The 273,173-nt window shown below is 36.5% G+C and overlaps 19 protein-coding genes and 2 long non-coding RNA genes across 35 annotated transcripts; 11 read left to right on the top strand and 10 right to left on the bottom strand.

Moving 5' to 3' along the window:
• Positions 1 to 3,411: 3,411 nt before the first annotated feature.
• Positions 3,412 to 35,073, bottom strand: LOC120776850. The gene is made up of 2 exons (XM_040107886.1): positions 34,063 to 35,073; positions 3,412 to 7,359 (listed from the first exon to the last, which is right to left on the bottom strand). The coding sequence occupies exon 2, from the start codon at positions 7,134 to 7,136 to the stop codon at positions 5,322 to 5,324; it is 1,815 nt and encodes a 604-aa protein (XP_039963820.1). The 5' UTR covers positions 7,137 to 7,359; positions 34,063 to 35,073; the 3' UTR covers positions 3,412 to 5,321.
• A 380-nt stretch (positions 35,074 to 35,453) lies between these two features.
• Positions 35,454 to 36,148, top strand: LOC120778121 (MIP18 family protein galla-2). The gene is made up of 2 exons (XM_040109825.1): positions 35,454 to 35,647; positions 35,712 to 36,148. Exons 1-2 carry the CDS (start codon positions 35,527 to 35,529, stop codon positions 36,059 to 36,061), a joined length of 471 nt encoding a protein of 156 aa, XP_039965759.1. The 5' UTR covers positions 35,454 to 35,526; the 3' UTR covers positions 36,062 to 36,148.
• LOC120778120 (mitochondrial inner membrane protein OXA1L) lies at positions 36,083 to 37,800 on the bottom strand. Its single transcript, XM_040109824.1, has 4 exons — positions 37,650 to 37,800; positions 36,590 to 37,540; positions 36,408 to 36,525; positions 36,083 to 36,342 (listed from the first exon to the last, which is right to left on the bottom strand). Exons 1-4 carry the CDS (start codon positions 37,716 to 37,718, stop codon positions 36,161 to 36,163), a joined length of 1,320 nt encoding a protein of 439 aa, XP_039965758.1. The 5' UTR covers positions 37,719 to 37,800; the 3' UTR covers positions 36,083 to 36,160.
• A 3,364-nt stretch (positions 37,801 to 41,164) lies between these two features.
• On the top strand, positions 41,165 to 118,545 carry LOC120776831 (formin-J). The gene is made up of 17 exons (XM_040107852.1): positions 41,165 to 42,335; positions 75,849 to 75,881; positions 93,703 to 94,240; positions 95,375 to 95,534; positions 104,331 to 104,364; positions 110,150 to 110,297; positions 111,042 to 111,991; positions 112,116 to 112,304; positions 112,372 to 112,472; positions 112,974 to 113,223; positions 113,302 to 113,428; positions 113,498 to 113,750; positions 113,832 to 114,053; positions 114,209 to 114,413; positions 114,489 to 114,622; positions 114,709 to 114,969; positions 115,035 to 118,545. Exons 3-17 carry the CDS (start codon positions 94,058 to 94,060, stop codon positions 117,200 to 117,202), a joined length of 5,385 nt encoding a protein of 1,794 aa, XP_039963786.1. The 5' UTR covers positions 41,165 to 42,335; positions 75,849 to 75,881; positions 93,703 to 94,057; the 3' UTR covers positions 117,203 to 118,545.
• On the bottom strand, positions 118,251 to 120,976 carry LOC120776833 (protein male-specific lethal-3). The gene is made up of 7 exons (XM_040107854.1): positions 120,728 to 120,976; positions 120,400 to 120,578; positions 120,130 to 120,338; positions 119,771 to 120,071; positions 119,079 to 119,671; positions 118,928 to 119,012; positions 118,251 to 118,865 (listed from the first exon to the last, which is right to left on the bottom strand). The coding sequence occupies exons 1-7, from the start codon at positions 120,848 to 120,850 to the stop codon at positions 118,628 to 118,630; spliced, it is 1,728 nt and encodes a 575-aa protein (XP_039963788.1). The 5' UTR covers positions 120,851 to 120,976; the 3' UTR covers positions 118,251 to 118,627.
• A 2,281-nt stretch (positions 120,977 to 123,257) lies between these two features.
• On the top strand, positions 123,258 to 126,110 carry LOC120776832 (heat shock protein 83). The gene is made up of 2 exons (XM_040107853.1): positions 123,258 to 123,397; positions 123,608 to 126,110. Exon 2 carries the CDS (start codon positions 123,608 to 123,610, stop codon positions 125,753 to 125,755), a length of 2,148 nt encoding a protein of 715 aa, XP_039963787.1. The 5' UTR covers positions 123,258 to 123,397; the 3' UTR covers positions 125,756 to 126,110.
• A 103-nt stretch (positions 126,111 to 126,213) lies between these two features.
• On the top strand, positions 126,214 to 127,041 carry LOC120776836 (high affinity copper uptake protein 1-like). The gene is made up of 2 exons (XM_040107856.1): positions 126,214 to 126,538; positions 126,596 to 127,041. Exons 1-2 carry the CDS (start codon positions 126,473 to 126,475, stop codon positions 127,022 to 127,024), a joined length of 495 nt encoding a protein of 164 aa, XP_039963790.1. The 5' UTR covers positions 126,214 to 126,472; the 3' UTR covers positions 127,025 to 127,041.
• Positions 127,042 to 127,111: 70 nt separating this feature from the next.
• LOC120776834 (UPF0235 protein C15orf40 homolog) lies at positions 127,112 to 128,007 on the bottom strand. Its single transcript, XM_040107855.1, has one exon. It carries the CDS (start codon positions 127,685 to 127,687, stop codon positions 127,283 to 127,285), a length of 405 nt encoding a protein of 134 aa, XP_039963789.1. The 5' UTR covers positions 127,688 to 128,007; the 3' UTR covers positions 127,112 to 127,282.
• Positions 128,008 to 129,451: 1,444 nt separating this feature from the next.
• LOC120778870 (stress-associated endoplasmic reticulum protein 2) lies at positions 129,452 to 130,650 on the bottom strand. Of its 2 annotated transcripts, none has more exons than XM_040110913.1 (3): positions 130,586 to 130,650; positions 130,308 to 130,417; positions 129,452 to 129,879 (listed from the first exon to the last, which is right to left on the bottom strand). In XM_040110913.1, exons 2-3 carry the CDS (start codon positions 130,389 to 130,391, stop codon positions 129,769 to 129,771), a joined length of 195 nt encoding a protein of 64 aa, XP_039966847.1. In that variant the 5' UTR covers positions 130,392 to 130,417; positions 130,586 to 130,650; the 3' UTR covers positions 129,452 to 129,768. The 2 variants fall into 2 exon arrangements, with proteins under 2 accessions (XP_039966847.1, XP_039966849.1); XM_040110915.1 differs by lacking the exon at positions 130,586 to 130,650 and adding an exon at positions 130,478 to 130,553 and having other exon boundaries at positions 130,308 to 130,415.
• Positions 130,651 to 131,041: 391 nt separating this feature from the next.
• LOC120776346 (ATP synthase subunit b, mitochondrial) lies at positions 131,042 to 132,348 on the bottom strand. The gene is made up of 4 exons (XM_040106899.1): positions 132,234 to 132,348; positions 131,686 to 132,011; positions 131,424 to 131,612; positions 131,042 to 131,357 (listed from the first exon to the last, which is right to left on the bottom strand). Exons 1-4 carry the CDS (start codon positions 132,259 to 132,261, stop codon positions 131,178 to 131,180), a joined length of 723 nt encoding a protein of 240 aa, XP_039962833.1. The 5' UTR covers positions 132,262 to 132,348; the 3' UTR covers positions 131,042 to 131,177.
• A 394-nt stretch (positions 132,349 to 132,742) lies between these two features.
• LOC120776344 (puromycin-sensitive aminopeptidase) lies at positions 132,743 to 138,083 on the top strand. 2 transcript variants are annotated; one of them, XM_040106896.1, is made up of 8 exons: positions 132,743 to 132,842; positions 133,090 to 133,155; positions 133,430 to 134,091; positions 134,664 to 135,480; positions 135,562 to 136,666; positions 136,753 to 136,972; positions 137,038 to 137,160; positions 137,244 to 138,083. In XM_040106896.1, exons 1-8 carry the CDS (start codon positions 132,779 to 132,781, stop codon positions 137,451 to 137,453), a joined length of 3,267 nt encoding a protein of 1,088 aa, XP_039962830.1. In that variant the 5' UTR covers positions 132,743 to 132,778; the 3' UTR covers positions 137,454 to 138,083. The 2 variants fall into 2 exon arrangements, with proteins under 2 accessions (XP_039962830.1, XP_039962831.1); XM_040106897.1 differs by lacking the exon at positions 133,090 to 133,155.
• A 163-nt stretch (positions 138,084 to 138,246) lies between these two features.
• LOC120776345 lies at positions 138,247 to 139,434 on the bottom strand. The gene is made up of 2 exons (XM_040106898.1): positions 139,242 to 139,434; positions 138,247 to 139,119 (listed from the first exon to the last, which is right to left on the bottom strand). The coding sequence occupies exons 1-2, from the start codon at positions 139,384 to 139,386 to the stop codon at positions 138,371 to 138,373; spliced, it is 894 nt and encodes a 297-aa protein (XP_039962832.1). The 5' UTR covers positions 139,387 to 139,434; the 3' UTR covers positions 138,247 to 138,370.
• Positions 139,435 to 139,800: 366 nt separating this feature from the next.
• LOC120776330 (GATOR complex protein Iml1) lies at positions 139,801 to 152,936 on the top strand. 5 transcript variants are annotated; one of them, XM_040106861.1, is made up of 25 exons: positions 139,801 to 139,914; positions 139,977 to 140,278; positions 141,809 to 142,528; positions 142,598 to 142,840; positions 142,922 to 143,037; positions 143,104 to 143,275; positions 143,347 to 143,523; positions 143,696 to 143,894; positions 143,952 to 144,083; positions 145,488 to 145,541; positions 147,374 to 147,800; positions 147,862 to 148,036; positions 148,128 to 148,322; positions 148,939 to 149,016; positions 149,438 to 149,502; positions 150,408 to 150,521; positions 150,754 to 150,960; positions 151,014 to 151,111; positions 151,238 to 151,405; positions 151,457 to 151,617; positions 151,691 to 151,856; positions 151,928 to 152,040; positions 152,107 to 152,162; positions 152,239 to 152,341; positions 152,408 to 152,936. In XM_040106861.1, the coding sequence occupies exons 1-25, from the start codon at positions 139,872 to 139,874 to the stop codon at positions 152,633 to 152,635; spliced, it is 4,512 nt and encodes a 1,503-aa protein (XP_039962795.1). In that variant the 5' UTR covers positions 139,801 to 139,871; the 3' UTR covers positions 152,636 to 152,936. The 5 variants fall into 5 exon arrangements, with proteins under 5 accessions (XP_039962795.1, XP_039962794.1, XP_039962798.1 ...); XM_040106860.1 differs by having other exon boundaries at positions 145,440 to 145,541; XM_040106864.1 differs by lacking the exon at positions 145,488 to 145,541.
• Positions 149,863 to 215,126, bottom strand: LOC120776338. Of its 2 annotated transcripts, none has more exons than XR_005705424.1 (3): positions 215,076 to 215,126; positions 150,391 to 150,535; positions 149,863 to 150,125 (listed from the first exon to the last, which is right to left on the bottom strand). It is a non-coding gene; the product is annotated as an uncharacterized LOC120776338 (long non-coding RNA). The 2 variants fall into 2 exon arrangements; XR_005705423.1 differs by lacking the exon at positions 215,076 to 215,126 and adding an exon at positions 150,588 to 150,759.
• Positions 154,101 to 157,242, top strand: LOC120776335 (N-alpha-acetyltransferase 60). Of its 3 annotated transcripts, none has more exons than XM_040106875.1 (7): positions 154,101 to 154,632; positions 155,314 to 155,434; positions 155,514 to 155,678; positions 155,744 to 155,964; positions 156,033 to 156,143; positions 156,298 to 156,372; positions 157,096 to 157,242. In XM_040106875.1, exons 1-7 carry the CDS (start codon positions 154,616 to 154,618, stop codon positions 157,106 to 157,108), a joined length of 723 nt encoding a protein of 240 aa, XP_039962809.1. In that variant the 5' UTR covers positions 154,101 to 154,615; the 3' UTR covers positions 157,109 to 157,242. The 3 variants fall into 3 exon arrangements, with proteins under 3 accessions (XP_039962809.1, XP_039962808.1, XP_039962807.1); XM_040106874.1 differs by having other exon boundaries at positions 156,298 to 156,379; XM_040106873.1 differs by having other exon boundaries at positions 156,298 to 157,242.
• Positions 157,857 to 173,031, top strand: LOC120776333 (protein cueball). The gene is made up of 4 exons (XM_040106866.1): positions 157,857 to 158,283; positions 169,745 to 171,110; positions 171,212 to 171,548; positions 171,643 to 173,031. The coding sequence occupies exons 1-4, from the start codon at positions 158,217 to 158,219 to the stop codon at positions 171,745 to 171,747; spliced, it is 1,875 nt and encodes a 624-aa protein (XP_039962800.1). The 5' UTR covers positions 157,857 to 158,216; the 3' UTR covers positions 171,748 to 173,031.
• Positions 173,880 to 178,921, top strand: LOC120776332 (protein zer-1 homolog). The gene is made up of 11 exons (XM_040106865.1): positions 173,880 to 173,919; positions 174,545 to 174,921; positions 175,541 to 176,238; positions 176,307 to 176,384; positions 176,457 to 176,581; positions 176,645 to 176,816; positions 176,874 to 177,035; positions 177,162 to 177,323; positions 177,396 to 177,545; positions 177,614 to 177,859; positions 177,923 to 178,921. The coding sequence occupies exons 2-11, from the start codon at positions 174,618 to 174,620 to the stop codon at positions 178,082 to 178,084; spliced, it is 2,259 nt and encodes a 752-aa protein (XP_039962799.1). The 5' UTR covers positions 173,880 to 173,919; positions 174,545 to 174,617; the 3' UTR covers positions 178,085 to 178,921.
• LOC120776337 lies at positions 181,635 to 182,233 on the bottom strand. Its single transcript, XM_040106876.1, has 2 exons — positions 182,058 to 182,233; positions 181,635 to 181,975 (listed from the first exon to the last, which is right to left on the bottom strand). The coding sequence occupies exons 1-2, from the start codon at positions 182,211 to 182,213 to the stop codon at positions 181,844 to 181,846; spliced, it is 288 nt and encodes a 95-aa protein (XP_039962810.1). The 5' UTR covers positions 182,214 to 182,233; the 3' UTR covers positions 181,635 to 181,843.
• Positions 185,986 to 217,564, top strand: LOC120776334 (protein rhomboid). 5 transcript variants are annotated; one of them, XM_040106870.1, is made up of 10 exons: positions 185,986 to 186,098; positions 189,798 to 189,855; positions 190,060 to 190,499; positions 190,594 to 190,686; positions 190,753 to 190,776; positions 192,766 to 192,942; positions 215,089 to 215,319; positions 216,453 to 216,717; positions 216,869 to 217,015; positions 217,116 to 217,564. In XM_040106870.1, the coding sequence occupies exons 3-10, from the start codon at positions 190,329 to 190,331 to the stop codon at positions 217,418 to 217,420; spliced, it is 1,413 nt and encodes a 470-aa protein (XP_039962804.1). In that variant the 5' UTR covers positions 185,986 to 186,098; positions 189,798 to 189,855; positions 190,060 to 190,328; the 3' UTR covers positions 217,421 to 217,564. The 5 variants fall into 5 exon arrangements, with proteins under 5 accessions (XP_039962804.1, XP_039962805.1, XP_039962802.1 ...); XM_040106871.1 differs by having other exon boundaries at positions 189,798 to 190,490; XM_040106868.1 differs by lacking the exon at positions 189,798 to 189,855 and having other exon boundaries at positions 185,986 to 186,117.
• Positions 217,565 to 229,354: 11,790 nt separating this feature from the next.
• LOC120777718 lies at positions 229,355 to 231,300 on the top strand. Of its 2 annotated transcripts, none has more exons than XR_005705530.1 (3): positions 229,355 to 229,888; positions 230,035 to 230,259; positions 230,346 to 231,300. It is a non-coding gene; the product is annotated as an uncharacterized LOC120777718 (long non-coding RNA). The 2 variants fall into 2 exon arrangements; XR_005705529.1 differs by having other exon boundaries at positions 230,035 to 230,288.
• Positions 231,301 to 247,023: 15,723 nt separating this feature from the next.
• On the bottom strand, positions 247,024 to 262,579 carry LOC120777815 (protein rhomboid). Its single transcript, XM_040109353.1, has 4 exons — positions 261,433 to 262,579; positions 253,208 to 254,089; positions 248,641 to 249,070; positions 247,024 to 248,290 (listed from the first exon to the last, which is right to left on the bottom strand). The coding sequence occupies exons 2-4, from the start codon at positions 253,733 to 253,735 to the stop codon at positions 247,941 to 247,943; spliced, it is 1,308 nt and encodes a 435-aa protein (XP_039965287.1). The 5' UTR covers positions 253,736 to 254,089; positions 261,433 to 262,579; the 3' UTR covers positions 247,024 to 247,940.
• Positions 262,580 to 273,173: the final 10,594 nt, after the last annotated feature.

Here is a 273,173-nt window from a genome sequence, read left to right as displayed (position 1 = left end):
TGCGTTATTGGTCAGGCAGCAATCCGCACGTACTCCATGAGTCGCCATTTCATCTCGAAAAAATTACGATTTGGTACGGTTTATGTGCCGGCGTCATCATTGGGCCGTACTTCTTCCGTGATGATCAAGATCGGACGTTACTGTGAATGGGAATCGCTACCGCCCAATGATAACCGAATATTTTTGGCCCGAATTGGATGATATGGACTTGAACAATATGTGGTTCAAAAAGACGGCGCCACTAGCGATACAGCGAATGTCACGATCGATTTATTGAAAACCAAGTTTGGTGAAAGTGTTATCTCACGAAATGGCCGCCTCGATCGTGCGATTTGACGCCGTTAGACTATTTCCTATGGAGCTACGTCAAGTCTATGGTATATGCCAACAGGCAAGCGACGATTGATCATTGTTATCCCAAACCGTTTTTGTTTTATTATAATAAAAAAATACTTTTGTAAGCCACTTATTAAGCGTTATTACTACAGTTTTTTCAGCTACTCTTGAGGTTCCAAATTCTGCTTTGCCACAAACACTTTAATTCTTTTAATGAAAGACCACTTAAATACATCTTTATGCTTTTATTCATGTATATATATTCTTTTCAATTGAATTTTTATTCGATCAATTCTCAAAACTAGTGAATTATTTATATTTTCATATGTAAAAAATTAAAAAATAACATAACTGAGATAATAAAGTTCTTATATAACCTACAACTTCATACAAAATTTGTTATTTATTTTTTTGTTTTGGTTTAATACTTTTACATAATTCTACCATACAATGTGTACAAGCATAACGGTAAGTATTTATGTTCCATTTACATTCATTGCCTATCGTATATAGATACCTGATTAGGTGCTTCGATTTTCGTTATCATTTTCTTGGTATGGGGGTCGCAACCGTATCACGTCACGTCAAATGTTTCACCGCAACTTTCATTAATGATAAATTACATAAATATACAAATTAAAACAAAATACAAGTACTACATACACATGTATACATACATATAGATCAGTTTTTCTTTTACAAAAGGAAAACAAAACACTTGCGCTCTTTTAGTTGTCTACAATAATTAAATTAAATGGATTTGGTATATATATGTGTGTATGTGTGTGTATATTTTTATATTTTTATGAAAAGTTGGCTCCAAGGTTTGCTATACACATAAATTAAAGTTTCATTATTGGAGTTACACTCATTTTTTTAGACCCTAGTTACATAATTCCTACTCTCTCAGCCACATATGTATGTATATATATATTTCTAATATTTTTATTATGCAATAGAATATTGGAATTTTACAAACAATCTACAATAAGTCAATCATATGCATATACATATGTATATAATTTATTTATTATAATTACTTATTTATTTACTCACTTTGATCATTTGTTATCCAATTAAAAATAATAATTTGAATAGACTTTGATTTTTAGTTACTCTCTTTTGTATAAATATACTATGCATTATATCTTAATTTTGTCATACTTGTACATCTGGATTCATTACAAGGTTCGCAAAATTTCGTTTCCTTATTTAATTATCTTTTTTTTGCTAAATATGTATGTATGTATATGTCAGGATATTGTGCAAACTTCCACCTTAAATATTATTTTCACTTTTTTGTACGCGACTTACTCTATAAGACTTTCAATGCTTGCGCCAATTTCTGGATGTACATACATATGTATGGCTTGTATGTATATTTTTATGATATAAGAAATCTAAGATTATTTTGGTACATATGAGTTGCATCAGTTCAACTGTATATCTCTGCTTAACATTTCACTTAAAACCAAGACATTTTTATAAATAATAAAACGTAGTCACGTAAGTACAAGTAAGACGTAAGTTATATAAGTAAAACTCAAGTTAATGAAAATTATGTGCATATCGCTTGCTGTGCGACACAAGAATGTCATAACTCAAAAACACAGAAAGTTACACTGCAATCTGTCTATATACATATATAAAAATATCATAGTGGTATTGTTTTAATTTCATCTATTCGGAAGGAGTTTAAAAGCTGATTTACATAGCTTTGGTTTCGCTTTGCTTCAGTCATGTGACGGAAAAGTTCATTGTATACTTTCGTATGAGTGCGTTCACATCGAGGCAAAGCAAAGCGAAACAAAATGTTTATCAGTTCTCAACATTCTAAGCTTTGTCAAGCAGTAGTCGCCATTTTTATTAAAAAAGAAACACTGAGAGCAAAGCGTTTTCCAGAATAAACTAAAAGCAAAGCGTTAATTCTGCCATACCGTTTGCTTTCTTCGCTTCGTTGTTAAAGTATGATTTGTCACGCAAAGCGTGGAAAGTTGTATGTCAATCGACCATAACGCTTTTGACAGCTACGAGTGTATTTTTCTCATTTTAAATATTTTTTGAATTGGCACATGAACATATCCGTGCCATAGTGAGACACTCAAAATGTTGCGAGTGCGGTTTGAATTCGAATTTTAGAAATACATAAAATTAAGCAAATATATATAATTAATTTGATATGTTAAAATGTTAGGGCCCTTTGTCGGCCGAACCTGCTTTTTAGCTTTGCTTAGCCTTCTACATTTCGGTAACAACTATTTGTGTTTGGAAGGGGCTCTTAAATTGGACAAAAAACATTGTTTGTGTATAATGTGTAAATTTACGATCAAAAAGGCTACATAACGATACTTGTTAATTTCCATAGTGAGCATTGATTCATGCCAAGCTTTTTCGATTGTAGTTTGAGGCAAAAAAATGGTATTTTTTTGCGAATTTATTTCTTAAATATGGATTGAGTAATTTTATTCGGACCTTCTGTACATTATTGTTGTTGAAAATGACAGTTTACACTCTAAATGGGCGGCAAAAATTTTTTAACGAAAAAAAAATTATCAGAGAATGTTGGGGGGAAAGATTTGATTGTATTTTGACTAATTTTTCTTGTTTTTTTTTTATTTCGGATAATTTCCAACCGAGTTATGGTGAACACCGCAAATTGTTTTTTTTTTCAAGCCGGCCCTGGGGGATTACTCAATCTACATTTAAGAAATAAACTCGCAATTTTTTTTACCTTGAAAACCTAACCCCTCCCTTAAGGGAAAGCAATGGGTTTATCCGAAAATCATTTGCATAATTGCACAAATATTCGTACCGAAAATTAAAGATGGCGATGACGCAAGATCAAGTACTCATGAAATTTTTATGGAATTGAAGAATAACAACAAGTTTATGAAACGATCAGAACGAGTATTTTGACTTGAAATATTTAAAATTATGTTATGAGCGTGTTTCCAAGAACAGTTACGATAAAATTTATATTAAAAATATTACTGTTTCCAAAATTTTTTATAGAGATAAATTAAAAACTATATTTTATATTCAAATTACAGTTAGTAGTATAATAAAATTATAAATATAAAAATTTATGGATAAAACGAGAATTTTGCGGAAATTAGAAGTATTATTTTATAGCAAAACTAAAAATCTGTACGCTTTTTAATTGGAGGAGGTAATATTGTTAAGTAAGAAATAATTTTAAGACCATTTTTTTTTTTTTTTTCAAATTGCACTTTAATTAATAATTTAAGAAAAAAACCTTGACAACATGTCAGATTGCTATTTCCATTCTTTTCAATAAAATATACATACATACGTACGTGTATGTATTGGAAAGCAAAATTTATGAAACACCAAAATGGGAAGTTAGTATCAGTCACTTTTACAAAAATAAATAATATTGATAGATCACGGACTGAAGTGCTTGAAATTCTTACAGACCCCTAAAAAAACACATATACAGAAGTCCCTCGCAAGTTTCATAAAATACGGAATTGAGTCACTCGCTATGTACGTCGGTCCACAAAATATACTACAAAGAAAAACAAAATACAGTGGACGCTCACAAATTAGAACCACTTTATTTTTAAGCTGATTCTGATTACTGAAAAATTCTAATTTCAGTAATATTTACATTTTTCCTGATAAAAAGGCGAGAATCGATATGTTCTCTGTAAAAATTTTGAAAGCATAAAACAAGCTCAATCAACAACTTCACAACTAATCTGGCTATAAAGTTTATTTCTTTGTTTTTTAGGTTTGATTTATACTGAAACAGTAATAGCGATATGGAGAGTACGAAGATTGCTTATATGCTTAGTAAAAAACTATTCAATATAATTGCACCAATGGCAAAGTAAATAATAGCACAAGACAGTCCAGACTTCCTAATCGGAACAGACTCGGATTTTACCCGGCAAATGCCTCCTCAACTCGAGCAGATTTCTGCCACTACAATAACAAAAAAACTTTGATGTAGTGCCAACTTTGATTATAATTTTTAGCAATTCTAATTTGTGAGCGTCGACTAGATCGATAAAAAAATGCAAGCACCAGTTTAATCACCATAACAAGCATTAATCATTCTGCTTACGATACTGGAATTTTTGCGATTCTAAACCATTTCCGGCAGTTGCAAAAGAATATATACATAGTTCTTTTACTTGCAATAACCGCAACAGCTCGCTAAACGTGAAGAAAGCTAAGCTAGCGTTTTCATACAATATACGTATGCGTATAAACTATAGATTGAATTCTAGTTAAATGGCTATGAGACACATTCGAAATTATATCTTTTCATAAAGCATATATTCATACTAAACTTCAAAGTTATTATAATAAAAATAATTTATTTCAATTTCACTAAAATTACCATAAATACATTGCTTTAAAAATAAACTTTTTTTATTAAATTATGTATGCCTAATAAAACCAACTGAACTAATTTCATTTAATTACTTTTTCTAAGCGCGCTTTAAAAACTTCAATCAAAACTCGCTCTACAATTCCGATCGCAAAATATGTATGTACACATGTACTCCTTTGGCGAATTGTTCTCGTTTGCACAGCTCAAACGTATCCATTTCACACATACATATGTACATATATATGTGTGTATATAAATGTAATCTAAATTTTTGATGTTAAACATTTGCACTATATGATATGAAATTTGTGCAGAATGGTCACTTACATATATAAGATAAATATTTTATTGAATATTTGCTTTTTACATGATTTATTACGCTTGTTGCGCCTTTCATATTTTACACGTTCACACATTGGAATATACACAAGTTGTTTACTTTAAACGTACTGCCTTTACACAGATCCTAACTAAAATCAATTTCTCTTATTTAATTTTAAAATAAAATGTTGTAATAAAAAAGTAAAACTTAAAGAACTTATATGTATTATGACAAATGTGCTTGTATGTGTGTGTGTGTGTGTGTGTGTGTGTGTAAATTTATATGCACGAGTTAATGTTACTATCTGTAGCTCTTATATTTATTGTAGTCAGTCGGGTGGGGTGATGTCTGCTGCTTGGCGGCGTGCAGCGCTGCAGCGCTGGTGGATGTTGGAGCAGCCGAGAAGTGTCTGTGTGCTTTGGCCACATACATCTCCCACAGCCTTTGCACCTGCTGGGGATTGATCAAATGCCAGGCGTACAAGAACTCCACGTCATCACTATTCACCGTGTCATTGAGCAAGTTGTCACAATCAGTTTCGTAGAGTATGTATTGGTCGGCGTTTGTGATGGCGATACTCAGATTCTGCGCCAAAACACCCGTTATGTGGACGTCATCGATCCAGAAGTAGGTCGACACCTGTGCGGCGTTATATAAAGCTAGCACCACGTCGGGCGAATAGATGATGGCATAGCCGGGACAGTAGGGCGGATAGTAACTGCCGGGGAACTCGCGCGCTGTGACGCGCCATTTCGAGCGGTAACTGCGTTTGACCATAGCATTGATGTTGGTTTTGCAGAGCAGCAAATCGTGTGGATGGCGGAATATCATTTGTGCAGCATTGAATTGTGTGTTATTTGTGTGTGTGTGTGCAGCGCTGGCATCGGCAGCATTTCGTACATTATTACTGCTGCTCGTACTACTACCGCTACTACTATTAGTGTCTGCAATAGTATTATGCTCAAAAGCTTTTCTATCATTATCGGCGGTTTGTTGTAGAGATATGGCAGCACTGGCTTGAACATCCGTAGCAGCAGCGGCAGCGGCGGCGGCGACATTTTCCAGATCACCGTTCACAGCAGCACGATCCAGGTAGATGAGTAGTTGCGGTGTATTCACGTAGACGTCGTCGTCGACTTTGATGAGAATTTGCGCTTGCGCACAATTATATAGAAACCATTTGAAAGCCATCACATGCTTATAGGTCATATTGCGGTAGCTATCCACAAAGGAACCCTGCACAATATCGCCGTTTTCGAAATTCTCACGCTCGATATCCAACTGCAGCGCTTCGGTCTCGACGGTACCGATCAAAAAGATAATCCGCAATGGCATAACACCGTTCACGGGTGGCAATTGATCGGTATTGCCCCACGTCTCGCGTATGAGACGTCGCTTCTCCTCATTGGCTGGCGCCGAATGCACTAAGATTAGTGCTTGCACATCCGGACTACAGCTGTTCTGGCTTATAAGGTACGTAAAGTCGTGCAGATCGATTAATTGATGGAAGTCATCCGGTGGAAAACTATACGCTCTCGCATTGCCTATCGTTGTGGTTTGCAACTCTGCAGTGTTCTTCAGTGTTGCCGCTGTGACTAACGGTGAAGGCGTACTTTTAACTGAGCTGACACTTCGTAGACTCGTCGTGTGCTCGTTAAATAGGTGTTGACTCTTATTCTTATGGCTAGTACTAGACCTATGCGTACTACTACTGCTACTGGTACTGCTACTACTACTACTACTACTGTGGCCGCTATTGTGAAGACTATCGTCCGCTTTTCGCGTTACTTTGGCAGCGATTTCATTCGCCTCAGCGCTATCGGCTAGTAGATGTTTACCGGCGTACAGCTGTTGTTGTGCTATGGCATTGCGCATCGCGACACCTCTGCGCCACACTGAGGACCGTTGTTCGACCTGTGGTTGCTGCTGTTGTTGGCGTTGTAGGTGCAATGGCGGCACGTAATCGTCGAAGTCTGAGTTTTGCTGTAAGTTCGCGCTGCCCGCACCGCTGCCGTCGTATTCGACATTTAGCATGCCCGGTTCCTGCATTCGCCATATCACTACGCAGACATTCAACAATACTATTAATCCCCATAAGGGACGACGTTCCAACATGTCCAGCACTGCCCGGCACCTACTCCGGGCATAAATTTCGTCGCGTCTCAAATAATGAAGAAGTTGCGTGGGGAGTATTCTCTAACTTGTTTGTGACTTGGATTGAATTTTAGCTTAGCGCCGTTGCTCGCATCGGAAAAGTGGTGTGTTAAATTGATTCTAAAGGAGCAGGTTCACCCGTTATGTGTTGATGCAATTGTCTTCAGAATCGTTGAAGTGGAATCTGAAAATAGGAAAGTCAACCAGGTTAAAACGTGGAATTAAAAATAATATAGGAACCTCGAATAAAAATATAAGAGGGGAGTTAAGACAGTTGGTTCAATTAGGCATGCAAAGAGGTGATTAGTGTCATAATGGAACTCTATTCCGGATAAGTAGGAGTTTAACCTGCTACAATACCCAAAACGAAGTTGCGCTAGGGTCACTCTGGCTTCACCCAGCAACTCGAGCTGTGAATTACCACAATAGCCGGTTCTATTATACCGGAATTGAGCAGGATTTCGTACATACTGCAAACTGCTGCTAATTTAGATTCAACCAGAAGATGATTCACACAGTTTTGGGGATCGTTTTTGTTTTACTCGTGCTAATGAATCACTTTAATTATATATAATTACTGAACATAAAATAACTATTAAATAACAAACTAATACAAAAAAAGAACAGCTTGTGCGATGAGGAGCACCATGTCGCAGCGGAGAGAAAACATACTGCATACCTCGCAACGCTACAATCGGCCACAGTACGTACGGGATGGGATAGATACCGAGAGTTGAAGAGGGAAGCGAGACTCATTTGCAGATAGAAAAAGAGAGAGACCGAGAGTACGAAGAGTTTGACAAGCTGGCCGACAGGGGTAATGTTAGAAAATTCAACGAAAAGATACGGCGACTAACAGAAGGTTTCAAGACTGGAGCATACTCTTGTAGAACCTCCAGAGGTGATCTAATGACTGATACCCAGAGCATACTAAAATTATGGAGGGAACATTTATCTAGCCTATATAACGGCAGGGAAAGCATAACGCCAGAAGAAGGCGAACCCGATTCTCTAATCTATGAGGATGGAGAACGTCTGCTCCGACCGATGAAGAAGTTCGAATAGCAATTACCCGCCTGAAGAACAACAAAGCGTCGGGGGCCGATGGATTTCCGGAAGAGCTTCTTTATAGAATATGGTCGGACGAAAGCATGCCCGACGATTGGAATTTAAGTATGCTCTGCCCATTCTACAAAAGGAAAGACCCCACAATATGCGACAACTACCGTGGGATAAGCCCTCTCAATATCGCATATAAGGTTTTATCGAGCGTATTGTGTGAAAGATTAAAGCCCACCGTCAACAAACTGATTGGACCTTATCAGTTTGGCATTAGGCCTGAAAAATCAACAACCGACCAGATATTCACGATGCGCCACCACCTTTTCGTCGATTATAAAGCTGTCTCTATGGCGCTATGTCTGAATTTGATATCCCCGCAAAACTAATACGGCTGTGTAAACTAACTAAATCTATATGAGATATATCGAAATCATTGGCCTCAACGATCGGCGCGAGTTAGTTCTACTTTCTTCAGAATGAAAAAAGAAGCCAAGTCAAGCCAATGGGTCTGGTGGTGATCGAGGGCAAGACGAAATATCTCCTGTCATCAAACAACCAGTCGTCGCACTCGCGACTAGGCTCCCACATCAATGTTGACAGGCATAACTTTGATGTCGTTACAAATTTGTCTATCTTGGAACCAGTATTACTTGTCCTACTATATGATGCAAAGGCATCTACGATGACAACATCTGATTAGACGACGTTTGAAAGAAAGGTTCTACGGAAGATTTATGGTCCTTTGAGCATTGGCCACGGCGAATAGCGCATTCAATGGAACGATGAGCTATATGGGATCAGGGAATTAAAAGACAGCGGCTACGCTGGCTAGGTCATGTCTTCCTCCAGCTCTGAAAGTATTCGACGCAAGCACCCGCTGGAAGAGCAAGACCTCCACTCCATTGAAAAGACCAGGTGGAGAAGGACCTGCCTTCGCTTGGAATCTCCAACTGGCGCCACATTGCAAAAAGAAGAAACGACTGGTGCGCTGGTGTTAACCCGGCTAAAACCGCGTAAGTGGTGTCTACGACAGTAAAGAAGAAGTATACAAAAAAATTTTTCATTTTCTAAACTTAACATAACTACAAAACACCATTGCAATCTCAATTGTTTTTTAAGCCAAAATAGCCTTTCAGATGTTGAAATTATACGTTAATGATTATTTAGCCCTAATATTTAGCACACTATAGATTATCGTAAATAGTATTAAGTGTTTAAAATTTCCCTGTAGTACCCGCGACCAAAGAGTACGATGTCAAAGGATCCGTAAGTTCGCTTTAAAGTTAGCCGAGAAAGTTATAGTTATTAGAGTGAGACTAACCCTTTATTGATCCTTTAAAACCCCCTGCCTTTAGCCTTCATTCAAACAAAACGATTCCAAATAAAAGCTTTCATCTAGCTAAAAACACCTTTGCAACAACTTTAGCAACTATTTCATATTTATTTAGCAACCTGAAACTATCGAATAATTGTCCGAGTGCATAAATCCGCGCACACACCCATACAGACACATTTATGGCCAATAAGTGGTGGGAGTGTGCAGCAAGCACTTTCCTCAAAACCGGCTGCTGGCAAAATAAAACTTTGTTGCCTTACTAAGCGAGCATAGAAAAGGAAAGCAAAACGAACAACAGCCAGAGGCACACAATAGGAAATCAAGCGCCAGCATCGACAAACTTATATATTTGTTGATAAGTACTCGTAGGTGTATAAGTATGTGTGTACATACGTGAAGGAAATGCACGACGCTTTCAATTCAGTGTCAAAGTCAAATGGAAGAGATTATATCGCGACGACAGCGGCGACAAAACAATAGACCGCTACAGCGCCGCAAATAGCAACAATAACAATGCGAGCAACAACAATCTGGGCAATTTCAATAGCAATAATCAGAGCAACAGCGGCAGCGGCACTGGAACTATGCGAACTATCAGGCAAATGAGCTATTAAAGCAGAGTGTACAAGCTCGTATAAAGAGATATGTAAGTATGTACATATATACATAAGTATGACGGGTTCGACAAAAGTTCTGCGCTTGAATATATTTATGTTGAGTTCCAGATATTTACGAAAACTTAATTTTTGCAGTTAATAGTTTTAGCGCCAAACAAAATTTCTGTTAGGTTCGGTTCTATCGAAAGTAAAGGTGTTACATGGGTTTCGGGTTTTAAAAAATCGATTTTTTTTTAGTGTCTTATTAAATTCTACAACATCTCTAGACTATTGTCTTAAATTTTTAAGTTGATCCGAGTAAAAGTTTCGAAGATACAGCCTTGAGAACTTGTGCGTCTAAGTGCGCCGTCTTTAAAAGCATTAATCTCGAAACTGCGTTTTTGAAGTCGGTTAACAAGATTTCTCGAGAACTACTCAACCGATCTTCATGAAATTTTACACAGGTCTTTGAGATACAATTTTTAAAAGACTTGGATAAAGGATTTTGCTGTAAAAATGTCTGCCAAAAATCCGATTTTTAGTTTTTTTCCTTTGTCCAAGTTCTAAATTAAGGTTTTAACTAAAACGCATATTTTTTTCTTTTTCGATGATCCTGTAACGAGCTATCCTGTCAACGCGGGCGAATCTTTTTTCCGACGGGTCACCGGAAATGGTCGAGTTTAATATTTATTTCTAAAAATTTCAGAACTTCTTTGTTAATAGTGTATATTTGCCATAATAAAAAATTCTAATAAAATATTTAATTTTTTTCTTTCTGAGAAATAATTGTTGAAAAAATACTGTTTTTTACCCAAGGAAACCCATGTAACCCCTTAAAGTTTGCAGTTGTTATTTTTAGGAACGAAGAAAATTTCGGTTAGGTTCGGTTCTATGGGTAATATCGAAAGTTAAGGATCAAACTTGAACTGTTATAGACAATCTTTGCTGAAACCAGAAGAATTCATATAAATGTATGTATATTAAAGCGACCAAGGGCCTTGAAAGCATTATAAATCTGCTTAAGCGTTTAATTTCTATCCTGCTTAGCTCACCGGATGATGAAGATCAGAGATGTTTCAGCCTTGAACGGGTCATTAAAGAAGGAAGTATAATATGTATAAGTACAAATTCATTTCAAAGAAAGTTTTTAATAAGAAACTCATATTAAGCGAGTTGAAATCAAAGTGGAAACAATATTCTGAATTTACATTCAGTTCCAAAGAACGTTTTTCGTACGAAGTCATAATACCATGACAAGACGACGGAAATATCTTTACCATGAAAAATTAATTCATTAAATAAGCAAATCAGCGTCACTGATTCAGTGAATGGATAATGAATGAAAATAGTGAATGAAAGCTATCTCCCAATGGGAGAGCCTGCAGTGTTGCTCTCGCTTCATACTCATACAGATGCTGCTTTCAATGGTCTCTTAAACAAGTGGTCGTGGCTGCACTACAACAAAGTCGTGTGAACGAATTTAACTATATAGAATATACTTTGACTATTTTTAGTTTATTTAACAGTTTCAATGCCAGTGGAGGAAAGTGCTGTCAGTGCGCACTGCAAACGTTTGATAATATTTATTTCTAGATATCTAGAATGAATGCAACTTAAATGATGCGAAGTCGCACTACCAGTATTTCTCCTCAAGGTCAAATCTTACAGGTGTTTTAACGGTTTCCTTTGTTTACTAATGTGCATTGATAAAGATATTCATTTAATTGCATTCATCTTACAAACAAAATGCATATTCGAATCGTAAAAATAGCAAAACCACTATAAACACATTTCTAACAGACAGCAGCATTCGCTCACACTATATACATACATACATATACCATACATACTACACATTCTATACATGCCACATGTTCATGCGTTCGCGTCGAAGCGCTCAGCGCCACCAAGCGCGAGCATTACTCGCATTCGAACAAATGTGTATTGTTGTTGCTTTGCTAAATTCAACATTTATATATTTACTTAGGTGTTATACTCCATATACCCTAAACATATGTTCGTATACAGTGGCGTAGCTACAACTTCGGGCGCCCGGGGCCAAGGATGTTTTGCCGTCCCCTTTATCTACCTACCTACAAGTTTCATTAGGTGGTTCGAACAAAAGTGAATTTTTACAAAATATCTTCAATATTAAGTATATAAAATTTAGGAACTAGAAGTCAAAGCCAAAAATAAGTGCGAACAGTGGGGTGTTACTATTATCAAGAGAATTCGGAAGAAGCGAAATATGTCTGGGGAAATATCTGAAGATGCTGGTTTGAATTCAGAAGAAGAAATGCGTCGCTGTATGATCGAAATTCTGGATAAGCTATCAATGGAAATATCCACCCGTTTCACCAATTTGGAAAAGCTTAATGACCGTTTTGGTTTTCTTTGTGATTTTGAACAAATTATAGAACTAACCAGAGACTCATACAATGACAAACTCGTCAAAAATTAAAGAAAAATGCCAGCAACTTGCCGAGTCCTATCCAGATGACTTGGATAACGAAGATTTATACAGTGACATCCAAGACGTCCTACTTTTATTTAAGAGAGCGAAGAAAAACGAAGAACAAATTGGATTTTCGCCAGAAAAAGTTTTGTTATACCTTTCTTCAATGGGACTGGAAGCCTACAAGACGTTGGCGACAGCTTTAAGAATACTACTCAGTATACCTGTATCAGTTGCATCTTGTGAAAGATCTTTTAGCAAACTTAAATTGATCAAATCTTACTTGAGATCGAGCATGAGTCAGAGTAGACTGTCCAATCTTGCGATTCTCTCAATAGAATGTGAATTTGCTTCAACTTTAAATTACAATGATATGATATGTGATTTTGCAGCGATCAAAGCTAGAAAATTGCATCTTTAAGTTCTATCACTACTTTTAAGAAAGATATGTATAAGACAAATTCAAATACTGAAGAGTATTCGAGTAAAAATTAATATTTTTTATTGTTATTCAGATTATTACATTGTGAGTGTACAACTCTTTGTCTTTTATAATAAATTTTGTAAAAAAATTTGTTGAAGTATTTTTCTGAATATTAAAAAACAGTGAAGATCGTTTTGCTGCCTCCAAGACGTTGCGCCCGGGGCGACGGCCCCCTTCGGCCACCCTAGCTACGCCGCTGTATATATGTATATATGCACACAAATGTTTAAATAAGACACTGTGCGTGGGAATTTGGCCAAGTGGAGGCAACCGAGTGTGTCAACGGGAATTAACGTATGAGTATAAGACTATCCATTAACGTCAAACAAAATCTGCGGAGAAATGTTAACCAATTGATATACATATATACATACATATGCATATATACATTAGAGCGAGTCGTTTTTTCTATAAAATTGTGTATTCGAAAAACGTTCCACGGATCATTTTGAACAACTTTGGCAATAATAGTATGGTCTAAAAGCGGTTTCCAACAAGCAATTTTTAGGGCGAAGTTTAAAAATTCTGAAAAATCGGTTGTATGGAAGATATGTGATATAGTTGTCCGATCTTCCCGATTCCGACAAATGATCTAGAGAATATCAAAATGCACCATCATATTAAATTTCATTGAAATATTTCAACAAATTTGTACAATAGCTAAAAAATTTTGCCTTAGCAAACTCTGGCTCGAAGCTGAGTTTAGACCAATCGTCTCTTTGGCAAAGTTATTCTGAATGATCCGTAGAACGTTTCCAGCAAATTGAGATTTTTCGATATTTTGCCCGCCTGCAAATCGACTTGCTCTAGTATACATAAGTATGTGCATACGCATATATGTACATACATTTACTTTCCACTCTTGCTTTTTTACTACAGACGATCAAATCGTAATTTAAATACAAAAAACATGTTTGGCATCGGAATTCAACACGATCATAAATTTCTCCAACACTTGTATTTTGAAGTATTTCGCTTTTTATACATAAACACATTCATATATGTATGTACATATTGCTCATGACAGCGGCTTCTGGTGAGACTTTTTTGTTTTCGAACGAACTTTTAACAAAAAAAAAGACAAATATTCGTATAGGGTCAATAAATTTTGAAAGGAAAACACAGTCTTAGTAAACTGAAACTCATTGGAAACAGAAAGATAAAAAAAATTTAAAGGAAAAATTATTTACGGGCGATCAGGGGGCGAGGTAACTAAACACACTGTATTTTTTATATAAAATATTTATTTTTCTTCTTATTTTGTCTTAATATAAAAGTTCGAAGAGATCTTTTCTGTTTATAGCGTTCTAGTATTACTAGTCTAAAAATTTGAGGAAACCGACAATAATATGATTGCCATGACGACTCTGCTCTACTGAACCAATTCCTTTGAAATTTAATAAAAAATTTTATTATACATCTCACTTAAAACGCAGCCTCGGCCTTTAAAAAATTTAAAAAAAATCGAAAAAATAAGAAATATATTTTTTCATGTCGACCAAATGCTTTTGTTTTTCTTTGGCAAAGATCAAACCGATAGTGATGTGAAATGAAAATTTTTTCATTTTAATTATTTCAGATCACTACAAGGGTTGGAATCATATCAACCAGGAAGCACTGTTTGTTTTGCAGGCCCTAATCCATGGGCCTGTAACTCGACGAATTTTCGATTTTCTTTTAAATTTTTTTCTTTACTCACATATTATATCTACATCATCGACATCTAAACCACAGTGTCATATCAAAAATTAATAGTAAAAATGATTTACATTTTTTTATCTTAGGCAATTGGACCAGAATACCACTCTTATGTCTAAAATGGAAAAAATCCGGGAAGTGCTTTTCCTAGTTCACATATGTATACCAAATATAGAGATTTTTAAACTCCCGATTGACTTTATACCACAGTCAATATTTAAGTTATCTTAAGAGACACACCTAGTCTGAAATTAAAAAAAAAACACTAATTTTTTTTTTCCAAATTTAAAAATATCACACGAAAATAAAAAGATTCTTTTTTCAATTTTTTGGGAAGCGTTCCCCCTTTTTAAAATATTTGCGGAATTTTTGTTGTACAGATAGGACATTATTCGAATAATGATATTCGCTTTGCAGTATGCGGATAGTCTTAAGCCGTCGACTATACGATTAACCGTTCGTTGGCGACCACTACAGAGCAACATTCGTCAAATCGCGATTTTCCGGTTATTCGTTTAAGAGCCCAAGTACATATTATATATTTCCTTATTTTATAAAATATAGCTTATATGTACGGCACTTATGTATGTATGTAAAGATTATTTTCATTCAAGTGTTTGTATTTTGCATGTGGCATGAGGCTGGTCGGTCAATGACTCACTTGTATTTGTTTAATTATCAAAAAATAAATTATTTAACAAATTTCTTTCGAAGGCAATATATACAAGTGGTATGCAGACGTCAAGGCACACTTGAAGCTAGAAAGAAATATTGACCCATTCATTTCTACTGCACGCAATCCTTAAAAGTTTACAATAACAAAGCAACATGATGAAATAAAGGCGATGAACCCTACTTAAATATAATTTATTTCCAATATTCAGCCAGCAAAACTACAACTTCCCGCATTGACTCAAAGAGTCGATATGGGTGACTCTTGATTTTTAAAAGCGAAATGAAGATTTAAAATATTTCTCATGTTATTGCCTTGTTTCTCTGTATTGTTTGTTATGATGTTTATCGCTTAACAAAAAGAAATATTAAAACACATTTTCTCTTAAGAGGTTACATGGGGTTTCTCGGGTAAAAATCAGCCGTTTTTCAAAAATTTTTTTCTCATATAAAAAATCATATTATATATTTATTAGATTTTTTTATTGTTACAAACATACACAATTAACAAAGAAATTCTGAAAGATTTGGAAAAAATATTTTAAACTTGGCCTTACGACGCCATTTCCGGTGATCCCTCGGAAAAAAGATGCGCTCGCGTTGGCAGGATAACTCCTTACAGGATCATTTAAAGTGAAGAAATGCGTGTTTTAGTAAGAACCTTAATTTAGAACTTGGACGAAAAAAAAATGAAAATTGGATTTTTGGCAGAAAATTTTCGAAAAAATTTAAATTTCGCGACATTTTTTTTTCAATTAGTTGTAATCGAAAAACTAATCCTTCGTCCAAGTCTTTAAGAATTGTGACTCAAAGGTCTGTGTAAAATTTCATGAAGATCGGTTGAGTAGTTTTCGAGAAATCTCGCCAACCGACTTCAAAGACACAGTTTCGAGAAAAATGCTGTTAAAGGCGACGCACTCGAGCGCACAAGTTCTCAAGGCCGTATCTCCGAAAATTGAACTCGAATCAACTTGAAAATTTAAGACAATATTCTAGAGATTTTGTAGAATTTAATAAGACAATCCAAAAATTTCGATTTTTTGAAACCCGTAAACCCATGTAACCCCTTAATTAGAAGTAATGCGATCTCAGTATAAAACAATAACAATAAATACTATTTGAAAAACTTTTCTTACTTTTTTTTAATTGTGCTCAGATCACTTTACACGCATGGCACACTCGGTTCTATAACGCGCTATTAATTTCAGCCAACTCTTTTGCATTACGTTCATTCACCCCTTTCAACCCATGGAGACCAACCTCCCGCACCATTGACGTTGTGCGGCAAGCTTTAATGTCTACCTTTCCCTTTGTATGCAAATAACATAGAAGTTCACACGTAACGCGACGTCTCTAACATAAAGAACGCAACCAAAACAGTTCACTTCACACTCTTGACCTTTAATGAACTGACTTGGTCGTGGAAATACTGAAACTAGTAAATACTAGGCTGTCAAACTACCCTCCTGTCGGTTTGAATTCGAGTAAGTTTGCGTGCGTGTTTCAAAAAGTTAAAAGAAAAGTTATGGGCATGTAAAAAGGCTCACAAGACTCACCCACAAAACACAAAAAATTTCATTCTAAGAGACTGTTACTATTGATTCATAGGACACCCTCCTACAAAGCAGGTCAGCATAACGTTTGCCTAGCAATTAGTCGAACATGCCCTTATTCGCCTGCTCTGCAAATGACATGGTACAACATGGAAGAGGAGACCAACAACTATTGTATCGCTTAAAAGAAGTGATTGTAATAGCAAAGGTTATTAGAAATTTTCGAAGCTCAATGTTTCCTTAAATATACGACCCTCTTTTGAACTTCACTTGACTTACGCTTTCCGGCGACATTCAGATCTATCCAAAGACTGCCTTTTGAGGGGTATTCACGAAACAGCTTAAGGGTCTTTCAGTTTCTCTGTTGTTAAAATTCTAACTAAATTCTCTTGCAATACATATTTTACTAAGCGCCAACAAATAGGAATAGCGATACACGTTTAATGGCTTCCAGTTGACTCAAAACAGTTTTCCCGAAGCGGTCGTTTGAATTGCGGAGGTTGCGGCACGATATTGGATGAAAATTTGGCGAAAAACTTACTAAGAATCAATGGAGTACGCGATATTGCATTATCGTAGTGCAAAAACCAAGAGTTGTCGATCAATAATTCCGGCCCCTTTTTTCGAATAACGACGCATAACACTCAAATAGTATTTCTTGTTGACAGTTTGGCCGCCCGGAAGGAATTCGGTGCACCACACCTCGATAATCGAAGAAAACTGTCAACAAAAGCTTGAGTTTTAATCTGACATGGTTTTTTCGACTTTGGCTCACCTTTCGATACTCGGCCGATGGATTATCTGTTTTCGGGTCGTAAGCATAGATCCAAGACTAATCGCCAGTAACAATATGTTTCATGACATCCCGGTAGTCGGAAAGCATTTTTTCACAGATGTTAACGCGAAGCTGTTTTTCGAAAAAATTTAGTAATTTTGCAACCAACCGTGACGAATCTTAAACCCAAAGGATATTTTAAAATGATTTTCACTGATCCCTCCTATATTCCAAAGATGCCAGTAGGATCTCTGACTGTTCATCGTCGATTCTCAATCACCAATTTCTTTATTTTTATTGACATGTTGATCTTCAGTTGATATTGATGGTCGTCCTGGACGTGCTTCATGGCCAACGGGTTTCCAATTTTTAGATAATTTGTAGCAAACAAGAACAATTACTACCGAAGGCCTTCTCCAACATTCTGAACGTTTCGGCACCAGAAATTTGATTCCGCAAACAAAATTTAATGTAACTTCTTTGTTGAATAATTTCACTCATCGTAAAAATCGCCGAATGCACTTTATGGTCTTCAGAAAGACAGGTGCATACTAAGCACTAATGATAATTTTGATGTGACATTTGGCATAGATGTCACTGACAGTCATACCAATCGACGAATGGGTTTTCACGCGAAATTTAAATTAAAAAGTCTTACTATTTTTTGCTCACAGCAGTATGTCATAATAGTAGTTCAATACGAACGTTATTTTCTGGGATTCACTCAAGAAATATTAGAGCTGTTGATTGATGGTAAAATTTCAATTTTTTATTCACTGAAAGATTGTTTTTTCGTTTAGTTTTTGTATACAATTATTCCCGCAGTAGACTGTTTTAATTTGCAAGTGAAATTATTACCGTTATTACATTAAATCCATAATTCACTGTTATTTGAACTATATGTGACAACAAAAGCAATAAAATTAAGGGCGATGAATACATCGTGGTATCTATTAGTCATGGAGTCACAAGCGCGTTGGATCAACGCTTTCAAATGCAGTTCACTACTTCACACGTACTCGGCTTGCCAAGTACATACATATACAGAGATATACAACAATAATAAAATTAAGCAAGTATGAAAGTTTTCCAGGAAAATACTTTTCAATTATTTCCATCCAGTACTTGTCGTAAATTATATTATTGTTGCCCCTTTTTGCGCCATTATAGTAATATATAGATATATAAATGCCGACAGATAGACATGAATTAAGGTGCGAACCCCGAGGGGAACTTCATATATGTAGTTTGAACTCTTGTTCGCTACGAGAGACTTCGAAACATTTCATGTTAAAGTGGTTCTATTTTGCTGCACACCGCCTTATTCACATTTGTAGAGGCACGTATGTATGTATGTATTTAGCACATATTGTCTGTTAAATTGCATGGTGCACAATGACGCATAACTTGCAACTTGGTCTTGTATATAGGCAGTTGGTTACAACAACAACAACAACAAGTGCTGAAAACTCCAACACAGAAGCGACAAGGCAAAACCATTCCAACCCAAGTCCAAGGTTAAATTTTATCGAAAAAATACTGAAACCGTTCACCGACAAAAGAATTTTTTACTTTAGACACACACACACACATGTATAATACAATCATTACATATAATTCTACGACATTAGTAGTGTCGTCCGCTTTACGAAATTCCAAACAAACCTAAAATGGGCTTGAAAGCGCGCCGCACAGCAAAACTTGGGTCTATGCCAAAGAAATATTCTGCGCTTCAAGGCATATATTAATAAGCATACATACATACATATTCAAATTGTTATTTGCACACACATGCGTTTACAGTTATAAATACTGTGTTTACAGAGTGCACTGGATTTGCGATTTGGCATTCCCGATAAGTTGCATATTATTCAGGTATTTTCAGTTGCTTAAGAGGCTATTCTGGTCTATACGCCTATTATTAAGGAATTTTTCAAACACAAGGCCCACTTTTTAGGCTAACAAATCTGTATATAGTTCTAGTACGCCACTCTCCAAAATTTTGGAGTAGCTCTGAACGATACTCTGTGACGTCACAAAACAGCTGGTACTCGGTTGAAAGTAGGCTCGATCGTCGCAGTACATAACTCTTACCTCAACAGATAATTGTGTTTATATAACAATCATTAAACCTTTCTAGGGGAAGGCAAATTAGTTTGTGAATTCAAATGCATCCCAAATTATATTTTGCGCACACGCGCTTCACGCATTCGACGTCTGTCTTCTCAGTATCAGCAAAACGTAATTTCGCGTCTGCTTCTTCACGACGAATTCAACAATTAGCACCTGCCGGATATTACCACGTGATAATATTTAGCAATATTCAAATGAACAAACACTAAAACGAAAGCAATTTATTGGGAATCGAATACACATGAAAAAGTAAATGTCAATAACATTTTTCGAAATCGCACATTATAAAGGAAATTGCGAGGGCCTATGTTAGTAGATAGAAAACAGATCTGACTAATAAAAAGATAAGAAGCCTAAACGATTTTGAATAGAAATATAACATATTTCAAATTACATATACCACTCTCGCAACCCTTTCAAATAAAGGGTGATCCATTTCGGGGTTTACTACTTTTTAAAGAAAATACAATGACAATTTAAATTTAATTGAGAACGTTTTTGTCATTCGAAAGAGCATTCTCTGGCATTAATTTTTTGAAGATTTTCTCTTTCAAATGTTGGCCGCGGCTACGTCTCAGATGGTTCATGCATTGAGTCGGATTTTCGATGACTCATTCGAGCATTTCGACAGGTAACTGGCGAAAGACACGCGTGATGTTTTTCTTCCAGGCCTGAAGAAAATGCTTAACGGTGTCACGATATTGGTGGCCAATCGACAGGACCAAAACGTGAAATTAGCTGCTAACCGAAACTTAATAAATCCATTGATTGATGCGATTTGTGGAAAGTGGCGCCGACTTGTTGAAAATAAATGTCGCCAAGATCACGAGCTTCAATTTCAAGCATCAAATAATCGGTTATCGTGGTGCGATAACGGTCGCCATTGAAGGTTACGTTGTCACCTGCATCATTTTTGAAGAAATATGAAACCGATGATTCCACTTAACCGTTGTTTTTTGTGGATGAAATAAAAACTCTTGAATCTCTGCAGGCTGCTGTCCCAAGTGTAGCAATGTTGTTTGTTTACATACCCAATGACCCAAAAATGGTCCTCATCATCGAACAAAATTTAGCTCGAAAACGTCGGATCTTTTTGGAACTTCTCAAAAACCCTTAGAGCGAAGCGATGTCGCTTGGCAAGGTCGAGTACCTTCAGTTCTTGGACAAGCTGTATTTTATACGTTTTCAATTTAAGATCTCGACGTAAAGTCGTTCCATACGTCAGTCCGAGTTGCTGCGGACGTCGTGTACAGCTACGGCTGCTATATTTTCTTCACCGTGTGCTGGATGTGATCTATTGGGTCGAATATTATCCAATAATGAATGCTGGGTCTCAAGACGGGTGATGATGTTGCAAATAGTACGCTCAGTAGGCCGATTATGTGGACCATAAGTTGAGCGAAGCGCGCGAAAAACATTCTTTACAGAACGTGAATTTGCGTATCAAAGTTGAACGATTTGTAAAATTTGTTCAGGTGTGAGTCTTTCCATAATGAAATGCCAAACAATACTGAAAAAATGTCATGACAGCTTGACACGACTCACGCGGGATCTGTCAAAAAAAGGCTATAAAAAAAATGTACCTCTGCTTGGATCAGCTGTTACATGAATAGGATAAGGATATTCTATAAATAAATTAGCTCAAGAAGTCTATAGTAACATTATGATCTACTATCTACCTCCGCATCAAGTTAATAAGATGTTGATAGACTTTAGGGAGAAGCTTAGCATAATCTAGGAGTACTTATAACTGTATATACATACATATAATGGACTTTACAAGGGAATTAAATTGCTTTGTAAATATTGGACCACCCTTTACAATGCAAGGCATACAATGGATATAGAGATGTAAATGAGTGTGTAACTATTGTCAGCGAGCTGCTAGACGACTTTCATAACCACTTACAACTCACAACTGTAATATCGTCCTCGTCATCATTAAATTTCGCCGGCGACAAACTGTGGCCAAACGGAAACTCTCACAACAGCGCTGGATATAAAAACTATCCGATGAGTGTACTATATAGTGGGATATGGAAGGAGAGGCGTCGAAAATTATTCATGGTATATAGTATATAAATGAGTAAAGAAATATGTAAATAGTAGCAATAAATATGGCATGTGCGTGCGTGACTGAGACGGTTTATAATAAAATGAAAATTGCATTCGACGCCCAAAGCAAACGCATACAGGTGTATTCGCATCAGTATTCACATTACGCACATACAAGAGCGATGTAAAATGGTAGCGCTTTAGGAAAGGAGACTCTGTGTGGGGAAAACATTCGGCTCCGTATCCTCTTATACTATATATGTACATATGTGCACCGACTGACTGAATGTACTATATAATATGCGTACAAATGGTTATATTTAGATGCGCATATACTGTAATACAAGTATATGGCTCCAGCAGAATTACTTTGCAAACTATGCCCCAAGGCATCGATTGGCACTCGGGCATTGTCGCAAAGGCGCAGCGTTGCAACAAAATTGGAATACATGTTTGCGAAAAGGTTGTATACGAGTGCGTGCGGATGTGTCGGCAAGCAAATGGTTCGACATAAAAGCGCGTTTAACCTTTGACGTCTTTGCAGGAAACTGCAAAATGCGCAAACTTGCATATTTGCCCCTTTTCTGCCACAAAAGTGGCCTGCAGTCATACTCGGGCGAGTACTTGAACGCACACACACACACACATGCACATCACATGCTATATGTCGCCCGATGACACTGGCGCATCCTTCAGCTATCTGAAATTAGTATTTTTACATCTATGACTGACTGGCGTTGCCTCTTGACTGACACAAGTCGCACGCACGCCAACACACATATCAGACTCACATGTATGGATGTGTGTGCGCTACTTGTAACAACAAAGGAACTGTTATGTATCTATATATGTATAGCCATAAACACAAAGATATTATGATGAACTGCACACATATAAATAAATTTGTTGATAGCGTTGTATGCGCATATAAGGGACCGGGGCATGCCTTTGTATGGCAGGCTCACGGCTGGTCTATGTGCTACAGCGTCACCCATAAAAATTCCCATTGCGCACAGGCTTCCTTCAGTGCCATTCGGAAACTCATCGCCGTCTACTTACTCGCACAGACATAATATACTCGCACATAGTATATTTACATAATTGCATATAAACATACATATGTATGTATTTATGCATATGTTTCGAGTACATAGCACATTCATAAATTTCAAGTAGTCCACTTAAATGCATGCAACACAATCAACACGAGGACATGGCGTGTATACATAAGTAAATAGAAAATATATTGTTAAATGTGTGTTGCTCAGTGAGGCTCGTGTTTGTTCGGTTTTAATTTTTAATTTCTTTGGTTATTAAATATGTTTCCATTATTTTTTATTTAAATTAGACTAAAGCATTGTGACCTTAGGACTTATGACCCATAATGCGGTATCCACCTAAACATAGAATAAATGATACAGTAAATTTGGTGTTGCCTACATATAGGCGCGGTTCGAAAATGCAGGTATGTATATCTAAACGCCTAACAAGGTTTGCTGATGGTAAAATATGTAACATATGTAACCAAGTAAGACTTCGACAACTGTGTGCATAGTGTGTCCACTTCTTGCTGAAAAAAGTAAAATTTTGGAAGGACTTATGACACATGATAATAATACAATATAGAATAAATGGTACAGAAATTTTGGTGTTGCCTACATACAGGCGCGCTTCTAAACTTTAGGTATATCTAAACTCCTGTTTGTTGATGAAAAAATATGTAATCAAGAAAGTTAAGTTGGTATAATGGATGGATATGTGGCGTATTAGTCACTCTAAGACACTCCTTCGGAAACTTTCAGCGCCCACGTATGGATAGATGAAGATAAAAACGACCAGGTTTTTCTATAAAGACGCTACAAATAGAGACAGCAAGCGACGCCATTTTTCCCCCGCTCTTTTGACATTTCACTTCAGTAAGGTTTGCCATTTCATCATCGAAATTATTAAAATTTACTACCGAAATTCGGAATTAGTGGCTGCAACTTTAAGAGCGTTGCGTCCAATTTATGGTCGTCATATTCCTTCTGTCAGATCAACAATTGAGCGTCTAGTAGAAAAATTTAAAATCCACAGGCGCAGTACAAAATGTTCCCGTGCCAGTGAGTCAAAAGTCGAGAATATTGCTGCCGTTAGCGCATCAATTGAGGAAGACCCAAATCGGTCTCTCACACGTCGTTCTCAAGGCTTGGGCATCTCTGTGACGTCGTTGTGGCGAATTTCGCAAAAAGATCTTTGCTACATCCCTACATGATAAAATTGGCATAAGAACTGAAGCCGCTCGGCCACCGAAATCGTCGTATGTTCGTGAATTGGGCTGAGCGATGAGGCTCATTTCTGCCTGAGTGGCTTCGTCAAGAAGCAAAATATGCGTTGTTGGTCAGGCAGCAATCCTCACGTACTCCATGAGTCACCATTGCGAGCCAAAAAAATTACGGTTTTGTGCGGTTTATGGGCCGGCGGCGTCATTGGGCCGTACTTCTTCCGTGATAATCAAGGCCGGCACGTTACTGTGAATAAGAATCGCTACCGCTCAATGATAACCGAATATTTTTGGCCCGAATTGGATGATATGGACTTGGACAATTTTTCGTTCCAACAGGACGACGCCACACGCCACTCAGCGAATGTCACAATCGATTTATTGAAAACCAAGTTTGGTGAACGTGTTATTTCACGAAATAGTCCAGTCAATAGGCTGCCTCGGTCGTGCGAATTGACGCCGTTAGACTACTTCCTGTGTGGCTACGTCAAGTCTATGGTCAATGCCAAGAAGCCAGCGACAATTGATGAGCTTCGTACGATTATCAAACGTTAAATTGCAACAGCATCGGCCGATTTATGCTTGAAAACCGTCGAAAATCGGGTTCAGCATCTGGACTTCTGCAAGCTTGCCCGTGGTGGCCATGCAAAAGAAATCGAGTTCCATATATAACGGCATCGAATGTACTTTTAATAATAACTTTTATAGCGCTCCTATTGAAAAACCCGTTACGTGGAAACATAAAAATTTGTCAGATGTTCGAAGACTTGTCCATATTTTTATACGTACATACATATGCATACATGTATTTATGGAATATTTTACGTGTGTATGCGTATCTGCTTGTTGTTTCAGAAAAAATGAGTGTTATTGCTGATAAGTTCCTTAGCATATGAAAACATACAGCCTGATCATGGTGGTGGTTTATTTTAAAAATGCACAAAATTCTTTTTAAGGCGGCTGCTCAACCAACACTCCAGCAGCATAGTAAACCGTTTAACGGCAATATAGAGTGTCTGTGAGTATCGCCCACTGAGCTGATAAGTCAAAATGGCACTATACAATTACAAGAACTAAAGAAATACAATGCATGGGCCACCCTTTATATACATAATTAAATGATTTCTATATGTAGAAGTGCCGGCAAAAACGTCTCCACAGAAGCAGGGTGCCACTACAGGCGTGAAAGTGCGAATGTATTGAAGCACTGCAGTCTGGGTTGGTTCAAGCTATGCTGAACAATACTAAATTGGCGGCATAATTATATACACAACAAGTTGCAAGCGATCAATGGAGATTTCACAGCTGCCGGCATAGGAATGGTAATGAAAGATTTAGATGAATGTTTATTATTATGAATTCCGCAGCAACGATAGTGCACACATTATTGGCTTTCAATAAAATTCTGAGGAATTTAATTTCTTTTCGAGTTTGTCGGGAAGTTCTGCATTGTAAATAAATAAGGGAAGCATAGTGTGGCGTTAAATAGGCGATAAGTGCGGAAGTATTCAGTTGACTGGCAAATATAATTATAAATGAAATTCAATTGTGTTTTAATTCGACTTTCTGTCACCTTCTTATGAATTGCAGTGCCTGATTATGAGTGAACATAATTTAAATTCACAACAGCAGTGATTATTTGCACACACACATTCGCATATGTATGAGTGTGTGGTACTATGTAGGTTGTGAGTACGCTAAAGTAGCGGTTTATTAACCGTTCTACACAGCATATAAAAACGAATAAATACCGATTAATTGATTAATGCAAAATAAAAGTTATCTGTACAATTTGCAAACCTGCAAATACAGTACTGGGCATAAAAAGCAGTCAGGTAGTTGCTAACGCTTTATGTTCGAGTAAATGCGCTATTACCAATTGGATTGGCTTGCAATTTCTATCTTGTATATGTACATTTATAGGGCTATAAATAGTTGATTTGCATTTTAAAAAGAATTTCTGGAAACGGGTTCTTTTGCTCGGTAAAGGGAAAGGGACCGAAAGACGAATATTATACCAAATAGGTTTCCCGACGGTCATGTTGTTGTTGTTTTAACGGTTTATCAGTCTCCGTTAGGATGGTAAGGATTGTCTGTGTTGTCATCGACGTCATCTAACGGGAGGCCCAGTAAACGTGCTGTTTCGACGGGGTCGGATCAAAGGGAAAGGGGTATTAGATGAGTGGGGTTGGTAGGGCATGCAAAGAGGTGGTCAGTGTCATACGGAGACTCGTTGCATGCAGGACATACATTGGGTATGTCTGGGTCAATTCTGGATAGGTAGGAGTTTAACCTGCTACAATATCCAGGACGAAGCCCGACGGTCTTGTCTACCGGATCGCTTCAAAACCTCGTCAGATATTCAAAAGCACCTTAGTAATGCGACAGGAGTGATAATGGATGGATCAATGATTTGCCAGAGACTCAGAGAGGCAGGCTTCAACGGATTTCTCGGATGAATCAAAGTATGGAGTGTTTTAAGACCAAAACGATGTAATTTTTCAGTGCCTTGTCACAGGCCCAACGTCGTAAGTAATTTTTTTCTCAATTTTATTATCTGTTATCAATCACATAATTGGGATCTTCTTTTTTTTTGCAGATTTGCAAGAGCTATAAATCAATTGGCGTCGCCTGGGAATAGCCCCGATTTAAGCACCATCCAAAATCTGTGGAAGATTCTGAAGAAAAAGGTAACTGCACAGAAGCCGATGAACAAAAACGTGCTGAATTCCGTCTTTTTGAAAAAGTGGTATGAAGACATTGAGGTCGAATTACTGCAAAAGCTTTATCATCAATGTCACAGGGGCGGCGATTAAAGCAAAAAAAGGCGCAACAAAGTATTGATTGAGACATGTACCAATAAACTGAATATACATACACATATGGTCAAAATAATAAGTACATTGTTAATTATTTTCAGATTTTTATCAAATCGAGTGATTTATTTTAATGGTTTGCTCTTTAGGATGTATAGCTCCATGTTTAAGACTCATTAAAAACTAAAAAAAATGTATATGTGGTTAGAAAAAAGCATTGGAGGGCGGAGGAAAAGGACATCGTCTTAATCCTCGTAAAAGAGGGCCAAAGTCTTAGGAATATCGCTAAAACATTAGGCCGTTCATTGTATTTCATGCAGAATGTAGAAACTCGCGGTTGACCAAAAAAGACATAGGACAACCGTATCGTCACTCTTGGCAAAAAGGACCCATTGATATCTTCAAGGATAATATTAGCCGATATTGATAGCATAATATCTTCCCGAATGGTCCGACGAATACAATATCGAGCTAATTTACCTGCCCGGATAGCCAGAAGAATACCATTTTTGCAAAAAAAAAAATTACAGATAAGATTACAATTCGCGAAAAATTATGCAAATTGGTCCGGCCCAAGTGGTCAGAAAAAGTGGGCGCAATATCTTGTGGAACGACGAAACAAAATTAATTTGTTCGGAAATGATAGCTGACGGAATATTCGTCGTCCGAAAGGCAAAAAATTGCATTCACAGTCTACAAAACAGACCGTTAAACACCGGGGCGGCAACATAATGGTCTGGGGCTGCTTTTCGTGGTGTGGTGTAGGACCAATACATCGTATATCAGGCACCATGAATAGGTTTCAATATAAAGATGTCTTGGAAAACACGATGCTGCCATATACTGAGGAAAGTATGCCACTAATATGGAAATTTCAGCAGGATAATGATCCAATCATACTTCGACGTTGGTAAAGAATTGCTTCCAGGACAATGGTGTGAGTTCTCTTATATGACTATGTCAATCTCCCGACTTGAATCCAATTGAAAACCTTTGGGGGGAACTAAAGCAACAGATTGGGTAGCAATCGTTCCAAAATAAGGATCAAATCAAAGAATTTTCTTGAAAAAACCTGGTATGAGATTACAATTGATAGGTGCCGCAAATTTATCTCCAGTATACCAAAACCAATCTCAAAAGGAATTGAAAATAATGACAGATATACTATATACTGATGAAAGAAATAAATAAAAGTAAAATAAAAGACAGAAAACTCAAACTAATACATTTTTTCATTTACAAATACATGATGTACTTATTATTTTGTCCAGCCATTTTTTTAGTCTTTTTACCATTTGCTAGAAATTTAAGTTTCTATTTCAACTATTATTGCAAATATCTTTATTTTTATAAATAAAGTCATATATGAAATGGAATATGATATTAATTCACTTTAAACATGAATAAAAGAAAATTTATTAGTCATTGAATGCTACACGGGCGTATGTACTTATTATTTTGACCATGTGTGTATATCTGAAATAAAAATAAACAATTTATTTTTTCACAAACAGACCCTCATTTTCATTTTTTTTCTTGGATGAATATTTTGGCTGATAATTCAAATTTTCCTACCGACCTTTTTTTATGCCCAGTACTGCATATAATGTGAGGGAAAAAAACACACTTTTCTTTTGAATTATTTTGCAAGATCGTGATTTGTTTTGCCCGCTTCAACGCCAATTGTAGCAGTTAGTAGTAGATTGAATCAAATTCCAATAATTCAACACACATTAATAGGACTTTAGATGCATACATATGTACATATGTATATATACACATAGTTATAATTTTAAATAAAATATAGTCTGTATTTACAAGCATTCCCAACAAAAGCGGCGAATATATTTATTTTAATAAAAAGTAGAAAATATGCCTTTATTATTCGAGATATTTTTTTGTTTACTATCTAGTAAGCAATCTGAAATTCTCTCACAATATAACCACCGCTCATCGAATACACATAATATAGTTTAATTTTGGTAGTTTCTGAATATTATGTTCTTTTGTTTGTATATCAATAATAGAAGCAAGCATCGAAGTCATGTTTGTATGTACATAAATGATCAGCGTCTGTCTGTCTATATACGAACTTGTACTTCAGTTTTTGAGATAACGATCTGAAATTTTGCTCTTTTGTCGGTACTGCCGATATCAGAGTAATATAGGGTGCCGCACAATATTATCGTTCAACATTAAGTGTGTGTTTGGAAACTTTTTTTATTTGTAAAGGTTATTCTAGATTCGTTGCAACTGAAGTTAACATTTTTTCTTGTTTTATTTATAAAAAAAAAGTAAAAAATGTAACTCTGGCAACGATTTTTTAGTATTTTAGTAATTAAAGGTGGAATTATTAATATAAAACATTTAAAGACATTCTTACATATTATTAAACTACACAATCACGCGCTGTCTCAACATAATTTTATTTTAAATTGCCAATTCCAGTAATTCACCAATAAGATCAAAACAAACGAAAAAGAGAGAGCAGCGCAGCCAACTTCAATGATTGAGTCTCTCGCTTTTTTATTGAAAGCGTCCGCGGCGATTATATTGAGAAGCGAACGGACAAAATGTGTGGAAATATTTTTCGCATTCATCGTCTCCACATTTTGCCGCTTGCTTTCAGGTGTATATACATATGTATGTATGTGTGAATATATAAATGTATATTATTTATAACTTAAATGTCTCGAATGTATAAAAAAAACAATGTATGAAAACGGCTTTCGGCGCAGTCATTATGGATAACCGAAATAACTTTAAGCATGTAGCGGCATTTGGGGAAATTTTGCAAGATTATATGAGTACAAAAAGACGTTAAAACTTAGCGAACATAAACACACACATTGATGCAATTGAGCATATCTAAAAAGGAATTAAATATAATAAACTTTTTCGCATATTTTCACGCATATACAAAAAGCACGGGTATATACCACTGCAACGTCCTCTATTGACAAAATACGAAAAGACTTTTTCGACTACTCAATATATACCATAAATACTAGCTGAAATCGCAGACAAAAACTACGGTAAGTTATAAATAAATATATGTACATATGTACATATATGGTAATAATATATACCTTATATAAAGAAACTTCGTATTTCAAACATATGTATGTCAAGTAAAGACAGTAGCTGATCACTGAGAGATAACTTCCGATCATATACTTAATATTTGCAACATACATACATACATATGTACATACATATATAAATACATATGTATGTATATGACCTTTAGTAAACTGATTGCAATATGAAAATGACGCGAAATAATGAAACAAAGAAAACAGCGTCACAGAAGTCTAATAAAGCCGTAAGAAAAGAAATGTTATGGCACAAGTATCACTAATACGCGAAGCAAATTACCACAGAAACCCACGTAGAATTCTTTATAACACAATTTACTCCATAAGCACTTCCACAAATTTTTTATTTATAATATTTACTAGAAAATATCTAATAAAATGAACAATCACCCATAAAAATCACGTTTTACTTAATTAACGGTAAGATTATTAAGAATATGTTATGACTCATATTGCATTACCTGGAGAAAAATAGTAGACTTCTATAATTATTATAATTTATTGTACGTTTATGTTTTAATGAAGGAACACATATGCAATATGCCATTAAGAAACCTAACTCTAGTGGAAAGAGTGAAGCGGGATTTTTTTTACTATTTATTTTTTTTTTTTTAATGAGCATGCTACAGCGAATGAAGGGGGTTTTGAATATATCATTGTATGCGATTCAGTGCCAAACAGAGGCAGTTGTAGCAAAATTGCGGGCGCTAAAAACAGCATTTCTTGATATATCGCAACTGTTTGCTCGAGCAAATCGGGCAAAAAATGTTTAACAAAGTTTGGAATATATAAAAATAAACATATGGCATCTCCATTGAATAGAAAAACAAAACAATTAAACCTACAATGCAACATCTTATGGACAAATCGAAGTAAATTTGTACAACGAACACCGAATAACAGACTGAAATATACAAGGGGGGTCTTAAGAATTTATTCATGGATAAAGAAGACTAACTAGAAGAGAATAATGACACAAATGTCAACAGGATTTCCAACAATTTTTACATATTGCTCTTGCTTTAGTTACCTTAATGAACTTTCGAGTCATATTTACAAAAAACAATAGTGTAATCGTGCTTGTAGCAGCAGTTAACACGCTTTCCAAACAATTTTCGGGTCTTTTCACAAACCGACAATCATCATTATTTTCTTTAAAAGATTTTTCAACAAATTAACGAGTTTCAGTAGCATGTTTAAATTATTTTATTTGCAACTTGCATTAGAAGGTATATATGTACATATATTGTTTTTAAATGAATTGTGAGCATTGCCTTGACTAATATTATTTTGGACACAGCTGTATGTACACAAATGTGTGCTCATTGACATTTGAGCAACTGAAGCAGTTTCGTTGTTTCGTTGATTTCGCAAAGATTTAAACTTGTTTAAGTGGCATTTAGTAGCGGAATGTAGTCAGCATTATTTTTTATTGCCGAAACGCTTAAATTAAAGTGCAAAGCGAAGAGCAACAACCGGGCCAACCGACAAATTTGGCTAGAAAGCAAATGAAAAATCTCAAACAAAAAAGCTGAGCTCAATATCATAAGCAATTACCAAAACATAAAAGCGGAGTTGAGCAGCGAAAACCGTGGAATGCGAGAATTTGTCAAAAAAGCAACAACTTGACACTGATTCGCGCATTTCTACCTTCTATATTTCACCGTTCATTGCCCACCACATTTTCTACCTTCTACCAATTTATGGATACGGGTACCGTCTGTAATTTTGTACATCAGTCTCTCAGCTCCCCTTTAGCATGCACTTCACATAAAACGCTGCTGCTAATATTGGGAGCATACAACGGCCGCGTGAGCGGAAATCATGCTGAACAATGAAAAATCTCTGATTGAAGTCAAAGTGCGAAAAGTGCTAATGAACTGTGCGCTACATCTCAGCATCTGATAAAGATGAGGTAATGATTATAAAAAAACTGCGTACATTTCGCACTTAAAAAAGGCCACGTACATAAGATAGAAGAATGTTAGATGGTAAAGCATTTCAAATTGTTTAGAAGAAACTTGCCGATGTTTGTGTTAATGTATCCCCCCATGAATGTTTGTATCCAATGAATTTCTAATAGCGAAGCAAATGCAGTGCGATGCGTTTAAAAAGTAATAAAATTAGCATGTGCGATCTGCGATTCAGTAAGTGGCGAGCATGGTTCAGTGCAGAAACAAGAAAAGAATTCAATTTATTTTTCATTTAGTTTCACTTTTTTCAAATGGCTTTACACGGCTGATAAATACAGCAACAATGGCGATGGCGTGTCGAGAATGCCAGACGTAACTGCAACACGCTCACACAATCGCACAATGCGACATTGCCGTTCAATGGGCGATGTGCTTGATGGCGTTGGCGTTGGCGTTGACGATGGTGCTGTCGCTGACGCGTTGGTGATTGTACCGATGTCGATAGTGACATACATACATACCTATATAAGAGTACGTACGTACATATGTATGTATGTATGTTATGCATGTATACAGCAATGCAAATGCGATGTTCATAGAGACCTGAACGAGAGTATTGCCAGCGAGCAGAGCCGTGAGTGTGTGTGCGCTTTAAAGGCAGTGCGCATTGCAAAATGTCAAGAAAATGCAAGCTGTTTCTGTCCTCTGGCATTCAAAGGCGAAGTTTACTTGGTTGATAAGTAGAATAAACTACGAGAAGGCAATTGAAGCGTATGCCTTGTTTGCAAATATAATTAACAAGCGCAGCAGCGATTGTCTTTCTTCAATAATACTTACAGTAGGTGGCATTAAGCACATACTTATGTACATTTACATATACAATCTATAGAGATATGTCTAATAATTGCAAAACAACGCAGCATGTGCAACAAGATACGAATTAGAAGTTCAAGTTGTTGAAGGAGATGTGGCCGGGAACACGAAAATAAATAGATTGCAGAAATGTCAGCGCCTCTTTATGTGCAAACACACACCTAAAAATATGAGTATTCGTTACCTGCATGCAAACTCTTTAAGGTCCCAATCAAAATTAATATTAATAGACGTCTTCACTTGCACTACACAACAATGTTCATGTAAATAGTCAATTTCAAACACTAGTATCAAATATGTACATACATACACATATGTATGTATGTATGTATGTACATATGTATGTATGTATGTAATGTACATATATATGTATGTGTGTATGCAGACATATGCATTTTTACACATTATCGGATATCTGCATTTATAGCTAACAGCACACATGTCAATGTACAAACTGTTAATGCTGTTAACGGGCGAACATCAGTAATTCTATATTTACCAGCACTCAAAGGTAAGTGGAAATAATTGCTAAGGGAAATAGAAAAGTTAGTGAAATTAATTTTTAGATGTGAAAACATTGTAATTCATTATCGGAGCCATCACAGATAGGTGATGTTTTTAACCGCACCAAATTGAAAGCATTTCATTATACCGCAATTAACATCAATGAACACTCATTAACTTACATACATATATACACATATAAATATTTATAACTTTGGGAAATAATTTATTAAAGTTTAATAACGGACGTAGTTTTTTGATCATTAGCGCATCGTTAAGTTAAGTCGGCTTTTCTTTAACATTAGAGCACTTTTGAAATTAGATAAAAGCTTATTTTCATTAACATTTTGTATAATTAAAACTTATTCTCTATAGATAACACCGAATCAAATTTGTCCATTTATTAAATAATAAACTTAATGGCGTACGGAATACGCCCCTTAAAAATTTCTAAAACAAGCAGCTGTACATACATATGTATGCAGATATGATTTACATTTAAGCATAATATCCAGCACTGAAGTACAACTTTTATATTCTCCTAGCAACAGGATAAAGGGAGTGGCAGACTAGTTATCTATACAGAAACATTACAACGTACCTTTTAGGTGTTCAACTGCAGCTTTCGTTTTCAATTACAGCAACAACGTATTTATGAGTATAATGGCTGCTTTAAACTGACTTTAAATAACACTAATTCAACAGGAAAGCGGTATAATTTTCTCGAAAATTCGTTTAAGATACATTTTAGGTACACACACACTTTTCGGCACTTGTTAATTAATAAAAAGATTTTGCTACCAATAATGTTAAATGATTTTACCGGATGTATCTCTCAATCAAACGTTTTGGTTAGGCAATTGTGTCAAAAGGTTTCAAATCCAATAATGATGGTATTAAGTGAAAACGACTTTGTGACGCCGGTGGCAGAATGCACGGCTCCTTGAAGTTGCAGCGGTGCACATACATATGTTCACACTTACACACGACGGAAGCGCACTACGGAGCTGGAATCGCGCAGCGTTGGCGACTCAATGACGCGACTTGTTTTTCTGCAAGTTTTGCTTTCAATTTCTTGCTTGTACAAGTTGGCTTTGAATGCACTGCTCTTTGCCGTATTTTAGCCGCACTTATGTTGTTGTATTTTTTATTTTTTTATTCCACACCCCCATCAAACACAAACAACACTTCCCGCTTCTTTTGTATCACTTTTTATACATTGTTTAGCCAGATAATTCATGAAACTACTCTCTTTACAAGGACGTCGAGGGTGGAGCAGTTCACGAATAACGCGCACATAGAGGAATAACGAGTAAAAGGAAAGATAAAGCATAAGCAAGGGATAAAAATAAAAAGGATGCTGTGTTGGCTTTCGCTTTCTTTTACTTATATATGTGAAATTCTACTGGTGGCACCATTAAAAACACTTCACAATACACTTTAACACATATTTGCAAACATTAAGCAACCATTGTGTTTTACACAAAGAATATTCACTTTAATTTATTGAATTTTGTATTTTTTTATCAATTCTGCACATCCTTCGTAGATATACATTTTTCCAAACGTAGAGAACACGTCTTAAACCTAGCAAACAACTGTGCAAACGTGCACTCGTATAATCGTAGAATCGTGCGACCGTTGCTAAAAACCAAATTGAAAATGAAATCCAATCAAATCAATTCACTCAGCGAAATCCACACTTCTCTCTTTTCAACGCTCATTTACTCAAAGTTGCAGAGTTGCATTGAATTAAATCTACACCCAATTTAAGCATTCCATTTAATTTAAGCAGAATGGTTTGCATATAAATATTTATTTACATTTATTTAAATTAAGTGCAAAAGAGTTCAATTTTGCGGCAACATTTTAACTTATAATAATTTTAGAACGTTTAAGAATGTTTCGCATGGTCAAAGAAATTATTTAAAAAAAGTTGGCAACAGTCAAGTTATTTGCAGCGCAACACTGGCAACTGTCATTCGTTGTTGTTTTACATGTCAGGCTTACAATTTATTAATATTATTGTAAGCAAAGTATATTCAATACACTTTTTGTACCAAAAATGCCAACAGAAATTGAAAATATAAACCCAAATGTTTATGGCAAACGTAAAGAGCGTGAGGTGACTGCTAATGAGGAAGATGAAAATGTGCCAGATCCATTCGATACACGTGAGATATTTGGTATGTATTTGTTTACTTTGAATTTGCTCAAAGATTTCATAACTTTACATCAATGTAACAATAGACCTTATTCGCAATATCAACGATCCGGAACATCCTCTCACTCTAGAAGAGCTACACGTAGTACAGGAAGACTTAATCGATGTCAACGATGGCAGGAATGAAATAAATGTTAAATTTACGCCAACGATTCCACATTGTTCAATGGCTACATTAATTGGATTGTCCATACGTGTGAAATTGTTACGCTCGTTGCCGCCTCGTTTTAAAGTAAATGTTGAGATAACACCTGGAACACATTCTTCCGAAAACGCAGTCAATAAACAACTTGCAGACAAAGAACGCATTGCAGCGGCACTGGAAAATAAACACCTAGCTGATGTTATCAACCAGTGTATCTCATCGAAAGTTTAAAGGGATGCATAACTTATTTTCGTTTCGTTTTTGTTATATTTTACAACTTAGAGCGCGTTTTCAATAAAACTAGACAATAACAGCTAACACAACTTTATTTTATGACTTCTTGGCATGGACAGGAGACGCACTCGTACTTGTGTTTCCGCTGGAGGGTTGGGGCTTGGTCGGATCGTATTTGAATGTCTTGACTAACGGACCCTTGCCTGCTTTTGCAAAACGAATCTCATCCAATCGTTGGCGTTCTTCAATTTCTTTGGTTATTTTCATATTTTCCCACGCTAGAAATATGGTCAAGTCAATAAGTTCTTATTGAAAACTCATGTAAATTTATTTTGTTACTTACATTCTTTCATGCCCTTAACAAAGCCTTTCTTTTTAATGGGAAGATTGTCCGGTTTATGTATTACCATCCTATCGATTTTGAAGTAATCACGCACTGCCGGTATTCTCAAAATTGCCACCTTAAAAATGAATAGATACATAAATAAAGTCATAAGTACATAGGGAATTTCATTAATGGTTTACCTGGCCTAAAGAAATAAAATTGCTGCAAGCCCAGTAAGTAAGAATTGCCGCAGGGAAATTCATGGTGAATGGGAAAATTGCTATCGGTAGTGCTCGAAGTATATATTTCATCACTTGCATATTTTGCGCCGATAAACGTGCACTGTCAGTTCCAATTTCGATTGTTAAATAGAGCGTAGCACTGGTAATTAATGGCAACATGAAAAGTGGATCGGCCACTGTCAGATCTGTAAACCAGAATAAACCTCCTTCACGCATTGACTCCACTGGTGTATTCGCCATTGCACGAAGACCCATGAAAAACGAAATGAAGAGTGGCGCTTGGGCAAGAGGTACAATCATATTCTTCAATGGATTGATTTGTTTCTCCCTCATAAATAACATCATTTCCTGCGCATACCGCGCCGAATCGATGGCATTTCCACTCTGTCGGGCCTCAGTCATCTTCATTTGTAATACTTGCATTTGTGGCATATAATTGTTCAATTTCGCTGCATTTCTTTGTGCCATTATCACAAGAGGAAAAATAATTGTACGCACTACCGCGGTACCAATTGCGATAGCTCCCCACCATGGTAAATCACAACCGACGTGCAGATACTCCATACAATTTTGTACAATACCCACTGGCGACCATCCGCCCAAACCAATAGAGGCAAATGTTGGTTCACCTGCAGCATTGAGTACTTGTGTAACGGCATCTTCTATGGGTGCGGCTGGTGCTTCGGGAATTGTAGAAAGGTCTACCACGGTTTTAGATGCGTTTACTGCATCAGCTACATTGGTTACTGCATCGGCACTTGCAAACCGTATACCACCAGGAAGCAAGGTAAGCGAATTTATTGAAGACGGCAATAGAAGTTGTGGTTTAGTTTTATTGGTGCGGCTTGCGACATTATAGTTTCTCACTTGTGTGGTGTTGATTGTTGTAGTTGCGGTTTCCGGAGTAAACTAAATAGGAAAATATTTTTTTACTTTAACTCTTAATTTACACAACACACTTATTTTTAGGTTATGTTAAATATAATTGCGGCATTCTGCATTGTTCTTTGAAACTAACCGTGTTATAAAGATTCACCAAATTTGCTGTTCTTGCATAACGCAAATAGTGCACTTTTGTCGATAACATATTAATTTACGATTTTATTAATTATATTTAACTATAATACAAAACAACAACGAAGTGTTTTAGTTGAAATTCGCCGATTCCGATCAGCTGTTCAAGAAGAGAGAGAGAAGGAGCTTAGTGCTGAGAACCACTGTCATCGAGGAGTATGTTCAGGCGCTGTTGAAATCAGCTGACTGTCATTTCCGCGCAAAGCAGTTTCTTTGTCCGCTTCCTGTCATCAGAAAGATATTCATAATTTGTGTGTTAATTAAAAAGAATTTAAATTTAATCATCTATCAAATATTTTCAAACACAGTTTTGTGAAGTATATGTACTGCTGATGTGTATGTTTGAACAACTACACTTTAATCTTTCTTTAAATTAATTTGTTGTTTGGTTATAAAACTCATTCCTCATATGTAGTTTTGAGTTGAAATTGAATCGAAAACATGGCAGGTGTTATGTTTTGGACGGGCTTTGATCACAGTTCTTATTGAATATTTCATCATACTTAAGTTTAAGGTAATTGTTTTTCTTATTCCATTAGCACTGCAAAATTATGAATTTTGTTAAAGGAATGGCCGATCGAAAGACACAGCTCAATACATGTGATCTATAATTAATAAAGTACCGATTGCCTGCCTCATTGCGGAATCAAAAGTAGAGTTTATTGATATTATGTTTGTGTTTCATAATTACGTTCTCTTATAAACTTTGTTCTCATAAATCTTCTTTTCTTAGCATGAGCCATGTAAATACACTTTCATGGCTACATGGCATGCAGTGAATAAAATCGTTGCACTACAGTCATAACCATTATTATTAAACTTTCATAGAAACTTGAACAGACTTCGCCAACAAAAGGAGTTAATAAATGTGTATCCGGACACTTCAATTTATCTTGCGCCGACGAACAAATCCTCTAGTTAATCGTAACAGAATTGATTTATTCGAGCAAATGCTTTCAATTCTAGATAAGACCTGCATGTTTGTACGTACTCCAATTTTTGTTATGATCAACGAGAATGAGTGACAGTGTTGGTAATAGTAATGTAGGTGGGCCGGTGCCGATTTAACCCATATTCAAATGGTGGACCGGTAACTGTTACTTGTGCAGAATAAATTAGCACGCTGTTAGCTATACGCATAAACATAAATACACACACTTGCATATGAATGCAAACAAAATTGACGCTTGCAAAACTTTTCCTACGCCTAACTGGTCATATCTGCGATTTCCATCAAACAAATCGCCAAATCAGTGATGCTCGAAGATTTATGGTTGTGGACTTCTACAATTTCTAACATAGAAAATAATAAATAAACCATTTGCGGTTATTCAAATATATGTACATACATGCATGTGCGTGCATACATACATATGTCAATGCACCAATGGAAGAGAGAAGAGTTTCCAGATTTACTGCTTTAACTTTGGTGCTTTCGGAGGCTCACGTAAGAGTTATTTTAAAGAAATACAGATTTGTCAGAACTTTTGCGAATACACATAACAACATATATGTATGTATATATAGGCATAGACACATGTTTGTTGTTGGTGTGTTTATAAAATCAATTCAATTAAAAAATCAATTCAATTAAAATACAATTTTTCATCTTCTTCGATTGACGAATACATACATATGTATATAATATGCCCCTACCTATAACCAATTTGTGAGACATACAGCGAGTGATTGACTTGCAGCTGATGTCACTATTGAAAATCATGAGGCATGTCAAAGGCTTTAATGGACTTTCCTTTGCGATCTCTATTTCGTTTGAAGCAAAGTGTGTTAATAAATTTTGTGCAGAACAAAAAGTAAGTTAATGAATTATATGGGAGTCAAATTTAGTGCAACAACAAACAAATGAAAATCATTCCGCTGTTTGGAGTTATGATTTAGTTGTTACTGCTCGTTCTCAAATTGCCTCTGCGTGCTGTTAAATTCGTGTTGTACGTTTAATAAGTTTGCCTCGAGCCTTGCCAACCGTCTGGCCAACTGAACGAAAGCAGACACACATATCTACGTTGTAGTATAGGTTTAATTGCAATTATGGAAGCATCATTGCTAAAAATATATTTATTGTTACGATTAAATTATGGCAGAGCAATTGGAGGGATTTTTTTCTTTTATTAATATATGTAGTATGATTAAGCGCTGCTACATTAACACTTAGAAATAATACTAATCAAATGTAACCAATACCCAGGCAGTCTAGGCAAAGTGCATAACGCAACAACAACAACAACGCATTACTCATGATATTGGCTCATCTGCAGCTTTCCTCCTGTAATTTGACCAGCTAATGCTGAACATTGATGCCCTCCTATGAGATAACCAAAAACATTGCCAGATATAACAAAATAACAGTAAACGATCTTTAATAAAAAGGACAAGGATTAAATCTCTTTTGCAACAATAATTTTTGTTGGGAAATCCAGTGAAATAAAGAAATAGTTGCTCATTCTGCTGCGAGTTTCTGGCTCCTTAGATTCGATATAGGGCAAAGTGTACCAGACCTTGAATAACTATTCATCTGGACTAGCAAATGGTTTCTTAACTGTGATGAGTCATGACATCCTACAGCACTTTATCCCTCAACCAACATAATCACCAAATGCAGTATCCAGGCTTCGCGAAGAAAGCGAAAATCGTACGGATGTGTGATATGGAACCAACCCATGCATGATTCGAAACACCTTAACACTGCCATACCCGCTGATTCGCTCAAAAAACTAAAACGCGTAGTGCGGGACCACGTTTTCCTTTCTTTCGCAGGAATGGTCCCTATCTTTTGTCTTCCCATAACAAAACCTTCAAGTATTCTATCGTTAAATTTAAATATAGCGGGAGAGTGTCAAACTGATTCATTAACCAAGCAATTTGCTCCAAACAGAAAAATATCGACGAGAGTGGTTCACACTCAACTGGCCCTTGGACACTATTGACGGCTGTGCAATTTCTGAGGCATATCTATAGTTGATCGAGAGCCCGAGAACATTGTTGGTTCTTGCCAACACAAGAGACAATAAAACCGTTGTGATTGCTTTGCGGTCTTGTGAGTGTGCGCTCTGAGCATGCTTTGGAGAAACAAACAGCACTTGGAGCGTTCGTTCTGCCATAACAAAATTGGCTTTGGAACGAAACACGCGCCAAACGCAAAAGCACACACACACGCACACATTATTTAGTAGAAGCGAAGTGCAGTGGAGTAGCTATTGGCTCTATTGAAGCAGAGCAGTATTTCCGTTTAGCACACACACACACTTGCGCCATGCTACAAATCAGCAAGTCAGCGGTTATGCTCCACACCAATTTGAACGCCGCCTAAACGGAGCGCACCGCAAGCTTGGCGCGATCGCGATCGCGATCAACAAGTGTGCTCGTGCTTTTCCGTGGCGTTCAGCAGACGGCCGTTTGATTCAGTTCGTTTAGTTTCTCACGAGCGGTCTTTTGGTTAAAACGTTGCTTTCTTGTCGGGCGGATGGTGGCGCATGCGCACTTCACTTCACCACTGATCCATTTGGAATTTCTATAAAGAGAAGAAAAACAAAAACAAAGAATAATAATAATCGACTAGTTTGTGCCATTCATAAATCTTTATTAATAAACGAAATTGAAAACGAATGCATTTGTGCACTAACATACATACATATGTACATACATACAAACATACTTGCGATATAAATATCTACGACTTTAATGTGATTGTGTTCAGTAGAGAATCCAGAGCCAAAGAGTTAATTAACCGAGTTGACAAAGTCTATATCTAAGAACATTGAAAGAAGCTGACTTTTTCTAATTTTTTTTGAAATACGATTTTAGTATTTGCGTTTTGGAAACAACCAACCAACAGCTGTTAATGCTGCCTACGCTGCCAGCGAAAAGTTGCGGCTCACCTGGTGGGTGGCAGTGTAAAAACGAAAGGTGGAGAGCGAATCAACAGCAAATACTGGTTAGAATTGAAAACATTCGCGCATATGTGCATAAGAGTGCACACCTAACTGCAAACAAACACGCACACATACACATGTAGCAAGCATGTGCATCTAATTCAAGACGTTTAACAAAACGAGAGGCGCTTTTTGAAAAACTGGTAGCGAAAACTAGAATTTCTGTGACAATTTTTCATGTGCAAAAACGCACATTCACACATCTGCGTACATAAGTGAATGTGAAGAAAATATACAAAATCGATTTGGTTTCAAGTAAAGTGTAATTAACAAATCGCAGCGCCTTTGCAGAAAAGTATCGCGCGCGCGCGTGTGTGTGTGTGAGCAACTTAGAACGTCACAAGCGCAGTTAATGCAACGAGCAAACAAAACATTCCCTCATACATACATGTGTATGCACTTAAAAAGCGAGCGTGTGCGCGTCAAAGTGAAAATATTTGTATTGAAACGCGAGTCGACGCGGCTTTGTGCGCCAACTTGCAGCATTTGCACTTCCGCTCCACGCGACGCCGCTGCGCCAGAAGAACAGCCAGCCGCGACGCCCACCTGTTGGCCGATCAGTGGCATTAGTTTACCTGCTTAACACATACAGCCGACTTACAGACGCAGTGCGCCCTCATACGCACACATTCACACGTTTTTGAAGGCGAGCGAAGGTTGGTCCGCCGTTTATTGGCGCGGTAAGTATTTACACAAGTATAGCTGCATAAATAGTTATGTGCGAGTACACAATCGTATTTGATTCGAATATCTAGGCAGAAATTAGAAAAATATTCAGTTATCACGCTTAATTGAATTTTGCCAAGTGCTAAGTTATCTGATCAGCTGAGAAAATGTGAAAAAGGCGGCGTGCAAATATTTATGGATCGCTTAATGTTAGGCTAGGCGCTGGCAATTGCTTTTGCAAATATGAAAACGTGATACAGGGTGCGCCGAAAGCAAGTTCACACTTCGTGTAGTGTTATTGTTCGAAAAAAAAAAAAAAATTAATTGTGTGTGTACTACATTACTGTTACAAAATATCAATTAAAATTGTGTATAGTAGTCAAAAAGTGAAAAAGACGCAAAAAGACTTCAATATTCTAAAATTGGTGCGCTTTGCTCATCGAAAGCAAAATTTACGTTTTTGTGAAAATCGACATCCAGGGAAATTTTCGACAGGGTTTCAAAACTCAAACGTGGTTGTGACATTCGAGCATTAGCAAAGTTCGAATACAACTCGTATTGAATGTATTTAGCACCGTTTTGCTTGTAATGCTTATTATACGCTAAACGGGGTATATTAAGTTTGCCATGAAGTTTGTAACACCCAGAAGGCAACTTCGGACACGGCGGAAAATATAAGGTATATGCATAAATGATCAGCGTGACGAGCTGAATTGATTTAGCTATGTCCATCTGTCTGTGTATACATGAACTAATCCCTAAATTTTTGCGATTTTACTCAAAAATTTTGCATAAACCATTTTCTCCTCAAGAAGCTGCTTATTTGCCGGTATTGGACTACTATTCCACGTAGCTGTCATACAAATTGAACGAACGGAACCAAGTTCTTGTGCGGAAAACTTTTCTATCTGATAGGATATCTTCACAAAACTTGGCAGGTATTAATATTCACAACATTACCACAATATCTAAAAAATACGATATAAAAAACGATTATATCATAGTTTTTACTCGTTTTAAATTTTAACCCTTTATACAGTTATTTTTTGAAAACTTTCCTTTATATAATGATTCCTGTTTTTAAACTTCAAATAAAAATCATACCTGACGTCCTTGAGAAAATTCATTGAGTAGCGGAAGCATGCTATTGCCAACCGTTCTTCAGTAAACTCGATTTCTACATATTTTTGTTACACATAACCTTTATCTTATTAGAAATCCGTCTGCAATATTATTTAAAAATATAGAAAATCTTTATTCGTTAAAATATGCTTCACAACTTTTGAATAGCTGATCTACTAATAATAATAAATAATTTTTAACGGTCTGGTAGCTTGCTGAAAATATTTAAAACAACAAAGTTTAATATTTGAGCTTACTTCTATTTATTCCTTAGTCAAAGCGCTGAGGAAGAGTGGGACTTAGGATCAAACGAACACTATTAAAGAAATTAAGATGATTCCAAACCTGTTTGTATATATATTAGGGTGGGTAGAAAAAATATATTCCTGCACACCTCTACGAAAAGCTTACCAAGTATGAGCTCTTTATTGTAACGGGAAAAAGAGTAACTTTCCTACCAATTGCAATTGCAATTTAAAATGATATTTTTGCATTGAATTAAAAAATTTATAAGGAAAAATTTTCCTCGGGTAAAAACAGCCTTTTTCGACATTTGTTTTCTCATAAAAAAAATTAAATATTTTACTAAAACAAAATACACATGTTACAAACATTCACAAGAAATTCTGAAATTTCTGGAAAAAAAATATTTTAAACTTCGCTATTGCGATGCCATTTATGTGACCCCTCCGAAAAAAGATGAAAATATCGTAAAATTTTGTAGAGCATTCAATTTTCTTTAACATCTATGCAGGAAACGAGTAGTAGTAGTTGGAAGCGAGATACAAATTTTTCTATCTGATAATAAGAAAAATAATAGAAAACTGTAAGACGGAGAACCCTCCCCGCTACAATAATATGTACTCATAATTGGAGAAATTTTCGTAGACGTGTAAGAAGCTATTATTCAGAGCACTAAGCGAAAAAAAATCGTATGGTTTTTTAACCCACCCTAATGTATATGAAGAAGTATTAACATACATATGTATTTAAATATTTACTTAAGTGCAAAAAAATATGTTTAAGCTCCAGAAGACGCGCACCGCACACACACCCCAAACATTTGAGTGCCCATTAAGTGGCATATGAAGCTCTAATAATCTACTTATCTACATACATTCATACATATATATGTACACATGTATATACAACATATCTATCCCCATTAAGTAGCCAAATCATTCGGCAGATAAAACGTTCAAAATCAAACACTCAAGTGCGCCTGTGAAATTAAGTGTATTGATTACTTAAATACAATTATACACTCATGATACAACGCATGCACTTCATAAGCAATCGGCAAACATTTTTGTTATCGCTGTGACTACATACATAAGTACAATATGAACATAAAGAGGTGGATCTGCTTGTGTTTAGGTAAATGTTTACTACTTTCAATGGACGAAAGAACGTTTGGCAAAGATAAAAGCAGCCAACGGTCATGATTAGAGGCAAGCGAAATAAAGTAAATATGGTAATGCACGAGAGAGGAAGCTGCTCTTTGATTTGAAGCAAGTGGAGTCAACAAACAAACGTAGGCAATCCAAGATTTAAGGGATTTCTGCGGCAATTTTGAAGAGACCACCAAGCAGATAGATAAGAAGAACAGATTGACGCTGCAGATATGAGTGGAGAGACCTAATAAAAAACGAAATGATAGGAGAGCTGGCGAAAGGGATGTGTATATGTATGTGTGTATATTTAGTGCTTTAATCTAAGTATGAAAACTGGAACACTTGAGCTAGTCATGTATTTGATTAAGCGCAGCGATAAGACTCTGCTTCGACTTTCATTTATAAATATTTTAGTATCGAACGATTAAAAGCGTTAAACGCAGCGTAATCGAATGATAACCCAAAAACGGTCGATCTCTATGTATACATATATTCCATCTAAATGTAAAAATGTATGCATGTGCATATTCCTCCAATATGATATTTGAAATATTTGTATTGCCAACCGTTGCAACGCAGCCGAAATCTCGTTTTCGAGCATGCATTCGCTTTGCTCTTAATTCAGTGAATATTTTCGACACAGAACACAGAAGAAGGCAAACAAGCGCATAAATTAACCAAAGCCACAATTTTTTGCTGCCACCGAGCGATAAAAACAAACGAAAAAGCATACTAAACGAGTGAATAATCAAATAAAAATACAAATCGCCGAAAATATTTTCTAATGTTCGCGCGTTGTTAAGCTAGACGCTAAAAAAATAGGAGAAGTTAACACGAAAGTCAACAGGAATTCTTAGAATGTGTCTTTGATGCTTTTGCCGCCGGCATAAATCAGCTTGCAATGCTTTCCAAAGCCAACAACAACAACAACAAGCGGTAAGCTCGGCAAACATAACTTTGCAAAGCACAAACACCGCAAAACTACTCACACGCACACATTTTTATGCATTAATGAGCAGCGGGTACCTGCTGAAGGATACGCTACCACGCTGCCATAAGCAACAACAACAGTAAACGGCTTTATCAGAAATTAATAAGAACTTCTTTGATCTCACTATTTCCTTTTTGGCTCACCTTCGCGTAATTAATGTCAGTTGTTGGCTTTTGTACATACATATATACAAACACACATACACATACGTGCGCATAATCCACGCAACGCCTTATTTCAGCGCGTAAATTCCGTTTTTTGGCACATTCATTTGAATTTCGAATTTGAAATTTGAAAATGTTTGAAAACGCCAAGTGGCGGCCGCAGCGCCGTTTCTTTCACTCCTCAAATGGCCGCGACAGGCACTCTTTATCGAATCAATCGATCGCATGTAGGCCCAGAAACAGTTAAAAGCTGCCAAAACTGTCTAATTCGAGCCATATATAATGTGACAGCGACAACAACAAGAAACACACTCTTTGTTGGCCAACACTCAACGGACCGTTTCCACATTGTAAACGCATTGTTGTTGCTGCTGCTGCTACTTACATATGCACACATACACACACACACACAGCCCTCAAAGTCACTTGCCAAATATGGTGGAGCGGCTTTGATGTTTTTGTTGTGTTTCACTTTACGCTTTGGTTGTTGTTGCTTGTAGATGTCGTGTTTGTTTGTCAGCGAAACTTTCTGCTTTTGTCAATTTGCCGATTTTAAAAAGGAAATACATGTTTTGCGAAAAGCGCCTGCACAAGGCAGATCATCCATCAGTGTGTCTCTAAGCGTCTAAGTATCTAAGTGTTCATGTGTATTTGTGTGGTTGAAAGTGTTGCGGAATTAATATTAAATTTCTTTGTTTCTCTATCATCGATTTATGTAAGTGTGTGTGTGTAGTGTTTAGGCAAATGATTCCGCATCAATGTTGCAATCAAACGTCAAGAAAACAGACAAATCATACAGTCAGCCACGAAAGTCAGCGCACCTGCGATAAAAAAATCAACGCTTTCAATTCAATAACGCTTATATTATAAACCTTTCTCGATTTCCATAATTGTCTTTTTAAGGCGTTATTACTTTCGAAAGAAATTACATTAAATGAGTGCTTTTGATTCTCTATTACAAATACAAACCTTTTGAGGGGTGAAAAATTCTATCGTAATACTCTTCCCAAATCACTTCACTTCGCTTTAAAAAAAATTCAAGTCACGAAAATTTACCTTATATTAGAGAATCGACATTCTGTATATTAATAATATGAGGTTTAAATCTAGATATAGACCAATTCCATTCTAATTCAGCGCTAGATCACATAATCTTCAAGAAAAATGCAGGTGGAAAACAGAAATCATTATGTGGGGTGTTTGGGTGCAGAAAAATGGCAACCCGTCCAATAATTTCAACATTGCTCAGGTATACTTGAAAAGATAATGGGTTGTCAAAAAAGTCTTGCGGTATTTTTATTGAATTTTTTGTTTTTTATTGAAATTGAAATGAATTTTTGATGACTCATGCCCAGCTCTTGACCGATGCTACGGCTGCTACTATGCCGGTCTCTTTCGACCAATTCAGCGATTTTATCGCAATTTTCGAGACAGGCCTTCCGGAGCGTGGCGCATCTTCGACCACCTCTACACCAGAACGAAAACGTGGAAACCATCGTTGTGCGGTGGAAATGGAAACTGTGTCGGGTCCATAAACTGCAGAGATTTTATTGGCCGCTTGAGATGCATCGTAGTAGTACTGTAAAATATGCCGTATTTTCTCTTTATTTTGCTCCATGTTTGCGACGCTATAACTCACGAACGACTTAAAAGAAACGACAATCAATCAAATACATGTTAGCGCGTGAAATGAGCTTTCCGAAAAGGTATAGCATGACCCGATGCGACGAATAAAACTAGAACTACGCGCTTTCAGCGCCAACTAGCGGAAATACCGCAAGACTTTTTTGACAACCTTTTATTTTCAATGATATTCTTCAAAAGGTTTGTTAAAAAAGCAAAATTTTTATATCAGTATATGGAGAGTTGGATAAAGTACCGAGCCGATTTTATCTATTTTTGCCAATATCACAAAATATTGTATTAACATGCCTCACACTAATAAAATGTTCCGCGGGTTTCATTAAGGTACCTCACATACCCTCACAAATCTATATTGAGTAAAGTCAGTCGGATGTTCGAAAGTTAGGTTTGGTTGACCAGTTTTGGTCCATTGCGATACCAGATGGAGTTCAGTTACTAGGTCTAATAGAAGTAGTCATCCTTTAAGATGCCTGCGCTTGACGCTAATATTAACAGACTCTGCGGCATCACTATCAATACCTCCTCCAGTGTATCATACCGTGGGGTCCCCAGATGCTTACAGCGTAGTCTTGCCAATGCGGGGCAAGTGCACAAGATATGCTCCATTGTTTCCCTGGTGTCCCGCTCTAGACATTTCCTGGAGTCTTCTCGATATGTCGGTCTTATCTTGCGGGCGTGTGTCGCCACCAGACAGTGGCCAGTTAGTATTCCCATCATATTCCTAAAGTCTCTTCTAACGAGTGCCAACCAGAATTTTATGTACTTCCGATCTGCCGTCTTGCACATGACTTTTGCATTTTTGCAACCAACTCGTTCCATCGGGTTTTGATTTTCTTTACCATGCATCTGTTGAGATCGTCCTATAGATAATGCATGGGTTTCCCAATGTTTATCACGTTTTCGGATGTTAACCATACACCATTCTTGGCAATCGCGTCCACTATTTCATTGTTATCGATGCCTTTGTGGCTTGGAACCCAGTAGAAGTGAAGTTGCATGCTTCTGGCAATACTTTCCCTTGCCGCCCTGCTTCCCAAGACACTTCTGGCCGATATGCGATACGAGGTTACCGCCTTGATTGCTACTTGGCTGTTCACGTAGATGTCGCCTGCAGGTGCTTTAGTGCCCAGTTCCGCGGTTTTCGCAATAGCAAAGACTTGGCCTTGGAAAATACTGCTGTTGTCCAGCAACTTAAACAGCTGACTTAGACGGTATATCCCACACCAACTCCATCGTGTATTTTCGAGCCATCCGAAAATAAGTTTATGGTGTTGCACGTAGCTAACATACCTTTACGCCAGCCATCTTTTTCTATGTTTACTTTAAACCTTCTTTCCCATGTTCGAAAATCGGGATGTTAGTTATATGGGGGATGGGTCAAGTGGTCCAAAAACGCTCATCTACGAAATCGCCCTCGGCTCTTCTAAGAAACACGGCTCGGCTCTTAATTTTTACTTAAGTTACAGCTTGCAGGGTCTTTCTTGTCACCCTGTTCTTTTAAATACATACATATATCCCTATATCTATCTCGATACTCTTAAATAGAAGTTAAATCTTCACTTATATTTTTAAAACGAATATTGTCCCTTTCGCGGTTAATCAATCAAAATTGAGTCTAAATTTAAACTTGCACCTAAAATACTTTGATTATTATCGTAAACAAAAGGAAAAAAATATTTGCGCATATTATTGTTGTTATTTCTGTCGAAGGCTCCACATTTGATTTGCATGTGTTTATACTCTGAGGTTGGCATTTTGAAATGTGCACATACAGAGAGTAATAAATGAGTGATCGTGCCATCTAGTACAGCATAGCACTTAGTTCACAAACAGACAATTAGTTAGTATGCAAATCAGCGCCTGAACAATTCATTCAAGACTTTATTTGTTGTACAACAATAAATGCGGCAAATAAATTACGCTATTATACGAGTCGAGTTTAAAGAGACGAGGCAAAGTTAAGTGCGGTATGAACACGCACACATATGAATATAAACATGTATGTATGTAAGTGTGTGTGTAATTTTGTATCAATATTCCATAACAATAATTGCAGCGGCGGCAGCGGCGGCAACGGGGCTACACGAACACGAACGAAGAAGCGGCGCATTGCGGCAATCATAACAGAACAACAACAACCTTTAAAGTGAATGCACTTGAACAAACAAATTGGAATGCAAATTAGTAGGTTTTCGAAAGAAGAAACCGTTACATTCTTACGCCATCGATTATGAGGACTGGCAATGGAGAAAATATAACAAAATTCTTGTTTCACTACTTTTTTCTTCAAGTGTATTCTTTTACATTTACATGTAGGAATTGTAGAACGCTTTTGAGCATAAAATAAATGCCCACTGAGCTGGGCTCGCTTACCTATGTACGTGTTGAAATGCTCAAATTGTCCGAACCGCAGCGCAAAACAATCAAGCCTCGTAAGACAGAAGAAGGCAAAAGTGGCAATGAATTGAGTAAAAAAAGATTTTGTTTTGAAAAGAAGAATTAAAATATAATTCGCACTCACACACACACTTGCACCACACAAGCTGAAGCACAGTGGGTGTTAATGTGATTGCTGATTGCACGCTTGTTGCTGGCGTTGTTGTTGCCGCTGCTGCTGCCTAAACCCACACAAAATGCGCCACCGACACAGCTTCTTAACCAGCGCTCGAAAGTGCCAACAGACAGACAAATTTTGCAAACAGGAAAAATAGTAGCGTATGAAGCCTACAACAATAAAAACGTAGAAACCCGCAAATAAATGAAACCAGCAGCTCAATAAAATAATAATAAAATTAATAGCGCTTACGTACTTATATCTACTTGTACATAGATATGCAAGTACACGTTTACAAGTTTCACATACACACACACACATACACATCCATGCATGCATATGCTGGTGTTTACTTGCCGTTCACGTTGAATGCAGAGTCTGGGTGCTCATCAAATCACCATAAATCAGTTAATTTAAATTTTGATTTCGCATTCGGGAGCGTGTAACGCGCTTACCATTCTTCCTAAATTAATATTGATGCTTTGTGAACACAACTTGCTATATGTATGTATGTATAGGGTGATACATTTCGAGGTTCCCTACTTTTCTTTTAAGAAAAAAACACAGAAACTTCAAGTTTAATGGGGAATGTTTATTAGCATTCGAAGGAACATTCTTGGGCAATTATTTTTTGAAGATTTTCCCTTTCAAATAATGGCCGCGGCTACGTCTCAGATGATTCAGCCCAAAGCGTGAAATAGCCCGTTCACTGAAGTGAATAAATTCATTGATTGATGCGATGTGTGGAAAGTGGCATCCTCTTGTTGAAACCAAATGGCGCCGAGATCACGAGCTTCAATTTCATGCATCAAATAGCCGGCTTTGATGGCCAATAATTCCTCCGGCCCACAAACCACACCAAACCGTTGTTTTTTTTCTAGAGAAATGGCAGCTCATCAGGTTGCTTTTTATGGGTTTACATACCCATTGAGCCAGAAATGTCCCTATCGCTGAACAAAATTTGACACGAAACCATCGGATCTTCTTGGAACTTTTCAAGAGCCCGTAGAGCGAAGCGATGTCGCTTGGGAAGGCCGTGCCGCTTCAGTTCTTGCACAAACTGTATTTTGGGCGCTTTCAATTTAAGATCTCGAAGCAAAATGCGACAAGACTCTCGACGCTCTTCGTGTACACTCTTGCCTATGGCTGCAAGATTTTCTCACTGCGTGCTGGACGTGGTCTATTTAATGGAATAATATCCGATATTGAATGCGGAGTCTCAAGATGGGCGATGATGCTGCGAATAGTACGCTCAGTAGGCCGATTTTGTTGACCATAAGTTATAAGTATATACATATGTATGTATTTACTTGTAGGTATATGAAATAATGACTCTCATACTTTTGTTATATGTCTGATCGAGCTCGTCTTCTTCTCTTACTTGTCCAAAGCCCCATATATCAAATTAATTCTATTGCTTGCCGAGGAGTCCCTGCTGATTGAAAACTGAGATTGAACTTAAGTCCTAAAGGCAGTAAGTAATGCGCATGTCGGCTTTATGGAAGTTTCTAGCTAGTCTATTTACCGATATGTGTATGAAAATGAACGAATTGTCTAAATTAGAGTTCTTGGCATTATCCTGGAATAACCGAATAGCGTATTATTCGAAAAAAAATATTCGGATTGCGGTACCCGGTTAGTCATAAACCGTCGACTATTCGATTAACCGCTCATTTTTGATTATGTGCCTCTTAAAGGTCTCTTGTATCTGGACCATTTAATAGAACTTTACAAGTATTTTACGACAGCAAAATCGGACAGCGGACAGCTTCTCTTTAGCCATCCAGTGTTTTCCGCGTATATTTATATTAAATGTACATAAATTTGAGAAGATTCTCCGAAATTTTAAAGATGATTCGGCAAAGAGTTTCGGAAATATGAGCATATTTGTAAGAATTTTTTAACGTAGATTAATTGGATCCCAAAACTTTAAGAACGCGAAATGCTGTTTTCAGAGCCACTGAGGAACATACCAAAACGACTGAATCACTTGACTTGAAATTTTCATATGACCTTCTGCGATATATTTAACAGCTAACTAACAAAGGGATAAGTTTTTTGATAATAATTTCGATTTTTCAGCCATTCTGAAGGGTATATTTAAAAAAAAAATCAATTTCAAAATCGCCAAAAAACGCCAAAAAACGAAAAAAAGATTTTATCTACCCCTCGATCAATACCCGTATTCATCAATCGTAATAATATTTTTTTTTGATTCTGAAATAATTTTAAGTAGAAAAATCTTCTTCAAAAATTTTCAGAATAATTCGATATTTTTTTTTTCAATCAAAACCCTCCGCCCTAGTACAAAATTGTATAAATGTTTACTGCTTCAATGTTTTTAATTAGAAAATAATTGTTTGTTACGACGAAGGCAACACCTCACCGAACCCCAAACCGAACAGAATTGAGTTCCCACACAGATGAGTCGAGGGAATTAACGTCTGTAGGCGCTGAGAACAAACCGAAAATCAATAAAATTAATAACAACAATTCGGAGCACTCGGTCACTGCCAGCAGAGCCACAATAGTCCGAAATCAATCATCGGTGTACACTTTTGCGTGTCATTTATTGACTTTGAGGCACACGTTTCCAGCTGCCACTTGGCCGTACGCGTTGTTGTTTTTGCTTTGTGCTCGTATGTGGGTATGTTCTTAAGCCATGTTTGTTACACTTGTATTTTTGTTGCTCTGTTGTAAAATATATACCGTTTATGTGTACGCGTATGTAGTGTGCACTTGCGTTCATGTGGAAAGCCTTGCCATTTTTGGCAACCTGCTCCGGTCCAACAGCCACAACTCGCTCAGCTGGTGGCAACTGCCATTCAGCCGCGCATAGGAAGCATTTCTGCTTTGTTAGTTACAATCCCTTCGATGCGCCTTGCCGCGCTTCACCTTGCGCAACAAATCCATATTTGAGTCGAACACATTTTGCTAAATTGCTAGAAACGCTCGCAGCTCGCGGCTCAGCAGCTTTTTGTTATTGACGTTGTAAACGCTTGTCGTTAACACGTTGTGCACCACACGGCTGATTTATGTTGGCAGTATGTACGTATGTATGTGTGAATGTGTGTAAATGCGTTGTAATTAAAACAAAATCATTGATGAGCAAAATGAAAAATTTTACAACATTATTTCAACTGACATACACACACAAACATACATGTTAAGGTAATTATTTCCTAAAATATGCGTCCATTTGTCGTACGTACATATGTGTGTGTATGTTCGTGTAAATATTTGTGCAGCCTGTTGAATTCTGTTTATTAACGATTTGCTTGTCAATTGTTGTAGCTGCTCGTCATTTGCGGCATTTCCGGTTCTATGGCGCTTTTAAGGAGGATCTCCACAGGTGTTAGTTTTGCTCGCGGCATTATTTCTGTAACCAGTTTCTAAGTTATACTTAATTCCATGGAAATCGCTTTAATGGTTGGCTTGCACAGTTTGCTTTCGAAATAATGAATTGATTTAACTAATGAAGACTACTAAGTACATATGCTGAAGCTAAAATTAAAATTACTTTATTATTTAGCCAAATGGTTACAGGAAAGAATTCAATCTCTTTTAACTATTGATAATTGACTTAACTAAAATTTCAAAAAATTAAAAAAAATAATTTATTTATTTCATTTATGGGGATACTATAATGTTTTTTGAAAAATTTTCAACTAATTTAAAAAACAAAAATTTTGGGAAAATTAAAATGTTCTGATTTTTAAAAACATTGAAATCCTTTTATTTTTAGTTAAGGGACACCCCTAGTGTGACTAGGTTTTGGAGTAAAAAGAAATCATTAAACAATTGTTTTAAAGCTTTAAAGGTATTTTCATACATATTTAAAGGGGTTACATGGGTTTCCTTGGGTAAAAAAACAGCCTTTTTCAATAATTTTCTTTTCATATAAAAAAGGAAATATTTTATTAAAATTTTCTATTATTACAAACATACACTATTAACAAAGAAATTCTGAAATTTTTGGAAAAAAATATTTGAAACTCGGACATTGCAACGCCATTTCCGGTGACCCCTCGGAAAAGAGATGCGTCCGCCTTATCAGGACAACTCCTTACAGAAACATTTAAAGTAAACAAATATTTGTTTTAGAGAAAACCTTAACTTAGAACTTGGACGAAGTAAAAAGCTGAAAATTAGATTTTTGGAGGACATTTTTACAAAAAAGAGAAAATTTCGCGTCATTTCTTTTTCAAATAGTTGTAAACGAAAAAAAATCCTTCTTCCAAGTCTTTAAGAATTATATCTCAAAGACTAGTGTAAGATTTCATTAAGACCGGTTGCGTAGTTCTCGCGAAATCTTTTGCCAACCGACTTCAAAAACACAGTTTCCAGAAAAACGCGTTTAAAGACGGCGCATTTAGCCTAGTTCGACTCGAGCGCACAAGTTCTCAAGGGTGTATCTCCGAAACTATTACTCAGATCAACTAGAAATTTTAGGACAATATTTTAGAGGTATTGTAGGATTTAGTAAGACAGTAATAAAAATTCGACTTTTTGAAACCCTTAAACACATGAAACCCTTTAAGAACTCACAGTAAAAATTTTCAAGAAAATATTACAAATTTTTGGTTTGGTACAAAAATGGTTCTCCAAAGCAGTGGTACCGGTCTTTTCGTCGATGAAATCTAAAACCAAAAAAACAAAAAAAAACAAATTTAAAAATTTTTGTGTTGAGAAAAACGCGTTTGAAGAAAAATTGATAAAGCTGATTGAACTGAGTGGCAATATTTTAGAAGGATGTAACTCAAAAACTATTGGAGATATAGATTTTAGTATATTATTTTTAAAGGTATAAGATTTCGAAATTTGAATGAAATTTTTTTTTTAATAACACGCTTGATATGGCTCCTAAGGGGTACTATGAATTCATGAAACGATTTTTGCAACATAATTAAACGATTTGAGCATTTAAAATTTCATTTCAATACTCTTATTGGTTCCCAAACTCACCCTTTTTTTCAAATATTACAGTTAGCTTATCTATTTCTAAGTAAATAAGGTATTTTCAAAGGCTAAAATCTGAAAAAGGCTTAAAAGCTTTTGAAAAACAAAGAAACTTTTTTACATTCTTGAAGACAGTTACTAATTTAAGTGGTATGAATGTGTGTAAGTATATTAAACATTTTTTTAACTACCCTTTGTTTACTCCCATTACAAATTTAACTGAACTTCTGGCGCTTTTGATTTGTCCCCGCTTACAATTAATGTCAGTTTAAACGCCAAACGAGATTATCTATTACCGACAAAACGGAATAGGTCTCACTCGCTTAAAAAGCCCGTGTAAAAGCCAAATAAACAAATTGCCAAGAGTTGAAACAAACAAATCACTCAAAATAAATAATTACAAATTGGGCTTAGGAAACAACAAAACAGCAAAACAACAAAAAATAAACTGAGCCGTCATAAACAATTTATATTAACTTTCCGGCACTTTGCATTAGACCTTTGCTGATTATATATGTATATACATACATATATAATATACTGCTGTGAATTATAGCTGTCAATTTGTCAGCAGATTTTTTAGGCAATTCGGCGCTTACTTGTTGTTATTATTATGTTGTTACTGCTTTCCGCAGGGTGTAGCATTTATGGAGGCAAGGTGGGAATAGAAATATATAAACAAATAAATTACGAAATAAAAAATATCAAAAAATTAAGAGACGATTTAAAAGCCGAGCCTTAGATTAAACGCGATAATGAGAGATTAAATATATACATACATATGTACATGTGAGTATACTTGTATATATATGCCACTTACCATTTCTATTTCTAAGTAGTAAATCCTTCAAGCAACAAATCCAGAAGTAACAATCGAATTTTGTGAATGGTAATGTGTTGTTGCCATTGGCGTAGTTCAGCGAATCACGAGATAGCGACTGCGCTGGCTTGGTTCTTGTTGTTGTTGTAAATGGTACCTAATCCCCGTTGGGATGGAAAAAATTAGATAAGTTATCGTCGTCATTTATTTGTAATCCAACGATAAGCCCAAGAAAGATGCTGTTTCGACGGGGTATGTGCAAAGGAAGAGGGGTGTCAGATAAATAGGGTTAGTGGGGAATGCAAAGAGAGAATGCGGAGACTCTTGCACTCTGGATAAGTAAGAGTTTAACTTACTACAGTTTCCAGAACGAAGGAGTCACCCTCGTTTCTCTTGGCAACTCGAGCTCTTCATCTACAATGAGCAGTGATTTGGCTCCAAGTACGTCATTCACTGTGAGGGAGTCGGTGAAGGTGTTGATGGATCCACTGTGGATGGCGGTTAGTGCTTGTCGGAAGTTAGTTGCGTCCGAAGTCTGGTCGGCGTATTGTTTTATGTCATCGACGTAGTTGAGAAACGACCTCTTGATGCTCCTAGGAAGCGGTTCCGCTCCAAACAGATGACTGCAGGGATGATTTCTGCGAAACAACCCCAGCAGGAACTGCTAGGAGAGGAGTTCATCATGATCTTTAATTGGGTGCATACAGGCCTCACTATGCGTTCGATAGGAAACATCAAGAGGCATCCTATTATAGTTCGGAGTGCAGTATTCTGACAAGTCTGGAGCTTCCTTGTCTGCGTTTCACTGCATCCAGGCGACCACCATGACCGGAATTGACCCGGACTTTATCAGCCAAGGGCTGTTATTTCGGAGATCTAAGCCCGTTTAGATCGGTAAGTCATGTTGTTCGGTTGAAGAGAACACCCCAGCTTTGTAGGCTTACGATTCAGTGCCCGCCGGTGGAAGCAAAGGAAGATGAAGGAGGAAGACCTCCACTCCGTTGAAAAGACCAGGTAGAGAAGGACCAGCAGTTGGTTTTTAGAATTGGCGCCAAATATCACAAAAAAGAAATGACTGGCGCGCTGTTGTTAACTCGGCTATAACCGCGTTAGCGGTGTCTACGCCAGCAAAGAATAAGAAGAATGTGTTGTTTACTTTCTTAATAGTTGCATTAACAACAAATATTTTTTTGTTTTTGCTCAAGGCGCCGATATTCAGCCAATTACACCTGTGAAACGGCTAATTTTGTGGTTTAGCTATGTGCGTGTTTATTCTAAAATGAAACGAGTGCGTGTAACCACAAGGGCGCGAATGTTTTGTAATATTTAACTCCACTTCATTGTTTTATTTTCTAAGCAAAAAAGAAGGAGCAACAACAACAACGCCAAATTACAACCTTCGCACTTTATCGCTTTGGCCACGGTCTTTACCCACTCGCACTGTCCGGGTAGTCTTCGGTTTGCGAAATGAGCAATTGTTTTTTGTTTTGTTTTTGGCATTTAATTTGTGGTTTTTCGACATGTTCATCAAACTTTAATAAAACGGTTTGCATTGTTAGCTTCTTTATTTTATTACCCATTTGTTTGGGGTCTATAGTTTTATTGCCCCATACTTTAAACTTGAACATGAAAGAGCGAGAAAAATTAATTACTTTAAATATATGCACACACATACACATACATGCATATTTGAAAACATATCCCAGTGGGCAAATGTAATAGGAATTCATAACCAGAAATGCCATAAGCAAGAGGTTGGCTGAAAACATACTAAATACTTGAGGCTGGTGACTATCTAGATGATATAGATTCACAAATACTTTGGTCTATCATAATATGAAAAGGACTTTCCGTAAAAAAATTTATAATTAATTATAAATAAATATCTGACGCTTTCAAGATTTTATTTATTGGTTTGCTTAAGGGACTATATCCACTTGCATGTCGGAAAAAATTGAATTTATTATATAAAATCTTATTTCTTCAACAAAAACCTGTCAAATATATCTAAGAATGCCTCCTGGCCTTGCCGTCGCTCATGACTAATTCCAGACAACTGCAAGAAGGCACTGAGCTCACTAGAAGACAAGCTTCACCTAGACTTGATCTGGGTTCCCGGCCACAGGAACATTTTCGGCATCGAAAAAGCGGACGAGCAGAAACTTTTTTAAACGAATCCGAGGTAGAGTTAATACCATGCCCGCTAGGTTCGATCAAGAGAGACCTCAATATACAATTTCAACAGTTAGCAACTATTAGGTGGAAAAGTACAACAAAATGCAATAATAACTAAACAAATATGGCCAAAATATGACAAGAGGAGGACTAACGACTTATTAAATTATTATTATTATTTTATTTGCTACAAAAAAGATCCCAGGTCAAAACCGCTATCATTAATACTTCTCGAGATATTCGGCTTTTTAAGTAAGTCTTTATAGAATTTTCATAGATGGTATGTAATAAAAAATCAATCTATATATGTAAATATATACATATCCATACAGCCTTACTTAAAAAGCCGAATATCTGGAAAAGTATTAATGATAGCGATTTTGACCTTGGAAATAAAATTTCCTACAAGTTTGTAATGTACATTTCTTCTATAGCTCTTGTCATTTACGAGATATATACAAAAAAATGGGAGTATCGTGGAAAAATCAGGTTTAGAGCCCCGTACTACCTCGCCGGTGTAAGTTTCGACTTTGTCGCAATAGGCACTTTTGTAGAGTGTTCAATTTTGAGGAATAAGCGTCTAAAGTCAAAGCGATGCCATAAAATGCCTCTGAGCTATAGAAATTTAAAGATAAAAAATCTCTATTGTCGTGTATTTTCAATGGGAAATTTTTACATGCCTTGGTCCAGTCCTTAATGTTAATATTAAGGGCTCAAATTTTCAGAGAATTTTTTTAGGGTATTTCCAAGGAAATTTCATGATGGGATGGAAAAAATTTTTAGGTAAAAAAAACACCATAATGTGTATACATTTACTATATAGTGTTAGAGAGATGGCCATAGAACTTGATTCTCCTGCTGGTCCGTTCGAATGATTTTGGGGAATATTTTGGATATGAAACAGGTTCTTAACCACCGTATTTACCAGATTTGGCTACGAGGGATTTTTTCTTGTTTCCCAAACAGAAATTTTCTCGCCGTGAAACCCGTTTTCAGTCGATCGAAGAGATAAAACAAAATTCGCAAAAGATCTGAAGGCCATTCCAAAAAGTACTTACGAAAAGTGTTTCGAGGATTGGAGAAATCGTTGGCAAACACTAATTCAAATCGTTTTCTGCGGCAATTTTTCTCAGAACTACCTCATAATACTTTTTTTAAACGAATTACTCACGGTTTCACTACTGGGAATTGTTTTAAATACATATACATATGTATGTATATATATAATATTTTTAGATTTGCATATTTTATGTTTTTGAGAGGTTTATGACTCTTCAACATTTATTTCTAGTGCAACCTTAAACTGATGCAAATTAATCGCAAAAACTTTAAAAACATTGATTAAATACTCAATACTGAACTAATTAATTTAGCGTGTCAAGCGATAAAATAGTTTCTGAGTAATTTGTTTTCGCTGAATTTTGTTTATTCGGCGCAAATTCGCAAAGAAACTTTTCGATGAGTTGACTTTAAGCTTTAAGTGCTTATTACAATTATGCCTACACTTTGGACAAGTTTTGAGAGTGTGAATGCTGTTGTTGTTGGCGCATAATTAGTAATCGGGGATTTTCGGCACTTTAAAATGCGAGCGAGCACCATTAAGATTAGACAATTTAATGAGTCAAAGCTGTAAAAGTTGTCAAATATTATGTATCATATACATAAATACATACTTATATGTATGTACGTGTAATTTTGTTACTGGAACATTACTTTATACTTGTATACAACGTTTTTTATTTTTTTTACACATCTGTACATATTATTCGAAATACATACAATACATCTTTGTATGTACATACTTATATGTATGTCCAAATAAGCTCATCACCAAATGCAACACTGCAAGTGCAAGTGCATATATCCACACGAATACCGGAAGCAACAATTCAATTTAACTTCTATTTACAAACACGCACACACATACATGCATAACTTTAAGTGGAAATCCGACATCGACATACATACATTCACATATATGTACATATATAATAGCGGTAAAAAATGGGACGACCAATGAGGGCAAACACGGAAGACCCAAATTTGTGTGTCACTTTAACCAATAGAGTCTATGTAAATCCTCCACAAAATCGGGGGAATCGAATTCAATTTGCAATGGCCATAAATAAAAGAGTACTTGAACCACAACACAGCATTCCATTGTCTCTATTTTCTTTTCCAGCGCGTCGAAATTTAGTAAACAAAATGCGCATAGAAGCCGATATGGCATAGGCAGTCGGTGGGCATTAGTTATGATGGAGGCAATGCGGTTAAGGAGAATCACAGCGACATTTCATTAATGGAGTCAAAAGTAGCAAGTTACGAGCCGAACGAACCCTGCACGTAGCCAAAGCAAAGTCAGCGCGGTAGACACACAATTCTGGCAGACAACGCCAAAGCTCAGCAGAAAGGCAGAGAGACACAATTCAATTAAAATCAATTTGAATGGCAAACAAATTTATGGCTTGGACGAGCAAGTGATCAATTAGAAGTGGAGATATTAGATGGTACAAACACACGCACATATAGCATGTTTGTGGCTCCCTGCCCTAGAAGGGCTAAGATTATATTTTTAGCAAGGCAGATCATATGTGTTGGTTTTAGATATTGACGTGCATGTACTGAATGCATAAGCTCGTATTTTGAAAATATAGGCGTCTAAAGGTTCAAAAAGATAGTTTTTAAAAAATCGTGGTGTTACATAAACGGCCTCGAAAGTCGTAGCTGAATATAGAAACAAATGTAGTCATCACCGATCTATTTTGGGGGTAATTTAAGAACTTTTTAAAATAAGTTTTTCACTTAACAGCTCAGTGCAAATGAGGTCCGGGCTTGTATTATATTTATAATATTAATGGTCTACTCGTACCACTTCTCTAGAACTCGAATAGGGTTTGAGTTTTCGTTCAGTTAAGTTTTAGCTCAAAGTGTAAAATGGCCGATCACAAATCTCGATTGTTTAGTTTCCTCACGTCTACTCTAATTTTGCCTACAACTTAAGGACGCACTTCACTAAAACGCAAAATATTGGCTAGTCGAAAAAGTCTTTTCGTATTTCTAGTCAAACTTCAACTTATTTTTGTATATTTATAATGAACTTTAATGAACCAAATATGTACCATTTTGCTCGACCACTTTTTGCCATTTTTCCGCTAGAGACATACTTCCATCAGTGTAAAATTTATCGGGTTTCTCGGCAAGGAACAGCGACAAGTAATTTTCACAGGCTTCTTTTGAAGCCAACTTTACTCCATTAAGGGAGTTTTGTATTGACTGAAACAAATGGTAATTCGATGGTGCAAGGTTAGGGCTACATGGTATATGCATCAAAACTTCCCAGCCAAGCTCACCCAGTTTTTGCCGAGTCATCAATGATGTGTGTGATCTAGCTTTGTCCTGATGGAAGACGAAGTCCTTTCTGTCGATCAGTTCTGACCATTTTTTTCGGTTGCTTGCTTTAATATCTTCAATTGTTGACAGTCGTTCGACCAGGCTGGAGCAGCTCATAGTGGATGATTCCTTTCCAATCCTAGCAAACACTCAGCGTAACCTTTCGAGGCGTTGATCCTGGCTTTGCGATCATTTTTTGAGCTTCACCACGCTTGGACCATGATCTTTTTCGAACATTATTGTCGTATTTGATCCACTTTTCGTCTCCTGTTACCAGTCGCTTCAGAAATGGTTCAATTTCATTTCGTTTCAGCGAAGAATCGCGGATGTTAATTCGGTCCATTAAATTTTTCACAAACAATTCATGTGGTACGCAAACATCGAGCTTCTTTTTGTAGCCAAGCTTTATTAAATGGTTCAAAATTGATGATGAATGTTAAGTTCCTTGGCTCCATGGCTGCTTAAGTGACGTTCCTGGTTAATCTTTTTCATAATTTTATCGACTTTTCCAACGATAGGTCGAACAGAGCGATGTGTATCTTTCACATCGAAATTTCCAGAACGGAGCGAGCGAACCATTTTTGTGCTACACGAACTGATGCAGCATTGTCTCCCAAAACTTTACAAATTTCATTGGTGGTTTGTGTGGCATTCTTCCCTTTTTTATAAAAAAAAATTTCAGAATATAGCGAATTTCATTCATTTTTGAACAGCTGTAACTTTTTTTCAACTTCCCCGAATTTAATTTGTTTTTGGTTAAATGAAGCTTAAAATCTCACCTTTCCAACACTATATGGTATGACACAATTTGATTGGTAACACTGGAGATATACGACTGCAACAACATCTATTGACAAAATACGAAAAGACTTTTTCGACTACCCAATATATTGGTTATATCTGATAGCGAGAGCTTGAAATTTTATACATACTTATGTACATATATGTAATATGATGTAGTGAATCGGGAGCAATAAAAAACTAAATTTTGATTTTTTGATTTGCATTTTGGGTAAAGTTTTATATTTTCGAAAATCGCTACAATATTACAAGCGTAGTTTTTATTATAATAATTAAAAAGTTCCCTGCGCAATTTCTTGCTAAACATTTAATTTGCTCGGTTAAGAAGAGCGTCAATTGAAAAACGTCAACTGGAAGGTTATAAATTCATCAACAAGTTTGACGTACAATTGAATTAATTAAAATTTCCAGCAATTTGTCATGAATTTGCCTGCCCATTTGATACAAAATATGTTTACGTACCATTACGTATGTATGTAAGTGTATGCGTGTATGTTTGTAAATAGAAAACTTTACAATTACAGAAGAAATATTGCCTCCTTGGCCTCCACTTGACCATAACTTGTGCCACCAAGAACTCCTACAACTCAAGCAATGAAATTAATGAAATAAAGAATTCTAAAGACCCAAATGTCCAACAATTGATTGCCATTTAAAAGTAGGAATTTAAAGTTTTTTGCCAATTTCCAATTGCTTATTATTCATACTTCAATTGTTCTAAAGTACGAATATGTGTGTGGAATGACCTCAATGAGTTATTGACTGACGCCTTGTTTGCCTAAGCCAAAATATGCTTACAAACACACACACACACAAACATGCAATTTTCGCTGAATTTTCTTTGAATGGAAACAATGTGCGATGCGTGAAGGTAATACGGAGAAAAGGTCGTCCCCAAAAAAGGGGAAACGTTGCGCATGCGTCACACAACACCAGTGTGACACACCATCGCATACGTCTACATACATACATGCACACGCTCAATTTCAATCACAGCGTAAGCAAAATTGATGTGAACGTCATTGCAGCGCATTAACGTCAAAACAAACGACAAATTATATACAAAAAATGTGACAACACAAACAACAACGCACATTTGTACCTGTCTCCAAACCTACACATGCGAATGGTAAAGCATTGCAGTAGAGTTTATTTATCAGTACAAGGTGCGCTCCTACTACGTCTTCAAAAATTAACGCACGTCCGCGGATATCCGCAGCTCTGCCAGCTCAGCCACAACCACAAAGCAACAACAACAACAACGGACTAACAATACTCAGTTCGATCGTTTAACTGCCTCAATCTAAAAGTTATGCGCCGCTGATTGACTTCATCGCCACTAAATCGTCATCTCGGCGCAACGCGCACAGCCATCTTCAACTTTTCGGTGAGCTAACGGTTACTGCTATAACACATAAACGTTGCTGTCCAAAACGTAAAACCAAATGTACCCAGCGTACGTTTCCATACTGCCATTCCATATTCGGCGCTTTGCAACTGTTTCTCTTTAGCCTTTTGTGCGTGTTTTATGGGTTCCTGCCTTTGTTCTTAGTAAGCTAATTGTGGCATGCGTCCCAAATACTCATTGGTTTAGGCATATCGTGGACAGTTGTTCGAAATGAGGTTTGTTGTGGTATTTACATAGAACAAATTCTAATAATAATACTGTTATTATGTTTTTGTACGTTTTGAGTGTGGCTTCCTCCAGCCGTCAAATGTTGGTGTGTTTATGTAAATAGCGCGCTAATTTCCTTTTTTGCGAATTGAAGGGAGAAATGGCATACCATATGAAATTCGACCCAATTCTTTGCTTTGAAATAACAAAGTTGCTTGCGAAATCTAAATAATTAGAAACAGTTTTCATGTATGCCTTAAGAGTTGCCAGATTATACCGATATGTGACAACGAAATTTTCAACTAGCAGACAAGGTCAGTAAAAGAAAAAGAGAGAGCCATCATAAATCGAGTCCGTTCCTTCTCCTATTTTCGGTATACGCAGAAGCGGATATACAATCGGAAGTTTACCACTGCCCGCCTTAGGTTATTTGTATTAGTAAATTAGGTTCGAGTTTAGCTCCTGTAGTTTGGTACTACAGACCGTTAATTACGAAGGACACAACAAACTTAATTGTTACTAGCTAGCTTTAAGTCTCCTTAACTCATGAAATCTCAATAATTCAGCAACCTAAAGCATAGATCACTAAGAGATATTACTTACACATGGAAATTAGAATGAAAACAAGTAAGGAAGAGCTAAGTTCGGATATAACCTAACATTTCATACTTTCGCAACTAGCAAGGATGAAAGCCAGAGAAGTACCTTCAGGTCTGTTAGTTATATGTATGGGTCTAGGGCGAGTTTTTATCCGACTTTATTTATTCTAAGCACAAATATACACCGTTATAAAAGAACGCGCTCTCTCAATTTCATCAAGATAACTTATATATTGGCCGATATATGCGGTATAAAGTCACCCGGAAGTTCGAAAGTCTGGGCCACGCCCACTTTTTCAAGCCTTTTTTGATGCTCTGTGCCAAATTAGAGTTTTATGTCTTAATTTAGTGCTTAGTTATGACACTTTTTTTATCGAAAGGACGCTAATACCAAGTTTCATCAAGAGATCTCAAGTTTTACTCAAGTTACAACATGCGCGAACGGACGAACAGTCACCCGGATTTCGACTCGTCTCGTCATCCTGATATACATATATGTATATACATATAACCCTATATCTATATCGATCAGTTTTAGGTGATACATACAACCGTTAGGTGATCCGATATCGGCATTCCCGATAACGCAGCTTCTTGGTAAGAAAAGGATGGGTGCGAAATTTCAGAACGACATCTAAAAAACTATGGGTCTAATTGGTACATATGCAGATAGACGGACATGGCTAAATCGACTCAACTCGTCAGGTTGAGTATAAGTATATGTATGCACTTTGTAGAGTCTCTGACGTTTCCTTCTGGGTGTTACAAACTTCATGGCAAACTTAATATGCTCTGTTCAGGGTATAATTTGTATAGGATCTGTCTGCCTTTACTTTAGCGTACATAAATGTTTCAGTTAAATAAAAAAGACTCAAAGCACAAAAAGAATACCGAATTCTCGGAAAATACGCTAGAATGATGTCCGAAAAAGAACTGATTTCTCAAATTAGCAGACTTTGATGAATTCTCGATTAAGCTGGATCTGCCCACCGTCGAAACTTTTTCCCTACTCAGCAAAATTAATTTTCCAGAAATATTCTTTTGTTGTGCTACAAGCTCCTTGACTTGTTGAACTTCTTATCCATACACCGTTATTACGTTTACTCAGAATCGCCAGGTATTTGCCATGTAAAACAATATTTATACCTATAGGTACTTACATAGATTGGCAAAGTGGTACGATAAATCAAAATCGATGAAAATGCACTTCGCTGCGCACTCGCATACCAGAAATTAACACAGACATTGATTTACGATGCTTCGAAGCCGCGTCGTTGCAACACACACCCGCACCGTGGCCACGAACATTATATATGCATATGCGTGTGTATGTGTGTGTTCAATGCCGATTTGCTGCCATAAGTCAAGCAGACAATTGGATTGTTGCAATTGCAATCGCGATCGCATACGAAGTTAATGAAGCATAATCAAAGGGTACCGATCTGCTGATCGTAGGCAACAACAAATGCACAGAACACTATAACTGCAGGACATAATCGCGCGAATTAATTGAAAGATCGTGAATGGCAGATCGGGCGCAAAAACTTGGTCATGCAACACAACGATGAAGCAATCCGTTCGTTGCCACACAGGCAAAAACCGCAACACTCTTGTGGCAACCTGTGAGGTTCACATGGCCATCTTGCAAGTGACTCGGCCGCCACTGCATACATATGAGTGTGCATAGTCTTGTAAGCTCCGTGGCATTTTTTCGCATTGGTAGAAGGGAGTTGAGTGCGAGTGCCAGCGCGATAAGCTCAATCAACGGCAAATGTCATAATTCGCTGTGAGCCAGCGAGTGCTAATTTTGACGCTTCAGCAGCTTCCTACTTACCATTTTGGCGCTATTTATTGCTATTAATTTTCGGTTTTGTGCTTGCAGTATTGAGAATTACCTAATCGAGTCATCATGGAGGTGTCTTGGCGATCGAAAAATATGATGATATAACCGAAAACTCTGGCAGCACCTACGCAATAGTGATTTTATTATTTTCGCTTCATACATATGTACATGCATACATTATATAAGATAATCTGGGCAACAGGTGCAGGCAATTCAGCGCAGCTTTGATTCGCTGACTCGCTGAACGCTCGTATCTATTACTCACCGACTTACGTCTGTTGCTTGACATTGAAATATAAAATACAAGATGCCTTTTATGTAAGTTCAACTTGCCTTCGCAAACACAAACACAACCTCACAGACACACGCACACACATACAAGCAACACTTTGTAGCCACGTAAACAATTGTGCATTTATTTTCATTCTTCACTGTAGCGGCAGCTTTTAGCTCCATACTAGCGCTAGTATATTAGTTTGTGAGTCTTAGCTAAACTTCACCTGGATTCATCTCGCATTCAAAAGTATTCACACACACACATACACATATCATCGTGTATTAACTGCTTCGCTGCATGTAAAATGGTTGTTTTGAAAATAAAAAAGCAAATTGCCAACGATAAACGACAAAAGTGCACTTTAAGTCGGAACGAGTTGACTGCAATGCACGTGTGTGCCTGTGTGTGTGTACTAAATATAACTCGTCGTTAAATACAAAGCGAGCAAGTCGTGGGTATATCAAATTGCAAAACAACAGTTGACAGCTGACGAATAGAATTTCGCACAACAAGAAATGTTATGAATATCTCGCAGCGCTTGCTCTCTTTTATAGCTTAATTTAAGTGTTAATAGGCACTTAAAGCGTTTTATGGCAATTCTGTTGAAAAAGTGATGGTACTCGTAATGTGCATTCCATATTCCTCGGCACATACCGTTATACACACGTATCTACTAATTGACGCATATGTTGTTTTGGTATGCCATTTAAAGCCAACGGAAGATTTGTTATGAATTCACGAACGTAAGATAAGTTAGTAGAACTACTTTTGTTGATGTGTATATAGACAAGTAGTGATCGGGATTGATTCGTTTTTTTTTATAGGCGCTTTAAACTGCACGCGCTCAACAGAATTCGTTGGTGACTAAAAAGTTCAGACGCAATTAGATCGTGAAATTTTTACTAAGTGCATCTAGGTATAAACTGGTACTAACACGCGTTCAAGTACTCACTAAGGTGGAATTAGTACTCAAAAAAATTGCCTGTATAATTTATAAAATATTTGTATTTTCCTCCGTAAAAAAATGTTCTACTATGCCATCCTGTCGAAATTGTTAGGTGTGATTAGATCTCTAAACTGCTATAATAACGGAACAGCAAACGGCGCCATAAACGAGATATACGATCCAACAACGAATCAAAATCAATAAACTTACTGCCGAAATTCGGAGTCAGTAGCCTCAACTTTAGGAGCGATATACTGAGATCGAGCGACGACTAACGAATCTACAAATATATATTGGGTCTAATTATTGAGTCCGTTCCGATTGAAAAACTTTCCGAGTTGCACTCACTTCCATTTTAAGCTCGTAATTCAAGTTACTGGAGTACGGGGTGGGTTGTTGTAACTGGTTAGGATGGTAAGGATTACATAAGTTGTCATTGACGTAATCCTACGGTATGTCTAGGAAACGTACTGTTCCGACGGGGTCAGACCAAAGGGAGAAGGGTGTCAGATGTGTATGGTTAGTAGGGCATGCAAAAGGATGGCTAGTCTCATGCGGGGACTCATTGTACACAGGACATATGTTTGATATTTCAGGGTTTATTCCGGAAAAGTAGGAGTCTAACCTGCCACAGTATCCAGAACGAAGCTGCACAAAGGTCACTCTCGTTTCTCTCGGCAACTCGAGCTCTTCGTCTGCAATGAGTGGTGAATTGACTCCAAGTACGCCACTCACTGAGAGGGGGTCGGTGAAGATGTTAATCCGGCTCCATTGCGAATGGCGGTCAGTGCATGTCTAGAGTTAGTTCCGGCCGAAGTCTGACCGGCGTATTGTTTTATTTCGCGGACGTAGTTGAGTAAGGATCTCTTGATGCTACAAGGTGGCGGTGTCGCTCCAAGCAGGTTACTGCTGAGATGATTTCTGCGAAAGCACCCAAACAGAAACTGCTTGGAGTGGAGTTCATTATGTCCCTTATCTCACTATGCAGGTGTTTGGATCTGATGTATCCTGTACAAACCTTGTCCTTTTTGTATCAACCTTGATAAAACATTTTACTTATGGTAAAGCAGGGTATCGACGGTATCAATGATCACATAAAAATTTTCAACCGAAAATTCTTTCCGCATCGAAATCGATTTCGAACCGCTAAACGATCCATTCAATAACGAGAAAAACAATTTAAGACCCCAAAATCACTTTCGATATTTTTCAAAATTTTTCAAAATTTGCTGTTACTGTTTTTCCTTTTTTCGCCAGTTACTTATAAGCGTGACAATGTGATTTTAGTCACACATTTCAACCAGTTCATATTCGAAATAGGCCAGCCCAGCGCTGTACCACAGATACTGGCATCGATATGTACATATGTATGTCTTTGAGTGTTCATTCGTTACACGTGTGCACTTTCTAAGCTTTTACTGTTATTGCAATTATTCTCATTATTCGCCGTACATTGCATCGTTACATTGTAATTCGCAGCAGCGGCTTCGCCAATATGCATGTATGTATGTATGCAAGCGGCAATTGCAGCTTGCTTGAGTTAATTTGCAAACAATGATAATTTCTAGCAATCAATATAAAAACTAAATAATTGATTTAATTAAGCGTGAACATTTGTGGCTTAAGCGGAAAGGCGAAAAAGCGAAAAATACAAAGGCGATTGAGTGAATAAAAAGTGCGAGTGTCTAAGCAAGTGGGCTTCACACTAATTTGTCATTTCATTCATAAATTAATAACTTAATTAAGCGGCAATTGTGTGTGAGTGCAAGTGTGTCTGTGTGTGTGTGTGATTAAGTAGTAATGTCCGAGATATAGATCGGTAGATGGATTTGTTTATGCTTTTTGCTGGCCAAATTCGCTTAAGCGTAATATGCAAACGATTTCTTTGAGAGGTTTTGAACCTTAGCGAGGAGGTCATGAGCACCAATTACAGGCCTTAATTCACAAATGTGTGTGTTGTGTGGATGTGTGTTATAAGCCAAATGCGTTAAGTAATATGGTAAGATCTAATGACTTAGCATTTTGAAGTGTTAATGCACTTGTGTGTGTTGTACTTGCTTTCTGTTGTGCTAACCTCAACGCAGCAACAATAGCAAACACACTTATGCACTGGATCATGATTTAAGCACAAAAGCGCTGCTACCAATCAGCAAAACAGCAAAACAACAGCGGCATTATGCCAATATGCGTCGGAGCAGGGAGTTCAGTGCACTTTAATTACCAGCAGCACCTCAACTTCTTCTACTTGACATTTTGACCACTCGACGTGCGTCCAAGTGTCGACGGTGTCGACGGCGTCAGCGGCCAATCGGCTGCCAACATTCCAATTGCCACGCTGACCTTAACTTTGAATCGCTCAAGTCATATATCATCGGCCAAACAAATACTTGCTTTACATACATACATACATACACACATATGTACTTGTGCACAATGCATAGATTAATGTTTTCTTTTGAGGCAATTACTTATGCAATGCCGCCTTGTTCGGCATGTGAAGTGGGAAACTTGAAACCAGAAAAAAAGTATTTAAAAAAATACAAAAAAAAATAATTAAAAATGACACGCGCAGATGTGTTCCCGCACATACAAACACACATACCTGCACAATGCAGTAGCTAACTGCGTTGATATTAATTAAAAGGCTGATTAACAGTAATCGACAGCTCGTCGCAGAGCGGCGAATTTGCATTTGCCATTCATTACAGTTTGAATTTCGAGTTCACGTTCACGTCCATAGTCCAAGCGTGTCATGCGAGTGCAGTGGGATGAATCCGTTTCACGCATGCGCAACATAATGACCCCAATCGGGGCTGCTGGCGCTGGCCACTGATGGTGCACATGTGTTGCGCGCATGTTGCGAAAGGGGGAAGCTCGAGGCTATGGCACACAGCACGCAGCGTATTGTGTTCCCTAAGCTCTTGTCCAAGCCGGCTCTTGCAGCGTGCCAAAACACTCACACACACACACACATGCTTGAATTCGCGTTTGCATGAATGAAATATGCACGTGTGTTGTTGTTGCTGTTGGGTATTTTCATTGTTAGCTTTACTAAAAGCGACATGCTTTGCTGCTTTTGCTAAAAACGCCTGTTGCTCATGTGCTGCTTGCTTTTGCTGCCGCGCATTGTTGCTTCGGTTTGACATTGACTTAAGGTTTCAGCTTTTGCCGTTTCTGTGTGGGCTTATCGATCAAATGCCCCTTGAGTTTTCGTTTTCTTACAGGCAGAACGTTGACGAGTTGACGGAACACAGCGTGTGCTTACATATTCTAATTTCATTCAGAAGTTCTGTGGCCTATTAGTCACTACATTAACTATCGAAAGCAAAAAGTTTATTGTAGATATATACTTATATGGAATTTTAATAGTTTAGAATTGTATGGCATCAAGTTTGGAACATTCTAGAGTGATATACTTAAGTTGAATCTCAGTTTTAATTAGAAGAATTACAAATTTCATTGTCTCAACCTTAACTCGACTCAAGCGATCATTCCATAAATAAACGCGAAGAGGAAGATAAATAAAACGTCCGACTCGTTCGTAATCTGATCCTTCAGTATCACAATCAAAAAAGCCAACTGTAAGTGACTGACGATCAGTATATTCTTCTTTCATTCTTCGAAATCTTCCAGTGTCATAATTGTCATATTTTCATTTCTACAAACTGATAAAAAATAAATCAAACAAATGCGTCTAGTGATCAACGAGTAACGAATTCGCGATATCTTCCTTAATCAAACAATTGTCTGAGTGCTTTTCAAACGTGTTTACCACTCCAATCTTAATTTAGCGTTACTAATTAATCCCTTCGGTAAATTTAAGTTTAAGGTTAGTATTACCATAAAGCATAACTTCTTCAAGAATATTCTTATAAGTTGCCTGGGTCGGCGTAAGTTCAGGAAATGACTCTAAGGAAAGGCAAGTACAAAGAGAAGCTACCCTCTATTAAGGCATAACTGGAATCTGGATGACTTGCAGTTCCAATTTGAAGGGAATAACCTAAGAGTGGACATGGAGAGCCGCATCCCCTTCCAGAGTTCACAAAACCGGCCTTCCTACTGTTTATAAATTGATTCAGCTATTGAGTTTCGTTGAGCTTTAGGAAGGATAGTCGTACCAAGTGCAAGGATAACTGTACTGAGGAATAATTCGGAAAAGATTGTCCACCTAACCCACTACCAGCGCATATTAGATACGAAATTAGTTCCAGGTACGACTTGAAATCCGAGTGACAGTTTGTCAGTCCGTCTGTACTGTAAGAGACACCTGTAGACAGAAAATTTTTAAAAAGTGGGCGTGGTCCCGCGGTCTAATAAGTTTAATGTACATATCTCCTAAGCCACTAAAACTACAACAACCAAATTAGCTAAGCGCAATTTTTACAGGAACTTCCATCGACAGTATGAAAATGGGTGATACCCCGCTCACTTCCCATATAACGGAACTGTTAAAAACTACTTAAAGAGCGCGAAATCAGTAACTAAATATGCCAGGGGCATTAAATTTTACCCCCGAGATGACATGAAAGAACCTATAGGGATAAAACTTTGCACGAATAATGCCTTTAGAGTGTGCCACCTTATGACCTAAAGTTGTCCAAAACTAACGAAATTGTTCGAACCTCTAGGTACCGAAAATATTGGTCAATGTATCAGATTTAAAATTGAAATTCCAAGAGAATCCTTTCGTGATAGTAGTATGTCTGTATGCTACAAATGGGTTAAATGGGGTTAATACTTCCCTTAGCCCCCATATATGTGTCTAAATTAAAGATTTTCGAACTTCTGGGTGACTTTATACCGCATATATCGGCCAATTTGAGCGTTATCTTAATAAAAATTGATGGTACTCGGCTTTAATCCTTGCAAGTGTCATAAACATGAAAAGTTCGGTTATTCCCAAACTCAGCTCTTGCTTACTTGATTTGATTAGTTTTTTCTGATATCTAACGCAGACCTGCCACTCAGCTGTCCTTCAACATTTCGTACGAGATTTACTTTCATTCAACTCAAGAACTAGCCAGCTATGCATATGTCTATACTCATACATATTTATAAAACAAATCTACTTGCGCGGTGTTTATCGAAAGATTTAATCAATGAAAACAGCCCACAACCATGTGTGTACCTACTTCCGTATGCCAGCTGAGCCAAGAGTTGGCACTTCATTGGCGGTTTGCTTCCCTCTCAAGTATGCTGTGGCGATAAAACTACGAATATGGCAATACTGGTGGGATATGCAAGCGTACATTTCATGCAACACAAAAGTGATTATGCCCAGAATTTTAAGCCAAATATTCAATAACCAAATAACGCGCTCTTAGAATGAAGTGCGAAAATACAAAATTTACTTTTTACATTTATTTATTGCGTGCATGTGGGTTTATCAGTCAGCAAACTTTTTATTATAAATATAATTGTATATATGTATGTATGTATATGTATTATATGAAATTTCGGATAGTCAAATCGTGTTTTATTTTTAGATCGATGTTGTATTTCACTGTGAAACGCCATTTATGGGCAAGCCTTTTCTGCAAACTCAGCCAAGTGCCTATTGTTTCGATTGATGTACGTACATACATACATATGTACATATGTATTCATCAATGCGGATCGCCAAGTGTTGATTTATCGCGCATGACGCATTTTTATTCGATTCAATTCAATTTGATTTCGCTTGATTTTTCAACGACACAGGTGTGGGTGTCACACTTGGCGTGTTCGATAGGCAAAGTGGCTGTACCTTACCAATACATGCATGCATAGCTAAAGAAGCGACAAGTTCCACGTTTTCTGCAAATTATTACAGAGCTTCGAAGTTGAAATGCGTCCGAGAAGTAATAAAATCAGCATAACAGTAAATGCATTAGCTTTTATTCGTTCTGTCAATGTTGCAACTAAACACACACATGTGCATAAGTGCATAGTATGTGAATGTGCGCAGATTCATAATTTGTCTTTAGAGTAATGTTTATGAATGCGCATGTGTGTGCTCAAGCGCTCAGCGAAGACATCAATATTGAAATTCTGCTTAAGTGCAGCGAATTGAATATTAAGCAATCGCGTGGGTGCGCATTCTGATGACAAAATAAATAAATATATAATCAAAATATTTGTGAGAAGCAAAAAGTTCATTTAAGCTTCTAGCGTTTTAGCTAGCGAATTGCGGTTTAAATTTAAATGCTCCCCATGGAAAAAACTTAATGCTTTTTATTCAAGTTATGTCAAGTCAAATACCGGTTTTTTGTTTGAATTTCTTTAATAAAAGTGCAAATTAATAATTCGTAAATACTATTTTTTCATACTTTATGTGTTTCCTATAAATTTTTTAGCAAAACCATGAGCTCAGCTGATAGTTAAATATTTTCACAAATCTTAAATATAAGTGACTCTGCTAATATCGAAATGGCATCACAAGTATAGATTCAGAGCATCTCTTATGAATCGACTTCACACATTTTGGTTAATATTTTGGCTATGAGGACCAAAAGACCTGAATATTTTGCAGAAATTACTTCGAGTAAAGATCGCAAAAGAGATGCTTGACAACGCAGATGAGGTCCCTACATTCTCAAAGTCATCATTACAGGTGACGAAACGTGGGTTTATGAGTATGATCTCAAAACTGTCCAACAACCAAACAAATGACGCTTCAAACATGAGCCGAAACCGAAAAAAATTTCGCGGAAGGCACTGAAGGCCATATCAGCCGAGGCTTATAACAAGTGTGTAATACTAATACTACGAGTATCAATTGTTACTTAGCAATCTAATGGCAACTCAGATCAGTTGAAAAAAGGCAACTAAACTAGTGAAAGCGGTTGAATTTTACTTAATACGCACCTCCTTCTTTCTATGGTCGTATTATATAAATAATTTTAGAGTATATAAAAATACAAGGTGCGTTCCAAAGTTAACAGGACTTATTGTATCTAGCGCCTCCTGATGGTGCGTTAGAATGTGCTATTTTTATCGGTGGTTCAGTGAGAATTTCATGACATTTCATCAATTGGAAGTGAAGTTATCGCGTTTTAAGTGTCAGTATGTTTGTGTTATCGATGCGAAAATGAGCTTCGAACAAAGAGCCAACATTAAATATTGTTTTAAAATTGGTAAAACTTTTACCGAAACGTTTCAATTGATGAAACAAGTTAATGGCAATGATTGCCTATCTCGTAGCAGAGTGCACGAGTGGTTTCAAAGCGGTCGTGAGGACATAAATGGCGATCAACATGTAGGCCAATCAAAATTCGTGATCACCGGAAATTCCTTTGCAACTGCGCGTGAATTCATCAAAAATCAGCCGAAATCATCATTGAAATTTATGGAAATGGAATCGAACATCTCCAAAACATCGGTTTATCGCATTTTGACCGAACTTTTGGGCTTACGAAAGGTGTGTGCACGGTTTGTTCCGCACAAATTGACTGAAATTGCTCAGAATCCAACATTCGAAGGACAGACTGTGACCGATTATTTGACCAAAATTCACATTTTAACCATTAACCACTCCCCGTATTCACCTGATATGGCACCGTGCGACTTCTTCCTTTTCGGAAAAATGCATTTTCCTATTAAAAGGAAGCGTTATGCAGACGTTGAGGCTATTCAAAAGGCTTGCACCGGCATACTGGCGACCATAGCGGCCAACGAGCTAAAACACTCGTTCGACCTGCTTTTGGACCGTGCAAAAAGCTGTATTGAAGCAGAAGGAGACTATTTTGAGTAAAATAAATTGATTTTGCCGAAAAAAACATTTTTTCTGTTTTTTTTTTTAAGTCCTGTTTACTTTGGAACCCACCTTGTAAAAAGCATTGTTTCAAACATTTATAAAGATCTCAGACTCTAATTCTTCTAATATGTAACAGAAATATTAAGTCGCAGAGTAAAGTACGGTGAATGTGTTAAACATATATTTTATGTCATCAATTTAATATTTTCACGCGTTAAATGCAATAATACTTACCTTAAGTGGCCTTTTCACTCCTGAAAGTTATAAAACCTTCTGTTTTTGTTGTCATTTAAATTCCTACGCACGCAATCGATCTTTATCCGGAAGTCAACAAAGCTCCCACTCTGCAATGTACTTTGCATAAATACATGCACATATGTATGTACTAAATTTATGAATGTTTGTGTGTATGTGTGAGTTGATTAAAATAAATGTGTCTCTGCTTGCATTAATCCATTAATACAAATTAAAAAGACATTTTTCATTTTTTCATTTCAGAAAATCTGCAACACTGCACTCGACAACCTCTAGGTATGTACATATGTATGCGTATAAGACTTATGGCGGTGTTAAGTAGCAATTACTGGCACAAAGCCATTAATAATAATAAAAGCGACCTACGACCACAAAAGCTAGTATGGAAATCCTTCAGAAAAAACGACAAATAATATTAAAAATATTAAAGAACAAGTAAGGAAGCGCTAAGTTCGAGCTTAACCGAACATTTCATACGCTTGCGAAGATTAAAGCCTACTTCCCTGGCCCTTCATGTACATAAAGCTTGTTAGTTGTATGGGGTCTAGAGCGAGTTTTCACCTGATTTTATTCATTCTAAGCACATTCTCTCAATTTTATTAAAATAACTCACAAATTAGGCGATCTGTGCGGTATAAAGTCACCCGGAAGTTCGAAAATCTTTATATTAGGTATATGCGGGCTAAGGGAACGACTGGACCAATTAACCCATTTGTAGCACACAGACATACTACTATCAGGGAAAAATTCTTTCTAAATTTCAATTATACATCTCACACATTGACCGCTATTTTCGGTGGGCGGTACCACTTCCATCGATCAATTTTGACCCCAGCTTCATTAAAGGTCTCTCATTCCATCTCCGCGTATTTAGTTATTGATTTATAGCCCTTTTTGTAGTTTTTTAACAGTACCGTTTTGTGGGAGTGAGCGTGGTTATCATCCGATTTCATCCATTTTCACACTGTCGGTAGGACTTTTAATAATACTTGCGCTAGACGAATTTGGATATTGTGGCTTCAGTGGTTTAGGAGATATGTACATTAAATTTATTAGAAGGCGGGACCACGCCCACCTTACACAATTTTTATCCCACAGGTACCACTGCGGTCCCCTGTGCTATATAAGAGTCTAATATCTTAATTTAGTGCTTAGTTACGGTACTTTATACGTTTCAGGTCAATGGCGTTTTTAGGGCGTGGCTATAATCCGATTACGCCCAACTACGAACTCTTGTTTTTTTTGGCTAAGGAACGCGCCTACCAAGTTTCATCGAGATATCTAAATTTTTACTATATATACTATAGAAATAAACGGGCAGATAGACGGACTCAGTTTGTCACTTTAATCATTTATACGAGTGTATATACTTTATAGGATATCCAACGTTTCTCGCCTGGTATACGACGTTTCTCGCTGGGTGTTACGAAGTTCATGGCAAACGCGATTGGTGGTAAGTGTTATGTTTCGCACTTGCTCGCCTGCTCGGCAGCCGGCCATCAAACGAATTCCACACAGAAATTAACAGCCTGTTTGTTGCCTTTCAAGAGAATGTTTGTCAACAAGTTGCGGCAACATTTTTAAAGCCGTTTGTGTTTGCCAATGACAGCAGTTTGTATTTAATATTCTAAAATATATGCTTATTGCTTTGTTGCTTTGTTGCTGCTGGCAAATTTCCATTGTTTAATTATGTTCGGTTCGTTATTGAACTGTTAAATACGCGCAGATTCTTTGCTGAACAGCGAAATCGTGCTGAAAAGTTGGCGCACACATCTGATGCATGGTTGCATTCGCATGCATGCTCTTGTGTGTATGTGTGAAGCATGCCTGCATGCCAATGCGTGTCAAATAAAAGTCGTACAACATGACACCGACGGCATTTGTGTGTCGCATTTACAACATTTCGATTTTTCTTTTTTTTTGTTTTTGCAATTTTTTTTGCTTTGCATTGCCTTCATTGCAGTTTGCATAAATTGTTGAAAACATGAAATCAATTTATGGCGAGAAATCAATTTGAAGCATTTTTTTTTTTATTTTTTCTAAGCAGACTTACGTTGCAGCAGCTCATAAAGAGCCAGATAGAAACAACAAAAAGTGTTATTATAACAATGCAAATTCTAGCAGCGTTTCATATTCTAAAATCGACTACAATAGACCAGTGTTGTTGTTGTAGCTGCATTTCCAGTATTTTTACAGGCGCTGTCGATCAACGAAAGTATCACTTATCATTGCTTGTCAATTGTTGCAAGCCAATAGAGGCTAATTACGACAAGCGAAAGGAAAATCGTAAAACATGCAAATCTAAATCAAAACGACCTCAATCGATCTACATCCTTATACTTAGATATGTACATATATACTTATGTACAGACATAACACAATTTGTATTGGGTTGCTGACGCGAATCGAGTTTCACTCTCTTTTCACTGGCTGCCATTTGATGCCCAGTGCTGGCAGATCCATCTCTTTGGTTACAACTGATTTTATTTATACTCTTCATGCCTGCAAAGACGGTAAGTTCATTTGTGCGTGGTTAGTAGGTAATTTACAATGTAAAAAGTTAATAACATTCACTTTAACTAAAAGATACAATTGAGCAAAAAATAGTAAGACTGTGTTATTTGAATTTGAAGAATTTCCATACAATTTTTTTGTGCGAAATCAAATTTCTTGCGCCGCAACATTCAGAATGTTGGGGAAGGCCTTCGGTGGTAATTGCTTTTCGCGAGCAAGTACTTTTGATTGCTATAAATTATTCAAAGAAAGTCAGGAACGCGTTGGTGATAAATCACGTCCAGGAGACCATCACCTCAAATGATGATCAACATGTCAATATTATAAAGGAATAGGTGTAGAATAGACGATTAACAGTCAGAGGTCTTACTGGCTTCGTTGAATTTCGCAAGGATCAGTGAAAACCATTTTGAAAGATCATTTGGGCCTAAGAAAAATAAAGCACGATTGATTCCAATCGTAAATGTAAATCATTTGAAAAACAGCTTCGCCTTAACTTCTGTTAAACAATGCTTTCCGACTACCAGGATATGAAGAGACGTATTATTACAGACGATGAGTCTCGGATCTATGCCATACCAGGAAACAAACTATCAGTCGGCCGAGTATCGTGGCAAAGGTGAGCAGAAGACGAACAAACCTCGTCGAAGCAGGTTAAAAATCAAGGTTATGTTGACAGTTTTATTTGATTATCGAGGTGTGGTGCACTCCGATACCTTCCGACTGGCGAAACTGTCAGCAGGGAATACTATTTGAGTGTTTTGAGTCGTTTACGCCAAGCTATACATAAAAAGAGGCCAGAATTATGGGCCGACAACTTTTGGTTTTTGCATCACGATAATAAATCGTCGAATACTGCATTTATTCTTCGAGAATTTTTTGCCAAATTTCCAACCAATATCATGCCGCAACCACCGTCTTCGCCTGATTTAGCACCGTGTGACTTTTGGCTATTCAGCAAACTCAAACGACCGGTCTGAGTAAACCGTTTTGAGTCAATTGAAGACATTAAAGGTGAATCGCTACCCGCCTTGAAGTCTATTCGTGAATTTGACTTTAACAACTATTTCGGGGAACAGAAAAAATGTTGTACACTTGTATTAGAGCCTTGGAAGGTTAATTTGAGTAGACGACATCGATTTTGAAGAATAAATTAAGAATTTTAGGATTATGAAAAAATTTTATGCTCATAGTAGTATATAGAGCAAATTTCTTTAGTTGTGTTAAACACAAACTACAACAACATCATAAAACTTTTATCAACAATTAGACGCCCAAAATTATGAGGAAATTATGAAAAATATGCTGGAAAACGTTCAGCTCAAGGAGCTCATATTTATACTTATCAGCCGCAACTACCTTTGGTATAACCTACGAAATTATAGTCAGAAACATGGAAAGAGGTTTCACCAGGATCTTAAACGGGGGGAGGAAAGGTATTAAAGACGATGGAATCGCCCCATGATGGCAGATTAGTGTTGGCCTTAAAAAAAACTATTGGCTATTGGAAAATTGTAAAAGAAATGCGCATTAAAGGAGTTTCATTGAAATTACATATATTAATATAATAAGAAAAAATTACATAAAATAACATATACATATGTATGTTTTCGACGTTTTTTTCCTGCTTGTTTTTTATAATGGAAACGTATTTCCTACCACAATTTAATTAGAAATTCTTAAAAATTTTCTACTTTGAAGTCATTTATTCATTTTCATCCATTTATTTGAAGATGTTGCTTTAATATTTGCAATAATTTCGATTTAATCCCCTTTATCAATTTGTATGACTAAGCGCATGTTAGCATTAGTAGCGAAATTACAGATTCTCTTGTTGAAGATTTATCGTTTATTCGTAGGAGTTAAATGCCATTAACATATTTCAAGGTTGCCGTTGCTGTGATGCTGTGATTAGCTTCAAAGACACAACTAATAATATGATTTGAACACTTTTAGACATTAAATGAATGATTCTATCTAAAAGTGACAGCACTTAAGTAATGTCAACAACAACAATTGCATGAATATTCGCGCTAAAGTTGTGTATGGTAGCAAGTTGTAGTGGCAACAGCAGCCGAAGCACTCACATCAATCTACAACAAGCAACGTAAGATTAATCCAACAATCATCAGAGATGCTTGAAAGATGCGCTTTTCACACAGTAAATCGTTAAGACGAGTGAAGCGCCGCACAGTGGGATATTTTGTCAACAATGTTTGTAAATAATTTTTCTCTGTAAGCCAATACACAATTACTAACATTAACAAGAAAACTCAAAAAACAATATTTCCGTTAACAATTATATGAATTAACAAAATAGTACAAAATATTTTCGAAAATTCAAACACCCATCACTTAACCCAACCAATTTTATTGTTGCTTTGTTGTCTATACAGACGTTCTTTTAGAATTGTCTTAGATTAAGTAGGCCAATGAGCCACGCATAGACCAGTTTTGGTCCTTTGCGATACCAGATGGTATTCAGTTACTAGGTCCATGAGAAGTAGTCATCTTTTAGGATGCCTTCACTTGACGCGAGTTTTAACAGAGTCTCTGGGCTCACTATCGACACCTCTTACAGTGTATAATATCGTAGAGACCCCAGATGTTTACTGCGTAGTCTTGTCAATGTGTGACAAGTACAAAAGAGATGCTCCATTGTTTCCCTGGTGCCTTGCTCTGGACATTTCCTGAAGTTTTTTCGATCTGTCAGCCCCATTATGAGGGCGTGTGTCGCCACCAGACAGTGACCAGTATTCCGATCATGTTCCTACAGTCTCTTCTTCGACCGTTTTGCACATGACTTTTGCAGTTTTGCACCAAGATAGCTCGCTCCAACGGGTTTTGATTTTCTTTTTTTTCTTTACCATGCTTAATAGTTTTAGTATAAAAAACAAATATTGATCAAGTGCTTTCTGAGAATCTTCTTAGAAACTCTCTTAACATTACTAAATTTTATTTAAACAAATATTTCATGTTCACCGCCATCTGTGCGCGGCTGATGCTCAATCTATGATGGCATGTGCACTCTCATGTATTTAAAGTCTGTGGGGCTAGAGTAAAATGCTTAATGGAGTTGAGTGGGTGTGAGAGTGGGCTTGCGCTTAAACGAGTGCGAATTTGAGTAGAGATGGCGCTGTTAGCACTTTTGGCTGATGTAGGTGATCGTGTACAGATGCAGCTGGACTCTGCAACGCGTACGAATAATCATGCGAAGAGAAAAAGAAATAAATATTTTAAATTATTTAAATAACTTTAACGTCTCGAGGACGTCAGCCGAATGCACATAGTGCATAAGTGACTAGCAAATGGGGAATTGACAAATTCAGCATTGCCACAATTTAATGAAGTAATTTTCATAAACTTGTATTTACGCATAATTTGCCAGCAGTCGCAGTCGCAGTCATTGCGACTATCAGTCGAAGGAAATCACAGCAAGCGCGTCGAGTGCAGGACGGCAGCCGCCTCGACCCGATTCGTGCGACAACAAAGCGCAGCCATTGTGCGCGCATGCACTGCTCAGACGCATCCGTCTCACGCATCACATAGCGCGCTCGTCTCCCTATCTCCCCTCTCCGTCCTTGCGCCGTTATGGTATAGTGCATAATCAGTTGCATTGACCTCATGACTTCTAAAAATGGTCAGCGATTGGCACTTCGCCCGCCGCCGCGATTGTGCGCCATCATTTTCGTTTTCCTTTTCGACGGCGATTTCTCTTTATGCGCGTTGCTTTCATTGTGAATTTCAGTGAATTGCACTGATTCGCGCGCTTAAGTGCACTTGAATTGAATACTTAGGATGCCCGCACATCTCAATGAATTCGTTAAATTGCTGCGCTGTTGTTGCGTTGCATGCGTCATGCGCGCATGCGTTCCGCCGCCTCCTCCCTTCCGCTCGTTAACAATAACAAGCAACGTTTATTTTGTAGTTTTGCGATCACTTTTTTTTAACTTTTTACTTTTACTTACGCGCAATTGTTCCCATCATTTAGCGACGCTACACAAACACCTTGCCGCTGCGGCGCCACTTCGCCGCTCCTCTGTGACCTGCCCATTTTTATTTTAGCTCATTCAATTACACTTTTGTTTATGGGCATTTTGTGGCGTTGAAAAAACGGCTTTAAAAAGAAGGAATGAAAACAATGTAAACACGAAATGAGCGAAAATAAATTAAATCTCCGTCCAAATCGGTAAAAGCGGCGTCAAGTTTAATGGGTAAGGTGGACGAGTTGTTTGGCTGCCGTTTGGCGGTCAAGCTGGGCCGGCTGCGGCCTGTTGCGTCTGCGCCTGCGTCTGTTACTTTGTTGACAGTTTTTTCTACACAACATTTTTACCGATATTTGAGCATCAGTTATGCACATATGTATGTGTGTTTGTGTATGGCAACGCTCAGTGCTGTCGGCAATATTGTTATTATTGCTTACAGCGTTTTTTGCAATTCTCCTGTGTCTTGTTAATATAATTGTTGCTGCTTTTTTGCTTCATTTTGTCGGTGTTGATTGGTTGCAGTAACCTTCCTACTCGCCTTTTACTGTTGTGCGCGTTATTTATGCTCAATTAAGATTATATGTATTAAATGTCAGCGCCGTAAGAGGGCAGATAGCTGTGACAAAATACATAAACGCTTGTTAATAATTAACAAACAACGTACATATATTTATCTGTAAATATATATATTTATGCGTGTCTGTGGGAACGACTTCGGTTCCAATCTGCAAGGAAGTGTTTTGTGCTATATTCTGTTATAATAGCTCCGATAAACAAGCCTAGAAGTGAGGAAATGAAAAATTTTGCACTCTCAGACAAACTTGACTATGCTCAAGCTTCAGTGAAGTGATTCTTAAAATGTTATTTTATATGGTCTTACCACTACGTACCATAAGAAGTCATCAAAGTCTTTTTCGCGAATAAGATAAAAGGAAACAACCCAAAAACATGGTTATTTGAAATTTTCACATAAATTAGCTTTATACCAAAATGACAGATCTTCTCATTAACCACAATATTGCCACTTTCTCAATTAGCTACTACTCAGTATTCCCTGAACAATTTGTAGTATGGTCACAACACTCAGAAGAAGGCAATTGTAAAGACAAAGTTTAGACGACCACCGTCCCGTTTACGAGACGCAAGTCTCTGCCTGGCCTCAGGAACCTAACACTCGGGGCAGAGAGATAGAGATGACTAATATGGTCAAATATCTTGGTCTCATCCTGGATTCCACTCTGCGGTAGAAGCAGCATGTTGACTTGACTATAGTCAAAGCTACGAAGGCACTGATGGTGGGCAATCGGCTTGCTGGTAAATCCTGAGGTTGCAAGCCAAGGATTATCAGATAGTTGTACACGATGATCGTGCGACCAATTCGAGCGTTGGCTTGGGTTCCGAAAGCATCGCAGACGTCGGTAGGACTTTAACTATCGAAGCTGCAACGACTCGCCTGCGTCTGCATGTCGGCTACCATGCGCACGTCTTACTGAAACTCAACCCGCTGCAGCCAGGAATCACCAAACACACTCTGCTCCAAATGACAGCAGAAGGGTTTGTCAGAGGTAAGATAATCTCTTCCCAACGCATCACTTCAGCAGTACGGCCGTATGGAACGATTCCGTTCTAATGCTTAGCAACAGTACAATCAAGTGGAACATCGACGGCTCGAAAGCAAAGGTCTTTGTTATAAATCGGTGTGCAACTATACTGTGTTCTGTATAGTCAAGCGGTACTCAAAGCGATTTCTGCATAAGGGATCAAATCGGTATTGGTGCAGGAGTGTATAAAACCACTGAATAGTCTATCAGAACGTAATCAAGTGCCAGCAGTGGGTAAGAAGAAGCATGCGTCATGCCAAGTTGCTAATGAGTGGTTACAACCTTAAAAGGTTTAAATATGTAATCAACCTACCAAGGGAAAAACTCAGGCTACTTGTCGTCTTCTACACTAGCCATTGTAAGCTCAAGAAGCACTTATTTAACATAGACCTAACTTCTTGTGCGAATTTCCGGTTCGGCGACTTGGAGTCTGAAACACCAGAACACCTGCTAATCCACTACACAGCAGTCTGTAGACGCAGGATATAGGCCCTTGGAACCAATAGGAATCACATCGCCTCAATAGCACCTGGCATATTTTTTTCCGGAAATCGAGAGCACATTGGAATTTATCAATTTTCCGGGGCTAGGTGAGACGTTGTGACTTAGTAGAGGGCACAATAGACCCTAGGTCACGGTGCAATCGAATCTAACACCCAGCAGGAAACTTCGAGACCATATAAAATATATACCATATGTATGTAAACAACTGATAACGTAATGAACTGATTTAACCATGTCTTTATGCCCATCCGTCAATATATACGCCAACTAGTCCTTCAGTTTTTGAGACATCGATCTGTAATGTTTGACCTTTTTTGGAAACTTTTTTATTTGACAAGATTACTTCACAAAATTTGGCACGAAATACCGTACTATCCCATATAACGCTACAATCTCCGAAAAAATCTTTAGATCGCTTCACTATAGCATGCTGTCATGCAAAATTATCGAGTAAAATCAAGTTCTTCACCCATTATTTCCCAAAACAGCGCTATAACCTGTTAAGAAATAGTTTACATTGGACCAGTACAGCATATAGGCCGAAGAAAATGAACAAAACTATTTTTTAAAACCCTTTTATGCTATAATAAATGCAGGTTTTCACTACTGCCTATTAGTGATCCCTTATAATCCACCGTTACAGCAAAATGAATTCAGCAAGGCGCCAGTTCGTAAAGAATCGACAGACACTAATTGATTGTCTATTCACCGCCTTCATAACGTTATCACATTTTAATTTATATTTCCTTCAATGAATTTGCATCTATTCTGTATTATTATATATTTTACAACTGTCATCTAGCAATGCAAAAATAAGCAGAAAATGCTAACAACGCAATGCCGCTGGCACACCTTAAGTTCTTGGCCAACCACATATAAATACATATATACTATATACATATGTACAAGTGCATACAGTGTACAAACTGCAATAATTAAATAAATAGTAAAAGTGTGAGTGGGGAGGATGGGCGGCGCTTGTAATAAAAATAACGCCAGCAGCTGGCTACTTTTCGCCAACTTACAAAATACATATATATATATATATATACCCAAGTGTTGTTGTTGTGTTTTAGCCGCCTGCTCAGGCGCCACACATACAAACACCACAGAAAGTTGAAATATACAAGTGCAGCAGCTATTTTCGTTTTCTCTTCTTGGTTATAAAATCTTTAAAAATATTTGTGGTCTGTTTTTTGCTCCGCACTTCTTTACAATGATGATATTATAAGTAAAGCAAGGCTAATACAACAACAAATGGCGCATTAACAAGCGATCACGCCTCAGGTGATGGCGCGCTGAAGCTGCTTTTTTGCTGTAAAGCGTTGTAACGACGCCAACATGAGGGCGCTGAAGTACGCGCGCATGAGCACGCGCATGCGCACGCGTAACACTGACACCAACGCCAACTGACAAAATAAAAATGAAAAACTCACTACAAAAGCAAAGACCACAACAAAGACTTGCACCTGAGCAACTGAACAACGAGTTAACAACAAAATGTAACAACAACAATAAATCAGTTGAAACGACCTTGCGCCGCTTGCACACACGGTAGCAGAGCTTAATTGTACGACGAATTTCTGCCGCTTACACATATGTACATACATACATATGTATATGCCTTACAGAGAGGAAAGACAGTAGCTGGCGCTGCATTCCATGCGCATGCGCATGCGCCAAAACATTTGCCGGCGCACTTGTAATTTTCTGAAACTGCAAAGAGGCGTGGCAGTCAAATAAGGCTTGTTCATGCACCTAAATACATACATACATACATGTACAAGTATGCACAGTTTGTGCCAACTTTTAATTTGCAATATCCGCTGAAGATGTAAATAATACAAAAAAGCCACAACTGTTTCTTCTTTTTTCTCAAACACTGCTTCAAAAGCGTTTCTCGGCTCGAAATGCATTTATAGTTACCGCTCAACAAATTACATTGTGCTCTCATTTCGTGTTCTGCTGGCGTATTTACACTCGTTCCTTATTAAAATAAGGTTATGTCATCAAGTTAACCTCACTTTGTCGGAATTTCATTTGCTAAAAATGTTTAGCAAAGTAAATTATTTATAACCTTTTTCAAATACAAATTCTAATATTGGTAGTCGAAAAAGTCTTTTCGTATTTCTAATCAAATTTTAACTTATTTTTTTTATATTTATACCAATAAATAAGTAAACAAATTTGTACTATTTTGGTCCACCACTTTTTGCCATTCTTCCGCTAGAGACATTATTCCATCAGTGTAAAACTTTCATCAGTGTAAATCGAAATTTCAAAATTTCCATAACGGAAGCGAGCGAACCATTGTAGTGCTACACGAACTAATAGAGCATCGTCTCCGTAAGCCTCTTTTTTATAAAAAAATTTCAAAAGATAGCAAATTTCACTCTTTGAACAGCTATAACTTTTTTCAACTTCCCCGAATTTAATTTTTTTTTGGTTGAATGAAGCTTAAAATCACACTTTTCCAACACTATACGGTATGACACAATGTGATTGATAGCACTTCAGATTATTGACAAAATACGAAAGGACTTTTTCGACTACCCAATATTTCTAGTAGTTATTTCGTAGAAAAAATTCGATTTGTCGCTTAGCTTAAGAATGTGTTCAGGTATACAATACAATCTCTTACAAATCCTACTAATTTAATAAAATACAGCAAAATTTTCAGTATTCCCCTCTCAAACTTAAGCCTTTTCTAACCCCATACTTAGCCAACGTTATCACCATTAGCTCAGTTTTTCCTACTGGGCATTGGCAATTGAGAAAAGTGTCACCGCTAATTAGTCGTTTTACATTTTGTGCTCCATTTCATGTTGAATGGCTTTTGTTTGTTAGTCAACTAATTTAATAGCTTTATTTGCAATCGTTTTTGTCGTCGCACAAACAAGTCGACAAAAGAATTCATCTCGTTTTGCGTCATAATGCAAGCAATTAGCTGATATTGAATAATAAAGTTGTAACTGACAGGCGCATGCCAGTTGACTTTGACCGTGCCTAATGTCATCCGCACTTTTCCTCCTTCTCTATCTCACTGCGTCGCTGTTAAACCCTACATTAAGGTGTGTTCGCCTGCATTAAATAGTAAGTCAAGTGAGTTTGATCAGTATATGTCCATTAATTAAGCGCTAAATTATATTTATCTCGGTGAATACACGACTAAACACCTACTCAGAACACTACTTTATATAGACGCGTAAAAAAAACATTTGTGTCGATTTATGTGAATCATCTGTGAGGCAACAAGCCACAGCGTAAAGTTGAAATTGAAAATTGCAGAGGTGTGTTCTAACGCTGTGGCAACCAATCAAACAGATGATTTAAGCGACAAACTCGGATTTGCAGCCTCCCACTTCGCCTCGACACATGCGCGCTGTGCTTGTGTAATGTGTGTGTGTGTGTTGTGTTCTATGGTAACTTAACTGGTGTGCAATAAATTTTTCGAAAATTATGTTCCATCTTGAAAATTGCCAATCAATTGTGAATTGTGAACAAATGAAGTAAAATTATTTCAGCGACAAATAATATTGAGTTATGCACTTCCATGTGAGCGGCGTTGTTGGGCACTGTATTTCGCTTCCTACATTGCAAATTAGCATTCTATTGCTAATAAGTGTACTACAGCCCACACTGTGCAAACAAATATGGATATATAAGTGCACACGTGCATACATACAAGCGTACATAAATACGTACATAAATAGGAAAGCAAATATGTGTATGGGCTTTAACAGCAGCCTGGAGTCGTAAAAGTCGCAGGCTGTTTAGCGAGAATCTTCTAAGCTTTTATACACGCTTTGTGAATTTACGCTGCATTTGACTTCTGTTGACACACAATTATTATGTGATTATTATATGCGACAGTAAGATACATATACACACTCAGAACACATACAAATTGCTCTGACTTTTGAACGCAAATAAAGTTTGATGAGAAAAAAATATATAATAAGATTTGACAGACGTTCGCTCTAATATTAATATTGACTGTGACAATGATTTTAGCTGCTGTTTCTTAATTTTTATTAAAAATATAAAAAATTACGCGTATTTCCTTTGTAAGTAAAAGTAAATGTTTATAAATTATTGATAAATAGTTTTTGGCGGAAAAAAATTGCGGTTACATATTGACTTTTACTGAAACAATAAGTCTGACGTAACGGTTTATTCTTCATATCGTCACCTAAAATGCAAAACAATGTATCATCAAAAAATCTGAATTGAGTTTTTTATTGCTTACGATTCACTACATCATATTACATATATATATGTAACATAGAATTTTCTGCCCCTGCTGTCAGATATAACCAATATATGTATAACCATTTTATAAAAAATATTTAACCATTTTATAACTAATATACAACCATTTTTATAACCAATATATAACCATTTTATAACTAATATGTAACCATTTTTATAACCAATATTAGTTATATACATATATAAATATAATATAGTATATGTATTTATAATATATATTTATAACCAAAACTCAAATTTTTTTCAATGTGATTGGTTTTTATCATATAATTTTTGCTTCGCCTGTAAACTCAAGAAAAGGTGTTAGGTTATTTTGCATTTTAAGTGACGATATGTATGTATGTATGTACACACAATTTCACCTTAATTCCAGTTATTACTCGGTTTTATAAGAATGTATTACTTCTGTCATTTAATCAGCTGCTAATTAATTAACTGCACTTGCAGTCTCAGATATTTTCGACGCGCCTCTCATTTATTTTTGCTCATACGCAACACGCCCAAAACAATGAATGATATCTTCAAAGCACTGGTAATGGTAAGAATACTTTTAGTATTTAACTCCCAACACCACGATTCAACAACAGAAAGCTTTAAAAAGACATTTATATTCTCTGCATGCATCCAAAAATAAATCAGCTGTCTATATATAGCGGTACTGTCGCTCACTTGACAAAATGCATAACAAAATAATGTAAAGTAGTAAATGCGCGCACTCAATCTGCGAAACGTCAACACATTAATATTTCCAAAAAAATCGAAAATTCCAGTTATAAGCAAACTTACGTACATATATGTATACCTAAAATACGTACTACAAAGGCAACAAAAAGTGTTACAAAAGTATTAAGTCCGTTAAAATCGTTCAACAATTGAGTTGTAAACGTCAATGGCAGTTGTCAACTAATTTATTTAGCGACACAATATTTACAAACAAACATAGGTGAACACATATGTACATACAAACACACGCTATGCAACTTCGTTCGTTATTCATTATTCAAAATCAATGGAGTATTATATTTCTCTTTCTCACTCTAGCATTTGACACATAATCTCAAAGAAACTTATATAGATTAAGTTAGGAAGGGCTAAATTCATTCGGTACCCAACATGAATTGCTTTAAAAATTAATAGAAATATAGTATATAATTTAAAATCCTGGCCAAGTTTGGAAAGTTTCAATTTTTGTAGCTTGCTACTTATTTAACGGACAAAGAAAAACGATTAGGATAATTGTTGACGAAGTTAAATGCTCAATATGGGAGAGCATTATTATCTTTCGTTATATCTACTTGCGAATCAGTACTTTTCCAGAATTTAATATACTTTCATAAACAGCAATTCATTTTGAAAAATTTTAGATTATCTTGAATTTAGACTTCAGAGAAATTTTTATCAAAAATCTTATTCTTTGTCATTACCTGCCAGATGAAGAGTTATCCATTTCGACGTTCCCTTCCTTTTTATGGAAAAAATACAGATACTACACATTTAATAGAGGCATGTTTATTATCATTCAAAAGAACATTATTTCGCTTTTTTTTTTACTTTTTGCTTCAAGGCCTGAGTCGAAGCGGCACTGTTCACATAGACTCTAGACGTTACACATTCCCATGATCTTGGTGCCCAATTGACGGGCTCACAACGGGAAATTATCTGTTTACCAAAGTGTTCTCTCAATAAATCCATTGATTGATGCTATGTGCGGGAAGTTGCGCCGTCTTGTTGACACCAAATGTCGAGACCACGAGCGATAACGGTCGCCATTGACGGTTACGTTCTCACGGTCATAATTTTTAAAGAAATATGAACCGATGATTCCACCAGCTCACAAACCACACGGAAGGTCGAGCGGTTTCGATCTTTAGACAAGCTGTATTTCCATACTTCAGTTCGAGTTGCTGCGCACGGCACCGAATCGACTCTCCACGGTCTTCGTGTACACTCTCAACTACGGCTGCTGTATTTTCTTCACTACGTACAAGACGTGGTCTATTCGGTCGAATATTATCCAATAATGAATGCTGTGACTCAAGATGGGTGATGGTGTTACGAATAATACGCTTAGTAAGCCGATTGTAATGACCGTGAAGGAAGGACATTGAAGGAAGCTCGCGAAACACTTTCTTTTAAACAATACTGAACAGAAATAACATGACAGCTTGACACGACTATTGGCTATTGAAAAAATAAACTATACTGGATCACCTGTTATATCTAAAAAGGACATGTGAAAAATTTAGGATTTCGGAGATATTTTCAACTCACCGGGTCAGCTTCTATTTTTCGGAGACATTCGAATTTTCGATATAGGCGTATACAAAAACAAAATTTGGTTTTTTTTAAACTTACGAGTGGATATAACCCCTTAAGCAAAACGACAAGCCTTATAACACGGGTTCATATGAAAAATATGTCAGCTTGTAAACTAATTGAAAATAAAATTTTTATATGTAGATGATAATGATTTGCCTCTAAGTCACTCAAAACGATCGTATCTGATCGCCAGCGCCATCTGTGATGCTTGTCATTGATCCTTAGAAGTTAACATACTTTTATATTCGAATAAATATCCAAATTAGAATAATTCGCTACACACATAAAGACATCCATATACACTAAGTGGAAACATCAAAGCGTTTTAAAATAGTTTCTGAAAATCAATTCATTGAGTTAAGCCTTATAAATATTGAACGACTGACGGCGGGCTGACTTAGTTAAGTAATTCTCGATCGTGACTTTATAATAAGTGCACACTTGCATATAAATTATAGATTAATTAATAAATACGAGTAAATACGTGTTTTTTACGTTTTCATTAAATTATGCGATCTAGTTGGCGCCACGACTATTTATTGAAGTTTAAACGAGTGATACACTTTATGCACGCACTTTGTGTGTGTGTGTGTATATGAGTTGATGTTATTAGATTGTAAATATTCATGAAAACTTTATGATTCGCGCAAAATACATATTTATGTGCGTATATGGAAAGGAAAGCAATATAACGGGTTTTAAAAGCTCACACATCTAGCAAAAAGCAAAAGGAATAAATTGATGAGAAAATTGTTCTATATTGACTAATCAGTTAAAAAGATAAAAACTTCATCAAGCCATAATCATAAAAATAAATTTGTTTTTGGCAAATTTTTATAAGCGAACTATTTTAATTGATTTTCGAAATTCACATTTTTCCAAACGACTAAATGGCTATATATACTTGTATGCAGCCACTAGCCAAAGCCGGGTTTAATGTGTTAAGTGATAATTATTGGGCACTTGCACATTAGCAGGTCCGTTGAAGTGGTCTCTCTTCTGGGCGCCTCAAGTGATCTTGATAAACAGTTTAGCTGACTCTGAACGAGAGGAAATAACATCGGCAATTTAGACTAGACTAAGACATTTTTTTGTTAAAGTTGTTTAGAGCACTATAACTCAAAATTAAGTTGCTTAGATTGTTGACTTCTTAGAGCCGTCATATGGCTCGCTCTTGGTAAGGGCCAATGGATTGAAAATTGCAACTGAAACTGCGGTAAATTTTTGAGAAATTTCTTAAATCAGCCGAAAAGCCGTTGGGGTTGTCGTAAATTTTATTAACTAAACTTATTGTTATACTACAATGTATTCAAAAAACTCTCATCTCTATCAATTTTGTTTAGTCTGCAATCAAACAGAAGGATTTATATGAAGTGCCATATTAGACTTGAAAGATCAATCTATTATTAAAATTCTAAAGCCACGAAATATGCACAATACAGAAAAAGTTACAGTAAACCAAAAATTATTTTTTTCATAAACGCAACCCTGGAATTGGTGTGACCGCTTCACTCTGAACACTTTAAATACAATATTCAATAAATAAATTAATAAGAATGTGACATGGCAACTTACCACTGATAAGTCTAAGCAATAAAGTTCGTATAATATTAGTCTTGGTTTGTACGTATGTACAGTGAAGCAAAAAAGTTTTGGCACAGGCGTTGTCTTCGCTGAAAAGTGTATTCAAAATTGAAATGACAATTTTTTTAACCAACTTTTCGACGCAGCTTACATACATATAAAAATGTATATCATAATAAGCAAAGCAACAATCCGTTATTTCAGAATAAACGCGATATGCTTGTACAAAACGGCTAAACGCTCATGAAGAAGATTCTGCATAAAATGTGAGTAAGTTAAGTTTTAGGGAAATATATGTTTTATTAATTTGTTTGCTCTATTCGACTTATTAATCATAATTATTTTAAAATTATAATTTATTCAATTTGTGGCACAATTCGTATTATTAGCTTACATATATACATACATGTATATCGTACTAAGCAAAGCAATAATCCGTTATTTGTGAAATTGTGAGTAAGTTAAGTTTTTGCGAAATTTACGTAACACTTTACACAAAGCTGGTTGTCATGGGCGAGTTCCGAATAATTAAGAATGCGAAACCAGGCCGCGGTAACGTAATGGTTTGGGGGTGCATTGCAGCGTCTGGTGTTGGAAATATCGTTTCTATTGATGATGAAATGAATAAGCACTCTTATTTTAAAATCTTAGTTCCAAGCATTGAAAAGTAGGTCTTAAGTGGGCAGTTATTTCATGTTCATTATCAACAAGCGAAAAATGCGTCATATCTTGTGTAAGAATGGCTTATCTACCATTGTAAGCAATTAAAAACACCTCCTCAATACCCAGTCACTAACTCTATAGAGCATATTTGGCATTTTCTGGAAAAAAATACGAACTCACCATATAACATCGAAAAGGCCATACGTATTAAATGAGCAAATATAACTCCTGAGCAGGCCTCTAACCTAGTTGAAAGCATGCGTCGACGTTTAGAAGCAGTTTTTCAGGCCAATGAAGGTTTAACAATATATTAGAATTACAAAAATCGGATTCAAAACAATATTTTCGATATCTGTGCCTAAACTTTTTTATGTAGAATCTTTTATATTTTTATTATCTTTAAAAATATGTAATATCTTTTAGTTAAATATTTAGTAAAAATGCAATTTTTGGATAAATATTTAAGTTTACGTTGTGCCTAAACTTTTTTGATGCACTGTATATACAAATACATATAGTATATGAACGAATAACCATACTTTAGTTCGCGCACGACAATCTAGACAGCTAGACTAGACTCAAATTGATATTGGAGTAATGACCCAACTAGTCACATAAATTAATTTCATGCTTCTCTTTGCTTCTTTCTTCCAGATGCGCTCGACCAGCACGCACATAATGCACCCAATTACAATGACATGAATGCGCCCACAACAAGCACTGCAACTGAACATACCCACACGCCCGAACATAGAAAATAAAGATTTTCTGCAGAAAGCACAACGATTTCCATAAAATTACTGCGATTGCATTGCTTGTCTTGCTTATAATATTGGTGACGGCGTTCGAATGAAACTACTCAGGTACCGTTAAACGTTTCAAAGCTAAACGCCAAACACCAGATACCAAACCTCAGGAAAGCAGGAGAAAACAAAACACACAACCATTTAGTAACTCAATCGGTCTGCCGTCAATAGAGCAAGGGGCGGACATTAGTTGCATAGTCAAAATGGACTCACGCATCGGACTGGATTACATTGTCGAGAATCGTGAATATATTTCGAAATTGGGCACTGCACTAGACACCAGCAATGCCGTCGTCAAGAAGCAAGTTTTCGAATTGCTATCCGCGCTGTGCGCCTACAACGCCGATGGCTACGCACGCGCTATTGAAACGCTAGAATTTTACAAGGTAAGCACGAGTGCATACATACATACTTACTTACACACATATCTGTGTACCATAAATTAATGTAAATAGGAAAAGGCATAACATAGCGCACAGTGCTTGATATGCTCCAACCCATATGCTCGTTCCACTATTACTTGTGTGTTATAAATTATCAGTTATCTTTGATAAGATCTTAATCAGGAAAAAAGTGTATCACAAGTTTTTATAGGAAATAAGTAGAATTTGCCGAAGAATATAGGTTAAGTTGAGCAAACGATTGCACACAAGCCCACATTCTAGGTTCTGTTACATACATACGCATATATGGACAATTATAGTTATATATGCATTTGTATACTTACATATATGTATAATATGTATGTATGTATGTTGATTCACATTACCGTTTACAACATGTTATCAAATACTAACTAGAACAAAAATAAAATCGATAAATATGTCAACAAAGGATAGTGCAAAATGAAATCAATAAAATGTAATGTGATGTCTCGCCTTTATAACAAATTTGGTATGATTATATAACCACAATGTTCGACCACGCCCATCTCTTTAATAACTGTGTACTTTATACAGAAATTATGATAGTTATTTGAAAAGATACGGGCAACAACCAGGCTAACCCTGCATGTGACAGTATTTTGCCATCTTTCGTCTGGTCCAATATACTAATTAGGAAGTTCCGTCTGTTTGGTGAACCTTGCAACACACATCTCGGAAATTTCATTGGAATATATATTGACTACATATAAAATGAACCTGGTTCCTCAAATGTTTTCAACTAATTTGATCCCAGGTTAGCCTTTTCTTTTGCTCTAGCCTTGGCAATGGAACATTGAATGTCGCTCTTTTCGATAATTTCTGAAATATTATAACTTCTAAAGACTAGTTCACCTTGTTAGTTTTTATAGGTATTCTCCAAGAAGTTTTATGGAATATTGTTCAGTTTCTAGTCTATGTAAAAACAAACTCGGGTTCGTTTCGATTGCGTTGCTGATGTGATAAGATCGAAGTTTCTCATACTAAATATGCAACCTAATTGAAGAAGCTACCCTCAGTGATGTTGCTCATTTATTAATGTTTTTAATTTTATAACGTATCTACATATTTTTAAAATAATTTTTTTCTTTCCCACAGAATCTCAAAAATGAACGTTATCGTTTCAAAATCGTTATAAACGAACTGGAGAAAGCGTCCAATGTTGAATACCAAGTTGCCTTATTGGCATTCATCAATTGCGTGATTATATCAGCATCTAATTTACAAGACCGTATACGAATACGCAATGAATTTATCGGTAAGTCTAATTAATAATTAAAATTATATATATTTGGTTCGATTTCGGAAATTGTAATTAAATTCCCAAGGTAATATTTCAAAAAAAAATTAATTCGCTAAGTTGATAGGACTGTTTTTAATTAATATGTCTAATATAAGTGAAATCTGTCAACCAGTTTGTTTACAGCGACTGCTTAAATCGGTCCACCCAAACAGTGCGTTGCGATTTTAACAATGAATGGAAATATCGAACAAAGAATTTGTCTCTAATTTTGTATTTCTAACCAAATTTCAGTGCGGAATCGTTGCGAATGTTAGAAAAGGCTTACGGTGATTTAGTTGTATCAAAAACACAAGTACAGAGCCTTCAAAGACGGTCGAGAGATCGTTGAAGCCATGCCATGTTCTGGACAACCTTCGACCTCTTCAACTGATGAAAAAATTAAAAAAAAGTGAAGAATATGGTACTTGAAAATCGTCCGGCAAGTGTTAGAGAGATAGTAAGAAGTTCGACATATCTCGCGAGTCCGTTAGAATGATTTTGGTAGATATTTTGGGTATGACACGCGTTCTTGCTCGACTCGTTCCTCTTTTTTACGAAAACTTGTCTCTTTTGACAAGCTTGATAATGCGAATTCCGATACCACATTCGTGGAGAGCATTATAACTGCTGATGAGACATGAGTTTATGAGTTTGACATGCAAACAAGGCAACCATCATCGGAATGGAGGGAATAAACGAGCCGAAATATTATGCTCATTGCTTTTTTCGATATTCGTGGTTTGGTGTATCATGAATTTTTTTCCGGAGGGACAGACGATCAGTAAGAAGTTCTATTTGGCTGTATTGCAGGGTTGGCATGAGAACATACGTTGAAAACAGCTGGAATTGTGAAAGAACAATTCATGGATTTTACATGACGATAATGCACCATCGCATCGGGCCGCGATTGTGACCGAGTTTAAAGCCAAAAACGAATGAATACCATCGATGAAACCACCGTAGGCATCAGATTTAGCTCCGTGTGATTTTTTCTTATTCTCCAAACTGCCGCTCCATCGAACACGTTCTCAGTCGATCGAAGCGACAACATTCGCTGAAGGAACTGAAAGTCATCCCAAAAATGCTTACGAAAAGTACTTCAAGGACTGGAAAAATCGTTGACAAAATTTGGGATGAATTTATGATGTTACTAGATGTTTTGTATAAATCAATTTCAGATTGATCTAGTTCATTTTCAGCCCTCAAAATCCAAGTTTTACACTTTTGTTTTTCGGACAACTTCGATTTCAATCAAAAATTGCATTTTCATTCCCGTTTAACGCATTGATTTAGCCTTTCCTTCTGTATTACCATTATTTTTTGCATCATGACGACTATTATATTTGCTCAGTTAAACAAAATTCCGGCAAACCTACTTTTAAAATCAAAGTCAAACGGAGCCTGAATTAATTTTTATGTTATGTCTTTTTTTTAATATCCCGCTAGCATACAAGTACTTCAGTTTTTACTCAATGAAAATGACAAATCAGTTCTATTGTTGGTATTAGGTCTACAACTGTTTATGTGTTGCTATTTTGTTTACAACTGATATTTGTGTAATGAACTTTTAAGAGCGACCATGCAGAATCGATGAATACGAAACACAGAAAACTCGAAAATAATAAAAAAATACATTTTTGATTACTTCATTGCGTTGGTGTCAATAAAACCGCAAGCCAGCACACAAACAATCTGATTTTTTTTATAAAAAAAAAGATTAAATCATTGACAAATACGCAAACCAAACAGCTTTGTGTGCTCATTCCTCTCAATGAATGGATGGACTCTTAATAAGTCACCAAAGTCAGCAGTAGCCTTGACCAAGCTACTTGCTGGCCGGCAGCTTTGTTGATGGTGTCGCCAGCGCCAGCCGTTGCCGTTGCTGTTGCCGCTGGCGACAAGCGCGTGCGTATCGTGCAGATAAATATTGTCGCGCATAACAAATTCCTAAGCGTTATATCTACATACTCAGAAGCGCCTCACTTTAGACTACATACATATCTTTTATTTGCTTGTCAGTTGCGTGTAAATCTTTGCACGTGGTTGACTGCGTTGCTCATTGCATGGCGATTTTCGGCAATTGAACTTGAAAATCAAAGCGTTCAGCGCGCGGCGATGAAGCCCAAGCAAAGTCAGTGGCTCATAATTCAAAATTGCATGCGCGCTAATTAAACAAAATCCAACGCTTCAACGCATGAAAGTTTGCATTTAATGATGCGTTTTCGGAAATTCTGAATTTTGCGGCAGCATCAATCGAACACTGACATCATTAGCTGGCTGAGTGAGTGAGGGGCAATTAAAACGACATTTGTTAGGATCATATTGACAATCCTATGGCAACCGATTCTAAGCATCGGAATGACTTGCGAATACATTATTGAAAGAGCCAACATCTGATGGGCATGCCAAATCGGGCAGTTCAAATCAACAATGTACCTTGAACAATTCAACCGAAAATCTTCGGTCAAAGATACAAACACGAAGGGAAAAATCTCAAGTAGATGTCCAAGATCAATCAAAATCCCAATTCAAATCGTTACGTGTAAGTATTCTGTCGGGTTTGTAGCTTTGAAATAAGGTGTATACCAAGTATTGGTAGGATATTCTAAACTCGATTCTTCCAAGACGTAACTGACAACGCACATAGGCCTTCTGACACCAGCGGGACTAATAACCCTTCACTCTATTGTTTTCTCTCCACCGATTGTTGCGACTCTATTCCTATACAAAACTTTGCATGCGCATAAAAGAGTTTTATTCTACGTCCTAATAGATTTTTTTTAATAAATATATATTCTCCATAATCCATTGCAGGTAGATTTTGGGTTCACCAATAAAAGATTGCTTTGTAAAATGTTTAAACTAAACTAAGAACAAAATTATTCCCAGTTAAATACCGTACAATAGGAGCGTGTATGCTTACGTATGTACAACTATCTAAATGTTTATATAGAACACTGTCTATATGGAAAAGAGTGAAGCAATAAACACTTTATAAGATCAGCCAAATAAAGAAAAAACGAAACTGAACAAAGAGGTTGACAATCGTGAAAGTCGCTTTTTTCCATATATGGTGCATTTACGTTCATTTCTGTATGTACATATGTATGTATGCATGTAAATATATATGTTTATAATAATTTTAATATTGCTTTGACAGCCAAATAAGGCTGGTAATTAAAAATCTCGTTTTTGTTATGTATTTTCTCCTTTATGTAAGTGAATTGCGGCGCTCGCCACACAAGGCAGTTAGACCGCTTTGTTCAATAAAAGGTTCTTTGGCTATTTAGCACAATACCTATGAAGTATGAATATTAAATAGGACTACGTAAAAGTAGAATGCAAATTAATAATAATTTAATTCAATTTAATACTTTTTATAAATACGAGGAGATCTTAGATTTGTAGGCGTAAATCTAGCTGTTAGGAGAAAAGTTGTAAATTTTTAAGATATTATTGGATTATGTTAACTTGCACTAAGAGCTAAAATCTAATTAATATTTTGCTGATTGGAAGCAAACATCTTTCTTTCAAGCTTCCAAATATGTAGGTTGCCTTTTATATTTAGTGATTTGGCAACACTAGTGTTGTAATCTAGAAACTCACAATATTATCGTAAAGTTTGCTCTTGACCAAAAAGTATGTAAATTAAATTTTGAACATTTTTACATGAATATTTTTTTCAAATTTCAACGTGACCATGGAGCTCCATCAAGGATCAGTGTTTTAGGTAGTATTTTAGTTAGGTGAATTCAATCATTGGATTAATGCATATAAGCCCGAAAGTAAACAATAGTCGACTTACCTTCCATTAAGTCTTCAAGAGCACTTCAGGTCTTTGTACACTATCGACATAGAACGAAGTTTGGAATAAACTTTACTTCACCCAGAACTTCGTTTTATTAAGGATATCTCACAGAGAACCTATGACTACCAAAACTACATTACAACTTTGTCTGTACTCCCGGCATCGCCTTCAAACCAACCAACTATACATTTTTATATATTGAATACCCGAACAAAAAACTCCAATTATTGTATACTATGTATGTATGTATGTATATTATACATGTGTGTATTATTGTTTTAAATGTTCGTTTTGCATATCATAGTGGCTGTCACTTTTGAATGCGCAAATATCAAATCTCCCCATTGGCCATTGAGGTTGTCAGCACGAGACAATCAAATTAATTTTCTGTTGCAAGCAAAATCTCACCGGCTTAAAGTCAAAACGCTCTTAGTGATTGCCTGTAATTTTATTGTCGATACGTACAATTATTATGGCATTTTAATTTATTTCATAGAACTTCCCGATACACGATTGTCAATCTACGAATTACGAGTACAAGCATCTATATTTGCGTGCCATGTTGTGAGTGTGACTTTGTAAACAAACGGTGCAAATAGCTTAATATTTATCATATGGACAATGTATTATTAAACAATTAAGAAACTGATAAGTTGTTGGGAGTTAGGTGTTTACTAGGAGGGTTGGGCCGGGAATGCAAATATATGCTAATTAATTTAATTCACTTTTAAATGTTGCAACAACTTTTATTGCAAGCTTTAGTTTAACATTGTGAATGCTTATTTAGCCGTGGGCATAACTTAATTTGAGAATATGAGATAACAATTATATGTACGTTAATACATGTCATTTAAAGGGATGTCTTACGAAAGGTTCAGTTTTTGCGCTAGAATTAATATTTCATCAAATGACGCTTTTAAAGTTAACTTTGAAGGCGAACATATTAATTTTTATGTAAACGAAGGGTGGAGTTCTGCAAATAACTTATAAGAACATGGTGAAAGGTAAGACAAAATATCTCACTAATATAATGCCTGAGATCTCTATCACATCCGATTGAAAGACGACTAAGCGAGTTCGGCTTCAGAATTCTTGCTTCTACTGCAAAACAACCCATCCAGTATGTCAAAAAATCAGTTTTAAGCATGATAATACGTGTGGTCATTAGTTATGATGCATTTAAAAGCCAACCTCGAAGAATCAGTGACCCCTATTAAAATTATTTTTCTCAAAAAGATTAATCAATAAAAAGGCTTATTGTCAGCGTTTAAAAATATTTAAGAAACAGCCTGACATTTAGCCGTTCTCAATGCTGAGTATTGAATGTGTGAAATTGTTTTTGGAGGAAGTGATTGATTTGATGAGTTATTGAGTCACATTTGTATCAATTTTTGCGGCAACTTCTCTGTGACATTTTCAAAAAAATGCTGGAGTTCGGAACGGTGATTTGTACAGACGTGCTTTAAACCCATTAGCACCAGCAAATATGCATATACAAACATCCACTTACAGTTCAATGAAAATATATTCCATCCGCACCTTGGTGAGCAAATACATAATTCACCATTTCAGTCATTTCTTCATGTCGGTTTACTGTTCGGTTAATTCCGTCACATTTTTTTCATTGTCGTGCTTTCATTCGTTACATTTGTCTGCGGTCTGACAAGAGCAGTCAACATTTTTACAATTCCTTTGCGCTGAGGTTGTGTTTTTTGTTTATCTGGCACTTTGGCCAGGCGCATCTCAATTTATTTTAATTAAAAACAATGAAAATTTAGTGCATCAGGAATTGCACAGCCAACAGCACCGCGCATGCGCAGTGACATTCCAGCTTTTTTACACATCCAACAGTACATATATGGACAAATGTGTATGTGTCAGTGGAATTATAGTTTGAGCATGTTGGACGTTGCTCAATCAAAGTAAATGCTCCAAAGCGCGCGCTGTGATCAAAGTTCATGAACTGCTTAACGGCCCTTCTATTGTCTCATGTGCGAAGCATGCTTCTGTCGATTATTATTAAACTGTGCCACTTGCTACAAGTTTTCGGCGAAACTGCTCCCCCATTTTTACATACATACATAATACGTACATGCAGCACCCAATATGACAATATATTAACGCTTTACTTCTGCCAAATCAGCCAGTTGAACTGGTAATTGCATGCTTCATTAAAAATGTCTTGTTTTGTGGGGGTGTTCTTGGTCAATTCACGCGCGTCAGCTTAATCTCATTCATTGAAACAATCAGTCATAATGTTTGTCGACATTTAGTGTGGCAAAAGTATAAGATGAGGGCTTAAGAATACAATTTACGGCATCCCAACGAGAAATTTGTTGCGAAAAATGTTTAAAGATTGTTTTGAATATATACAAGAACATAATGGCAGAATATTGAGTGCTGAGTTTCCATCTTCTGAATGAATTTATGTTATGTAATAAATTGAAAGCTAAAGTTACGTCACCGTGATATTTGATAATATGTGAAAAAATAAACTTCATTTTATGTTTGAACACCAATAAATATTGCAAAATAATACTTTTGTGCTAAGCGATCATTTAACTTCAATCTTAATAACTGTGCAATACAATATATATACATAACTGTTGCTCCGATGACAGATTCCTGCTGGGATATGTCTGATGTAAAATTATTATGACAATGCATATAAGCTTAATAAATATAGTATGTACATATATGTAGGTCCATATAAGCCTGTTATTGAAATTTGCTTAGAACCACCGAACACTTTCTGAAAATGATTGATGTAAATATAATTGGCTTTCAGACGACAATCGTTTAGTACTTTCATATTAACAGGAATTGGTTGAGATTACTAAAATAAACAACATATGTATGTATGTACGTATTTAATTTTAAATTAAATTTAATTATCAAGACGCTTATGAAATGACAATAAATGAAATTAGACTAATAAGGGATTACACTGGGACAGTAGTCAAAATACTTTTATATTCCAATGCTAAGAGTTGAGAAAAACAAGTTTTTGGATGAGAAATTTAAAATGGTTCAACGTCTATAGCTTCCAGGTTCACATTTTTTTTTTGAGTGGGATACATACATACTAAAACACCACTGACGTGCTTATAATAAATATCCGATCTCAATATTCACAATATCAGCGTTACAGAGAAAATTACTAATTGAAAAAATAAAGAAAAACGTATGAATTCGTAAACATTCATTAATATTTCGGATGCCTAAATATTTATTTATTACACTAATAGTGCTAAAACTTTCTAACTAAAACTTTTTTCGAAAGTTTGGTCAAATTCCCCGTAGACTAAAATAGATATACATGTATATTGTGTTACCTTTATATAGAACCTCTTTTCATATGCATTTTAGAATGCAAATATACGTAAATAACCCCTATTCATTGCAAGTTAGAAAATCGGTTCTTTTGTGAATTTTTATGAAGAGACATTTTATTTATATCAGTAATTATTGATTATAATCGGTAATTTATTTTGAAATAATTAGCATTCTGTTGATCCAGTATCCAAAATCATCGGAAGTCCAAAAACGCAAAAAAGTTTTTAGAATTGATTGCCTACATTAATCAATTCTAAAAACTTTTTTCTGTTTTGGAGAAACAGCGTTTCGAGAAAAATGTGCTTAAAGTTTTGGGAGCCACTTAAACTAAATTAAAAAAAAAATCTTACAAATAGACCGATAGGGACAACAAACGACGCCACATTTTTTCCGTTCCTTTGACATTTCTCTTCAGTAAGGTTTGCCATTTCATCACGGAAAGATATACGATCTAACAACGAGCCGAAATTATTAAAATTTACTTTCAAAACTAGGAGTCAGTGACCTCAACTTTACGGGTGCTACGTCCAATTTATGGTCTTGTCAGATCAACAATTGAGCGTCTGGTGGAAAAATTTGAATCCACAGACACAATACAAAATTTTCCCATGACAGTGAGACAAAAAAGTGCCCGCATTGTCGAGAATATTACTGCCGCCAGCGCATCACACGTCGTTCTCAAGCGTTGGGCAGCTTTGTGACGTCGTTGTGACGAATTTTGCGAAAAGATCTTGGTCTACATTCCTACAAAATAAAATTAACGCAAGAACTGAAGCGTATGTTCGTGAATTGGGCTGAGCAACAACTTGAAAATGATCCGGATTTTCATCGTGGAATCATCTTCGATGAGGCTCGTATCTGGTTGAATGACTTCGGCAATAAGCAAAATATGCGTTATTGGTCAGGCAGCAATCCACACGTACGCCGAAAAATTACGGTTTGGTGCGGTTTATGGGCCGAATTGCATGACATGGACTTGGACAATATGTGTTTCCAACACGACGATGCCACAAGTCACACAGCGAGTGTCACAATCGATTTATTGAAAACACTAGTTTGGTGAACGTGTTGTCTTACGAAATGGCCCAGTCAATTGGCCGCCTTGGTCGTGTGATTTGACGCCGTTAGACTATTTCCTTTGGGGCTACGTCAAGCCTATGGTATATGCCAACAAACCAGCGACGATTGTTGAACTTTGTACGAAAATCGTACGTGAAAATGCAGCAGCATCGGCCGATTTATGCTTAAAACCCGTCGAAAATTGGGTTCAGAGTCTGGACTTCTGCAAGCGTGCTGGTGGTGGACATGCAAAAGAAACCGAGTTCCATGGCATCGCATGTACTTTCACAGGAATAAAAAAATTCACTGATATCCCAAACCGTTTTTATTTTATTTTAAAACTTTTGTAGCGCTTTACTGAAAAACCGGTTATATGTATACTCGATTTACATCCACACATACATATGTACATGTAGTGTATACAAAAATCATAATTTTGAAATTCAGAAATTTAGTTTAATTTATTGCCAATCCTTACTATTCCTTAGACGTAAGAAATTATATGCATATGTACTTATTCAAAAAAGGTATTCCATCTAAATTACTATTTTTTCCTTTTTTCATTGCAGGTTTAAAAGTATTACCGCTATTAAATAATTTAAGGTAAGTAAGCAACATTTTGTTGATATTCCCAAATATAAAACACATTCCTAAATTTACGTGAATTTAAAGTTATACTTCTATACAAGTAAACAATTAACATAATGTTAACAGACCTTGTTATTTCGAACTTTCTTAGCAGCTCTCCATAAAAAGTTTTTTTGTTTTAACCCAAAAGCTTTATTGCCTTAATTAATGGTTACTCCAATTAGAGAAATTGTTAGAAATCATATCAACTCAACAGAGTTTTATTTTTCTTTTTACACAAGTTACTGCCTTTGGGAATTATGGTATAAACCTTAGTAAATTTCAGTTTAAGTGCTGCCGCAAAGGGTAATTACTCCCACCTTATATTACCCTATCTCTGCGCACTTATAATCGATTCGATTTTGCTTTAAATTTGCTAAGTACTTTAACACTTTTAAATGCGGAAAAGTTAACCTCTGGAAAACGGTTTTATTGGTGTTATTATTAAGCGATTACCTACAGAGCCGAGCCCAGAAAAATATGCAAATGCATATATTCATAACAGATAATGCTGCAATGCTAAGGGGCCAACTACACGGTTGTTTTTGTTTTTGACAATTTATGCAAATGTTCATTCATGCGAGTATCTGCATGAATTCGTCGGTGTATTTTAGATAGACACAGTTATGCCACTAAGGTGGCATTGCCGAAGCGCCACTGGCTGTCAGCAGCAATTTGATTGAGATTATGCCTTTATTGTTTCCTTTGAATTTCGCCGAAGGTGGTTTTCTGTTAATTCCATATATATACGAGTGCAACGTACACATACTCTACATGTGTTTGTATGTGGTCATGCTTTTGTAAAGTGGTTTCCTCAGAGAGCTTTGCACATGAGGCGCAAGCAGTCGCAGGCAATTTTGAAAACGTTTAATAAAAAGTACAAAAGTCCATAAAAATTTGTCTTTGTGCTTATCTCAATTTGCATACAAATTAATAAATTGTAATTAAACTTTGAAAAGTTTATGCAAGCCACGGCGTATGTGTGTGTAGGTTATATGATTGCAAAAATAATTAAAAAATTCAGTATGAGACGGTAATAAAAATGGCAATCAAAAATGTGGTCACAAAAGAATAATATACGCTAAGCAGTCGTTCGTAACCAGTGGAAAGCATGTTTTTGAAATAAACATTTTAAATAGAAAAATATATTCAAAAGTCAAGTTTGTTTTTGAAAAAATTAAAAAGAAAATATTTATCAGACGGTTACATTATTCATTAACAGCACCGACAACATAACACAGCCCCAAATTTCATTTCCCACAACAAACGTTTTGAGTTGAGAAATATTTTCCGCTCCGTCTTCCACACCTTAATGTTTCGTAACACATATCCAGAGCATTCACACTTATCCTCACAATAATGCTTTATTTAGCGATCTTTTCCGTCAGAATTAGCACATGCGTAGATTCTTTTTTTATACATTACGGTATTGACTGATTAATAAAAGCGTTAATATACTATGGCAAATCAATTAGCACCTTAGACGCATTTATCCGTTTATCCGCCCACAGCGCGACAAATACACACCCCTCAGACAGTTTTGTTTAATGATTCTTCATAAACATTCGAAAAAATGTAAACAAACAAGTTAGCTTCAACTCTGTATTCAGTCGACAAAAATTTAATTGAGCATCAACAACAAAGAGAAACCAATTTTAAATGTATAGCAAAAAAACCATTTATTAAAATTAATTATTCAGTCAAATGTTAATTAATTGTTCCGAAACATGGCTGCGCATTCGCATAAATCAAGCGGTCAACATCCGCCGACTTCAGCTTCTGCCTATTTATTACAAAACTACCATACTATTCATAACCACATACATACATATGTACATAAGTGACTTTTTTTACCCAGCAGGGAATTAGGCGTCATTGTCAGATAGTGGTAATGCTGGTTATAAATCTCTTTCAGTAAAAATAAATTTTGCAAAGGCTATAATGAGTGCTCTATAACTATAAGATTGAAGAAATGTGTTTATGTATGCAGAAAATTATTTTCCCCTTTCCCCGCACAAGTTGTAAGCTAACTTTCAAAGAAGCCTTTTCCAGACAGAAATATGTTAACTTTGTCATTACTTACCGGGAGAGAACTGTCATGCCATATTTTAAAGAGCACATCTAGTGTGAAATTTGAAAATTTTCGATTTTTTCCATATTTCGTAAAGATATACATACATATCTTTAAAAATATCATACTAAAACCTTCAATCGATATGTCAGTTAGTTGTTGTTATAGCCTTCAAAAGTATAGCCGTTCAATGTAATGTGCTTTCACAGTTTATCTTTAAAGGCTTTTTCTCAAAACTACATTTTTCAAAATTTGCTTAAGTGATTACTCGGATCCAATCACTATCAAAAATCGAATTTTGGCAGTCCAAAATATACCGTAATTTAGAAAAAAAACTGAAAAATTTTTTGTTGCACAGACAATATCTTCTAGTATTGAATTTTGTTTAGGTTTCATCCACGGAGAAGGCAGGAATCACTGTAACAGTAGGGGAGCGCCACCAGAGATTGCGTGCAACTCGAAAAATATTTAATTTTTATCTTCAAAACTTTTAGTTTGTAGTGCTAAAATATGTATAAATATACTCTAAACGTTTAAAACAATTGATATAGTCGTTTTTTAAATGCTAAAAATCGCAATTTTTACGTTGGCACTAGGTACGCCACTAAATGGTGGTCGAAACAAGGTTCCAACACAGCTTCCTTGTCTATGCTATGGCAAGCTTGTGACACGCTTTAATTTAATTTCCTATGGGTTTCATTTATAAATAGTCTTACTAAATACATATGCATTTAGTTGACAAATAGAAATTGTTAAGTCGCTAAAACTATATCTTGTATTGTCACAATCTTTGTGCGTCGATGCTATTAAAGAGCGCTTAATGTTCCAACAATTCAATAATTAATTTGAATGTATTATTCATATTGTCGATTTTTTTGAGAATGAAATTTGTCAAAGTACTTTTTTTAATATAAATTAATTTATGCTTAATATAATTTTAATACTCATTCAGTAGAGGTTTAGAAATCTTCAAATCATTTGTCACAAATTGAATTTTTTATAAATGTTAATTTTGCAAATATTATATTTGAACATTTATGAAATAAAGTGATGGGGGTTATTCATTAACTTGCTTTGAGCTCTACATATACATATATTGTAGTTTATAATTAATAGTATTTTGATGCCAAAGCCATGTCATAAAAATTCTCCAACAATTTTATGATATTTACTGCTTGTTCGATAAGTTCGATTTCAATTTTCTTAACAATATACCGATTGACTACGATAATATTGCTTGATGACCTAGATTCCTTTCGGTAAAGTTAACCAAAACTTAACTTGAAGATGGTTGTTAACCAGACATTGGCTTTTAACAATGCAACATATACATTGTGACAAAAAAGTACCCGGGGTTTGTAATTAAATTCTCCTGGTAAATGATATTTCAAAAATAAATGATATTCCTAAGTTGGTGAGACTGTCCTTAATTACTATGCAAAATGTGAGCGCGATCTGCCAAAAAGTTTGTTTATAGCATGCTTAAGTCGGTACACCTCAGCAGTTTTTTACAATGGTTAAAAATATCGAACAAAGAAATTATCTCAAATTTTGTATTTCTAATTGAACCGAAATTGTTGCGAATGTTCAGTTTTATCAAAAAAAAAACGAGTGGTACAAGTCCTTTAAAGATGGTCGAGAGATCGTTGAAGACATGTCTCGTTCTGGACGGCCTCCGACCTCTTCAACTGAACAAAATTTAAAAAAGTGAAGGATATGGTGCTTGAAAATCGTCACGCAAGTGTAAGAGAGATGGCAAGAGAGCTCGAAATCTCTCGCGAGTCCGTTCGAATGATTTTAGTGGCTATTTTGGGTATGAAAGGCGTTCTTGCTCGACTCGTCCCGATAAAGCTGAATTTTTTGGAAAAGAGTACGATTGTAACGGAATTTAAAGCCTAAAACGCAATGAATACCAGAGATCGACCAGAACTGAAATTACCACTCCGTAGAACCCGTTTTCAGTCGATCGAAGAGATAAAACAAAATTCGCTAAAGAAACTGAAGGCCATCCCGAAAAGTGTTTCGAGGACTGGAAAAATCGTTGTCATAAGTGTATTACATCTGGTTGGGATTATTTTGAAGGCGACAAAATAAGTATTGACGAATAATTAAATATTTTGCGGCTTATTTGCAATTACCGGGTACTGTTTTGTCACAATGTTTAATTATATATGTGAGTTCAAACCAATATATACATACATACATAGAAGTATAGTTATCACAGTTAACTTGTAAATATGCATATGCGTGTGTATCCCTCACCGTTAAAACTCTGACGTCACAACACGTGAAAATGGCCAAAAGGAAATCTTATGCGAAATTTTATGTACCTGCCGAAGCATTTGGTCAACAGCCACCTACTAACTTGTCTTCTCCACACAAACTAATACATACATGCACATGTGTATCTACTGCTGATAGCCAAATTTACATACACACTCCCCAAATTAATGTTTTCATATAGAGCCCACTCACTTTCATACGGTTGCACACACACACACACGCACTTTCGTGCATTTAGTTGGGCATCGAAAATCACGTGCTGAGACCCGTTGGAGCTTTCTCGTGAGCAAAACGGAGTAAATTTTGTTAATTCACAGCGGCAGCCAACGGGATTTCTATGCGCGCGCACCACGTGCATGCCGAAAATGAAAATTTACCAACAATAAACAAATATGAAAAGCTAAAGTATTTAATCAAAATTGAGTTGTAGTGCTCGCTCTCCGCAAATCGGCTGCTGGCCGACTCCAGGTCGTCATATTGGAGTGAGCATACCATGCATAAATGAGTTTAATACATTTCACACTGTAACTACTGCCTCCAAATCGAAAATTTTATTAAATAGAAAACTTAACGGAATTAGAAACAAATACATATTTATAAGATACTCAGAAGGATAAGTTTTTAAATTGTTATAACGCAATTCTCTGCGTACTTCGAGTTCTGCAACTGTTGTTTATCCCATCAGTAACTACAAACTCGCAGACGGTCAAAGAACGGTATACTTTGGCATTCCTTTCGTTTGGATATTCAGTGTTTTCGGTCATAAAGCAAATTCGATTGCCAAGGACTCTGCTCAACAATCGAGCGGCTTTCTTACAGACTAAGAGTCTAAGGCTGTGCGGTGGAGACGTCAAAAATACAACGTCTTGGTCGTTTCGCCTTTTGTTGTTCCCTAGCGAAGTATAATTTCCGCAGCTTGCAACTAGTGAACAATTTGAAGTGAGTGCCTCGTATTTGGTGCGAATGATTAGTTTTTAAGGACAAACAAACACACTCGCATATAGATAATATGTGGTGGTGTTGTTGTTTTGAATAAAATAAATTATTTATAATTTTCAATTAATGCAAGCGAATACCTGGAGTATTATATTTGGTCCATTTCGTAATTTATAAATGATTTTGCCATTATACATGGAGTATATTTATTTCGATTTCGATTGTGAAAATATCAATGAGTTATCGCATTGTTTATTGCAACTTTCCTCTTTAGCTGCATCCGTTTGAAGAAGAAACAAATTATTATCATAAGCAATTAAAAGGACATGTAAAAAGGGTATAAATTAGTTAATATCGACAGTAAATAATAACTTTTTCATTTAACATTGGTCTTTTTAACAATAATCACATAAGCGGCTAGAAGTTACGACAACAAAAATACTATATGTTATAATTTATCTATATTTTCAGGAAAGTCGCACAGAGTGTGGGAGATATTATAGTGCAATTGGACGTATTCGACGAACAGCGAGAATGCGACGAAGCTCAGAGTCTACAGGGCCCAAGTGGCATCAACTTAAATTCGCATCTTGATGTATTCTACGCGATATTGCGACAAGTATGACAATTTTTAATATGATCTTGTTTTCTTATACTATGCTTGTAAGGATTGGATTGAACGATTCCAAAAATCTTTGTTATTTCAAATGCTTCAGAAAATGTAAAGTTCCATTAATTAAAATATTAGAATTAACTCTTACGCTTCTCAATGCCTGTAAATTTTCAAACATAATCTTTTTTTTTTCAAATATATATATAATATATATGTGATCAAGAATCCACTCCACACATTTCGGTTAATGTTATGGATATGAAGAGTGACAATGTTAGACTCGTACCAAAATACCTGAATCTTTTGCAGAAGCGACCTCGAGTAGGGGTCGCAAGAGAACTGCTTGACAATGTAGCCGAGAACACTACTTTCATCAAACGCATTTTAACTGGTGACGAGACGTGGGTTTATGAATAAAACGAAAACTGTCCAAAAATCTAACGAATGGCTCACCAAAAATGAAATATTTGTATTAAAATACGTGAAAATGTAGTTTTTTGTCAGTCCAGGTCATTTTTGATCAGATGGTATTATTTAATTTCAAAGTAAAATATAATGTCAGCATTTATTCCGTCAGCTCAAGGATTTTGTAGTGGCTAAATTAACATAAAGTGTTATCATCTATCCTACTACCATATGTACATATATAATGATTATTTAGTAAACCTACTCGTATGTATCCATACATACTCGACCATATAAATTAAACTTAAGTAGAGTAAAAGTTAACGGCGCAATTTGTACTTTTAGGTGGCCGATACGCCACAGGAAGTGCCATTTCTAAGTATATTACAACATTTGCTACGCATAGATCCCAAAGAGGCAATCAGCGATGTGATCTGGGATACAACAGAGAAGTTGGTGCATCGTGCCACACTACTCGAGAGTCATGAGGACTCGGTGAGGATACTGCGTTCGCCGAGCGTACAAAAATTCTCCTGTCCACATTGTCGTGGCGAAGCAACCAGTCCAAGTCGCAAAAATGCCGCCTCACTTTCTACCTCAGCCTCATCACAGCTGCATAACGGGCCGTTATCACCGATATCATCACCACCACCACCACCACCAGTACTACCTTCCACATCGACGCCGGTACACTGTGCGCCACCCGCACCACCGCCGCCCATTCCGCCGCCTCCAATGAATGGTCCTATTAGTGGTGGGGCACCACCACCACCTCCACCGCCAATTATGAATGGAAATTGTCTAGTAGCACCGCCCGTCCCCCCACCCGTACCTGGCGCTCCACCACCTGCACCACAGCCACCAGGCTCCACTGGTAATTTACTCAGCAATCACACGAATCCCATGCGACCCGTCACCCCGGACTTGAGCTTAAACGGTCACAATATGATCTTACTACCGCAACAAGACACACCAGCACCCAAGTCGAAGATGAAAACTATCAATTGGGGTAAAATTCCGCCGAATCGGGTCATTGGCAAGCAAAATATATGGACTATAGTGGCCAATAATCATCAGGACACGCCCATGACCGACATCGATTGGAATGAAATGGAAGGATTATTCTGTCTGCAATCGACCAGCGCTCAAGGCTCACCGAAATTGGGCCGTGAAAGCAGCAGTAGTTCGGGCTACGATACACTCGACCGCAAATCCAAAAAGGAAAGCACAGAAATATCTTTGCTCGACGGTAAACGCAGCCTGAACGTAAACATCTTCCTCAAACAATTCCGAAGGTGAGAATGTTTCGTTTTAGTTATTATCCAGAAATAGGGAATTTATTAAATTATCTGAACAAAAATATGATCATATTTGCAAGATTGGTTATGGCTAAAAACATTATTTTTGGCTCGATTCTAGTTCGAATGAAGACATTATACAGCTGATAAGAGATGGCGAGCACGATGACATCGGTGCGGAAAAGTTACGGGGCTTATTGAAAATTCTACCGGAAGTCGACGAATTAGATATGCTTAAAACCTTCAATGGCGATAAAAGACGGCTGGGTAATGCCGAGAAGTTTTTGCTACAGCTCTTGGAGGTACCAAAGTGAGTATAACCCCATTTGTGTATGTATATTTCAATATTTTTAATGGTAAATATTTGTATATTACAGTTATAAACTGCGTATTGAAAGCATGCTGCTAAAGGAGGAATTCGCCGCCAATATTAGTTATCTGGACCCATGCATCAACGCAATGATCTATGCTGGAGGAGGTATGTATATTCATTTAGATCTCTGCTGAAAATTTACTGGATCTTCACCTCGACCTTGTAGCATATTTTTTAGAGATGATGAGTCTTTTGGGCTTTAAGTCGCCACCTAAAATTTAATGAAATTTTCATAATAAACCTGTTTCGCTCTAGGAACCTTATGCGCTCTGAAAAGAACCTTTCTATTACATAAAAATTTAAAAAATGTTTCAAAAGTGTTGCGCAAGTATAGGTTACTCCATAATTAACAGCTTCTTCTTCTTCTTAATTGGCGTAGACACAGCTTACTAGTAATTAATCGGGAAAATCGTCCATCTTATAAATTATTTTTAAGAATAATCTCTAAACTTTTGACCCCACTATTTCTACATATTTCCCAAATGTTGGCGCAAAGTAGAGACCTAAGCCACAAATCACAATATTTTGATCATCAAATATCACATTTTTCTATACTTTTCGAGAGGAACTCACTAAACTTTTTATTATAAAACTCAAATCCATCAGATCTTATGAACAACGAAATGCTGCAAGAAGTGCTGTATATGGTCGTTATCGCTGGCAACTTCCTCAACTCGGGCGGCTATGCCGGTAATGCGGCTGGAGTCAAACTCTCCTCGCTACAAAAGCTCACCGACATACGCGCCAACAAGCCGGGAATCAATCTCATACACTTTGTGGCAATGCAGGCCGAGAAGCGCAATCCAGAGCTCCTAACATTCCCCGCACAGTTGACTGCACTGGAAAATGCATCCAGGTAAGGCCCCTCTCATCACTTTTAAAAATACATTTGTATACTATATATTTATATTATATGTATTACCCTTATTTTTAGAACAACTGTTGAACAAATAAATAACGAGATTAATGCGCTGGATATACGAATACGTAAAATCAAAAGGCAGATCGAACAACCCACAACGGAGGATGAAATCAAAGAGCAAATGTCGGAGTTCTTAGAGGTGAGTCACTCAGCGTACATTTTCACTAGATTTAATTTACAATCAACCACCATTAAACTTGATTTATAGAACGCTGAGCGCGAGGTGGCTGCGCTGCAAGCCAATATGAAGGAGGTAGAAGCGATGCGTTTAAAGCTGGCCGATTTCTTTTGCGAGGATGCGGCGCACTTTAAATTGGAGGAGTGTTTCAAAGTATTCCAATCATTCTGTGATAAATTCAAGCAGGCTGTGAAAGAAAACGAGCGTCGACAGCAATTGGAGGAGCAAGCTACGCTCAGACGAAAACAAAGGGAAGAGCAGCTGGCCAGGCGCGCTAGACAAGGTAAACTCTTCGTTAGCGAAATTTTCTGTTTTTCTTTCAAACTTAATTTATATGTATTTCTATTGTTTTTACGCCTTCCAGTTAGTCAATGTGGCACCCCAGTCTCTGATTCGGAAAACCATTGTAGCATTGAAAAAATATTTGATACCCCTGAGGGGATTTCACCGAGCATAACACCGAATGGTAGCATGCGAAAAAGGCGGCCTAGTCGTGTATTACCAGAGGAAGATGATCTGATGGAGTTCTTGCGCACATCCGGACACGAGCATATAAGCAGAGATCGAAAGGCCTATGGAAGTTTGGGTATGCAAATATAGAAGTGTTTTAAATTATTCGGTGTGCAGTGTTCTCCCGTGATTTAACAGTTAAAGGGCCAATAACATAATAATTTATATATAATAACAATCTCAAGTACAACAGCCTTTGATTGTCTGTTTCTCTATTTACCAATAACTTAGATCGGTCTTGGGCACGCCGTGCACGTTCTGGAAGTTCTAGCCGAAAACGTCCCGAACTCTTAAATGTGGACTTCAGTGATGACCGCGAACGTGCCAGTTCGCCAGCACCGTTACTGAATATGGACAAAAAATCGCCAACCTCACCGCAAGGTGGCGGCACTACTCCTTCCCCCACGCAGCAAGCCAGCGAGGATACGAAACCGAGGTGAGTATACAAACACACATCCGTGATGTACTTATTGGTGCTATTCTGAGAGTGTTATGCCTAATTTTGATATAGAATATCCCGTGAATTTCGACAAAAAATCGAAAACTGGCTGCAGTCCAACGAGAACGATGAAAAGCAAAACGAAGAATTCAAACGCAAGCGCCGTTTGGTTAACAGTAATAGGCGTTCGTTTGAAAACGAAACAGGTATATTTGCGATATGATACCAAATAACTAAGAGCTACGACTTGAACACTGCTACATTCATTTCGACTATCTTTTTGTGATTTTAGATAGCGAACGAAAATTGGATACTTTGCCAGAGGAGAAAATCGTGCCTACCACGCCAACCACAACTACGAACTCTACTAATTCTCAACATTTCCACAAGAATACTACCAGCACTAACAACAACAACAACAATAATAATAATAATAACAGTAATAACTGTAACAATAACAATGCGAATAACTACAAACGGGTATATCCCGACTGGAAGCCCGCCAACACGCTCGAACACACCGATGTTGTCGGCACAATGCAAGCAATTGCTGGTAAGGCATCTTTACCTTTGCGTTATACGAATTTGTCTCATTACATATTCATGTATTTCTTTCAGATGTGAATAACGCCAGGGATAAATCACACTGGCGCAAGGGTAATCGAGGTAATGAACCATCGGACACTAGCGCATCTGAAGCCCAGGAGCAATCGCCGAAAAACCATCATGTTACAACAGCCGATGAGTTGAGGGAATATAGACGACAACGTTCGCTGGAGAATGCAGAAAAGCGTGCCACGGCACTCAAATCCATCGAGGAAGAGGACCGACGAAGATCATTAATAAAACAACTTGGCCAAGAGGACATGGACGATTGCTTGCATATTTACATACGCAAACCACCATCCAAAGAGCCGGTCGAAATATCGAATAAAACTTTGTCACAAGATTTGACTGTTGCGCAATCTAACGCTCCAGCTACAACAACTTCACTGACAACAACAAAAAGCGATACCAAAGCAAATATTGACATTCTAGAATCATCAAAATTGGGTAGAGAGAATGGAACAAAAACTGGAGACGATAGTATGCGTCGAACTCACAATGAGAAATATAGTCGCAAAGAGATTGATGCTGACAATGTGGAAACACCACCGGTCACACGCCGCGTCATCGCCACACCAAATAAAACGTTGGTCACCATTAATGGCCTGGATAAGACGAATAGCAAACAGCTTAGCGAACAACAAAGCAATCCGGAACCAAATGAGCAGGACGTACCTGGATTCTTCGATCGTTACTCAGCCACCCGGCGCACAAGACGTTATAAACGCCCCACGGATTACAGCAGCGGTAACGAGGAGTTTTTATCAACTAAAGACACGAGCGACTCGAGCAATGTACGACAATCATCTAGTGCTGGTGACATGGAGAGGCTGCATGGCAAAGCGCAGGATACGTCCAATCAAAATAAGACTACAGTAGAAAAACTTTTACCAGAGCAGCCCACACAAATCACACCGAAACCGGTTGCAGAGCGTACGATTACCAAACTGGAAAAAGTTGGACGTCACATTAGCTCCATCAATCAAGAAGATGTACAAGAAGCCATAAGGAATCTCAAATCACCAACCAACACACCGGATCGCATATGGAGTCCGCCACGCGACATAATCAATTCGCATATAACCAACACAAACTTGCAAAACCCCACACCTAGTAACCAAAGCGCTACTGTCATTAAACTATCCAGTCATGAACTTAACGACGAAGGGTTCGAAGAGACACAAAGCCTCGTATCAGACACGCCCTCACAAGGCAAAGAGAGCACGAATTCCTCGTGCAACGGCGTGTCTGACCTCGTAACACCACATGCACGCGCCACAACGACAAAGACTACAACGCCGAAGGCCAACACCTCAAGGCCGAACACAAGTCGCCTTGCCGATCGACTGCAAATATCAAAGCTGCGAAACGTGTTACCTCAAAAGTCTCAACCTGCATACCAACAACAAACTGCGCCCTCGCGTCGACCACCTAACTCAACACAAATGGACCGCAGTCGTTCATTCCGTACGTCTAATGGCCCAGCCGTTGTGCAGCCCGTATTCGGTGCCGGCAGCAATGCAGCACGGCGTTCACATTCTATGCGTCGTCCAGGCAGCAACCAGCAAGATACAGTTCAAAGTGTCCACACTTCACCTATGCATGCAGTGCGGCGTGATGTCGAACGTAGCAGTTCAAGGAATAGCCTGCGTTCGTCACGCTCATCCATCAACAGTGCCGCGTCGACAAATACAGTGAGACGCATGCCGATTGTGGTGAGTAAGACACCGCTGCAAACAGTGTCGGTCGATTCGTCGCCCAGCAAGCGCCCGCTAACGATGCAAAATAACATGCCGCCGCATATGCGCGCCGTCAGTGGTGCGTCCGCCAGCCGCACACCGGTGCCAGCCAGTCGCAGCAGCAGCAGTGGTTCGAGCATAGGGCAGCACGTGGTAGTGGTGCGGAAAGTAACGGGTAACGGTAACGTTGGTAGTGGTAGTGGGCAGCGCACTGTGCACTTGGGCAGCGCGAGCTTTAAGGAAAACCAAACCAACAACGCGCCAACGCGCACCAATGTCGCACGCAGTGCTGTTCTAGTCAAAGCGGCCATGTCACAACATGCCACGCCACAGACGACACACATGCGCACAGCCAGTAGCACCAGAAGCGCTTCAAGCAATCGTGGCATGAGCAGTTTCATGCGACCGACGGCGTCCAGTGTCACCAAGAGAACCAAATAGCTCCGCTAGAGCGTGAAAAATTTGACTTTTTTGATATACGGGTGTGTACATACATACATACATACATACATATGTGGATGGGTATATGCCTAATATGTACTCCAACAAATCTCTCATATCCGATTCTTAAAATTTACTCACACGCAAAAGATCTAAACAAAGATGATAATATTTTCTATGAAACAAAGGTGAAAACACAATACAAATGTATTTATTTTGTAATATGTAAGCAGTTACTGTTGCTAAAACCCAATGTAAATCAGATTCTAAGATACTTGTATACGTCATATACATACATACAAATATATATTTGTAGCTTTAACACTCCGTCGTTGAATCTTCCCACAAAAAATTAAAAACAAAAAACACATACATACATACATACATATATGGTGTACTGTATGTTGTATAAGAAGAAACTTTCAAGCCGTCCGCATAAGAAGCCGAATTTGAAGCACATACTTGAAACTAAGCGCAATAACAAATTATAAGCACACCAATGCCCTTCGCGCGTATGTATGTATGTATGAATTTGCATTTGGTATAAACGATACAACTCCATACATACGTACATTTCGCATTCGTATGCAGTTTTTATATATTTTTTCGCGCCATTAGACAGAAAGCAAGATACACTTTGACAATTATTTCGTGCGCACTTATAGAAAAAAACATTAGCTTTTATTAGAAAAACAAGTCACACAGCTGTCGCAAACGCAATTTGTGTGTAATTAAAGCAGACTTTAACAAATCAAAATTTGCAAACAATTGAAATCAAAGAGCCTTTTTGGTTTTAGTTGAACGATTAAAAGATGCAGAGAGATGAGAGAAATCACAAATAAAATAATTTACGAATAGTAACTGTTCTATTATAAAAACCTAATGCACTAAAATGTTTACTAAGTTCTTAGTTTAAGCCGAATAGCAATAACGAAACTAAGCCATTTTACTTACTAATACTTAAGCTCTACTTAGCTGCTAGCTACTTTACAGTGACTAACTTGTAATGAACAAAAAATAAATAAAAATTAAAAAAAAATGTAAAGTATTTCATGTTTATAATAATTTTAAGTCATATTTATTTCACAAACGCTTTTGGCAAACAGCACAAACTGCGCGATATTGTTGTTGTGTGCATACATACAAATAACATACTTGCATGTATGTATGCAGGTGTGTTGGAAAGTGGAAATGAACAATGCGAAAAGTATATAACGATAACACACATGTCTTCATGTGAATAAAAATTAAAAGCTTTAAAATTATAATTAAAAGGAAAAACAGAAATACTTGTAATTGTTAAGATACACAGTTTTGTAAAATAAAACTTGTTTCTAAATTTACATTATTTTGTGTGAAATTTAATTTTAACATTCTACTATTTACATACACAACACATATGTACGTATGTATGTGTCTGGGTTATTATGTTGCAATAGCTGCAGCGGCACCAGCTGCAGTCGATGCCGGCAGCGTCGTTGGCGTTGCTGTGCTTGATGCACTTGTCGCGACTGCTGCCGCTTGAGAATTCGTATCAAGTGTGTCCTTTACGCCTTCCATGGGAGTGGGTTTAGTGCTGTCGGTGGAGCTGGCGCGTTTACGCATCGCATTTGAGCGCGCGTAATTGTCTTCGTTGAACCATTCTTTTCTTGCTTCCAAGTAACTACAAGAAGATACGGTACATAAGTTTAAAATGTTACAAAAAATTATTCTAATAGTACTCACTTCACGAATGTATCCAAATGTTGTAGTAAATTTTTCAATTTGTCGTCGTTTATCGATGAAGCATTCAAAAACTCAGGCAGTTTAACTGTGAAGATTCATATGTATTTATAATTATTGGTTGATGTGCGAAAATTACTATTGCAAGACTTACCAATTAATCGTGCCAAATGTGGAGCCCCAAATATCATTGACGGCGCTGTAGGGGCATTGGTTGGCAGCAAATGCCACGATAAGACTCCTTGTAGGAATTCCTTGGTTTGTGTTGGTAGATTGAGTGCCATTGGCTGCAGTGATTTCAAGTAATTAACTCCAGAGGCGCCGCCACTGCCAGCGGCAGCAGAGTGTAAAGGGGTTGAGGCACCTGAACTGGTGCTAGCAATACTCGATAAACAGTTCTCCAAACAGTTTTCCACAATCATTTCACAGTCGTCACTCCGATGTATGCGAGATTTTCGCTTTTGTGGCTCATCAGTAGCGGCGGGTGTTGTCGAATTGACATCTGCAGCGTGCACTTCAGTGCCACTGTCACTGATAGGCAATTGCGTCGAGTCCGTGTCCGATTTAGTGGGATTAAGAAAATCGGCCGATAAGCCCGGCAATGCAACGTATGTGAAATTTTTAAGATTCTCCTCACTTAAATAGGATAACGCGTACTCTTTTTCCTCTTTATATAGTAGATAATCGGTGATAGTGAAATCAAAATAAATGCGTAACCCATCAGCTACCTCTTTTAATAAGCCCACACTGTTAATAACAACACAAATTTAATATATGTACATAACACATACATACATATATGTATGTATGCATAAATTTGAATAGGGATATTAGCAGATTACTTACGTAGCCACAAGCTTGTCAAATTCATGTTCTTTTTTGTTTGTTCGTTGTTGCGTGGTGCGTCGCCTTGTGCTCTCAACTTGTGTGGTTGAAAATACCAATTTAACAACACTTTGTTTAACGAAGTTCTCCAATATCGCCACGACTGGTATTCGTGCAGGCAAAGCATGCTGCTTACAATATTTTACAATCATATCATGATCATATTCCAAATATTGACGAAGCCTTTCACTTATTCGCAGTAAGACTCTTTCTTCATCTGGAAAACTTTCTACTGAACTGCAGCAAGACTCAGTTTCACATTCTACATAAAACAATTTCAGCATTTAACTAATTCCAAACTTCGATCTTTCTTTACTTACCGTCCTTCATTGGAGAATCCTCTTGCCTTTCAAAAGTGCTACTTGAGCTAAAATTATCTTCAGATGAGCCGCGTGTTCGAAATTTTGGGGATGAACGCAAATCAGTTGTTATGTTGCCCCCCGCTGTTGCAGCATCTTCCGCAGGTACTACCGTTTTGTTTGGTTTTTTCTTACTACTGGTACGCTCTTTACGATACAGAAAAGCATTACTAAAATTAAGAATATTGAGTAAATAAATATTTAATTTATAAAATAGTTTTCATAATTTACATCTGTAACTGTGCCTTTTCAGCCAAATCTCTTTGAAGTTGACGATTTTCCTCGGTATCCTTTAAAACAAAATCAGCATTCACTTTACGATCCCATGAACTACTCCAACCTTGAAAGTGTACTTTATATTGAATAACTTTTCGTCCACGCTTATCCTTTGAATCGTAGGTACCCAAAATCTATTACGCAATTTTTTCATAGATTAATACGAATATTATTTAGTACATACAAACTTTGAAAACAAAATTGAGAAAAATACAAAACAATTAAAAGCAACACTTCTGTACATCTATCTACATACTGCAACATACAGCAAATGTTTGCGCACCTTTGAGTCGTATAACACTTTCGCCTTTGTTGGGTCTGGCTCGTAGCAGAGTACCTTTTCACCCTTTTCGAAATAACGCGTACTCGCACTATTACGGTGTGAGTGTCGACTTCTTTGTGCCATTTTCTACATTAATAACTTATGTATGCCATTTTTTCAACCTTAAACACTTTGAAATTTTTATATTAAAAAAATATTAATAGTTACAATTTCTATGTAAATGTCGAGTTCCTTCCAAACACAGTTAATAACGTCAAAAATCATCTGTCCCAAAAGCAGAGGTGTTACTCTACCATCTATTAACATTGATTTCTTAAAAGTGGTTTCAATATATAACAGTTTAAAATTTGTCCTCTAAGGGTATTCAAAGATACATATACATTATATGCATATATAAATCAGGGGAACTTGAGTTTCTAAAAAATGTGAGCTTTTTTTGCTAAAAAATAAGCAGTAAGAAAAATTATCGAAGCATCTCAATCAACAGGTCTGTTTATTAATAACTATTCTAAATATTATAATTAATATACTGCAATCACAACCAAAATAATTTAATATTTAATTAATAATTTACTGTTCTAATTCTTGCCCTAAGAGTGGTTGTCTAGTTAGTTAAAAGTTTTATATTACCGTTTGGTATATGTTATTGTTGTAGCGAGAGAACAATCTTCCCATTGAATTTTCAGGCTTACTACGAAGTGACCGGGAACGATTTATATATTTTATTTTTCATATTTATACATGTCATAAAAGTAAATGGGAATGTATTCAAGTGCCTTAATATGAGGCTTAGGTTTTGAACGACAAAAAATGTAAATTACCCTCAGCTGTTATGTTTTTAGTTAACGTTAATTCTTATGTTACGTTCAATTACAATCGTGTATAATTGCAGCCCTGTCTTTACCTAACAAAAAAATCAACACCAAAATAAACAAAATAATGACAGTGCAAAGTGGGAAAATAAACGATAATTCGAAAGATGATATAAAGCAAAGCCGGATAAAAACAAAGAAATTTGATTTTACCGGAATTTTTTATTTTTCAGTATTTATCTGAATATACTGTATTATATGACTAAACATAGGTTATTAATGAAACAACCCAGATACTGGACAAAATATCGAATTGATTCAATGCATTTTTCACTAGTACGCTCTTGCAGCCATCTAAGGAAAATGCGAGAATTCTTGTCATCTGTGCACGTGCGTCACTCGGCAGATGTAGTTGTAGCAGTTCATAATGCCAATTTCCAGAACTTTTTGCATTATTTATTTTAAAAACCACCATTTTCTACTCTTGGTACTCGATCATGCTCATAAATATACATACATACATGTATACTATATACTTGATTTCACCATATAATATATGTATGCATAAGTTCATATTGCTTGTAAGTAGTACATACATACATACATATGTATGTATGTATATAACTATTAATGGCACCATGTAATGTGTAATGGAAGGAATGAAAGTAAAAATTGCAGAGTAAAATACCTATTTTAATTTTATTAGACAACAGAAAAATTCAAATGTCAACGACATTCATTAATACTAAATATGCACATACATAAGTATGTATACTTCATACGTACATAGTTATTTGAATAAAAAAACTTAACATACATATGTACGTTGCTAGGCGCTAAAAACAGTTCATAAATATTTGCATACATACTTACATGCGTATACCTAAGTATGTTTAGTATATACTTATGTACTTATATCTATATAAGTACATACATTCATTAAATTACAAGGTTTTCTATAAAATTAAATATGTTGCATTATGTTTTAAATTCTCAAAATCCTTTCCACAATACTTTAGAAAATACTAAATCATTAATTTACTGTTACCTATATAAGTACTTATATATGTATTATAAAAATGTACGTACTTATGTACATACATACATACTTATATATTTACCAGAATATAGAAGGAGAGTGAGATCAATAGTACATTTCTCCTTTTAATTTAAAATCACAAATACCATTCACATTTTGGAAAAATTATGTAAATTATAGTAAAAAACTATAAATGCATTATAAATGAGTGATACAAATTACATAGGATGTGTATGCATATGTATATACACTCAAATATACTTACATTTGGGAAACAAGCACACTCATCGGGTAGTCATGTTGAAACCGGATCCAGAATGTTCCGATGTCACAGACATGCCGATATTTGAAAGCCACTGTATACTTTTACACTCAATAGCATCATGCTGTACAAATTTTCAAATAATTCCAATTCAAGCATTTTAACACTTTATATTGAAATGATACGCTTGGTTAATATATTTTAAGCAAGTAGAACAGATGCTAAACTAATTGTCGGTACCGAAAATACATACTTATTCCATAAGTATTAAAATCTGTCAGAGTTGCCTACAGCATGATGCTAGAAACTGTCACCGGAAGTTTGGGTAGTTTCTTCTAGAAAAATCTCGTAGTTTCTACATTTTGACATGCAACTTTTGGGCTTCTATAAATACAGCCACATACAACGCACCGGCATCAGTTGAATTGAGAAAATACGCTTGGAAACATTTGCGCGGAGCAACTATTAAAGTGTTTTTGCATATTATTTGCAAGTGACTAAAGAATTTTATTCAAAGAAGTATTTTGTATTTGTTGTTTAATATATAATAAAACAAGGTGTGTATTATTAACTATAGTTCTAAAATGTGTTAAAAATAGTATTCAGAGTGTAGAACTAAAAATTTTTGTAATGGACGTTAAAAATTTATTGATTGATTCCGCAAGGTTATTTGTTTTAAATGAAGATTGAACGCATTATTTATTTTTTTTTTACTAAATCAATAATTTAGTTTTTGACTTAAATATTTTATTTATTGTTGATTACAGATGCCAGAGGAAGTGGAAACCTTTGCTTTCCAAGCTGAAATTGCTCAGCTTATGTCGTTGATCATCAACACATTCTACTCGAATAAAGAAATTTTCCTTCGTGAGTTGATCTCCAACGCTTCTGATGCTTTGGATAAAATCCGCTACGAGTCGTTGACTGACCCCACTAAGTTGGATAGTGGTAAGGAGCTGTACATCAAGCTCATTCCCAATAAGACTGCTGGAACCTTGACCCTTATTGATACCGGTATTGGTATGACTAAATCCGATTTGGTTAACAATCTGGGTACAATTGCCAAGTCTGGAACAAAGGCATTCATGGAAGCATTGCAAGCTGGTGCTGATATTTCTATGATTGGTCAATTTGGTGTTGGTTTCTACTCGGCTTACTTGGTTGCTGATAAGGTAACCGTTACATCAAAGCACAACGATGATGAGCAATACATTTGGGAGTCTTCTGCCGGTGGCTCTTTCACTGTCAAACCTGACAACACAGAACCTTTGGGACGTGGTACCAAGATTGTTCTTTATATTAAGGAAGATCAAACCGAATATTTGGAAGAGAGCAAAATCAAAGAGATTGTGAACAAGCACTCACAATTCATTGGTTACCCAATTAAGTTATTGGTCGAAAAAGAACGTGATCAGGAAGTGAGTGACGATGAGGCTGAAGATGACAAAAAAGATGAAGAGAAGAAAGACATGGATACCGATGAGCCGAAGATTGAAGATGTTGGTGAAGATGAAGATGCGGACAAAGATAAGGATAAGAAGAAGAAGAAGACTGTAAAGGTTAAATACACCGAGGATGAGGAGTTAAACAAAACTAAACCAATTTGGACCCGCAACCCCGATGATATTTCCCAGGAAGAATATGGCGAGTTCTACAAATCTCTTACCAATGATTGGGAGGATCATTTAGCCGTTAAGCATTTCTCCGTTGAAGGCCAGTTGGAGTTCCGCGCTTTGCTCTTTATCCCACGTCGCACTCCCTTCGATTTGTTTGAAAATCAGAAGAAGCGCAACAACATTAAATTGTATGTTCGACGTGTTTTCATCATGGATAATTGTGAAGAACTCATTCCCGAGTATTTGAATTTCATCAAGGGTGTGGTCGACTCTGAAGATTTGCCTCTGAATATCTCTCGTGAAATGTTGCAACAAAACAAAGTATTGAAAGTTATTCGCAAAAATCTGGTGAAGAAAACCATGGAATTAATCGAAGAACTTACCGAAGACAAAGAATTGTACAAGAAGTTCTACGACCAATTTGCCAAGAATTTGAAATTGGGTGTGCACGAAGACAGCAACAACCGTGCTAAACTTGCTGACTTCTTGCGTTATCACACCTCGGCTTCTGGTGATGATGCTGCTTCTTTGTCTGATTACGTCTCACGTATGAAGAGTAACCAGAAACACATTTACTTCATCACTGGTGAGTCGAAGGAACAAGTAAGCAACTCTGCATTCGTTGAACGTGTAAAGGCCCGAGGATTCGAAGTAATCTACATGACTGAACCAATTGATGAATACGTCATCCAACACTTGAAGGAATATAAGGGCAAACAATTGACTTCTGTTACCAAAGAAGGTTTGGAGTTGCCTGAAGATGAAGCTGAGAAGAAGAAGCGCGAGGAGGACAAGGCTAAATTCGAAAACTTGTGCAAGCTGATGAAGTCGATTTTGGACAACAAAGTTGAAAAGGTCGTTGTATCCAACAGATTGGTTGAGTCGCCATGTTGTATTGTAACATCCCAATTCGGTTGGTCAGCTAACATGGAGCGTATAATGAAGGCGCAAGCGTTACGTGACACCTCCACTATGGGCTACATGGCCGGAAAGAAACATTTGGAAATCAATCCAGAACATCCAATCATCGAGACTTTACGCCAAAAAGCTGAAGCTGACAAGAACGATAAGGCTGTAAAAGACTTGTGCATCCTACTTTTCGAGACTGCGCTGTTGTCTTCAGGTTTCTCCTTGGACAGTCCACAAGTGCATGCTTCTCGTATTTATCGCATGATCAAACTTGGTCTTGGTATTGACGAAGAAGAGCCCATGGCAACTGAGGATACTCAGAGCGGTGGTGATGCGCCTCCATTGGTTGATGACACTGAGGATGCCTCTCATATGGAAGAAGTCGATTAAATTACAAAAATACTGACAAAATTCCATTGTTCCAAAATTTTAATGGGAATTTTGCTAGTTCTACATCATAAGTTCATTTAGTTTACATAATTTTGTATTCGATTTAGCGAACAACTCTAAAATTCTAGACTTATAGCTACTATTTATGTTCAATTAATGAGTATCAAAATGGCATTTTGTTGTCGCGTTTTAAGCGGCCTAATCCTATCTTAAGTTGGGAACTTTCGTTTAAATCGATGTATGGGTGTGAGAATCTACATAGGATTAAATATTTAAATGAACTTAATACTGTATGTTATGGATTCTGTATTAACAATAAGAAATTTAAAATAAACAAATTGTTTATGAAAATCAAGTTTGTTGATTTAAATTTAATTTCGTAATAAATCAGTTTGAAGAATATAAGCCGTTGAATGTGATCAAAGAAATCAAACACTACAGAGGACAACTTGCTTTCAAAATGTAATTAACATTTAAGAAGTTATACTTTTAGATCGTCGATAGAACTTCAGGGTACAAGGCGATGCGTGACAGGATTTCATAATTTATTGCCATTGAAATTTTCAATAATTGGTGGAAAAATTATGGGCACTTTTGCTTCACCCTGTTTTATATAAAAAAAAACTCGTTGCCTCTGCATTTCTTTTAATTAATAATAGTTTAATCAAAAATATTCAATTTTGTTTATCTACACTGAAAGCAAGGAGTATACTTAAGATGTCCGAAGGTCATCACGCCCATGGTGGCGATAAGATGGAAATTTCTTGCCCGCATATGATGCTCGTAAGTTGAAGTGATTTGTGTAATACTACAATGCTTATTTGCTGACCTTATTTTCAGTTTCATGGTGGGCATTGCGAGCAAATTCTCTGGAAGGCTTGGACCGCAAAGACAATTTTAGAATTTTCATTGTCTGCGTTTGCTATTTTCCTTTTGGCATTCTTGTATGAAGGCGTCAAGTTTTTGCGACAGTTCCTTCTTCGTAGGGAACTAGAAAAGATATCTAAAAGCAAAGAGAAGACAGATGTTGTATGCAGCACAATTGCTGGACTTAAAAATAAACAATTGTTTAAGCAGATAGCAGCACCTCAACATCTCATACAAACCTTATTGTTCTTATTTCAAGTTACATTATCTATGCTACTTATGTTGATATTTATGAGTTTCAATTACTGGTTGTGCCTATCAATTCTGTTAGGTCTTACAGTTGGATACTTTCTGTTTGGTTGGATTAAAGACGATGCCTATGACAGTGATTGCTGCAATTAAAATACATATTTACTAATGCAAACACATTTGTATCTATTATTACAGTACAAAAATATTGCAAATAAGATAAAATAAATTTAAAAATTATTCTAGATGAAGAAAGATGAATTTATTATATTCAGTAATAGAATTTAGCAAATCAATCTCACGCTGCTCTATTTGCTTACATTAAATTACATTATTCGTTATAAATGCAGACTTACTAACTCCAATGACGAAATATTTATTAAATCATTCTTAACATAAACATTTTACTTTCTACGTATCGCATTCCCTTTTTAATATTTCGTTTATATTTTCCATTGTGGTAACTCCTTTACTAACCATTACTAATTTATTGCGTGACCGAGATCCCTTATCCAGCGATACGTCACTTTTCCGTAATCCTAAAAGTTTGGACAGGTATTTCACGAGTTCTGCGTTTGCTTCTCCTTCTGTGGGCGGTGCTGCTATTTGTATTCCAACTCCTTCGTTTCCTATATCCGTAATGCCATTCATTTTGGCACCCGGTTTAGCGAGGATTCGAATGCAAATGTTTCCGCTTTTGTCCAACTGGACAGGACCATCACTTGGTTTTTTCTCATCTACAGCAACAACGGTAGCAGACTTTTTGTTTTTATTCTTTGACATAACACTTAAAAATGTATGAAATACGCGCCGCATTCACAAAAATTTTTATAAATTTAGCTCCCAATAAATATAAAATCAGCTGTTATTTGCTTTTAGTTTTAGTTTTGTGTATGGAACACATAGAGCGACATGAAGCATCTGTCAAAAATTAAAATCCATACGTTTTATGGGAACAGTTAGCTTGAAGTTGTCGCTGTTGTTATATTAAAACCATTTCTAATTTTGCCGATATCATATTCAAGACATAATATATCTAGTGTAATAACAATTCATCATTTAACACTTTGAGCCCCGCGTGCCCACCCGTAGTCATTTTTCTTCTGTACCGGTGGACCGCGTGCTGACGAAGGGTTGTGCTTTAGTTGACAAGCTGGTTTGTTTGTTTTTGTTTTATTGATTGTTTTTTTAGTTTTATTGATTTTTTGCGACTGAGGTGACTTTGTGATATTTATTTTTGTTAAACCAAATGCATTTTTTGTTGTTGTTTTTTTCTTGTTTTTTTGTGACCAGCTGTGGTCACATTGTCCCATAATGAAAATCCACCAATGTCCACGGGTGGTCACATTGTCCCAAATCGTCAAAACATAAATGTCCACCGGTGGTACAAGCGGGGCTCAAAGTGTTAAAACAAATAAATCGACCTATTTACTTATTTTTTTTACACAAAATAGCAGTGGCGAAGCTATGGGGGAGGGCGAAGCGGGCCGTCGCCCCGGGCGCAACGTCTTGGAGGCGGCAAAACGATCTTCGCTGTTTTTTAATATTCAGAAAAATACTTCAACAAATAATGTGTCTTGTAAATTTACTATCAATTTCCTCAAAAACCGTATTATGAGAATTTTGGAACTTCAGAATTTGCGTGGCTTCTATCTAGTTCCTAAATTTTATATACTTAATATCGAAGATATTTTGTAAAAATTCACTTTTGTTCGAACCACCTCATGAAACTTGTAGGTAGGTAGATAAAGGGGGGCGGCAGAACATCCTTGGCCCCGGGCGCCCAAAGTTGTGGCTACGCCACTGCCAAATAGTTTCGCTTTGAAGAACTTTTAAATTTCATTCAAATGAACCGCTTTAGACGGCATCTTCAGCTTCTTTATAAGTCGCTGCCGTCTTCAAAATGTGTAAGAAGCTGGATTAAAGACGACATTTGCAGTCGTGTCGTACGTCGCCGTCTTTGTGTTCAGGACTTCTAATTGTTTTAAAACGATATGATTTTTATCGATATCGATTTTAAACAAAACGATTTTATCCCAGCAAGTCATGATTACCATCGATCTGAAGACACTCATTGAAAGTTTAGCAGAAAGATTGTTGTTGTTCTAGTAGTTTTCACTATTGCAGAAAATATTCCTGAAATAACTTGTTATTTAAATAGTTTCTACAAAATATTTATCTTTATCAATATATATTTATACAATTACTAAAAATCATTTTTCCACAACATAGGTATTTAATTTGTTCAATAGGTAATATTGACGATATTCGACTACAAAATAATATAATTCGAACTAAAAATTTTATATGATTATTGAATAATTTAGCTAAATAAACATTTTGCCACTCAAAAATTGGCATATTTTTCTTTAAATGACTTCATTGACAGAACACAACGGTTTTTTCAACCTGGTACAACATATATAATGTCTATTGAAACGGCATGGCATAGGACTTCAAGAAATTGATACATTTCAATCCCTAAAATAAAAAAAACATTTTTTCATTTGTAAGAAGTAAAAAATTAATATATTACCATTTCTATACAAAATTACGTAAATCAATTAAATTTTTAAGTTGTATCTTAAATACCGAGCTTACAGTACAACATGTTGCTCGAGAAAAGCCAACCAATCACAATAATCACCAAAAAGGAATGCTTTCGAAAATAAATTTATACATTTAACTGCTGACAAATTAAGCTGATGCATTTAATTCCTCAATGCTTATAATTTTCATCGTATAAATAAATCATTTCAGACTTCAAGCACATTAAATAAACTATTATTTGAAATCATTTAACTTTTTAAAACTATGGCAATTATATATGATTGGATTTCGGAAGAATATTCATTGCATTTAAAATTAAAGATCTATTTTAGTTGGTGTTTGTAGTTTTACGCTGCTCGAATAGACTGGATTATTTGAAAAATAGCAGAACCGCAAACGACGAAAATAAACAATGCCAAAAGCCAAGGTCCAACAGGGTATTGATTATCTTTGGATTTCTGGAAAGACAAATTATTCATAATTATTAACAATCATTTGATATTCTTTATACGTATAAATGTATATATGACAATATCAATTTTGTTTTCTCCATAATGCTATACAAATATTATTCAAATATTTTACAAACATCAAAAGCAAGTGTACGTTGACATTACCAAGTATGCACACATGTATATAAATACATACAGAAGTAATCAACGATAAGCAAACATTAAAGACGCAGAACGGCGGCGTGGCACTTTCACCTGTTTTGTTTCTAACGTTTTTTCTATAACTCACAATTAATTTAGAAAAGCAATTTTAAATGTTTGAAACGTTTATTAACGTTACTACAAAATTTCAACATTTTCATGTATAACTTAAAAACTTAAATTTCGATATATTACAGAAAAATGGAGTGCACTGATAACCTGTCTGTACTTACCGATGACTTTGGTACGTTGCCTCGCATGGTCACGTATTTGCTAGCCTTTTCATTGGCGACACGCATCCTTTGTGGTGGGGCCATCTTTTTAGGACTATTTTGGTTTTGCTACAAAAAATACAGAAAACAAGTTGAAAACAATATTGTGGCAACTGCTATAAGAAAACTACTTGGTAAACAGCTACTTCATAAATTTTAGTTAGATTTTCTTAAAGAATCTAATTTTTCACTTCAAATTTCACAGTTTACGATATTTTCAGATAGTAATTATTTTTACCTTTTTTGCCAAAGAAAACAAAATGAACACGTCGAGAGCGACACAAGAAAACGACACGTATGAGTAGCCGAACCGAATCTTTGACAGTTAAAAGAGATGCCTATTTGACCGACTACATAGTTGCATTTTTGGTACTAAAAATTTTATTGCTATGGTGAATTTGTATTGAATTTATGGTGTTAGGCTGATATACATTCTTAAAAATCAACACCTTAATTTATATTCACAATATAATTTTCCTGCGAAATAAATGGTCCCCAAATAAATTAATTTAATGTCAAATCATAATTTTTAGACTTCTTCTTTTCTAAAATATTCAAATTAATTAATATTTTGTATATATTGGAAACTTTATTAATTGTTTATTCTACTTCCCTATATTATAAATGACCTTTAAATAGTTTTTATTTTCGTATATACTTAATTATTTATAATAAGCTAAAATAGAAGACATTTCTTTTCTGGGCGCAGTCAATGCAGAATTTTATATTTAAAGAAGAAAATTGCGGCAATTGTTCATTCCTTACAATTTAAATATTAAATTATACATTCGTTTTTCTTTCAAAATATATTTTAAATTATAAACAAGTAATCTATTTGGCGCGAACAGCAAGAGCGCTTAAATCTGCAATGCATTTGTCAAGAGTTTCCTTCTCTTGCTGTGGAGTGATTGAACCAAGAACATTGTTTACAATCCAGTTCACCATGTGTTTTTGGTTAATACGGCGTTCAATATGACGGCATTCCACTTGATAATCCAAACGGCGTTTTACCTATGATTAGCGGTACATTTTTACTATAAATTTTTATATATACTTAAGAGAAAAAGTGCATTATACCTCAGTGTAGACATTCATGGCACGTTCGCGGAATGCGGCTTCCAATTGTAATGCTATGTTTTCTTTCTTGGCATCCATAAGCAATAAAGCACCTTCAGCGCGCCATTGTTCCTTCTTTTCGGCTTCGATAGCATCAGCAAGATTTTGTAGTTCCTCCTCTCGGCCAGATTTCCATTCATTTTCGATTCTCTAGGTTATCATTAAAAATCTCTTGTTAAAAATTTTGATCATTTTCAAATCGGAACATTTAAATAAATCATACGTCGATTTCCTTATCTGTCCAAGCAGCGACAGTTGGTCCAAGTTTCTTTACAGCAACAATTGCCATGATGGCCAGAGACAAGCCGCTGTAGTACTCATGTTCCATCACGTAAATTTCCTTGGAGCATAGGTAAGTAAGCAAACCAACACCAAAAGTGTATGGGCCAGTGACACCAGTTTTATTGTAGAAAAACTGGAACCACTCTTCTGGAATGAAACCTAAACGAACTTTGCCAGGATGTTCCGGACGCTCCCGGCGAGCAACTTGATCACCTGAACCGGCCGCACTAGCTGATCTCATAGCTAGGACACCCAAAGGACGTTGAACTGAAAAATCGTACATAAAATTATTATAAGTACGCTGCAAAACCCCATTATTCTATTTTTTGCATATACTAATTTGACATTTCACTCGCGATTACATAAACCACGATGACAAAAGTAGTCGCGTAACATGCATATTCTACCATATAACTACACTTTTGATTTGGCAAAGAGGAAATTATTTAAATTACATAATTAAGATAAAATTATTTTTATTATTATTACCTGAAAGTAAAGCGGTTCTTGACAACATTTTTTAATTTTCAGTAAATACTTCTTTTGAAGAAAAAATCGACAAAAATGAGTTCTATACTGTTCGCCCAAATCAGCTTAACTGTCAAATGTCAAGATGTCTTCTTCCTCTTCTTATGAAACATTCACAGCCAGTTCAATTTTTCTTAAGCAGTAATTTGAAAATTGAAATTTCATTAGAACAATGTGTGTAACAACAGATTTAACAGTAATAAAGTTTATTAATATGCAAATTCTTTAAATTGTATTATAAGATTTTTTCTTGTAGTTTCAAAATGGTTGATAAGATCAAAATAAATGCAACTCTGAGATCCTTCCATGAATAAGCCAACATAATACAATCTGTCCTTCCAATAGTCTCATGTGTATCAGGTGTGAATACAAAAACAAAATATGCAATATTATATGTTTTCCGGGTATGCTTTACCATTCTATTTTCTCTAAAAGTTCTTTATTCATTTCTCCTGTCGTTAAATCATTTCTCTCATTACCATTATATAGAATTGTAGTAAAGTGAAATGTATACTAATGCTTTAAAAGCTGGTTGCCGGACAGCAATGCACGCTTGGAAATTCAAAAACGGTAATAGATATTGTAATTCATTATTTTGAGATAACCATCTCAGAAACGTAATTCTGGTTGGAATAATCTTCCTAGTGATGGTCTGGTTGAGCTCATTTGATAGTGCCTCGGCTTCTCACTTTATAGACATATTTTTGTACATACATATGTATACTGATCGTAAAACCCTAGAACCTGAAATGTATTTACAATTTTATTCCATACATATATATTTTATCTTTGTGATTCGATTCATTCACTAATATAGAGTTGGGAAAGTTACGTCTTGATTTGGCAAAAGCAAATACCGAGTTCACACAACATTTATTGAAAGGTAAAACATAACCAGTGTTGCTTTGTTCACTTTTACGCAGCCAAATAATTTACCCACTGTTAAAATGCTTTACTAAATAACGACCTCTCAAAGTTTCTTTTATTATTGTCAATACTTTTGGAATGCTGTTTGAATTTGTGTTTTTTTTTTAACTTTATACATGTTCTACGAAGTTCTGTTTTACCGATATTCCAACTGGAAATGAAATTAACCTTTTGCGTTGGTAACACTAATCATCTAACATTTTTGTGCTACCTTTTGCATGCCATTCCAGCTGTCAGTTGCAATAGTCCCGTTAACTTGACTCAATTCATCAGAAAATTACACGGCATAAAATTAAGATTTGTACGACAGAGAATACCGGAATACCAGCCAAGATTAAAATTTTCACAAGAATTTTCGAATCCATTGCGTGCTCGTTTGTATTCGGATTACCATTGTTGTCGTAAATTAACTGCAATTGATGTTGCTCTAATTGTTTCGAAACAGTCGGCCAGCCAATTGCCTTGCTTTGTGTACCCAAAAATAAATTGTGCTTCTGTATTATTATTTGAAAGTTCTTTATGTACAGAAAATTGTCATTTGTGTGAGCATCTGGATACTGCAATTTCTTCAAAGCAATACGTAAAACAGCAAAAACAATTTTATCGAGATTATTCAAGTGCATCTTTGGGAGCACCGCTTAAATATACGGAAGCCCCGCTTTTAGGTGACCTGTGCCAAAAGTACGGTTTTGTTATTTCCCGCACTTCCGCCGACGCTGGTTTTAATAGTGTTGCTGGCCATAGATTTGAAATCCGCCGAAACATGTCCACATCACCTCAAAAGGAATTTAAGCGCCTTCCAACTGACGTTGTGCCAACGCACTATGTTTTAGAGTTACAGCCGAACTTAGAGGCTTTCACTTTCGAGGGCAATACTAGCGTACACTTAAAGGTATGTGATATATTAAGTATGTACGAGTGTAAATATATGTGGTGTGAATGAAGGAGGGTAAATATTTATGGGAGTGAATGGGAATAAAATAAATTTTGCTTTCATTTCTACCGTATTAAAAGAAAGAAAGAAAGCACAGTTTCCGCATGGATACTTCAATGACGTTAGCAATTCGAATATTATTTCACTACAAATATATACATAGTACATGTGTATATATTATATATGTATATGTAGATATCAAAATAATGCATAGAAAATAGTTTTTATTGAAAAAAGGGATATAGAATAAAAAAACCTACGTAGCATATTTGTACACATGCATACATATGTAGTCTATATACGAAGCCATATTCAAAGCCTTACCATGTCTTATTATCCATGTTTGCCACCATTTGCTGTTGAAAACTGAATAACTGAGTAATTTCTCTTAAGATAAGAAATACATTTAATAATGAGATAAGAAAATGCAACGCAAATACTACTTTTACATCTCTTTGTGAGAGATACCATTATTTTCCTTTGTTTGTTATATTATTGAAATAAGTTTAAAATATATGTACAACTTATAGATATGTGACGCAACCAAAAGTATTACCCTGAATGCTTTGGACATCACAATAAATAAAGTTGACTTGGAATTAAATGGCGAGATATTGCAACCAAGTAATATTACTTATTCCACTGACAATGAAACTGCCACATTGATCTTCGATAAGGAACTCCCAGCTGCATCCAGTGGTGTTTTGAAAATGTCCTTCGCAGGAGAACTCAACGATAAGATGAAAGGTTTCTATCGAAGCAAGTATTTTACGCCCGGTGGTGAGGAACGATATGCTGGAGTAACTCAATTTGAAGCCACTGATGCTAGACGTTGTTTCCCTTGCTGGGACGAACCAGCTATCAAAGCAACTTTCGATATAGCATTAATCGTGCCACAAGATCGAGTCGCACTTTCGAATATGCCTGAGATTCAAGAAGAAAAACTTGAAAATAATTTACGTCGCATACGCTTCGATAGGACTCCAATAATGTCTACATATTTGGTGGCTGTTGTAGTTGGTGAATATGATTATGTCGAAGGTAAATCCGAAGATGGTGTAATAGTGCGAGTGTTTACACCCATTGGCAAGAAAGAGCAAGGTCTTTTTGCACTTGAAGTGGCTACTAAAGTTTTGCCTTACTATAAGAGCTATTTCAACATTGCATATCCCTTACCAAAAATGGATTTAATAGCGATATCCGATTTTTCGGCGGGTGCCATGGAGAACTGGGGACTCGTGACATATCGCGAAACTTTTGTATTAGTTGATCCGAAAAATACTTCTCTTATGCGCAAACAATCTATTGCCTTAACTGTGGGACATGAGATAGCCCATCAGTGGTTTGGTAAGTGTAATGTCGTTAATTCATCCGTTTTTGCCAGCTACGGTTTTTTTTTTTTCATTTTTTACTTCATTTTATTTTCAGGCAATTTGGTTACCATGGAGTGGTGGACACATTTGTGGTTAAATGAAGGCTATGCTTCATTTGTTGAATTTTTATGTGTCAACCATTTGTTTCCCGAATATGATATTTGGACCCAATTTGTCACAGATATGTATACTCGGGCATTAGAATTGGATTCGTTGAAGAATTCACATCCAATTGAAGTGCCAGTGGGGCATCCATGTGAGATTGATGAAATTTTTGATGAAATTAGTTACAACAAAGGTGCTTCTGTCATTCGTATGCTTCACGACTATATTGGGGAGGAGGACTTTCGAAAGGGCATGAACATTTACCTAACACGTCATCAATATAAGAATACATTCACTGAAGATTTATGGGCTGCTTTGCAGGAAGCCAGTTCAAAACCAGTCGCTAAAGTTATGTCTACTTGGATCAAATTGAAAGGATTCCCAGTAGTAAGTGTGGAGTCTGTGCAAAATAGTGACAATCAAAGGCTTCTAAAATTGACTCAAAATAAGTTTACTGCTGATGGTTCAGCACCGGATGGTGATTATACTTGGGTGATCCCGGTAACCGTTTCCACATCACGTGATCCGAATAAGATTGCGAAAACTTTCTTATTAGATCAAAAGTCAATGGAAGTTGTATTGGACGATGTAACTGCAGATGATTGGGTAAAAATCAATCCTGGTACAGTCGGTTTCTATCGGACAAGATACTCCAAAGAAATGCTCGAGAAATTATTACCCGCTGTGCGAAAAATGGAGTTGCCGCCACTTGACCGTTTGGGATTGATTGATGACATGTTTGCGATGGTGCAAGCAGGTCAAGCGAGCACAGCTGAGGTGCTGAAACTTATCGATTCCTATCGTAACGAAACTAATTATACTGTATGGACTGCTATTACCAATTCATTGGCGAACTTGCACATACTGATTTCTCATACAGACTTAATGGATGACTTTAACCGTTATGGGGAAAAGTTGTATCGGCCAGTGGCTGATCGCTTAGGCTGGGATGTGCGAGAAGGCGAGAACCATTTAGACACTTTATTACGAAGTCTGGTTTTGTCACGTTTGGTGTCCTTCCGATGCAAGGACATCATTGCCGAAGCACAAAAACGGTATATAAATATCTTTTGCAATTTGTCATACATACATATGTCCTATATACATATGTATATTATTCCAATATGTTTTTCTTTATCAGGTTTGATAATCACGCCGATGGAACGAATCCTATACCAGCTGACTTGCGTTCCACATGCTACAAAGCGGTTTTGCAGGATGGTGATGAAAAAATATTTAATGAGATGCTGCAACTCTACCGTTCCACAGATTTGCATGAAGAACAAGATCGTATTTCAAGAGCGTTGGGTTGTATTGGCAATGTAAATATATTACGTAAAGTTATAGATTTCGCCATGTCGGTGAGTATCCTAATATTTGGTCGCTTTTAGTGCTTATAGTTATTTTGCCACCAATGATATTTTAGGGAGAAGTACGTGCACAGGACTCAGTTTTTGTTATTGTTGCTGTGGCGGTGAATCCCAAAGGACGGGTATTGGCTTGGGAATTCTTCAAGGACAATAATCAGAAATTATTGCAACAATATCAGGTGAGCAAGTTTTACTTCGCGGATAAATGCATATCACTAGTCAATGTCGTACTACTCCCCCATCTTTTATACTTTATTTACAGGGTAGTTTCCTCTTGACACGCCTTATCAAGTATCTTATTGAGAATTTCGCTTCGGAGGAACGAGCTACTGAAGTGGAAACTTATTTTAAGGAAAATCAGTTTCCTGGTACCGAACGTACTGTATCTCAAGCTGTGGAGACTATTCGCCTTAACGCTAACTGGTTGAAGCGTGATTTAGATTCCCTGACTACTTATCTGAAAAATCAGTAAAATTGCTCCGTACATTTATATACCTTGTTAACCCAGAAAATGAAATAAACAGGAATGTGGAGGGGAAAACAGAGTCACAGCTGAAATAAAAGCATCATAAAGCCAAAGCTCATCATAATATAGCACTTCATACAGTAGGGCAAATAATCGATTAACATTTTGGTTGGCGAAGGTGTTTATCATACGAAATTTACAATAATATAGTAAAACAAAAAGGGAAGTATGCATAGAAACTTTTTTTCTAGATCAACACATATTGGCAGATTTTTTTCTAGATTTTTTTTAACTAAATATAATTGTTTGCGAAGAACATGGGTAATATTATCGAGCATTTACTTATATACGAAGGTATTTTTTTTAAATATTCGACAGCTTAACACAAGCTGAAGAATGATTGCAAATTTGATTATTTATCTAATCATATTGAAAACCACCGTTAGTACGCACTGTGTATTAATTTTTCCACTATCCTTTGATACCTAGTATATGTTGATTTGCCATTGAATGTAGCGCTTATAATTTTAAGTAATTTGATTTTGTTATCCAGTGCACGACTATATAAGCTTAGATCAACATGTTCAAATAAAATACAATTTCATTAATAAAGCTATTGCAAAGCAAAAAATTGGATGAATTTGCATTTTTAGATATAAATACTGTAATATTGATACCTGTATTTTTAAATTACATAATAAATACTAATAAAATGATAAAACGAATTAATAACTCAAGGTGTTTTCATACATACATTGAGGAAAGGTGTAATTCATTTTGGTGGAGTAATTTTAGGTAATTTCAAAACAAAATCGGAATGTATTTTCTGTTTATTCATATTTGCGATTAAGAAAGGTTTAATAAATGTGAATCTTACATTTCATGGTCAAGAACCTAATAAATATCAATCTTACATTTCATGGTCAAGAACAATAACGGCCATTATCCGACCGATGCAAATCGTCTATTAGTTCCAGCATACGTCGCTTGAACAAACGTTGCTTAGGGCGTGTCAGTGACAAGATATCGTCGATATTACCTCGAAAAAATGCCAGGAGTTGCTCCTCATCGCGAATGTCAGATTCAATACGATTTGCACTGACATTGAACGATTCTCCAACCGTGGTATTATTGCCCACTTCATATCTTGTTGCACCAGATGAAATATTTATAGGAGCCGCATGTTTCATTTGATCTGCTTTTTCTTCATCAAGCTTTAATGGGGGCGATTGTTGATTCATTTTCATTGTAAGAGCCACATCAGATTGCCTAGTTAATGGTTTAGATGCATTAGCGGTGAGTTGGAGTTCATTCAATATTTCTGGATAGGCGACGTTTGTACTTTGATTAGTGTCGTTGTTGTAGTGCTTAATATCATCATGTGTAGCGAAACTTGTTTGTATAGTTGAGATTTCGCAAATATCTCCACTGTTATCATCAATGGAAATTCTCGGCTTTGCACCGCGGGAGAGCTTTCGTCTCTTTTTAGTTTGTCCTATTGTTTCCGTTGACGGCAAAAGGAATTTTATTTCATCGTACAAATAGAAACGTTTGCGACGGGGGGTGGGTAAATCTTCGGTACTATCATAGTCGGAACGAATATTAGTATTATATTGAATGCTGCGTAGGAAGCCAGTGCGAACATTTCTCCACTTTTCGCGGCAAAAAACGTCTGCAAAAAAGTATAAATTAAAAAAAAAAATCACATCAATGCATCACATCTACTATATAATTGCAACATGACCATACCATGTCGCCTAACATAGCTTTGCCTTATTTGTAATTTGTACATACCTGGTTTGCCTACATCAGCAGCAACTTCTTGCCAAGCCTTTTCTAATTTGTCTCGCTTTGCATATTCTGAAGAGTGTACATTCCATAAGCAATCACGCTTTTTTACAGCATTAATTATTTTCAGAATAAGTTCAGTGTCAGCCATTTTCACAATAAAGTAAGCACAATAGCTTCACGTCATTGATGTGATGCGATTTGACGCTAAATTTTATCGTTTGCAAAGTGTCACATCGCAATTCTGAGTTAGTGATTACTTGACATATTGATAAATTCAAATTGTGAATCTATGTATATATGGATATCTTCAGTTATTCTTATAAAACGACTTGGATAGCACAATATATTTTGTAAATGTTATTCTTTATATAATTTTATATTAAATAATATTTTATATTATTATTAATTACACCCGATTTAGAAGTGAGATTTTCAAAAATCTACCTCTCGGCAAAGTGAGAGAACAAACCTTTTGCTGTAAATAAATTGTTATCAGTAACAGCTGTTTCTGACAGCTGCCATTTCAGTTGTAATTTTTCTTGTTCCTATACATAAATTTCAATAAGACGGTAAACAAGTTGCTAAATAAAAAATGTTAATAGCAGTAAAAAGTTAAAAATATATATGTGAAATATGAAACACTACAAATTAAATACACATCAAAAGTCCTACAGCGGTAAGCTAGAACTCTTTTTTTATAATAACTCGGGATACTATATTGATGTTTTCCTATTTCAGATGCGGATTTGCTGATTAATCAAAAGGAGCATCCTGACACAAAAATAGGGGATGTGGTCGAGGTTTATGACCGCGAAGATGAAAATTCTAGATTATTATTGCAAATTACCAAATTTAACGATCTTCGCCGTGACGAAATTAGCATTGAGGCAGGCATTGCTACTCAGTTCAATTTAAGAAAGTTTGCCTATGTTTTTATGCGACGAGTGAATGCAAGTGATGTAGCTCTTGATTCAATTGAAATTGCGTTTAAAGATCAATATATGGGAAGATCCGAAATGTGGCGTTTGAAAACATATTTGGTATGTATACGTTAACTCGTTTTTAATAATAATTTAAAATGCATACAGCGAGAACAAATTATCAGAAAAGGTGCCGTTACCCAGAAGTAAACGTCGCAGACCTTTTTAAATGTATATATGTACATATAAATGATCAGTATGACGAGCAGAATCGATTTGTCCTTCTGTTTTTGACATATCGATCTGATCGAATGTGGACAAACCTTTTCACGAAGCTGCTCATATGTCGGAACCGCCCTAGCACCCTACAAACTGTATGATTAAAATTGTGACCTTGTATGGAAAACTTTTTTAATAGAAAAGATATCTTCAACAAATTAGGCATATATTATTCTATAAAAAACGATACAATCTCGAAACACTAAAGCAAATAAGATCGATACAAATCAAGTTCTTGAATTTGAGCCTTTGTATTTGTGAAAAGTATTATAGCTTCAGTGCAACCGAAATTAGTAATCAGTTCCAAGGATGGCAGAAACGACATATCGTTCATCGAGACTTAATGAAGTTAAAAATGAGAAGAGGTAACATAGAAAATATGCTGTGTTTACAAACAAACAAACAAGAAAAATAGAGAATCATATCTAGTAAAAAAAGTAAAAAAGAAAAAAGAAAACTCACCACTTTCTCCTTAGACCATGTTCATACGAGGACTATTTTTTCCTATGAATTTTTTTTTTTTTTTGTAGATTTTTTAGGCTGGGTTTCAAAAGATTATTTATATTTATATTCCACAATTTGAGTTTTACTATCTATATGTTTATGTAAAAAGTAAATATCCATAACAATTTTATGTTATGTCTTAAGTATAAGGATAAAAATTAGCTAACTAAAAATAGTTTTATGCATCAGCGTCACTAAAAAAGAATTTGCGGGTAATGAGCAACAAAACTACTCCTCAAACGCAGTCCTTTCCCCTTTCGTATTCCAGTGATTGCTTTAAAAAAATGTGGAAAAAGTGCAGGGGAAATTCATGATCTTCTAAAAGAACTCAATATTTCGAGAATGTTTGTTTACCGCACTATTGATCGTTTTTCCAAAACATCTACAATTGACGACAGAAAGAGAAGTGGTCGTCCTCGTGCCGTTCGAACCGATTCAGTCATAAAAACTGTTCGCGAACGTATTAGCAAAGATCCCTGTACAAAACAGATAAATATATCAAAGGAATTGGATATATCACCTAGATCAATGGCAAGACTTATTCGAGATGATCTCCACATCAAACCCTATCGACAGTCAAATGGGTCGAAAAAATCAAAATGAAATTTTGTACATCGCTCATATAAAAAAAATATTAAATAAAATTCACTTAATTAAAAAACATATTATATATAGTTTAATTTTTATAGCGGCCTACACTTGTAACAGAACTTATGACAGGACTAAATACATTAAAAATCATAAATTTGTACATATTTATGTATATGGCATTGTTGATAAGTTTCTTTCGTTTAGTTTACTGGACAAATAAATAAATTATATTGAAATAACTAAGAGATCCCTAAAAACTCTTTTATTAATTTACAGACGGACACTTGTGTTTATATAAATAAAAAAATCGAAAATATTGAAATGCAAATTCGTTGTCAAGTTTATGAGATGTGGGCTCAAGGTGAACGCGTTTCCTGTGGAGTAATAACGGAAGAAACAAAGATTGTATTCCGCAGTAGTACTTCAATGGTATATTTGTTTTTGCAAATGTCATCAGAAATGTGGGATTTCGACATACACGGCGATTTATATTTCGAAAAGGCGGTTAACGGGTTCCTTACTGAACTATTTCATAAGTGGAAGAAATTGGGCTGCAATCACGAAGTGACGATTGTATTGTTTTCTCGTACATTTTATGCTGCGAAATCACTTGACGAGTTTCCAGATCATATGCGCGATTGCCTTCAATTGGATTATAAAGGCCGTTATTATGAGGATTTTTATCGTGTTGCTATTCAAAATGAACGCAATGAAGATTGGTGCACTGTATTGACACAGTTACGCAAACTTTTTACATCATACGAATCAACGGTGCTGCGTTATCATGAGCGTGAGGGTGTATCCATTCCCGCAGCTACTAATTCCACAGCGGCTCAAGGAAACTTCCTGGAAGTATTGAATATTTCATTAAACACTTTCGAGAAACACTATCTGGATAGGACATTTGACCGAACGGGTCAACTGTCTGTCGTTATCACACCTGGTGTTGGGGTATTTGAAGTCGACAGAGAACTTACGAATATTACTAAGCAGCGGGTAAGTTGCAATCTGTGGATTGGCAAACTATTTAAATATTGAATTTATATGATTTCAATTTTACTCTAGATAATTGATAATGGCGTTGGTAGCGATTTAGTATGTGTAGGAGAGCAACCTTTACACGCTGTTCCACTTTTAAAATTTCACAACAAGGACACTTCTCTAACCTCAGCAGATGATTATTCACTCCCACATTGGATAAATTTGAGCTTTTACTCAACAAACAAAAAAGTGGCATACTCAAATTTTATACCGCGCATTAAATTACCACCAATTGTTGCAAATATCACATTAAATAAGGAAAACAGAGTCAGTTATTTATTTATTTCACCAATTTATAGTTACATAATTAAAGTAATATTCGATAACACATCAATAATTTAATTTTAGGAAAGTGAAAAACATTTTTTGAGTTGCAACCAATCTGAATATATACATAATTCATTGTTTGATTATGATGCCTATGATGAGCAAATATTTCAGCCTCCACCAGCTCAAAGCACTTGGTATGATAATTTAAAATTCAAGATAATTGATCGATGTACCAAGATATATACTTCTTTACTACATAGTTCGTTGCAGCGAGTTATACGTGCTAAAAAGACTTCCGTACCTAGCTTTGAGACGTCAGCCTACCGAAACCATGATTGGGAGAATTTAACACCTACCAAAATTCCAAACTTGCGACGTAAAATGTCTGATCCAGATATATATCATGGTACATCAGGAATGCTAGCTGCTTTGGTAGATATACATACATATATGCCGTTTATATTTATTTACGAAATAAAGGTTAATGACCCCATTCTCTATAGACTGATTCGCCCAACTTGTCTGAATCATTAGCTTCTGATAAGAATTCACGACGTTCTATTGTTTCAATTGCGCCTATCGTTCGCCCGGGGCGGGCATTAATCAACCCATTCGATCCATCTCACGTTACAATAAAACTCACTTCGAATCGTCGACGCTGGACGCACATATTCCCAAAGGTAACGGTTAATTTACAAGTATTGTTTATTTAAAATACCAACAATTCAGTGTAAACTAGCAGCACATTTCAAAATTACATAAAATTTCGTCTAAATATGAAAGTAAACACTTGCCGGTCTATAGATAGATTCATAGATAACACTTGTATAAATGTCTATATATTCTTTATAGGGACCTACCGGTGTTCTAATACAACAACATCATTACCAAGCCGTACCTGCCAAACCCCACAATTTAAGCTACAGTAATATTATTAATAACGATAATGAATACGCTTCAGGATTTAGCACATTTGATTATGATCACACATTCACATGTTCTTCGTTAAACAAATCCTTTACATCAAGCAATGATTGCGATAAAAATGAATGTAAGCGAATGAAATCAAGTTTTATGAATGAAATGATATTAATGTTTTTCTCTCAAGTTCTCAAAAAACGAAATAATTCACTCTTGAACAATAGCCCAAATAATGTGACAACAGGCGCAGCAGTACCCACAAAAAGTTTCTTATGGGGCGCGACGGGAGAGCAGGAATGGACACCAGCTATAACAACAGGTATGTTCTTATAGGACCATACTAAGTAATAAATAATCATGTCAAAAAAATTATTTTGGATTTATGTACTATTTTCCAAATATATGTATGTAATAATATAAACAAAATATATTATGGATTTGAAATGTTTTTTTTCGCGTTTAACATGTGTCCAATGTCCTTTGCAATAAACTATTTATATGTAATAATGTACTTTATTTCCTCATTTGACTAAAAATGAATTTGACTACCTTTATAATTTTGTTGCTTTGACACAGAGTACCGCTAAATGTCTTATTTGAAGTTAAAAACAATAATATCATGGCCTTTTATAAAAAGTGGTTTTATGATTTCCGAACCACGTACGCGTATGTATTTTGTCGATTTTTTTGTATACATTTACATACATAAATGGTAGAAGTCATGTTTTCATTTACACAAATTCATATGTATGTATATATGAAATCAGTGCTTGTGAGCTAGCATGAAACAAACTCAATTTAGACAAAAATCGTAAAAGTTTCACGATATCCAAAGTTAGTTTAGCCTATATAGTAAACTAAGAGCATAATAGTATATACATATTTACATATGATATATATGTAAATATACTATTGAGTTTCGCTATTAATAGTTTTTTGAATAAATTTACAATATAATATCAGCGAAACTTATAATTTTTATAAAATGCTTAAAAGTGCCCCAATATCCAGTAATGTTTTGAATTGTACTATTTGTAAGTTTATATGTTTGTATTACTTTAAATTGCCAGGGATTATATATAATTATTAAAAATTTACCAAAAAATTTATTTCGTGGAACTATATTCCCTTATTGAAATTGTGGTCTCATATAGCGTAGGACTAATCCTCATTGTAGTTATCACTAAATCAAAATATCATCATAGTCTGTAAGTTTCAGAAAGGATTTGTTTTCCTTTGTTCATAATGAAAATAACTAAATTAGATTTAAGTATTTATCAATAGTGAAATGTGGTCGCATCGAATTGTGTTGGAAACGATATTTAACATTGTGTGTGCATTGTTTTTATGTTTTAGTTATATAAAATATAATAGATATATATGTGTGATTTTATTAAGGCAATGTTGAAAAATTTTGATACTAATACATAAAATATTTTCTCTCATTTTTTCTTACTTCCCATAAAATGCGTGAAAATTTGTGTAAACGAACAAAAAAACAAAAAAAAAATATAATAACAATTTGCAAACTGAAAAAATTCCAATAAATACTTTAAATAAAACTTATTTGCTCGCCAACTTTAAACAACTTTAAAAAAACTAAATATTACATCAAAATTGAATCCATAACATTTTGGTCCCCAAAAAAACTACCTACATGCATATGAATGAAAAGCGAATGCAAAAATGGGAAAACACTTAAATCCTATTGTTGAAACCGAAGCTCCTACTAAAAATCAGAGCGCAAAGGCAGATGGCAGAGGAAAAGTAATAATAGGTTTGCAAAACACTCAAATAAAAAATTCCTACACATTTTCTAGTAATATTTAACATTTTGTACTTCAAAAGCTTTGCTTCAATTTGTATAGAGTAAAAAGAAAAAGTGTGCAGCATAATTCAAGCAATTTGTAGGTGTGCGTGCGCTCATAGCAAAACGGCATGCGTATGGTTTATTACAAGTATCCACAATTATGTATACGATTAGAAACAGAAACACAAAAAAATAAGTTCAACAGAGAGACAAAAATTTCGAATGCATGCACCGCCATTCAAAAATGCTTGGCTTACACTGTATGCATATTTAATCTTTTATAAATGCACCAAGTAGTTTATTTTATTGTATCAGCGCACCGTAATAATATTGTAATTTATTTTTGTGATTAGAACGATTCACGGTAGTTTTATTAAGTTTTTGTTTGATATAATAGTATAACAAATATGACTGTGCGATTAATTGATGATTCTAAATTTTGACTAAGTACTCGTAAATCAACTAAAAAAGAGTAAAATTTATCCATTGAATAATATTGAAATTATTTGCTAAGTACTTAGGTAATAATCATTTTGATTACACGATTTATAGACTAGGCAACTTTTCAAATAATGGCACAGTTTTAATACACATACATATGTATACGTTTACATACATTGTTTGTACGAACATTTTGGACATTTATGTTGGAGTAGTTTGGTCTCTTGAACTTTTCGATTCATAAACATACGTTATATACTAGTTTTGGCTGCCAATAATATTTACACTTAAACCTACATACCTACATGCAAACGTAAAATTAACGCAATTATTATATATTTAATAGTTGGTTAATTTTTTTAATAAATTGCTTGCATATCATGGAATAGCAATAATCAAGTACACGCACTGAATATTAAAATCTGGAAACTGGAAGTTTGCCCCAAGATAAAAAATTCACAATACTCGTATGTATGTATACATAAGTACATACATAAGCGCTCATTGCATGCACTTTTCTAGAAAACGATTATAATTCATTTAACATTTCACCTAAGTTTGTTTAAAGCTTGTCGCTTGTTGCAAAATAATATTTATTAAATTAAGTTATCGCTATGGACCCCCCTATACATATTCACACTTCTATCCAAACACATAGACAATCATATGTAAATATAAAATGTTTCGCTTATTTAAAAGGAAATCCAAATGTTTATACAAACAGCGAAAACACAATATTTGGAAACCAACATATTTCAATTATTAAGATTATTGTATTAACCCTTTGAATATATGTATGTTGCTTCAAGCTCGTCTATTCTCGAAATATTGTCGGAATGACTGACAATGAAATCGACGTTCCATTAATATCCGATCAAACGAGGTTGAAGCTTGGTGCAGATCGCCAACAGAGTTTTCCAAACATAGTAGCGAGGAGCATTTTTATTGTTGCGGCAACTATTGACTTTTCATTCTCATTTACTTTCCAAATCTTTGCTTACAGACATTATTCACATTTTAATGTTTCTTATACAATTTACATACATCCATACATCCATATGTATATAAAGTAAATATGGTAAATCGTATGTACTATATATTTTTTTCTTGTCGATTTATTTGCAAATAGCACAGTTTGGCTTTTCCAAAGGCGATGGCTTTCCTTATTCTTGTTCTACATTGAATTAAATTTCATTTTATAAAATGTTTAGTGGTTTATATTTTTATTTTATTTATTGTGACGTCCTTTCTGTATTCTGTGTAACCGACTTTGCCTGTAATAACACTACTTTGCTTGTTTCACTCGCATAATCATTTGAGGTTATTAATCGTACGTTTTTAACCATCCACAATTTTAGGTGTGGATTGGAAATCGCTAACCATACCGGCTTGTTTGCCAATCACAACCGATTATTTCCCAGATAAACGTTCTCTGCATAATGATTATGTTATATCTGATTATACGCTTCTGCCTGACGATGTAAATTTCGATTATGCTAATAGTAGAGCGGTGTATCGTAAACCTCTTTCTACGGAGGAGGTCTTTCGGGAGATTGTGTCCCAACGATTGGCGCAAGGCTTTCAGCTAATTGTGCTCGAGGAGAAGAATACCCAACCAGCACAGGCGCCATGCTGTGGCGGCTACAAACAACAAAAGCCATCTTCCGTTTTAGGAATTATTGCACCGACTGAAGTGATGAAGGAGTATTTGCTCTCTATTGGTCGAATATTTCACCGAATAACATTGATTGGATCCGTGATAACAGTCACTGGTTATCGGCCAAGGTGAGTGGCCTATAGTTATTGTAATTATACATTTGTACTTTTGAATTTCAAAATATTTTAGACATCCTTATCCTCCCATTAACGTTGACTACCGTTATCGTTTTCATGCACCCCAACACGAGACTTATGAAATATCAGGTGTTAATTTTACGACGGAAAAATTAGAAAATTTCAATTGGAACTATATGGATCATTATATTTGTACGCGCGGTGACCGAGACTATCCTTTGATGGAGGTAAGTTAATGCTCAAATATAAAAGGGAAATTGGCATTCTTATTGAAATTGATGTGATTTGCTTTTCTCAATTTTAAACATAATTTCACAGAGTCTGAAATATTGGCGTTACCGTATGTATTTACTACCCACTGATAACTTAGCGATGAAAAAAATCATTGAATATGGAAGTCAACGCTGTGATATCTATACAGATCTAGCTGTGGACAATACAAAGAGACAGGTCGAAGACTTCATGCGTTTTATGGAAGTGCATATAAACAAACTGAAACGGCAGCGAATCCATGTAAGCCAGTATCGTAGATAAAAATGATTTGCCTTAAATATTCTTTATATTTCTTTCTTCTCACATAAATAATTTTGATCTAAAAACTTTACTCTTACAAAATATATGTATTCTAATATAACCAAGCCAGTTTTGGATGATTCAAAGCGGCATCTAATTAGCGATAAATTTACTTACTTCATTCTAAAATGTTATTTTATTGTTACTCATATGATTACGTTAATAGCTAAAAGAAATTTATTTAATCTTTATTTTTTTATACTTTTTATTCCAGTTGTTGTATATTTATTTATATTTTGTTTAAAGTATTTTAATTTTGCAACTCTCGTTTCAATAATTTAATCTACAAATAGCTTGATTTCATTTCATTTCACTTTAAATTGGCAGGAAATCGTTTTTATTGTAATTGGTTGAATATAATGATGTAGGTTATAAATTTTCTATATTTTATTTTTATATTTGTTTGTAATTAACGCGTGTACAAGTATGTTTATGTATATAGTGTATTCTATGTTTATTATATATACTCGTTGACTATTTTAAGCGAAGCTAATTTCTGATCTTTTCCAAATTATTATTGCTTTCGGCTTATGTATCGAGTTGGAATCATTTACAGGATAGCCCCACCGCACAAAGTCATTTAACACGACGACGTCACAGTACCAGCATTATTTCCAGACCTCAACCCAACCAGGTTCTTTACTTAAAATCTTTACATTCAGTCTAACGTACATATTCATACATACATTTCGTCTATTACATACACACAAATTTCTACTTAGTCGTACTTGTAATTTCTTTCCACCACTGTGATTGCGAATTGATCATCTATCCAACAATCATAAATTAATATATGCACACAATTTTTAATTTATAATTGTGAAATCGCATTCTAACTTTGAGAAGTAAATAAATGTAAAAATAAATCGTATTTAGTAATGTTTCATATTCAAAACTAAAAATAAATTTAGCGAAATGTTGAAATAGGAAAATCTCTAGTTCATTAAATATATGTACATACTACATATACTTAGATACAGAAATATTGAAATAAATATTGTGTTAATTACATAATGTATGCAACTTTTCTTCTGACGTACCATTCGAACCTGAAGGGACTGGTGAATTCGCCCTTTCGTGAACGTGTTGGAAGCAATCGCCTACCGGAAAAACGACCAAGGTTCTTATTCTGTCATTTATTATGTTGTTAACGGTTATAGTAACAGTATTGTGACAGCACCTAACGCATTATCAGTAACAATTTGATTTGATTTGATTCAAAGGCTTTTCTACTCCTACGGTGTTTGCTTACATACATAGTTATATATTATGCATAATAATGCTATTTCCATATATTTTTTATCACCTACATACATACGCACATATCTTCTATTTCTTCTGCAACCTTCTGAAAACATTTTAATTTTTCTTTATATATATACATATATATATATTTATATTATTGTTTCTATTAATTAATTTAAAGATAATATGAATATTTTATTTAAAAAAAATGTAAATATTTATTTAAATACGGCCGCCAAAATTTTATAAACTTATACCTAATTTCTACCATTTTTCAATATCAGCAGTTTTTGGCAATGACATGTTAATACTTATATTTTCATTTAATATGATTTAATTTGATCTCTATATTTTAATTTGGTTCTCGGTTTTCAGCATGTTACACCTAGATTTAATGAAAAGCATCATCCACTATTTATGTCAACACAGCAAAGGTTGGTCAAAGCGAAGCTTTTAAGTTTTGTCCGATTTGTTCTTGTATTTCATAGCGCACATCAACTAATAAAAAGTAGTCGTAGTTAGCATTTATTTTTGCTGGCCCACGGAGGTGTATTAATTTGTATTGTGTAGAATATTGTGAAAAAACTAATAACTATAATTCATACTAAGTAAAAATGGTGGCCTAAAAACTAACGACATTATCCCGAATTCCTGCGAGTATAATGTTCGCACTTAATAGACAAGTGGAGGGAAAAAGTCGTTTATTTTTTGACCATGTTTTGTGCTATTGCCCTTTTGTTGGGGAATAGTGAATAATACATACCATATATTTAATAACAGCTTTATCTCGAAACCTGTGATGAAAGTCGATCGTGGTCGCATATCGCCCGCGGCAGATGCAGCTGCAATAGCATTAAATAATGATTTAAGCCACAAAGAGGATCAGGATGATGGGTAAGTGCTTTTTACTGAAAATACATAGATATATAGTAAAGGTTGAGATTTTGCACTTCGACCTACGTCTATTGTGCCCACCAAGGTCCAGCATCCTCAATGAAAATGCATATCTATATGCATCGAGGTTAAAACTAACTCAAATATTAAAGCAATAAATATACATACACACGCATATTCGTGAGCGTATTGATAATTTCCTATTATTATTACTAAATTTTTTTATGAAAAGCTTTGCGTCGGAGGTAAAATTACGCCCGAACTCCGACTTGAATGAAATCCTTGAAGCGATGAAGCATCCCATAACCGGTGTAGCTTTCTTCACTCAGACTCCTAACTTACCATGCTACACCTTTGTTTCACATGAGGCCTTGCTTTGGCTCAAGTCACGTTTGGACAACAACAAAAATCCATTAGACATATTAGAAGCCATGCGAAGGTAATAAGTACTTTATTCACCTTGTTATTTAATAAAATTATAACAATTTTCAGAGAGAAAATGATTTGTCACGCTTCGGGAGATTTGGATAGGCAAATTATACCTGGGTTTTATCTATATTTTATAGTGCAACAAGAAAAACCGATAAAAGGTACTTTTAGTGAAATTATGTCATTAAAGTAAAAAGTAGTGAAGAGGATAATAATACTTATTTATTCTTAAGAAATTTAATACTTTTTACTAGGAAATTATATTCATAAATTTGTATTGATTTCAGAGGTACCTAAACCTCTTTTGGATTTAAGTGCTTTTGAGAATGAGTGGATGGAGATCGAATTACAGGGGTGTAACCATTTGTGGACTGATGAAACGAAGATTCCGAATATACCTACATTCTTGCGAGAAATACCTTCTGCACAATCTTGGGCAGATTATAGCCAAAATAGTGAGTAAATATGTATTAAATAAAAAATATGCTTAAGCAATATTCTTACAGAAAAAATATACCGTCATTCCCATTTGGAAATCAATGTCAATCAAAAGAGCGAGCGTATGGAATGGGGTCATGTCAAGTATCATACTGTTATGCAACCCGGGTATGCTTTTGAAATAGTGGTTGAGTGGGTCACGGCATCCGGACCGATTGTGGGAGATTTGGTATGTGTACATATGGACTTATGAAAAATGAAAGTAAATTAACAGTTTTTTTTTTTTTTATTAAAATTTAAAGATTTGGAGCTGGACACGTAAAGCGAATCATTGCAATTATGAATTGATATCAGTTCCTGCTGATCCGATGGCAGAACCATTTACAGAAAAATCTGATCCACTCCGTGGTCCCATTTTCATACCGTTATCGGAGAAATTTTTAAACGGCAAGAGTGTTATGTTCGCCGGTAAGTGATGATATATAAATAAAATCTTATATAATGTCTTGAATGATTTATTTAATCTATGTACGCATTAGAATTCGCTGAAGAGAGTAGAGCTGATCGTATGTTATTATTTCAAGAAGCTATTCTTGCAAGGTTCGGTTTTTTGCCATGTGTGATAGAAAAAAAGTATTCGTTTAACAAAGATGTAAGTACGTCAATTATAATACACCTTACAATATATATATATATGTTTTCTTTTATATTCGCTTAGGTGCCTAAGGAATACCAATATGTACATTGTTCCGGACACATGTTTGTGCTTATTCGGTAAGAAAAATTATTAACAATATATGTATGTATGTTAAACAAATTCGCGAATACATGATAATTATTGTTTCTATAGTTGTTCAAAAAATAACTATCAATTTGAGTCTCCGAGTCGACAAGAAGCGAACGTTACCCGATGTGTGTATGGGCACACAAATAATACTAATGTACCAAAGAAGGTGTCATCCTGCATTTATTTAATTTTGAAAGTAATGTTATGTTAATGATATATTATATATTAATAGGTTGGATTTTTATGGGCCTGGAATCACATGATTCCCAATAAGAAGTGGAAATCATTGGTAATTAAAAATTCGCAAGACGGTGAGCTTTTTCAATTGAAAATGCTTAAAGATTTTCGTGATTTTTGTTCGGATGCTGATGAGCGACTCACTAAATTCTGGGAACATTGCCATGAATTGAAGCGAAAATCTTTAAAAATGGATAATATTGTCGAAGGAAAGGTTAAATAGTTACAAAAGTCGAATACATACATATACGTTTTTAGTTCTAAGTACATATTCATAGGATTCATTTGTTTTTAAAAAGGGTGGTCCAATAAAAACTATTCCAAATTAGTGAAATGAATATCTATGTAAATTTTGATGCACTTATTAAATGAATTGAAAATGTTAACTTGCATAGTAAAAGTGCTGCGCCCTTTTATAAAGTAATATAATTTTTTAGAGATAAAAAATTGTGATATTTCTGAAAGGGTTTACAATTTATGGTTCCTTTTGAACTAAAACTATTATATAATAATTAAACATTTAATACAGAAATTTTACCTGTTGCAATTTGAAAACAAAGAATAAATAATTTTTTTCTATAGAATTAATCTTTTATTTAAATAATATTTTTTTAATAATCTGGAATTTTTCAGAAACAACGATATAAAGGTAATCGATTATTTAGATAAGAGATTAGGGATGGTAAACTCGATTCCGATTCTACTCGAGAATCGAGTTTTCTCGTAAAATAATAATAATTAAGAATCGATTCTTGACATTTGACTTTACTATTAATTAAGTGACTAGTTTTAAGTTATACATACTATATATGAGCACAAGAAAACTTGCGATTCTTAATTCATGACGATAAATTTATTAAAATGGCGTCTACAGCTGTATGGATTTACTTTAAAAAAATAAACAACGGGTCCAATGTCCAGTGTCACCAATGTGGAAAGTAATTAAAATATAATAATAGTACGTCTAGCTTAATCAAATATTTTAAATTTATTTAAAAACTTATTTTATTAAACTTGTTTAAGCAACTTGAATTATTTAAAAAAAATTTATATGAAATGTAATGTTCTTGGTACATTATTTATAGACAAAAAAATATAATTGTTTTTAACTATTTTTGTGTTTTATTTAATCGATTTGAATTATTCATTCAATTTATGCCTTGTGATTTAATAAATAAATGTTTGTCCTTTTAATTTAAATCGATTAATCGATTCTTAGAATCGAAAAATATAAAAAAATAATTGGAATCGAGAATCGATTCTGTAAACAATCTTTCCATCCCCATAAGAGACCATGGTTACTATTGAGTATAATGCATGTATATCCCAAATTTGCTCCAAATAAGTACTAAGTGTAAGCATACTATAATCTTTGTTGACATTGAAAATAAAACAGCTGACCGAAAATTTTGCGCTACCATCACAAATTTTTTCTTGCTACAATTGAAAAAATATATATATATATTATGGTATTGTCGTATATGTTTTTGACTTCATTAGATTATTTTAAAAGCTTAAAGCTGTTTTAATAATATTTTAATAGTTATTTATCATTATTATTCACGTAAAAATATTTGTTCCATTTACTCTGACAGTATGGCAACGTTGATGGTTTTCCAATTTTGACAGCCTGTGTTGTTTTTGTTCTTAGTTTTTCTATTTAACGAAGTAATCAAAATACAGTAAAAATTTAGCAATTTGTCATGATTTAACGCTTTGAAGGCAGCAGGAAGTTTTGGATATTTTATTGGATTGGACACATATGTCACAGAACATTGTGTAGATAAACAATGAATAATTGGGTTCAATTGAGTGATAAGTTTTAGCTGATGGGAAATGACACATGAAGTGATGTGTTCAAATGAAAGTGTTTGCCGGAGTAGTGTTAAATAGTTGAATTTTGATTGATGTTGAAGTATGCGGTTTAATGCACAAATATTAACAGCGTACAATTAGAATAATATATACATAATTTATATGAAATTGAGTTCAAAAGCACAAAAGAGGAAATACTTGGGTTACAAGTGGTCAATACAAGAAAACAGTAACTCAACACTAACTTATTATTTGCTCCATCCAAAGATATACCTAAATAAGTTCCAAAATTTTGTTTGCTTCGTTATTATTTGGTGTGGTTGTAATCATAGCTGTTGTCCTATTAGAAATTTATACGTGGACAACTTATGTGACTACATGCAATTCCATGGCACATTTTACTTGGTAAGTATCATCCAATTTATAGATAATACTCTGTATAAAAAGTTAAAAATATACTTATGTTTACATATGTACATACATAGGCATATTAGTTGAAAATTTAATTCACTTAATATTTTTAAATTGAATTTGAACAAATGCGAGTGGGATCAGTTTTGTTTTGCTTGTCATAAGCTAAAACATATAAAGACGGGCAGTGCCGTCAGCAAACGTGCTTATGCATTTCAATGCTCCAAATGTATACTAAATTAAACAGAAACTTAAAATTAAAATGTGTCTACTGCGTGAAAAGAGTTTTCAGAGTGCTTGAAAAAATCAGAATATTACTTATTCAAAGAGTCATATAATTCAAAAGCTTAAACATATTAACACAGTCTAATTTATACATATGCATGTAGGTACATAAATTATTTATTCAATTCACCGGTTATTGACTTTTATTTGTTGACCATATCTCACAAAAAATCGAATTATAAAAGTTAAAGGGTAATTGTAGGTTTTTGGGATTCACAGATTTATAGCTTCCGTTAATTAATTAATAATTTTGATTCCCAAAAAATGTATAGTTATCACATGCGTTCGTATATACTATACATACATACATACAGATGTATTTACTTATGTTTTTATTGTTCACTCCGTATTTGAATAAAATACAAAACAATGTATAAATTCATATTACAGGTATAATAAACACAACCTGCCTCAATCTAATGTGAATCGTGCGGATATCGAACATCATGTACCGCTCTGTTCCATTACTGATGTTCAGTTAAGATTTTTGGTTCCAGATGATTTGACTGAGGTAAATATAATTTTAAACAAGAGTGTACTTCTAACTATTGTTTCCTATTAATTCTTTGTATATATGAATATTTTTTAAGGTGAGAACATTATGCCAAGATTGGTTTCCCATTGATTATCCGTTATCATGGTACGAAGATATTACATCCAGTTCGCGTTTCTTCGCGCTAGCGGCTGTCTACAATCTGGCTATAATAGGATTAATAGTTGCCGAAATCAAACCATACAGAAATCTTAACAAAGAGGTCCCATCCTAATGTGCTTTAAATTATAAATAAGTTTTTTTTTAACAAAATATTTTTGCTCTTAGGATAAAGGGATTTTACCAGATTCCATGGGCCGTAATGCTGACATTGGTTACATACTATCATTGGGTGTGCATCGGAAACATCGACGAAATGGGATTGGGTCATTACTGTTGGACTCCTTACTAAATCATTTGACGACCGCTGAACGTCATTCGGTGAAAGCGATATTTCTACATGTGCTAACCACAAACCAACCTGCCATACAATTTTATGAAAAAAGAAGGTATTATGTGAATTTTTCTTATTTTATTAAGAACTTACTATCAGTTGCTACAATATTTTATTTTTCAGATTTCACTTGCATTCCTTCCTTCCCTATTATTATAACATTCGAGGCAAAGGGAAAGATGGTTTTACATATGTCACTTACATCAATGGAGGTCATCAACCGTGGACATTATTATATCCTTTACAAATTTACTTTTCTATTCAAATTCAAGTTATGGGTGCAAGTTGATAAATCGAACTTTTGCTACTTCTGTTCGACTTATCTACTTTCATCAGATATTTTATTTAAATTAATTTTATACATTTGGGTTCCTTAACTTCTTTATACAGACCACATCAAGCACTATGTATCGAAGTTACAGCATGCTGGTGCAGTTTTCACATGGATTTCGACGCGTTTGAGGCAAGTTGTACGTTGGATTTGTCATAAAACCGTGTCTCGTTTTAATTTTGCACATTAAGTTCAAGAATTTCACAGAAGCACCGAGTGGTATATTCGAAGGAAAGAAAAAAATCCAAATCTGTAGATATATAAGTGTATTTAGCACCGTGCTAGATAAATTTCAAATAGGAAAATAGTTTGTTTTTAGTTATTATATATGAATGATGATGAGATTTTTTAAAGAAATATGCAAACATAATCATGGTTAAATTGTTGACTGCGTCCATACACACATACATATAGGCATATTGAAGTGCATGGAAACTAATTTTAAAGTATGTATATTATTTATAAGTATTTAAATTTTATAAAGGGGTTCCAACAAACCTATGTATGGATCCACTGGATACGAATCACTTCAGATAATATTAACCAATATCATTTGGCCCTTCACATATTTTATATCTCTAAACGTTTCGTTTATGCTTGATTTAAAATTTAAAAACAAATTTTTTTCAAAATTTAACAAAAAACCATATATATATTCCAACCCCAAATAATTTAGGAAAAGTATTTTTGATTACCACACACAATCGTAGTCAGTTCAAATATTTTTTTTTTTGCTTTTTTTATTTTTCGTTTTAGTAACAATGTTTTGTGTAAATACCCTAGATTTTATTATTGTTAATTTTTTATATAAACCGATAGTATAGTCTCTCTGTTATATAGTATAATTTTATTTAGTTTCAGGTCATAAAGTACAATAGCCGAGCATCAATAAAGACAGTATAAAATAAAAAAACATGCTGTCAGTTTTAAGAAATACGACAGAGTAAAAAAAACAATACTAAACTCAAATAAAAGCTTACAAAGCATATGTATGCCATCAAATACATATTTATCTTTTATAGATCTACAAAACAAGAACCAAGACACCTCATTATCTTATATTTGGCTTGGGTATTGATGTTCGGAAATGTCTGTTGCTCTAATTTACCATTACTTCATGCTCTATTAACGAACATGATCTTATAATGAGTATCATGAGGCGTGTTTGAAAGCTTTTATTTTTTGATCTGTATACATAGTATTTGGTAAAGTATTTCTAAAATACTCAAATTCAACAAAACTATTTTTACTGCAATTTTTATATGTTTGTAGCAAATTTCAAAGTGAAATTCATGTTTAAATAAAATATGTTTAAGAAAAAATACATAATTCATTATTTTGTATTAATTTGATAAGAAATATTATTTTAGGCTAAACAAAATATTCATTAAGGTTTCAAAACAAATATTTTTTTCTATTTTGGTGTTTTGAATTTAGCTTATGTCAGTCGTATGCTTACGCTTACGCGAGTTATGTAGTTCCAGCTTTAGCTGGTTTGCCGTTCCGGTTACGTAGAAGCGCTTGTCATTTGAAAGGGAAGCACTGCAATTTTAATAACTACGGTCACCCTGTCGTTTAATGAAACAAAACGTCAGTTTAAAGTTACTAAATGCGACAGTGAGTGATAATTTGTCAAGACGTAAACTTAAATTTTCACGTCTAAAAGTGTTGCGACAACTCGTATATTCGCATATGTAATGTATAAGAAAAAACGCGGACTTTTACGATAAATAAATATCCTTCGCTCATTCAACTTCCTTACTTTACAATTCGGCTCGCTTAGTCCATTAGTTACGGCTACGGTACAGTGATAAAAAATATCGGTTTACTTTAAAAGGGATAATAGTACCAAAAGTATATCATTATAAAAGCACTTTTCAAGAAAATTATATGCTAAAATAATTTACAACACTTGACACCTAAGTCATCGGGTTTGAAGAATTATCAGAACCTTTAGGAATTGACATACCTGCACAATGATAAATTTTCAACGTCGATTATTTTACATATTGATTCTGTATATAAACACCGCATTCGCGTGGGGTAAGTTGAACTTCAAGGCAGCAATAAGATATTACAGATAAACGTGCAAAATTATACAATAAGATTGTATAATTATCTTTACCACATAACCGAATGCACTGCACACTCACCTTTAGCAAATTTGCTGAAAGAATATTGCACCACAATATTAATAGAAATGCAGCAAATATCTGCTCATTACAGGTTAATAAATAAATAAATTAGGTTAGGTTTGGTGAGTTGTCCAACTGATAAAAAAAAGTGAGGAGTCAGTACCGGTATTAAAATGCGACAATGGAATGTACTCGTATTTGCATTATCAGTAAATAATGCTGATGATAATTTACTTTTCGCACGCTGAATGTCAATGCTATGCTTTTTTACGTGTAGAAAATCCATCACTCAATACTTATGTAACTTATGTACTTTTAGAAAATAATATCGAGTGAACCTTTTAGACAGCTTAGGATTCAAAAAATATTATTAACAATAATTCAAGCATTTGATATATTTTTGATCTGGTTATTTTCAACAAAACTTTAAAAAGTGTGTATTGTTTGAATACTACACATTTATGTATATGGTTTTGGAGAAGCTAAATTTATATATGTACATATATGAATCTGTAATAAACAATGGTAATATGGTGAATTATGGAGTTCTGAAATCCATATGTACATATACATACATACATATGTACATATATAAACTGAACATACATATTTAATTTTGCGAATGACCTTTTGAGACAGATGAAACCTTTAGCCACTCATTGCCCGGAATAAAAAAGTATTTAGCTATACATATATAAATATTAATGCAGTTTGATATTTTAATTTTGCATTATTTGTTTGTTTTGATTACGGATCAACGGATATCAGTTTTGCCGGCAGCTCCGCCATTACGATTGTCATTGCGGTCACGTATGCAATAATTGTGTTAGTGGTGTATTGTGAATTCTTTTTTATAGAGGTTGTTCACTGTAAGGATGTGATGGGTTGTTTTCTAACACACATAAGTCATTTACAATTACTATGAAGGCTCCAGTTAACACAATCTGCCAAAGCTTTTGCAAAAAACCAAGCGGAAGTGTGCATACGATACGGATACGGTGAAACTGCAAGAGGAATGAAACTGAACTTTTTTGTTCTGTGTCATACTATATTCGATGGGAGGAGCTGATTTTAGCAAGCTACGGTTTGGAAGCGAGCATAATATTCGCTATCATAAATTTTTCACAGTTCCTAAAATTTTTTCTTAAAATGTTAATGAAAATGCTAGATCTGTTCCTAATAATAGAAAAATTACATATGTACATACATTTTGAACCATACAAATAATATATATCAGAATATAACATTGATTAAACTTATTAGGGGTCTGTACGTAGATTTTTCTGGCAATTTTATAAATTTTCTTGTAGTATTGTGCAGAAAATAGGCAAATACATAGCTTAGTTATAGAAATTAAATTTGAGCTTATTTTTTTTGAGATCTATAAATGAAAGTATTTTGACATCAAGGGTAATAAACCAATTTTAGCGGCAATTAATGTCAAAGAAGGCTACAGTCTGGACGATTTCTTTCCAGAGAGCGTATTCACATTAGGTCTGACTACAGGAGAATGTCGTTAAGTAGTAAATCCGTAGAATACGGTGATTTCGAAAGCCATCATGTAATTTCACCATCGATTTCATTGATTTGTGATACTGGATCGGTTTGTTGGCAAACTCGTGTAGTAAGCACATTCCACAAAGATGTCGAATACATAATTTTTCATGAACGACTAAACCGACTGAACGACTCTTACACTATTATTTTTTGGTTTGGAAATCTTTCTCCACCACATTGCCTTTTAAAATAAAGAAATCCAAATGTATGTATGTATATTTTCGCTGAATTCCGCTAAATACAAACCAAGTCAGCAATATAAAGTTTTTTATTATAATTTACTAGTAACGTGAATACATGTGTATATTCCGTTATTTAATAAGAATAAGCAAACTCAGCATGGTCTCAAGTAACGAAAACTAAAAACCTTTAAATAAATATTTATGTACGATATCGTGTATCATATTCATATGTGTTTATATACAAATCAAATGCACAATAATAACCAAAATCTGATGGGATCGCTGAAATTCGAATTCGTAGCTATGCCAGTTATGTTGCATTATCGCAATTTCTACATCGAAAATGTGTATGTATGTATGTACATATGTACATTTGGATTAAAACCGCAATTCCGCGATTAGAGAAATTTGAAGTCCTACTGAAACTGAAAAAGAAAAAAATTAATGTTAATGGCAACGAAATAAATATTCTCTTACGATGCAAAAATTCTAAAAACTTGGTGTAGAATATTCACAATTACCATTCTTGATTAACTTACAGAAATACGAGTACATCACATGTATGTATGTACATATTCCTATTTTGAATTTTTTTAACATTTAGCTGAATGATTTCACATCAACAAAATAAACTGACTGCGAACAATTTTTGTATCTGAAAAGTTGATTCCTTCGTATTAGTTACTTTGAATTTTTAGCGAATTTCTGAATTACATATATACTCATAATCTGGATAATTTTCGATTACTTTTAAACAGACCTTAAGAGGTTATTTCGATTATATTAAGACTATATAACGTAGCATGTTTATTTGTACATAAGTATGTATGTATGCACAATCAGCTGTTTTTCGAGAGTTTGAGAGGAATCCGCTCCCAAAATTTAGATGTTGATTCTCAAAAACGCTAGAAATGTGATGAGTTTGCTTGTTTGTATTTATAAACATCTTATAAATGTATATATTTTTATACAAATATATAAGAATACAATCCAGTTTATACATCTCGCTCATGCCAATCAAACTCATTGCCATGCTCTTGATTATAAACTCATTTGCAATGCTCTCTTGTTTATGGTGTGCTTTGAAACATTGACGTCATCGTATAGCAAAAGCAAGCGCTACATATTATCACACACAGTGCCGGGTGTAATCAAGCGATAAATTCGTTAACGCCACCACGTGCTTATCTCCATTCTACAGCAAAACGAATTCAGTGGTGGGCCAATACAAAAAAGGGTTTGACTGGCAACACATCTGGGGCTGAAACGGGTTTTCTGAAAATTGAATATAACCGCATTTCTTTTCAATTACGAGAATAATGTTAAAATTAGCATTACTCAGTGGAAAATCAGAAAGGTGTTCCATTGAAAAAATAATCACCATGCTTGCTTTGATTTGATTAAGTTTATGGGGAAAATGTATATGATTTGAGCGTAAATGTCATAAATATCAGAAAACACAGCTTTTAGCACCACTTTGCAAAATTTCATCCATAATATTTTTCCGATATAGTTTATATAACAAATACATATATGTACATGCATGAATGTGAATGTAACCAGAAAGACTGTCTGTAAGCACAATAAAACAAGGAAAACAATTTGGCGCATGCACCAAAGATTTTTACACGGAAGTATCCAGTTTCAGAATTTCAGTTCCGTATTCAAAAATATTACTAAGAGCAGCGAAACGACTCATTTCAAGCATGCGCTTCTACATTACCTACTAACATTATGAGTAATAAACAGAAACTACTTTCACTTGCATTCACGGCTTGTAGATAATCATAACAAAGATCTCCTTATTCAAAATAGCGTACGTATTAGCAAATAATTAATTAAAAAACTATAATGTATAATGAGCTTGATCTGGGTATATCAATAATGTCGGAGATTTTTTCTCAAGTTATGCCAAATGAAAACAAAAGACTTCAGCAGCGAACTGTATAAGCAGTCACATCGAAGCAATTTTAGAAGCAGAAACGGCGCAACTGTTATTATTTGATATTAACGGCAATAGAGTGTGTGTCCCTCCATAGATCGCTGTATTCAAGTAAATCAAACTAACTGTTGCACCTTCACTTTTGGTGGATTTTTTGCCAGTAAATATACATATAACACCAGAGGTCTATAAAGCTTAGCTAATCGAATGACATATCGAGACAAAAACTGTCTCCGTATTTGTTAGTCATTCTAATATATTTTGTTTTCAAGTTGTGTTAGCGTTTGACGTTCATTCTTGTTTCTTTTCGAACCTCCTATTTGAATATCTCGACAACATCCCCTCAGTTAATCTTTGCAAAGTGTTTGGTAAAATTTCAACTTAAAGTCTGGAAATCATTGACTTGGTTAGCCAAGTAAAAGCCAGTTTTCGGCTAGCGATACTAGCGTAGTATAGCCTAATTTAAAGTATTTTTCAATAGACTATTTGTAAAAATGCTGACTACGTTTGTTGTTGTTTGCTGTACTAATAGCGTGTCCATTTTAAAAGCCGAAATTAACTGAACTCGTTGTAGGTCAAAGTGTTATTGACTTTGTTTTACTAGCGCAGAAAATAAAAATGAAAACAAATAGCAAAAATTGTGAATATGCAAAAGCAAACAAGGTATATTCGAGAAGGTACATTTAAAACAATCTCTTATGAGTATGTATGAATTGAATAAACGAACTTACACTTGCGAGCAATAAAAACGCACCAACACTTTTGTAGACCATCTTCAGCCATATAATTGTAATTTTGAAACAATTTGTACTAAATATAGTAGGCACTGAGAAATTAATTTTTTTTGTGAAATTGGATTGAACACTGTTTAGTTATAGTTGTGTTTTCTCGGCAAATAGCAGCTAGAATTTGTTGTTGTCTTTTACAAAACAAGAGAACAGTGACGTTTTGAAGCGTAAAAAGGGATCAGGTCGTCCTCAAAAGTAAACGGCGAGAACAGTCAACTTATTGCGGCAGATAAGTTTTTAAGTGACCGCTTTGAAAGTGCCCTTTCTATAAGGGCAGAGATACAAAGAGCCACTATTAGCACAAAAAAAGAGGGCTGCACGACTTTCTTCGGTTAAAAAGTACCCAAATAGGGATCAAAATGATTGGCAACAGATTATGTGTTCTGACGAAAGCAAATTTAGTTTTCTAAACTCACAAAACATGCTTTACGTCTCGCGGTGCAGGTAGTAAGAGGTTCCAGGATAATTGTTTAGTAAAGAAAACTAAGTTTCCTCAAAGACAAATTATTTGATATTGCCTTTCATATCATATTTTGGGACCTCTACACCTTATTGATGGAATAATGAATGCACAAAAATATGCGACAGTGCTTAACAATTTTGAATTCTATGTCTTCAAGAATTAAGAAAGTTATTGGTACTGAAGCAGAGATGACTGGTTATTAGAAGAACCAGGTTACATATATTTTTACCGTTAGTGGTGAAAATGATTTAATCACTAGTTTGCTTTCTTTTCATTAATCATGAATATCATGGATCGATTTTTTAATTATGTAATTGGCTTTTGCTTATAAAAAAAATTTTTAGACAAAAAATTTTGTGGACATCTAACTTCCACTATGTGGCCAAACAAATAAAAATACTTGCAAATTGCTCATTTGGTGATGCTTTTTTATTGACTGCAAGTGTACACTAATACATATCTTAGCTGTAGAGCAAGTAAATGCTTAAATGTTTGTGTGTTTGCCCGCTTTTAACATTTAAGTAATTAACAACAACTTTTGTTTATTTGAAGACCAATATGAATATATTGAATGGTTCTATATTTTTGTTTATGCCAATATTCGTATTCTACTTACATTCGAATTTCGGCTTGACCTGGCGATGGTTTTAAGGTCATGGATAGATTGTATGCAAGTGCGTTGACCACTTGATCGCTCGATTGGTCCTGTGTTCCAATTTTAGTCGAGATGATATAGAAAATAATAGAAAAGCAATATGAAATCTCCAAGCCCATTTCTAATATGAAAAACATACATACATATGTATATACATAATTTCTTATCAGTCATTCGAATGGCTCTGCATTTCTCACATAACGCCACAAATGGAACGAATAGCTGGGCCAAACATTTATCAGATGTACAGAGTACTATCGTGTATACATATGTATGTACATACGAACAATTACTATAACGGTCTTATTTGATAACTTTCCATACATATGTATTTATATAGACGAATTCGCATGTTTCCAATTTGTTCAACTTGAAGCGAACTCCGAACGAAGTTCGTATTCTATACAAATGACCACATATGTATGTAAGTATGTATGTATATTCATCGTCGAGTTATTTAACATTCAATTATTATGTGTTGTAATTATGCATAACATGAGTTTCACCAATTTTCATGCACAAGCTAACCTTTTAACCAGTGTAATAACTGTTAGCTTTCGAATATGTACCACCTATACAGACACACCCGTGTATACTTACACACCAGCATTATTAAAAATTAAAGATGGATATTGAAAACGTCTTATATTTAGTGTTTCATGTTTTCCAGCATGTCCCAAATAATGAAAAACTCGCCCAAACGCATATTCTCAGTTGGATTTATTTTTGTATTCTTCAGTGCTGCGCTGTACTCATGGTGATTGAATAGTGGCAACTTGATGACACATTATTGCATAAAATATTAGCAACCTCATGGTATTAATATAAATAATATTTGTCTTTTTTTCAATTTTACTTAAAAAATGTAGATAAAAGAGACGTGCCAAAGAATGCTAACGGACATATCTACACCTGTTTAGATTAAGGTATAAACATACAGTCCAATCATTATAAGCGAATGCTTTTGCAGTTATGAACGAATCACACGCAATCAGGCAATACCTGCCAGCAAATCAAGCGCCACGAGCTCGGAATACTGAAAAAAGCAAGCGCCAAGCGATAACGGTTCTATGTGGGGATTGCTTTCTGTTGTGTTGACATTTTATATGTATGCCGTTCTGTTAATCGAAAGCTAACTTGATTAAAAATAACTACATTATTTTTCTATTCACTGTAACCGATGCTACATGTAGACATACTTGTATGTATGTATGTATGTATGCATGTGTGTATATTATCAAATTTGCAAACTTGCATAAGCAAAACCGGTAAAAAGTCTTGCAATAATTAAATAATTAAAAATGTCTAATTTACATTACATGTATGTATTTTCACACATACATATACATTTATACAATGCCGTAATTTCATGTATGTATGTACATACTATGTACATCAATTTCAATGATTCAAGGGCTTTTTTTAATGTGTGTACTTACAAATATAGTGAGACATTCTCTTAAACGCACACCTCGTTTTTGACTAAATTTGTTAAAAACATTTTTTTTTATGATTTTGAAAAAAAGATCATGTATTTATTAATTTTTAACCTAAATTATAGAAAAGTTTTTTAAAAATATCTTAATTTTTTCTTTTGAACAAAAAGTGTTGTTATTGTAGCAGCAGAATCGAAAAGTGTTTTCTAGGGTGGATATTTCTTTATAAGCATTTAATAAAAAGTCACAAGTAACTTGGCTATAACCGCGTAAACGGTGTCTACCCCAATAAAGAAGAAGAAGAACAAGTCAGCAAGCTTACGCCTTTTTCTTTCAATTTTAGCATTTCGTGTGGCCTCATTTCTTTTGAATCACGCAAAAAATTCGATTTGGCATAGAATCAGCTGGTCTTTGGACCCAAGCTTGGAGAATCACATTTGAGAGTTCGAGAACACTGTTGTATAGTTTTCCTTTTGAGTAGGTTTCACCAATAAAAAATATACCTGGAAAATTAACTGATTCTCAGGATAGTGTTCATAATAAGTCACCAACACAACGTTTTATAATTCTTTGTAGATTTCGGAGTTCATTTTCGTTGTAATAAAGTAAATTGGCAATGTTCCCGAATAAAAAAGGCTACCCAAACCATTACAGTTCTTCCTCCAAAATTCAGCTTCGAACGAACCACGTCATGTTTGCTTAGATCATGCCAATAGCAGCAGTAACAGTCCGAGCCGGCCAAATAAATTCTTTTCATCCGAAAAAATAACTACTGCACGACATTATTCACGCCAGGACATGTATCTTCGGACCCTTCGTCTTATGAACATCAGTCAACCGCGGTTTTGACTTAAGTTTTGTCCACTTTATTTTGGGTATGGAGCTTAAAACTCTGTTGACATGTCTGGCAGTGAGAGGAAGATATAATTTGTCATTGATTTGTCTAGAAGATAACAAATTCTAAGTTGCATTTGGCTCAATGTAAGCCACACGTACATTTAAATAAGTAAAATATTAAAATTTTGCACAAAATTCCTCAAATTGTTAAAATACATTTAACTGTGCATAAACGAATAAGCGTTTACCACAATAAGAAAATTACATAGTTACTAATACAAGTACGAACAATGTTTGCGTATAAACAAATGTCTACCACTGTATAATACAGTGAGAGTTTCAACATTCTATGTGTTGTTTATAGCTTTGAATGATTCCGATTTGACGTATTGCAAAACAGCAAAATCATTTTTCTGCGATAATCCCGAATGCTATCAAGTTCTTAACTTATGATCAATCCCAACAAACCAATTTTTTATTATTTCTATTCAATTATATTCCAAGATAAGGTGGGTTATAAATTATAGCGAAAGTAGCCTTAGTCAATATTTTTCACAATACTGTATGCACTGTGTGTGTTCGTTAGACTTTTATTATGGTAATGAATGTCGACTGAAGTTGAAAATCAATTGATTGGCATTAATTAATGTTTATTTTATGAAACGACGACGCAACAAAAATTCGACGCGCGAAACAAACTGAAACCAAATTTTGAATAAAATGCCGCTAGCTGGTACAATTGGTTGATATGTATGTGTTTGTGTTGGTTTACATTTATTCATTTACTACTGTTCGCATATCGAGCTGCCTCGTAACGTTCATCTTCACGTCATGGCATTGCTCTGAAGCTTCATACATAAGTATTTACGCAGTCAATGCATTATTCATCGGAATCGGGACGCGAGCCTTGTGAGCAAGTGAAGAAGATTTTAATGTTATTTTCGAAACAAGTCTCCACTTCATGCCTATACCTGCATTTGCTTCACTCGTCGATGATTGTAGGAAAGGTCAAAAAATTTTTGGGAATAAATATAAAATCTATGCAGAAATTTGTTTACACAATTTTCTACAGAAATTTTGCTTTTAGGTACTATAGGCGTATGATAATATAGTATCCCAATAATAGATGTCAGAAAACGTTATTCTACAGAAATAAAATGAAAGAGTGTAACATGTATGTTCACGAACTTATCAAGGATCATAAATAAACGCTCCAAATAAGCGTGAGAGTCTGGCAAACGAGTGGAGATAGTGGAACTTAATTAATTACTTATCTACTTTACTCCGATATCCGAACCTTAGGTATACCGAGATAAATAAGAGCACGTAATATGCATTAATTTCTTAATTGAAGTCATAATAATCTGAATGGCTTACGAGCTGCTTGCTTATAAGCTACAAAAAATGTAAAAGCTTAAAAGGGATGAGTACTTATGGATGTAATGAATTAATAATCGCCTGACGTGCAGTATGTTTGCCCTAATAAGCAGAAAGAATAGTGTTGAAAGTGCTTTTACATATATATGTATATAGTATCGAACTTTAGACCTCCCCATAATAGCAGGTATTTCGATGATTTTGTTTGCAAGCACATGTATGCATTTATTAAGTGAAACATTATCTTAAGTTCTTTGCTTATAGGCTATAGCAATCACTAATTTCTACTCATATATATGTATGTATATGTATGTAAGCATCTATAAATACATTTAAATGACTTAGGCGCCTTAAACACTTCACAAAACTTTAAATACATACATACATACTTGTAATTAAGTGAAATTGTTATCGCAGTTAAGGCTAAATCGTAGACATGTTATTTGCATTTTCTTAAATTTTTTATGCGCTGCAGTTGAAGTGCAGCTTTGATAGTGTAAGCCCCTCTTAAGTGTTTAAGTTTTATATAACATCTAATCGAGTATTATCGAAAAATTATAAAGAAAAAAAGGTTAAGCAAATACTCCAAACGATTGTAAGAAGCTCGATTTAGTATTATCACTTCTCTTAGAGATGGTGTAATCATACTGCACGGCCATCGTATAACTCGAATAGAAGTAGTAAATCTTCAAATTGTATATTCGAGTTAAAGCACTCTCAACTTTGATTCTCGTTCAAATTTTTGAGAACTTTTCCAATTGACACCATGATGATTTTGATAAAGTAGGGATCTGCGATGATCAAGTGGTAAAATGCTTAATGCCAGACTTTACTCATAAGAAGTGCTTTTTATTAAGTAATATATAATATATAGTATACATTGTATGAATCAGTTAAGGACTTCACGCTTTGTAATCCCCAAATTTATTTTCGTTTTCCTGCAATCATTTTGGCCATAAACAGTTGCTGCTAAGAAAGGGTGGGGCAAAAAGGTAATTCCTTTAATTTGACACCTTTTTATTGATTGCAGCATTTATAAATACATACGTACATATGTATATATGTATGTACAAATGTATTTCCATTCACGGGAACATTCGCTTTCACGAAACTTAGCGTTATCATAAAACTGTATAAGTCGACGTAGATTTTGTCAGCGCTACGTGCATGCATATATTTCCGCATGCAAACCTCTGTAGGTAGTTATACATATATGTACATATACAAGTATATGCCTATAGGTACAATGGCGGTCATGCGTAGGGTAACACTATTGTTGAAATGGGAAAAGAATATGCTAATTGATTTGAAAAATTAAACATTTCGATTTTTTCTAATTTCAATTCCATTTCAAGGGCATTTAAAATTTCTCAAAATTCGACTAAAGCGCGATGGTTGAGTATTTCGGTGGATCAACAGTAGTAAAAAATATTTTGACGTTTTTTATGCAAGCATTCTTGCTTGTTTCTTAATTGTTTTTGCAAAACAATTGAATGAAATTATTCACAGTCACATGCGTGCCGCTTGGATAAAAATAAAATTTTCTTCGAATGTGTGGACGGACATTTTCATTTATACACTTTGCGAGTATGCATGCACATACATGAATGAATGTATGTATGTAAAAAATATGTGTTCTTGTGCATGACCATTATATATAGATTTTTCAAAATAATTTAAACATTGCAAATAAAAAACCATGCCAATTAACATCAAAACACATAACAAGCCGTCAGTGGGCAGGCATCCCGAGTGTATGTTTGCACGTCGTCTTTTTAGATGAAAATAAAGGGTAAAGGGACAAAATATATGTACATACATACATATGTAAGTATTGTATTGAAGATACATACATATGTATAAGGAGTTTAAAGGTTTTGTAGGTTCCTTTGAACGCACTTAGTTTTTTAAAATCATACGAATGAATTAGTTTGAGATAAATTAATTTTTTCAAGGAGTAGTTATTTAATTCCCTCTCCTCTTTTCTTCATGTTACGCAGTCCGTATTTGTTGCATTATTTATGACATTTATTCTTTTGCACTGTTAGAATTTAAATAAAAGAGAAATAGATCTCAGCTAGTTGTCAATATCCTTTTATTGAAATGTCTTCATTTAATGCATTTTTTTTTAGATTTCGCCGTCACAACGCAGTCCAAAATAGTATTTTATGATGAACACTGGCAGGAGGTGACATCTTCGGCTCATCAGTTCGAACATCTTGGTGCCATCACTTTTGATGAAGCCGAAGAAAAAGTGTATTTCACCGATGATGTGCAAAACAACGGCAGCATTTTCTCGCTAATGATACCGAAAGACTACGAAGATCCGCATTTAATAGAGAAGATGGTACAGCGCACCAAAAACGAAGCTGTTCGTTCGCTTGCGTACGACCCATTCGATCGCAATCTCTACTGGAGTGACATGTTGAATAAAAAAATCTTCGTGGTATCTGTTGATGCTAACGCTTCCACCACACCAAAAGTGTTCCTAGATTTCAGCCACGAAAACACTCAACCCGATGGTATTGCTATTGATTTTTGCCGTCGTACGCTCTTTTGGACTAACTCAAATTTTACCAATTCAAGTATTGAGCGTATTGGCTTGGATGGTAGCGAACGCAATGTGATTGTGCGCGGAGAAATGTATGCGCCGCATGGTATAGTCGTCGATCAGTTGACTGATCGTATATATTATGTGGTGGATCAGCAGGGTATACATTTTTCAGTGGAGAGTGCAAATTTGGATGGCAGTGATCGGCAAGTGATACTGAAGGGCCTTAATAATGAACCATTTAGTTTGGCCGTAACAAAAGATGCAATCTTCTGGACCGATCACACGAACCGTGCAATTTGGGGTCATGCGAAATTCATTAACAACACCGAAACGAAGCATTTACAGCCGGAAGATGAGACGGTTGAAACAGAAGGTGGCGCAAATATGATACTAAAGTACCAGGACAGACCGCGTGGCATAGTCGCACGGATACATTACCTTACCAATTCCCTAAATGATCAACACTGCCACGAAGTGGTTGCTAGCATTAAGAATCGTATTCTATCAATTGCTCCACCAACCAACAGTACGTTGGATATAGGCGCGAATGTCTTACGTAAAAAGTATTGCTTGAATGGCGGCGAATTTGTGGCGCAAACAACTAGCTGTATCTGTAAGATCGGTTTCAAGGGTACACGTTGTGAGATCAATGAGTGCTTCAATCATTGTGTGCACGGCACGTGTGTGATCTCGTCGCTGGGATTGCCGACGTGTGAATGCCCTCGCAGCCATTCCGGCCCACGCTGTCAGTGGTACAAGTGTGCCAGTCATTGTATGAATGATGGTCACTGTATAATTGAGGATTCAGGTGAACCGAGTTGCGAGTGCAAAGAAAATTATGGTGGAGCGCGTTGTGAATATAATTCTACCGAGATTTGTGCGCTTTATTGCAAAATCTTGAAACTGGAGCCGGATACGAATGTGCCCTACGGTTGTCATGACATGTAAGTGCAACAAACAAAACACTCTAAAAACATTTAGGTTATATTTTGGTTAGTCATAGTAAAAATTGTTGAAATATGCCCCTATTTCTCTTCAATTTCAGTTGTGAAGAGCTCGTTCAACATAGTGAAAATGGTGCAGAGACTTATGCAATTCCGAAGTTTGAACATTTGGAAATGTGCCAGCAAGTAGATCCTTGGACTAGTACCGTCATCGTTGTGTTCGTGTGCGGTGTGGTCGCTTCTTTAGGCTTAATGCTTCTAATCGTACAAGGATTGCGTCGCTTCTACAAACCAGCGCGCCCACGCATAAAGAAAACTTTCGTGGTGCGCAAACAAGCTTCTCCTTCAACGGACACGCCGCTTACCAATCGCCCTGTGGCGACCGAACAGTGCGAAATTACAATAGAAAATTGTTGCAACATGAACATCTGCGACACAGTAAGTGTTTCATCCCATTGAACCTTAAATATAATTTTTGTTTTGTGAAAAGTGATTCATTGAATTAATAAAAAATTTATATTCTTTTTTATAGCCTTGCTTCGATTCAAAATTATTGGAACAAACACTCTCTCGCAATGGCAAGGTCAAGGAAGACAAGAAAATGCTAATAAATAGCATGGATGATGAACTTTATTAGTACAGCATTGAAACATGTGCCAACGCAGGATTCGCTTGCGCTGCGGATACGGTACGCGCAGTCAGGGACTGGCATACTTCTTCTGCGCGCAATCAACGGAGAACATCCACAAGAGGCCTTACAACGAAGTAACAAAAGAGAGCGTGCAAATGTAGAACAAAACAAACGAGGAATTGCCAAGAGAGATTGATCGATTTGAAAAATGGGAATGTGGATCTTATGTCATGGACATACACATGTAGATAGCACGAGTTCCTCGTCCGTGGCAGTAGATCCAAGAAGTGCAACAACGGATAGCTTTAAATAGAGTTATATACTCTCATGTCACAAATAGTAAAATTCATGTACTTATTTTTTTGAAACACTTAATATTTCATTATTATTGCTGCAATACTGCATATGCTTTTTATTTTAGTTCAGACAATCTAACATTACTGCAACATTAACTCGTTTTAGTTGAATTATTGAATTATTTATTTCGGGAGTCACATACAATTTATTTAATTTTGCTTTTATTAGTTGATTTAAAAAATCGAGACCAATGAAGGCTGTAAACACTTTTCAAAGTGTTGTAAACATATACATATATGTATATATGCATGTATGTACATTTTAAAATTTGTTATTAAAAATAAAAATGATGCACTGATTCCGAAATGGCAGCCAAGCTAATTCAATTTAAAAAATAACAAAAAATAATCTTTATATCTTTAATTTAGTTTTAATAAAAGGTAGTAGTAGGGGCCGGTAGAAGTTATATGCTATGAATTATGCGGAAAATAACTTTAAATAGACGAAGTCTACCAATTGGTAAGATAATTTTCTTAAAGTCGCCCCACATTGGAAACCTAGATAATGTCACTATGGTGAATTATATTACAAGTTAGTATACAAGCGTATGTACCTACAACATTAACGTTAATATCGTTTGTTTCCAGAAGTTATTGAACGTTTCAAACCAAATATAGTTTAAATCATATTTGCCAATGAACTATTTTTCCTCGCAACAATAAAAACATACAATTTTTTCTATACAAACATGAGTACATATGTATATACTAAAATACTTTCTACTTATTTATGATCTTATTTGGAGTTGTGTTGCTAATGAGATTAGCGTATGCTAAAGAATAGCCCTTGAAAATTACACACATTATAATATGTAACTTTTACAAATACATTTGCACATATGTATGTATGTGCATATAAAATATGCTTACCTGTACTCTCTGCCATTATCATAGTTATTAGTTATGTTTAAAAATAAATGCTTAGAAAAAATAACTAAGATTTTATTCCTGTTGGTGCTTATTACTTAATACACATATTTACATGTTTCGGAATACAATTAAATAGACAACAGCTGTGTCTATGAATATGCATATGTTGTATGTACATACATACATATGTATGTATGTATATTGTATGTAAATAGTACGTATACCTGCATTTATATATTTATGTACATATATACGTATTTGTTTGCGGCCGTGGAATTAATATTATCATTTAAAGTTATTTGAATTTTCACAGAGAGAACTGTGCTCTTGGTTTTGGTTAATTATAATGTTAGTATAATTTATTGAATAAAAATAAAAATGCATTATTTATTTGTTATTGGATCATTTTGGTGTGAGCGGGAATTCTTTATGGTATTTGATGGAAAATTACACTATTGTGCAGCAAATAGGTCATCTTCCACTTTCATGGTATATGAGTAGGTATTATCTTCAATCAAACCATTGTTTTTCATTTTAAGACGGTTTGAAAATATTCATACATACTTTGTACATATGTACATACATTCGTATAAATTGTTTTTACTAGTCAACTTACTGTTATTTTACTCGAATTAAAATTTCGATTTTAGGCAAAAACAGATAGAATTCAAGATTTGCTTACCGAGAACGGAACTGTACATATTTCTATTATTTCAATTCAAATTTTGAATTGACAAAATGGTACGATTTTAAACTAAAAAGTATATTAATTAATAAATTGTCGACCGGCAATATGGTTGAAAGAGCATTTCACTGAATGCACCCTAAGATTTATATACAAACTTGCCATATGATTTCTGACAGCTAAAACGTCAAACAAAAATAAAAAAACGAAATATAATAAAAAATTTCACTTCCTTCAATACGAGGACAAATCAAATTTATTGAAAAAGTAGGTAAATTTTAATGACTGGGTTCCCAGAATCAGAGCAAAAAAAGCTGAATTCCCTTTTAAAACTTTCACAAATCTAAAATCTGCAGAAAAAATGAAAATATAGTGGATAAGTCAGTTGTGAAGTTGTGGAAAATCGACGAATGTACAAAAAACATTATTAGAAAAAAGGAATCCAGTAGAAGTGAAACGAAGAAGTTTGTTATTTTGTGGCATAAAGTAAAATTGAATCAATATTGCTTTCTGTCGAATACATGATGTTAAAATAGTAAATTTTGTTTACATAGTAAACATAAGGGGTGTGAAGGAGGTGGTAAGCAATGGCTTAAACTGTTTGATAATGCACTAATAATTTACATATTGGTATATTGGAATATCCCTAATAATTAAACACAATAATTTCAAATATGTTATTGAAATCTTATTGCTGTAAAAGTCGAACATATTTTCCTTTAAGCCTTTTGAATTTAACGAAGGAGACCGTAGAGATGTGGACTACATTTTCATAAGCTGTAAACACTGGCATTGCCAATGGTTTGGAAGGCTTTAAAGAGAGTGTTTTGGCTTTTGAAAACATTACATCGTATGAATTTGATTAGCTAATCTGGTGTTTTTTTACTTACAGATCCTTGCAACCATCGAAGTGGTCAAGCTAAATCCTAGTGACGTCATCACATATATTTTCGCCACGCCTTGAAATGAGTGGCAAAGTTCGTTTAAAGGAAAATGGGTATCTCGATGAAGACCCAATGACACTGCAAGATATCATTTATAAATATATATGTGAAAACCTAGATGTAATAAGTTCACCCAACATGTGTGGCACCCTACGTCAACTAAATGAGGGCATCGTTCTTCCAAATGACATTTGCGATCGACTGTTAAAAGCATGTCAACGTTTTCGTCGCCAATTGAGTGATGATGTGATAAATATTTTTCAGGATAGGACACGAACCTCGTTAAAAATTGTGCACTTGAGAAATAGTACTTTGACTAATACAGGTGAGAAATGCACCAACTTCATTGCACTTCTGCGTATTGTAAGTACATTTACATTGTATGTATTTGGAAGATGCAATCAATGACGAAATTCGTTACATTTAAAATCTCTATGAAATATAAATACGCGTCACATATTCATATGTACACACATGCACATATATGATCATCATATGTATGTGTGTATGCAAATACTTTAGATAGCGGTTCTACTTATTTGATTAATTGATTAAGTTGGAAATGAATTTGAATAAAACGTCACTGGCCTTCTAATAAGAATAATACAGATATGGAAAACTTGTTTTTCATATATAAATTGGTACACTTATGAATATATAAGTATGTATATACATATGAACATGGCATATCAAAATATCAACATAAACCACTTTCTAACTGCTGTGAAATGTAAAAGTCAAGCATAGACATTTAATTTTGCAAAGATTTGCTTAACATTGCATACATACATATGAACGTATGAACCTTAATGCGTTAGGTTAAAGTGAACTAATCTAAAATTTGACTTTGGAGTCATTGCTTGTTTGTAATGGGAGCAATAAAAATCATAGTATATACTAAATTTACTTACATTAATTTCATGAATTTCGCTATTTCTACACAGGTTTGGAGATGATTATGCGCCACAAGTTGTATTCCCTTACGCTATGGTACTGTAATCAAATAAATGTGCAATCGGCCCAGCTGCTAACGTTATACGGTGAAGGGCTTCGCTCGTTAGAACTCGGTATTAATGCGCACATGCTGCAAAACTCTGAGCCGAATGAGAAAGAGCCCGTAGATTTTGAGTTCAATTGCCCGCATCTTCGTCGATTAGTTTTAAATGGTGTAGTGCTGCATAATGGCTTGCAACTCAATTGCCTGCTGGAACTGACCCATCTCGATTTGACATCCTGCGTATTAGTGGGTTTCAGTTTGGAAGTGCTAGCAAGCCTGCCACTACTGCACACCTTAATATTATTTAATGTGTGGCCAATCGCTAATCAATTACAAGCAATTTGCTTGTTGCGCCGATTGCGTACATTGGACATTTCAATTAGTAATTCTGGCAATGGACATGGAACCTACGATTTGCCCGACCAAACGTTGGAAATGATAATGAATAACTTACGAGAACTTACGCACTTGGATATTTCGGGTACAAATTTAGCTGGTAATGGGGTGGCAACGAAAGAATCGAATTTTAAATTGCGCACCGACATCCCGGGGCTGGAATCGCGAATACAGCGACCATTACAGTTTTTGGGTCTCTATCATACGGCGCATTCAGCTTGTAAACGTCACGATATACCGGCGAATGAGGTATGGAAATTTATTTTATCCACAAACATACATATTACATTAAATATATCTATGTATATATACAAAAGATCGCGGGCGACGCCGATGAACATCAAATACTTACTGCAGCAAGGTATTACTACGACAGACCAATGCTTCTAACGAGAGTAAGTGTTGACTTGACTTGACTTGCAGGCATAAGATCATATTAGTAACTTTAAACTTTTTATTTAATTTAGGTTTTGAATGACCTCTACCACCTTTTCCGATTTGAAATCTGTAAGGATATACATCTGGCATTGGATGCAGTGCTTACAGCTATGGATAGACATTTGAAATTCAAGCATATGCAAATTTCGGGAAGGTAAATTGAAAGAGTTTGTAGTGTGCTATTAGATATACTATATATGTAAATTTTCTATTACAGTGCTACGCTGTTTTACATAGTTAAAGGTCGCGATCGCTCAAAATTCGGTACTCCCTTGCGCCATCACATTATTCGTACCCTACTCAACGGAATGGAGACGCATCTTACTGATGATACGATGCTTCGAAATGGTTATCTCACGTTAACACAATTCCAGATGCCAAATGATGTTGTAAGTTTCATTGCATTCGCATAAAATGCCTAGTTAAAAAACAATAACATTTTTCAGCTGTTCGTTTATGAGCGCCTCATAAAGGTCTTACTGCATGGTGTATCGAAGACTGAGCAGGAAGGCTTTGTACAGAGGATAGCAATATATTTATTGAACACTTTAGCGTGTCAAGTGGATGGCAAGCAAAAGCTATTCTTAGGCGAACTGGGTGTCGTTAGTGTAAGTATAAGTCGGTAATGGAGTAACCCAAGTACTCAAGAAGAGTAGGCAAGCAACAACAGCTCGGTGACTCATGCACATGGATGATACTAAACGAAGTTTTTGTAACTTTCTTCCTTTAATCAGACAATGTTAAACTTAATTAAGGATCGTTTAACGCGGTCGGTATTCGATGATGTCATGGAAGTGGCATGGTCAACAATGTGGAATGTAACCGATGAGACTGCAATAAATTGTAGAAGATTTTTGGAGGGGCGCGGAATGGAGTATTTCTTGAAATGCTTGCGTGTAAGTAAACTCTAACTCTGGGATCACCGTTTATACCTCTTTAACTATGTGTATTTACTAAATCTGTTGCAGACCTTCCCCGATCGTGATGAGTTATTGAGGAATATGATGGGCCTCTTGGGTAATGTCGCGGAAGTTAAATCGTTGCGACCAAAACTCATGACACAAGAATTTATAGAAGTCTTTCGCAATTTATTAGTATCGGCAAGCGATGGCATCGAAGTAAGTAAACGTTATAAATTTTATTTGAACATTCAATTGTCATAACTAAACGACATACTTCATCGCAGGTAAGTTACAATGCGGCGGGTGTGCTGGCGCACATCGCTTCGGACGGACCTGAGGCATGGACAATACCGTCGCCAAGTCGGGACAGCGTGCTCATACGCTTGGTGGAAGCCATTAGACGTTGGGATATAAAAAGTGAAAGGAACATTAATTATCGTAGCTTTGAGCCGATTTTAGGATTGGTACGCTGCTATGAGACGCCTCAGTGTCAACACTGGGCTGTTTGGGCTCTAGCCAATTTGACGCAGGTATGCAATTTTGTTACCTGTATGTATATATAGAAATATTCAATTGATGCAATTGTGTTTTAGGTTTACCCAGAAAAATATTGCCAGCTGGTGAAAGAGGAACACGGTATTGAAATATTGACTGAACTGATCCAAGATCCACGACCATACGAGGATATAAAATTAATTGCGCGCAAAGTAATTGAAAAATGTACACATTGGCCCAATTGGTTGTTAGATGGTTAAAATCGAGACAGTTGTGTAAATTAATGAAAAATCAAAATTGGTGAGAGTTGGATAGAGAATATCACCGAATAACAAGTGAGCTAAGCTAACTAATTGGAGTTAACGGAAGCGATCGGCGCTCGAATGGCATACACGAGCGAGTATAGGAACTTGTGTAAATTTATTCTCTGCTTCCTCTTAAGAAATGTTTATTTTTAAATGGTATACTGTTTATTTAAATTATACACAAACGATTATATTACATTATTATTAAACAATGTAAAATTATTAACGTAAGACCGAAGTCGCGATAAGAAATTCATGGGTTAAGTAAGCTAAATAATAATAATAATAAAGAAAACAGTGAATTTGCGGCAAAGCAATGGACGGAGACACGACTTCATCGTTCCAATGTCTACGTCGCATGTATGTATATAGGTTATGTTTGCTCGAACTAAGCTATTTAATAATCAATTAGAGAAACTACACAAATAACATTGCTTATGGGAGCTGTTCGCAAATGTGGCGTTTTTTCATTATAAACTCAAAGAGATTAACCGCTCATTTAAAGAAATGAGTAATCGCAAAAAAAATATACATATATATAAAAATGTATGAGAAAACTCTACCCTAGGTGGTGTTCTTAGCGTTAATATATATACATATGTATTCAAACATTTATCATTCATTACATAGGTCATGTAAAAAACATATTTCATACCAGTTTATTGCAGATTCGCTCACCATTACATAACATAACATAATATACAATGTAAATCCATTATGAAATGCAGCTTGTTTTCATGCCAATCACAATTGTAAATATTCCGTATAAAGAAGCCGTTATAGTAGTGCGTATATTTTCGAGTTTTATTATTGTTTTTACTAAAATACTTTACGATTGTTCTTTCAAAAGTTGAGCCGTGCGAAAGTAGTGGAAAGAGTGCAAGAGTTAGGTGACACGCCAAGCTCTTTAAATTTTGTAATGCTTTACTTTTCTAACCATTTATACACACACACACATATGTGACTGGTGGCAGCTATGCATGATTTAATACACTTTTATTAGTTTGGCTGAGTTTAACTTTAGATTGCATAAATTAAACACAGTTACTTTTCATGAAAATAGATGTTGTATGATCTTTTCGAGGGGCGCAGCGGATGCAAGATTTTGTGAGAAATGCTTCAAACTCACGCCCGCCGCTCCCCTTTCGCAATAAGCTCTTTGAAATACAATAAAAATAGAGGAATAGCAACATACATACATACGCACTCTCAACTTTGACAGAGAAAACTTCGTTTTGAATGTAAAATAAATCGTAATAAAAATATTGAAACTAAAAAACGCATATTTTCTTTCCGCATTTTCCAAACTGTTATAAAACACACACGCATACATACATACATTATGTATTACAAGGTATCACTTGCAATTTATTTCCACACAAATAGATTTATTTACATGAAAGAGTATACAAAATTTGTCAACGCGTCAAGAGTTGTTGGACCAAGTTATATAATTTCTTTTACACGAAATTTATCCAAAAAATAAAAAAGAAAACTGCAAGGAACAGAAAACATCTAGCGGCGACGACGGCGTGAGCGCGATCGTCTGCCACGACTACGGCGCCTCTTACTGCCGCTGCGGCGTCGCCTCCGGCCACCTCGGTCGTATATGCCTCCACCCTCCTCATAATCAGCGGCATCTGTCGGCTGCATGTAAAATAAGAATGCAAAAATTGTCATTAATTGTCATTACCGATCGAGTCAGCACATGTGCACGTCGTCATGGCTTCCACTCACCTGCAGTTTACGCGATTTTCTTGTGGCCACAACATCGTCCTCCGAGCTGGAGATACTCAGCTCATCCGACAGCTCGTCGTGATGGTCGTTCTCATGATAATCGTAGTTGTGGCTACTTTTACGTGTGCTTGTCGTAGCGCTTGTCGTAGCGCTTTTCGTTTTACTCATTTCCTCGATTTTCACTGCCTCTCTGGTCTGTTTGTTGATCGCTGAGCCGTCGACAGCCTTGATAGTGATCTTTTGTTTGTGTCGTTCTCGTCTCAAACATGCGCGTTCGTCCTTTTTCTTATCTGCCTTTTTATTTCTTTTTTTTTGCACAAACTTTTTAACGGTTTTTGCAATTAAAAAACTAGTTGGAATTAAATTTTTTTGCACTTTAAAATTTTTTTTATTAATATATTAGAAAAAAAATGTTATAAAACGTTTTTCAAGTTCGAGACAATCTATCGAATGAGAAAATTTATGAAATTTACAAGTCAACTGTTTTCGAAATCTAGTCATCCTTTAACGGTGTCTACGATTGGAAATGCATAAGTATCGGTTTATTTTAAATACAGTATAGGATGGATACTTGAAGCAGAAATAAGAGACAATGGGGTGGCAACGAAAGAATCGAATTTTAAATTGCGCACCGACATCCCGGGGCTGGAATCGCGAATACAGCGACCATTACAGTTTTTGCGTCTCTATCATACGGCGCATTCGGCTTGTAAACGACACGATATACCGGCGAATGAGGTATGGAAATTTATTTTATCCACAAACATACATATTATATTAAATATATCTATGTATATATACAAAAGATCGCGGGCGACGCCGATGAACATCAAATACTTACTGCGGCAAGGTATTACTACGACAGACCAAGACCAGACAGACTTCTAACGAGAGTAAGTGTTGACTTGACTTGACTTGCAGGCATAAGATCATATTAGTTACTTTAAACTTTTTATTTAATTTAGGTTTTGAATGACCTCTACCACCTTTTCCGATTTTACATCTGTAAGGATATACAGCTGGCATTGGATGCAGAGCTTACAGCTATGGATATTTTTTTTGTATAAAAAGGAATGGTTTTCTTTTGATTTTGTGGCTGAGTCTCGTTTCGTTTTTTTTCCAAGCAACGATACTTAAAGAAAGGGTCTTTGGCAAGTCTGATGCATTTTTGAGTTTGGTGAACACATCCGATTCGGTAAAGCCTCCTACACATTCTACAAGGAAAGATGAAACCATATGTAATTATAAATTTCCATCAATGATAAAAACACGAAAAACTTACCAAATAGTAACGCATTAAAGTGCTTCACTTTCTTCATTTTTAATTAGTCTTCTCATATGCCTTTTCGATAATATTAATATTATTTCTTTATTCAAAGTTTAAACACAAAATTTAACAGAACTTTTAATTAAGATAACAGCTCACCTAAACACAACCAACTTTCTGCAAATTTTCTTCAAATGCTTGACGATTTGACGAAATAACTTGTATTTGTTGTTTACATATTGTACTCGTATTGTAACGTTTTTCATGTACTTACTTGATTGTAAATATGAACGCAGTAGAATTTAACCGCATTGCTTACTTTTATGCATTACCTAGTATCGAAGAATTCCACATAGAACTTTCTTCGGAGCATTCTTCAAAGAAAAATGTAAGCGGTGAACCATTATCCCGCTGGGAAGCTCTTTGAAATACAATAAAAATAGAGGAATAGCAACATACGTACATACGCACTCTCAACTTTGACAGAGAAAACTTCACGCATACATACATACATTATGTATTATAAAGTATCACTTGCAATTTATTTCTACACAAATCGATTTATTTACATGGAAGAGTATACAAAATTTGTCAACGCGTCAAGAGTTGGTTGGACCAAAAAATAAAAATAAAATAAATAATGTTACAATTTCTTTTACACGAAATTTATCCAAAAAATAAAAAAGAAAACTGCAAGGAACAGGAAGCATCTAGCGGCGACGACGGCGTGAGCGCGATCGTCTGCCACGACTACGACGTCTCTTACTGCCGCTGCGGCGTCGCCTCCGGCCACCTCGGTCGTATATGCCACCACCCTCCTCATAATCAGCGGCATCTGTCGGCTGCATGTAAAAAGAAGAATTCAAAAATTGCCATTAATTGTCACTACCGATCGATATGCACGTCGTCAAGGCTTACGCTCACCTGCAGTTTGCGCGATTTTCTTGTGGCCACAACATCGTCCTCTGAGCTGGAGATACTCAGCTCATCCGACAGCTCGTCGTGTTGGTCGCTCTCATGATAATCGTAGTTGTGGCTACTTTTACGTGTGCTTGTCGTAGCGCTTTTCGTTTTACTCATTTCCTCGATTTTCACTGCCTCTCTGGTCTGTTTGTTGATCGCTGATTGCGCCTCAGCCGCCGACAGCTTTGATAGTGATCTTTTGTTTGTGTCGCGCTCGTCTCAAACATGCGCGTTCGTCCTTTTTCTTATCTGCCTTTTTATTTATTTTCTTCGCACAAGCTTTTTAACGGTTGTTGCAATTAAAAAACTAGTTGGAATTATATTTTTTTGCACGTTTAAATTTTTTATTCAAATATTAAAAAACATTTTATAAAACGTTATTCAAGTTCGAGACAATCTATCGAATGAGAAAATTTTTGAAATTTACAAGTCAACCATTTTCGAAATCTAGTCATCCTTGAAAGGTGTCTATGATTGGAAATGTACAAGTACAGTATAGGATGGCTTCTTGAAGCGGAAATAAGCGACCAACTTTTAAAAGATGATACATTTGCCTCATCTGCATGATTAAACCTGGCTAGTACCAGCGTTCTGTGCAAGCTGATTCTAGCGGGTAATTTCGAAGCCATTCTTCACTTGCCACCTTCCTCCGTATTGAATATAGCCAGAAGCTGGGTGTTCTTCTGTTCAGTGGTTCAAAGATGGATTTACGGCGAGAAAAATTTGAATAATTACCGGAAAACCCCCCAAAACAGCCCATTTGTTATTTCCATGCAAACGAATGAATGTTTGTTTGTTGGTAACGCTAAGAGAACGGCTGCACCAATCCTGAATGATTTCCTGATGAAATTTCAGAGGTTGTTCGTTGTGGATCGGGGAAGATTTAGAAATAAAAATACCTTACACTTTTCATGAGGAAAAGTCGGAAAATTGGACTATTCCAAAAAGTAACTTTTTTCATACAAATTTTTTTTCAATTTTTGTTTGTTTTGTTATTCAATATTTTTATTTGTATTTCAATTTATTTGAATCATTCAATTTCGGTCGCTTGCTTTTCCATTTCGGCTACTCAAAAAAAAAAAAATTATTCAGGGGAAACGCTATGTGTGTTTCACACAAAGTGATTAATTACAGAAAGAAATTTGTTACGATGCCACGAAGAGGTCGCGCTAATATCGGTCGGCGTTCTTTTTGGCATCAGCATCCATTGGTTGCCCAAGTACTCCCAGGATGCCATGACATACATATGTACGTGCGGAATTATGGATCGCGGTCAATCAGCAAGCGATCGTCACGATGTCTCAGCACGACTTTTCAAACAACAGTTACGATGTTTGATGAGCTTTATCTTGAAGCAACGTATATGTGGTGCTGTTAGATGCTAGATGTACTCTGTTGAGTGGCAAAGGAGAGGTTTGCCACACGCATATATTCTTCTTTGGATGGTGCATGGTGGTTACGGTGCAACAAAATTAACATTGACGAGTTTTTTCTCAACTTTTGTCAGTGATCTGTTTGCAAGAACATTGCTCTATTTGGAAATATCTTGTTATTATATACGGAATGCATCGTCGAAGAAATAGTTACGCAGAAAGCAAGGCCAACCAGTGGATGGACATCCAGGTGTGTTCTCAACTAATGCATTAAAACGAATATTACATCATCTTCGCTAAAAATTGGAAATGGGTCAATTCCGGTTGATACTTCCGGTGGTTTGATATCAATTCCATCTTCGCTTTATCAATTCACGAAAAATGAACTCATCACGAATGTTCGGACATTGGCCAAATTATCGTAACTACGATTCCTTAAGTGCACACGCAATGTTAGCTGCTAAAATACCGATGTTGTTGGCTTAAACTGGAAGATTCAAAGTCAAATTCCGGGAGACTTGCGCTCATACAAATCGATCGATCGTCTTGACAATGAAGACGACGCCGGATCCTTTGCTTCTCAAAGTTGGATCTGTCGTTATTATGTTCCGCAATCTGCGCTATCGAATACAAGGGGGCAGAATGATTGATTCTAAGAGTTCCTTTGAGTTCTAACGATTTACCATTTCAGTTCAAACGTATTTAGTTTTCAGTGAAAATTGCATTTGAGATGACAATCAACAGGACACAAGGATAGTCGCATAAATTTGGAAATGCTATGTTTTTCACACGGCCAGATATATGTACATACGTGGCGTGCACACGAGTTAGAAAACCATCTTTTCTGTACACCGTAAGAAAGTAAAAAAGTGTTGTTTATCAAGCTGTGTTACATCGAAAAAAAAATGAAATGATAAATTTTCATATCAAAACACATAATTTCACGCAGGACAATGGCTGCGGGGTAAGCTAGTAAATAAATAAATTTATTCTTTACATCTCTTGAAAATTTGTAAATAATTTCCGCTTGCTTTATCTTATCTGTTTTTTATATTTACTTACATACTAATACATATACACACATACATACATGCACTTTAGTCTGCATATTGTACATACATATGTAAGTACATTGTCACCTAAAATGCAAAATAACGTATCATCAAAAAATTCGAAATTGAGTATCTTATTGATTACTATTCACTACTTCAAGTTACATACATAATATTACATACATACATATGTACATATGTCCAACATTTTCAGGTTCTGCGTTCATATATTACCCAGTTTTAACCAATATTAAAATTTTTTTCACTCGTGTTCCATTTTATTTCGTGTTTCATTCACGCCACTGTACATTTTTGAAAATGTTACGTTATTTTGCATTTTAGGCGACGATATAGTAAATAACTCGTTAATAAAATTCCACCATTAAGAAAGTCATCTCAATAAATTACAATGCAAGCATCTAAAAGCACAGAAGAACCGAGTAATATAAATAAAAGTCTCATGCATATAAGAATCTACACACACATAAATATACATATGTATGTATGTATATAAGCGAATACGAACACACGCAATGCACTCGGCACACGCAAAATCAAAATGTAAACAACCCCACTGGCGAATAGCAAAACAAAATTCGATTGACATGCACATACACATACACACATTTCATGTAAACAACAGTAACTTTCAAGAATCGCGCCGGTTGTCCCCACATTTATCAGCTTATTGGTATTCCACATGTTTTCTGCCCTCTTCCGCATTTCAGCTGACGGCGCAGCAGTGGATGAGGTGAGGGTGGCAGATACACACACCCAAATAAGCGGGTTGTTATAGGAGGCATTCTCTCCATAGATGAATGTGCAGAAGAACAACCCTTACAGAGATGATTATGGCCAAAACAAAACAGTTGAGGTGACCAGACGTTAACATTTGTAAATAATCAGTTCATTAAAGAAAATTTCAGAAGTTTTATTAAATCGGGTATAGCGGGTCTTGATAACTGTATCTATAAGTTGCACGTGGTTGTTGTGAAAGACAGAAGCATTTTAAGTTTTTTTTTTGCTTTATCTAGCTGTAATTTCACGATTTTTTCTAACTTCCTGCTTCCAAGAGGATAGCGAGTGACGCGAAAATGACTGCTCAGTGAGTGCACATATGCTTTTATACGTACATATATGTATTTACATCGTAACAGTGTAGGAGCGAGTGGAGAGATCGGTGATAATTCCTCCCAGAGATTGCAAGCTTTTAGTATAGTCGTCTTAAAATGGTCACCTTATCGCAGAGAATGTCAAAAGTTTGGAATTTTCTTAAACGAGTATATAGTAGCCGTAAGTATGATATTTAATTCCAAAAAAGCTCGCCAGTTTTGTAGTTTGGTCACCTAAATTGCTGCTTCCGACGTCGTACAAAACAAACCGCCTAGCGACGCAGACGGCATTTTAGCCACCACACGAATTTAGTTATCATTTCGTCGTCTTCCCGTTTGGGGGTGTTGCATGTCTAACAGTTTGTCACTGCGCGCTTTTTGAAACTTTTGCCGGTCGCGTGCTCGTGAGCAGACATCAAACAAGAAAGAAATGAAAATTGTGAACCAAAACAGTGCGAATAAATGGTGAAAATATAGTGCCAAAGTATGTTTGTATGTGTCTGTGGTTTATGTGAATTCAAATTGTTAATAAATGTGCGCAATTGTAAGTGAGTCTCTTTTGCATTCTGAAGCCTTTGCATATCCATAGACATCCTAAATCACATATACGCACCCAGATGCGTTTGTGTGTGTGTGTGTGTAGATGTAAATTTCGAGGGAGCATTACCATGCATGCAGTGCAGAAGCGTGTTTGCATGAGTATGTCCCAGTAAAGGCCGGCTTTGTAATTTTCAGTCCTTCGGTTGACTCGTCGACTGCCTTATCGACTTTAATGCCATTTACCTTTGTTATGATAATATTATATGCAGTTTCAGGCGTTGTGGACACTGCCGGTCCGGTAATTAAAGGTTTCCGACCCTCTATGTCTATTGTTGTGGTTGTTGTGTGGTCGCGGTCGTTGCACGCTTCATCGACGTCACCAAACGTGTACTAACGGACGTCATATATTGTTTACCGGCGACTGGCGCCGTCACGCTTCCATTCAATTATTAACGTGCTTTATAGTAGTTACTTAGCTCCTTTATAAGCGGTGGATTTGCGTTTCAGTATTGATTTTTCACCAAACTTTGTGGCGGCCTGGCCGGTTGCCGGCCCGAAGTGTTGTAAAGTGTGGAAAGTTGAGAAAAGCTGAGAGGCGATGTTTGCACTCAACACCTAATGAAGTGGCTTAACTCAAGTGAAGTGCCTAAAGAAATTCATGCCGAACAACATCTTTGGATAAACAAAAGGAATGTTGAAGATTTAGTGATATTCTTTGTAGAAGCTTTAAACTAAATGTACATATGTATGTGAATTATTTAAACGCACGTACGTTTATTTAAGGATGTGAGGATATCATAGACCTTTAAAATAATTCCCATAGCGCCATTATTGTCAGACAACCTTTAAAGACTAATATATTTGCACTGCTCGTGAATTCTTTTCTACAAGTTTTGTTTGCGTTCTAGGACAATTTGGTAACACATGTGAATATTTATTTGGAACATTGGTAATTATACCCTGAACAGGATATATTGAGTTTTCCTCGCAGTTTGTAACACCTCGAAAGAAGCGTCGGAAGTTTTTAATTCGTATCTTATTCTAAATCATTTTTGACTTTTTTTGTTAAGAAACAAAATTTCTTATAGGAGAGCGAAAACGCTTGATAATTCAAATTATGGTTCTTCTATGCCCAGCGATATATGTATGTAAGGGAATTCCTCATAAAGGTAGAAACATACCGAACATTTAATGAAATTGCATTGGAAATTAATTCGTTTTAAAGAAAACTTCGTTGTACAGAAGTTTGATTGTACTTATAACAGGTTTTCCAATAGGGATGACATACAAGTAATTTGTAAATGTCGTTTTGGACATTTTTAATATATCAGCAAACAAAGATATACGCAACAACAACGTTTACAAATTGTTCGACTCAAAATAATAATAAATTAAGAAATGAGGCTTACTTTCATCTGAGTGATGCGGTAAATAAACAAAACTGTCGATGCTGGTGAGAAGAATATCCACAAATTATTCATGAACAACCATTATATTCACCTAAATTAAGAGCTTAGTGTGGTTTTTGGTCTGTTGGAATCATAGGTTCGTACTTCTCTCGAAATGAAGCTTGTGGCACTGTTACTGTCAATGGAGTGCGGTATAGATCGATGATAACCAACTTTTTATGGCCGCAATTGGAAGAAGTTGAGCTTGAAAACATCTGGTTCCAACAAGTCGGGGCTACGTGGCACATAACCGAATTATTGCGAGAAAAGTTTGAAGATTCGATTAGTTCAATAAGTTGTTACACTCATTGGCTTCGAAGAAGTTGTGATTTAACACCAACAAACTACTTCTTGTGGGGTTATCTGAAGTCATTGGTCTTTAGCGATAAACCAGATTCTCTTCATGCTTTAAAAATCAAGATTGAAAGTGCTATTCTTGACATACGACTTGATTTAGCGGAAAGAGTACTTGAAAATTAGATTCATCGAATTCGTTCCTGCAAAAGAAGTCGTGTAGGTCATTTGGATGATGTTATATTCGAAACTTAATTGTGTCGATTGTACTTCACTTTAAATAAAAAAAAAATTGAATATCCTTAAAAATTAGTGTATGTGTGTTGTTCCTTAAATCATATCATTCTTATTGGAAAACCCTGTACATGATGTATGTATATTAGGGTGATTCAAAAAAATTTTTTTTTTTTTCAATTGGTACTCGCAAAAATAGGTTCCTAGACACCTCTAAGAAAGCCTCTCCAAATATGAGTTTTTAATTGTAACGGGAAGGTCCTCCGCCTAACGGTTTTCTATTTTTTCTTATTATCAGATAGAAAAATTTATATCTCGCTTCCAACTACTTGAAAAAATATTTTGTTAATTAGGTTTTGTAGGAAATTGAATGCTCTAAAATATGGTCTCTTATGATTTTTTCGTAAACCCAACCGTTTAAAAGATATTAACGGTTGAAATTTGACTATTTTTGGAAAAATTCTTTTTTTCTTATTATTATTATTAAAAGATTTTTGGAGAGGCTTTCTTAGAGGTGTCTAGGAACCCATTTTTCAGGGTACCAAACGAAAAAAAAAAAAATTTTTTTTGAATCACCCTAATATGCATTGATGTTTGACGATGAATATCTCGTAAACGCTTAACTTAATCGAAATATCGTAGTAGACCATTTTTATAGAGCAGTAAATTTCCTACAAAACTTTGTGTATCATCATTCATAATAATTTTTTTTCATTGAGTTATAAAATTAATAAGAAAAAAGAATTTTTTCCAAAAATAGTCAAATTTCAACCGTTAATATCTTTTAAACGGTTGGGTTTACGAAAAAATCATAAGAGACCATATTTTAGAGCATTCAATTTCCTACAAAACCTAATTAACAAAATATTTTTTCAAGTAGTTGGAAGCGAGATATAAATTTTTCTATCTGATAATAAGAAAAAATAGAAAACCGTTAGGCGGAGGACCTTCCCGTTACAATTAAAAACTCATATTTGGAGAGGCTTTCTTAGAGGTGTCTAGGAACCTATTTTTGCGAGTACCAATTGAAAAAAAAAAAAATTTTTTTTTGCATCACCCTAATGTATATACAACAATATACCTATAAAACATATTAACATAAGTAAGTCTGTATATACATATGAGTGTTGAGACGTGCATTAAATATAAAAAAGTAGATCACTCACTTCCTTGGAAAAACGTGTTTACGTGCCTTTGGCGTGTTCAAACCTGTCCATTATGGATTTAAAAAGTTGCTTTCACGCCAAAGGGCGAGCAGAAATGATGATGTAAATACGAAAGGGGTGGGATATGAGTAAGAGCACGAGGCCATAGTAATTGGCGTTGTAGTGGAGGTAAATTAGTTTGTTTGCGAGCAAATTAGAGCTAATAATCATTTTTACAAATATCGAAAATTAATGGAATTTCACTATAGAAGGGTAATTGTTAAAAGGGGAACACACACCTTGAGGTGAATAAATTGCATTTGAGGGTGCATGCGATTATTCATATGTATGTATGTATGTATGAGCGCGTGCAAATTGCTTTTGAAATAAGCGGAAGTAATAAAATTATTTACCGGGCATGAAATAGACTCTGGCATTGAAGGCCGGAAGTAGTCTATGATTAAACGGGATTTTCGCTTTGGCCCCCACAAATGTTTACGCAGAAGCCACGGTGAGAGCTTCAACGTGTAATTCGATGAAATGAGGGCGGAAATTAAAATTGTGAGTAAAAACAACGGTAAACAAATAACAGTACAAGAAAGAGGTTAAAAGAGTACAATCTCATTGAGTGCGATTCGAACCTGCGACCATTGATACTACATACCAACACTCTACCCATCACGCCACGTCCACTTAAAATTTGAAATGATAATTCTTAGTACAATTACATCGTCATTAACATCTATATTCGTTGCATACTTTAAGGCGTCACGAACAAAATGCATTTCTACACTGTGAAAATTAGCGTACATGAAACACTAAAGAGACATTAAAAACGAAAATGTGTAAACCATTTCAATAGCACAAGAACTGTAAAAATATAAATCATATGTTGCCCAAAAGTACCTTAGCAAGGCTTTTACGCTGTAGATAGCATTTTATGCTGGTCTGTGGGTTGCTCGTAGTGGTGTATTTTCGGTGCAAGGCTTACATACAATCGCATCCCTGCAAGCGTAGTGAAGTGTAGTAGCGGCATGTGGAGCGGTTTCGATCGTTGCAGTTCCCGTGGCGTCGATATTCAAAGCACCAACAATGCTGGGAGTAGCCAACAGGAGACTCTGGCCGAAATTGAACACATATCAACGATAGCCGGCTCGCTGGTATCAATTGCTTCCATATCACATACACACACACAAGTACGTTATGTGAGTATGACAATGGCTTTTGTAGAGAGTCGACTGAATGGCCAGTTCAGGAGCATTTTTAATATTCTTACTTTGTTTCATTTACTCACTGTAGCAATGTACAAACGATGCCGGTTATGAGACTGAACACACCTCACTCAATTCGGACTTTGATGAAGCGGAACTGCGTCGGGAGTTGCTGCGTGATGTAAGCCAATATATGTTATTAACGCTTTAATAATCACCTATTAATGCTTTTTTATGCTTCTTTCAGAAATGGAAATTGTTGTTCGATATGGTAAGGCACTTCACTATATTTGTACGCTACATTTTATTGTTTTATATGGCCAATCATATCATGTATAATATCTAAAAGAACGCATACTGGTATTTTTGCTTTCCTCACAATTTCTTTTGGAGTGTAATGCAGTTTCATTTATATGTGTGTATTGCTTTAGCGGAGTGTGCGCTACCATGCATTCAATTCAAACGATAGGTACTAGATTGCAGGTTCGAATCCCAAGTGGGTATACCAATTTATTCATTATTTTATTTTTTTATTTTTTATTTTTACAGCTTAAAAACTATTTTTTTTTAATTAATTTTTTTTAACTAATTAAAATTAGTTGAACCCAAACAGCTCACTGAGAGACTTTTTATAATCTCGCAACACGTTGCTAGAGAGTATAAAAGTTTCGTTCACCTAACGGTTGTATGTATCACCAAAAACTAAGTGAGATAGATATAGGGCTATATAGTATATATATAAATGATCAGGATGAAGAGATGAGTTGAAATCCGGGTGACTGCCTGTCTGTCCGTCCGTCCCTGCAAGCTGTAACTTGAGAAAAAATTGAGATATCTTAATGAAATTTGGTGTATATGTTACTTGGTAAAAAAGTAAGGACGAGTACGTAGACGGGCGTAATTGTACCACTTCCACACCTACAAAACGCCATTAAACGAAAACCTATAGAGTGCCATAATTAAGTAGTAAAGTAAGATATAGAACTGTAATGGCACAGAGACGCAGGGGATCGCTGTAGCAAGGGCAACTGCGGCATAAAAAATTTGAAAAAGTGGGCGGCACTCAGTCCTATAAAAGATTTAATATCTTTGAAACCGTTCAAGCCAAAATAATTAAATTCGTTCAAAATAAATCTTATAAGAACTCCAACCGACGATGTGGAAATCAATTCTACCGGATCGTAACCCCTCCTCCCCATGTAACGGTACTGTTAAAAACTACTAAAAACGCGATAAATCAGTAACCAATAATTTCACAGACATTAAATTTTACCACCGATATGGTATTAGACAGCTTTATAAGAGTCGAGGTCAAAATTAGAAAATGGGTGTGGCATCGCTCTCTCTCCGGTGAAATCACGAATATCGGATTCTGCTCGACCGATTTCAACTAAATTCGACACATTTTATTTTATTTTGACATATTTTAAAGAAGTGTGAAAATGGACGAAATCGGAATAAGACCACGCTTACTTTCCATATAACATACATATATATAAATTCGATTTGATTCTTTTACTTTCGAGGGTACAAATCAAGAAGCAATTAATATAACGAAACAAAATCCTGAGCGAATAGTGCTTTTGAGGTGTGCCATATTACTACTAAAAATTTCCCAAATCGAACCAAAACTGTTCAAGCACCTTAAGGTATTTGCCTGGCATTGGTCCTGGCAATTTGCATGAGTATGAAATGTTCGGTTACACCCGAACATAGCCCTTTCTTACTTGTTATTCTATTTCACGACAGGAAACATAACACAGTACTTGTGCTATATTCGGCTGGGTATTGGTCGCAACTAAAAATTTTTTCAAAATATTGAGTCAGAAGTAGTAATGTAATTTCTCTCTTTTTCGCAGTTAGTTTCCAAAATCTTAATGTTTGTCTTCGAAGTTCGAAATCAAGTTTATTGAAATCATCATTATTGGTCGCAACCAAAAATTTTTTCAAAATATTGAGTCAGAAGTAATAATTTAACTTCTGCGTTCTTCGCAGTTGGGCTCCAAAATCAAAATGTTTGCTTTCGAAGTTCGAGATCAAGCTTATTGAAATCATCATTATTAACTGGCCTCAGTTTTGAAAATTCCTCCTAACATAATGTGTGCTCTATAGTGGTAGCAGGCATATAGTATATTGTAACGGTGGTATAATTGTTATTATTAGTATAATTAACACTAAAATACAAGTACTAATTTAACGTTTTCATTAGAGAATATACTTTTTGACTCCGTAATTTTCCATATTTTTCTCCTAAAAACAGTTCGATCCCGAGGGTTTTGGTGAGATACCAGTTGATGACTTTGTGAAGGCATTAAAATCTCCCGAATTTTTATCACAAGTGCCTATGAATAAACGTGAATTGCTACATGAACGTGCGAAAAAGGCACAACCGCCGATCGGACCCGGATATGTTACCTTCCAGGATTTCGTCAATGTGGTAAGTGGTCTCAATTCTTAAACGTAAAGCTTATTACTATGGAACTAAGGAGGCGAGTCAAAAATTTGCGTACTTTTCATCTTTATTGTGATGAGAGATTAAATTTTTCAAAAACGAGTTAAGTGGTCACTTAAGGCAAGTTACTTAATAAGAAATATTTACTATGAAAATTTAATAAGAATAAGTTTATGATCCTGAGAAAAATTCCAAAGATTGTCGTGTCATCTCGTGACCTACATGCAAGGCCGAAAAGAGAAAACCGGGGTCCGAGAATGATTGAAGTGAATTGTTGGAGAAATAAATTTACAAAACATTCTTGCAGTGCGTAGGGTCCTCTTGAAAACTCCAGAGAGGGAGGAATTTTCCGCAATATCTTCCTCTTTACTCCACGGCCCACAAGTTACTTCTTATAATTAACTTTTTCATGTTAGCGAGATCGAGCAGAAGTATACTATCAGTAGATGAATTAAACCTTGGCCTTTGTATGAAGTCCAGTTGTATCTTGGGTCCTTCTAAGCTGAAGCTCTTTACAAACGTATAACGTTTTCTAAATGGAAGTCAGATCCTTTGGTTCCTCCGTTTCTGTAGCTTTTATATTTGAAAGTCATGAGAAGAAAATACACACGCACACATTCTGACTTGGCTCTGTAAATGCAGCTATGGCTTTTGTTTTAGGTCCAAGGCTCCCTTCCTTACACACACAAATGTAAACATGCACACATTGAGACTTGATAATTTGGTTTTTGTGCAGTTTTGGCAAATATCCTTTGCCTAATTTGCACTTTGCATATTTGCGTCCTTTTTGTTTGTGTTCATTTCGGCCATTGGCCTGCTTGCCTGCCTGCCTTCTTGTAGGAACCTGGTATTTAGGTGTGCGTGTGCACATACATAAGTGCACATGAAGACCTACTTACACTCAAAAGAGAATCTCCGACAATTGCTATTCCATTAAGAGCCACATCTTGCTTGTTTGTATACACACACACATGCGTACATATTTGCATTGGCTACTCCTTTATTGCAGTGGCTTTGGAATGGTTCTTAAGTAGCTGTTGTTGCCACACAGGTGCATGTGTGCGTGTGTGCATGCGTGTTCATATTGATATTTACATGCATTGCTATTATTGTTGTTATTGTCATTAGAATTGTTCAGATTGCGGGCGTTGATGTTTACCTCTTTCTGCTTCAAGAAATTCAATTCAATTCGATTTGATGCGTTCAACTGCCGTTAGATTTGTACTACCCAAGCGCATGTGTGTGTGTGTTCCTTCAACAAATATGCGCTAGGATGTTTGTTGCCGTTGCTGTTGTTAGTAAATGTTGTTACTGACAAGTGGCATGCATTTTATGTTTTTTGATTGATATTTCATTTGAGTTGTTGTTATCGCTTGTGTACATTTATTAATTTGTTGACAAACGGTAAATATTGTAAAAAGAAAATTCCCACAAATTGTTTTCGGATAGGTATTGGACACTCTCTCTCTGCATATTTTTTATGCATTTATTTTTCGGGCATTCAAGGCTAGCGTATTGTAAAAAAGAGCAACGTTTGTTTTTGCTTTTGAAAGCAGTTAATTACTGTGGTAAAATTGTTTTCAAACATACTTGTTGTGCCTTTAATTCAGCGGAGAGAATACTAGTTGAGCACCTCATTATCTCCATAAGATTATCCTGGCATCTCATCTGAAGAGAAGTTTTCAATCTTATGTTTATATTGGATTTAACGGCATCTTCTCGACAGACTATCAAAGTGTTTATCGCGAAAATCTTTCACATAAAAATCCATCAGCCCTTCGGAAAATTCTTGCAAGTAGCAAGTTCCACAATTTGAATTCAATATCTTTTAAGAAAGTTGAGCTGAATGTGTTTTCGAAAATAAAATTACTGTTTCTGAAGTCCTTGACAGTTCAGGACACTTGCAGGTAACACCGTTGTGATCTGTGCAAAAATGTTCTCCTTGACTTCGCTTTAATTTCTTGAGAAGGTTTCAATTTTAGAAGGAAACCAAAAAAAATTACATCATGTTAATGTGCAAAATGTGCTCATAAAACGATATTCAGTCTTCTGGTCTGTGAAGCCAAGATGTTCACATTTTCTTTGCTCGAAAGGAATATCTTTATGAATATTGAGAAGAGAAAGACCGTTCAATCTATCTTCACTAGTTGCATTCCTCAAGTGAGTTTTGAGCGGCGAATTGTTGAAAACGATCTTTCACTGACAAGATGCGCCTGGAATAACTTCTCGAATAGTAGAGGGCCGAGAATCGTTCTTCGAGTGACGTCTTGCGAACGAATGTCATTACAGTCGTCTCACCATCGGAATGACAATCCTCCAAGTAAGAACAATGGTCTCATTGTAGTACAATCTATGTACGGTTGAAATCAAAAAGAGAGCGTTAATTAACTTATTCCGTGATTGTACGACTTTGCGACAGTTGCCTATTATATCGAATGATGTATGTAACTTATAGAGTTTGGTTTTCGATTGTCGAGAGAGGATTTGACTGTTTGTTGGCAGGAGATATTTTGTCTTGGCCTCGTTCACTACCAGACCCATTTGCTTCGCATCCTTATCCAGTTCGGTGAAAGCAGATCTAACGGCGCGGTTGTTGAGGCCAATGAAATCAATAGCATCGACGTACGCCAGCGGCTGTACACTCTTATAGAAGCCCTACAGTTCGAATAATTATCTCCAGAAGTATATTGAAGAATTTGTACGATAGGGAGTCGTTTTGTCTGAAACCTCATTTTTCACGAACCTAACGAAGCTTTTCGTATTGGGCAACGTCCGTTTACAAAGCCGTGTTAGATTTGCGGGGATATCAAATTCAGTCAAAACGTCATAAAGGCAGATTCTTTTCGTGCTGTCGAAAGCAGTTTTGATATCGACGAAGAGGTGGTGCGTGTCGATTCTCTTTTCACAGGTCTTTTCCAAGATTTGGCGCATGGTGAATATCTGGTCTGTTGAGGCAGTTGTGGTTTGAACCCCTAAATTCTCCCCTCTCGTACGCCTCTGCCGAAACATCTTCATGTGGATCATTTTGGTTTTAAGTCATGACAGTCGATATATTTGATTTTTTAGGTGTTCTTTTACAGTCCTGAAAAGATTGTAAGGTTAAGTTTGGTCCATGCCCACGATCACGGCATTGAAGTGATATACTCGTATTCGTATTTTTTCTCTCATCGTAAACTTCTTAAAGGTAGATAGATTAAAGCAGACGAATACCACAAGGTTATCCCAAGGTTATCCATTAGGTGATCCAAGAAGGGTGCAATAAGATCTAATAATATTAAAATTCTATTAAAGCTATCTGCCTGTGCTCCTTGCTCAACTCACTGCTCAGCTAGGGTTCAATACTCCATTTTTGCACGATCTGTGCAGATCATGTGCCAGTAATTGCCCAGTGATTAAAGATTCATTCAAGTATTATAATTCATTCGGTTGACGCTTGCAATGCGCAGATTCTATGAATGAATTCTCCACCGATTGCTAATTAATGACTAATTTATTCCAGTGCTACCAACAAATAACAACTGCAAATGCAAGAAAAGCTTCATTCTAGCAGCATGATAGAGCACTAGCCACATGCTACACGCCATATGCAACATGTAGCATGCGTGCCGCGGTTGCTGTTGAAGGAACGCGGTGTGGCGATTATTCAATCTGCAAAACGATTACCATTTATGGCATGGCATTGATTTACTAAAACCGATGGCGCACGCGCCTATTCCTCAGCCGACAAGCGTCCGACAATTGCATTCGGTCGATGGGCTCAACCGGTAGCCGGCAGGCGATCGACGCCACCGCCTCTCGCCTGGCGCTTGCATGCAATCCGTTCCGTGTTGCGGTTCTTCATCGCATTTTCTACACAAGCACATACAAACATACATACAAATACGAATACACATTCATTTCAATAGAAAATGTTCGCCTTCACCTGCCAGCATCTAGCGCCAAACAGAGCCGCGTGAAGCTGACGACGGCTTCAATGATGTCCCCGGAGCCATAAGCGCGATGCAGTTGCACCTAGTAGACACCGCCAGCACGCTCTGATTCTGTTCACAGTTCGTCTCTTACATTACATACATACATACGAGCCGCTGTGATCCGTTGTGATTGATGTATAATGCAAGCGGGGAACGATTCCATTGAAGAAAAAAACCAATTCACTTGTCCGCATGTTTGTACCTAAGCGCGCGCGCGTGTCGTGTTACAAACATATATTCAGCGCATGCAATCTGGCCGATGCTGCCAGTGATAATGATGTGTTGATGATGTTTATGATAATAATTTGCGAGATCAGCTCCAGCGCGCTTTGTGCATATTAAAAGAAATCGAGCAAATCAAGATGAACACCACAAAAGTGAAGAATAAATGCAAAGCGACGGAAAGCGGAGAAGCGCAAGCGCATGCGCATTGCGCACATCATAATCGCGTCGCGTGCCCAGCGATCGCTTGACGGCCGATGACTGAAGACTGCACGACCCCGAAGACTATGTTGTCGGCTAAGTTTATTCAATAAACTTGCAGCTGCAACGTTGCGCTTCTGTGCGGCAGACGGCACGGCGTGGCGTGGCGTGGCGAGGCGACGAACGCTGCACCGCGTAGTTGGGTGCATGGCTGTGGGCAATGGACGTGCAGCGGCGGCACTTGTTGCATTTTTTACCGTTTGCGCATTCCGACTTCATTCAGAACAAGATTCAGGAATTTCTTGGTGCGTGCTTGGCACAGGTCCTACAACAGCAACCCAACTACAGCAACACCAACAGCAGTTGTTCGCTTCGGCGTGCATTGAATTCAGAAACAAGAATGAGTTATGCAGTGGAGAATGCAACGCTGCCTCTTGCTTCTGATAATTTGATTGTGGCAGTTTATTACAATGTTATTGTTATTGCCGTAGCTATTGATGTTGTTGCTGTTTGTTCGCAGGTCATTCGTCGACTGTAATGTGGTTATGTGCTGCGCTCCGACGTAAAGCGAGTGTTTGTGGTGCCGATGTTTGTAGTGGAACGGACGCACTTTCCGAACATTCGCGTCGCAGTTGGGCAACAATTTATTATTGGATCCAGGAAAAAATATCCCACTTATTAAAAATTGCCTTGAATATTTTCATCAAAATTAAAATTTCAAACTACTTAATTGCTGAAGCTCTGCCGGTTTTGCTAATTCGAGTTCAACATTGCATGGTCTTTTTAAAATACCGTTGCGGAAAGCAAGGCCAGTGGCACTCAAGTTTTGGGACACTTCACCAAGCGGACTATGTCCGCTCTTATTTGGATTCAGAGCTCTCAAACCTGACAAATGCTTTCGACATGAAATAGGCTCAATATGATTAAAACTTTAATAGAATGGTCCAGGGGAAAAAATTGTTGGTGTTACCACACATGAAGTGAGTATAGAATGCAATCTAAATGTCTACCCACTGTGTGAGACGTATTTTTCATCAGTTTCTCTGACTCATATTACTCATTAGATTATTGGTTATTTTTTTATAGACAATTTGACCAGTATGTTATGAGAAAACTCTGTCAAATGCATACAGAGTTTGTCCGAAACCCTGAGTCTGAGGACTGAGTCGATTTAAAAAAGCAATCATTAGAATTCTTTAAAAACTTTCAAAATAGGCTCCTTCTGCGTCGATGCAGCGCTGCCAGCGCGATTTCCAAGCATTAAAGGCGTCACGGAAGGCATTCTCCGGAATAGCATTGAGAGCCAAGGTGCATGCTGCTTGGATCCCTTCTGTCGTCTCAAAAGGCTTGCTCTGCATCGGCCTTTTCAGGCAAGAAATCAAAACAAGTACGGGGGCCACTTCTGGGCTGTAGGGCGGCTTCGGAAGCGTTGGGATGCCGGTCTTGGTTAGATAGCACTTCACAAGAAAGGCGGTGTGAGCCAATCCAATCGGCTGCAATGTCTTGTCGGAATCGATTGATGTCTTCTAAATAATACTTTGAATATTATACATGTGATCGCTTTCAGGGAGTCGCTTCCTAGATCTGATTTCGCCAATTTAAGATTCGATAAAAGCTCATACAAACTCTGCAGACATATAAACTGGAGAAAGATCGTGTAAAGACACCCTTGCAATTCGAGGTCTCGTTGCTGGGTGTTGGCTGGGAACAGTAGTACTTCTTCTTACTCCAACTTGCTGCCGTCCCCGGCATACTTTCTAAAATATTTATGGATAGAATTTTAATAGAATTTACTGGTTATTTAATTTTTTTACTTTGGGCCATAATAATCTCCTTCTTTTGCTCTGGTTTTGACTCAAATGCGTCTGTCTATAAAATGCAATGCAGGTATTTCAATTTGTAATGATGAGCGATTTTTAATATATACAAGCCCATACTTTAGTAATGTCGCGCGGCTGTAATTCATGGAGGAAGAGATGTGTGGTTGTCAGGGCAAGACGGAGTAAAATGCAGGCTGATTGCACAATGAATGCATGCGCTTTTTGCGACTCCCGTGCACATTCCTGCATCTTAAGCGACAATGGCGACACGCCAGACCAGACGGCCTGCGCTCGGCCAGCTGGACGCACACGATTGACGCGCCGCCGCACAGCCAACGTTCGTTCAGGTGTAGCCAGTGAGTGTGGCGCTGTGCGCTCGCCACGATTACGCGTATATGTCATAACGTGCAACACATTTGTTGCCAACACAACCGTTACAACAACATGCGCCGCGCCAGCGATAATGGCAATGTGGCAAGAAGAAGTTGCAACTTTTTTCCATTGTCTTATCAGTAGCAAATCAGTTGCTGATGATCTGAGCCGCTGAAGTCGCTGTTTGTCGATCAACAATCAGCCCGACAGCCGGGTAGACAGACGGCTGGTGTTGATGCAGCTGGTAATAAGTTTGCAATTGACGACGCGGCGCGTGGTGTGCTCTTGAGTACGGTCGCCGTAAAAGGCTTTGTCACGTGCGATCTTTTGTTATAAATTCAGTAATCATACAATCGATGAGCTTGTATTGCGCATGTGTAATAGCGCGCGTGGGGATACTGGGCGGTGTTGGCGGAGTGCGAATGGTGAATGGCGAACTGCCAACTGTTGCATGATGAAGTGATGCTGTGAAGCTGGTTGGTGGCTCGTGGACATTCATACCTTTACCTTAAGAACTCGAACGTGTGAGTATGCGTATAAGTTGGGGTACACTTGTGTGCGTGTGTGTGTTTGTTGTGCGGCATTTTTGCTTTAAATCATTTATCCTAATAAGGTTTGGTCGCCAGATTGCAACGCGTTGCACCGCCACGGCAATGAAGGCGCCTGTCCCGGACCATAATCTTTCACTTGTTTATTGCCTGCCGCGTGCCGTGTGACGAAGGTGGGCCAAGCGCCCGGCCATATGGGCGGCTGCGTGCTGGCATCTTGGCGCGTTTTTGCCCGCATGTCTGCAACAGAACGAACCCGAATGGTTGGTTCTTGAAAGCACATGTCTCTGGCTATGTGTGCCTTTGTAGTTGATGAGATGAGCGTGTATTTTGGTGGAAAGTTGTGTGTGTGGCACATTGACATTGACAAGAGTGTTTGCCACTTGCCTTGCTTCAAATTATATAAAATATTTCCTGAATAGTAAAGGAAATTCAACAACTTCTGATTCTTAACTTCCAACCGATACTAAGAATTATAGAATTACCTTCGCCCAATTGCTGTTACCTCGATTGCAGAGTTTGACTATTCTTTAAAGAGTTTGTAAGTGGCGATTATCGGATGAATGTCATAATTATAACGATTAGACTAGAAGACTGACTGTATGAGCAACCTTTCTAGCTGTTGTGCATGAGTCTTTTATCACCAAAGGGAGGGGGTTTCATTAGTAAATCTTGATATACTAATATGAGAAAAATAAAAGGAATTGGACTTGAATAACTGACTAGTTTCGATAGCCTTTAGTACTGTCTTTAAGTGTTAGGAGCTCACAATATAACTTTAGAAAGATAAGGTAAACATTCTTATTAGTTTTCATTCAATTCGTTCTTAAAATACAGTGTTTTTGGAACACGACCTGAAACGAGGTTTCAGACAAGTCGACTCCCTATCGTGCGAGTTCTTCAATCTACTGCTAGAGAAAATAATTCGTGCTTAAGAACTAAATAGAGAAGGTACAATCTTCTTTAAGAGTGTACAGCTGCTGGTGTACGCCGATGGTATTGATATCATTGGCCTCAACATCAGCGCCGTTAGTTCTGCTTTCTCCAGAATGGACAAGGAAGCGAAGCAAATGGGTTTGGTATTGGACGTGGCCAAGAAGAAATAACTCCTGCCATCAAACCATCAGTCGTCCCACTTGCGACTTGGATCCCACGTCACTGTTCACAGTTATAACTTTGAGGTTGTAGATAATTAAATCTATCTTGGAACGAAGATTAACACCAACAACAACGTCCGCCTCGAAATCCAACCTGATGTGTCGGCGTTGAGAGAAACGATCTGCGGAAAATATGCAAGGTCTTTTTGAATCTAGCGTCCCCTAGTGGCGCCATCTTTATGTCGACTGGTGCGTTAGAATCTGCAATCTTTATCGATTGTCCGGTGAGAATTCCATGACATTTCACCAATTGGAAGCGAAGTTAATGCGTTTAAGTGTCAGTATGTTTGTGTTATCGGTGCGAAAATGAGCTTCGAACAAAGAGCCAACATTAAATTTTGTTTTAAGGTTGGTAAAACTTTTTCCGAAACATTTCAATTGATGAAACAAGTTTATGGCGATGATTGCCTATCCCGTAGTAGAGTGCACGAGTGGTTTCAATTTTTTCAAAGCGGTTGTGAGGACATAAATGACGATCAACATCTGGGCCAATCGAAATCCTCACCGGAAATTCCATCGAAACTGTGCGTGAATTCATCAAAAATCAGCCGAAATCATCATTGAAATTCATGGAAATGGAATTGAACATCTCCAAAACATCGATTTATCGCATTTTGACCGAACATTTTGGCTTACGAAAGGTATGTGCACGGTTTGTCCCGCAGAAATTGACTGACGACCAAAAATTGCTCAGAATCCAACATTCGAAGGACGATTATTTGACCAAAAATCACGTTTTAACCATTAACCACTCCCCGTATTCACCTGATATGGCACCGTGCGACTTCTTCCTTTTCGACAAAATGCATTTGCCTATGAAAGGAAAGCGTTACGCAGACGTAGAGGCCATTCAAAAGGCTTGCACCGGCATACTGGCGGCCATACCGCCCAACGAGCTAAAACACTCGTTCAACATGCTTTTGGACCGAGCAAAAAGCTGTATTGAAGCAGAAGGATACTATATTGAATAAAATAAATTGATTTTGCCGAAAAAACCATTCTGTTTTTTTTAAGTCCTGTTTATTTTGGAACGCACCTTGTATTTTCCTTTGCGCGTCGGCAACGGGGAATACCGCAGTCGATGGAACGATCAGATCGTAATATACGACGACATTGACATAGTTCAGCGGCTACGCTGGCTGGGTTCTGTCGATCGTATGGATGAAAACACTCCAGCTTTGAAAGTTTTTGACGCAATACCCACCGGGGAAAGCAGAAGAAGAGGAAGGCCTCAACTTCGTCGGAGAAATCAGGTGGAGAAGGACATGGAAGCACTTGGTATCAAATTGCGGAAAGAAGAAAAGACTGTTGTTAACTCGGCTTTGACTGCGTAAGCGGTCTCCACGCCATTAAAGAAGAAGAAGACTTGAAATCACGAGCAGCTGAGGTCTGTGGTTCGCCAAATACTTTTGTAACTTTAAGAACCTCGAAAAATTTCCTTTTTGAAAATCAGATTAGATTCAATGACATATAGCGGTTTTGTCTGTGTGAGGTAGATTCAAAATACGGAATGAAAATGTGTGTTTGTTGTGTGAATGTAAAATTCAAATATTACTTCCACGTCAGGTGGAATTTTACCGAGCTTAAGTGCTTCACTTAAATATGCGCGGGTGTAGCACACGTGGAGCAACGCAATATGAACTCCATCAACACGGCACACCACAAGCGTTAAGCCAACAGCAACTCCGACCGTGGGTTAAACAGTAATGACATTATGAAAATAAATATGACACTATGTGCTTGAACATACGTAATTACGTATGCTAGTATGCAGCGCGGAAAGCATTTCCACTAATTTGTCTACACACACAGCGCATGAGCTTAAAATATGGTGCTCTGGTTCCGGCTGAGGGAAGCCGCGCGCTGCAGCGCCTAAATACCGCCGACTCCACATTATGTTGACTCGGAGATAATAATATTTTGGTAGCACCGGCGGGTGCGCCGACCTCATTAGAGGCGATATGTGACAGTGCCGCGAAGGCAACTGCCACATGTGTCTAAACCGAGCGTAATTAGTTACAACATAACGGCTAAAAACCTCAACTCACTACCCAAATTACTACCGCTTTTTTTGATTGAAATTCATTCGTCGGCCGCAAGCCGAATTTGGCTTATGCACCCATCACATGCGTGCTATGTATGTATTTACGTGTATGTATGTGGGGTTGCCACTGCTGTCAATAAATAGATGCGCTCGTGTTGCACGTTCAGTTGACATGTACGGATATAAATGCGGCTCATGGCCAAAGGGTCGCGGGCAACTCATTAAAAAGGAAACTTAATCGGTGCACTGCCCGCAACGCTGCCGGCAAATCATTGATGAGTTTGCATAGGTGACATGCATTGTCGTGCTTTGCCAGGTGCGTTGTGGCACGGCCGTGCGTGCCTCTGTGTTTGTTTGCGTGTTGCGCCCGCCATAGTACGTGCCACCCGTTTGTGTGTCAACACTTACGGGCGCACACATGCACACATCTTCAATATCGGCAGGTGCATTGGTGCCTGTGTTTGCTGTTGTTGGCGCTTGTACGAGCATGTCAGCGCTTGACAGTAACTGCTTCAATATTTGATTTAGAACGAGCGAAATGGATAATTGAAAAGCCTTCGCCGCATCATTTTAGCAGCGCTTCGCCGTGCGTGAGGCCTTTGAATGCGGCAATGCCAAGGTGCTGCTCGAAAAATATCAAATTACCGCGTCGAAGTAAGAAATCTGTTGATCAGCATATATTTGTGTGTAAGCCGGCGCGGTGTACTCCAAATAAAATCAACAACTTTGTGTGGAATAAAGGAAAAACTGAAAACACTGAGGCGCCAACAAACAAAAGCTGCAAACGCGGAATTAACACACACACACACAACTTTTGTGGCGCAAGGAACAGCAGCGGCCAAAGGAGATATTGATTGCAGTCTCCTTTACACATGTGCACATGTATGTATGTATATGCGCATATGCCGCGCGGATGCAAAAAAAAATACTAAAGGACCCGTTCTGCTCGTGTCATTCCGTTTCCGGTGGCAGTGGAAGGCTGCCGTGTGCCGAAAAAAGTAGTTGAGTCAAGCAGCTGCAAAGTGCTACAAACTCGCTTAACCGGGAGTTACTACCTTATAGGTATACATATGAACGTCACAGAAATATACAAATTATGCCTTATCAAATGTATATACAGGGTGCCGTCGGTATGTCAATTTTCATAAAGAATGCTTGCTCAGTTTTTGCGGCTAATTCGAGAATGGATATCGCTAACATCGAGAGTCGATATCGGATCATTCGCGTTGTTGTTGTTGTGGCAACAGTAAACTTTCCTGAAGTAATTTCGAGGCATGGTACCGAGTTCACAGTTGTTGGCCGGATAAAAATCTGGGTTCGTTCCGGTTATTTAGATCTGACTGACGTGGGAACAGTCGCGTCGTTAGCTCCGTTTCTCTAAATTGCATAAACAAGAGAGGAGATGAGTCTACTAGTGAACGATTGTTGAATTATTGACAATTTCTTTATTCGTGGAAGCAACAGGGTGACTTTCTGTCGCCGCGACTGTACTTTGGAGTCAATCAGTTGTATCCGAGCATCTGGAGAGTCAGGACAAACATTTTCGCGCGACGTGTTTCTGTGAGTGGTGCAGGCCGAAAATGCAGCGACCGTTAGAGCAGAGGTACGCGATGAAATTCTGTGTGAAACTCGGTGCCAAGAAAATTTGAACATGTGTAAAAGTGACACCCAATTTTTGAATAACGTAATCACAGGTGACGAGTCATGGATCTTAGAGTATGATCCCGAGACAAAGAGGCAATCTTCCGAGTGGCACACGCATGTGTCTCCTCGCCCAAAAAAGGGTAGAATGAGCAAATCCAAAGTGAAAACAATTGTTTTTTTTGACATCAAAGGCATGGTTCACCATGAATTTGTTCCGCCTGGACTAACCGGCAACGTCAAGTTTTACGTGGAAGTTCTCAAACTACTCAAACGAAGGGTCAATCGGGTCCAACAAGACAACGCAGCCGATTGGAAGTTACACCAGGACAGAGGGGATCTAAGTAGCATGCACCTCGGCTCAAGGCTTTTCCTGTACATTATCTCCAACTGACCGTCCTAATGTTTGAGCAGGCAACATCCCATAACGCAATTCTTCAGTTTGTTCATAGAAAGACACTGCGAAAGTTTTCGGGAAGTTTGTTGATTGCGTTGAATATCGCATAAAAGCTAATTATAATAGTTGTCTCTTCTTACTCACTGCGATTTGTAGTTAGCACAGACATGAACCACAAAACTCTAAATCTGGGCATTAGTTTCTGATTTTTTCAATTTCATGGTGAGCCTGGTTTGGTTTGGTTTGTAACATTAAGTTTATAGTTTCCTAACACATGATTATTACCTTTTCTGTTGCACCCTATATATAAAAGTATAATACATACATATAGACAATATGTTCCTAAGCGTTCCTTTTTTTCTTATATTCAAACATGGGCATATGCAAATAATTTCTCTTTGCGAAATACTTTTACGTGACGTTAAATAAATACAAACACAAAGCGATTAAGGAACATACTTACACACAATAATACATATGTACATATTTACACATGTCGGAGAAACAATAAGCATGCAAACCGCCTTCATTGATCCTTAAGCATTCCCATTTGCATTGTTTCGCCCCCTAATTGATATTCCTTGCTCCTGCCATTGCAATCAAAATCAGCGCGAATTCTTCTTTGTCTTGAGCAAATTTGATTTAAGAATCCGTAATTTCAAATTTAACAATTCTGCCGTTGGAGTGTGTGCACATTGTACGCCAGTAGCGCTGTGCGGTGCCACAACGAATCAAAATCAAGGAGGAGGACCTTTTTACTGTTTTTGTTGGTTCTTCTACTTTGCCGTCTTTATGGTACCATTATCGCGCGCTAAGCTGAGCTCGGCGTCTTTGCATAGCGGCAAGCTGTGCTGTCAATCCAATGTGCCAAAGTGCATAGACACAACCACATTTATGCAAACACTACATGCGCACACACACACACAGGCGCTTGCACACGAGTCAACAGGAAGTCATGTAAAGGTGCAAACGAGCTTCCGCTTCAACTCTGCGCTCGCTGTTGGCGCTGTCATTGGCATATATTCCCGATATACTACACGTACAAAAAAATGTATATAAATGCAAAATTCTTCTTATTTTAATGTCAAATTAAATGTTTTTGATGGCATTGGCGGCGCGGAATGTTTTATTTTTGCCGCGTTCTCTGTAAGCTTGTAGCTATCCTTGTAAACACAGAATGTATGTAGTTATAAATTATATGGGTTGAGGCATTTAAAGTCAGTTAAGTGATAAAATGATATTTTCAAGGAAACTAAATTTTCGAGAAAATTTAAATGTAGGAACTTCTGATTCTTCTAAATGCTGCTTTTCAGAGAAAAGGAATAAGAGCATATTGACAAATGTATAGCTAATAACACTCGAGGTAATTTAAGAGCGTTTCTAAAGAGGCAGATAATACGATCACAATATCGGCCTAATATACTATACTAAACATCTATGGCACTTATTTTATTAAGTTATTTTTCTTATGCCACTAGATCCTATTTTTTTATTTCGAATTCATCAAGCGAGCGCTTTGGAACATATCCCTCACAGCCTTTTCTTTGCTAGGAAGAGTACTTTAGTATCAAATTTTTAAGAATTATGTTGACTTACACCAGTTTCTTACAACATCAGTATGTCAGCGAATGACCACAATTCACGACCCTTCAACTCTCTCGTGTGAGATCGGTCTAAAAGTACGCATTTTCATAACTTTTCCTCGGGATGTTACTTGGAAAAATGGTTTATTTAGACTTTTTCTAGCGAAAGGGAAAACTTTGGTTTGTCTATTTATATCATGGCTTTTTGTCAACTGTTTCAAAGTTTCGAAATCTGAGAATGTATTTTGCAGAAATGTTTGTTTAATTTTCTAGAATAATGTTAATGGATTTCACCAAAAAGGGGGCGCCCATCGTCCAATTTTCTCACCACGTTATATAAAGCTAGGGATAATGCAAGCATATTGCAGAAACTCTGCTTTTTATTTAAAATTTCTGACTTCTGAAATTATGATTTTAAATCTCAAGGTTAACACTTAGAACCTCAGAACCATGATGATATAGGCATCAGACTATCGTTTGAAGGCATTGAAAAGAAACTATCGATCCATCCATGGAGTATGGGAAAAAAATATCATACATTCGTGCCTGTAGTGTCGAGAATATCGCTGCCGTACTTAAGATCGACACATTACTGTAAATGGGAACCGCTACCGCTCAATGATATCCGAATATTTTTAGCCCGAATTGGATGACATGGACTTGGACAATATGTGGTTCCAACAGGACGGCGTCACAGGTCACACAGCGAAAGTCAGAATCGATTTATTGAAAACCAAGTTTGGCGAACGTGTTATCTCACGAAATGGTCCAGTCAATTGGCCGCCTCGGTCGTGCGATTTGACACCGTCTAGGTAGCAATTCTTTCCGAATATCAGGATGTCATGAAACATATTATTACTGTCGATTAGTCTTGGATCTATGCTTATGACCCGGAGACAAACGATAAATCGGCCGAGTATCGGGGCAAAGGTGAGTTGAAGCCGAAAGAACCACGTCAAAGTAGTTCAAAAATCAAGGTTATGTTGGCAGGTTTCTCGATTATCGAGGTGTGCTACACTTCAAATTCCTTCCCGCCCGCCAAACTGTCAACAAGGAATACGTTTTGCATGTTATGCGTCATTTGCGCGAAGCTATCCGTAAAAAGAGGCCGGGATTAAGGGCCGACAACTCTCGGGTTTTGCACCACGATAATGCACCGTCACATACAGCATTGATTCTTCGTGAGTTTTCGTCAAATTTTCAATCAATATCGTGCCGCAACCACCGTATTCTGGTTATTCAGCAAACTCAAACGACCGCTCCGGGGAAACTGTTTTGAGCCAATTGAAGACATTAAACGTGAATCGCTAAACATGAAGAGCATTGAAGGCTATTCCGAAATCGACTTCAACAACTGTTTTGAGAATTGAAAGAAACGTTGGCACAAGTATATTGGGGCCATGAAGGATTACTTTGAGGATAACAACATAGGTTTTGAAGAATAAATTAAGAATTTAAAAATTATAAGCAAAGTCTTATTATTTTCTGCCCATAGTATATATGTAAGTACAAGAGTATGTATGGCGCTGGCATTTTACCTTGGAAATAGTGTTTTAGATTGTAGGCGCTCGCTGCTGACGTCAGTGAGTTGTTGGAAACGTGGACGTCGCCTGGTCAATGGTCAATTTCGTGGCCATTTATTTTGATTGTGGCGCATTCGTAGCGACAACCAGCGCTGATGGTGTCCACTTCCATTGCATTAAGGACACGCTGAGAGCACGCACACAATTCTTAAATACGAGTATCCAGCTATGAAACTCCATGAACGTGTGCAACGAAGCCTGAACTCGCAAAGAGCATTGCGACCATTTTACGTACGGCTCTGATATCAGCAGTTTGGTAGTAGTCGTTCATCTCTGTGTCCGCCGACTTTTATTCGTTCCTCGCCAACTTATTTCAAAGTTGCATTGATAACGTTTGCACTTTCAATATCTTGGCACATGCTCGGCATTTTCGCTAACAAATGCAGAAAGCAGAGAATGCAGCTTAATGCCGGGTCGCATGGTCAAGTGTGCGCTTGAAGTACTGACAGAGCTTTTGTTTAAATTAAGCTGACGAGTTCGGTTGCCTTGATTATTATAAAGTTGAAGGAAAGTGAAAGATCTGTATGCCTCTCGGAGAAAGCTGAATAATTATGGGGTCGTACAGTAACGATTATGACCGTATGGGGGTCGTAAGTTAAAAAAGCTAAATTATTATTATTGTTCTGCATAAATACAGGAAATTGTGTGAGAAATAAAATTAAATCTAGGATTAATTTCGAAGCTTGACATATGGGTTCCTCATATTCTTACAGAACGAAATTTGCTTAGTCGAACTTGTAATCAAACGACAAAGAAGCCTTCTATAAGCGCATAGGTACTGGCGACGAAAAGTGGGTTGTTTACAAGAATGTATTATGGTTTAAATAGGGCGAACCAGCTCAAATCATTTCAAAAGCCAATAGTCACCAAAAAGAGGTAGATAATGTTGTCAGTTTGGTGGGATTTCAACGGGATCGTTTATTATTGTCCGACACTAACATGAGTAATTCTGAAATTTATTGTGATCAGCTGAAGAAATTGAAGAATGTACTCAAACAGAAGAGACCAGAAATGATCAATAGAAAAGGTGTAGTGTTCCAACAGGATAATGCGAGATCTCATACAAGTTTGATGACGCGCCACAAACCTTTGCAGTTTGAAAGGGCACTATATTCTCCAGACCTGGCACCTTCGTACTATTACTTATTCCGATCTCTTTTTTGGTTGGGAGACCTTCAGCTGAAAGCAGGACGTCAAAAACCACTTGGACCAGTTTTTCGCCTGCAAGAATCAAAAATTTCAAGAATTTAATATCTTGTTTGAATAATGGCAAAAGTTATTGGCTCAAAATGAAAATATCACATTTCATTAAATGATTTACACAATAAAAAATTTTGTTTAAATTGCACTAAAAAACGAAATTACTTAGTGATCGACCCAATATATGAATTTGGAATTGGAAAAGAAACCTCATTGTTGATAAACACATACATACATAGGTATTTTTTACATATTCTATCAACCCTAAATTCCAATTCAAATGTAGACTGCATTTTTACCTACAATTATTCAACAAATACAACCATGAATACACTCAAGGAACGGTAAACCCATATTTCGAACTTTTCTTCTGTACAAAATACTTTTCTAATTGTCAAAAACTTTTGACTATTTAACTTCCAACAAATTCATAATGGAATTGTAAAATACTTTGAATTTGACTCAATGCTAGTTTACCACAGAGCAAGTGTTTCACATATATACATATGTACATACATACAAACATATGTATGTACAGAAATGACTTTGTTTCCTAGGGGAGGTAAAACGTGGTAGGTACTTTAGTACGTTCATATATGTTTCTGGAAGTATTAACTTACTAAAATTCTCAGCCTTTGTGGTTACACTACTACTACACATACAAACACACATTCACACACATATACATATGTATATGCGCATTGACTATGAATAATAGTAAAGTTTAAAAGGCAATTTGTCGATTGCTGAAGCGGTTCCTTAGATGTTGAATAGCTAAATAGGACAAAAAACCAACAAAAACAAAACAAAGCAAATCAATCATTTTGAAAGTGGCATTCACACACACATTCACAGATCCGCGCACATGTTCCGAAACCGATGTGGGTAAAACATAACGTCTATTATTGTGTTTTTCTGTGCAATTTGAGGGAAATTTTGGCAGCACTATAATTACGTGCATACATACATACATACATATGTATGTATATATGTATAGTATATCGACGTGAATTGCGTTGAAAGGCCAAACCGGCGGAAATAAAGCGAATAAATGAGAAATACTTGATGATTTGGGCAATTAGAAGTTGTAAATAGTTGGATTACACACACATGCACACGCCTACATTGCTTGCATGTTTGTGTGTGTTCGCTAATTTGGGCTAAAGAAGCAATAAAACGCACAGTAGCATCGAAGGATTTGCCGCTGCGTTCACAATTTACGAAGGTTTTGTTTAATCGATGGGACTTTGACTTTAATTTAAGGTTGTAAGGTGGAGTGTATGTAGTTATGCACATCTCTATGTACTCTGTCATGTATGTATTTAGAAATGCTTAAAAATACATATGTATATATTCTGCAATACCAATAGATAAATATACCATCGGATCAAATTTGACTGATCGATATCGAATCGAACAGTTTTTTTTTCCTTTATTTTTTTTTAGTCTCGGGTGAAGTTTGAACTCTATAACACTACAGTCTATTGGTTACGACGAGGAATTGACAATTTTTACCATGAAAACAAATTAACAACCAGTTTGCTTGATATGAGGTGTTTCCAATATAATTCTTGATACGGAATCATTGCAAATTTTGCAGAAGTATTTTGGGAAATCTATTTTATCATGAACACAATATTTGAGTGGCTCAAAGCAACCAGTGAAAGTTCCGAAGTCATTAAACATTGTTGTCCATCTGTTAATGACGATAATATCGGATAAGTTAAAGAGGCAGTGCTTGAAAATCATCCTGTTGGCATCAGCGAGCTCTCAACATCTCTTACGGATTGACCCAACATAGTTTGGTTAATGTCGACAATAAAGAAGAAGAAGAACCGATAAAACCAAAATTCCATCAAAATCACTTCTGCTTACATCAGATGATAATACTGTTAAACGTTTTCTAGTTCGAGCGCTTTTGTAGAACTGTTTCTTGAGAAAGACTGTGACGAGACCGCTAAGCCTTTTATAAATTTTGTGATTTTGTTGACTTATTTGACAGCTCGAGCCCTGCCTCCTAAAGAAATGTAACATCACTTTATAAGCTATTATATCTATAAGCTTTTTTCATTACGACCAAATTGGGAATAAATTTCGATTTAGGGTTAAAGTTGAGAAAAGGAGTATTTTCGTTCGACTAAGTGAAGAACACAGAGTCAGACATTAACAATACAATATGAAAGACCAAAAGGCTTTCTGGTAAAGTGTCTAAGCTAAAGATTTTTGATAACGTTTTTGGCTACGAAGCTGGCTCTTTTACTTTATTAATAAGAAAATCGTTCACGAAACTATCACATGTGTTTGCTACACAACACAAAAACAATAATAACAAATGTACAAGTTCCATTTATCACCATTTACGGCTCATCTTAATTGGCAATGGACAAATGTCTACATGCTACATACAGACTATACTGACCAAGTTAGTGCGTGCTGACAACCGCCACGAAGTCAAGGCGGGTTTGCGTGTTCGCACAGTGTTAAAACGTAAACGCCGGAGGTCTCTCTTCGAGGACAGCCGAACAGGGGAAAACAAACAACAACTGCACAACAGTAGAATGAGAATATTGACATTATCACCCACAAGCAGGACGACTGGTCAGCAGTAGACGTAGGCCTCAATGGTGGCGGCGGCGGAGACAATTGAAGTGCTGGCCGCTCGGCCTTGCCATCGTCAATCTAGGGAAGATGCCAGCAAGTCGGTCATTTAGTTCTGGCTTCGCGCCTTTTAGTATGTATATCAACAGTTTTATGCGACTTCTTTCTTTCTCACATACATACATACATGTACGTACATGTGAGAGTGTGTGTGTTATTTATGCAATAATAAATTGTGCGTGTCACAAACAAATGATAAACACTTTTGTGTGCGAGCCGTCACGCTTTGTAAATCTCGGATAAAGCGAGTTACTGGCCATTGTCCTTTTTCCGGACAGTAGGTCACCATGATCTACTGATTTCTTGCGCCAATTAGTGTGAGTACACATTCATTCCTCTGTATATACGAGTATATGTAGATATGTATGAGGTTTGTGCGGAAAATTGGGCACATTCCTTCTTTATCGGCGAATTTTGTTAGTGTGCGGCCAACTTTAGATCTCCTATTTTACTCATTTACACTTGCAGTTGCATGAATGTGAATGTGTGTATGTGTCACAGCAGAATGTGTGACATTAAAGAGCATTTCTTAAAAACACCGAATCGAGCTAAGTGAAATGGACCATTATCCTGCTGCTGATATACAGTCTTATGTAGTACATACAACAAATGCAACAACAAAGGGCATTGCGCAAAGATTTTCTGGGTGTTCCATTGTTGACATCACACACTGCGGGTGCTGAACAATTTAATTCCTTGAATTGAGCGGTTTGAAAATCAATCGATAAGTGAAGTCGGAAGTTCAAAGTGAAACTATAACTAATTTTTTATTGAAAAGACACATACATACATATGTATGTATGTATATATTTAAAATTGATTGCATCCGTTATGTTGGCAATGTAGTGCAAAGTGTGTAGTAGACGAAGATGGCCGTCGACAATCATCAATAAACCTGAAAACTTTGTAGTTAATAAATTCTGTATTGTAGATGCACTTTCCTGATTAAATTCTTTATTTAGTGCTCATAATAAGTACCATTGGCTTTGCGAGAGATCGCAAGTTACTAAACTGCATCTCTTATCGAAGACTGGGGTTCCAAATATTGATTTATTAATATTTGTTAATTCTATATTTTCCATCTTTCTTCTTTACATACATTTATGTATAAAAATTTGTATGTATATATGTACATATATATTTGCACAACCATTAATTGAAAATAAAATAATATATCAGTTCTACCATTTGTTCTTAAATCTTAAACGAATAATCAGTTTTGCAAAACATTCAGTAAATGCAAATAATTAGCAACACTGTTCGCGAATTCGAACACACCCACGATGTTTCGCACACCTGTTCGCAGAATTCAAATGTGTAATGATTGGCAATTCCGGCAGTCATTGATAAACCAATTGGAGTAAATTTCTGTGTTTTTGTTGTGTTCTTTACTTGCAAATGCAGGTTTTCAGTTGCAAAGCGGTTAAATAAAGGAGAATCATCGATAAAAAAGGCTTATTCGCTTAGCTGGCTGTTTAAAATTATTGACGTAAATAATGTGTGAGTACATCATAAGCTACTTTGTTTTTGTTGTTTGGCTTTGTAGTGCAGTACTTTGTGTTTATCAATGGTTGAAGTGGCGCGCTCCGTTATTCTGCCGACGTATTTTGCGAAATTTGAATTTTAGACGCACAGCAGTGTTTTGCTCTTCGCTCTTAGTTGGGCGATGTTTGTTTTTTTACTCTCTCTTCCAAGCGTTGCCAGTGTGTGTGATTTAAATTTGTTTTTTTTTAAGGTTTGTTGTTGTAGCAGCAATAAACAGTCGAGTTGACAGTGCTTGGCCGGATAAAAATCCGATTACTTGAGCTTTGGGTTGATTTTAGAAAAGATCTAGAAACCTTACACTGATGTCGTTCCCCGAAAATTGATTTGGGAAATACTCTCGAAAATATGAGTGTATTTGAAATAATTTTTTAACTTAGTGTAAATAAAACGCAATTTTAGAAACGGTTAGAACGATTGGCTTGAAATTTTCACACGATCTTTTTAGGTACATATGTATGTATGTATATTTGTCAGGTATTGATCAAATAAATAGGTTTGTTGATATAAATTTAGGTTTTTTAAGCTACTCAGGAGTGTAAATTAAAAAAGAAAACGACGTTGTTTTGTTAAAACCGCCATTTTGACTTTGAATAGTCCTTCTGCCATTACCTCTATTTTTCTATAGAAGTAAACACTTTTTTGGTTTTTGAATTTGAAATAATTTTAAGCAGAAAAATCTCCCTTACCACCAGACACTTTTTTCGAAAGTCCGCCTGGAGATCGGCTTGGATCAAGGGCTTCCAAACAGAATACATATATATTATTTATTAGTTAAAAGAAGCTACTATATTAATAGAAATTTATGAATCTTTGTCCACATAAATTTCGTCCAGAGTACTGATGTAATGATACAATTATTAATTATATATTAATTATTAAAAAAGATTAACAAGGGCATCTATAAATTGTAGTAAATTAACGGTTATGGGTGGGCCAAATATTTTAAGAGGTGTATATAAAGTCACACTCATATTTCAAGCAGTTGAATATTTATTTGGTATACATACATATATGTAAATATGTAGGTACGTAATCAAACTTGGATTTCATGCAATAAATCGCGCTTTTAATTAAACTCAACTTCATTTTCCGTTTTGTGAACAACGGTTACAAACCTATACCTGCATATAGATATACATATATTTGTGCATTGTAAATAAAGCAAAATATACTTACGTGCTTATTTCAGATGAGTGGCAAGCGTTCTCGCAGCTTTAAATGTGCAGTTCATCATCGCGATCGAGAAGTTTGTTCCGAAAATGATTTCCATCTTGTTATAGAGGATCCGCCGTTCTTCAAGAAAATGGTACATGTCGTCGCCATGGAAATATTGCCCGAAGAGCGTGATCGGAAATACTACGCCGATCGCTACTCCTGCTGTCCCCCGCCTTTATTCATTGTATTGATGACAATCATAGAGGTAAATAAAATATTCCAATTGTACTATATATTTGTATTTATATTATACTATATATAATATAATATATATATTATATATATTATATATGTATATTATACATAATACTATAAACATATAATAATAAATAAATATATTTTATATTCGTATACTTTGTAAAAAGCTTAAATTCCTTCATGTATATTATATTTTGTACAAATATGCAGTTCAAGTACTTTTATTGTAATGTATTACAAACATATATTTATACATACATACATATTATGTGCATAAACGCCATGGGAGACTTGGTGATTGGAGAAATAAACTTGAACGTTTGTAGTAATTAAATTGTGTCAATGGGTTTGAGTAAAAATGTCAAATATTTAATGACTACACATTTCTAAAGCCGCTTGCAATTCTTTTGATGTAATTTTTTAATGTGTCCATTACTATTTTCAATATTTAAATATTCCAATACGCAAAATATTCTGTGGCATGCTCACAAATATTCACCAAATTAATATGTTTGTATGTTTGTGTGCATGTATGAAGGTAAACCTGAATGACCAGGTTCTTTATTGGGAAGTCATAAAATGTTCATAAGTAAATAATCAAATATTTTCATTAAATACAGTTATATGTAATCAAATACACACAAATGTTGACAATAATTTCGATACTAAAAACCGAAATTACTTAAAAATACCGTAAATATGCTTAATAGTCGGTTTCAAGACGCTTTTATTGCCTTAGATGGATAAGCTGCTATGAAAGCTCCGTAGTATGTTAATTAAGTCGTGCGTCGAAATAGCTACCGGCACACAGCACAGGCATTTAGTGTATTATTACTTTATATAGACTGTGTAACCCGCTTATAAATATGTAAGTATGTGTGTAGAATCTATTAAACAGGCAGTATTTAACGCTATTCCAGAAAAAGTTATAAGCAGAAAACAAAAAAAGCTAAAAGGATGTGCCGGCAATACATATTCAGAATTAAAAATGTGCGTACGTATGTATGTATTTTTGTAAAATTAACAACACTTCCCTCAATTGCAAGCCGACTGGAAAGTCCACTTATCGAAAACTGCACGAAATCTATAACTTTCCACATACTTTCTGTTAAATTACATACTTTCTTTTTTCTCTTGCAGCTCTGTTTTTTCGCCTATCACACACTCGTGTTTGGAGAAGCTGAACCTGCTGGTCCAGTTCCGATCGACTCGTACTTCATTTACCGTCCGGATAAGCGTCTTCAAGTGTGGCGCTTTGTATTCTATATGGTAGTACACGCTGGTTGGTTTCATCTCGGCTTCAATTTATGTGTGCAACTGCTTTTCGGTTTGCCATTAGAGATGGTACATGGCTCTGGACGAATTGCTTGCATATACTTTTCTGGTGTGCTCGCTGGATCACTAGGTAATATTGAATTATAATAGCCATCAAAAATTCTATGAAAACTTTTTATATTCAAGTTTTTTGTCTTTTCATGTAACTCTTATACATATGTACATATGTATATAAAATGTGTCAATGATTTTATATTTCTCTGTTTCTACGCCATTCGCAGGCACTAGTATTTTTGATCCCGAAGTGTGCTTGGTGGGCGCCAGTGGTGGTGTTTACGCACTGTTAGCTGCTCATTTGGCCAATGTCATGCTGAATTTTCATCAGATGCGCTACGGCATTCTACGACTTATTAATATCCTGGTATTCGGTAAGTATCGAGTACTGAGTACGGAGTTTGTATGCTTTAAAATATCTTCCTACAACTTTAGACTATAATATTTATTTTATATCATTTAATAAAATTGTAGCATCCTGTGACTTTGGCTTTGCAATTTACGCCCGATATGCTGAAGAATATCCACATAGTCCCTCTGTGTCGTATGTTGCGCATTTGACTGGTGCCTTAGCAGGTCTTACGATCGGCCTGATTGTACTCAAAAATTTCGAGCAAAAGCTGCACGAACAGCTTCTGTGGTGGATCGCCCTTGGAATTTACACTGCCTACATCATATTTGCAATAGTCTTTAATGTGTTGAATAGTACAGCGGCGTTAAGTCTAGATGTGGAACCCATTCATGCAACTGAAACGTTTTTCAATGATTTCCATGTGTAATATAGTTTGTGTTTATTATTGCGCTCTGGACACTCTTTTCTATGGGAGAGAAGTACATGAGTGAACTGATTTTCGAAATATGTTCACAACATAAGTTTGTATGTATAAATGTAATGCTTTGAGCTTTATGTTAAACGCTTGCAATGAGCTTGAGTTTTTTTTGTTATTTTTGCTTTTTTCTTGTTAAGTGAATGAATGAATTTGAAATTAGTGCTTTTTTTTGATAAAAAGTTCAACATTATGTTTTTGTTTATTTTATTGTAATTTTATGTTTCTGTTTATTTTTTATTAAGTTTCGGTTTCATTTGTTATTTAATTGCTAATATTAAACGTCAGCGAACAGTATAAAACAATTAAGAGGTTTGAGTTGCCTTCAAAATGTCAAATACGGCTTAATTTAGTGTATTAATGAGGGATTTCATTAGATCGTGCAATAATTTAAGTATACATTTATAGATTTTTGTCTAAGGGAAAACGCAATCGAGTCATTCTCTCTGAATAAGAAATTGTAATAATGAAATTTGAAAAGTTTCTAAATTGCCAGTACAAAATAGTTACTTCTATTGAATATTAATGAAATGTATGTATGTAAAGCGATTCATATGATTATATGTGCATATGTTTTTCTGAACATAAGAATAATATTTATTTGCTAATATTAAAAATATTTTTAAGTCGGATGAGGTGTAAGCAATTGCCATTATATATTATATAAGTACATACATAAGTATGTTTTGGAAAATTGTTGTCAATTCTGAAATCTTATCTTTTTTTCTTATTTTTTTTCTATTTTCTTACTTTATTTCTTTTTTTTCTTAATAACCGAATGTCGGAAATAAATTAGTGCACAATTTGTATAACTGATTCTAAATTTGTATTTAATTACCGCTTCATGTTTGAAAGGAAACATGATATACATACATATATCGTATAATAAGCTGAAATGTATCATTTCAATGGAATACAATATTGACTATTACTGCTGCAGACTGTTTCGGTTTTATTCCCTTGTAGTAATAGGTATAATAGGCTTAGGCGAAGTTATAAATAAGTCTAATTCATCCAAATTTTGTATTTTATATCGAACGATGAAATACTCCAATTGCTACTCAAGGCTGCCTTTGCTTTAATTTTCATTGAACTACATTTTTTACAGCTATCAAAGCACATTGGTACTTAGAGATATGTAAAAAGTACATTTAAGATGTACATATGTATGTAAATAGTAAATACATATATGATACTTATATGTATATAAAATGTCCCAATATGGACAGACACAACACTGCCACTTAAAGAGCTCTATGTCTCGCAAATATATCAAATAAATACAATTATTTACTTAAGGAAAGCACTGCGAGCTATTTTTAATTATATCTACACTTTGTACAATAAAAATTACAACTAATTACAATATTTAAATAAATATTTTTTTTTTTTACATATTCAGCAAATCTACAAAAATTTGTTTTATTGCATTTACTGCGATTATTTGAAAATGTTGGTGCAAGTATAAAGGTTAGGTTGGGTTAATCTAGTAGGCCAATAAGCCATAGACCGCATAGACCAGTTTTTGTCCTTTGCGATACCAGATGAAATTCAGTTGCTAGATCTAAGAGGAGTAGTCATTCTTCAGGATGCCTTCGTTTAACGCGAATTTAACAGACTTTGCGGCATAACCATCGATACCTCCTCCAGTGTATCAAACCGTTGGGGCCCCAGATGTTTGCGCCGTAGTTTTGCCAATGCGGGACAAATGCCCAAGAGATGTTCCATTGTTTTCCTGATGCCCTGCTCTAGACATTTCCTGCTTCTCGTTCTGTCAGCCCCATTCTGCGCGCGTGTGTCGCCTCAAGACAGTGACCAGTTAGTATTCTGATGATGTTTCTACAGTCGCTTCTATCGAGTTCTTCTTCGTTTTTACTTTAACCTCTTAAGCGGTGTCTAACCGAGTTAACAACAGCGTGGCAGAAATTTCTTTTTTTTGTAATGTGGCGCCAATTGGAGATTCCAAGCGAAGTCAGGTCCTTCTTCACCTGGTCTTTCCAACGGAGTGGAGGTCTTCGTATGCTTTCCCAGGGGGGTACCCCTGGGATTTGAATTGCTTTCGTCCATGCGGACATCATGAGCTAGCCATCATAGCCGGTGTCTATTAATTCGCTGTACTACGTGAATGACGTCATATATCTCATACAGCTCATCGTTCCATCAAATGCGATATTCGCCGTTGTCAATCCGCAGAAGACCATAAATCTTCCGCAGAACCTTTCTATCGAAAGCTCGTAACTTCGACTCATCAGATGTTGTCAGCGTCCATGCCTCTGCACCATTTAGCAGGACGGGAATAATGAGTAACTTATAGAGTTTGGTTTTTGTTTGTCGAGAGAGGACTTTACTTCTCAATTGCCTACTTAGTCCGATGACAGGAGATATTTTGTCTTGCCCACGTCCACTACCAGACCCATTTGCTTCGCTTCCTTATCTATTCTGGAAAAAGCAGAACTGACGGCGCGGTTGTTAAGGACAATGGTATCAATATCATCGGCGTTCGCCAGCAGCTGTGTACACTTATAATAGATGGTACATTCTCTATTTAGTTATGCAGCTCGAATTATTTTCTCCAAGAGTATATTGAATGATGCATATACCGATAAATACCTTACTAAAACATTCCTTGGGCATGACAAATCAATCTTGCATGCTTTTTAGAAGAAGTTTTCGCACTAAAAGCTTTAATTGAATGCTTAAAACTGCGTAAACATTTTACAAATTTCACGAAGCAGTAACATTTCGCAACAAAACACATACATATGTACATACAAACATCCATCTTTCAATTTAACCTAACCTATTCATCCATAAATTACGTAAACACAAAATCTGCAGCTGAGACTCATCAATTGAGCTTTTTCAACTCTTATTCTCCTTGTCTTTCTCCAAACTATTTTCCATGCGCTCTCCATCGCGCTTCCACTGCCAACCAACACACACACGCACACACAGACACACAATTGCTTTCGTGTTTGTGTACATCATCAATCATATTCTCTCCAATTTTTCGCCAGCGACCAGAAACTGATACGTGAAAACTTTTACATTAAATACAGAAATATCCACTTTTTGCTGCTAAATCGTCAGTCGCCGCTGGCATTCAACCCCTCCCTACCCCCGTTGCAATGAAGCTTCCGCTAAATCACAATTCTCATCGGTGTAAACATAAGGCTGTCAGTCAAATGTTGATTGTCACTTATCAATTCCGAAATTCTGCAGCAGAAGAATTGTAGATTGGGAGACATGGAATGACCGTTAAGCAAACAAACGGTTCTACAGCACAAGCCAAAATATATTTAAAGAATTGCTTTGTGGGAAATCTAGCATTTTGTAAGGTACTTTTTGGTGAGACTTTATATTCGGTCTACAGTTGCCGTCCAAAGCGAAAGCCGGACTGGAGATTTAGCTCCACTTTAAGCGGTTGTTCCCGCAGGGCCTTCAAGTTTTCAGAAGTTTTTGGTATTTTAGTTTTGCAACTGTAATTACTCTCAACTATCTGTTGACTTTTTGCAGAAGCCTATTTGCCTCGCGTCGCTTTTGATCCAACAAGTTCCTCTTCGCATCCGCTTTTTTACAATTTCCTGCCATTTTCAACAACAATTTTCGCGAGTCTGCTTTTGGATGACGAATTGCGCCGGTAAATATGCTTTAAATTACATGTCCTCACATATGCAAACCCCCGTCTCTGAAATGCCAAGCTTTGAGGACATTTCGTGAAAAATACATATGTATGTAGGTGACGGGTACGCTCCTCACGCCCCACTCGCTCCCGAAAAGAGTTATGCTCCAATGGCGTCGATATACCCTTATACTCGTATGTGTGTATGTGCATGTGTGCGAACAACGGTATATGCGAGTCATTGTGGGTGCGACAAACGGGCCTTGGGCCGCTGAGGATGTTTGTAGCCATAATAAATGGCCGGATATGTGTCGTGCGAACAGGACTGAAAACGAAAAGTGTAAACAATCGAATATGGTTGGGAAGAGTGACAGAACGGCTGAATGGCAAGTGCACAAAGTGTCACTGTGCGCTGATAAATGTGGAAGGTTCATTTACACAGTGCCACCCACACACATAGGCGCATGCTTTTATTTGTAAGAACATTAGGGTGTTGATGTTCTTTAAGAAACTCTCAATGTCGCTTACAATCATTGTGCAGATTCTTTTGTGGTTCGTGTAATCTATCACTAAATCCGAAGAAGAATATTAAATATCTTTTGAAGCATATTAATTTTGGTGTTGCTTCAACTATCTTTATTTTTTGGTCACCACCCTAATGTTATTATCATTTGCTTAAACAGATTTTTTTTATTATTTGACTACTATAACAGTGCAGCTGTAATGAAAACGGTAAATGGAAAATCACTTTCATAATACAGTATCAACAGCGCACCAGAAGAAGAAGAAGAATACAGTATCAACGAGTTCCATAGTTCTATTAAAAGCTCATAGGTTCTTCTTCTTTATTGGCGTAGACACCGCTTACGCGGTTATAGCCGAGTTTACAACAGCGCACCAATTGTTCTTCTTTTTCGCTGTTTGGCGCCTATTAGAGATTCCAAGCGTAGCCAGGTCCTTCTCCACCAAGTCTTTTCAACGGAGTGGACGTCTTCCTCGCCCTCTACTTCCCCCGGCGGGTACTGCCTCAAATACTTTCAGAGCTGGAGTGCTTTCCTCTATTCCGAAGACATGACCAGCATAGCCGCTGTCCTTAATTCGCTGAACTATGTCAATGTCGTCGTATATCTCCTATCATGGAATGTGTTACTCGCCGTTGCCAATGCGCAAAGAATCACAAATCTTCCGCGGAACCTTTCCCTCGAAAACTCTCAACGTCTACTGATCAGATGTTATCATCCTCCATGCCTCTACACCGTTTGGCATGACGGAAATAATGAGTGATTTATAGACTTTGGTCTTTGTTCGTCGAGAGAGGACTTTACTTCTTAATTGCCTATTCAGTCCGAAGTAGGACTTGTTGGCAAGAGTTATTCTGCATTGGATTTCGAGGCTGACATTGTTATAGGGGTTAATACTGATCCCATAATAGACGAAATTAGATGAAGCCGAGGATATCATCGGCGTACGCCAGCAGCTGTACACTCTTATAAAAGATTGTGCCTTCTCGAGTCAGCTCTGCAGCTCGAATTATTTTCTCCAGCAGTTGATTGAAGAAGTCACACGTTAGGGAGTCGTCTTGTCTGAAACCTCGTTTGGTATCGAACGGGTCGGAGAGCTCCTTCCCGATCCTGACAGAGCTTTTGGTATAGCTCAAAGTCAGCTTACACAGTTTTGTGGGGATACCAAAGTCGGACATAGCGGCATAAAGGCAGCTCCTGTTTATACTGTTGAAAGGTCATATAACTCTGTATTACTTGAGCAAAGTCTTCATTGGCCATGAATGATAGGGAATTCATGAAGTTTTTTTTTCCCTACCTGTACTCAATCGAAATTTCATTATTTTTTCGCTGATGGGGGGTTCGAAATATGAACTCCAGAAACTCTGCTATCGCCTTGTAGCGTTGTAGACTGATTCCCTTTACAATCTTTGCAAATTTGAGTGTTTTCTAATGTTAACAGTATGACATAATTCAGGTCGGCGCAGATGGGTGCTGATATCGATAAAGTTTGAACTTTTTGCAATTTCCCCTCACCCACATTATTAATGACGCTATGTAATTGTGTGTGTTTACCAATAGATGTGTCCGCCTACGTATTCAAAGACGGCACAAATGGCTCTAAAACGAAACCTGTGTAATTTGAGTTAAAGGTAATTGAAAGCCGTGAACCGAGTTGGTAATCACCAGCCTAGAAATTTTCAACTTCGTCCTTTCAACTGTCACTTTCTCAGATAATTTATTAAGTAAACAAAAGTTACCTAATTTCAGGCATTACGACGAGCAAATAGCTCGTTGGCTATCACTACTCTATGCAATCTAGAGTCGAAATCGACACCATTGTTTGGTCATTATTCAATTTTGTGCTCTGGCGCATGCACATACATACAAACAGACATCATACCGGTACAAATACGTAAATAGTTGTGAATAATCACGTGAAAAAGAAGGCTTTTTCAGTTACAATGCTAATGGCAGTCATAACGGTGTTGGTAGCAGTACTGGCGTTGGGGGTTGTGGTGAGGGGAGAGAGCCATTGATAAGAAGCATGGAGCCAAATGCCAAACAAAGGATCATAAATTTGTTGGAGCGAAAATCTATTATCGATACACGCATATTTGTACATATGTATGTATGTATGTGTTTGTATGTATGTATGTATGTATGACAAGTTTATAATAGTGCAAGATAACTGCATTGCTAGAGATTGTTCATGAAAGAGTGTTTTTTGGTGCGATGGTCTTAATGTGTGCACGCATTAAGATAAATGTGCAAACAACAACAAAAACTGAAGTTGTTTTCTGATAGTTGATTACTTTCGATTTATAAAAATCTTAAATGCAGGTGAAGCAAGGATAAGAAGGTGATTGCAAATACCGTTAAATGCAAATGGACATGTTCAGCAACTACATACAGTTGCGAGCTGTATTTTAGCAGTGAAGCTCTACTGCCTGTAATACATTAACACACATATTTTTATTGCGAAAATCAGACTTTGGAATCAATGAAATGACTGAAACGTTGAAATCTTGGAGACGTTTCAAGGGGTCTATTTTATCAAGAACACAAGTATTAGAATGCGTTATGGCACTTCGGTGAAGGTCGTAAAGTCATTGAAAACTTGTCTTATGCGAGTCGCCCATTCACCTCTTTGCTGCCGATAGCATCAAAAAAGTTAAAGAAACAGTAATTTAACATGGTTTTGTTGACATCAGAGAGATAGCATAGGGTCTCAACATCTTTTCTAGATCGGCTCGATACATTTTGGTTAATGCTTTAGGTATGAAACGTGTCAATGCTAGACTCGTACTACAAGACTGAATATTTTACAAAATCGAGGTTGAGTAGAGTTCCTACGAAGCAGAGACATGTGTTTATGAATATGACGTCGAATCTTTTGCACAATTCAGCCTACGGCGCTTAAAAAAAAGTTGTGAAACCGAACAACACACGTCAAAGTCAGCCAAAAATGAAGGAGATGATGCTTCTTGTTTTTTGATCACCGCGGTCTGGTTTACCATAAAAACGTTCTTCAGGGTCAAACGGTCAATAAAGAATACTACTTGACCGTTTTGAGGCACCTACTTGGAGCAATTTGTCGTACAGGAATAGATTGTGAGCAGAAACTAATGGATTTTTCACCACGAAAATGCTCCGTCACAGGCTAGCATCATGGTGGCTGACTTCTTTGCCAAACACAAAACGAAAGTCAGCACTCAGCTACCGTATTCTTCAGATTTGGTTCTCTTTAACTTCTTTCTGTTTTCGAAACTGAAAAATCGGCTTCGGGGAAGCGTCAGAAAAGCCCTTATCAGCCAGTCATTCGTTGAAGGTACAATACAGCTAAGGCTTATAACGCGTGTATGAAAAATTTTGTTAAGCTTTGGCATGTTTATATTGGCTCAAAAGGCACTTATTTTGAAGGCGATAGTAGAAGTTTGTATTAAAATAAGAAAATTTTTTTTTTTTTTGGCAGTCCGTGTCAAATTTGATCAGATCAAGTTCCAGCATGGGAACTGTCCACTTCAAATGTTTGGAGTCATATTTTATTTTACCTTGGATTGCGGTGTCTTATTCTGTAAACTGCAATTTTTTTGATTTCCACTGTACATGAATATATATTACATTGTGCAATATAAATGATATGAAAATATAATTATTAATTTCTCTCATTCCCAGTAATTAAAAATCCATAAATATGATGGCTGTGATAATGCTTGGGTACTCAGTAAAATAAATAAAAAAGTTGTGCGGAAAATATGTGACTTTACATTTGTACGTGCAAAAATGTATATTTCACAAGTAAGGAAGAGCTAAGTTCGGGTATAATCGAACATTTCAGAACTCTAAGGAAACACGCTCTCTCAATTTTATTAAGATAACTCACCTATTAGCGAATATATGCGGTTTAAAGTCAACCGGAAGTTCGACAATTTTTATATCAAAGGAAGTATTGAGCCCATTCAACCCATTTGTAGCACACAGACCTACTACTATCAGGAAATGATTGTCTCTGAATTTCAAATAGAAATTTGACACATTGACCAATATTTTCGGTAAAAAGTCAACTATAAGTATCGGGTTCAAATATTTGATATCTTGGGGCATAAACAGTTTTTGTTGGAATTTGACGATTGCTTCTAAAGACATTACTCCGTTATATTAAATGTATCTTGATTTGTACACTCGATTGGAAAGGAACAGATGGATTTTTAAATTGTGTTATATGGCATATAGGGGTGATCTAAGTGTAGATCAGGTCTTGAGATATGTGTTTTCACCTAAAAAATAGAGGGTGCTACGCCCATCGTCCAATTTTGAAACCAGTTCCATTAAAGCCTCAAGATATCTCAATTTTTACTCATGTTAGACAAGAAGACGGACGGGCAGACAGACAGTCACCCCGATTTCAACTCGTCTCATCATCCTGATCTTTATAAATATATAAGCCTACATCTACCTTGTTTAGTTTTATGTGATACGAACCACCTTTAAAAAATATAGTACCGTTAGGTGGACATTGTAATCTGTAGAAATATGTTGCAGGAGTATAAATATGAAAAATAAGTGCATCTCGCATGTCCACTGCGTAATACAATATTTCCCTGACCAATTGCTAATATACACGTGTATGTATGTATGTAATCCGGCAGTGAATTTATTTAAATGCACTTGTAGGTAAAAGGAGCTCATAGTAAATATCACACAGCAAATCTCATATATGGAGATCCGCAACATTAAACTATGGAAATTGCAGCGCAGAATTGCTGCTTCTCGCAACCCACGCACATTCCCCGCTCAGCTTTGCAACATTTTATTGGTGTATGTATGTTTGCCAATGCAACGAAATTGGTCAGCTACATTGGCAGTTTGTTGGCTCGTCAGCGAACATTATCAGCCTCACAAAGGACAGTAATATTGGGCCAGCGATGGTACAGTGTTTGCTTTCGACAATTTACTTTCGATTGACTTTTTGTTGTTGCCTTAGAAAGCAAGCTATGAAAATTGTCTATCAAAATCTGTCTGCTTTCAATTCGACACCATTGGACCGGCGAATAAAACGAAACACGAAATTTTATTTTTACAGAGTTCAATAGTAAGGTCAAGCTAGAGTTTATTGCCAATTTTGGTTTTAACCGTTAAATACTACCTCAGAGTTACTAAAACACTCAAATATTCAAACTCAGTTTAATTTAACATAATTCAAATTCGAATTTATAAGCCAAGGTCTGTTGAAGCCAGTGTCATAGCAGTAGTCAGAAGAAAGGCAGAAGAGAGCAAATTTAATTGCCACAAAGAAGGACATTTTCTTTGTTGACCGAAATGGCAACCTTTGAAGGATATAGTACCGATCTTTAACACAGTGAATTATTCAAAGAAGTAACTTGAGATTTTGAAAATAGTTCCAACCAACCAAACAAAGAATAAGAAATGTTCACCGGAATCGCTCTGTTGTTTGTTTTGTAAGGTAATATTTGAACTGCTGCAATCGTCGTCGCATCAATACTTTGTTTAATGTTGCAGCAACACGTCATTTTATTTGGAAATAAAGTTTTGTGGATTTTTTTTGCCTCGCTCCACCGTGCAACGGGCGCAGGGCAACATAGTAACACAAATATTTGCACACGCTTGCATATGGATAAGAGCCACATCCATCCCGTGCGAGCGCCACATTCTCGCAGTTGGCCAACCTGTGGTGCGTGTAATGCGCTCGATGACTCCTTTACATTGTCTTATTGTTATTTATTTGTTATTGCCGGTTGTTGCATGTTGTTACTCAGAGTTGTAAGAAAATATCTCATCTCATGACTTGATGTGTGTACTTGTGGCAATTTATTTGCCTCTTTCGCCCTCTTTCGGCCTCCTCTGCAGTGCATTCTGCCAGCAGCCGCGCTGTGCAGTGAATGTTTTTGCCACAACCATTGGCATTACTTAATATTCATAAATGACAAAGGTTTCTTCGACAGTTTCTCTGTTCTTGTTATTACTGTTGTTGTTGTTGTTATATTGTTCTTATTATTGATCTTTTTGTGTCACTGCACTTGGCCCAGACCCATACCCACATATCGTTTGGCTCTATTGGCGTTCCATGTGTAATATTGTCACATACACACATACATACACACACGTATGTGAGGTATCAGGGTACGCATAGTTCAATTTCTGGTTCGAATGTTCGATTATTGGTTTGATGTGCACTTAATTGCACAAACTACATGAAATTTCTCATAGCAAAATGCATTTATTGCACTCTCCTTCCACAGACGGCCGCCCATCACCTACCGCACCCCTCCTGCTGGTTTGGTTGCATGGCAGCTCGCAAATGTTCGGTTGAGTGGACGAGCTATCGAAAAGTCTGGCAATTGTGGTATTGCCATGGACGATGAATTTTTATCAGTTTCTTGTTATTAATTTTAACTATTGTTTACTATTTTTCCTTTCAAGCAGATTGATGAGGAATTCTAGGAATTTGAAGCTTTTACAACTTTTATGTCTTTCAACGGTACGCTCGAGTTTAACTGATTGTGAAATAAATTGTTGTTGCTGCAATACGGTCAGTATTGCATAGAATTCTTTTTTTATATTTTGGATGTTATAACAGAAAGTTTAATTTTCTGTAAAGTTTCTTTATCAATTTTGGGTAAAAATTTTGAGATTATTCAATGTGTATTTAAGTCGTTATTTATGGCGGCTGTGGAAAGAGAAAAATTCAATGAAAGTTTCTGAGTAACAGGATTTTCTAACAATCACTGCCTTTAAGCAGACTGTGCTTGTGAAAAAGCTTCGCATATAATCCGAAAGCACTTAATGTAATATCTAGTTTAGAAATTTAAAAAATCTATTTTTTTCATTACTCGTTAGTTTAAACGGTGAATATTTGTGCTTAAAATAAATATTATCGGATCAAAACTCGCCCTAGACTATATATACATATGTATGTAACTAACTGACCTTATATGTATACCTGAAGGTACTTCCCTGGCTTTAATCCTGGCAAGTTGCAAGAGTATGAAATGTTCCTTCCATATCTATGTACATATGTGTATATATGTTTTTGTCTACTTACTTGCTTTGCAGGTCATCATTTTGTCGTTTAAGTCCCTTGACTTTTCTTGGTTTCGCGTTCATATTACATAGAGAGTAAGGTGTTCCGGCTTTATATTTATATATTGATACCTAGTGTTATACGTACATTGATATCTATCAATTTATGTGCTTTATTATATTTATTTCGTTTAGCAATACGGCACTTTTCAAACTCTTAGGCAGCAAATATTTGGCGTACAAATATTATATTTTGAATGTTTTTATTTGAAATTTGCTTTATCACTTTCTACAAGAAATTATATTCAATAACTAGCACCAACAACACAGCTTACTTTACTAATTCTTTTTAGAATATTATTTTGCACATTCACCATTTTGCCTTCGATTCGCAATTCCAAATGCTCTGAATGTGCATTTACGGATCGAAATGCATGTACTCTACGTCATGAGTAATATATTGGAAAAAGATTACGTCAACTTTAATATGCGGATTTCACAATTTATTAAAAGAAGATCAATTCTCTCCGTTTCTAGCTTATTCATTCGTCTGTGAGTGTTGAACGGAAGAAGAGAACATTGGAAATAAAAATGAGTAGGACAAGTGCTGCCGACCTCGCGAAAGCTCTGGTTGATCACGTTCGAAAAAAAAAATTATTATAACAATTTTCATGAATAAGGTTTAAAATATTTAGAACAGAAGCGATTGCGTTGCAGTCACTTAGCATTTTTCTAGTGAAGTGAACAAGTCTAACAGTGAATTTGCGCCAAACTAGTTTTATTAAAATAAGAATTTAAATAAATAAATATTATTATTTTACTATTTCGAATAATGCAACAAATGTGTTCGATAGACACGCCAGTATCTCCAGCTCTCAAGGCCGCGGAATGTTAGATGCCATGCCAACTGGATTTGTCTTGCAAATGGTTTAACGGATCCAACCAGGAATATGTGACTGTGAAAAAGCCGACTCTCTATTCTTGCTATTCAACTGATCTACCAAGGCTAGTTTTATAATACACCGGACTCGGCTAGGCAAATTATCAACAAGGAGCAATGGGGTTCCGCAGAGGGCGTTGAAGGCAGATACTGCTTATGAAATATTAAGTTTATTTATAAATTCTTGTTTCTTGTTTATACAGAAGGCCGGCGGAAGGTCAATAAATAGCCTTGCTCTACAGAATATTCCGAACGTTCTGGCTTCTAGTGGGGTGCTCTTTAATAGTTTTTAATTAACAGTACGGCTCTTTAAGGTAAATCTCTGTGGACGGCATGGTGTTAAATAAATGAATGTAATTAAATTTTTTATTGCACGCAATTGTTACGAGATTAAAATACTTAGTTTATTCATTTGTATTTGTATATTTTTTTTCATGAATGAATTTACGCACGTAAAAAGTACTAAAATAACAGTGAAATAAATGAGATGGTCACGTGATGTGAGTTGTGCACCGATTAGCCAACGACTTCCCGCAACAGGTCTCTTGCTGGGCGTCATCAGGCTTTTAAGTGGAAAGTTGCGGTTATAGTTAAGGGGCAAAGCGGACTTCGTAACCTTTGGGAACTACTTAGCTCAAAAAAAGTTAGAAAGTAGGGTAGTGTCAACTTTCAACCTGGCCATGATGTAAATAAGGTTTCCACTTGATCACCACAGTAATGAAGTGCGAAGTTTAGCATTAAATAACTGTATTTATTTCTTTGTTATTTCAGAGTTCTTGACGCAAAACCCGGGTGGCAGTGCAGGCAACGGATATGTTAGGCATACACTAAGAAGAAAGTCGAACTCTTTAGGCCTACAACTGATTTGCACTTCACTCTTAACAACCAAGCAGGATTTCACTTTAGAGCTGGATCTCAGAGAGAGCATCATTCAGGGGCATACGACTGGAAAGCGATATATGGTATGCTCGTCTTGTGAGATTAACTCATTACTTTGCCAGGAGTGCTGCTTAGCTCAATAGCCTATTCGCTTACAACTGCGTCCACCTCATTCGGGCACCGGAATAGAAAGGTATAGTCAGAAATATGCAGATGGGCGACTTATGTAGCTCATTTAATAGCGCTTGTTGGGCCGATTGAAACAGAACTCTTCTGCGATGAGCATTCCTATGACATAAAGAAGAGTTTCCGTAAAGAAAAGAAGTTTAGAGAGAGCCTGGTTTCGGGACGAAGTAAATAACTTTTTCTAGAATGAGTTATAACCTCGAATACACAATTCGAGCAGAGCGTGCATTCCAGTGGCAAGCACAATTCTTGAATTTATTAGAGTGTTGTGAGTGGAGCAACGGCAGGTTGCAGTGCAAACCACAATTTGTCTGCTATATTCATTTCTATATAGATACAAAAGACCTGCAAGCGGACAGTAAGCGAGTACTACTCAAATAAAATGCTCCTTCCATATATACAATTACATAGTTGCGGCATTCACACTTTTAAATACTTTATTTAACACTTCTGCAGTGCGAAATCCGTTAGTTTTGTTGCTTTGCCCAATTTTCCACGGCCGAATGAGTTTTTTATGCAACGCAATTTTGCCGCATCCTTATAGAATAATTAATTTTTGGGGCGACTGTAAAAATAGCAATTTGAACGGACTTTAGCGGGTTTCAGAGAAAACAGCTTGGCGTCCGGGTCAGCGGCGGAGGTGTGTGGCGTTCGCGCAGGATGTGGTTTGTGCTTAACGGTGTTGTTGTTGCAATGTACTGCATTGTTGCAGTGCTGAGTGTGTGTGGCAATATCCTTCGCTTCATCATTTGAAACGCTGCTAGCAAACGAGGATTTATGTGCGAAAGACTTTTGCGCTCCTATCGCGATGCAGTTATCCTCTTAATAACGAGACAGGGGTTGCCAGAAAGATGTGTGTCGGTGTGAAAAAGTACATACGGCAAATGCGAGGGGTAAAACGCCATAATACAATTATTTAAAATTTCAATAGAAAAATCACACTGCGCGTGATATAACTTGATCCTGCTCCGACAGCGTTTCCAAAATAGGCAACTCATCCATAAACAAGTTTTGCTACGAACTTTTTTTGCGTTTGCTCGTGTAATCCATGTAGTGCAGCTTTTGTGTGTAGTTGGTCACACTGCACGCACAAATGACTTTCGGTGTCGTAATTCGATTTTTTGTTTGGTCTCGCTTATTTTTTGTCACTTTTAATTTGCTTTTATCCTCGTATGTATGTACATAGTGAGTGTTTTAATTTTATTTTCACAGGCGTTCCCTGTTATTTATTTACGTATCTATTATTTTTTCGTACGTGAGCTCGCGCAGTCTTGGTAAGGCTGTGCCCCAGTGGCTCCGCTATTTATTATGAGAACTTTGCCGCTGCAGCGAATACGTGTCGCGAGCGCTGAAAACTAATTATAAAGGAATATACACATACATACTAACATGTACATATTTCTACATACGCACACATACACAGACGCCTCTAAAAATAAAAGTAAATATGTACAATATATAGCACGAAAGTGCAAATTTGCAATAAAAACTTGTTGGGGAATTGAGGGGGGTATACAGCAAAAGTCGCCAAAATTCGAATAGAAAAAGCGTACCGTTATGTGAAGTATGTGTGCATATGTATGGAAAAACTTTTTGTATCCTTTATTGTACTGGAATATATGCTTCGGTATTGGTACCGCCACAAGGACAAGGTTTCCAAATTTAATAAAAGCTTAAATCGTTTAGAGATGGACTGATGGGGGGAGATTGTGTTTAAAGTGCAGTTTAAGTAATCGTGCTCAACTCCAAATTAAGTTTCGAACCTTTATAACCTCACCATACCAATAAAAGTGACTCTTCTTCATCTTCAACTTATTTATGTATTTAGGGGGTCGTCATCAAAAGAGGGGTCTCCCATCCGAGGCTGTTTTCTTCTTTTCCTTGGAAAGGTTTTTTCGTTGCTGGTCCGAAACCCAGCGCACAACCCTGTGGAGGGGACGTTTCGCCTTGTCACTTTAGCTCGCCTTCAAACGGATGTTTTCTGGCTACTAGACACCGCTTTCGGTTATAGCCGAGTTTACAGCAGCGCGCCAGTCGTTCTTCCTTTTCGTTGTTTGGCGCCAATTGGAGATTCGAAGTGTAGCCAGGTCCTTCTTTACCTGGTTTTTCCAACGGAGTGAAGGTTCCTCTGCTTCCCCCGGCGGTTACTGACTCGAATACTTTCAGAGTTGGAGTGTTTTCTTTTATTCGAACGATATGACCTAGCCAGCATAGGCGCTGTTTCTTAATTCACTGAATTATGTCAATGTAGTCGTATATCTCGAAGAGCTCATCGTTCCATTGGCTACCACATTCGCGAAAACTCGTAAAGTCGACACATGATTTTGTCATTGTCCATGCCTCTGGACCATATAGTAGGACGGGCGTTACTTATAGAACTTGGTCTTTGCTCGTCGAGAAAGGACTTTACTTCTCAATCTCAATTGGATTACCAATCCCAAACTTTTAGTGCCATTGAAGCGTGCAGTGGCAAGGCTCAACGAAAGTTTGGCTATCACTTCTGAAGTCGACGAATCCATAATTTTCAAATAAAAGATTTAATAGCCTTAGTGGCTTCCTTTACATCAATAATTCTTAACCTAACTTAGGAGGAACCTGTAGAAGACGATCGGAATCTCTTCGCTGGTTGTCGAAGAATAGTCATGATTTTGGGTAAACAGTAATGGAATGCATTAAAGTCCAATTATTGTTTTACTTTTAATTACTTTAAGTGTTTAAGTGAGCTTTAAAGTGTCTAAACTTTTACTGAAATTAACACACTGCGTGCAAATAAAATGTGACCAACATAGAAATGTTCCTTAATAGTTTGAACTCGCATGTAGAATCGTCTGTTTATGTGACTATGGTGCCGTTAGTGAGTTGTTAGTGTTGGTTCTTTTCTTTGTCTGCATGCGCATATGTGTGTGTGTGTAAGCTGGCAAGGACATTTTATAGCACTTTTAGGTTAATTGCCTCATCAGACAGCTCCGCAATGACCGCGAACGCTACATAAATTTCTAATTATTCGCGTGTGTTGCTAAAAAGCAAGTGAGTGAGAAGGAAGTGTGCGCGCAAATGGCCTTACACCTAGGAATATATGTAAATTGCTACAAATGTGGATAGAGAATGCCTAGGTATATTTAAGTTATCGCTTCTATGAGGTCATTGCTACAAACTTTGCAAATTATTGTGATATCTACATATGTATATGTATGTATATTATGTATTCATGCAAATATAACCATTCTCATATATATTTAATATTGCTGTCATTTGTACAGTTGCCGTTACTTCTCCACTTGCCGCTAAATAGCGCTGTGGTGGGTTCATATTTTAGGGGCGCAGCGCTCACATAAATATTTAATCATTAGCTAAGACATTTATAATCAAATTAATTCGAAATTATGATACGCACACCTCACGACAACAACAACGGCGTGAAGGTCACTGACTTTTATGTTATACAATTTGTATGGAAAATATGTATAGCTACGACAAACCCACACACATCAAAGAGTAAGGGCAAAAAATTGTATATTTACTTATGAATTTTTTACAGTTATTCAGAGTCCATGTCATAATTAATAAGCGCGATATTCCGAGAGAAAGTATTCACTCCATAAGACTCAAGAATTTGAGTTTTGGTTATAAAATGGTTATATACAGGTTATATATTGGTTATGTATTGGTTATATCTGACAGCGGAAGCATAATGCTTTATGCTACACACATGTAATATGATGATACTTTATGATGATACTTTAATTTGCGTTTTTGGTGACGATTTGAAAATATATTAAAATGGTTAAAGTCAATTTGGTTATGGAGGCAGTTCGAGTTAATTATAGATTGCATGTTACTTTTAAGCTTAAACTATATCCAATGATAGAAATTGGCAACCTACAAAAAATATAAATAAAGGATGTGTCAAATGTTTACTGTATCAGTAGGCTTTCTTCAGTTTGAGTCGACTTAAGCCCTTTTAACAGACACCTCACATATGTATATATAATATGTTCTAGGTATGCCCGTTCATGAGAAGTCATTAAATCATTTGTTATGTCACACGGCAAATCACATTCAAATTGTTTGTGTATTTACATGTTAGTGGGTTGGTAATCATTTGCTATCAGTGCTGATGATGACATTGTTGACAGTCAGCGATGACACGGTCGGTTTCTTTTACATCATTTCCCTATTGGCTGACATTTTGGTTATTTTATTTGTGCGTGTTTGTTGGCAATTTTCTTGGCACGCAACTCAACCTCCCGACATCTGCCTCCAACCTGGCAACCAGCTATCGATTTGGTGTAAATTTCGTACAAAATCGCATGTTTGACTAAAGCTGAAAGCTTTCCTATATATTTAGCAAGTCTACGTGCTTCCTTGTGTGTGAGGATATAGAAAAACTTCCTGCTTTACATTCATTATTGTAACGACATATAGGATATGGTAGTCCAAGAAAATTATGTAGACCCAAAAGCATGCTGATATGAAATAGTTATGCTCATTTTGTATACTTGTTCTGACATTAATATTATCCAAGTAATTAGTAAAGCTTAAAATTTCAGGAACCTCTTAGTAATTCAACAAGGAATGATTTTAATGGAGGCAATTATTGGGTACAGATATAATTTTATATTATTTAAATGTAATCCTTCAATAGAAATCACGAGCTATAAAGATGTTTTGTGTAGTTTTCGTATCAAATGATGTTCTGATCTATTTTGTTATTATCTGCAACATGTTGGTACTTCTGCTGGGCCTTTAGATTTTACCTAAAGTACTTCGGAAAGTAAGAACTGATATTTTTTGTGGAGAATGACACCCTAATTATTGACTGAGTTTCCTGCTTTTTGTATTTATCTTCACCGCAACCAATCAGACCAAACCCAAACCCCTTCGTAAAAAGTGTGACGAGAGTACGAGAGTTCACTAACGAAAGTGTGTTTTCCCTCAAAGTTTATGACTTCGATATTCGCCGATAAAATGGTTTTTGAGAAGAAATCAATATTTCATTTTAAATTGTGGTGTTACTGCCGTTATTTCCTTTTATTTCGTTGATTTTACGACTGCAGACGCTAATCGCTCGCGGCTAAGGCTATATATTCGGCTGCTGTTGACAGGTGAATGAGAAGTTTGAGTTTTATGAGTTACGAACACAATTTGATTACGATTAATTGGCACATGCCAACGGAACATTATGTTTAGTTGTATACTTTATTGATTTGGAAGCGCGAGGACGTCAAATGAATGCCAAGAGAAGCGGAAGAAGGTTACAACATTTTATTTTTGATTACGACACGCCAGCGAATGAGTGACTCAGCTAGGTTCGTTTGCATTTCTAAAAAATTATTTATCGCAATTGTTGCGGTCATAAGAGAGGCACGGTTATCACGGTTTGTGATAAAGTGTTAATTACTAAAAAAATATGGAGTTTGGGAGATCATGATCCTTTAGTAAATCAGTTAAGTTCTAAATGTAAGACATGTACTATTGGAATCTTTAGCTCCTTGGTGACAGCATTGATGATAGCATATTATTTGTTTTGACTTTTGTCTATGTTCAACCTTGTTTTGACATTTTTAGTGCTGTGCTTAATTTGTTTGCAATATTTTGAAGGAATTTCAATCATATCATGTTAAAGTTATTTTATTTTCGAATTACTCGAGTTCTTCGCCCAAAAGACGAGAGCCAAGTAGTCAATCCTTTTCAATTCTTCTTCTTTATTGGCGTAGACACCAATTACGCCGTTTACAACAGCGCACCGCTCGTTGTTCTCTTTCGCTGTTTGACGTCAATTGGAGATTCCAAGAGATTCCAGGACCTTCTACATCTGATTTCTCCAACGGATTGGAGGTGTTACTCTTTCTCTGCTTCCACCGGCGGGTACTGCGTCCAATACTCTCAGAGCTGCAGTGTTTTCTTCCATTCGGACGACATGACCTATACATCCTAGTCGCGGTCTCTTGATTCTCTGAACTACATCAATATCAGCATACATCTTCATATCCATATAACCTTTCTCTCGAAAACGTGTAACATCGACAAATCAGATGTTGTCATCGTGCTTGCCTCTGCCCTAGCCGGACGGGGAAGATGAGTGACTTGTAGAATTCGGTATTTGTTCGTAGGGAGAGGACTTTTCTACTCAACTGCTTACTCAGTCCGAAGTAGCAGTGTTGGCAAGAGTTATTCTGCGTTGGATTTCGAGGCGGGCGTTGTTGTTTTTGTTAATGCTGTTTCCAAGATAGATACAGTTATCTACGACTTCGAAGTTATGACTGTCAACAGTAACGTGAGGGCCAAGTCGCGAGTGCGACGACTGTTTGTTTGACGACAGGAGATATTTCATCTTGTTCTCGTTCACAACAATGATACCAATATCATCGGCGTACGTCAGCAGCTGTACACTGTTATAGAAGATGGTCCCATTCGTCTTTAGTTCTGCATCTCGAATTATTTTTCTCTAGCAGTAGATTGAAGAAGTCGCACGATAGAAAGTCGCCTTGTCTGAAACCTCGTTTAGTATCGACCGGCTCGGAGAGGTCCTTCCTAATCCCGACGGATCTTTTGGTATTGCTGAACGTTAGCTTACACAGCCGTATTAGTTTTGCGGGAATACAATACCGGCATAAAGGCAGCTTCTTTTCGTACTGTAAAATCGACGAAGAGGTGGTTTGTGTCGATCCTCTTTTCATGAGATGTGTTGACTGTGGGCTTTAAGTCCTTTTCACCACTGAGATAATATTCATTAATTTACTTCGAAGTCCTATGGCGCTTTAATATTCTGTATGAAACCAAAGGATTAGAAATTGCTCATCTCTTGTGGTAACTGTTGCAAGCGCCAACACTAGTTCCGTTACTCGGTTGCCGTGGCTAAACACAATTTGCAACTTGCAAACCAATTTGTTAATTACATTACCAGTATATTTATTGTCTGCTCATATGCGTTGTTGCCGCTGTTGCCGCTGTTGTTGTAGTTTTTGTTTGTTCTTGCCACAGTTGGGAAATGGTGTCGGCTTACTTAACCCTGCTGAACTGACTTTGTCTGCCGAGATATTTGCACACATTGCCATGATGCAGAGGCGAGAGTGCAAGCACATGTTCAAACATACATACTGATGCATTCTCGTATGTGTGTGTGAGTGTGAGTGTGTGCGTTTCTGCAGCACACTTATCAATTATCGCTCTAAGTGACTTCTTGGGTAGCCACGGCTCGTTGGTGCTGGCCTAACTAACTCTGCTTCTGCTGGCTCTGCTGGATCTGCTGCTTTTCAACACCATATCGCCCAAGTTGTTGCTGTTAATTAGTTTAAAACAGACAATATCTCCGGGTGAAAAAAAGGATAACAAAGGAATTTGTCTGAATGAAGCCTCGAAGGCGCTGCATTGGTGGCCAAAACCGACTGTGTGCTGATATCCGGGTTGCTCAATGTTTGTTGTTATTGTTTTTGTTGTTGACTAACATTACGGGTGTTCCACACCGCCGACTGCACACATGCATACACACTCATACAAACATGCATGCAAGCATATTTTGGCCCATTGGTCTATGGTGTTTTGTCGTTTACCGACTGATGTCGTAGCTACGAGTATGATGTGCATGTGTGTGTGTGAGTGTGACTTCTGCCTGCCGGCTTTGGAATTCGTTTGAGCGCCCGTTGGAGGCAACTCGCTGCGTTGCATGTAGGCTTACTCATATATGACCATGTATATGGTGGTAAATATGCGCTTGTATGTGTGTGGTTGGCTTGCGACTCTGCCATGTCCTCTGTTCATTGATTCCGGTTTGTGTCTCGTTCTTTTAAATGCATTCGTTTTGGGTCAGTTTCTTTGCTTTTTAACGAGTTCATTCAAATGCGCTTTTTGTTGTTGCACATATCGTGTGTGTGTGCATGCAGTTGTTGTGGCAACATGCTGACACCACCCGCGGGGTTGTTTTCTTTCTGGCTTCTCCACTATTGCTGCGGGCACAAAGTGTGTGGCTGTGTGAGTGGCAAATGGGTAAATGACAATCGAATGCCTTACAACATTAAGTTATCAAAAGGCGACTTGCCGCCGATAAATGAAAGGTCAAAATATATAAAAAACATACAAAATTCCCATTCACACTCACACACACATATATGCACTCAGAAGCGGCTCCCATTGTTTGTTTGTGTTCCAACATATTTCTCAGCGGCAATGCGGAATTCTTCGCTTTGCGTGGTAAATATATTTACAAATCTTAATTATCTTCGCTTGACGCACTTTTAGCGTGGAATCGTAAAAGAGAGATGTTAGTTAAAACGCTCGGATATTTTCGCACATTCCATTGATCCATTTATCTGCTTGCGGGTCCGTCGTGCGGCGCTCGTGTAATGTGACACATTCTTCGGCTATTAAATGTGTGCGCTTAGATTAGAGAGGAGCAGCACTTTAATTGGTTTTTGGGTGGGCAATCATTTATCTATGTGTGTGTACACGAGGCAGAACTAATTTGTAGACACACGAAGGTAAATCGCCGTGTAAGCGAAATGACTCAGACTTAACAACAGTCACACATTTAAGTGCTATGCAGATTACTTGTGCTCGGAAATGTGTGCGCCTCCAAATGTATTTTGTTTCAAACGAAAAATAAGTTTTATGACACTGATAGTTAACGACTGGAGAATACATCCACAGAATGGTCGTATTTTTTGTGCGCGTGTTTGGTTAATATTGTTTGGTTTTTGGTATGAAGTTTTTTGAAAGTAATAGAATTGAGTCGATCTAAAAAAATTTATTGAACCAATCACTACAATTCCTTAAAACTTTCAATAGGGGCTCCTTCTGCGTCGATGCAGCGCTGCCAGCACGATTTCCAATCATTGAAGGCGTCATGGAAGACATTCTCCGGAATAGCCTTGAGAGCCTTTTCAGGCAAGGAAACAAAAAAAGTTCGGGGTCACATCTGGGCTGTAGGGCGGCTGCGGAAGCGTTGTGATGCCGGCCTTGGTTAAGTAGCTGTTCCCAAAAAAGGCGGTGGGAGACGAAGCGTTGTGGTGGTGCAAATTCCAAACGGCTGCGATGTCTTGTCGGACCCGATTGACCCTTCGTTTTAGTCACTTGGGACTTCCACGTAAAACTTGGCGTTGACGGTTTGTCCAGGAGGAATAAAATTATGGTGGACTATGCCTTTGATGTCAAAAAAGGCAGTGAGCATCGTTCTCACTTTGAATTCGCTCATTCTTCCCTTTTTCGGGCGAGAAGATGCCGGCGTGTGCCACTTAGAAGTTTGCCTTCTTGCTAAAGCAACATCTGGGCAAGCCTGCTTGATCATTAAACGTCTCTGTCGCAGATTTACCAAGTTTCACACAGAATTTAATCGCGTACCTTTGCTCTAACGAACGCTGAACTTTCGGCTTGCACCACTCACAGAAATACGTCGTGCGAAAATTTTTGTCCTGACTCTCCAGGTGCTCGGAGATAACTGACCAACCGCTCGTTCGTTAGCTGCGAACGCCTTCTACCGCATCCAATCGGTGCGCGCAAGCTCCGAAGTTCCGTCGCGGCGGAAGAAAATCAGTCCTATTACTTTTCGGACAAACCCTGTATGTACATACATATATAATTTATAAGATCTCATACGCTTCCTTCTAGGTGTTACAAGCTTTGTGGTAAACTTAATGTACAGTATCCAGTCATCCACGTGCATACTGGGAAGAGTTTCTTTATCGATGATTCAGCCCAACCCTTTCCATTTAAACAAAACTGATTTTCTTTCGATAACTCCACTTATCCACTTTTATTTAGGATTGATTTTCGAGTGATTATCCACTTTTAGTTAGGATATTCAAGGTTTGTGAAGCTCAAATAAACATATAGCCTTTGTACCATCGAAGCTCAGTTTAGAAAGACAGGGTTCTCATAGCAGAATATTAAGAAAGTCAGCAAATCTCTCGGCAGAAACTAAACAACAAGGAAATTATGAGATTAAAACATAAAAGAAATGCACCATATTTCAAGTATGCGTATTTGTGGCTCCAAATCTGTTATGACCAGTCCATTCGAGGACTGGCAATGCTTTCAAAATGTTAGTATCTTTCAAAATGCTGATAAAATTTTGAAAATATCGATACAATGATTTCTAAGTATTTTAAGGAAAGGTGACATTCTGAGAGCGTGAATTTAAATAAGAGTTTGCAAGCGGCGACTGTAACAAAGTGACAACTCCGAACACACGAAAACAAAAAAACAAAAACATAAACAAAACCCCAAACAAAATTATACGAAAATCCCTATAGTATGTCTGTACATAAGTCTATATGTATCAAACCTGAAGTTTGGCCATCACGGCGGCAGGTGGCATTTCTCTGTGGGCTATCGGCGTGTCGGTGTGCAGTGAGAGGCGAGTGGCGAGTGGCAAGTGATCAAACTACGGCCAATATTCGCATCAGCTGCGAGAAACAGCTCCAGTTGCTCTGATTCATGCGTGATGCCATTGATTATGCGCAATTTCGTGTGTGTGGATCAGGCATTTAGGCTGGGCGCTTTGTTATTTGTGAGGTTTTAGTGGTCGGTTGCACCTGCCATTCGCAGAAATCGCCAGCGCTTATGATAAAGGCAGCATTCGCAATTCGGTTGCGCGCCCAAAAAACCTCTTTGCCATTCATGTATGTTTGTATGCATGTGAGAGCACGCCAGTTAATATATATATGTACATATGTATACATACATGTATATGTACTTGTGGTTGAGTGCACATAAATGCCAACTGGCCGAGATTGGCAGACGTGGCAGGACTTTGCTGCACATGAGTTTTGTAAAATGATCTGTGTTTCTGTTACTGCGGTTTGGCTGCAACTGAATATTCACATACTTGTATGTATGTATGCTTGTGTTTGTTGTAGTAAATATTTTGCGTAATTCTGACAAACACAATTGTTGTGGATTTTTCAGCATTTGGTTTAAGGATTGACTAACACTTCGTTCGAAATGCCTTTAGAGAACTTAAAGCCTTTAATAAGATGTCGTAGCAAAATATTCCGTTTGTAATTGATTAAGTAATCTTTTAAGTAAATTATGTAAGGATTTTTTTTTAATAGAGCTTTCTGAAAACGTCATTATTAAATTCAAAGTTATTATTAAAGTATTATTAACATCCAGAGAAAACAAAAATTCGATTTTGTAGCATGGTGTTATCAAATCGCTCCTGCGGTAGGGGAAAAATATTTCTCTAATACCAAAATTATGGTGTAAACGCACAGGACAGCGTGTGATTACAAATTATTCAGATTTAAATATTATTTACGCCAATTTAAATGTGCACTCATACTCGTACACTCACACATGGGTGTGTTACAAACTGATTTATTGCATATGACAGATATGCATTTGATAATAAAATGGAATCCATTAATTTGCAATGCCGAAAATGAAAATTACCAAAAGCTTTTAGGCAGCATTTTGGCGAATAAACATGTGTTCGCCTGTGAATGATAAATATAAACAGATCCACATGCATAAGTAATAATATTAAATAATGAAAACTCAGTTAAATGCAATGAACAGCATTTAAATATTATTATAATACGAAATCCGATTAATGGATACCAATGAAAGTGTTGGCCATTTAATATTTTGTTGCTTCAGTAACAAAGGGTGATCCATTTCGATGTTCCCTACTTTTTAAAAGAAAAGAAAAACACAGAAATTTCAGATTTAATGGAACATTTTTATTATTATTCGAAAGAACATTCTTTGGCATTTATTTTTTGAAGGTTATCTTTCTCAAATGTTGGCCGCGGCTACATCTCAAAAGCTCCATCCATTAAGTCCAATTTTCGATCACTCGTTCGTTCGCATTTTAACTGGTAAATGGCGAATTATATGCGTGATGTTTTGCTCCAAGGCCTGAATCGAAGCGGGATTATTCGCACAGACTTTAAACTTTACATATCCCCACATATTATCTGCTCGCGGAAGTGTTCTTTCTGTATATCCATTGATTGATTCGATGTGTGGGAAGTGGCGCCGTCTCGTTGAAACCAACTGTCGCCGAGATCTCGAGCTTCAATTTCAGGCATCAAATAGTCGATTATCATGACACGATAACTGTAGTCATTGACGGTTACGTTCACACCGGCATCATTTTTGAAAAAATATAGACCGATGATTTCACCGGCCCGTAAGACTCACTAAACCGTTATTTTTCCTGGATAAAATGACGGCTATTTAATTTCTTCAGATTGCTCTTCGTCTCAAATGAAGAAATTTTGCATGTTTACATACCCATTGAGCCAGAAATGGGCCTCATCGCTGAACAAAATATAGCTCGAAAACGTGGGATCTTCTTCGAACTTTTCAAGAACCCATAGAACGAAGCGATGTCACTTGAGAAGGTCGAGCGGCTTTAGTTATTGCAAATGTTGTATTTTGTACGCTTTCAATTTTAGATTTCGACGTAAAACGCCCTACGTCGTAGGGAGCTGAGCGAAGCGCGCGAAACACATTCTTTACGGAACGTGAATTTTCATAATAAAGCTGAACGTTTTGTAAACGTTGTCCAGGCGTAAGTCTTTTCATGATGATTTCAAGCAATACTGAACTAAAATAGACGCTGATTTTTTCAGGGTTTTGGGTTGGGTTAAATTTCTAGTTAAGTGGAAGTCTGTCTTAGTCATAATCTAATTCCACCAAAAAATAAGTAGAATGGCTTTCGAACTCTTCGCGCTTGTTATCGAGGTTACAGAAGCAAGACAAAGGTTCGTCGTGGAAAGATTGCTTACCTCATTATTATTAGTGGCATCTATTATCACAACTTTTCCAGTAGTGTGACTAGCGTAATTTTGCAAACAGTTTATTGGCTTTGTGGAACGAAACTAATAGAAGTTTAAAGAGTTAAAACTGCGTCTTCTCAACAGCTTTCAAGCAAATCTAATGAGGTCAAATCGATTTTGGGGATGCTAACTTTAGGTGGTATTGGTTTGATGTGAATCAATTCAATTGGGAAATTATATATGGAAAAAGTGAGTAGAAAGATTGAGTCATGTGTAGAAGTTCACGCAAGTGAGGAAAGTACTCTGAGCGCCATTCACTTTCGAGTGGCCATAAATGATTCCTTTACATATAACTCAAAAAGCTCCCGACTTCCGGTCTTTGACCAAGTGGGTGGGTAGCCAAAAAACATCCATTTGAATGTGAGCTAAAGTGAGAAGGTGAACCATCCCACCACAGGGTTGTGCGCTGAAATTGGGACTCGTAAAAAATACTCCCAATGAAAAGGAAACAAAAGCCTCGGATGAGAGACCCCCTTTTGATAAGCGCGTCGTTAGTTCTGCTTTCTCCAGATTGGATAAGGACGGGAAACAAATGGATCTGGTAGTAAACGATGGCGAAACGATATATCTCCTGTCATCAATCAAATAGACTTGGCTTCCACGGAACTGTTAACAACAACCGGAATGTTTAACGTGGGCACCTGCTGACGACAGCCTTACTCCACGGTACTCAAAAGTACAACGGATCAAATCAAAGCGTTGATCAGCGCCCTGAAAATGCCAGACATTTTCAGTACCAATTGGCAGTGTGGAATGGACACACTAACCACCTTGGTGGGGTTCGAGGCCCCACTAAAACCTCTGCGTGAACTGTTAACAGTCATATCTTCGAAGTCGTGGATAATTTCGTCTATCTTGGAACCAGTGTTAACACCAACAACAACGTCAGTCTCGAAATCCAACGCGGAATAACTCCTGCCAACGGGTGCTACTTTGAACTGAAGAGGTAATTGAGAAGTAAAGTCCTCTTTCGACGAACAAAGACCAAATTCTACAAGTCACTCATCATCTCCGTCCTGCTATGTATGTATATGGTGCGGAGGCATGGGCGATGACAACATCTGATGAGTCGACGGTACGAGTTTTCGAGATAAAAGTTTTGCGTAAAATTTATGGTTCTTTGCGCGTTGACCGCGGCGAATATCGCATTCGATGGAACGATGAGCTGTACGAGATATACGACGACATTGACAAAGTTCAGCGAATTAAAAGACAGCGGCTACGCTGGCTAGCTCATGTCGTCCGAATGGACGAAAATACTCCACCACTTAAAGAATTCGACGCAGTACCCGCCGGGGAAGCAGAGGAAGACCCCCACTCCGTTGGGAAGACCAGGTGGAGAAGGACCTGGCTTCGCTTGGAATTTCCAATTGGCGCCACCTTGCGAAAAGAAGAAACGACTGCCCTGCTGTGGCTAACTTGGCTATGACCGCGTAAGCGGTTTCTACGCCAGTAAAGAAGAAGAAGGTTTTTGCAAAAGAAAGGGATGAACAATGACTCCGCTCACAAGAGTTTCAGCTAGAATTGGCAATTGGCCTTTAAAAACTCATAGAAACAGAAAACTTTGGTAGCGTTGATGGGTAATAACCGTTGATTTAACCGGTGGATGCCTTGCAGGGATACTTACAGCTGCCGCTAGTTGCTACATAACGGTAAGTAAGAGAGTGTGGTAAATAAAAAGTCATTTCGAGGCAATTTTGTTTTAAACATTTAATTTTTTATTAATTTCTTTTGTTGCTGCTTTGACGGGTGCGCACACGTTTTTGAAAAATGCATTCTTTTCACTTTTTATCTTTCGGTTTCTGTTTCTGTTTCGTTTTCGATTTTGGTTTTTTTTTGTGATTTGTGTTTTCTCATTATTGTTGCTGTTGTTTTTTTTCCAAAATGCATACAATTTTCGTATATAATTCAGTATATAATTTCGGTGTGTGTTCTGGTTGAATATTTGACAGTACCGTTACAAAGAGTTGCCATACATATGCATATTTTGTTTTCGTAACAAGAAATTATGTTTACAGTTTTTCTTTTCGTTTTTTGTTTTTGGTTATTGTAATTGCAGGACAATACATACATATATATTTAGTTATTAGATTACAAGTGTAATTTGTTGGGAGTTCTATTTGGCATTGCGTTTTCATATTGACAATAAATAAATAAGTTTCAGTATTGAGCATCGGCTCAATGGCTTGGTGGTGGTGGTGGAGGTGTTCATGCATGCAATATACATATTTACATATACGCACATACACACACACCGGTGACGGTGACTGAGTGTGAGTAATTTTTTGAATTTGCAATTTTATAATTACATTTGATTAACGGTTATTTAATATTGATTTTACTTTACGCTTTTGGACATTTACAAAGAGTTTTGTGTGTGTGTGTTTATTTACTGGACGTAATTGGCAGCATGTGTGTGTGTGTGTTTGTCGTTTAATTAGTGTATGATGCTTTGCTTCTGTGCTTGTTAATGTAATTTTCAGCAATTTTCAGACGGAAACTAATTTGCCAAAATATAATTAAAAACTTTTGGAGTTTGTGCACCTGACTGCTCTGTTTCTTTATTGTTGTAGAAAATGTTGTGTGAGCCAAGATCACTGTTATGCAGTTCTGCTCTAATCCGCGGACATTCAGTGTTGTTATTGTAATGTAGTTTTTGTTTTTTTTGTGTTTCATTTTCTTTAGTTTCTGATTTTTTGTTTTCTCTTTGGTTCATTTGTGAGTGCTCGTTACGAATAATTCTTCTTTTTCTCTTTGTTTAGATATACTTTTCGCTTCAGTTTTATTAACAGGCGCTTATATTGCTAGTACATTATGTATCATGTATTTCTATTTATTACAAATTTTGTTTTTAGCTACATAAATTGGTTGCGAAAACACTGTGAGTTTAATTTAAATGTGAACTTTAACTTAACGTTAGGGTTGCCATAAGGAAAAACATATTTCGCAATTCTAAACTGGTTAGAAATTACTATTAAATACTAAAAAAAAATAATCTCGCAACAAATATTTCAATTATGTATAAGCATATGTACAGTAGTAACGATTTTACAGTTATGTATGTATATCTAAAAAGTTATTGATTTTTCTCGCTCTTCTTTTTCTCTTTCTCTTTTGACCATGTAGGCGGCAACGAGAGCGCGGAAGTGCCTTAACAAGCGTGAAAGCAAAATATTTGGAAATATTTTAGTGAATTCAAAATGGAAAAAATTTAAATTCATTTTGAATTTTTTTTTTCAAAATTGAAACTTTTTCGAAAATATTTTTTTCAAATTTTGAAATTTTTTTTCATATGTGAAGTATTTTTACAAACTTGAATTGGTTTTAATTTTGAATTTTGTTTTTAATTAAATTTTTTTTTTTTCAAAATTAAAATTTATTTTCGAAAATAATTTTTTCAATTTTTGTTTTTCATCTTTGAAATTTTTTTACAAATTTGAATTTGCTTTAATTTTGAATTTTTTAATTAAATTTTTTTTTTTCAATATTGAAATATTTTTTTCCAATTTAATTTTTTTTTTTCAATTTCGAAATTTTTTTTTCATTTTTGAAGTTTTTTTTCATTTTCGAAAATATTTTTGAAGTGTTTCCCCACATTTTTGAACGAATTTTTCACTTGTCCTTGCGCTCGTTTACAACTTCCTAGCTTCCGCTCTCCCTTGCTGCCTACATTTTCGCTTTTATTTGCTATTTATTATTTCGTTTTGGTTGACTAGTGCGTTAGTTTGTGAAAATGCGACAGCTTCGCATTCACTTACATATGTATGTATTTGTGTGTGTGTGTTTTGCGGGGGGTAACGAGGACTTATCTAACCTTTTCGGCGTTTAGTATGTACAGACAACAAAGAATGCGTTCTAACCGCATTTCTACTATTTGGTTGTGTGACCCGATTGTGCATTGATGCTTACAATATAATTACGTAATATAAATTTAAATTAAATAAATAAATGTTTTTTACACTGCTTAATGTTACAATTAATTTTCGTTCAAGCGTTCTTGAATTACACGCGCTTTTGTGTGTGCGTGTGTGTGTGGGAGTGGCCACACAATGTTTGTGTGTGTGTGTTTATCTTTTTTTATTTTCAAAATTAATTCAGTCTTTGGTATTATCACAACATTTGTTCATACGATTTGGGGTTTTATTTGCGTTCCATGCAAAAGATATTTAAATAAATTGAAAAAATAAATTAAACAAGAACAGCAACGACGAAAAAATATAGTTAAATAGTAACAAATAAATAAATGTGGCTAACAGAAATGCGTGAAATTGAGCTGAGTGAGTGTGCAAGTTAAGCCGATATTTTTCGAAAATTTTTGCATTCATATTTTTACAACGAACACTTCCTGGTGGCGCTAAATACGCGCCAATTTCAACTTTATTGTGCGCTTCAAGGCTCACTTCGCACCAGCAGCGGCTTTATGGAGCCTTAGAGTTGCCACTCCGTGCTCAAATTTGCACGCATTTATATTGTTTTCGCATAAATTCTCTCACTTAACTGTTCGACGCAAACAGACTTTTTACGACACACCCAAATCGTACAACAACTGCTGTGCCACAACTTCGCTGCGCTCCTCCACCAGCTGCCCGGTCATCGTGTTGATCAGGTTGAAGACAATGGCGAAGACGGTGAAGGCGCTGTAGACGCCCAGCGCCAGCCACCAGATGAGATTCTCATAGGCGCGATGCTCGAAATTCTTCAGCACCAGCAGACCGATGGTGAAGCCCGCCAACGCGCCGGTCATGTGTGCCACATACGACACTGGCGGCGGATCGATGTTCGGCCAGGTGTGCTCAAGCGGCGTGGGCTTGGTCACACCCTCGTCGTCTAGATATTGTGAATACAATGCATATCCCAGATCGCAAGATACTGCAAGAGAGGAGAAGAGCAAAAGCGAATAGTGTGAACATTAGTACAAATTACAGCTTTGTTTATCGAAAGCAAGTGTTACGCAAAGATTACGCAACAAAAAAGGAAAGAAAAAACAAAAACAAAAATAAATAAAAACAAGAGAATAATCAACCAAGTTGCACGCGGCGCGAAAGCGTAATGAAATGTGTTTACGTTGCGCCCACATAGAATTAGGTCAAATCATATCACCGCCGATTAGGCTAGCCATCAAACACCTTTCACCGCCGCACTCACGCGCCGCGCGTAAACAAATCAAAATCGAAATCAAAATCAAATCGTAATGGAAATGGAAATCAAGGGAAACTTACCAAATATCAGCACCGACAGCAACTGCGCCACCGCGTAGCGCATCTGTCTGTAGTTGAGCGTTATGTTGGCCAAGTGTGCGGCGAGCATTGCGTATACGCCACCGCTGGCGCCCACCAAGTACACCTCGGAGTCGACGACGCTCGTGCCCAACGAGCCGGCGAACACGCCTGCACAGTAAATGATGCCGATGCGCGCCGAGCCGTGCATCACTTCCAGCGGTATGCCGTAGAAGAGTTGGATGACGACGTTGAAACCGAGGTGGAACCAGTTGGCGTGCAGGAACATGTAGGAGAGGAAGCGCCACACCTGCAGACGGCGATCGGGCCGGTAGATGAATACCGAGTCGGAGGCGATGGGCATGTGTGGAATGAGTTCGCGTGTGGCCTCCGTGCCCGGTACTGTGGCGGAGTCGTACGCGAAAATTGCGAACTGCAAAAGAGAAAAAAAAATAATCTTTAGTATGAGCGTTGAAGGATGAGCGGGTAATCGATTAAATAAATAAAAATTCACTAATATAAATATTAAAATAAATGTTTGTCATGTTGCAATGAGCCCAAAATTCGAGATTTTTAAAGTAACGCTGACTTTAATTCGGCCAAAGGCAATTTTTTTCATTTTTTTTTTTTGCGCTTTAGCATTTTCTCTGCCAAGAAGGTCAAGCTTGCAATTCGTGCGCGCAACTGCATTCTGCCAGCGTCTGGCAACGCTCACAGCAGCTTAGTTCGGAAATGTGGCTGCTGATTAAAATGTCTGCCAAAAGTCAGCTTATTATAACGGCATCTGTGTGGCTAATAAATGTTGCTGCAGGTGGAGTTGGAATTCATTTAGCGCTGACCGAAAGTCGCCATAAATTTTCTTCGCTTTGTGCAGTCACGTGCAATAAATGCGGGAAATTCAATGAAAATGCGCAAGAAAATTTTTTGGAAATTATTTACGTATGTATGTATTTGTTAGTTTCATTTCTCATTTCGAGATAAAAATTGCAACATTTGAAAGAAAATATTTCTTGATGAAAATAAACTTTCCCAGATAACTGAACAAATGCAGAAGCATACTTTCAGGCGACTCCTATTTGCTTGTATCTAGGCGCAAGCCTTAAAATAGGCGAAAAGCGCTGGAGTATTGCCTTTTGTGCGGACAAGCAAACTCAATTGGCTGAAGTGGAGTGGTTGTCATGAAAGTCTCGAATCGCTTGTGGAAGTTGCAAAGAAATGGCCGCAGCGCGGGGCAATGACAGTGCGCAGCGGCAATTGCTGTCACAACAATGTTAATAAAAAGGATAATTTTTATATACACGAGTTGTTGCTTGGCATGTGGAAACTATATAAAACACACCTACATACACACACACATGTAAGCGCATACACTTGTATGAGTGGCCATAAAAAGCGAGACAATGCTGTAATGAATTGAGTAAAATATATGTGCTTGTACTGCACACACACACAAGTTCATATATGTACTTTGTATGTGCGTGTGTATGTGTACGAAATATGTTTAGACCGCGGGGAAGTGGTAGTGGTAAAAACAGCAAACCCAATTGAGTCAATATATTCGTTGGGACCTAACTGTAAAAAGTTTGAAACATTTTTTGTCCCACACACACACACGCATACTCATGCATGCATTACTTTTTATATCACTGATTTTTACTGCTATTTGCCGCTCCCTGTTCACTTTGCTGTTTATTTGCAGTTGTTTTTGTGTTTGTTTTTGTTTTTGTGCTTGTTGTTGTTTTCGCGTTTCCAATTTCTAGTTAGTCAAGTCTGTCATGCATGCCGCTTCTTGCTGTACGCTTCGATTTTGGCATATTCTGAAAGGTCCTTCCGCTTCTATTGTGCTTTTCATTGTACTGGCAATAGCAACAACACAAACGACAACAACAAAAGCACAATCGGCGTATTGTGAAATGAAACAAAGAAGTTTCGGAAGTATAGCGAAATAAAATGAAAAATGGCAGCGCATAAATTTCGCATATAAAAACCAGCAGCAACAACAACAGGAACAACAACTAGAGTCGAGTCCAAAGCGGCATTGCGCCTGCAAACACAAACACACGCGCTGGCAAATAAGCAAACGTGCCGCATTTTTTGCGACTTGCCCCAACAATGTTGCACGCGCGTTGGTGTGCGTGTCCAGCGCCGCCAATACAATGCGTTATGAAGTCACAACTTTGTCGCTGTGAAAGCGCCAGTTAAATATTTTGTAGTTGTGGCGTTGTTTCCTAGCGTGCTGCCATCACGCTGCGTGTGTGTGTGTATGTTTGTGGTGGTGGTAGCGCCGGGCAGCCACTGTCAGCCAGGCAGGCAGACCGAATCGGACCAGACAATGTTTAATCGATTTTGGGGCGCCATGTGACTCGTGCGCCATCATTTTGCCCCAGCCGCCACAAACGTTGGCTTGTTAGCCGCCGTTGTTGTTGTTGCTGCGCACCAGCTAGTTATAGTGGAGTAAAAGTACTACTTCCGCTTTTGTGTTGTGCCACTTAACAGCGCCGCCGTTGCTGGTGTAACGGCATATTGATTTGTACCGTGGCGGCACTGCTTGCGTGTATGTGTGTGTGTGTGGATAGTTTTGTGTATCTGTTTGCTGTTTTCTTGCGCGTTGTTGGAGCAAATATGCGCTAGTTTGTGGCAAAGCTCGCTTATTTGCTGGCAAAACACCGTTGCATGATTAATTTCGAAATAAATTTTTGAGTAGCGCATATTCGATGAGGATTTAATCAACATTTAGCAGAAATCCAACTTTTTCAGCGCAAATTATTAACTTCACGCTGCCATTTTTGCGGAATTCACGGTGAAATATTTGTGAAAACATAAATAATGGAAATTATTTTTTATTTGTTGTTGTTGTACATACATATGTAAAGTAGCGCTAATTTGCATAACGTGAGTCATTAAAAGCCGTTAAAAGCGAAAAATAGAAGAGCAATTTTTAACAAAAACCAAATTCATTAATTTTTAAATTCCAGAATTCCAGCGAAACGCCGCGCAAATATCGAATATTCCACTTAGTAATTGTTAAAAAATATGATTATGCAAATTTTCCATGTAATTCCCAATCAATCCCCGCACTTCTAACAATAAACAGTAATCAATTTGCGTATTTAACAAATTTGAGTGCCATGAATAATTGAGCGCAACATTGTTGAAAGCACTTGCACACATACATACATAGAAATGTAAATATATATCGTGACTTAAAATTTAAAACAACGTATCATCAAAAAAAATCGAATATCGTTGCCAGATATAATAATCAATAAATAATTATTTTATAACTAATATATAACCATTTTATAACCGATATATAACCATTAAATAACCAAAACTCAAATTTTATAACAATATGCGTGCTTTTTATTATAACGTGTAAACTTAGAAAGTGATGTTACGTTATTTTTCATTTTAGGTGTCGACATAATTGTTTTTGCGTAAAAAATGTGTGCTTTTGTGCGTTAAACGGCGTTTAAGTGGATACTTTTTTGGCACGTTGGCTCAATCAATTTAATTATTTTTGTCAGAATTAGTATTTAATTACATTCAATTAAGTTCAAATCCTGCGATTGCCGTTTCATATTTCATTAAGCAAAGCGCGAATAAATTGCGCGAGCGTTTGCGTTTTAATTTGAAAATAGACACAGAAAATTTAAATTGCAAAGGCATGTGTGTATGAATTTGTTGCTAACCGCGAGTAATGGAAAAAATTTGCAACAACAAAAACAATTTCAATTTTTTATGATTAGAAAATATAGATATATGTATATACATATGTGAGAATATAGGCGAAAAATATTTAAAAAAACGGGGTAAAAAAATATACAAATAAAGGTCAAAGGCAGACCGAAAATAGTTTGGATTATTTAAAAAATAGTTAATTTGCACACATTAAAAGCAATTATTAAAGAAATATGTATATTGTCACCTAAAATGCCAAACAATGTATCACCAAAAGCGAAATTGAGTTTCTATTGATTACAATGCACTACATCATATTACAGGATAACATTTTCAGCTTTCGCTGTCAGATATAACCAATATATAACCATTTTATAACCAATACATAACCATTTTATAACCATTTTGTAACCAATACATAACCATTTTTATAACCATTTCGTAACCATTAAATAACTATTTTATAACCAATATATAACCATTTTATAACCAATATATAACCACTTTATAGCCAATATATAACCATTTTATAACCAAAACTCAAATTTTGCTTCAATATGAGTTTTCGCTTATATCGTTTTTCCAACGCCTGCAAACTTTTGTAAAGTGATGTTACGCTATTTAGCATTTTAGGCGACGATATATAATACATAAAATATTTATATCGAGTATGTACGAGCGCTATTGAATTTGCAATAAAAAACTGTATAAATTCTACATTTTCTTTTCTGTTCCGAAAAAGAGCTGTTAAAGCAACTGTTTGCTTCATTAGCGCTAACCTCAGAAATGCCGCACACTCTGTCAACTATCCGCCTTACACTTATTAAATATTTTTTGAAATTTTTGTATACATTTTTTGCATTGCTTTGCACGGTTGCTTGGTACTCACCTCAATGATGGAGATCGCCAGCATGAAGAACGGCCAGTGCAGCCGGTACTCGCTCTTCAAATAGCTCACTTCCGCATCCGCGTTGCAAGCGTATTTCGCCTTCTGCTGGTGTTGCTCCTGCTGCTGTTGTTGCTGCGATTTTTGCTGTTGTTGTTGTTGTTGCGCCTTCTCCATGTAGATGTGTTCGCCGTGTCGCGCACAGCAAGTGCTGCTCGTCGTGCTGCTGTCCGTGTCATAGGAGGATGAAGACGATGACGACAACGACGATGACGAGAGCGCGGCTGATGGCGCTGGCGCGGGCGCCGTGTCCGCGGGGCAGGAGTGCGCTGGCGCTGCCGGCATTGGAATGTCAATGATGGTCGCTTCAATGGCGGGCAATTCGTCGTTGTCCTCGTCGACAACAACAATGGTGCTGTGCTGTTGTTGCAGTTCGTGCTGTTCGACCGCAGCGAGTGCTGCGCTGGATTGCTGTTGTTGTTGTTGCTGTTCTGCTTGCTGTTGCCTTATTTGTGCCGCAAATTGCTCCATGTTTTTTTGCCGCAACGGTTGTTATTTTCGCTTTTGGTATTTTTGTTTTTGTTTTTATGTATTACCAGCTTAGCTCCCACCGTGTGTGTGCGTGTGTGGGTTTGCTATGCTAGTTGTTGTTGTTGCTTATAGTCTTTTGGCTTAACTTTCGCGTTGTGCTGCAAGTGTTGAAAGCGAAAAACTGTAAATGTTTGTTTATCACAATTTTTCACGTGTGTTGTTGGCGCCAGCGTTGAACTGGCGTGCTCCACTTTTCCAGTGTTGTCTTCTCGGCTCGCGCGCCTTTGTTTATCTGCCAGACGTTAATCCGCGCGGCGCTTGCATCTTTGTGTTGTGTTAAATTTGTTGCTGCAACTGGAAGAGAGGTGAAGAAGAACAAGAACAAAATCAGTTTTCAATATTTTCGAGGAGTGTGAGAAAAAGTGTTCCATCAATAAACAATGAACAGACACACACACACAAAGTTCTTATAAATGGTTTGTAAGCGTATTGGTTGTGTATGTGTGTGAATGTGGCTATTGTGCGGTCATTTTGCCACTTCCGTTGTTGCAACGAGGCCCATGCCATTTAGCGGTTCTTTCGCGGTTTCAGAAGCTTCAATCAGCGCCAACTCAGTAGCGCCAATCGTCAATATGGACAAACAAGCAGTTCTGCGCATTCATGTTAGTGTGTTTGTGTGTATGCGAGTGCATAAGGTGTGGGGAGGCCTTTAAATTTAAATAAATGCTTAAAATTGTTAAAAAAATTTAAAAAAAAATTTAAAAAAATATTAAAAAACTACTCAAAATTATGTTTAAATAAAAAAAATAAATACAATAAAAACAAATTAAAAAAAATTAAGAAAAATAAAAAATATACATTTTTCTTGAGCTTACTGCTTTGCATTTCGAAATTAACGAGAAAAATCTATTTTTTTTTTGTAAAATTCTTTAAATTTAAAATATATTTGTTGTTATGTTGGCAAGTAACTGTTGGCCCATTTCGTTGAGACACTCAGCAGAGCCCACAAAATGGCAGCGCAAAATGAATGGTGCACCAAAAGCGCTGCCAACTTGCGGCAGATCGCGCACAAGTTAACAACTAACTGCCTGCGTGCGCTTGTTACATGGCAGTTGTTGTTGTTGCCAGTGGTTTTTTGTAACACGCCAAGTTTATGAAAGATGTTCAAAACAGCGCCAACTTGAAGTGAGTTGTAGCAAGTTTACAGGCGTTTACGCGCGTTCCTTTTCTTCCCTCGCAAACACACACACACATACATACACGCACGCTAACGGTGGCACTTGACAGCTGTACACGTATTTAAGCCCAAGTGGATTAGCGTGTGTTTGCTTGTGACAGTTGCCATTTTACGAGATTGCTCTGGCCTACATTCCTGCGCAATTATGCACACACACATACTACACACTCACAAGCATGCTTGCATAGTACATAGCTGGCGGCGGCTTCGGAGTATGAGCACTCTTGCCGTTAGCGCATACCAATACACACACACAGCGGCAGTGCTAAAGTACGCCTAGAATTGTTGGGCGAGTCCCTTGAGCTTCAATGGCGCTACACATGTGACTACATACACACAAGCACATGAGTACATAGTTTGTCTGCGCTCACTGAGTAATTGTTGTTGCGTTTGTTGTACGTAATTTGAAGTTTCCAGGAATAAGTTTTAGATTAACTTAATGACCAATAAATATGATAGCGCTGCATGTAGCACAAATGTCTGCCATGCCATGCTATGCTGTGCTGTGCTATGTTCGTAATTAATGGTCAGCAATGGCGTAATCGCAATTGGGGCGGAGGAGCTAGATATAGACAGCAAAAGTAAGTTCTTCCCCCACCCACATGCTAGCCAAAGCTGCCTGCCGCAGGCCCTTAGGGAATCGCCGAACACATGCAGAGGAGGGGCAATGTGTTAAATCGCTGAGATTGCCAAAGACTTCCAGCAAAACAGACAAAAACTTCAAGAACAACTATTTCCGCATACCAACACTTACACTCACACACATACAAACAAACAAACACACAGATATTTCACGCACCAAACTGACTGCATGAGTCAATGGTGGAGCGGCCAGCATTCGAAGGAATCTTACAAATGCCCATAGAGATAGTACATATGTACATACATACATACGGTGAATGTATGCAAATGTGCGTTGTGTTTTCTTCCACAGCACTGCGGCATTTAAGTGCCACACTTAGCGGTAATAAGGCGCTTAATTTTCTTAATTTTGATTTTGTTGCTGTTTTTGCTTTGTTTAGCTTTTTTTTAATTTAAAAAAATTTTTTTGTTTTAATTTATGATGTAAATATGTGCAACTGTGCGTGTGCTGCTGGCAGCGCTACTTTGTTATGACAACGCGTTTATTGGCGCTGCTGCTGTTTGTTGTTGCTGTTGTAGGTGTGTTTCGCTGGCATGAAATCAAAAGCAAATAAAAAAGCGTGTTGACTGCTCACTTACAGACAAATAAAAGTATATTTGTGCAAATATATGTCTGTTTGTGGGTGGCAAATTCTGTTTTTAATTTTTATGTGCCACGGATTTCTATGATTTTTTATTTTTTTGTGTTTTAAAATTTTTTTTATTTCTTATTTTTTTTAATTTTTTTTCGTTAATTTAAACAATTTTTCTTTTATTTAATTGCCTTTGGCTTATCTATGAATTATTTTTGCGAATTTTCGACTTTTTTATGAAGAATTTCGTCTGAGATGTTAATTTTTATCGCCGGGCGTCGCCAGACAGGAGCCGTTTTTATTTCTTAAATGTCTGGGCGGCGCACAGTTGCAAATATTTTATTGAAATTAAAGGAAAAATATTTTTAGAATGACAAAAAGCAAGAAATAAGCATAAGAAACCAAAATAATGAATATAAAGAAAAATTGTTTTTGTTGTGGGATATTTATTTTCACATAAAATATTTGGAGACTTTTTTAAATTTTTTGTAGGGTTTTTTATATTTTTTTATAAAAAACTTGAATTTTTTACAAAACAAATAAATCAAAAAAATCGAGGTAAATTTTTTAAATCAAAGCAAAATTTTCAAAATTAAAAAAGTATGTTTCTTAGTCTCAAATATTTAAAATTTTCTCTGAAAAAATTCTAACATTTTCTTAGCAGCCAGATTAAATTCACCTGTCCCTCCACCACACATTATACATTAAACCTGGCATTTAATGTGCGCATATTATATGTATATCTATGTGTATATGTTTTTTCATGTTCAACATTTTTTTGTTGTTTGTGTAGGTGTGTTTAGCGCCGTCGGCGTCCATTTGAAACATGATTATTGTCATCATCAGCCACAAAATTGCGGATGATTTACTATTTCCCCATACATTAGCGCGTAAGCTATACCACGATTGTTGTTGCAGTTGTTGTTGTTGCTGCTGGAAACTTAAGAAAAGTCTACGCTAACAAATTTCAAAGTGGCTGAGTCTGTGGTTTTTTGTACAATTGTCTTTTTATTGTCGCATTTTTTGCAGAAAATCAGCAGCCAAGGTCTGCGGCATTACACACTCACACACATACATATATACGTATAATACATAAGTATTATATAATAGATATTTATACGTGTTGCTGCCATAACATGTGTGTGTGTGTTTAATGTGTGTCGTGTAATTTGACCAAGACAATTATTGTAATTCTCCAACAAATGATTTCTGGCGACAAGCGCTTAGTGGCAGCAGTAGCTATAGCAACAATAACTACAACGGCGACAACAACAAATAAAAGCACTTAGCGCTGTGTGCGCCAACAATGCCACTAAGTACAAGTGAATTATGTTAATCGCATTCGTTTCAATTACAATAAACGGGCGGCAGCAACAGCAACAACAACAGCAACGTTGGCAATATGAAATCAGCAAAAATGAAAAATCATCGAAAAAACAATTTGAATTTATGTAAGTTTGCGTTGTTGCTGTTTTTTTTTGTGTGTTGTTGGCTGTTGCTTGGTAACGCTTTGACTGACTGTTTTTGGGTGGCTCTTTCGTATGTATGTATAGATACATGCATATGTTGTTGCAGGCGCTGTTGTGGCAACATCAGCGAGTCTTTTGCGCACGCGCTTCGATTTGTTATGGTTGGTTTTTCTGCTAGTAAAATAGTATATAATCAATTGTGCATATGTATACGAGTATGTGTATATTGAGTGTTAAATGTAGGTGCACCCACACATGTATATATCTACGTGTGCTTGTTATGCTTGCGTTTGTGTGGCGGCGGCTTGAAAAATCGCCCAAATAACATGCGGATTGTGTCATTTACGCGGCTGTAAACAGATGACTGCTGTACGAGGGCATACATTTATATGTATTCTTTTATGTAAAGATGCATGTATACATAAGTATGTATATATATTTTTTTATGGTAGATATATGTACATATGTATATATTTGCCAGAAGCTACCCCACATCTGTCACGTAAGAGCAGTGGTGTAGTAAATTCATTCGCGATACTTGTAAAAAGCGACTCAAAAGCATTTTCAATGGTATTTTCGAGGCTTATTATTTTTTATATAAATTATTTTCATTTGTATTTCCTCATTTTATAATATTAGAAAACTTTTGAAATGTTTGAGCTCAAATAAGCTGAATCTAAGAATGCATGCCACTGAAAAATTGAGCGATTTTAACTATTTGTACTTGGAAAAAAAAAAATAATAAAAAAATAAAAAAATAAAAAAAGAAAAAAATAAAAGAAAAGATTAAAAAAAAGAAAAAAAATAAAAAGAAGTAAAAAGTAAATTAAAAAATTAAAATAAAAGATTAAAAGAAAAATTAAAAAACAAAAAACAAAAAAAAATTTAAAAAAATAGGTACTAAAAAAATTAAAAGAAATTTAAAAAAATTAAAGAAACATTAAGGAAAAATTTAAAAAAATTAAAAGCAAAATTAAAAACAAATAAAAGTTTTGAACAAAAACTTCGTAATTTAAGTTTTATTTTTTGATTTATTTTTTATTTAAAAATAAAATAAAAAAAGAAATTAAAACAGAAACCACATACTTTCTTTTAGCCTTTGATTTTATATTTTTATTTTTATTTTATTTATTTTTCATTTTTAATTTTTTTTTGTTTTACCAGCATATTTATATTGTACTTATTTTTGCTGATATAAAAAAAAAATAAAACAAAAAAATTAAAAATAAAAATTAAAAACCGAAACTTCATATTTAAATCTTTTTTTTATTTTTTTTTTATTTAATTTTTTTTTCAATTTTATTTTTCTAATTACTTCATTCACCGAAGCATTCAACTGCATTTGCCACCGATCATGTTGGCATGGCAAAATCAAAAGCAGAACATAATAAAAATAACAAATTAATTTCAAAACAATTAAAAGCGCTGCAGTGAGAAATAAAGGAAAAATAAAAAAATATGAAATCGAAAAATTGCGAAAAAACACACAGCAATAACTTAATCGCAAAACTGAGCAATTAAGCTCGAAAAATGCGCCAAAAATGCAGCTAGCGTGGCAAGAGCACACATACATACATAACTTATATCCCTACATATGTACATAAGCGTATACATGTGTGCATGTTGAGGCTTTTGCGTGTTCGCTGCACCTCGTTGCCGTGCGTTAATTAATACCAAACATATATTATAATAACAGCACTTGTCGTTGTTGCAATCATTCGTTTTATTTATATAAAAATAAAGCAACGCTTTTAGAAAATGTGTCTGTGTGTGCGTTGGTGTGGAAATAGAGTTATTAGAGCCAAAAATGCTTGGCAAATAACTAAATAACACGAAAAAATCGCAAAGCATTATGAAAAACGGTAAATTTATTGTGCGCTTTTTTGCCGCTTAAATGTTGCAACGCGAGTTTGCACTTAAAACTGAATTGCACTCGCTTTGCTTAGCGTTTTTCGCTTGCCACACTTGACGGCACTCACGCGCACTCGAACGCGGTGAAATTGTATTGATTGAGCGCCACGCGTGTGGAAGCGCGTTATTCGTGGCACTGGGCGTATAAGCTATGCAGGCAGACGATTTTATGCGCGAATTTGAGCAAAAAAAATAGAAAAAAAATAACAAATTTCGTAAAAATAAAACGGTGTCGAAAATATATTCGAATTTTTTTTAAATTTTTTAATAATTTTTTTTTTTTCAAAATAATTCACATTTTACAAAAAGAAAATGATTTTAATATTTTAAAAAGCTTTTCAGAACTAATGAAAATTCGTAAACTTTTTATGCCCGCGACCTTCGCCTAACTGTGTGCCGCGCACTTGTTGCCACAACTCAAATGTGCAACAGCAGTGGCAATAATCGAGTGCACCAGTTGTGTTGGCTGCAATGTTTGTGTTGCTGTTGCTGCTCTAGCGGCCAATTCAAATTAGCAGCACGTAGCGAGTGCGAATGCACAACTTCCTGCTAATTATGCGCCACATCGCATACATATGTATGTGTGGTAAGTGGCATAGATGGTTAGTTACCGCTAAGCAGTTGCACGTACATCAGCCGGCGGCACAAACGCCTTTGGCCGTTCTTGCAGCGCGCGCTCCTCTTGCCGCGGCCAAACGAACGGTTGACCGACCTAACAGCGTGAAAGCAGCACAATTGCCACAAATGAGCAACGCCATTACTAGCTTGCTTGCAACGTGTGTACGCCGCTGTGAGAATTAACATTTTCATTATGTTTATGATTGCTATATTTTTTATAAGCGATTATATGCATTTTCCGCGCATAAGCAATTTGTTTTTGCCCACTCACACACACAAGCACACAAGCAAGCCACATATGTGTGCTGCATTTGGCTGATATCGAGTGTTTTGCGCCAATAATCGCACGGCCGCTTTGGAAAGAGTCAATAAACGCATAATGGCCATTACAGTCGCCGCTATCGCCGCCAACAATAACAACAATGCGCCCAGGTCGATCGGTTGGCACTTGCACGCACACACATAGCGACACTTGTGCTTGTTGCAACATTGCCGCCGCTCGTAAACACTCCAATAATCTTGCTGATGCTCATTGGTGTCAGTTTTGCGCGAGCACACACGTTTGTTGGTGTGTAGCATGCAACCAGGAATTTGCGTGTAGGCTGCAAAAACCGCTGTTGCTGCTGTTGTTGCACTTTTTATTGCCTACACTTGCTATGCTTTATCGAGTGTCAGCTAAGCAGGTGGGTAGGCTGTGTTTGTTTCTACGTATGTGTATGTGTGGAAATGTGGCAAGCGTTGCCTGGAGGCTTAATGTGCAACACTTTTGATTGCGCATCAAGACGCGCGACCTCAGTTGTCATTAGGGGCAACATTGCAAGCAAATGCTGTCAGAACAACAAAGAAACACTGGGGAAATCGAAATAAAAAATCGAGGTTGCAGCATTTGCTTATGCTACTGGCGAGAAAGCCTGCCCAAATGCCTGTGTTTGGGCGTGTTCAAATGCAAATATGTTGAGCAACGTACAAAGAGGTTCATACAATGTTGCATGCATCTACCAAATTATCGAAAACTCCAGTTGTTGTTGTCTTTGTAGCAAGAAAAAGTTGCTTAACAGCAGCAAACACTGCCATGCAGCTGAAGTATTGGTGTTGCCACAAGAAATCTTATTTCAATTAAATTAATTTTCTTTCTTATGAAATTCTCTCCCAAATCGCCGATTTTGTTTTTGCACCACAGCGCCCACACATTTCATAAATCACACGCAATTATTAAATCTAGCAGTAAAGCAATGTAAATCAACTCACCAATTCATATGTCTGCCTGTTGTTGTTGTGATCGTAATCCAAATTGTGTGCTTTTTCGTTGTTTTTACAACAACTTTTCATTCACACGCTCATTTAACGCCGCCGGCTCACAACTTGTGTTTATTTTGCCTTTTCACTTTCGCGTTGCCTTTGTTTTACCGTTAATGCACGCCTCTTGCTGTATTTGTCGCTTTGTTGCAATTTCGTTATTGTTGTTGCACTTTTGTTGTCACACACTGCACAAGTCCTTTTGACCACGTTGTTTTTGTTTTTGCTGTTGTTGTTGTTGTCACTAGGCAATCACTTTAGTGCGCACCACCACTTTGCTCACAAATGCAAAATGCAACAACAAAAAAGCGTTCACTTAATTTTATTAAATATGTATGCGCGTGTTTTTATTGTTGTTGTGCCTTATTAAATGGCTACTATAACTTTTGTTGTTGTTGTTGCTGTGAATTAGCTGGCTTTAATTTGCTTGAGCGATGATAAATTCTGCCTTCGCTGCCTTTGCTAAATGTACAGTTAGTTTATTTGCACTTTTAGTTGAAATTTTTATTTGCTCACACACACATACATATATACATAGAGACACAATAAACGTTTGCTATAATTTATGCATGCGGCTTTGTCATTGCCTTTTTTCGGTTATTTTCAATTGTGATTTGATATTTTTCTTTGCTTGAGATTTGCTATTTTATTTATAGTTGTTGTTGTTGTTTTTTTATTTTTTTTTTTTCAATTAATTTCGTAGGCGTATTGAAAGGGAAATCGTTGAATAAATGTTGTTGTTGTGCGCTTGAGTGAATTATTTCCCAAATTTATTTTTATTTTTATTTAATTCTTTTCATATTCCTCGCTGAGCAATTCACTTCGTTCACGCTGTGTTTGTTGTTGCCACTAGAGGCCACCGAGTGCTGCTGCCGAACTGTTTTGTTTATGCTTTTTCTTCAATTAAGTTGCTCAATTTTGTGAAATTTATTTTAATTATTTTTATGATTGAAATTTCGTTCGCCAATATCCGCTTTTGCTTGTCAGATATTGCTTTGGCTACTACACTCCACCACCGTAAGCAATCCGTTTTCAGAGAACCACTATAGACTCGCTCGCGTTCCGCACGCAACTGTTTGTGAATTTCATGCGGCCGGCCCTCAAATACCGAAACCAAAGTGTTGGGCTGCTCGGTGCGAGAGCTTGTTTATGCGGCGCATGCAACATGTTCCAATGCTGCGCAGAGCAAGCGCCGTTGTACGCGTGTTCGTGTATCTCACAGATACGCCAGGCACGGCGAAACAGCTGAGCGCTTCAAACACGTCGGTTGCGCGTATCTTTTGCCTTTTGCTTTGCTTGTTTCTTTGCGGCTGCACCTTGCTTCATAGCTTCATACCTTTGCAGTGGTGGCGCTGCGCCTGTGCCTGCGTGTAGCGGTGTGTGTGTGTGTGTGCGGCCGCGTGCATGCTCAAGTGTTCGTACTATATCCGCTTGCATTTGTTGAGATACTTTAATGGGCACACTCCAAACGGCAGCTGTTACCGCCAGCTGTCTCTGCTTAAGTTGCCATCGAACTATTTGCAGTTGCAAGCACACGCACACATGTACGCCCATGAACACAACGGAAGGAAGCGCACGCAGTTACACACACATACACATTGATGCATTGGATCCTTAGTTGCCGATATCTGGACTTGGTGAAGCAACAATGTCGCACCGTAGAGACTGGATACTAGAGAAAATATTGTTGGCGCTGCACATATCGCCACTTATATACTTATTTTAGGTTCAAAAATTTTTTAGTAAATACAAATAAATTAATTTAGTTACATGCAATCTACATATGTACATATTTATGTTTTAATTTAGATTTGGTTCCTGCTAAGCGTTTGCTGAAATGCTAGAAATCCGTCAGACATGTTGCATTGCGTTTTGTTGCATGTAAATTTGTATATCGAACAACTGAAAGTATCTCACAGATGCCGACGTATAAGAGTTCGCCGCTTAGTACCTACATACCTGTAAATTTATAACCGAAGAGAGTAAAAGTGTTTACGGTCTCCTTGGCGCTGTCCCAAACTTAATAATAAAGTGTTTGCTTTGCCTGCAGGTTGAGTATTTGTTGGTGTAAAAAGTGGTAGGGCGCGCATACCTGTAAACAAATATATAATATGTGTTTACATATGTAAGTATAATTATGTATGTACCCATAACAAGCGCTTACACTTGATCGTTAGCTGAAATTTGCTCAGCAGGTAAAGCATTTTGTTGAAAAGTTTTTCCTAAATAACAGATCTTGGGGAAATCCGTAGAAAGATGGTTCAAGGATAAGCACTCATAGTCGATAGGTGGCACAGGAATAATTTTTTAATATTTTGTTTAGATGTAGTGTTTCTACACATCTCATGTGTCAAGACAGGCAATGCAAGTTTCGGAGTGTGATCTTTCAAGTGATTTTTCAATCGCTGCTGAAGTACAGTTTTTGGTATTAGAGCTGTATGTTTTAAGAGAAATTAAAAACAAAAAACGGTTTTTAAATTGAGAAAACTTAAAGCTTCATATTTTGATATAATTTTGTAAAATTTGGGAACAGAAGTGAGGTTGTGCCTTGCTTGAAGCAAAATCCTTTTTTGTAATATGTAAAATAAAGTGCCCAAAGTCAGTTCGGCCAGCTTCATTACGATAATGATAATGTTCTTTTGAAAATATTATCATAACTCAAAACGCATTTCTGTATATTTGTTATAAGATTTATACTTTCTTTTTGACCTATTGTTACTTTTTCTGTACTCGCTACCCAAATGAGTAATTTAAATTTCGCTTCTAGAGATTACAATGTCTTTATCTCGAAAAACACCTACCGGAAGCCAATGGAAAGGGTTCAGGTGTATAATGGAAGCTCTAAGAATAACTCCAACGGCGGCTTTTGAACTGGCACTAAACCTGTTAGAACCTTCGGGCATGGCTACATGACCCCACACTTCAACTGAAGAGCTTACACTGTAAGCATCTGAGGTCCCCACGGTATGGTACACTGAAGGAGGTATCGACAGTGAGACCGTAGAGTATGTTAAGATTCGCGTCAAGTACAGGCATCTTAAACGATGATTGATCCTCTTGGACTTAGTAAGTGAACTCCATCCGGTATCGCAAAGGACCAAAACTGGTCTATGCGTGGCTTATTCGCCTACCAGATTACCCTAACCAAGTATACTTCGAAAAACACTTATTTTGAAAAAAGTCTGAATTAATTCACATATCTTTGAAGCTTTTTGTAAGTTCAGTTTTTCAAAGCTTTGTTTTAAAAACCAATATTATCTTACCGTTTTTTGAGGCACTCGTCGAGCTTATCAGATGCAGAGTAAACTAAAATCTTCAAAATTACAAAATTTTGCTTCAAATGTAACGGATAGTCACCATTATCATTTCAAAATTAAAAATTTTCACTCAAGAAATACGTCTACCGCTTAAGTAAACAGTCACATCTGTTTCTATAAAATATAATTAAAAGCTTTTGTCCTTGCACTTAACTTCGGATTTATGAAAAATATCAAAAGCTCGCACGCAAAAATGACTCGTAGTAACAGATACTTTCAGCTTAGCTAAATTGCAATAACAAAAAATTGCGAAAGATATTTGAAAGCAAAATAATGTGCTATAGCACTGATACACCCATACATATATACGGCCTGGTATTCCACACTATGCTGTGTTGAAGAACTTCGTTGTGATTGGAGCTGGCGCAGAGAATTGACCAAGTGCTTGCAGCCAAAAGGATACTCATTTAAGCTCGCTGCATATTTCTACGTACATTTATCCACACGCACAATCACTGTTTGTCTGTATTTGTCAGTTTTGGCACGCTTCCAAGTGAATGTAAACAATTCTTCAGTATTTTCAAAACTTTTCGCTCTACCAACAATACAGTGTTTCAATTAAATGGCTGTGTTCGAAAATTTAGAAATTGTATGAAAAAAGATTGTAACAGTAAAGTTTTGAGGGCTTAAGTGTCAAACGGAGTACAAGAGTGCGCTGGTACTATGGAGGAGGGTACGTGCTTTTATAAAGTCAAAAAGCTTTCAAAGGAATTTCATAGAGTCGAACAGATAATTTATTGTGATTGCAGAGATATTTTTCTTATTTGTGCAATGTTAAGGTCTCGAACCGGTGTTAGCTTGCTTTGAAACCCACAGATCGTTTTGAGTTTTTTCCCGACATTCAAGTAGCTTTCTTTCATAATGAAACCGAAGATGTCAATAAACGTGTTTGATGACCAGAAACGTCCGCTCTTTAGATCTTTAGATTAAAAGCTGCGAGAGCAACTGTGTAATTTTCTGAAAGCTCACATTAAGCTCCTTGTCTGAAGTGTAATATTCGAAACTAGTTCACAAAAGCAACGCAGAGGCACTTGCCACTGAATACGACAGTTATGAATCATTGGTGGCGTTGCTCGGTTTCTGACACTGTTACTGTGGACTGAGCCGCGAACTGAATTTAATAAGCGCCGAGCAAGGCTGCCACAAAACGCACGCCACTTCGCTACAGTTCAAGGAGTGCCCGATGTTTGGCAATATTCAGCACAGGCGTGCGAGAGGCAGTTTGCCCCGCTGTGGGCTTTCAGTTGATTGGTCGGCCCAGTTGAGTTGACATGTGAAATGGCAAGTGTCGCGCTAAGTGTTTGTACGTGTGAGCGTGTGTGTCGGCACTTAACGCCAGTGCCCATAACTTAATGACTTATTGGACGCTGCGGACGTTTACTGTGTGCTTGTGTTCGGATGATAAGCGAAAAGTTGATTCAAAACTCAAACAAAACGGACATGCCAAAAAAGGTCTAAACTAACTGTAAGCGCCGCCGCGTTCATATTAAAAAGTTCATACACTCGCACAAAAACAGCATGCGGCATGAGTTTAATGAGCAAACGAGTAAACGAGCAAAGTGTCATTTAGTCAACTTGGCATATTGGAGTTTTAATTACTGTGGCAAGTGGCTAGTTGCAACTTTGTGCGGCATGTTAGGCGCCGCACTAGTGCAAGTAGTTGCCATTACTGCACGAAATGATGCCGAGTGGTGATGTGGCGAGCTCTAATGTGGTTGCAACAGCGTTTATACTTACCCCTCAATGCGGCAGATGTGGCAACACTTGACCAACACTTGCTTGCCGGCATAGTTGGCTGTTGAATAGTTTAATAACATCAAAAAAGCACTTGGAACTGCGGCTGGCGGCGGAGGGGCGCCTCTAATGCGCCTTTTATTACTAAAGTTAGACAGGAAGTGAAACTTTCGGTCATAAGCTCAATTTTTCAACTTCACTCTCACGCCAAGGGTGGGCAGTTAACAATTTTTATGCGGCTCACAAGGCAGTAACAGCACTAAAGGGGTAGGTGGGTGTGTGTGTTTGGTTGATATAAAAAGTTTGGGAGCTGAAAATTCAATTGGAACAAATTTAGAAAAGCCAACGACTGCGAGACGACGGACGGCACGAATGACGGTATGCATAACTGCAGGGCGAGGCTTTGTGTTTTGTTTTGTGTGCTACCACAATGGATGTATTTGTTGCATGCCGCTTCACTTCAACTTGTCATAACCTCGAGTTAGTTAATTTGCGGTCTGCGGTGCGACTAGTATCAGTGAGTAAAATAATCCAAAAGCCGGCCGGCATGTTGGTTGCAACAACCGGCCGGTACGATTAGGAAGGAGCTTGACGCGTCTGCACCCTTTGCGTGCGGGGCGTGTGATTTCAGACAGCTGGTCAGCCAGTTCGTTGATTTGGGAAGTCAGCGAGCGGCACTTGTGCGGTTTCGGACGTGAACTTAGTTTAACGAAGCGTGACACAACCACTACGGGCGGCATCTGTGTTTACACACGGACTGTCGCTAGGTGGCGAGTGCTTAGACGCGACGTACGCTGTCCGTACATTGCAGTAATCCTGATTACTAACCACTTTTCATTGTTTTTCACTTTCATAGCTCCCATCCACGTTCTTCTGAGTTGTCTGCTTTCATTTTGCTATTTAGCTACACACTCGGCTAACCCTTGGCGGAGTTGCATTTTGCACGGGAACTCCCCAAGCACCTCAACCCCCAACTTCAGCAGTCGCGACAGTTGCTCGAGACTAATGACAGACATAACCGTAGTCGCACTTAAATACAACTCCCTTCACTTGCAATTCACTTTCCATGCGTTGAAGGGTTGCTGTGTTGCTGTCGTACTTAAATACCCAGTCAGTCCGGCTTTTGTGTCCCTTGCACCGCATAAGCTGCAATGACATTTTGTGCACTTGAAATTCGAAACGCGAAAAATTGCACTACCGCCTTGGCTTACTGGCCAAATCCCAGACTTATTATTACATTTCTTTGCATTTCACTGCTTATTTTCGCCTTGCGCTCTGGCAGATTGAGTGGGTGGTTTGCGGCGCTCGTCTGTGTCCACGAACTCTTGACATAGTGGGAATTGATATAAGCACACGATATCATCTTACAAATGACATTCCAATATGATCCTTGAGCCGGCCAGACAGCCCATTACTCCATTCACACTGACTCACTCCAAAGAATTGCTCACTTAACGGTGAACCAATTAATTGCGAAGGTATCTGAGTGCAGCTGAGAGTTGATTAATGCATTTATTCCACTGAGAGGGCGACGAAAGAAATGCTTTGAGCGTTTTGTTTTCTTCAATGAAAATCTTAAGTGTGCTTGGGAAGTCTACTTCTGTTAGGTGGGTGCATGAAAGTATTGCACCGCGCTGCCGGTCATTCTGCTATGCCATGGGAGAGGGTTGAGTTGTGTTTATAAAGAAATATTTATAATTATTCAGAGAGAAATGTAAAATTACTTTATATTAAATTAATTTGTGGAAAGATTAGTAACTTTACATAGAATATAAATAATTTCTTTGTTTTCAAAATTGCTTCAAAGAGAGAGAGCGGAGAGTTCTCTGCTATTGATACGAGCTAAAAATAACCTAAAGAAATAATAAATAAGCAAGTGAGAAGTATTGAGCTCTCTTAAAACATGCAATACTCTATTATTATAAGCAAAGTCGAAGAATTCGGATATACTATATAAATAGTACAGTTGAACGCTGCGATGAGGTTCTTAGTTTAGGGTCTGAAGTATAAAAACTCACAGCTTTTCTGTAGATAATTGTGACAACTCAGGTCGCGGTATCGAGTTTTAATTAAGAAGTATAGTAAGGATCTACACTTCAATTATTGAAATGAGTAGGATGTCTAGACCTAATGAAGGCTTTTGGAGACATGCCTATGTATACGAGTATGCATGGTCCGCTTAGTAAAATTTTGACCGTCGGTCACTGAGAAGAAGCTTATTCTTCTTTATTGGCGTAGACACTGCTTACGTGGTTATATCCGAGTTTACAACAGCGCGCCAGTCGTTCTTCCTTTTCGCTGCTTGGCGCTAATTGGAGATTCCAGTCGAACTCAGCTCCTGGTCTTTCCAACGGAGTGGAGGTCTTTCTATTCCTCTGTTTCTCGCGGCGGATACTGCGTCGAATACTATCAGAGCTGGAGTATTTTCGACCATTCGGAACTTGCCAGCGTAGCCACTGAGCTATGTCAATGTCGAGTGCGGCGACTCTTTATTTGCTTCGCTTCCTTATCCATTCTGGAAAAAGCAGAACTAATGGCGCTGTTTTGAGGCCAATAATATCAATATCAGCAGCTGTGCACTCTTAGAGAAGGTGGCACCTTCTCTATTTAGTTCTGAAGCTCAAATTATTTTCTCCAGGAGTAGATTAAAGAAGTCAAACAGTAGGGAGTAGCCCTGTCTGAAATCTCGTTTGGTATCGCACAGCACGGAAATGCCTTCCCGATCCTGACGGAGCTTTTGGTATTGTTCAACGTCAGTTTACACAGCTGTATTAGTTTTGCGGGGATACCAAATTCAGACATGTGTGTCGATTCTCGTTTCACGGGTCTTTTCCAAAACTTGGCTCATGGTGACTATCTGGTCAGTTGTTGAAAAGAAGACTATAATAATATATACTTACTAATAATATATACGGAGCATATAATCGGCCAAATATTTCATGCTGCTTTTCCACAAGGTTTCTAGTCTCAATTCGAGGAATTTGCGTGATTTTTCCCATAAGATTATGTGTTACGGTTGATATGCTCATCTCCTTTGAAAACATGTCCTCCACACTATTGGGATAATTTTCCTTTCGGCTGCGAAACCACGTACACTTCACGTGGAAAATACTCGGAGCTGGCAACTGTCTTTCAAATATTTACATGTTTGCTCCGAACTGTGAACGAAACGAACACCTTATTGTATTTTGCACGTGTGAATGTGTTTCACCAACACACACTCACACATATACACACAGCGGTTTGTGGGTGTTTAGCGCGCGGCGTTTGCTTGTCAGTTGCCGAACTGTGTTTACAAATTGCATTGGGATTCGTGAAAATTGCTTTTCCGCAAGTGGAATTCAAATGAAAGATTGGACTATCGCAGCCCAGTGACAAATGCAGAGACCTTGTGTTTGTTTTGGTTACGCGCACATCAAGAACGCGAGGGCAGCAAAGGGGAAACCAGACTTTGAGTTACACGTCGCAGAGGAAACGCATAAAATTCGCGACAATTTGCCGCACTGCGAAGGATGAACGTGGGAGAGGCAAGGACGCACTCTCTAGAAACAGACACACACGTACGAATTACCTTTGTTTAGTGCGTCAAAAGACAAGTTAGGAATTTCCAAATACTAAATACCAGTAACGTTCTCTTAGCGGCCGACATGTGTGCGACACATGCCACCGGTAGGGTGGGGAATCCCGACGTTGACTCGCCTACGGTGATCTTAATATGGCTCGGCACCTGCGGTGGCCGCAAAGTGTTTCGCGCACAAATCGTTCAACGATGGGCAATTCCCATGTGTGCAAACACATGTTATTGTGTGAGTGTGTGTATGGAGGGAGGAGCGTGAGATGTAGGCGGATGTGCGCACATAAAACAAACAAACTCGATTTAGTCATTTCGCCAGTAAATCTTTACCTTCGTGCCAAGGGTTTTTTTTGGGAAAGCAAAAGAGATTGCGTTGAAAATTGCAACTACAAAATATTTGCACGTAATGACAAAATTCCTTAAGCGAGTGAGTGATGCACAACGGCTTGGATTCGTTTCGTTTTTAAGCCGAAACGGCCGAAGCACAGAGCCATTCACTAAATAGCTGTTGACTACTATAATGTCCTTAAGTGGCACGTACAGGCTCGCTGAATGGAGCGATCTATTCACATGTTAAACTACACAATAACAACAAATAGTGAGGCATGATTGTATTAAAAATCAGCGAGGAAAATATGCCCTGCATGAAAATTTGTACGCACTTACGCGACGTCGATCGACGATGATCTTGAGACGATGAGAAGAAATTGGTCTATGAGCGATCAAATCTCGATGGAACGAGATGCTCCTTATATAAAATAAATTTGCTTGCGTGCTCCGATTTATATATATTTTATGATAAGCGGTAGACAGCTTACTAAAGTTCTTCTTCTTCTCTTATCCGAGGCTTCTAAAGTAACTAGAGTATAGTTCTGAATGCGATCGATGGATAATGATAACAAATCTCAATTACTAATTTCGCCAATAAAAAAGGCGTTTCTTTGTAACTAGTTTTGAACCAGTTAGGTTCAATTTGTCGAATTTTCTGCAGGGTTTGTCGTCTTTCTCAAACATTTGAATATAGTTTGTGCGTGGGAACTCACTTTTAGTACGTGCAAGAAACAATAAACGATTTTCAAGTTCAGAAGATAAAATTCGAAACAATTTCGATTATGTGGAAATGTTTATGTTTTTGTTATGTTGATACCCAAACAATTGAGGTATTCTGTAAGTAAGAATAGCAATTATACATTCAAAATGATTACCTGATTCAACGTGAGAAAGAGGGATTTATGCTCGTTTCACTGATTTTGAGGATTCGTTGCAGTTTCTACAATTCCTGCATGAGTTGACAAAACTGAGAAGAGACATTTTGGAATTTGTAGCCATATTTTAGAGTGAATACAGTAGTTTAACAGTTCGAGAGTCACAAAAGGTCTATATTAACCAGTTTTTTGGGCTAGTTACTATGCTGAAAGATGAATGAGATGCCTAATTTGAAACCATATGGATCAAGAACCGTGTCCGCTGATATTAAGATCCAAAACAAGCAGCAAGAAGCAATATGAGATAACCGTTTTCTACAAAGCTGGAATTACCTATATATCAGGCATAAAAAGTCGGAATAAAAAAGAACAAGACTTAAAACACCAATTTAAAAAACATACATTCGAGTAATATAGGATAGGTAAAGGAGCCACGCTTTCACACCCCCGATTTAAGTTCTTGAGAAAAGAAAAGGATTTGGAATGTGGAAGGATATGAAAGTGATCGAACGAAATACTATATTATTTTAGTTTATTAGTTAGCATGTAGCGGCCATTAGTTCCTAAACTGGTATTCTGGACCATAATTCCTATCTTATTTAAGTTGCCATAGACAAGCAAGTTAAATAGAGGCATAAAGTGCCTAGATAGTCCTACAAGGGGCGTGTTAATCGCATATCTGATCAGCGTGGCGAGTGTTGATTTAGCCATGTCCGTCTGTCAGTCTCTCTATACATTTATGAACTATTTCTTCAGTTTTGATACTCTTGCAACATATTGGTAAAGTAGTTTTGTTAATATAACCGTTGTTTGTATCACCTAAAACTAATCAAGTTAAATAAAGGATTTACCGTTTATATGTATATCAATGAACACGATAATAAGACGAGTTGATATCCGAGTGACTGTCTGCCTGTCTATCTGTGTAAGCTTTAACTTGAGAAAAAAATCAGAATTCGTAATGAAACTAGGGAGACATGACCATTGCCATGCCCACAAGACGCTATTGAGAGAAATCCTATAAAGTGCCATAATTAAGCACCAAATTAAGATATAGAAGGCACAGGGGATCGCAGGAGCAAAGGGCACCTGTGGGGAAAACTTTTGAAGAAGTGGCCATGGCAAGCTGTAATTACCAAATTCCCTCAGGATAAATTCCATAAGATCCATCTACCGACAGAGTGAAAATGGATGACATCGAATCTTAACTCCGCTCACTCCCCATATAATGGTACTTTTATAAATTTTTAATAGTGCGCACTTTTAAGTGAAGTCACATATCCCGGGACCCGACCGACCAGTGTGAAATGTGCGAAATCGGGCTACAAACACGCCTACTTCCCATATAACAAAATTTTAAATTTTATTTTATTATTTCAGTTACTAGTACACACATCTAGAAGCAAATAATATAACGGGATAAACTTTTGCACAAAAAGTGTCTTTCGAACCAAAACTATTCAAGCACCAAGGTGCCGAATATGTGGACCCCACCGCCTTTAGTTGACTTTTTACCGAAAATATCGCTCAATTTGTGAGATAAATAATTGAAATTTGAGGGAATCCTTACCTGACAGCAGTATGTCTGTATGTTAAAAATGGGTTGAATCGGGCTCTACCTAATATAAATTTTTTCAAACTTTCGGGTTATCTTACCTATACATTATATCCTATACCTATATATATATCGGCTAATATATGAGTTACCTTGATGAAAATTGGAGTGCGGGTTCTCTAATAGCGGTGCACATTTGTGATTTGAGTTTATAAAATCGGGTGAAAACTTGTCCTAGCCCCTATATAGCTAACAAGTCTTATGTACCTGAAGGTATAACCACTGCTAAAACCCTTGCAAATTGATAT

This window comes from Bactrocera tryoni, chromosome 5 (genome assembly GCF_016617805.1).
Source record: "Bactrocera tryoni isolate S06 chromosome 5, CSIRO_BtryS06_freeze2, whole genome shotgun sequence".
In the NCBI taxonomy this organism is placed as follows: domain Eukaryota; kingdom Metazoa; phylum Arthropoda; class Insecta; order Diptera; family Tephritidae; genus Bactrocera; species Bactrocera tryoni.
This window is presented reverse-complemented; position numbering and strand designations above follow the sequence as displayed.

Bases quoted from the DNA above. Each gene is read 5' to 3' on its own strand.
- LOC120777815 (XM_040109353.1), bottom strand. From the start codon at position 253,735: ATGGAGCAATTTGCGGCACAAATAAGGCAACAGCAAGCAGAACAGCAA. The intron at 249,071-253,207 runs GTGAGTACCAAG...TCTCTTTTGCAG, and splicing joins TGGCGATCTCCATCATTGAG to TTCGCAATTTTCGCGTACGA. The intron at 248,291-248,640 runs GTAAGTTTCCCT...CCTCTCTTGCAG, and splicing joins GCTGTCGGTGCTGATATTTG to TATCTTGCGATCTGGGATAT.
- LOC120776833 (XM_040107854.1), bottom strand. From the start codon at position 120,850: ATGGCACAAAGAAGTCGACACTCACACCGTAATAGTGCGAGTACGCGT. The intron at 120,579-120,727 runs GTGCGCAAACAT...ATTGCGTAATAG, and splicing joins AAGTGTTATACGACTCAAAG to ATTTTGGGTACCTACGATTC. The intron at 119,672-119,770 runs GTAAGTAATCTG...TGTTATTAACAG, and splicing joins TTTGACAAGCTTGTGGCTAC to TGTGGGCTTATTAAAAGAGG.
- LOC120776836 (XM_040107856.1), top strand. From the start codon at position 126,473: ATGTCCGAAGGTCATCACGCCCATGGTGGCGATAAGATGGAAATTTCT. The intron at 126,539-126,595 runs GTAAGTTGAAGT...CCTTATTTTCAG, and splicing joins CTTGCCCGCATATGATGCTC to TTTCATGGTGGGCATTGCGA.
- LOC120776850 (XM_040107886.1), bottom strand. From the start codon at position 7,136: ATGTTGGAACGTCGTCCCTTATGGGGATTAATAGTATTGTTGAATGTC.
- LOC120776335 (XM_040106873.1), top strand. The intron at 155,679-155,743 runs GTCCCATCCTAA...TTTTGCTCTTAG, and splicing joins ACAGAAATCTTAACAAAGAG to GATAAAGGGATTTTACCAGA. The intron at 155,965-156,032 runs GTATTATGTGAA...TTTATTTTTCAG, and splicing joins CAATTTTATGAAAAAAGAAG to ATTTCACTTGCATTCCTTCC.
- LOC120776345 (XM_040106898.1), bottom strand. From the start codon at position 139,386: ATGGCTGACACTGAACTTATTCTGAAAATAATTAATGCTGTAAAAAAG. The intron at 139,120-139,241 runs GTATGTACAAAT...ACTTTTTTGCAG, and splicing joins TGCTGATGTAGGCAAACCAG to ACGTTTTTTGCCGCGAAAAG.
- LOC120776330 (XM_040106860.1), top strand. From the start codon at position 139,872: ATGAAACACTACAAATTAAATACACATCAAAAGTCCTACAGCG. The intron at 149,503-150,407 runs GTTCTTATTCTG...ATTTAATAACAG, and splicing joins CTACCGGAAAAACGACCAAG to CTTTATCTCGAAACCTGTGA. The intron at 152,342-152,407 runs GTGTCATCCTGC...ATATATTAATAG, and splicing joins ATACTAATGTACCAAAGAAG to GTTGGATTTTTATGGGCCTG.
- LOC120778870 (XM_040110913.1), bottom strand. From the start codon at position 130,391: ATGGCCCCACCACAAAGGATGCGTGTCGCCAATGAAAAGGCTAGCAAA. The intron at 129,880-130,307 runs GTAAGTACAGAC...TTGTCTTTCCAG, and splicing joins GCAACGTACCAAAGTCATCG to AAATCCAAAGATAATCAATA.
- LOC120778120 (XM_040109824.1), bottom strand. From the start codon at position 37,718: ATGTTATCGACAAAAGTGCACTATTTGCGTTATGCAAGAACAGCAAAT. The intron at 36,526-36,589 runs GTAAACCATTAA...TTCATTTTTAAG, and splicing joins ATTTTATTTCTTTAGGCCAG to GTGGCAATTTTGAGAATACC. The intron at 36,343-36,407 runs GTAAGTAACAAA...CCATATTTCTAG, and splicing joins TGTTAAGGGCATGAAAGAAT to CGTGGGAAAATATGAAAATA.
- LOC120776346 (XM_040106899.1), bottom strand. From the start codon at position 132,261: ATGTTGTCAAGAACCGCTTTACTTTCAG. The intron at 132,012-132,233 runs GTAATAATAATA...ACGATTTTTCAG, and splicing joins AAGAACCGCTTTACTTTCAG to TTCAACGTCCTTTGGGTGTC. The intron at 131,358-131,423 runs GTATAATGCACT...CGCTAATCATAG, and splicing joins CCATGAATGTCTACACTGAG to GTAAAACGCCGTTTGGATTA.
- LOC120776337 (XM_040106876.1), bottom strand. From the start codon at position 182,213: ATGAGTAAAACGAAAAGCGCTACGACAAGCACACGTAAAAGTAGCCAC. The intron at 181,976-182,057 runs GTGAGCGTAAGC...TTTTACATGCAG, and splicing joins GAAAATCGCGCAAACTGCAG to CCGACAGATGCCGCTGATTA.
- LOC120776832 (XM_040107853.1), top strand. From the start codon at position 123,608: ATGCCAGAGGAAGTGGAAACCTTTGCTTTCCAAGCTGAAATTGCTCAG.
- LOC120778121 (XM_040109825.1), top strand. From the start codon at position 35,527: ATGCCAACAGAAATTGAAAATATAAACCCAAATGTTTATGGCAAACGT. The intron at 35,648-35,711 runs GTATGTATTTGT...ATGTAACAATAG, and splicing joins CGATACACGTGAGATATTTG to ACCTTATTCGCAATATCAAC.
- LOC120776834 (XM_040107855.1), bottom strand. From the start codon at position 127,687: ATGCGGCGCGTATTTCATACATTTTTAAGTGTTATGTCAAAGAATAAA.
- LOC120776333 (XM_040106866.1), top strand. From the start codon at position 158,217: ATGATAAATTTTCAACGTCGATTATTTTACATATTGATTCTGTATATA. The intron at 158,284-169,744 runs GTAAGTTGAACT...ATTTTTTTTTAG, and splicing joins AAACACCGCATTCGCGTGGG to ATTTCGCCGTCACAACGCAG. The intron at 171,111-171,211 runs GTAAGTGCAACA...CTTCAATTTCAG, and splicing joins CCCTACGGTTGTCATGACAT to TTGTGAAGAGCTCGTTCAAC.
- LOC120776344 (XM_040106896.1), top strand. From the start codon at position 132,779: ATGTATACTAATGCTTTAAAAGCTGGTTGCCGGACAGCAATGCACGCT. The intron at 136,667-136,752 runs GTATATAAATAT...TTTCTTTATCAG, and splicing joins ATTGCCGAAGCACAAAAACG to GTTTGATAATCACGCCGATG. The intron at 136,973-137,037 runs GTGAGTATCCTA...ATGATATTTTAG, and splicing joins TTATAGATTTCGCCATGTCG to GGAGAAGTACGTGCACAGGA.
- LOC120776831 (XM_040107852.1), top strand. From the start codon at position 94,058: ATGGACTCACGCATCGGACTGGATTACATTGTCGAGAATCGTGAATAT. The intron at 94,241-95,374 runs GTAAGCACGAGT...TCTTTCCCACAG, and splicing joins AAACGCTAGAATTTTACAAG to AATCTCAAAAATGAACGTTA. The intron at 95,535-104,330 runs GTAAGTCTAATT...TTTTCATTGCAG, and splicing joins AATACGCAATGAATTTATCG to GTTTAAAAGTATTACCGCTA.
- LOC120776334 (XM_040106870.1), top strand. From the start codon at position 190,329: ATGTGGAGCGGTTTCGATCGTTGCAGTTCCCGTGGCGTCGATATTCAA. The intron at 192,943-215,088 runs GTAAGTGGTCTC...TGCTTATTTCAG, and splicing joins TCCAGGATTTCGTCAATGTG to ATGAGTGGCAAGCGTTCTCG. The intron at 217,016-217,115 runs GTAAGTATCGAG...ATAAAATTGTAG, and splicing joins TATTAATATCCTGGTATTCG to CATCCTGTGACTTTGGCTTT.
- LOC120776332 (XM_040106865.1), top strand. From the start codon at position 174,618: ATGAGTGGCAAAGTTCGTTTAAAGGAAAATGGGTATCTCGATGAAGAC. The intron at 174,922-175,540 runs GTGAGAAATGCA...ATTTCTACACAG, and splicing joins TAGTACTTTGACTAATACAG to GTTTGGAGATGATTATGCGC. The intron at 177,324-177,395 runs GTAAGTAAACTC...AATCTGTTGCAG, and splicing joins ATTTCTTGAAATGCTTGCGT to ACCTTCCCCGATCGTGATGA.